The following is a 246,950-nucleotide window of genomic DNA, read 5'->3' as shown; positions in this document are numbered from 1 at the left end:
GATTCTATCAACTACTTTTCTGTTGACATAGTTTAATTTAGAACTACCTTCGTTTCTCTAATACACACTTACTAGCGGGTCAGATGCTTCTGAGGCTTCTACAAATGCCGATACTTCTATCAGAGTGCTCCAGTTCTATGGGTAGTACAGTGAAAAGAAACCGCATCTCAAAAAGTGGTATTCTCAGCCCCAGTCTTTGGTCACTTGGTCCGTTTGTTCATAATCACTATTGATCTAACGTGGTAGAACCAATCAGCCTGACTAATATGGCTTGATCTGGGCTTTTTGTCTGTTAGCTTCTTTAATTCTGCAGAAATGCATGGAAATACCACCTAGACAGTCTGACCTGAAACTGAAATGCCTTTTGTATGGGGGGTAGAAAGCATTCCTGTGCCAGCTCCAGAGATCTTAAAAGGCTTCCACGTTTCACCGGTGGTTGCTTAAAGCTGTTTCCTTTGTGCAGTGTGTACATGGGAGTTGCACAGAGTTTTCCTGTATGTCTGTAGAGAAGAAGAAGAAAGAAAAAACCAAACCAAACCCCTTAGCCTCCCGTGCGTTACTGGGATATGTTCTGTGCGTGCCAAATTCAAACAGCCTAAATAAATGGGCTTTCCCTCCCCTGGGTCAGCGAGTGACTCCTCTGCAGCCTGCGGACTAGCCCTCCTGCAGCGGGGCCAGCGCTGCCGGCTGAGCGTGCCAGTGCCCCGCGTCAGCCGGGGGCTCGGGAGGCTGGTACGCGCCTGCTGCAGCTGCCGCACGGGGAGAAGGGATGGGGGTACGGGGCGGGGGGAGCAGGCTGGAAGTAAGAGCTGGCGGAGGTGGATGGAGTGGGGCGAGTGGGGCGCGGGGAAGCAGGTTCACCTGCCTGCTGAGTGACGGCCAGCCTGCCGCGGGCTCTAGCTCCCTGGCAGCGCCTGCTCTCGGCCCGGGGGGCTTCAGACCCAAACGCCCACGCCTTGGGGAGCTTCCTGGGAAACTTGTTGCAGTCCGAGCAGGAGAAACCCTGCACATGTCAGTCACTTCCCCCGTGAGAACTGGGGGGGCTTTCTCTGGCCGGCCGCTGGAGCCCAGGCGCTTCCAGGCCGCCCCCTCCCCTGAGCTCTGGGCAGCTGTGTGGGGACAGAGCGGCACTGTCCCCACCGCTCCCGGCACAGCAGCGGGCTGCGCTGGCTCAGCCGCAGGGCCAGGGAAATGGTGGTCCGTGACCTCTCGCAGCATGTGCCCGCTCTGGCCACACTGCGCGGTTCAAACCTTGAATTCAAAGGCAGGCGGCGACGGACTGCTCTGACTTGGCACCCACACAGGTCACAGCGTTGGGAGCACAAGGGTTTCCGATGCAAAGAGACCCACCAGAGCGAAGCTTTGTGACTTCCAAGAAAAGCAAAGCGGCCTGGTTTGAGCTGGGGCTTTTCGCTTGTGTTTCAGTCAGCGCTGAGCTCACCCAAAAGCGGCTCGTCGTCGTCCTCATCAAGGGCTCCTCCTTGCCGAGGTGTCTGCAGGACTGGTCTCTGTCCCAAGTCCAGGTTGAGAAGGAAATGTGGTGACACAGCGGGACTGGTGCTGCCTGACAAACAACGGGAACTCTGAATAGCGAATGCTGTACCACTTATCTAAAGGATGACGCACCTACGTTTAGTTAAAAGTCGGGAGATGTCCAAGGACCCTTACTGCCACATGACGGATGCACAGACTGCTAAGGCCTTGGGTTGGTTATCTTCAGAAGGGACATTCTGTCTTAGATTCCTGTTGTACATGCAACGTGGCGAAGACAAAGACTTTAAACATGGCCCCTGAGGAATAGAGTCTGCGCAGAGACAGCTCCTCAAGGACATTGTGCAGGCATGAGATATGTAAATGAATTCTCAGAATTGTAATGAATATGTAAACCATTTCTTGGAAAACTCATGAATAGGTCTGAGTAGCTTGTATAAAGGGGGGACTGAAAAGTCACCTCGGGGTGCATGACTTTGGTGGCGCGATCCCCCATGCACCCAGCGCTGCCGAATAAAGACAACCTCCGCTCGCCTGCATACTGCTGACTGATTCTTCAAATCACCCTCTCCTGACAAAGGGCATATTAACTTAATGAAAAGGAAAACACCAACTGCACGGAGATCACTAAAATCACCTAGAAAAGGGAGTAGCAGCAAACCCCAAGTTCCTACTTTTCTTTTCTAGGTGGCCATTTCCTACAAAAATAACTGCTTTTTCCAGTCTGCTTTTCTTTCTGGTTTCAAAGATGCATTTTGCCTCAGTATTGACAAGGAAATCACAGGAATTTGGATGGGGTTTTTTTTTCTTTTCTTTTTTCCTTTTCTTTTTTTTAGAGCAGGCCATAAATTTGAACCTCCATCATGAGCTTAGTGTTTTCTAAGAAGAAATTTTCTTCACTTTTTGAAAAGCAGTGGACTGCTCACTATGGCTTTCACCACTGAGGAAACTACTTCAACTACCACAGTATCAGAAAACCTAAGACACTTACATAGTACTACAAATAAGAATTAGAGATTATTTCCTTAGCTTACCCTTTCACTGGCATTTTAATAATTTTGAGCTCTCCCCAGATGAAAAAATCTTTTTGTCTTTTTCTTCTATCGTGTTTTCATTCTCCATTTTCAAACAGTCATTCTTCCTTACAGTAATCTTTTGTTTCATTTGCCGATTAGTGATGTTATTTAATTTATCCACACATTCCTGTTTTGCCACCGCCTGCACTTTTGAACATCTTTCTTTGCTTTTTCCTTCTCAACCTATAAAAACAAAGTTAAGCTTCACGTATTTCTAGAAGACAGAAACACCACATCCAGGATTGATTAATTCAGGGTTTACCTCTGAAATAATAGAAAATGAAATCTTTTTTATAATTCATAGAGAAGCATTTTCACAAAATTACACTACAAAGTGTATTATGCCATTGAAAGTACTTTGAATTCACTCATCATGAAGGACATAACAGAAATACAGCCCTTAGAAAGAAAACAATAGTGTCTCTTAAAACAGGAACAATAAAAAAGTGAAAGCATTACTGATGGACAAAGCGTTAGGAGGACTGCACAATGTCTGTTGTAACACCACCAGAAAAAAATCAAGTGGAACTGTGCTGGGCTACTGCTCCCTGAACAAGGGGAGGAAAGAAAAAAAAGATCCCAAACCCACAAACACAACTGGTTTCACAGGAAAGAGGAATTTTAGTGAAAGGCAATGAAGACATGTTATCGATTTGTTAATAAGTTAAGATTGATTGACTATTTGATTGATTAATTGATTTTATAAAATCATTTTATAAAATTGAAAAATAGAAGGATAAGAAATATTTTTAATGAAACTCTTAGTTGCACAGTAAAAGCTGCTATGAGATCTTCTGTACGTCTTGTACCAAGGCTAGAAGAAGGGGCTGGAACCATTGTTAAAACTTAGGTAATAACTTTAGGGTTGAAAGGTTTCTTTGTATTTAACCAGTCTTCTGTACGCAGAGGTGTATTGAAATGTCAGAATATGAGATGAATGGGAACTGGGGAGAGTCGACTGGAACAGCTTGTGGTTACCTGCCAAGAAACTGTGAACTTTAGTAAAAGGTAATTCCGGCAGGGGGAGATCGCGACCACCGACTCATACACCACCTACCCAAATCGTACCCCAGACCCATTTCTAGACCTTTCTAAGCTTTACTGCGCAGAATCGGATATAGGAGGAGAATATGTTAATGATTTACAGGAAATGTTATGATTATGCATGAATAATTAATGAATATGTATGAATAAGTTATATCTATGGAATCTGATTTTGGGACCTGGCGTGCGTTGATCGTGAGAGGACTCGCTCACGCACCCGGCCGTTAATAAAGAAGTGTCTGCTTATCTACATCACATTGGTGTCGATAAGTTCTTCAGTCCGAGATTTCGGTAACAGTTTTGGCGACCCAGATGGGACCTCGCTGAAGGAGACTGGAGGAGTCGGGGACCTGATCGGTTCCGGCCGGCACCGAGGATTTCTCGGGGACACCCATCGATCCCCGATCCGTAAGGCTCTTCGCGACGTTCCCTGGATATTTGGTAAGACACTTTTTTTCTTAATTGTAGTAAGTGGGTGGGAGTCCCGCTAAAGTAAGTATATAAGTAAGTAAGTGCGCTAGAGGAAGTGGGTAGGAGTCCCACTATAATAATTGTATGGGAAAGAGTGGGATGGAGTCCCACCAGTGGGTTGGAGCCCCACTGAGTAAGTCTGCCTGTCAGACGCGGTGAAAGAGCTGCGCAGGGTAGGACTAGGAGTCTGCCCGTAAGACATAAGCGAAAGCTATTGCAGGGTTGGACTAAAAGGATCCTTGTGGAAGTGGAAGCCTAGGCGTCTGCCCGTAAGACATAAGCGAAAGCTATTGCAGGGCTGGACAAAAGTGGAGACAAGAGAAACTATATGCTATAGTGTTCTCTAAGGTAGCGCCTCTAACAAGAAGTTAGAAGTTTTTGGTGTTCTTTGTTGTTTTGTGAGTTTGTGTATTAAGAAGAAAATTAAGAGGTATAATATTGTGTTATATGTTTGTTTAAAGTAACTGTGGGAAAGTGTGAGTGTGGCTGTAAGAGTCAGACGTATAATTGAGAACGAAAGCGAGTGGGAGTGTGGATCCGCGGATCGGAGTGACAGAGTTGAATAATTGTGTATTGTACTGTGAGTAATTACACCATGGCAACTAAGTTAACTTGGTTGTTTAAAAGTAAAAGCATGGGTAATCTTGCTGTAAATGACAAAATCCCGAAAAATTCTTTGTTGGGATGTTTATTGGCACATTGGGGAAATTTACAGGATGATCTGCAAAAGAGCCAGATGATTGAGTTTGTAATAATTTGAGTATTGTAATAATTGGTGGCCTTTGTATATAGTGGATGATCAGGAAAAGTGGCCCACGAATGGGACACTGAATTGTAACACTATTTTGCAGTTAATGCTGTATTGTAAAAGAGAAGGGAAATGGAATAAAATGCCAGATGTGGATTTGTTTTTTTTACTTAAGACAAAGAAAGGATTGGCAGGATGAATGTAAGCTAACTATTGGAGATAATTTGGTAATGGCTGTAACTTCTGATAATAAGAAAGTGGAAAAAAATGTTGTTTAAATTGTGAGGTTGGGAGTGGATACAGAAGCGACATTTTTTTATTAAATACCTGTAAAGGAAAAATTGGAACAACAACAGGCCATTCCTGCAACCCCTGGATTTGAAATTTGGAAATAAGATAATTACACACGAATTTTTGTATGTACCAGTATGTCCGGTACCCTTCTTAGGAAGAGATTTGTTATCCAAATTAAATGCACAGATTGTTTTTGACGAAGGAGAACTTTTCTTGAAAATACCCGAGTCAAAAACAGGAGAAATCCTGACGATACAAGAAAAGGTAAAGGAACAAGAAATTCCACCGGAGGTGGATTTGGCAGTGATCCCTACTGTATGGGAGACAGATATTCCTCGTAAATCGAAACTAGCAGAACCAGTTAAAATAGATTTGAAGGAAGGCGCAGAACAGTGAGAATTAAACAGTATCCAATCAAACCGGAAGTGAGACAGGAATTGAAGAAATGGATTGATAAATTTTTGGAGTATAAAATTTTGGAAGAATGTGAATCTGAGTATAATACTCCTATTTTACCAGTCAGAAAACCTTCGGGTGAATATAGACTGGTACAAGACTTGAGAGCAGTAAATCAAATAGTTAAGGATATTTATCCTGTGGTAGCAAACCCTTATACACTGTTAACAGCATTGAGGGAGAATTATCAGTGGTTTACAGTGCTTGATTTAAAAGATGCTTTCTTTTGTATACCTTTGGAAAAGAAAAGCAGAAAACTGTTTGCTTTCGAATGGGAAAATCCTCAAACCGGGCAAAAGATGCAGCTGACATGGACTAGATTACCCCAAGGATTTAAAAACAGTCCAACTATTTTTGGAAATCATTTAGAAAAGGAATTTGAAATCTGGAAACAGGATAAATCAAGACCTGGGCATTTACTCCTACAATATGTGGATGACATTGATAGCTACAGAAGAAAGACCTACCTGTATACAGGTGACTATTGACCTCTTGAATTTCCTGGGACTAAATGGGTATAAGGTATCCAGGAATAAAGCCCAGATAGCCTGCCAGACTGTGATATATCTGGGCTTTGAGATTTAAAAGGACAACGACAATTAGGAAAAAATCGCAAAGAAGCTATTTGTGGTATACCTGAGCCGAGAAATATTCATGAACTCAGAGCATTTTGGGGAATGACTGGGTGGTGTCGCCTTTGGATCATGAACTATGGGCTAATAGCTAAACCGCTGTACGAGGCCCAAAAGAACCCTCCCTTTGTATGGGGCCCACAACAACAAAAGGCTTTTGTAGAGTTGAAGCGTGCCTTAATGTCTGCACCTGCCTTGGGACTGCCGGATCTAACCAAAGATTTCCAGCTGTTTGTACATGAAAGGCAACACCTTGCACCGGGCGTGTTAACCCAGAGGATAGGAAGCTGGAAACGACCAGTCGGGTATTTCTCTAAACAACTGGACACAGTGAGTAAAGGGTGGCCAAACTGCCTGCGAGCAGTGGCCGCAACAGTGATGCTCATACAAGAAGCTCGGAAATTGACTTTGGGAAGAACAATAACAGTCTATGTGCCACACATGGTGATAACTGTCCTAGAACAGAAGGGGGGACACTGGCTGTCCCCCAGCCGAATGATGAAGTACCAGGTGGTATTGACTGAACAGGATGATGTGATTCTAAAGACAACTAACCTGGTAAATCCTGCAGTGTTTTTAAGTTCCATACAGGAAGAAGGACGACTGGAACATGATTGCTTGGCTACCATCGAGTATGTTTATTCCAGTCGTGAAGATCTGAAGGATGTGCCATTGGAGAGACCAGACTGGGAACTGTATACTGATGGAAGCAGCTTTATGGAACAAGGAGTCCGATACGCCGGATATGCGGTAACAACAGAGACTACAGTCATAGAAGCAGGAGCATTGGCGGGTACCACATCAGCCCAAAAGGCGGAACTCATCGCTTTAATTCGAGCCTTAGAATTAAGCAACGACAAGAGAGTAAATATCTGGACTGATTCAAAATATGCCTTTGGGGTAGTGCATGTCCATGGAGCTTTGTGGAAAGAGAGGGGGTTATTGTCCTCTCAAGGATCAAACATTAAGCATCAAACAGAGATTTTACGATTGTTACAAGCAGTTCAAAAGCCAGATCAAGTAGCAATCATGCACTGTAAGGCACACCAGACTGGCAATACAAAAATAATAGCTGGGAATAATTTAGCTGATAGAACAGCAAAAAGGGTAGCAAAGAAACAAGCATTGCAAATGGCAATAATTCCTTCTAAAACAGTAACCCTTCCCAGGGAGAAACCGAGATATTCAGAGGAAGATGACAAATCGGGTCAGTTATTAAATGCTAAGAAAAACTTAGCGGGATGGTGGGTAACTCCTAATGGACAGGTAGTAATTCCACCTCCTGTGATGATTCAAACGAGACATCAAGAATGTCACTGGGTAGCAGTAGCCTTAGTAACATCTTTGGGAAAGCAAGTAATATCAGTTAAGATGTTGGGAATAGCTAATACGGTAACTGCAAAGTGTGAAGTAAGTTTGAAAACCAATCCAGTGATTAAGAAAAAGGTTCAAATGGGCAGACTGAAATCTGGTACAGAACCTGGAGATTATTGGCAAGTAGATTTTTCAGAGCTACCTAGACAAAATGGGTACCAGTACATCCTGGTAAGGGTTGATACTTTTACAGGATGGCCAGAAGCCCTTCCCTGTCACACCACACAAGCAAAAAGAGGTTGTGAAGTGGTTATTACAAGAAATAATTCCGAGATTTGGAGTTCCTATTGGAATTTCCTCTGACAGAGGTCCACACTTTGTTGCTGAAGTAGTCCAAAGTGTTAGCAAAGTATTGGGTATTAATTGGTATTTGCATGCGTCTTGGAGGCCACAATCTAGTGGGAAAGTGGAAAGGATGAATCAAACATTAAAACGACAAATAAGTAGAATTTGTCAAGAAACCAGTCTAAAGTGGCCTCAGGCACTTTCATTGGCATTATTATGAAACAGGGTACAGCCAAAGACACAGGAGGCATTCCTTTCTCATGAAGTAGAAGACGCAAGGATCTGTGTTCCCAGACACAGGAGAAAGCACTCTAAGCAGCTGGAGTCTGCTCTGTAATTAATTGACCACTGTTAATCACCAGGCAGTGGGGGTGGGGGTGGGGGGGTGGGCTCTCAGCTTGCCCTTCCCTCAGCCAGAATTCAGCAGGACCCCTTTTTCTTGCCTGATCAGAGACAGGTCACGCACATACCCCAGAGCCCAAGTGTGATTTGCACATCCCTTCTCCATCGTGACCCCCAAAGCTGCAGTGCTGGGGGGACAGGACACGTGTCTACCCAGTCCTGCCTGCGTGGAATCTCTGGTGTGTCTAATATAGAGGCTGAGCACACGCAGACTTCTCTGGGAACAAAAGGGAGGCGGGTCTGGCCTTCATCCCCCTTCCTGGCCTTGGTTCTTCACACCCCCCAGAGGTACCAAGTACTCTGGGGGCCTTTTCCCCCCACCAGCTCCTCAAATCCCACTGATGTCAGCGCCGGGCTCAGCAGCTTTATTGTGAGGAGGCAGGCACCAAGCTGTGACGTGGTCTCTGCCATTTCCCAATAAACCAACTTGAAATAAAAAAAGAAAAAGTATTTAAAAAGAAGAAAACTTGGGGGAAAAAGGGTGGGTTTGTGTGGAGTTTCAACAGGAAAGCCACAAGAAGGGGAGAGAGAAGGCTGAAGAGCCTGGCAGTGCCCAAGGACCACCACCACGCAGCACCCGCAGGGACAGAATTTCTGGGGTGCGCTGAGGCTTAAGAGAGCAGGAGCAGCCTGCGCTGGGCTGGCGAGGCTGTGCTGCTGCGCCCTGTCCCCACGCTCACGCTGCTCTGCCCTGTCCCCACGCTCAGCCTGACCCCGTGGCAGGGGACCTCGGGGTGCACCGCCAGTGTGAGAACACTCGTGGCTGGAAGGGAAGGCTTCTCTCCTTTGCGTATCTTGGAGAAAAAACAGAGGGGATGGCTGTTTGCAGCACAGCAAGCAAGGCGGGGGAGTAAAGGATCTGCTCCCGGCCACAGCAGGGTCCTTCTTCAGTGACCCCAAACACCTGGCTGGCTTGCAAACTTAATAAAAAATTAGTAAATAATAACCCGGAAAATGAAGCAAGAATAAGCTCTTTTCACTACATCATTGTAAATGCATCGACACCCAGAAATACACAAAAGGATACGCGCCAAGAGCCACCCATCAAAGAGAGGCTTCCTTCCATGCTGGGTCTCACTTTCACACTTCTTCCACTCCAACAAACAAAAAAACCCAAACCAAAACAAAAAAAGTAAAAAAGAAAGGAAAAAAAAAAATCACCAGTTGATGTACAAACAGAGTCTTCCCTTTTCACAGATTTGTGGGTTCTGCCTGCCCCGATGTGGTCGGTGCGGTGCCCTTGGGAACAAACGGTAGTTGTACAAAACAGTATGAAGATTTTCTTACAAACATATGCCTGCAGTGTTTACTGGTTGGGTTTTTGTGTTTGGGGTTTTTTTTAAGTTTCAAAACTAGGTTTTAGGTCACGAATGGCTTGCAACTTTTTTCTACAGTAAATCAGGCATATATTTTTAGTTTTCGTTTTAGGAATGTGTAAGGCATTTTGGTAAGGTGACGGTAAGGTCTAGGTCACAGACTCGTCAGACTGAAGTCCCTTCCTTCAAACTGTCCTCTTCCCCCTGGAGAAGGAAAAGAGAGGTGGGTTACTCAACTGGCTCTCAACCTTATCCTCGTGGCAGCTCAAGCATCAAAGCGTTTCACAGATGGGCCAGGTCCTGCCTTTTGAGAAGGGAGAACCATGGCCACCATCTCCTGTGCTCCCAGAGCTTCCCAAAAGCCACCCAGATGGTTTCTGGCAGCAAGTGCCACCTTGTCTCCGGTTTTCAACCACTGCCTGACACGCGCTTCCCCCTGCCCTCCACCAGCACCAAGGGGAGGGATGGCTGCGGCCACCACAAGTACCGTTTCCTGAAGCTGTTCTTTACACTTCTTCAGTCTCCCTTTGGCCAGTTGGTCCTGGGTAACCTTCAGTCGCTCCTGTAGTTCGCTTGCTGCCTGGCCCCGGTTCTTTCTTTTTTTTTTTTTTCCTAGTTTTTCCTACATGGGAGTCAAAAGAAGGCGTCTGCCTGAGTCTCCCTTGGCCGTCTGGCGACACTCCCCCCTCCAAAACATCTCGGGTCACCTCAGGTCTCCACTGAGCTGCCTCGGCGGCCACAAGCCAGCGATGCGCCACTGCTCCAGCGGCGTGCTCAGAGGCTCTACCTGGGAGGTGTCCTTTAAACACCCCTAAACCCCCAAATCCAGCCACACCCCGGTGACAATAACAAAGCCACAAGCTCTACCTCCTGCACCAAGGGCTTCAGAGTCGAGAGGGAGCACCCACGTCCTCGTGAGCACCCGCTGGCAGGGGCCACTGGGTTTCCTCTCTCACCTGAGGCTACCACCCAGCACGGTGCACCACCTAGGCTTCCCCCCCCACCCTCACACCCGGCGGGAGCAGGTTTGCAGGCGCTTGCCTGACCTGCAGCTGCTCCATCTGCCTCTCCAAGGCCGCCACTTTCATCTTCCAGCTCTTCCTCAGCTGCTCCTCTTGCCGCAGCACCTCTGACTTCTCAGACAGCTCGTTCATCAGCTTGCCGCACCACTCCTGTAACCTGGCCACCTCAGCGTTTTGCCTGCACCAACAGAAGCAGCGTTATTCCAGCCCGCAGGCCAGTCAAGCATCCCTGGCGTTACCCGGGGGGAACACATCCTCCTGGTGGGCCTGGTAACAGGGCTTGAAACATCTCAACGGTTGTGTTGGCCTGTTTCTCGGACACGCCTGGTCCTTCAGGGATGGGGTGGAAGGAGCTGACACATCAATTTCAAAAGCTCCGTTTCCATCACAGGAGACATTTCTTTCTCATGAAGTAGAAGACGCAAGGATCTGTGTTCCCAGACACAGGAGAAAGCACTCTAAGCAGCTGGCGTCTGCTCTGTAATTAACTGACCACTGTTAATCACCAGCCATTTCAGACTTTCTACAAAAAGGAGCGCCAAATTCTTCTCCCTAGCTCCTGGTTGTTCTGTATGCACCAGGCAGGTCTCGCTTCTCTGCAGCACCGCTCCCATCAAAGAGCCAGCGACATTTCTTCTGAAGTTGGTGAGCACAAGCTCTCCGAAGTGTGGAGAAATGCTGCAGTGCCTTCTGGTCCCCTCTGCCCCCTCCGCTAGCATCAGCACAGGTGACTCCAAAGCAGAGAGGGCTTCCCCTGCCCTTCCACTTGGGAAAAGCATCCTTGTTTCCCCTGCCAGGCCCACAGAAGCCATTTGGCAATCTCTTCCTCACTCCCTCCTCTACCTCCAGCTAGCTGGGGCGTCTGTAGAAGCACCCTCCAGAAAGGGGGTGGCCAATCATGATGGACAGCCCCCCCCAGGGCTTGCCAGAGGGCGGCCCCAGGCTCTGCCCCCACCCCCACCCCTAGTCTTACTTGCTCTCCATCTGACTTCTGATCTGGCAGAAGGCATCGCTCAGGATGGAGTTCTCCTGCTGCAGGCGAGCCAGCTGCGTGTCGGGGCCATTCTCCAGCTGCTCCTGCAGGGTGCGGATCTAGGGAGAGACCAACAGGGGTTGATGCCGCTGCTGCCAGCCCCTCAGCTCTCCCCTGAGGAGCCCACTCCATGGGCAAGAGGGACTGGCAAGGAAGCCACAGCGAGGTGTCTGCTGCTGCTGACAGCCCCTGCGGCTGCTGCATCCCGTGAGGATGCTCCCACATCCCTCTTCTAGCGTGAGCACCACGGCTCAGGAGCACTGCGGGGCTCTCGCCCCTCCCCGAGGCTCTGGCCCCCTCGCCCACCTCGGTCTTCTCCAAAAGACCAGGCAGCTGCCACCGAGGGCCAGCCGGCAGCCAGCGGAGGAAGCTGCAGAGCACCGCGTGGGGCTCACCTTGCCCTGCAGCTGCTGCGTTTCGCTGACATGGTCCTGGTAGCTGGCCTGCACGCGTGCCTGCACCGCTGCCATCTCCTGCTCGCGGGCCAGCAGCTGCTCCTTCAGCTTGCCCTCCACGGCCGTCGCCTTGGCCCGCTCGGCCGCCAGCTCCTTCGAGGAGAGAAGCCACCCGGTCAGTTTCAGCGCAGGAACTCCCCTGCTTTAAGGGGACTGGAAACAAGTGGCCTCCTGGCTCAGAAGACTTTAAGAAGTGTAACCTTTTCGGCGCTGCCCCCAGGCCCAGCTACACCCTTCCGCACTTACATTTCCTCCTGCATTAAGCTTTGGGCTCAGTGGCCACTGGATGCCACTGTTGTTCCACACTGGGCCAGCTAAGAGACAGGAGTGACAGCCTGGAATTTTATTCCCCTCCCCGGCCCCAGGATCAATATCATCACATCAAGTTTGGGGCAAAGCAGGAAAACAAAAAAAAGAAAACACCCCCACAAACCAAACACACCCCCCCTCCGCCCCCTGCCAAGGCAGGGGTGCTCTCTTGGCCGGCTGGGTGATGCCGTGCCGCTGCCCTGGGCTGCCTGCACAGGCCGGGGCTTAGCACAGCACTCAGTGCACAGGGTGGCTTCGCCCTCTCCTCTCCTGCCTGCAGGCAGATGGACCTGCTGCAGCAGCGTCCTGGCGGCTGCGGGGCAGGAGGTGCTGAGCACGACGCGCCGGGGGTCCCTTCTGACTTCAACACCCAACGAGAGGTGGAGGCAAGGGGCTGAGCCAGGCAAGGGGGCTGTAAAGAGCACCAGGCTCCTTAAAAAGGGACTGATCAACACCTTCTCAGCTCAGGGGCTCTGCCAAGAGATGAGAAGGGCTTTACTGTCCTCCAGAAAGCAGCAGAAAGCTGCAGTCTCTTACGGGCACGGCTTTAGCCCCTCCAGCTGCGGCTGCCAACAGGGCACGTGCCTCCCCGGGCTGGATCAGGCCCAGGAGAGGAGCTCAGGTGGGCATCTCCTCCCCTTTTGGGGGAGAAAACAGCAAATGGATGAAGGGCCCAGAGAACCCCTGGGCTTCACCTCCAAGGGCGGGTAAGACGCGGGGAGAGGGAGGCACACGGCGAGCCGTGAGGCGCAGAGCCCGTGCCAGGGGTGCCGGGAGGGCTGCGCGGCACTTACCTGGCTCAGCTCCTCCACCTTGTTTCTGGCAGCGGCTGCAGCCTCCTGCTTGGTGGCGAGCTGCTTCTCCTTCTCCTCCAGCTGGCGTTTCAGGACAGTGACAGGGTCACCCTTCTGCTTGGCCTGCCGGCGCAGGGTGGCACATCAGCGGGGACCACCACCTCCGCATCCAACCCCTCCACCCCACACGCACAGGGTCCTGCCCTCTGCCCCAGGGAAAATTCAGCTCCTGTCTCTAAGGCTGCCCCTCGGGGGACAGCCTGCCCGAAAACGGGCTGCCTTCACCCCTCCGCACCCCCGGAGGCTTGGCCCAGCCCTGGTGGACGCGACGCTGCTGGCAGCCCTACCGCGTGCCAGGTGTCCTGGACGATGCCCGCTTTCTCCGTCAGGATCTCGATGAGCCGCTGGGCCTCCCCCTCGCCGAACACCGTGCTGCTGACCGTGGACACGAGCGTCTTGTAGGGCAGGTAGAGGGGCCCATCTGAGTCCGCAGGTGCTGGGGAGGAGAGAGGAGGGGTTGGGAGCGCTCGAGCCAACGGCAGGGCTGAGTAGCATCGCCTCAGTTGACTTCAACCCCATAACTGCCATTTCACGCCAGCAACCGCCCAGATGTCCACAGCCAAGTTTGATACCTCTCTAACTGAAAGCAATGTGACGAGCGCTGGGGACGGCGCTCACCACAGACAAGCGTTCCCTGAGCCAGCTGCCACCTCTGCCTGGCTCTGCTACTGCTCCTGCCGCCCTGCCACCGCCCTCCATCACACTGATCGATTCCAGACGGAGCTGGGCACGCTTTGCTAAAGCCAGGGAGCAGAGACGTGGTGGGCATCAGAAGCTGGACTCCATTGTGACACAGCCTCGCTGGGGGACTGTCGCTCCACGCAGCGGTGCCAGTGATGCAGAGCAGCAAGGTCGTCTCCTGCCTTTCACCAGGCAGGTTCGTTCCAGCTCTTTGCTAAGGGAACGAGATGACTCCAGCCCTTCTCCGATCCCTCTGCCGGCTTACCCGACGGGGATATATGCAGAGGAACTTGGCCTTACCTGGCTCGCTCTTCTTCTTGGATGCAGCCACCTTCTTGACAGGTCCATTATGCTTCTGCTCCTCATGGGCTGGAAGCACATTGCTTTTCTTTATGGTGACAGAGCTGACCACTGGAGCACTTTGGTGCGCCTCTGGGACCTGTCCATTAGGTTTCTCTTGATTTTTCTTTCCTTTTCCTTTTTTCTCAACAGCTTCCTCTTTCTTCTTTTTCTCTTTTTCCTTCTGCTGAGTCTTCTTAAGCCCTTTGCCTTGCTTGGCCAAGGCTTCCTCAGAAGGACGGAGGACCTTCTCCATGAAGGTGAACACCAGGAAGATCCCGATGGCTGATACCACCATCAGACCTCCAAAGAGCACGACATTCGGCATCTGAGGGTCATAGACATCCATCCTGCCTTATTCTTCTGTGCCTGCAAGACACCACAACAACAGTTAGTGGGGAAAACAAAGAGGCGCAACAGCCTCTCTGTGAGCAGCGAGTTTCCCATGTCCATCTGTGTTGTGTGGGCAACCTGCTGACACCCCCTGCCCCCTCCCAGGTTTGCGCTCCTCCGCTGCGCTGCCTGCGCACGGTGCTCCAGCCACACCGCAGGGGCTGCTTGCGCTGGCTGCAGCAAGCTCCAGAAGAACCAAAGAGGGGGAAGAAAAAACCAGGGATGCAATCAGAGACAGCCACGAGCAAAGTGCCCATGCCTTGTCCAATGGGACGCTTTTGCACGACCCTGGGCAATCCCTGCAGCCCTGCGGCAGTAAGAGAGCCCGTTTCCAGACTGCCTGGTGCAGTTTGGCCAAGACCTGGGCTCTCCCTGGGCCACCTGGCCTTATCTCTGCGCCCAGGCGCAGGTGGAAGTGCATCCAGGGTCTCAGCTCTGGAATAGAACACCCCCCTGGAAGGGGAAAGCATGCACGGGAGAGCTTTCCCCAGCTTTGCAGCAGCCCTGGCCGCCTCCCTTTGCCAGCCGCACCCTGCGGCACTGCTGGCCTCTGCCCAGCCTGGCAGGGAGGACACGCAGTGACCACATCCCACTGGGTCGCTGCTCCCAGCCTCCAGTGACGAGAACCACCCCAGCAATGATGCTACAGACGCCACACAGAGAACCAAGACGCTACCATCTCCTTGCAACGCAAACACCAGGAAAAGGCCCAAGTTCAAGCCAAAAAAAAGCAAAAGCATGGTCATTAACCATCTCATCTCCCCAGCAGATGCCCACAGGAAGAAACGAAACTTGCAAAGGGAGCACTGGATGTGGTGCTTCTCTTTCCACCTCTGCTGTTAACTGGCGGGCATCCGTTCCCACCCTCCTCTCCACGCTCAGGTTCTCCACCCATAACACACGGAGCCGCAAGGGAGACTGTACTGCCTGGTCTGAGACCTGGCAGGCAGGGTGCAGCCCCCGCGGAGGAAGATGCTGCTGCCTCCACTCTTCTTAATCGCTAACCGAACCCCGTCCCGAGTCTGGAAGCCAGGCTCTTCCCCGCTGTCCCACTCGTGCGTTTCCCCCATGGGCACCACCTCCACGTGGCTCACAACCCCTCCGATGCTGCAGCCAGGCAGTTCATCTGCGCAGGGGCACTCCCCAGGAGGTGCCAGGCTGCGCTTTCTCGTGATCAGTGCATCAAGCCCTCAGCTATCAGAAGTTCCCATCCCCGCCCTTAACTGTCAACATCATTGAATTTCCTCTTTAAGAGGTTGTGGGCTGGGGACGGAGGGAGTGGCTGGAAAGGGAGGAGGCAAAAATAAGAATAAAACTAAGGAGATCAGCATCTTTTCAAAACCTCAGTGCTCACAGGGAGAGACCTCAGAGCCTTTCCCTTTCTCACAGCCGACAGCGGCGAACTCACTCCCAGCCGAATCCGCACTGGTGCAGCGAGGGGGTGACAGGGCAATGAAAACGTCGCCTCCAACCCCCAGGGGGGTTGTTGAGGGCCGTTTCAACCAGCAGCCCAGCTCTCCCTGCCCGCCTCGCCAAGCATCCCAGACAAAGCAGCAGAGAGCCGGCAGGCGGGCAGGCTGCCAACGCCAGCTGGAACCAGCCTCCCCCCGGCAGGACCAACTTTCTACACCAGGGCACCGCGCGAGATCCCAGCTGATACTACAGGCATCGCTATCCCGGCCCGGCCCAGTCGTTTGGGATTTCAGCGGCCTCAGCCGGCTCCATCCCAGCACAGCTGGTGCCAGCCCCCTCCCTCCTGACAACGCAGCATCACTTTGGGATGGTCCCCATCGGGACAGAGGGATTACTCCTAACCTGCAGGGTGAAAAGGGATGGATTTCCTCTTCCTGGCAGGAAACAGAAACGAGGGTCCAGAGAACATGTACCCACGTCCTTCTGCTGGCTTTAGGGCCAGACCAATGTGCCCCGGAGCTGACCGGGGCGGAGCTGAGCGCCCTGCATTCCTCACCTGGCAACCCCAACAATGCGCTGCTACCAGCAGAGCTGCTGACCTCACAGTGCCACCGCGTCAGACTTAGATCAAAATTCGCCACTCCAGCTTAGGGCAAGGGCATCACTGACTGCTGGCAAATGCTCTCCAGCCCCGTCAGCTGCTCCCGCCACCTCCCAGAGCAGCTGGATGCTGGATTGGTTTTTGGTTGTGGATGGCTGGGTTTTTTGAGATACTAGTGAGAGATGAGAACTTCACAAGTGAAATGCCCTGTGATGCAGCTCAAGTGAGCTCTGGCTAAAACTTACACCGTCTGACTGAATTTTAGAGGCACTAGAACTGTGCGCAGGACAAGAGCAGGTTTTGCAGTGTCTGTGACACCACAGCTGTGCCATGCAGAGCAGCACATCTGCACCATACAGGCTAGAAACCATTAGCTTCCTTCTAGAGCTGCTGCTGTGGCAGAGGACGTTCAAGCCTGTGTCTGTTGAAAGACACGATCTCAAACACCCTGTGCAACAGTAGGAATTAACAATGCGCTTGATCTAGAGATGTGGTTGTCATTACTCATTTCAAAAGGCATTGCATCTCCACGTGGAGAAGCAAAGTTCTGTTCAGCCTGTCAGACACCGTTAACCAAGGAGTAAACATCTTGCTGCAGCATTCAGAGATTTCATGCTCAGTCGGCCTGGCTTGTAGCCAGAGAGCGCCGACCCCCTTCAGTTCCTCCTGCTGCACTGGGCCAAAATCTTGCAGCCTGCAAGACAGACAGGATCGTTGTGCAGCAGTGCCAGCCTTCACACGACAGCTGGCCAGTGGACTGCAACTAGCCAGGGAGGCTGTGCTGCACAGGTGGAAGTTAAAAAAAAAAAAGAAAGAAAGAAATCCTGAAGAAATTCAGCTTTTCTCCACATCAGACGGCTTGGGTTGGGCTCCCTGATCTCCAAAAAAAGAATCCATTGTTGATTCCTTGGAGCAGCAAAGCCTTTCTGGTCTCTACAGCCCAGATGCTCACTCTGATTCTTTCACCCACCTCTCCAGAGCCAGCGGGAGCCGAGTCAGCCATTGGAGCCTGCCTGCGTGTAGCTTCCTCACCCGCCATACCCAGGGTAGCCCTAGAAAGGAGAGGTGCGCTCCTGAGAGAGCCTGCAGCGAAAAGGGGAACAGTCTGAGCACGGATGGAGTGAAAACGTTCTCCCCGGTATTTCTGCATTGCTATTTGGCATGTAGCCAGATGTCTGCTCTGACACACGTCAGAGAAAACCATCCAAATGCCTAAGCTAAGGCAGGGCTTACCTGCTTGGTGACCCGATTGCCTCTTCTAATGTTACTACCAAGTACATTTGATTGATTACTGGCATGCTGGAATACCTTCATTAGTATGGATGGAAACGGAGCTTTTGAAATTGATGTGTCAGCTCCTTCCACCCCATCCCTGAAGGACCAGGCGTGTCCGAGAAACAGGCCAACACAACCGTTGAGATGTTTCAAGCCCTGTTACCAGGCCCACCAGGAGGATGTGTTCCCCCCGGGTAACGCCAGGGATGCTTGACTGGCCTGCGGGCTGGAATAACGCTGCTTCTGTTGGTGCAGGCAAAACGCTGAGGTGGCCAGGTTACAGGAGTGGTGCGGCAAGCTGATGAACGAGCTGTCTGAGAAGTCAGAGGTGCTGCGGCAAGAGGAGCAGCTGAGGAAGAGCTGGGAGATGAAAGTGGCGGCCTTGGAGAGGCAGATGGAGCAGCTGCAGGTCAGGCAAGCGCCTGCAAACCTGCTCCCCTCAGGGAGATGGGGCGGGTGGCTGAATTGTGTGGGATCCGTGGGGTTGGCCATGGGCAGAGCTCGGGGGGGAGATGAACGTCTGCATTTGGAAAGCGAGCTGCCTGGTGGACCTCTTCATCGCCTCCTGCCCCCTGTCAGTTTGTCACATGCAATGAACTCTTCTTGCACATCCCCGGCAAAGCCCAGGGGGCACGCTGCCCTGGTGGGAGCCGTTCTCGCTAGAGGTTGTACAAGTTTAATATTTTAACTGAAGGAACAATGAGGTACTTACACGGCAGACAACAACTAAATTCTTCTACTCTCCCCTTTCTGTAATAGTTAGTTTCAGAGTAGCTGTCGCCGTAATCTCTGAGAAAATGTAGAATCTTTCTTACCGAGAGAGTTGCCTGTGTCTGAACCGCGTCTTTTCCTGGAGAAAGATTTTACAGATGAATCTGTCTGTCCTACAGATTCATTCACAGGCTCAGCTCCTGAAGTGAATTGTCTCTCTTCTGTCTCCGCTGTCCTGGATTCACTTTTAACACTAGTATTCTCCTTAAAAAAAACACACAACACAACAACAAAAGAAATAAAACCAAAGATCACTCAATGTTATCTTGTAATAAAACTAATATAAAACCAATAAAACAAAATAAAAGCTATTCTTCTCCACTCCAAAAGGGCATCCAACAGGTGTTGAACACTGCCTAGACAGTTGACATAGTAAGCGTTTTTAACTCAGAATTAAGGTTGCTAAATTGAAACAACCTCTTGCAAAATATCATATTAAGCAAAATATGAGATCAGAAAACTAGAATACACAAAGTTAGGGTACATGTCCCCACAGTCTGAGCTTTGCCCTCAGTTATTAAACTAGCTAGAAGAAATAAGCTAGAAGAAATACAGGCGCGCTCCTTGTTACCAGCACGTGTAATAATGACGACAGATCTAGCTCAAACAACTTCGCAGAGCTGTGTGATGCAGAACCACATGGAAACCACACGTTTCTGGTTGGGAATCTCACCCCACCCCATCCAGTCATTAAGACCTTAAGTTATAATGTGTTGCTTGCTTTTTAGAGCCCTCTGCTGCTGCTCTGCATGTGTTTTGCAGGCAGCCATTGGGCAGACTGGTACATTTCCATGATCATGTGGCAAAAATCTGTAGCTTAAAAAAAAAAAAAAAAAAAAAAAAAAGAGAGAGAGAGAAAAGGGCCAAACAACCAAGTTCTGTTTCTATTTCACTGAGGCAGTACAGGCCCAAAGTTAAGCACCTGGAATTTAGCTTTAGACAGAAAAATTTTCTCAGTATCACCTGTTCTAGAATATTCATCTCCTCTGCAAATATCTTATCCATCAATGACCTAAAGATGAATGACTGCTCAGAGTCTGCAATGTTTCCTTCTGTTAAGAGGAAAAAAGCTTTTGAAAACCATTATGTGTGAGTTTACAGAAGACAAGAGGTCACACTTGGTAATAAGACAGTCTTTCCAAAAATCACGCTCGCCACCTTGAGTCTGTCATTACTCAGTGCTGAGTATATAACCTGCTATGTGTATACATATCAATAGAAACACACGTACATTCCTTGACAAAGTTGTATAATATCATTCAAAAAGACCTGTGCAAATACAGTAATGGAGTACTCCAGGGAGAACTAGTTCCCTCCAACACACCTCCTGCACTTGCTGGACACCCACTTGACTCTTTTTTCCATCTTTGAAATGCGCTGTCTGGATGTACTGCTTCAGTACTATTAACAAGGCCACGTGAAAAACACGTGGCTAGCAGTGCCTTTTGTCTGATGTCTGAACCACAACTCCTTCCCAGGCACAAAAACAAAGGCGGCAGGCAGGCTGTAGGTCACTACCTACACCAGCTAGAATCCAAGTCTCACGAGTGATGATGACCTCTTTATTCCTGGTGACATTTACATAATAATAAATTTCCAGGAAAATTAGTGAGCAGCCTTAATCAAGCAGTGAGAGAAGGGAAGATTTCTCAAGTAAGCATTCTAAACTGGATATTCCACCGAACAACTGCTCTAGAAACAATTTTAAATAATGAAATTTGCAGAAAGAAGAGAATAATGAAGAGCAATACCAGGTGGGGGATGTAAAAACCAAATTGCAGTGTTTGATAAAGAAAAAACAAGTAACATGCATATTGGGATAACCATTATCAAGAAACTGTTACTAGCCGACGTGGTGAAAGAAGTCTTGACACTCTAACTAGCAGTTCTGCAAAGGACCTGGGGGTGCTGCAGTGCCCAGTAAGGCTAATGACACCTTGGGCTACACCAGGATGAGCGTGGCCAGCAAACTGGGGAAATTTCATTCCCCCTCACTGGTGAACCTGTACTTCCAATGCTGTGTCCAATTTTAACCCTTACAGCTGCGTGTGTGGAAACTGAAGAGCAGTCACACTGCACAGCACCCCTTTCAGATTCCTTTTTATCACTGTGTTCATAGAATCTTACACACCAACTCTTCAGTAATCTAATGTAATAGGTAATAATACCATTTTCATCCAAACAGCATCAGCCTAGCCCACACAAGTCTGGTTCCCAAGCTATCCCTTTTTTTTATTGTTTGGTCTTTTAAGCGAACATGTTTCTGACCATGGATTCACCGCACCTGTGGACAGGCCCTCCACTCAGGTCTGATACTTCTGCAGCTTCAGAGTCCGAAACATTGTTTGGCGGAGAATCAAAGCTACCAAAGCTGACAGACGTGAAAGTTTTGCCTTTTCACCTCAGTTACTGAAAAACGCCAAAACTGCTTCATCTCACTCACTACTTACACGACTTACGAGACACTGACTGGACTATACCTATACCCAGCTGGAACCATGATGGGAAGCTGAGGTACTAAAACTAGCAACTCGCATGAACGGGGTTTGCTGGATTCACCTTCCCCAAAGAAAGCAAGCGTTTCAGCCTTCACATAGGTATGCTGCCAAGGAGACTGAACGAAATAGAGGCAAATTCCTCTTGATCAAGCATTACAGACATGTTCTATTTCCACTTTAAGAAGCAAATAAAACATTTCTTAGGAGTAGGAGTGGAATAAAATATGCCCATTAAAGGCCAAAGCCTGTAAAAGTCTAGGACAGAAATTCACTGAGGCTGAGAGGGCAACACTGGATCTGAACTGTTGAATGTACTAACTCTTTTCATGTAAAGAACTGCTCTTTAATTTGCTGTCTTTTAGGAAATCGGGAAAGCAGAATAAAGCAGGTTTCTACTAAACTGTTACTTCTATGAGGAAGAGAGTTCAAGGCTCAGTGCTGGTCACAAGAGTAATTAAATGCTGGGAAATACCTGAGCGAAACAGAAAACAAAACAGCAAACATCTTTGTGTCACTGTAAAAATGTTCTCTTCATTTCAGAAGAGGATGTACTAGAACAAGTTGAGAACAATTCCAATGCTAACCAGAGGTGCAGAGCAGCTGCCACGCAGAGGAAGCTACAGCAGGGCTGTACAGTCAGGAAAGGCGACTACTGAGGCGGCTGTGATAAGCGATGCGGAAAGTCACAAGTGACATGCAGTAAGCAGCCAGGGATGACAGCTGAATGTCCCTTCTGAGACGGAAATGGGGAAGCATCACATGAAACTACTAACAGCCACGCACAAAAGGAAGCTCTTCGTGCAGGAATAGCCCGTGAGCAAAGTACCAGCTTGGTCAAAAGGTCCCGTATGCTAAAACCGACAGTTTCAAGGGCTGACTTCAGTCCACAGAGCAGAAACCCAAGATGAAGTACACAGCATCATCGCAAGTCCTCGGGCTGAAAGTAGCTGGAAAGTATAAGCAGGAATGCCCTGCTCTGTTTGCGGGCCTTGTTCTTGCTCTTCCCTACACATCAGATTACAGCTGTTGTTTTGAGACTTGACGCTGGGCAAGACAAACCTTTGATCTGACCCAGCAGAGCTGTTCTGATGCTCTTGTACGAACAGTGGAGGAATTTGCTCCCCCTCTGCTCGTATAGAGAGGAACAGAGCGGTCTTCTGTGCACGCCCACTATTCTGTCACAAGCTTGCTCTAAAACACATGGTACCAACAGCCGCTGAAAGCCTGAGTGCTTCCAGACTCAGGGATGAGGAAGAAAACTGTGCTGGAGCCTGATGTGAGGAGTACAGGCACAGAAGCCTCCTCTGGAGAGTTCGGCACCTGCCATGACCGCAGGCTCTGGACAAGCAGGGTGTTAAGTTAACCTTCCCTCTCCTGAGTTTGGGAGGAGGAGACTAGTTAAAGAGTAGTTCTAACAGAAAGAGGGAATCTGTCAAACAAAACGCTGAACAGTCCCTGAATTGCTTTTCAATTGCTCAAAAAATGAGGCCAGTTATTTAACCAGTTACGGTCCAGGACCAACATCAGGATTCTCACAAATATACAAAACCTCCCTCCCAAACAACTACGTGGTTCATGCGCTTAATTCCCCCAGTTCTTGACAAGGAATTTCAGGTCATGGACTCCAAAGGCCTTCAACAAGGGACAACCTATCATTCTAAAAACGCAGTTCAAAAATTCTCGAAACTGACAACATTTAAAGTGCGGTCAACGCTTAATATATTGAGTGGGCACCAATTAAGGAGTACTGCCGACTCTATGCACTAGCACAGGGATGTGCTCTTCCCTACACAGTACGGAGCAGAACAGTCTAGTCTAGGCTTGAGCTATGCAGAGGCTTGATCAGAATACACAGCCCTTTCTAGAAAGATACCCAAGAGGAAGATGACTAATCTTTATAACGCTGGCTGAAAGCAACAATGGGAGGTTTGCACCAGCTGATGATTTCCGATCTAGAAACTTCAGTGAAGGCATCAAGCTACCGACAGAACAATAAAACAGTAGCTTCAATGCATACACAAAAATGAGATTTTGAGTGCCTACATGCAAGGTAGGTCTCATGCAGGAGAAACAGATGCAGTCAATCTCCTGAGTTTACTTTGTTTTCAAAACAAACCAAAAAAAGCGCAGAGCATGCATTTGCTGCCTTAACAGAGTGACATCTAGAATGCCCCTCACCCCTCATGAGACTTACAATTTTACATACAGGGAAGACCAGCTCCAGGTAGACTGAAGTACAATTACAACTTGTTGTACACCACAAAGTCTAAACCAATGAAGATGCTTTATACCATTCAAATGTCAAAAGACTATACTTTCCACTGAAAACAGACCTTAATACCTATTTATCAGAAACAATCTAACCGTTTATCTAAATTTAAGCAAAAATCTGCCTCCAGTGGCAATTCTCAAAATACTCTTCTTTGTTGGAGATTAAAAGACGGTATGTTACAACCTAAAAAAGCATCCACTTCATCACCACGAATACACCTGCACTACACATGTTTCCCATGCAAATGAACACCCTAACTTGGCCAACAGGCTGACACATGTCATGCTCATTAACATGGGATACTTTTTCATTCCGTCTTCTTTTTATATCTTGCTTTACCAAGCAAACCCTTCACTGTCCATTAACAGCTTAATTAAAGAAGCCTTCGGTTCTTGAGCAGGCAAGAATATTGAAAAAGCTATCGGTCCAGACCCTAGTATTACTATCAAATATAGTTAGCTCAAGAAAGATGTTGGTTTACCTCCCTTTACCCCTTACCTGCTCTGGACTGAACAATTCTTCCTGAAAAATCATGAGGGAGAACTCAGCTGGGCGGTCATCTGGTTCTTTGCTCCGTTCTTCATCTGCTTCCTGTGTGGTCAGAAGTTCTTGTAGTATTTTAGCAGCAGCAGCAGTTTCTATAGACAGAGTGGGATCGGCAGCACAAAGAATGTCAGAAGGCTGTAATGGAGACAAATTCAGTGTTCGATCTGCTGCCACCAGAAATGACGTGTCTGAAGTTACAGGAGTGAGACGTTCCAGCTGGCTTTCCTCAGTTGAAGAAGGTGTGTAACTATTAACAGGCAGTGCCTGATTTCCATTAAGCTCCAGGATTGAACTCTGGCTCTCTACAGGTGCCACTCTCACCTTTTCAGCTTTGCATGATGAATGCACCTCAGCGGCAACCCGAAACATGGCTTCAAGACCGACTTCTGCCTTCTTGTTTTCTTCAGATATATTACATAGCCAGTCAGATGGCATCAGTTCAGCTTCGTAAGATGACTGCATTGGAGGATTCTGGAAAAAACAAAATACAGTGAACTTTTGTATAAAAAATTACCATGACAGGATGTGTATTGATTCTGTTTATCCATTTATCCAAAAGCTTGAAAGATTGTCTGTTATTCTCAGTTAAAATAGCAAGTTTAACCAGAAGAAGAAAAAAAAAAAAGCTACTGCTTTGTCTTGGTTTTCATTAACCACCTTACTCTTGGCACACTTCCTTTCTTCTATTCATGGTCTATCCTGGAGAGGAGCTGGTGTATGCCTGCAGATGCACTGTCTGCACACCCTTTGCACCGCAGGTGTTAAATATACCCAAGCATTCAAATCAGAGACTTCTGGTCTTAGTAGGACCTGTGGGGGTACACTAGAACCACCCTCTTCACGTGCCACATATGTAATAGAAAATGAGAGAGAAAATCCACCCGCCTTCAGTTCCTTCTAAAACTCAAGCATTCCTGTTGTGTATAAACCCAGTATAAACCACAACATTTTTAAGCAAAAGAAAAAGGTCCATATGCTGTAAATGTGCATATGGACAACACAACTTGAGGAACTCACCGCTTCTTAACCAATAATATCATTTTCCTCCTCAAGCGACTGTCCATAGGCACATCTACACAAGGGGTGCCCCCCAGGGATGCCCCAGTCCCAGGAGGAGTGGGAGTTCAAATACCGATGACAGCAAATACTGTAAAACTGCCCTGCCTGTCACAGCCTCACATCTGGACTCTCCTGTCATGACAGGGTCCCACAGAGGCACAACTCGAAGTCTGCATCAATCTGCGTAAAAACCCGACAGAATTTCAGGTCAGAAACCCTTCTTGTAGAACCTACAGAGACTGCCTTTGCCATCACAGATCAGGTCTGAACACTACTAAAATTTTTCACTGTAATGACATCACAGGACGACAGGACACAATCAGCAATCCAGTGATGATTTTTTTAGTAGAATTCATATATATCGAATAACCTTTAAAACAGAACGAAGACAATGACAGAGTTTTTCAAAAGCATCAAGTCCTACCCAAGTGAAATGATAGATGACATTTTAACAGCCAGTGTCTGTACTGCTACTTCTTCTGGAGGTGACTCAAAGGACACTAGAAGGGTCATTTCTTCTGACAAATACAAGTCATACAACGATGTTGAACAGAAACTCAGGTCTATTTAAAATACAGCCTTCTTTTGGAAGAGATCCAGCATGAAGGATTAGTCCTTAGTGCCTGACTATCCTTAGACCTTCTAGCTGAGGTCATGGTTAATGAAAAGCTACTTCCAGAGACGAGTCAATTAGAAACAGGAAGCTGCAGGATCACCTACTAGGAAAGCCGTATCAGATCAAATGCCAGTGAAGGACTTGGTCTCTCCCTGAAGGAGATACCACAAAGAGATGAGATCCCGTCTCCTGGGTGTGTGAAGTCAAGTCCTAGTGTGGATTTGTGTAGATGTGCCAGTTTGTAGATAGCCACAAACTGTGGAGGGTGGGGGGAAACAGAGGGGAAAATAAAACCTGGAATTTGAGAAATTTAGGTTAAGTTAAGCAAAATCTTTTCATTAAAGGCTAAGCCACCTTTATGTTTTTATGAGATAGGTTCAAACATTATGCCTCTCATTTGATTTTTTTTTCAGTTCTATTTTTTAAAAATGTTAACAAGGTGTTTCATTTCTGTTGCATTGCTTGTTTACTGTCGTAAGTAGTCAGGATTTTAATTAAGATCTGGGTTACCAAACCGTCCAGGAATAAGATCATCCCTGCCAAAAACCGACCAACCAACCCACCCATACTGAATCTTTTTCTGCCTCTTCTTAGGGGACCTCAGCTTGAAGCTGTTATAGCACATATTGTCCTCTTGGATGCACTACAGGATCTCGTATGTATTTCCAACAGGAGAAAGTGGCCACGCAAAGGTACAATTTAAATCCTTTTAGTTCACCTGGAAAAGATATGACAGACGAGGATGGGGGGGGGGGGGCAGCAATGAAACAAGGAAAACCAATAAAAGATTGAGAAGTCAGGGCTTGAAAGACTAATAGCTTGCTGGTCACGCAAGCTCAAGAGGAAAAATGGTCTGACTTAGCAAAAGTGGTGAAAGAGAAGATGGGCATTTCACTTATAAGATTAGCATAGCGTGAGCAGGAATTAAAGCACAACCACACCTTTTCAGGGACTGCTAGCACTACACAAATCTGGCTTGAGTGCTTGGGCAATCGGAATTCAGACTTGATTTCTTTTTGAAATAACATGGCTGATTATCATTCCTTACTACAAATAGAAAGTTTTTCTTCTTTTTTCTTGCACGTTTATTTCTTCCATTTCCTGTTACCTCTTGCTTCAGTTCCACAAGGAAATACTGACAGCTTAATAACCATGGTAATAGCAATAATCAAACAGCAGGGCTGCTATTAAAAAAAAAAAAATAAAAATGAGGTGAGGGCAGGAAAAAAAAAATAATCGCTGAAATCCAACATGTAGCCTCAGTTCACATCTATGATAAAGCAGCGGGGAAGTATTGAGCTAATGGTTGTGAGCTGCCAGCACTGCTGCTGCAGAAGATAGCAGGAGGTCTCTCAAAAGACTCATTCCTACCCAAGGATACCGATTCATCACACTAATCCAAACCCCACTTAAGAGAACCCTAATGGAAAACGGGTAAGAAGTTGTACCCGAGCTCCCTGTTTTGTAACCAACCGTGATGAGAGTGTAATACAAACCTCTGAAACCCCGATTTCAGAAACCTGGTGAGATACACCATCATCAGCCACCATGTCTGGGTATAACCACCTCTGCCCCCTTGCCATTCCACGCAGTAACTCTCTGCAGCTTTTCCTGGAGAGCAAACTGCAGCCAACCAACCAGTTAGTTACCGGCCTGGTCTGCCCGTGTTCCAGGCAGGGTCACCTAACACTTTCAGCAGCTCAGGTGCGTACTGTACAAGCCCAACAGCTGGCCTCCAAGACCCAGAAACTCCACCTGTCTTAAATCTCTCCTAAACTTAAAAAGTGATGCTCTCTGCAAGACCCAGTAAGGAACAGCACAAGGTTTAAGCTTCCTTGTCCGAGAGTGCCAGCTTTTCCTTCTGAGACCACAAAGCACCGTCTGGATCCAACAGAAACGGGGCTGGTAACCAGCTTGCTGACTGCTAGTGCGCCGATACGGTTCGCTGTCTTCGGGACTGGCCCGGCAGTTTCGTATAGGCTTTGCCACTCCTATCTAGCAGCGCACAGCGGGACCAAACAGCCTAAAACGCCCCGCAAACCACGCTTCAACAGCATTGCACTGAATTCCTGCAACTGGTGGAAGGTATTGAGTGGAACGATAGGAAATATACCATGCAATAGTTCTATTTTTTGTGAGGAACAATAAAAATGCTTAGTGAGCCAGGGCTGATGAATTTTACCGCTTTTGAGGATTTGTGCAAGTGGTTACTGATGGATGATCAATACGCCAGCCGGGCAGGATGCTCAATACTGCAGCTTGCCACATCCCCCAGCAGAAGTTTGGGGAAGTATATGCCCCAGAACACACAAAAGGCAAACTGATTATTCCCCACAGCTCAGCAAGAACTGCAGGCAAACTGCTGTCTTCTGTACCACCTGCACAGCCTGTCACCACGTTCCAGGAGAAATGACCTAGGCTATGCTAAGACTCGGAAATCTCTAGAAGTCCCGTTGATCCACGCGGTACGATAGCTGTGTTACCCTGCTCAGAGACAGCCGGTTACTGACCTGGTGGAACTGATACAGGGCACTGCTCGCCTTTGGCCTTCTCACGCAGAGGATCGCCTTCCCGCAGTCTCTGCCCAGATGCTCGGCAGCTTTTTGCTGGGGGTTTCCAGGAAACAAAGCAACCACTAGCAAGTGGCCTAAAGCTCTTCTGACTCCACACACTGCCCACGGACTTGCTTCTCCAAACAACTGAGTTTTACTAGACCCTTTGGACACCGTATATTACCCTTCAATCTAGCCACAACACCACCTTTGACAACTCCTTTGGAATGATTTACTATCCCATTGATCTCGGCCTTCTGAGATAAGCTATTTAATTGTGACTTCCCATCGCTCAGACGGATCCTCGCGTCCTGGATGAAAAAAGCAGCTCACGATCAAAGTGAGAGGACAAAGATGCACTGCGCGAAAAATAAATACTACAATATCGACGGCATGACTGGCTGTTGGCTATTTATAGCCTTACACTAACGTGTTATCTGTTGCAGAATGGCTGTGTGATCATGGCCATGACTCCCTTAAAGATCTTTGTGAAACAAAGTTAGCGTAAGTTAGCTGAAGCAGGCCTTGCAGCTATGCTGAGGCATGCTGATAAGGAAGCTGAGAAAAACACTGACCTTGTGCCTAATGTTGTAAATAACTTTGAGGAATTCGCGTAGACAAGAGAGGAAAAAAAAAAATGTAGCTAGCTATCCGCAGAAACCGCAAGTAGGAGGACGTATGAAAATGTAACCCTTTAGAGCTTAGCCAATCAGCAGATGACTAGTAGGCATAATTAACTGGAACTGTATATATGACATAATCGCGCCGTAATAAATCGAAGCTTGCTCTATCACTCATATTGAGTCGGCTGCTTGCTTCCCCTCGCTCGTCAATGTGGCGCCCGAACAGGGACATCCCTCCATCTTGTGCTCCGTCTGAGGGGCGGCATGCAGATCTTTGTGAAGACCCTGACTGGCAAGACCATCACCCTTGAGGTCGAGCCCAGTGACACCATTGAGAATGTGAAGGCCAAGATCCAGGACAAGGAAGGCATTCCCCCCAACCAGCAGCGGCTGATCTTTGCTGGCAAGCAGCTGGAGTTATCCAGGCCATAACCCGCCCATCTTGGATAAGCTTATTTTTTAAAAAAACTCATGAATAAAAGACAAAGGTTGATATTTGCAAGATAGGAAACCGGATGATCAAGCTTGGGTAGGTCAACCCTTTTTCAACACACATAAGCATAACTTGCTTCGCTTGTCCTCTGTGAGGGGGGAAAAAAGTATATGCGTTACGCTGTAATAGAAAAGGAAGCCTTTGCATTCTTACTAAAGATCTTCTGATATCTGATAAGCCAGGCCCTCCAAATAAGGTGCAGTTTCCACTAGAATTACATAACGCATTTACAGGAAGTACTGGAGTTATCTTTAATAAGAGATCTCTGAGGCGGGGCCCATTCCACAAAGTCACCTTAGTTTTTCTCGTTCAACAAATGAAACTCAGGACTGCAGGAAGCTGTCCGGGACAAAGAAGTGGAGCTGCTTCTCAGTATTTTCATAATATTAAAGAATCTCTTCTTGTCCAGGCAAGAGCATTCTTCCAATACAAATGCAGGCTCATTAACTAAAAGTGATTCTGGTGAAGTCAAGCAAAAAAACACTCCGCTGATGAGGACACCCACTATGCTGCTACCCTGAAACCTAACCTGAATTACAAAACTACCCGTTTAACATTCAGTGGTTCTTTGAAATAGGTATTTGTAAACCACATCACTTTCACTTTATCAAGCAGATCAATTTTCAAATTTATATCCTTAATTTCACAAGTGTATAAACCTGCAGCTCATTCATACAGTCTCCTTCGCTTTCACCTCCTTTCAGTAGGCTGCGCTCACCTGGAGAAAGCTGTCGTGGGTGCACGCTGAAGCAGTAGGACCAGCACAGCCAGCCAGAGGATCTGTGTGGGCTGCTGCTGAACAGCTCTGGTGTGGCTGCAAGAATTCAAACACAGCTATCAGACTGCCGGAACCTGTGTCTGGTGTGCAGTTCTATTGCTTACTTCGATTAAACATTTCAATAATCACACAGTAAGCGAAATTCCAGAAATTTATTGTTACCTCCCAAGTCATTTTAAGACCAATTTCTTAATCTTAAAAATACTTATTTTAAGATATGTATAGATATATTAAAAATATATATTGTAAAATTGATAAAACACACACATACATGCAGAAACTTCATCATCAGTCTTTTCTGTCTTAATATCACCTTTTTGACTTGGCTGCTTGAGTTTCTTGTCACAATACACCACAAAGTGCATTCACATAGCTGAGCCTAGGTGTTCATACACACATACACACTTGTGACCATGTGAATTTTAAGACTTACAAAGAAAATGAATTATCTTAACCCAGAGTGTGTCATTCCGAAGAATATCATGACTACTCCTGAACTACCACTCACCAGAAAGGTTTTCATATGTAAATGAACCCTACAGGCACAGATGTATGCCAAAGGCGCGATTGGACTTGCACTGTCAGGTGGCACCAATAACTAATATGTCTCACATGGTCTCCATGACTGATTTTTCATTATTAGACACTCTCAGATAATGAAGCTTCAACGCATTTCTTTCACCCGATTCTACTACTGTCAAAGGTTTTGCAGATAGCCGAAAGTAAACAGAACTAAATCCTTACAATAATTATGGTCTAAGGCTAGTGGGGAAAAAGAGACTTAGACGAGCATATTTTCTTTTACTGACTTTTCAATAAGAATCATAATGAAAAACCAGGGAATTTTTTTGTCACGGAAGTTAACAAACAAGTTTGAATACACATAAAAAGAAATCTTTTCAGAAAGTTCTACTTTGATTTCATTTAATGGGACTTCAAAAGTGAAATGGAGAGTCAAGAATAAGATTGAACATACATTCTTCAGTTCTCTCACTTATTAAATACGTATCTTAAGGTTAACTATCACTTTCCAAACAAACTAATCTTGCTGCTGTGCTCTCATGATGAAGGAAACCAGACTTTTTCATGTGGACATATGAAGAAACACGCTTTCAGCATGCTGTATGTTATAATATACAGAAGAAAGGATAGCGGAGAGATTAAGAGATACACAGGCACAGAAGTAAAACCGCTGAGACAGTCCTAGAGTGACAGTGAAAATTAAAAGATTTATCATACTCCAGTGAAATGTCACTTACACTCTCAGAAACGCTAATTAATTCACTGGGGGTTTCAAACGCCTCAGATTCCCTAAGTTTCTGCATTTTAGTTTTGATTACACCTTGCAAAATTTGGTATGTTTTCACCGCATTCTCACACCCACCTCCCACCCCAGAAGATTCTACCTGAGCAACATAGCCAAGTTATCCTTTAAACTTAAAGCAACGAGCGTCACCCAGCGAGAGAGATCTCCATATTCATGTCTAAATCTACGCTGGTCTCCCTCAGCTCCCCTACAGGCAGTACTTCAAAACAGGCACTTCCAGGACACCAGGAATCTTACCCCAAGACAAACTCTAAACCGAGCAACGTGAATCGCACCCGAGACGCCCCTTTCCTTCCCTTGACTACGGAAGAGGGCTGGGGCCTTAGCTGAGATAGAGACAACTACAATTCATCATGATGAGTTTCAGCCTATGCTCTGTAACCAATAGAAACGCAAAGCGGGGACCACCTCCCACCTCCCACCCTAATGAAGCAAGTATTCTGGATAAGGCTTGGAGCAACCTGGACTAATAGAAGGTGTCCCTGCCCACGGCAGGGGGGTGGGAACTTGCTGATCTTTAAGGTCCCTTCCAACCCAAACCATTCTGTGATTCTCAGGACACCTGCTCCTGGGAGAAGACTTAATAGTTAGCAGCTGGTAAGGCAGGCTCCACACTTTGGCCACCACAGTAATCTCTGCATAAGGGGCACAAGGCAAGGAGCACGTGGCAGAAGTTGCCTGTCTCTTAAACATTTAAGTGTGTCTACAAGAAATGCCCAGCTCCTCAGAACCCTTCCTTGACAAAAATGACATTATGGAAACTAGCAATTATTGTCTGAAATGTTCTCAGCAGAGGTCTCAGAAGAGATGCACAAAAGATGTAATGATTTCACTGTGTAGGATTTCTAAACAGGGACAGATAGCTGTCTTTGTGAAGGTGCGGCTGCCAAAGGAGGAGCAGGCAGAAGGAAAGAATAATAACTGAGCTTTAGTTTGTTCAAGGAAAGGGTCACTGTTCAGAATTTCAGAAGTTTTAGGGAAATTAAACAAACACACCACAAAACAACAACAAACAGACCACCACTCCCCAGAAAATAACCTATCATGTGATTTTTCCAATTCAAGGTAAGGGCAAGGAAAAGAACAGTAATTTGCTTCAACCCCTCTTCTGAAGAATAAAAACACTGAAGTGAGACTGATTTATTTTGTAATCAAGTGATTAAGTGAGACTGACAATTGTGGCAGAAATAATTTCGAAAAAAGAAAGGAGCCAAGACTTTTGTACTTTCTAGTCTTCAGTGCATAAAAAAATACAACATAAAGAAGCTAAGCAAGAAAAAAAATTTAGATACAAAACCAGTACGAGCAGAATGAAATATTCTACACCAGGAGTCCTCAAACTACGACCCGTGGGCCAGATATGGCCCCCCAGGGTCCTCAATCCGCCCCCCCGTATTTACAGAACCCCCACACCACCACCACCCTGCCGGGGGTGGGAGGGGGAAACCAAGCAGCCGCAGATGACTTCCGGCCACCTAATCCGCGCGCCGGCCCCCTGTTTAGAAAGTTTGAGGACCCCTGTTCTACACAATACGTTTGACTGATCTTTAAGGTTTAAAACCTTAACCTGGAAAAACATGAGACCAAGGCCTAGGATACTACTTCTTAACAAGGTCTCAGTGCTTTAATATCATTGTCCAAGTTTTGCTTAATTGAAAAAACAAAAATGAAAGTTAGCCTCACACCGACTAGTTTTGGACAAATGTCTTTCTCCTCGCCCTTTCACCTCAACAGAAAGGCTATCCAGAAAATCACCAGGGGACACGCAAAATCTGGAGGAAGGACACGAATAGCAAACAGAAACTCCTTTTGCTTTAAAGGTCCATCTTCCTTTTAGACTTGACACTTTCTAATTCTCACTTGAGATATACACATGGCAGAGTATTATAGAAAAATATTTGAAAGTCTCACTTTAAAATCTATTTTTGAAAAGCAAATGCAGAAATTTTTTTCCATACCTGTTGGATAGCAGGTTTGTGAGTACGGCACTGAAGATGCAGAGCTGCTACAATTTGCAATGGATGCGGCAACGCTTTGAGTCCCTTGCTGAAGTGGCAGAAGAGAAGCCACAGGCTGGAGTGTGTACGTGGCTCCCGTTGGAAGCGTCTGGAGTACCGGAAAGGCAGCCCCTTTATCTGGAAAAGCTGGGGAAGCCCCTTGCCCTGGCAGCAACCCAAGTGGTCCCTGCTGGATCCAAGTGGAAGGGACTGGAGTCGGACCTAATCTTTGTGCTGGTGAAGTGCTGGGGGCTCGGCACAAGGTTGCCGTGTAGGAGTAAGGAGGGAAAACACCTTGACCGTAAAGTTGATGAAACTGTCCTCCAGTCAGCAGTCCTGCAGTGGGTACAAAATAAAGCGAAACAAGTGTTAAGGAAAGGAGTTTTCACAGGCAAAGAAAGGCAATATGAGGAGCCAAGGCTCTACAACATGATTTGGGAAGACTGCCTTTGCTCCAGCATACTTAACCCAGAAAGGAGACTGTACTCTTAGACCCGAGCATGCAGTAACTGCTGTGCGGCACACGAGTGAAGCGCCAACACAGGTGTCTGCGTAGCATTCAACCTCCTTAAACTGGCAGTAACGAGTTACCCATATTTAGAAATGTGCCATACATCGGAAAGTGTAGTAACTTACTAAACCAAACAAAAGCAATTTGAAAGTACTGTGTGTTAAATCAGACAATACGTTTTAAAAAAGGGACATCATAAAGCAAGATTTGACCAAACTCCACTACTGACAGCTCACAAACAGCTAAGGGAAGGGCAATGTCAAAATCCTCCAAAGGACTTTGCAAGTACTTTATGACAAGTCATTTATTTGGTCAAGAAAAAAAATTCAAAGCCAGTTTTTCCTCAGTCAGCTCAACTAGTTCAGTGCAGACTAAAATATGCCAGACTTTGCCATTTTGTTATTTCCTAGATAGTCCTTTTATTCTTCTCTATTATTTTACAGTTTCCTCTCTCAGACAGTTACTGTTTCATGAAATGGTATTTGCTTTTATACCATGACAGCCCAATTTCTGTTTCGGTGGCTTTCTTGAAACACTGACAGTAACACCCCGAACGCCTGTGCTCATTGATTTCTCTAAGAACTACTGCATTTGTGACTCCCCTGCAGGATTGCATTTAGCCATGAGAATTACAAGTTTCAGGATGGTTCACATCAATAGGGTTGATCTAGAAGCCAGGCTTTCTCAGACCTGTAGTTTCCAATTCTCACTCAAAAGGTTTTTTAAAAAAAATAGCCTCACATTTACCTCTGGCACTCCTCTGACGGACGCTAATTCAAGAAATCAGTAACATACAGTCATTATTCTGCAAGTTCACATTTAACCATTAAGAATCACTAAATAAATACCAGCTGACCCTGAAGATTTGCTAAGACTTAACGTATAGGACCGTTTATTTCCTGTTCAGTACTTTCACCATTTATAAACAGAGAAGGAACAGGGGTATGAAAATCCTTTTGTTTATATTTTACCTTTGGATAGGGACATGAAGATCATCTAGTTCTAACACATACACAAGACACCACAGGATGCCAAGTTACCCACCTCCCGTTGCTGTCCAGGAATTGTTCCTGAATGTTTAACACAGCGTTACACGCTGCAAGACACTGGGAACAGACTGACGCTTTGCAAACACAAGTATCTCTTATCTATCAAATTACCTCACATTTACAGCAAAGTCATGCCGCTGAATAGTCAGTACAGAGCGCAACAGTGCATTGTCAGCCTGTCAGAACTTGACTGCATAGAAACCCCAGTGTTTTCCTTGTTCGTCTTTCTAGAAAATGAGACTCCTAGAGCAAAAACTCTGAAACTGCAGCCATCAAAACAGAGGACAAAAAATGAACAGGTCATCTCTTTCTAATAATTTCCTTTACCAATGGTCTGCATTACATCAAACCACATGTCACTGAAGTCTGCAATGACTCACCTTAGCCTTAACAACGTTAACATCAAGTCATTACTTTAAATGCTTCCTAGCCTCCCTACCGAAATAAGTTCCATCCCTTCTCCGATGCTTCATTTTGTTTTCTTGGTATTGCACGTGCAGTTCCACACACATCACGGAAAACACCACTTGAATTAGATGACAGTTCCTACCCTGACACAGTAACCACGAGCATGGTGATACCCTACTCTGCTCTAAATGCCAGCCGGTGCTGCAGAGAGCAGTACCGTCAACTGCTTCTCCCCTTCCCCTGGTCGCACAGTCCTGCCGCTCCTCCTACACCGCGCCTTACAGCTCTGCACCCACGGGGTGCATCACCCGGGTCCAGGAGCCAGCCACAAAAAGGCTGTTGAAGTCTTCTCCGATCGTTGCGCTGAACCAACATGTTGCTGTATCAGCTGCAAGGAAGATGACAGTTAACACGCCACCAAAGGAATGGGAAGCAGGAGTGCTCTTCTGGCAGCAGCCCACAGTTAGAGCAGCCCAAGAGCACTGCAAAGCAAGATATTCACAGCTGCCTTACACAGTGCCAGCTACAAAGCTTTCGGGCCGATACAAAACGTGTGGAATAATCCTGAGGGCTCAGACTTGTCTTGGGAAAACTCAGATCCTCTCAAAGAGCGTTAGAAAGAAAGAAAACACGTTCTAGAGCTTTTCAGCAGTATTATTTTCTAATTAGCTCTCACCTACTCATGCAATCCGTTTTAAAAACTGCATAGCTTGTGAATTCTTTTTCAGGAGACAACCGACAAAAATCTTACTACCAGGTCTTGCCTCCTTTGCACAAAACTAACACGATGCTCTAATTATCACTTCACATGACTCACTGTTTCGCACACAATTAATGACAGCTTATTAAGCACCCCTACTGATGGGCATCCTTACCGACGGGCAAGAAGCGGTAACGTTCATCTGGTAGAGCTGTGCCAGCTCCACAGAGATCGGGCAAGGGTGTTCTTAGTGTAGCACGCAATGGAGACTGTACTATAGTCTACAGGCAGCCTGAAATACATGTGAACCATGCTACTCATGCTTACTGGCAGCAGATCTACCTGCATAAACAACGACAGCTTCCCTACGCCAGGTGAACTGAGATGCCACCGGCAAGGACAGGTAACCCTTCTCCCTCAGGGGAGTGCTGATTTCCAAATCCCATGCCACCCAGCGCTTCTCAAAAACCCACCAAGGCCCCACACGGCCCACTCCGACTCACCAGGCCTGTTGGCATTGCTGAGCGTCGAGGGCAGAAGCAGCGGTTGCCCGGCCAGTGGCGTGCCAAGCAAGCGCTGGAAGCGGTTGGGTGGGCGGCTGGTCACATCCAGGCCCGCTGCCATCTTCGCCTTGTTGCCTTTCGTCAGGCGCTTCAGGTGGACGAGGAGGTCGTGGCGGTCGCGGCAAAAGTGGGGGCTGCAGAAGCGATGCAGGGGCCCGGTGCCGTTGCCACCGTTGCCTTGTCCACCCTCTGGGCCCGGCCCCAGCACACCGCTCCCCGGCAACACCCCCACCTTGCGGAAGCCATAGAGACTGAGCTGTCGCATGAAGCTGCTGAAGTTCGTGGTCTTGAAGAAACCGGCGGCTGCCGCTGCCCCACGGCCACCCGGCTGCGCGGCGACGGCCGGCCCGGCGCCCAGCAGCTCGCACTCACAGCGCGGCCGGTTGATGACCAGCCCCCGGCCGGAGGCGCCCCAGCGAACGGAGCGGCAGCGCGGGCTGTTGACCAGCCGCCGCAGCCTGGCGGGGAAGGTGTCGGCACTGACGGGGACGGGCTGCTGCGACGCGTCCGTGTCGGTAGGTGGCGCCAACGCCGCGCTCAACCGCCGCCCCGCTCCTCCGCTTCCCCCGCCACGCGCCGAACGGCACGTGCCCCGCCTGCGAGGCGCCGCCCGCCGCGCGCGGCCCCCGGCCCTCAGCCCCGCCGCGGCGCTGGTCCGCGCAGCGCCCCGGTCCCTCGGCACGGCACGGCCGCAGCCCGGCCCCCCCTCAGCTCGCCGGTGCCCTCAGCCCCGCCGCCCCCCTCAGCCCCGCCATCCCCCTCAGCTCCCGCCGTCCATTCAGCTCCCCAAGTCCCCTCAGCCGGGCCATGTCCCTCAGCCATCCCCCTCCGCCCCGCCGGTCCCCTCGGCCACCCCCTCCGCCCCGCCGGTCCCCTCACCCCGCCGGCCCCTCAGCTCCGCTGCCACCAGCATCTCCCGTAGCTTCCGTGAGCGACCGGGCGGCTGAGGCCCGGGGCCGAAAGTTGCCGCTCGGGGCGGCCCCGCCGCCAGCCCGGAGCCGTCCCGGCGGCAGCCTGGAGGTCCTCGAACCACGGCGCGGGCGGGCGCCGGGCCGTGGAAAGCGGCTGCAGGCGGGGCAGAGCGGGGAGCACGCGTTCCGCAGCCCCGCGCCCCGCCATGGCTGCCCGCCGCACCGGGACCGCGCGCGGGAAAGGGGGCGGGGCCGCAGGGCCACGTGACACCTCGCATCCCAGGGAGGGGCGGGGCGGGGGCGGGTTCTGCTGAGCAGCCGGACCTGCCCGGGCCGCTGCGCTGTCGCGGGGTGCGGGCGGCGGGGACGGAGGGGACGGACGGGGGCGCGGGTGGCGGGGACGGAGGGGACGGGGGGGACAGAGGGGGACGCGGGCAGCGGGGGGCTGGGGAGCTGCTCCATGTGCCGGGGGTGCACCGGGCTGGTGCTTACCCCGCCGGGAGGAATGCTGCCGGCAGAGCAGGTGTTGCAAAGTGTCGGCTTAAAAACCACTGGCAGTTCACAAAAGGAAAAGCAAATTTATGAGGAGCGCAGAGGAACGCGGAACAAATCGGGAATTGTGTCACATTTGCCCTAAACCCCCCCAGACCTGTGCAGCTCTGATCCCCACGCCAGAACAGATCAGGTGGGGTTAAAATGGGGCAGAGAAAATCAGCAGCGAGGGTAAGAGCTAGCTTCAGCGGAAGGAAATACTGAAGAAGGAATCTTCAGAGGGGCGGTTATTGTATAAAAACATAGGGAGTAAAGTTGTAGTTAGTGTAAAGGAGGCAAGCACGACTACTGGAGGTTTTCAAATAGGAGAAATCAAATCAGGTACTTAATCACAGGGAAACCGGGGAACTAATTGCCACAGGATGTTTTGGGTACCACAATGTTACTTGGCTAAGGGAGGGTGTGGGGGTGTGCGTGTGTGTGAAGAAAAGAGAGAGGAAAAAAGAAAAAGAACAAGATTAGCTATATTCACAAAGGCCAGAACTCTTAAGCGGCACCTTTGTCACTGCGAGTGCTTGCACTGTGCGCTGGCACAGCTCTGAGGCGGTGCCTGAGCTGCACTGGTGCAGATCTGCCCTCTCCTCAGCCTTGTGCTGCCAGCTGTGACTGCAGGCAGACTGCAGGAACCAGCAGAACCATCCTTACCGCTGCAGAACAGGAATCTGCTACGAACCAACAGGCAAAGAAGAGCAGGGAGCCGGGGAAGGAAGAGTGCGGTGATCTCTCTCTCTGCTTGCATCTTGCCCACAGGTCACCAGCAGTGGCGGAAGAAAATGACATTCCTCTCTCTTGGCTGCCCTCAAAGCAAGACAGTAGCGAGAAGACTGAGCACCTGTGTGTTTCGTGACCTCAAATACATTATCTTGGAGTTGTCGTAAAATTTCTTAGCAAGAAGGTACAAACCCAAACCTCTTCTTTAACTAAAGTCGTCCTTATTGCTTTGGTTTACAGCACAGCCCCTAACCACCAAGGCAAGTAAAAGCGCAGTAAGTTCCAGAAAGGGGGCAAAATTGAATAAACTGATGGGAAACCGTTCCTATTTTTAAACTGAAAGTAATATCCCTCTGCTCTTCCGCATAGCTGAAGTGAGGAAAATGGTGTTTGGGCGGGGTGGCTAACAGAGTTTCACACTTCAAATTAAACCAGAAGCAGAAATTTTGTCAATGTTGTCATCAAAGCTAAATCCAGCACCACAGAAGGATGTTGCTTTACCCAAGGAATTAACGGCCTGCGATTCTAGTAACCTCATGCTGTCGTCTTCCCAAGAGGCTTTGCATTTTTTTTCCCCTCGGTAATAATTTATTAAGAATTACGTTGCTCAGTGTAAACAGCTAAAACTTAAGTAAAGCATACTGAATGCAAATCTGAAAAATCCAGAAAAATGTCCACTTCACAAAAAATTCTTCTCGGCATTCCTGAGGTTGTCTTTTGCATTACTTCAGTGAAATGAATCTGGGTTTCTCTCCCCCTGTGCAGCGAGAGTGCCAGAAGACCATGACTACCTGATGGTGGGACAGGTGAGGTTTTTAGTGTATCATCCGTAACTCAGGGCAGAGCCAGCAATACGTAGTCCATAACTGAAATGCAGAGCATGATTCCCTAGAACTAACACACAGAAACATCGGTCCCTTTGGTACCACTGGCCATTCTTGACTTCAGCCACAAGAGCGGATTCATTTGCCACTTCATGGTCAGTGGGTTAAATTTGGTCCTGAGGACTTTAATCGTTACTTTGCTGTCAAAGATTGTTATTAGCCAAAGGTGATGGGAGCTGCAAGAATAAATAGCTTATTACTAATTTGTGTTATGGACTCAGTGCTTTCCTTCTTTTTCACCCATGTGAACTCAAATTGCTGTTAGCCTGCACGCCCCTATTTGCCATGTACCATGGCAGTTACTCCCTGGTGTCTGCCTCTCTCACAGCTGTGCCTTTCTCTGCAGCTAGCTTTCTTCCTCCTTCCCTGCTGCGGGACACCAGAGATGTCCCTATTTTACACACGAGAAGGTGGGCCTTTGCCAGAAATTCATAATCCTCTTCTCCTGCCAGTGCTTAATCTCCATTCCAACCTTTTGTAATAACCTCCTAGTTTTCTGTGTTTCCCTTGCTTATACATATATATATATAGTAAAAACCCCTACCAACTGAACGATGTAAATTACACATTTTGCAAACTGATTCTGCAGAGCTGAACAAAAATGTTATTGTTAGCTTGTCTACTGTATGTCAGGGCAAGGACAGCTGCATTTCCATGCGGTGTGCTGACCCTGACTACCATCCAAGGACATACTACTGTTAGTAAAGGCAGCACTTAATCCCTGGAAGGTCTTACCAGGTTAAGTGGAGGAATTTTCATCACCTGGAAAATTTAAATCAATGTGTGCTTTTGTTCAGCTACCAGTTAGTTGAGGAAGTGACCAGTTTACGTTATCAAGCCTGTAATTTGAAGAAGGCCAGACACGCTACGTACAGTCACCCTTCCTGGGCTGAAAAAGTCCACCTCTAAATGCATAAGAGGAATGTACATATATACTATAAAGCTGGAAAATAACTGTTCTTACCATGATTATATGCTTGTTAGATCTGTGAGTGGTAAGAAGTGTTGCTGTAATTAGTTTCAGTTTTGTTAGGAAGGTAACAAAGAACAGTTGAAAAACATTCCCTAGAGAATTAACATTTTGGAAGAAAAGTGATTTTTCTTACATTTTTTTTTCTAGTTAAAGAAATAATTAGCTAGTGCAGAAGGATGGATATTATTTTCTTATTGATGTATAGCAGTACAAATCTTTGAGCTCCAGACCTCTTGTAACACAGCTAAGGCAGAGTCTCCTACTACTACATTTTAATTTGTTCTGAATCAACATAAGTAAACATTGAATATTTCTATCCATGTCATCTTAATTAGGAAGGAAAGAAGGACCTAGATGCTTTGCTAATAAGTCAGATAAGGCGAAACTCAAAACTGTTTTCAGATTTGACAAATTTTGACAAATAATCTCTATTTTTAATTATGGATGGGATTAGGTCTGGAAGCACGAGCATAGTACAAGACAACCAACTTTCCTACTCAGCTGACTCATCTGAAACTATGGAACATGACAATTTTAGAACGGGAGCCTAAGAACATGTCATCAGCCCATTTTTCTCAGTTCTGTTTTAAGTGATCTTTGAAAAGCATAGTTAACTTCTGTTTCATGTGTTAATACCACATTAAATTGCCTTATTGCTTTGTGACGTAGAGAAACTTTGGTGTTGACTTCTCTGATTTATTTCAATTTTTTTTTTTCTTGTAAGCTTGAAAAAAGGATATTCCACTGAAGTAAGTTGATTGCAAGCAGTTTCAGTAATTGAATCCCTAGATAGATGTCTTTATGCTGGGAGGTTTTGTTCCACTATTAATGGATTTTTAATTCTGAAACAGTTTAATTTAAAACCGTTGCCATAAAACATGTTAGAATTCTCTATTTTTGTGGCAGGATTTTTTTTTTCTTTTAATTTTTTTCTTTCAAAAAAAACCCCCTTTTTAAAAGCTGAGGTTTAAGATGATATTTTTACACTAAGAAATACTGTAAAATGTGTTCTGAGACATTAGAAAGATTTCTACAGGATAGACCTGTTAAGACTATCATGCTGTCAGTCTGTTGCAGTGTTCGCCAGTACTAAAATGACTGCATTTAAATAATATTACAAGTAACTGAGGTGTTTTTTCAGTGGGAAGAAAAATCCTTTGTGACCAAAATGTAAACCAAAGACCTATCTTCCACAAAGTTCAGAAGTCTGTGGCTATCCAACTGCACAGCAGTCCTGTCATCAGAGCAGCTTACCTAAACTCAGCACCTGTTAAAGGGGGATGATGAACTTCTTGCTTCCTTTAATTGCACCCTCTATAAAACCGGTTTCATTTCACTCCCTGCTGTTCCCTGGTGTGGGGTCAGCAGGATGCAGACAGCACCCTTCTGTGCTGTGAATTGGGGTCTGGTGGGTGAGCAGTCTGCGGGGGGGCGGGCAGGAAGGGTACCGAGGTGACACCCCCCAAGCCCAGGGCACACTCGCTCCAAGGACAGGCAGCCCCCCTAAGTCAGCATTTGAGAACCAGAACAGAAGATGCTGGTGAGGGCTCCCAGCATAGGGCTCTACTCCATTGTCTGTGGAGGAAAGAGGTTTATGACTTTGATGTTTATCAAGATGAGTGCTCTATAAATTCATGCTCCCAAAAATTCATGCACTACTATCATGATTTTTGGGTGCAGAGCGCAGGAATTTAGTCGGTGGTCCTAATCCACCCAGCTAATGCATCTTAATAAAGTACTATCTGTCAGCTGAGCTACAGCAGCAACGGGTGTGTTCTGGTCAGCCTGAGTTGCAAAGCAATTTGGCTAGATAAGCATCTTCTGATACAAAAAGTTTTAAGGGTAGGACAAGCCTTACATGACTGTCTCTTGTAATTATCCATTCACACAGATCTTCTTTTTTGACATACTTTGGCAAAATTTTGAAGTGTTCCCAAGATGTAGGACAAGTGGCTGGATCGTAAGAGCATAGATATTTCAGATCCAGGTGGGTAAATATCTGAACTACCTCAGGCAAGATAAACCCAAAGTTTTGTTCCTCACAAATCAATCACAGAAATGAAAAATTATCGTTATTGTAATATGACTACATGTAAAATGGCAAACAAAATATGACAATAGGGAAGTCAGTGGCTTTGTTACATGCTCATATAATCTGGTCCTTAAAAGCTATCTCCTGGCTACATCATTGTTGCAGTGAAATTCATTGCTCTCTTTACACATCTTTGAAACTCTCATGTATCAATGGCTATGAGATCAGAGTATGATCATCTTCAAGGAAGAGTTGGTAGCCCACTCTTCGCCAAGGTTGTAGAATGACCGAATCAGGACAATACTCGTATTGTCAGGAATTTTGTCTGATTTTGTATTTGGGGGAGTAGGGGGTCGTGGTTGGTTTGGTGGTTGTTTTTTTTAAAGAGGTCATCCCTAGAGGATTCTTAGCTCTTCCTAAAGTTAATTTCCTCTGAAATCAATCCAAGTTATAGGCATTCACCATCACGCAGAATGTGTTCTTAACTTCCTATATTCAGTTAATCCTGTGATCATGCTCAAGAAGGTCCTCCACTGAAGTCAGGGCAGGTACAACAAAATGAGAATTCTGGATTTGGCTTCATTGTCCAAATTCACAGTGTCTGGGAGATGAATAAGCCAGACTGATACTTACAACGATGCATAGCCATTCTCAAACAGTTTAGCATAATACGTTATTCCAAAATCTTTTAAACATGCCAGCATTTGGACATTTATATGGTTTTTAACAAAGAACTCTCTAAATGCATTTAAAACCATTTTAAGCCTTGTATCACTAAAAAGAAGACCGGAAGAATTAAGTTGCTGTGACTTTGCATTAGTGGCCATGACAGCATACATTCAGTTCTGACATTTACTGTTATTCCCATGACACCCATAAATATTGCAGACAGCTAGCTGGCTGATCACACATTGCTTGGCTTAGCTGCTTCTATAATTTAGGGGGGATTAAGTTAGCATTTGAAAACTAGAAACTTTTTTACATTTCATATTTATTACTTTGCAATCTTCAAAAGGAAAATCACCCCCCCACCATGTCCCGATCCATCCAGTGAAAAGTTCTTCAAAGACTAATAATTCCTATTGTTGTTAGTCAGTTCTCTAATATTACAGATTAATGTGGAATATCTTTTTCTGACTCCTGTTTGTGGCCTTGCCCATATGATTTCCTTCACAATATTTTGGGATGTATCATTTAATCATTCAAGGTCATCACAGACATTTTGCCTCCTGCAGCAGTGAATCCCACAGTTTACTTACACATGTTAAATATATTTCCCAATAATTGTAAACCACACCGCTTCTTTCCTTTTCTTTCTCTCCATTCACACTGCTAAATATTACAGTAAAAGCTTGTTTTTCCTGCTGCCTGCTACCATTTCAGCTAGTCCCTTTGTCTTAAAATCTTTGTTTTAGCAAATAATTTCAAATACAACAGTAGCATTGAAGAATATAAAGATGTCATATGTTTGATTTTCCGCTGCTCATTTAAAAAATACATTATCTGTATTGTTAACTTCTGGTGGAGGGGGGGCAGAAATTGATATTGCTATTTATGTTTGCTCCTATGAAGAGGTTCTGCCTACTCAGAGCACAGTAATTGTGCTCAGTAATTGAAGTATGGGATTATTTCAGGCTAATGTGTGTTTATTTACTTCAAGTTAAATTTCATCACTGCTACTTCTATTTCCCTCTGAAATATTTCTTAATCCTCCATAATTTTACACCATCTCTGCTGAAGCACTCTTCTCCAATAGTATTACTGACTGCACTGTTTCTGTCTTCTTCCTTTCGCACATCAAATGTCTGGGACTTTTTGGTTTTATATTAGAAGTTTAATTTGTATCTAATGCAGATTTGGACCATTATATAAGATACTGAGCCAGAGTCGTGTGGCTTTTGTGATGAGCAGTCCTGTCTCACCAACCTGCAGGTTCTAGGAGTTGACAAGCATATTGATACGGGCTTGACTGCTGGTTTTCCAGAAGGCTTTTGGCAAGGTCCTTCACCAAAGGCTCTTACGGAAATTCAGACATTATAAGGAGGAAGGCAGCTGCATGGTTAAATAACTGGGTAAAAGACAGGGAACAGAAGAGAAGGGTAAACGTTCAATAAGTGGTCAGAAGGCTGTTTTTCGCCTTCACGAGCAACTTAGGAGTAGGTATCAACGACAGATGAGGTATCAGTCTTTACAAATAGTATGAAGTTATTCAGGATGCAGCAACTGTCAAGGACTGAAGAAGCTGCTAACAAAACTGAGTAACTGTTTAGATGTATTTTGCACCCAGTTATTAAATGTGTTGCTTTATTTGCCTCATCTCATAAAGACAGAGTGGGAAAAAGCTCATAGAAGAACAGCAAAGATCACGGGTATGGAGTATCTTCCATGTGAAGGAAGACTGTGCAGACCAGGACTCTTCAGCCCAGAAAAGCTCCAATATGTGACAGAGGCATATAAAACCATAAATAGCCAGAGAAGTTTATTGTTTATTTTCTTTCCCTGTGGGACAATTAGGGTTCAGCCAATGAAGCTCGCAGGAGGCAAGTTCACACTGAACAAAACAGGGTGAATCTTTATACAATATGTAGTTAAACTGGTGGAAAGCCTTGCTGTAGGATGCTATGAATGATAGCATTTACACGATCTCAAGAGGACACTGTGTAAAAGCCTGGACAGGAAATTCTGTTGAGCTATTAAATGCAAAGATTTTCCTGAATCCCTCTGGAGAGGTCCATAAGCTGCACATTCTTGGAAGAGTGCATACCAGGAGGTGTCACTGGAGGCTTTGCATCCCCAGGCACCTGCTGGTGGCCACGACTGGCGACAGGACACAGGGTTAGACACGGTGCAGCCATTTCTTATGGTCTGCTCCCCTCAGGACACTTGGAACAGCTTCTCTTCTTAAGCGACAGCAGATGTTGTGCCTAACTGATGATATCCCAGTCAGCAAAGTTACAAAAAGACCCGTCAGCTGTATATTGAGGCCAAGAAAGTTCAGGCTGAGACACAGGTTTTAAACACGTAAGGTCATTTCTGTTTGGAAGCCTTAGTCCAGCCGCAGCACGCTCCTGCTCACTGAAAGCTTTGGAAGCAGCTAAGATTTCCCTGTGGCTGCTGAGCTCAGCAGAACGGGAACGGTTTGCTCCTGCGGACTGTCCTTTCTTTTGCTAGCTGCGTGCTTCCCAAATCCCTCCCTGCTAATGAGGGCCACAGAGAGGCCACCAGGACCCTTCTAGTTGTGAAGGAGAAGTTGAGTAATTGCTAGCTGCATGTGCCCCTCTCTCCGTACCCTTCCCAGCAGGTGCGCTGGCTCTTCCCTTGCTACGCAGCCCCTCCTCGCTTCCCCAGTTGCTGCATTGCTGCCCCTACCAGACCTTGGGAGCTCTCCTGATGTTGTAAACTGAAGGAGGGTGGCTATCCTCATTTCCCACTCTTGCTATTAATCCTACTCCTCTGTCCTTGTCGAGATACTATTTCCACCTTCGCCCTGCTGATCTCCCACCTTCCAGGGCCGATGTCGCCCATGCAGCCGCCCCTGCCAGGCACCACTGCCTGCACCTGCCTGTGGCTCCTGCTGCTCTCCGCAGACCTCACCTTGCCCCCTGCGGAACAGTGGGGCTTGCTGGGCTTCTTTGCCTCTGCTCTGTTTTCTTCTGCCTGAGCTCTAACTGGGGAATTGTTCCTTGCTTTGTGCTTAAGGTTAAGAAGCTGAACTAGTTCTCCAGGTGTTCCTTATTGAAAATGTCCCAAACCCAAAAGTAGTTAAGTATTTATATGCCCCTTGTTACTCCTGAAAGCAAAAGGAAAACACACTTTCCCTACCATTGTCCCTGTTTGACATTTGCCATAGCAAAATTTACAGAGGACTTTGGTGTATGGCCCATTTGTGCATCGTATTTTTAATTTGGAAACCACAAAAAACCCAAAGTCTCATTGCCATGAAAAAGTAATGCTCAAATCTGTAAGAATATAAACCATACCTTATAAAACAAGCTCTGCTTTTCTCTCACAGCTCCCATCTCAGGTTGCTTTCACTTGGTCCTTAGTGATAAAACGGCACCATAAACTTGTTTTATGTCCTGCTCTGTAGTAAAGCACAGTGCAGTAGGTGGCAGACACAAGAAATTTATATTCTTAGTCACTTCACTGTGAAAGGTATTAATGACAAATGAGAGCAGTAGCCTCAACATGTCAAATTTATAAACAGCAGAGAAAATGGAGATGGACCAAAGTAAAGGTATGAAGAAAAGTTCAGTCTTTACCAGCCCCTGAAGACTGATGGTGTGATTTGCCTCTGAGTGGTGGAAGGGAGTCAGAGAGGGTCTTAGACTTCCTCTTGTGCTATCCTCCTGCAGATGGCTGGGCTCGGGGCTGGTGGGTGTGCACGTGTTCTTCGCAGAACTCTGCAAGGGAATGCTGAGATGTGGTGCTAGAAAACATGAAGCTCGGTGCTCGGCAAATGCTGTGTCTGCAGCTCACTGCTTGCAGGTCCCGATGCAGACGGAAGTGGCAGGGTGAATGATGCATCTGGTACTGCAGCTGTGACTAGCTGTGGCTTTGGAAAGAGCAGAAAACTAGTCATGCAGTAAGTGTGCCTGAAGCTTTGATCTCCCTATAAAATTATCACTTTTCTCCACTATTGAAAGAGACGTACCACATATGCATTAAGCCAAATGGAAGAGAGCATTAGTTTTTGGACTGTCACCGTCTTTAAGCACCAGCAAGAAAATAGGAGTGTGTTTTCCTGCTTCAGATATTACAGATTCTGTGGGACGTTGACATTTTCTTACAAGCTGTCTGTGAACTTACTCAAGAGAAGGGCAAGCTAATGAGGCAAACATTGTTTGCCTTAAGTGTCTGTTTCTCCTGTGTGTCCGGGGGCTGTGACACAGTCCTGCAGACCAAAATGCAACCCCCAACAAACACTAACGATAAAAAAGGAAAGTATACAGAAAAATCCCTTACCGTCTCGGAGATTTGCTTTTCCTTGCTCTTTCTTCTTACTTCCTCAGCGTTTTCCACATGAAATCCCGTGGCTTGACTGTCACACCATGGAAAAACAAGCAGGGCCAGTCTTTCACGTTCCTGCACTCAGCATGGTCCCCACAGCTATTTTGATGAGAATCGTGGGTGGGCGGGAGGGGTGGGCTGAGCCTGGGTGGCCGCTCTGGCTTCCAGATGAAGCTGGATCTCCCTGGTACAAGAGGCAGTCGGCGGCTGCAGAGCCTGGACAACTGACAGACCACCCTGAGCCCCCTAACCAGAGAGCTCCAGCCATGGGAGGGATAATAACAGACACCCAGTTGCCTCCCTCTGGAAAACTAAAGGAAGAGGAAAGGCTAGCGCAAAGTTTCTGGAGGTCATAATCCAAGAGCTCTGGGGCATCCTGCTGTCAGTGGGAAGAATTAGTGGCTGCAGAAAAAAGGGATCAATGCAGAGGTCAAGAGTAATGTGGAGAGCTACACACACAGAGCGGAGAGGAGGGAGGGCAGACAGCCTGGAACGTGCCTGGGTCATAGATGAGCATGAACCAGGTTTTGGTTCGGCCTTGTGGACATCAAGAAAATGATGTGGCCCTGTTGTATCCTGCATTGGCACAGCGTGTTGTCGGTTTTGTGCGTTGCCTGTGCTGCACCTCTCTGGCCCTGGCTGAGTTAGTGCACAGGCAGAGACCCCCTCTCCTGTCTGGCACGCCACATCCAGCACAGCCCCGACACAGCCTGCCTGCTTCTGGTTCTGCAGAAGCCCGTCTCTTGCCTGTGTGAGACCCTCTTGGGAAAGCTGGCCACCAGAAAAGGCCGTTTCCCAACCTGGGGAAGAAGCTGATAGAGCAGGGCCCTGCAGGTAACTTCAGTCAGCTTTGCATAGTCCTACTCAGCTTCTCCTCCAGCCCAGGGTGAGGATGCACAGCAAGGTAAAGAGAGAGAACACAGAGCTCAGAACAGATAGGATGGGCTACCTATGTAGCTGTTTGTGCCTTAATGGCATTTGCCACCGTGCAGGTGGCTGGAGAACCCAGATAGTGTGTAAGGCACCTTCTGACCTTCTTTAGTGCTGTGCGTGTCAGCTCAGCCACATGCACACAGTCATGCTTGCAGAAGGGGCAGGTTGACATCCAACACAGACGTACTGTGTAGTATCATTCTGTGCAAAGCCCAGGGTGTGCATGGATGAAATACTGGTATTTCGCCATTCTGGTATGTATCTTAGTGACATAGTTCTGCACAGTTGCAAACAGAATTATAAAACAGGTTTCTTTCTACCTTTTTTTTTTTTTTTCCCTAAAGGTGTGGAGAAAGAAGTACAAAAAGATCAGGATGCTAACAGGCCTGTTGTCTCACCCCCTAAGAGATCAGCGGTAACAGCCACCAGGCTCCATTCACCAGGTAATTATGAACCAAAACCCACTGCTCAGGGAAGATTTAAACTTGTTGACTTTGCATCTCTTGTCAACACACTAAAGGGAGACCTGCTATTAAGTGAAGACTGATTGTGTCCAAGGTTCATTAAGCTGGCTCTGAGTACAGCAGGCTTTATCATACCAACGCATGAGCTGAACAGACTTTTGTTTTCTTTGTTACAACCACGAAGTCATCTCTCCGTCAAAACAAAGAGTTGTTGCTATTACATCTTTAAGGTCACAGGAACATTTAGGTTTATCATTACAATTTTCTTATGTAACAAGAGAACAGATAGGTATAGTGAAATAAAAGACACCTCAGCTACCTGGAATGAGAGTATATTGTATATTGCCTGGGATCTACTCTCACTGTTTGCAGAGGCGCTGAATTTCCTGGGCTGTTTCCGTGCATGACTGGAAAAGGGGTTATCTATAGAATTAACCTTCGGAGTGCTATTGGGGCATTGTCAGCTTAGCCCTCAACATTGCGTACAAACACATGGGTTTAGCATTTCTGAAGAATACCTTTGCTTATTTACTAAGATGAAGGGAATTTATTTCTATTTATGTTTCCTACGTGTACATCAACAGATGTATAAGGTACCTAAAGGCTTTTCTAAGGCTGGCCTTTGGCTGATAACGCTTCTGAAATGCGTGGGCATGGTCCCAATGATTTCTTTGTGCTTGCAGTTTATCTCCTGTTCTGTTGCCTCAGTTTTTAGACTCTACTTAAATACTTCAAATGCCATCTCTACAGCTATATGATGCTTTGAGTTGTTATTATGGGGAGCAGAACCCCATGTTTCTTCATTTGATGGTAAAGTAAAAAAAATGTAGAACAGCTCTTTGGCTTCTAGAACATTCATCAAGAGTCTCTTCATGTTTACTAAACTCAAACTCTTCTTCCTCCTTCACACCCAACAAAATCCAGAAAATGGGAGGTTAAATTTAATCTTCCCAGCACCAACAGGATTCAGAATTCTTCTCCTCACAAAGCTACTAGGGTAAAACATGAACTTACCACTGTCTTCTGAACCATACAATTTTTAGGCTGTTAACTGGTGAGATCACCAAGAGAGATCCAAAGAAAAATGTGTTGTGCAGAGTGCCTGACCAGCAGCTCACCAGCATTTATAACGGTGGGACTCCAGTTTAAGCACCAGAACTGATTGTGGTGGTAGCAGCATGTTACAGAACAGCTGATTTGCTTCCACTAGAACTGGAAAGCAAAATGAAACAGAGGTATTTCTGTTGTCCTAAGGAGGCCTGCGTTTCCACAGGTCACTTAATGGTTTTCAAGGCTGAAATTTTTGGCATATCCAATTCGTAAGTCCTCAAATGTTGCTTCATTGTCATGAGAGGTTGAGTAAGTGCCCTCTCTCCCACTGCACAGACTGATTTAGGATTTCTTAAGCTTGGTTGTCTGAAATTATGGCAACCTAAAATTGTTTATCACTGTAAGGATCAAATAGGATGGTAAACCTCATCTTTATTTTTGAGAGTAGCCTTTAGCATTCTATGAAATGACAACAGCAATAACAGAAATAACAAACAGACAATGTTTTCACCTATTTAACAATTCCAAAACACAGTCAAAGCAGCCATTAAACAGGACAAGGCATAAGGGTAGCTGGGGCTAAGGGGCAGTAGCACAGCCTTTCCTCCATCAGGATCACAAACTTGTGAGGCATTTACTCTTTGTGATAGGAGAGCACGTGTCCTCCAGGTAACTGCCACACCTACATGTGGCCATGAAACAGGCTGTAAAACTTGGAGTGCTGTCTCTAGGTTGTGTTCCCTCTGTTACTGGCCTCCTCACATGCAGTTCTTTTAAATCAGTGCTGGTCTTTGACTGTCATGCAAATTTTTTTTAGCCTTGAATCTGATCTTTAGACTTTTGGTCAGTCCTCCTGCAGACTTGCAAGGAGTTTTGAGATGCAGAGTCTCATAGCGATATCTATTTTATCTATTGATGCAATCCCATTCCTGAAATATGTGTATAGGAACAGGTGTACATAGATGCAGGTGCTCTGTATCCACTCCATTTTAGGATGGTGCTGTCTGTTTCTGACATCTGTCACTCTACAGATTGCTTGTTATCAGTCCTCTGAAAGTAATTCTCTCACTTCCCTTATGAAAATGTCCAAAATTGGACAGTTAAAAGGCAAACGAATTGCATTCCCCATCTAAATCCTCATGGACTGTGTTAATTGTGAGTATATACTTGTCATGTCTCCTAGTTCAAACACAAGTAGATAAAAAAGACCTGGGAGTTTTGAAGTGGATCAAAGGGGTTTGGTGATTATTTCAGCATACACGAGGTCTCCCCCCTGGTCCCACCATCAGCAAAAAGGACATTCAGGATCAGGGCCAGCATCATTAATACATACCCTGTTTTGTGCAGAGCAACAGAAGGGAGACACGAATGGCAGAGTAAGCTTAGTAAGCTCTTTTCAGACCCAAATGAACTGAGAAATTCAGATTCATCCCTGAGGAGAATAGCACAATTTCATTTACAAGGACAGCTTATAATACTGATGAGGACAACACAGAGATGTGTGCTTCAGGTGTTCCAGTGAACAGGAAAGCTAGAAAGACAAAGCAACCTGATGGGATTCTGTTTTCATTAAAACTGGACTGATTTTAAGAGCTTCCCTTTACACTTCTCCCTATGCCTTTTGTTGTAACATCACCATGCTGCCTCAACAACCCAAGATTTTTATACTAGAAAGTCAGGTATTTGTGGCCGTTGCTCCTATGAATCTCTTATTTTGTGATAGTACCTACTGCCTACTGCCCAGCTGAGAGCCCCTTTACATGAATGGAAGAATCTGTAAGATAATAGCATTCCTGAACAAAAAGGTGTACAGGCTTTAACTGTCATGAAAATGGATAGAGGGCAATGGCTGTGCTGGCTGAACTCTCTTAATGACTCTCTTTTCCTTTTTACCTTTTTGCTCTTTAATAACTCTGTTGGGTCCCGCTGCTTGTGGCGTTTTTAGTTCTTGTTTCTGAATAAATATTAAGACCCCTCTATCAGCTCCAGGTTCCCAATATCTTATTCCCCAGGTTTGTCCTAATAGCCATCCGTGGTCATTAGGCTGCAGGATTTCTAGTACATAACGTGCTTACAGCTGCCAAGATGGGGGTCCTCTGTGTGTCTATCCCAGCTAGGAGCTGGTGGATTGCATCCTCTGGGTCCCCATGTTATATTTAAGAATCTATTTTTAATGGCTACGTCCCAGTTTGAAGCTATGGTTTCACATCCCCAATATGCACAGTAATAGTGATTAGGGAAATTGCAATAGCTTTTCCCTGGATTTGAACTGGGGCAGAGATAAAAAGGTTTTATTGTTCTTTCTCGTCGACCGGGTAGGTCTAGTTCATAAAAGACTAAATCTTCCAATTTAACTTGGAATTTTGGGGATCAAATATATCGTTATACCGAACTTCTATTGAATCTTCCCATCAACCTAAGGTCCAATTGAAGGGTAATGCTCTTTTTTTTTTTTTTTTTAAAGTCATGGTAACCAATACCATTAATAGGATACTAGCTTTCATTTCCCCACTGTTCAGTACCTCTCTGCCTTCCTCGTCCACTCTTTTGCAGAGAACAACGGGATATCAATATCTTCTTGGCAGCAGCAGGTAGTCTTCAGGGGAATTTTGCTGTTATCCTGTCAATAATTTCCAAGGTCTAAAGAGTTAGTTATCTCTTAAATATATTTCCACCTGTTTGGTTGCTGTGTCCGTTTCCAGGCGAATCTTATAGTACAGTCTTAAAACTCTGCACCAGTCTGTTTCATGTACTTCCCAAAGTTCAGGTACTGACAGTTCCCATCCACAAAATAATTTACGAATTTCCACTTGATCCTCTGGTCCCCTGGTACGTATCGAATCATTGTGACATTTCATACAGTAAGGTTGTCTCTTAAATGAAACACAGGACCAATCCCTATCACAATTTAGACATTGGCAAACAACCCAACATGAATGTCCGGAAGTGGGGTGTTTTAAGCAGGGTATTCCCCGGAGATCTCCTATTCTGGGTGATTCGGGTATCTCCGTCTCTGTGTTGTTTTGCGGTCAGCCAGCAATGGTGAGACAGATAGCGATGTCCCAATAACGTCCTTCACACCGCCCCGTGGCTCAACATTGCTGCTCCGTGGGTGGCATAGGTAGAGATAGAGAAAAGATTCTGCCAACTATACAAAGGAGGTTAACAATCTTTATCTAAGCATTAAACCCATTTACCATTATCAATAAACAGTAACAGGCAATAACTACAAATGACTAACAGGAACTACAAATCCCTAACAAACGTTAGCTAACAACTCAAAACTCAAACATGTCATAAGCTAATTTCAAAACATTATCATAACAGGATTACATAACAAAACACAATACAACATTTCTTAGCATATATAAGGTTTGTTTGTGGGGGTTAAGAATCAAGAGCCAAGAGGTGGGCATTTAAAGGGGTAAATTTTCATGCCCCTTTAAGGTTAGGCTGCGCATGCGTTTTCATTGTGCAGTTTTGGTCAGGGCATTAGCCTGAATCTTGACCAGGAGGGTCACGGACCAATTTGTTTGTCTCGCCACAAACAATCCTTATCATTTTGGAAAAGATGGGAGCAGGAGACGACACACTCTGTACGGTTTTGCTGTTCAGCCTTTGCCTCATCGTGACTACAGTAACCATCAGCATGTGCTTTTGTGAGTGTTTTTGGTCACGCCGGTACAGAAGAGTGGGATCTCTTCCTCGCAATCCGCCCCGAGTAGTGGAACCCATGGGATACCAAAGCAGAGTGCGAGAGACTGTTACATAAACAAAAGAAAACTGTTGATCTCCAGCAGTTACCATGTGACTTGTTATTTGTTTCTGTTCATTTTCGTTACCTCGTGAAGAAAAATACCAAGGACCAGACAGACTATCGTGGAGGGAACAGATGGAGTTACCACCCCGACATTATTCAGGACCGTGCTGGACTCACGAGTGAAGAAGCCTGTTTTCCACCTCACATGAGACTTTGCTGGACTGTCATTCTGTTATTCAACTTCTAGTTCATGTTTGTTAAGAAATTGTTATTTGTTGTTTACTGGTTGTCAAATGATTCATTGAATTTACTTTACATCTAACACACGGTTTTCAAAATAAATCAAAAGGGTTGGGTAATACATATAATAACCTACAAAAACAAAACCTAAAACCAACACTGATAACTATACATTCCAGTTAAGTAATAAATGAACTATAAATACTATAGTTTCTTTAAACATTCTTTTTTTTTTTTAATACATATGCGTCACTATCATGGCTAGACTATAGGGATTTCGCATGTGCGGTCTTTCCAGATTGTTCCAGTACATTCTGTGGGGTTTAAAATTGCGCATGCGCATGTTCAAAGGCATACACGATAAAAGATGGCTGCTGGGTGTCCAGATGAAGTCCTGGACCCATTTCCCGAGCTTACCACTCCGGTAAGTTTGTTAATGGTAACATTTATGGCACTATGGCCAAATGACAGGTCCTTGCTTTCAGTGCAATGTTTTCTCACCATCAGACCGCCACGTCACCTGCCAGGGAGGAAGGCTCTGGATGGTCTAACCTGTATGGTTCATTATAAAGGGGAATCAAACCCCCCCTTTTTTTTTTTTTTTTCTCGTTGGTTAGGCAGAGGGTGAGTTTTTCTGCTGTCACACATCAAGAACTTATGGTGGAGGTGGAAAAGTATAAAAGACGTTACCACATCCTCGTCTGTGCGTTCCTGATGGTTGTTTTCTTTGGTATTCTACTTGTATTCTTCATCAGCCTACATTGTTGTATGAATTGTTAATAGTTAATTATTCCCAGATTCCTGTTTGCTATTAAATTGTTATTGTGTTAACTATCTAATCTGTATTGTCGACTGTACATTTCGGCGTACTACTCGAATTTGTTTAACGCCATTGGGTGAAATCATAGTAGCAAATTGCATGTTAGTTATAACGTGTTGAATTAATCTTATAAAACATGGAACAGCACATGGCAAAAACAATAAGGTGGCTAATCCACATAACAAATAAAATAGGATTCGTTTTACCCAGGGGCTCCCGAGAAGCCAGGAAAACAAGTCAATATTCCAGTCTTTCCAAGTTCGGACGGGAACATGGGCTAACCTCCCTGTCTCTGATGTGATTTGTTTAACTCCCTCACCATTGCCATCAATTTTCAAATAACAATTGGAAACATTTCATTTACCACAAACACTTCCTTCTTCGGCTAGCAGGTAATCGAGAATCATTAGAATAGTTTGGCTCCTGATCTGTACTTACAGTTTGGATTTTACCATCTGGTATTAAGGATAATTCCTCCTTTCCTACCTCCTCTGCTGCTGCAGAGTTTCACCTGCACATCCCATAACAAGTCACTGTCATGGTAAAACACACAGATTTACATTAGTAGAACTACTACAGAGTGTATTTTATTTCAGTTTTTCTGCCAATATTCCCCATAGCCTTGCTGAGCAAGGGATATTGTTTTACCTGAACTAGGCAGGCCTTCCCCTTATCATTTTTACTGTAACAGGTAAAGCATTTTTTCCTTACCTGGAATTTATTTCCAGATATACCTGGTTAAAGATTTCTTTTCCACTTAAAGATTTTGGTGAATTTGGCAGTCTTACTTGTTTTCTTAGTTTGTACTTTAAAGGTTTCAGGATGTTTTCCTGGTGGCCAGCAGCTCCCACAACTGTAACAAATTCTTTTCACTGAAGTTTAACACCAAATAAGTTGGTTTTGTATTCACTAAAAATTCCACCTCATTTTTCCTAGTCCCTAGTTCACCAGAACCCCTTGTTGGTTCTTTAGCTCAGGGCCCTCTCGCTTCCAGTGTCCACTTTCCCTACAATATGCTCATTCGCTTCTGCCTGATATTCCTCCTCGGTCTCTGCTTCATCTCCTCTACCAGTTTAGCACGACCCAGCTCTTCTTCTCTCACCTTCTGTACACGTCCCCTGTTCCTTCTATCAACTTTTCTACATCACGATTACCTTAGTAAAAATCAACTCAAACCTTTATCCAGGCCTATTCACAACCAACTTTCCAACATCTAAATTTCCCCATCCGAGATTCACCTTCACTCTCCTCAGACCCGCTGCCTGCCCTAGAGGGGCCGTTACCGGTCCCGTTGTGCTGCAAATGCTGCAGCAATCGGGGTGACATTGTCAGGTCCTTCTGCTCAAGTGTCAGCAACAGCAACCCCCTCCTCCCCACCATCAGAAGGGTTCGGGGCAGGAGATGCTCTTCCTGCTCTGCAGGTTACACAAGCCTGCCTCTGCTACAGCACTTCTGTTTTGACTCTTTCTGACCCTGAATGCAAATCTGCTCCTTGTTGCTTTAAGTCTGCGTTCTTACATACCACGCCTTCGCAGGCAAACAGCAAACACCCTGCCATGCGTCCCGCAGGGCTCAGCCGCACCTTCGAGGGGCGACGGGGCTTTGTACAAACTCACCCCGATACTTTAACACTTTCACAGGGTCTAGATAGCGGCGGGAGGGGAGGGAGGGAGGTGGTAAGGGCTGCTGCGGGGGGGGGGGGCAGGGGGGGGCGGTGGAGGTATATACGCAGGGGGAGAGGTAGGGATCTCATCCTCACTTCTATTCTTCTTCTTTTCCCCCCTTTGTTTTCTTTTAACGGGAACAAAAGGGCCCTAGTTTCAGACCCTGCCCATAAGGAAGCATACTCACTTTCCTCCGGGCAAAAGGGGTCTTTTGAATTCACATATCTATTCAAAGCCTGGCATATCCAGTCTTCAGATGGCCCGAAGACTGGTCGGTAGAGGTGGTCGCCCCTGATTTGTTTCCCACCCCAAACTTCCATACAGTAGTGTATCAATCTTACTTTACTCTTACCCTGCCTAGAAGGGTACGCATCCCAAAATTTTACCATGAGTCCTAGCGGACTCTCCGGTGGTATCTGTGGGAGCCTAATCTGGACCCCAGAACCACCCATGGGATCAGAGGGCTTGCTTTTCCTCTGTCCCATCTTCCGAGGCGCCTTCTTTCACTCGCGCAGTCGCTTCCCCTGGTTCGTGGCGCAGCCCCTCGCGGGGTCTGGAAACCGCACTACTGAGGGTCCGCACTCACTTCGCCCTCCCTGGGCGTTGCACACAAGCACGCTTCAGGATACCCAACCCCAACCGAATGGTTAACCGGCCTATACTCACGCGTCCTGCGTCTTCATTCGGGCTTCGTGCACAGAGGTTATGGGGTAACCGGTTTTATTTGCTTACTGTCACATTTGAGGTTCGTCGGTAAAGGGTTTGGCGTAGAAGCACCCTGACAAGGGCCGCTTATCCAGCGGGGCGCCTCCCCTGCCACGGACCTCAGGCCAGACTGCCCTTATCCGAGTCCCGGCACCAAAATTGTTAGAGTTTACCTGTCCAATGAAATGACAGAGACTGGCCAATTAGAAAATGTGATTTATTAAAGCAAGCGACAAGTAAGCAAAACAGCGCTGGGCGGCCGGGGAGTCTCCTGCTCCACCAGCGGCGCGCAAATTCAAGCAAGCTGAGCAGCTCTTTTTATCTTCCCCGAGGTCGCTTCTGACACCTTCAGTAGCCCCTCTGCTGCTTCTGTTATCGTGGTTTCTCGTCAGACAGGACGTTCCCATGTTTGGTGCAGCAAGATAACATTGTGGACATGTCTCTTCTTGTTAAACAGTAAGTTCTTAAGGCCACCACGATGGGTTCCTTCCTCTTGCTTACCTTGGTTGATCAGCAAATTACCTTTAGTTACTTATTACAGTACCAGCCCAGGAGAGAGGGGAGGCTGCTGCAGCCCCCCCCGGCTCCGGCCAAGGAAGTGTGTTCCAGTGGGCACACGCGTGCCGAGCGGGCATGCCCGCCACACACACGTGTGCATGCAGGTAGGGTCAGCGCTGGGTTATGCGGTGTACACACCCGCACAGGCAGGCAGAGGCAGCCCCCAGCCCCTGGTGCCTGTAAGCCCGCCGCAGGGGGCTGCGCTTTTCCAGCGCCGGGTGGGCACCGGGGCCCGGGGGGCAGCGATCTCGCTCGGGCTCTCGGCAGCGGAGCTCGGCAGCAGCCCGGGCTGCGAGAGGGGGGCGGCTCGGGGGGCGCGGGGCCACCCGGGGCGGGGGGACACCCCTCCCGGCCGGCGGGCGGTCCGGCACCGGTGCCGCGGGCTGGAGCGACCCCGCCCGCCCCTCCGTCGGGGCCAGCCGGCGGCTGGAAGCCGGTGGCCGCCCCCCGCCCCCCCGCGCCGCGGTGCGCTCGCTGCGGGGTGCGCCGGCGGGGCCGCTGTGCCCGGGCCGCAGAGCCCGCACGGCAGCCGGGGAGGGCTCCGCCGTCCCCCCCCGCCCTGCCCGGGGGCGGCTGCGGGAGCGGCGCGGGCGAGCCGGGGGAGCTGCGGGTGACGGGCGCCCCCCGAGCGGCTGCGGAGGACGGGCACGACCGCGGCAGAGGCCGCGAGTGCGGCGTGAAGGTGCCGGTCAGCCGGAGCCGCCTCCCGCGGGGGGCCCGGGCTCGCTGCCGGGTCTCCGCGCGGTCGGGGCTGTCGCTGCCGAGGTTCGAGACGTTTCGCCGCCGCCCCTCGCCCCGACACGCTCCTGCGACGGCGGCGCTGGCCGTGCCCGGCTCGGGGCAGGCGTTGGCCAGCCGGAGAGCGGACCCCTTCTCCGGGAGAGGCCGGAGCGAGGCGGCGAGCGCCGGGGAGCGCGCAGGGAAGGGAGCGGGCAGCCCTGCGCAGGGGGCGAACCCGGGGGCTGCGCCGCGGCTCCGCACTCGCGGCTCCGCCTCAGCCGCCGGCAGCCCCCGCAGAGCCGCCCCCGGCCCCGCACCGCGCCGCGCCGCGCCGCAGGCAGCCCCCGGCGCCCCGGGAAGCGTTGCGGACCGACGGCTTGCACGTAGGGGGTCAGCAGAAGGCAGCTCTGCGCCTTAAGTGGCGACGTAGAGAAAAGATGTGAGGGTCTGCAGCGAAGCACAGCAGAGGGTCCGGAGGACGGGCGTGTCGCAGGCGCTTGGCAGCACACGGCCTCGGGAGGGGGAACAGACGCCATGGGGCAAGCTGGGGCACAAGGTAAGCTCAAGGAGAACCAGTTGGTTAATGGGACCAAACAGAAATTACTTGAACTGTGCATGAACACTTGAGTGAAAGTAAAGACCGCTGTGCCTTTAAATGGGGACGAGGCTCGTAAGACCCAGTGAGGGTTAAGTGTGACTAAAGGTAAACGGTTTTTCCAGGGGTATAAAGTATTTTCCTGTCGCGAAGAGCTGTGCTAGCTTTGTGGGTTTGCCCCCCAGCTCCCGTCCCCGCAGACACGCGTAGCTGGTCCCTCGGCCGTGCGGGTGCTCGATCCGTTGCGCGGCGGGCGATGGGATCCGGCCGTTGGACGGCAGCATCAGGTCCCGAGGAGACGGTCGCTGCCGGCCTCGGCGCTCGGAGGGGCTGCGCGACGTCCCGGTGCGACATGTCCCTTCCCGGGGCTCGCCCCCCGTCTGGGTGCGAGGGGGGTGGCGGCCCGGCGAGTGGCGGGCCTGCCGGGGTGGGAGATGCGGCTCCAGGTGCTTTGGCCGCCGGCCCGGACGGTGCTTTCGCCTCTCGTTACGCGTTCGGGGGAGGCAGGAGGGTCGCCGTTACCGTCAGCGAGCCCGTGCTGCCGCCGCTGCCCGGCGCCGGGGCTGTGTGGCATCCCGGGGTGGCGGGGAGCGGAGCGATGCGCCTCGTCCTTGCAGGGTGCTGAGCTGCCCTTCCCCGGGGCCAGGGCTCGCTGCCGCTTCCAGCTGCACAGGATTTGGTCCCGCAGCCTCAGGGTGAGGGCTGGATTTTCGCGAAACGAGGAGGAGCTGCTGGCACCTTCTGTACTGGCGGGCGGCTTGATTTCTTGCTGTGCTTTTCGTACATTTTTAATAGCCCGGTGGAGTACAAATTGTAAAGGAAACTTCATACGCAGAGTTTTAGAGTTTGAAGAGAGATTATTCACGCTCCAGCTGTCGTGAGGTTTCACCTCTCCTTCCTGGCAGGACTGATCTTCCAGTTAGAAGTGAAACAAGGTCAAACGGTTAAAAAAAAAGGTTTCCTTCTGTCAGGGCGAATCTAAATCAATCAAATTCCCGGGCACCAAAGTGTGTTGTGTAACAAATGTGAGTGCAAAGGTAAGCACGTAGCTACAGGTAGCAGAAGAGCATGTGCGAGAGAAGTTGTGGGTCTTCTCTCTAAGTTCTAACACCTTGCTCTTTGCGCTGTTCTTCTGCAAATTTGCCTGGATTTTAAGCATGGACAGAAGAGGGAGAGAACGAACATATGCATTTGATTTACTTAATAGAAAATATCTTGGCAGAAACACATGCTTGTGCTGTGTATTCTGTTAGAGTTTGGCTTTTTAAAATACTCGTATGTTCTGTCTAATGAAAAGCTGGTAGTATCTCCCATTCACCTAAGAATATATGTTCAAACATAGCTTGAGGTATGCTGCTAATCACGTTAAGAAAAATGTATAGCTTAATATCAAACTAGCTAAAGTGCAGTCACTGGGGAATATCTCAGGTGCTTGTAAGCTTTAATTTAAAGAGTGCTATGAGGCTGGATTACCCGATAACCAGTACAATTGAAACAGCAATATAGCCCCTCTTTTTTGAAGGAAGACTGTAGGTCATTTTGAACAGCATAGAATCATAGAATCATTTAGGTTGGAAAAGTCCTTTAAGATCATTGAGTCCAGCCATTAACCTAACACTGCCAAGTCCATCACTAAACTGTGTCCCTGAGCACCACATCTACACATCTTTGAAATGCCTCCAGGGATGGTGAGGCCACCCTGAAACTTCCCTGGGCAGCTGGTTCCAGTCCTTGACAACCCTTTCAATGAAGAATTTTTTCCTAATGTCCACTCTAAACCTCCCCTGGGGCAACCTGAGGCCATTTCCTCTTGTCCTATCCCTTGTATCCTTGTTGGATCTGGTAGAAATGATCCCTAAATGGCAGTGTGTGAAGGATTAATTTAAATTCCAGATTCTGGTTGCCTGGCATTAGCAAAAATAAAGCTCTTGTGTTATTTCTCTTAACAGTTAAAAATTAGATGCAGGAAAAATAAAGAGAAACACTAAGTACTGAATTCCGCCCCCCCCCCCCCCCCCCCCCCCCCCGTCCCCCATTTACATTTTGGTAAGACAGAACTAATTTGCTCTCCTATCTGCTGTGCATCCTGGTGCTGAGCTAATCTTTTCTATGCCCTAGATTGTTATTAGCCTTGCTTGCTTATTACTGAAAGATTTACTTTCTAGGACTCCTTTTAATTCCATTTGCTCCTACACTGCCTTTCGTCTTAAATGTTATTTTTTTGTGGTGTCCTTTGAAAGATTCTTGGCCTTTTCTAACCTGGGACAAATTTATAGTAGCCTGCTCGAGTTTTCCTAATCGTTAATGATCTTCCCAGCAGGATATGTTCTTTGTCTTCTTCCTAACATGATTCGGGACACATTCTGTTTTAAAGTGCCCTTACCCTTGAACCATTGTGCTGGGATTTAGTGTATTGACCCAAACTCTAGTAGATTTTTCTTGAGGCTTTTCTGTGTCACTTTGCACAGCGCTCATAAGATACCTGCTGTCAAAGTGCTTGCATTTTAGTAATAACACCTTGGCATTGTTAAATTAAGTCTGTTTAAATTTTCCTTTGGCCGACTCATCTGTTTTAATTCCTTAAGTATTCAGGTTTGTTCTGAGACAGGTCGAGGAAAGGAGCACTTGTTCTTTACAGAGGATGAAATAGCAGAAATAAATGTGTAAATAGGCATGACCATTAGGCCATCAGGGGTGTTTCTATGGGTATGCCTGCCATGCCCAGAATGGTGTAAGAACAGTAATCCGCTTTGCAGATTTGGCTGTATGACCATATCACTATGTTTAGAGGTGCAGGCATCAATAGATGCAAGTGTTTTCACAGAATTAAGAAAACCATCTTGTCCATGCAGTCCAGCCATAAATGATGCTGAGAACAACAAATAATAGAAAAAAAAAAGTCTTTTCAGAGGCATATGAGTAAATAGAGTATTCTGTGCTGTCCTGTACATGCATGTGTGTACATGTATTCGTAGCCAGTGAGTCATGGCTCCTAAGCCTGATTTAAAAACTGAATGAGTTCATTATAATCCCCCTCCCCGCCTTCCCACCCCACCCCCCCAAAAAAAAATAAATCTGAGGAATCAATCTAATCTGCTTTACTAAATGAACATGTGAAAGTGCTTACCAGGGATAAACCTGGGGACTCTACATATTTCTCTCTTTTTTCCTCCAACAGAATGAAAACACCTTTGAGACAATAAAGGAGTTGGAAGAGGAGCCAGTGTGTCCCATTCAGTATTCTCTGTGTATCTGCGTGCACCGCTTCCCCTGTTTGGTTTCTGATCGAGACGGGAAGGACAGGGAGGGTGTAAGGACATTGCAACTCTCAGAGAGAAGATAGGCTTTTGTGCTGGCTTCAGCCAGTTCTGAGCTCTTTGGGGCTTAAATCTCCCCAGAATGGGTGTGATGTTGAGTTGTCTACTCCAGGGCAAATGGAGAGGAGGAGGGGTGCCTGGAGGGAGCACCCCTGGCGCAGGGGACACCCTGAGCATCAGAAGTTGTTGGAACCAGTGATGACTAGAGCTGTGACCAGGGGGGACCTCTCAGATTTCTCTGCATGTGGTACCCCAGTTGCTGGGACATACATTAAGCAGAGATTGTGCGGTGTGGCGGGAGGGTGACTTGGTTTGCAAAGGGGGAGCTCAGGCCAAGACCCTGCAAGGCAGGTAGAACTGCAGATCCTCCCTGTGCTTCGTGTTCACCTTGCCTGTGACAACGTGCCGCAGAAAAGCTGAGCACAGCCCTTTGCTGACGCCCAGCAGCTTGTGCTCCCTGCTGTGCGCCTCTGAAATATTTTGGTTGATCCTCATTTCATGGCGAGCTCTATTGTCCCCCCAGCCAGGGCTACTGCAGCAGTAGCAAACCAGGGCTTCTAGTTACTCCCCGACGCCTGCCTTCCTCCCCCTCTGCATCTCCCCAGCTCTCACAGAGGAGGGGTTGCCAGTGGTGCCTTCTGCAGGCAGGGCACATCTGCAGCTTCCATTGAATACCCTCCTTCCCTTTGAAAGCCCTGCCTCTTTCTGGCGGGTGGGGTTTGCTCATTTCCGTGAGCGCTTTTGCAGGTGGTGGTGACATGGGAAGGAAAGGGACATACAGTGCTGGAGGTAAAGAGCCGCTGCGCGTCTGTTTACACCGTGTTTGTACAGCTGAGGTGGGTACAAATCGGGGGTGGCTTTGCTGGAGAACTCTGCCAGGGCTATAACTGACCGCCTGTTTGGGAGTCCCAGAGCAGCACGTTCGGTAACAGGAGATCGCTGCGCTGCCTGCCCTTGCCGTTGCTGTTGCGCATGCGGCAGTAAACACCTCCTCTGCACAAAACTGAGTCCGGGTAGAGTCCACGGAGACAGTTTTGGTAAGAATCCCAGGTGCTGCAGAAAAGCAGTCTGAGGTCTCAGCTGAGCTGTACTGCTTCAGAAGGGAGATCAGCCATAGATGCGTACGTGCTTTCCTTCTCAAAGAGGGGAAAGATGGTGTGGGATAGTCCTTTGCTCGGTGGTCCTGTGGGCATGTGCACCGGAGAGGAGCCATCACAGGCCACCTCTTCCTGAGCAAGCCACCACTGTGGGAGGCACTGAGGTGCTCAGCAGAGGCAGTTTAGGAGTGACAGGGGTGACCTGTCCCGCTGCTTGGAGGTAATCCCCTCCATACAACCCTGAGATGCAACGTACCCAGCTAGAAGGAATCCCAGTAGAGGTGGACAAAAAGATGAACACGTGCAGGTATTGCTCCCCAGCAACATGCGAAAAAATTCATCAGCCGTACATATCCTGGCATGTATCCGTTCATATGGAAGGTGAATATTTATGGTTTTTAGTGTAAGTGAAAAGTTGTTGGACAGTCTGTTTTGCCTTGGAACGAAACCATACAATTAAATTTCGCGAAGCAACCCGTGTTTCACATCCGTGGACAAGGTGAAATGCCATGTGCATGAGAGCGTTTCTCATCAGCGCGGATCTTTGCTGTCTCTAAAGCAGTGCAGGCTGGGGCTGTGGGTGCTACTGGAGACATGCAGCCCGCCTGCACTGCAGGAAGGTCATTCTGGTCTGACTGTCAGCTGGAGCTGTATGTTGTACACTATTGTACGTGTTGTGCCAAGCTTTCTGCAGGTAAAGAAAGAAGCAGTCATGTATTTGACAACAGCAATCATAGGTGATGCTGTGAAGAAATTCAGGGAAAATCTGCGGCGCATGTGATTTTGACTACAACCAAGCTGTAATTCTGACTTGTCTTGGTCACTTTAATTAGTAATGTGTCATTAATTTAAAAATAACCGGTGCGGTTAAAGAGCATGGGTGTTGGTCAGAAATGCCTGGTTTCTCATGTGTAAATTCACCAAGTCAGAGGCACTGATGCAAGTGCCTGGATGAATCGGTAAAACAGGGCTGGGCTAGCCAGGGCTGGCACGGGCAGCGTGTGCAGCATGTAGTGGTTTAGGCAATAGCTCTAATTCAGAGTTATGGTGGAGGCGCTGAACGTGCTTGGGTTTGAAAGCACACGGTCTTCGTTAGCTTCAACGGAAACTGCAGGATTCTGCTGTGCAAATCAATGAAACTGTGAGATACAATCCACTGTTCAGGAAAGTCAGAACATGTTTTTAAGGAGGTCTCTGTTGGGAGGTAAAACCGCTGCTGAAGCGATAGCAGCGATGGAGCGTGTGTAAAAGAGCCTGGGGAGACCTGCAGCCTTCTGGAGCCAGGCAGAATATTTCCTGTTCACTTGAGCTATTGGTCACGACGGGAAGATGCTTCCTACAAACTGGGGTTTGTTCTAATGGAAATAGGTGACTGGTGAAGAAAGAGGGCAGTGGAGGGTTGTCTTTTTCCCCATTTTTGCAAAACGGAATGCATTATTGTTCCAGTTTAGCAGCAGGTGGCACTTGGTTCCAGTGCAAGTAGTTATCTCTTCATTGCCATAAAAAGAAATCCATACAATTATATCAGTTCTGATTCTGAATCAAAGAATGAAAATAGCTTCTGGACAGGGTCTTGACTACTAATTCATGTGCTGTGCTATCTGCGTGGTGTGTCTTCATTGCCTTTCACTAAAATTCCTCTTTCCTGTGAAACCAGTTGTGTTTGTGGGTTTGAGATCTTTTTTTCTTTCCTCTCCTTGTTCACAGTTCCCCTTGATTTTTTTCTGGTGGTGTTACAACGAACATTGTGCAGTCCTCCTAACGCTTTGTCCATCAGTAATGCTTTCACTTTTTTCTTGTTCCTGTTTTAAGAGACACTATTGTTTTCTTTCTAAGGGCTGTATTTTTTTTATGTCTTGCATCATGAGTGAATTCAAAGTACTTTCAATGGCATAATACACTTTGTAGTGTAATTTTGTGAAAATGCTTCTCTATGAATTACAAAAAAGATCATTTTATATTATTTCAGGGGTAAACCCTGAATTAATCAATCTTGGATGTGGTGTTTCTGTCTTCTAGAAATACGTGAAGCTTAACTTTGTTTTTATAGGTTGAGAAGGAAAAAAGCAAAGAAAGATGTTCAAAAGTGCAGGCGGTGGCAAAACAGGAATGTGTGGATAAATTAATTAACATCACTAATCGTCAAATGAAACAAAAGATTACTGTAAGGAAGAATGACTGTTTGAAAATGGAGAATGAAAACACGATAGAAGAAAAAGACAAAAAGTTTTTCATCTGGGGAGAGCTCAAAATTGATTAAAGTGCCAATAAAAGGGTAAGCTAAGGAAATAATCTCTAGCTCTTATTTGTAGTACTATGTAAGTGTCTTAGGTTTTCTGATACTGTGGTAGTTGAAGTAGTTTCCTCAGTGGTGAAAGCCATAGTGAGCAGTCCACTGCTTCTCAAAAAATGAAGAAAAATTCTTTTTTGACAAAATGAAGCGCACGATGGAGGTTCAAATTTATTGCCTGCTCTAAAAAAAGAAAAGGGGAAACCAAAAGAAAACCCCCACCTAAATTCCTGTGATTTCCATGTCAACACTGAGGTAAAATGCATCTTCAAAACCAGAACTGAAGACTGGAAAAAGCAGTTATTTTTGTAGGAAATGGCCACCTAGAAAAGAAAAGTAGGAATTTGGGGTTTGCTACTACTCCCTTTTCTAGGTGATTTTAGTGATCTCCATGCAGTTGGTGTTTTCCTTTTCATTAAGTTAATATGCCCTTTGTCAGGAGAGGGGAAAAGATGATATTACCAAACCAATCTCAAAAGTCTAAAGAAGGCACACGTATTTTTATGCAGACCTAAGCAGGAGCTTTTTCTGTCTGTCCTTCAAAGGAATCTCTGCTCTAGGTGCTTTCTGTAACGTGGCTATTGGGTATAGTCCAGCTTAACCTGGATCTAGCTCAGATTCCACGTGTCCCCCGCACTCCTAGGGGAAGGGTTTTAAATACTTGGGCATATTCCATGATCTTTACAGTCAAGTCTGTGATTTTATCATAGATATTTTTTGTCTCAGTTGTTTCTGGACATCATCTTAATGTCTGTTTCACAGAAATATTTTTTATAAACCTAGTAACTTGGTGATTTCTTTCTTTCTTTCTGTGTAATGCAGTAAAATTGCCCTGAATGCCAAAGTTGCAAAGAAAGGTAAAAGACAGCCTTCAAAGCAGAGGGCTCATCAGCAGATGAGCTCTTCCAGTGGCAATCATGGTCAAGTACCGGATGAGAGCACTTCCAGTGAAACATCTGAGGATGAAGGAAGGTATGCATGTAAGGAATGTTGAAAATAAAACTTACTTAATGATAAAAATTGGCCTGAGAGCTAGAGGCAAGTTTGGGTTTTTGTTGTGTGTTTAGGTTTTTTGTAAACCTGATGCATATGAAGATTCTTGTTCTTTCATGTGACCGCCTGATGTTCTTTCTTGTTCTTTCTTGTTCTTTCCTGTGACTACCTGATGCGCTTTGTGTTGACAAACAGTTCACTTTTGTTTAGAGTGCTTTTGAACATGCTGGCCAAGTTAACAATAAGGTCACGTGCACAAATTCTGATTCATTACATGAGTGTGTGTGCACAGGCATAGAAGTATTTCATGTGTTTAAAAAGGGTGAGGTATCTCAGTTTTTTTCACGGCAGGTATCTCAGGATTTTTTGCCCTGCTCCCCACTCCACCTTTTCTCTTGCAGCTGCGTACCCTCCTGACTTCTTGCCCACCCTGAACTTACTTGTGTGGGTTGTGGCAAAGTGAGAAAGAGCAAGTTGTTGACACTGTTCAGCCCTAGCTAAAAATCTGGTGTGTTATCAACACTGTTTTGGTCAGAAATCTAACGCACAGCCCTGTGTGGGCTGCTGTGAAGAAAATAAACTGCATCCCAGCCAGACCCAGGACACCAGAGAATCCAAAATTACAGTTCTTTGACCTGTAGGAGAAGGATTCTCGGTACTGAAGAGAGCTAAACCCCTGGTATTAAACAGGGAATGCACGTAACCGTACAGCTACATGTCTGTAGCTGTAAGATTTCTGTCACTTTGCGTGAAGTTTAGGGAACAGTTATTTCAACTATTTGCTTAATATCTTGCGGAAAAATTAGCCTTCCAGTAGACATTAATAGTACACAATAATTGTTTCAGTCTTGAACTATATCTAGCAAAGTTGCTATACCAGATTTTAGTTTAATTCAGTTCTGCAATTAAGTTTTCAAAGCTACTGTAGGTATTATTCATAATGCAAAGTAAGCATTTCAGTACTGAAATATATTTCTGTTTTCTAGACCTGCAGCAACACCCAGGAGTGAAAGGAACGAGGTACTGTAAAACTAGTTTCTTGGTAAACAGTCTCTATCAGCTTTTAATCACGTAGATGGGAGCAGTGTTTATGTAGTGATCAACCAGATGTACAAATTGCTGCTGGTATGCAGCTTTATTGTATTTGAGACAAATCTGTGGGCTGTGAAGGAGAGAATGAATCATTCATGCATTTGTAATGGTCTGTAATACTAGACAGTGGAATTACAGAAAGTACTGTATTTTTTGTAGGTCAGCATACCAATGGAAGTAACTGATGGCCCTGGTTTAACTCACTCATCTGACCCAACTTCAGAGGATGTCCGGTTGGAAGCTTCAACCTACAAGGAGACTATGCTGCTGTTGGAAGAGCTTGGTGTGGTTCATATGGGTATGTTTTCAAGTCTCTGTCTTCAGCTGTTACAAGTTCCCCTTAAAACATGATTTCTTTGTATGCGCTCCTAAGTATTTTAATTTCATATTTTGATATAGTATCTCTTTGTGACTAGAGATCCCCCTCAAAAGCTGTGAAACTGTCACCTGACCTGAGATGTTGCCTGCATTACCAGCCGATGTGCCTTACGTTATCATTGGTTCTCTGTCTAGTCAGAGCTGGAGAAGCAGTTTCTTGCAAAGTACAGTTCAGCTCCTTCTAATGCGGTCATCAAAAGTCAGCAAGAGCTTTTTCTTCTTTATATCCCCTTGATGTGGTTTACGCCCAGCTACACCTAAACACCTAAGCACCACACAGCCACTCACTTGTTCCACCCCAGTGGGGTGGGGGAGAGCATCGGAAAGGGAAAAGTGAGAAAACTCATGGGTCGGCATGAAAACAGGTTAATAGCAAAAGCCACGCACGCAAGCAAAGCAAAGCAAGGAATTCATCCAGCACGTCCCATGGGCAGGCGGGTGTTCAGCCATCTCCAGGACAGCAGGGCTCCGTCACGCATAACAAATACTTGGGAAGACAAAGTGCCATCACTCTGGATGTCCCTCCCTTCCTTCGTCCTCCCCCAGCTTTATATGCTGAGCATGATGCCGCATGGCATGGCACATCCCTTGGGTCAGCTGGGGTCAGCTGTCCCAGCCGTGTCCCGGCCCGGCTCCTTGCGTACCCCCAGCCTGCTCGCTGGTGGGGTGGGGTGAGGAGCAGGAAAGGCCTTGGCTCTGTGTGAGCGCTGCTGGGCCGTAACGAACACATCCCCGTGCTACCAACCCTGTTTGCGGCACAACTGTAAAACATGGCCCCGTACCAGCGACTGCGAAGAAAATTAACACTATCCCAGCCACAACCAGCACACCCCTCAACAGCTAATGACAAAGAGTACAGCAAAATAATGGCTTTGCTTAAAAATAGTAAGTACATATATATAACAAATTTCAACTGTCATAAGATGCTTGCATATATGCACAAGGCATTATATAAACATAAGCATCACTTACTAGGGCTCTTAAACTATGCTAAAATTTCATTAGGCAAGTGTTAACCTTGGCCGAAGGCCAAACTCCCCCCCAGTGCTGCCACTGCCCGTCCTTGACAAAATGGGGTGAAAAAGCTTGTGGGTCAGTGTGAAGGCAGGGCTGTCACTTCCCAGGGACTGTCACTGGCAAAACAGACTCCACCGATTAAAATACATTTGGATAGTGAGAAACAAAGACCCCAAACCTGAGAAGGACACGTCGGCACCCCCCCTGCTCAAGCTCTGCCGCGCTCCTTCCCTGCCACCTCCCCAGGCAGCGCGGGGAGGCTGCGGTCGGCAGTCGGGACGTAGCAGTTTCTCTGCTGCTCCTTCCTCGTCCCTTTTCCCTGCTCCAGTGTGAGTCCTCCCCCAGGCTGCAGTCCTTTGGGGAAAATCTCCTCCAGCCTGGGCCCTCCATGGGTCGCAGGTCCTTCGGGAAGGATCCGCCTGCTCTGGCACGGGGTCCTCCGCAGCACTGCGCTGTGGGTATCTGCTCCAGCATGGTTCTCTCCGGGGCTGCAGGGGAATCTCTGCTCTGGCACCTGGAGCAGCACCTCTCCCTCCTCCTTCGCTGACCTGGGTGTTCGTTTGCAGGGCTGGTTTTCACATGCTTTTCCCCTTCTCTGCCCGTGTGGTGGTTTCGCCCTTTCCTACATTTGTTTTTCCTGAGGAGCTGCCAGCACGGCTGAGAGGCTCAGCTGTGCCCTGCGGTGGGTCCATTGAAACCGTCCATGTCCAGCACGGGGCGACCCCTGGCTTCTTCTCACAGGGACCTTCCCACTAACCTGCCACCTGCACGTAATACAGCAAAGCACTGAACAGCTTATACATTGGGCAGTATTTGTGCAGCTTTGTGTCTTTTCTGTCTCAAAACAGGTTCTGCTACTTTGTTGAAAATGCAAAACATACTTCTTGAATATGAACGGAGAATAGAACGTCAGAAAAATCAGTATAAAGCGCTCTCAAGAGAAGTAAGGAAATTGGAAGACGAAAGGGAGGAGTCACAGTTCAGAGCGGAGAAGACTCAAGATTTGAAATCCGTGTTGGCTCACCAAGAAGCAGAATGGAAAAGGGATATCCAAAGCCTTAAGTATGTAAATTGTGGTCTGATAATGTATTATCTTGGTAGTGGTTTTGTTCCGAAAGACACTGATGGTGCAGGCAACAGGATGAGAAGTTTCCAGGCTTTTGGGTTTGGGTTTTTTGAATCCCGTGGGCCAGTTATGCTATGAAGTACATAATGTGAGAGGGGAAAAAACGTCCGGATACCAGCTCCATGTACAGTCTTCTGGATGTTGTTCTAACTTTGTTTTCTAGCAAGAAAAGAGCAAGAGAGTGTGTACAGGGAAATCAGATTTATAAGAGAGATTTGAGAGATGGTTGGGTGTTTGGTTTTTTTTCATTTTGTCCTTGCAGCTTCAGTTGGCCTATAATACTAGGATTTCTGGTAACTCCACCCAGTGCAAGTCAAACCAGAGCTTAGAGCATTTGTTTGCTTACCTGTTTGTTTGTTGGAAGGGTCAAGTTTGGGATTGCCCCTTTCCCCACACTCCTGAGCTAGACCCGGAGGCGTGAGGTTTCTCATCGCTGTTGACATCACGTCCGACAGGGGTGGCCAGCAGGCACCGTAGGCAGTTGAGCAAGGACAACTGCAGAGCCCTGGCCTGGGAGGGGAGATCTCCTTGTGGTGATCCCCGGTGGGATGGCGTGGCTGGGGAGCTGGCCCAGCAGGGCCAGGCGGCCCAGGCAGAGAGCGAGCTCAGCAGGAGCCACCGTGAGCTTGCAGCTGGGGCGGCCCGCAGCGGCCTGGGCTGTATGGGGGGCAGCAGTGCCAGGGCACTGGGGGCAGGGAGTGCCCACCCCTCCTCAGGGCTTGCTGAGCTGTGTCTCGAGCCCGGGGTCCGGTTTTTGGCCGCCCAGCCCAGGAGATCTTGCCCAGCCCGTGTGAGGTCGGCAGGGAGATGCCGGGCTGGCCCGGGGGCAGGAGCACCAGCCCTGTGAGGGGAGGCTGTGGGAGCTGGGCCTGGGGGAGTTGGGCCTCCCAGCGCGGGGGAGGGGAGTACGAGGAAGACGAGGCCGGTCCCAGCTTGGCCTGGGTTTGACTTCAGCAGGTGTTCAAAATCCTCAAGCATCTGTCAAGTATAAAGAAGTAGTATTTTCATTCTAAGTGAATTCTCCAAGCAGCGTTAAATTTATTTTTAATTCGCAACTTTTTGCGAAATTACACTAGAAATTACATGTAAAGCTTTTTCCTTGCAATATACACCATTCAAATACAAATGTTTCTGTCAGTCTTTCAAGTAATTTTAGTGGTGGTTGATTCTTGTTTTGCAGAATTTCTAAAGCAGGCTTTCAATTGGCAGTTCTTCCCTTACGTTGACGATTTTTTTTAATTTATTTTTTTGTTCACTGTTGCGAGTATATGGGAAAAAATAGTCAAAATAATGATCAAACACAAAGCTGCTTGCTTGTTTGGGTACCGTGGGCACACCATGGACCGTTTTTTACCATGTCAGTGCTTATTGCTGATTGTTTCAGTTGGTAAAGAAGCTGACCTTCCATAAGGCTTTCCTTGTAAGTCAGCTTCAAAATGGAATTGCTGTAGTTTCTCCCAGAGGTAGATCCAACTGAGGTTTAAAACTGTTTTTAATCGTATTCAGCTTAAACCCCATGCATTTCTGAATCTGGTTTTGAACACTGACATCCTTCTGGAGTAAACAGAAGCTGCTTGTTCTGCCTGTGGTCAGCAGTTGTTTTAGACTTACAGAAGGCTTGCTGAAAAATTGTTGGGTCTGCCATAGATAAGTGGCGTGCTGATTCACCAGTATTGCTTCTGGTCACTGAATCCGTAATGTGTAGGCAATGCTCAGTATACTAAGAAAATGTATACTAACCATAGTAAAAGTTTGCGATGCTTTGATCTGATGAGACAACAAACTCCTTTTTCAACAAAATGGCTGTAATATGAAGATGGGTTTTTTTAATTTTATTATAGAAGTGTGCACACTGGTGTGTGTTTCCCTATACAAACTTACAAATAACTGATAAATCACTCAAAGTTTTTTTTCTGTATCTTGTACAGCTGATACCATGCACAATGGAATGAAGTTAGAATTCTTTAAAAAGTTGAAAAGTACAGTAAAAATATGAACTCTGAAAACGTTTAACATTTTTTATGGTTTGAGTTGTCTCTGCAAGTCCATCATTGGAATATCTACTTTTATATCAGTGCTTTTGTTTCTCAAATACTCCGTTAAATCCCAGATGTTCTTTGAAACAAGAAGAAGAAAAGAGGCTCAGAGTAGAAGTGCTGTGTGAGAAAAGGAGAGAAGACCTCCGAAGGAAAGAAGATCAATATTGTAAAGAGATGGAGGAGAAACAGAAACTTGAGTTACAGTCTAGGAATTTAGAAATGGAACTAAGAACACTGAGAACGCTCTTGAAACAGGTATATTAAATAATGAATTAAACTCTTTGTCTTATTTTCTGCTTCTTTTCAATTGTATTCCGGTATGCCTAGAGAAGGAGGCGCTTTGTTCACGGAAGAGGCGCTGGATAACAATTGTCAAATTTTGAGAACAGTAGAGTACAGTTGGTTCACAATTGGGTTGTTCTTTTTTTTTTTGCTTTGCAGTTTATTATTCCTTTTTTCCTTTTTCAAAATTTAGGTTTCATTTGTATTTCAGGCAAAGCCTGACCTTTTTTTGAATTACTACAAAACATCCTGTATTTTGCCTTCTTAAATTTTCCTAAGAAAATTTAAATTTATTTATTTATAGGTGGATTATCATAACGGTGGGGAATCAAAAATGTTTTCAAGTATGCAAGGGAGAATGGGAAGATGTATTGCTAGCTCTGTTTTTTCTTAAGATGCAAGCAGTTTTATTGTATTACTGTAGGCTGAAGAGGAACGTGATGAAACACAGAGACAGCTCTCTCAGGAAAAGAGGGCCAGAGCCCTTCAAGAAGGAATTTTGAACAACCACCTTGGGAGACAAACGGAACTAGAAGAAGAGACAAGAAGATCTATAGGAAAAAAATCAGAGGTAAGCAGATTTTTTTTCTAATAAATCAAATTTCACCATGTTTGTTTTAAAGTCATAATAAATCTTACATAGCTTTTTCTGTTTCTTGATGGTTTATTTACTGTTTACCCGTGTAACTTACCTGGGTAAATACCTTTCTTGTTTTCTCTTATGTCTAAAAGTTCTGGAAAGCAGCATCACTCCTGTATGTACCTGAATTACTTGTGCAAGTAGGAAACTAATAGAAGACACTATTTACCCCGTTTCTTAACCTATCTGTTATTTTCCATTTCATAGACATTTTGTCATCGCTTTTTAGGCTTTCTAGCAGTGAAACACCTAGCTACCTATGGCAAGGTTGACCAGGAAGAAAGTTGTTTGACAGTGTTTGTGTTTCCATTGCTTTTTTTTTTTAAATTAGTTATTCCCTTATTGAACTTACTTCAAGTATGCCTTTCTTTGCCACCTCCACATAACTAAAATTTTATGATCGACTATCAGCAATGAATTCAACTCTCTGTAAGAGTCAGAGTAACTGGAGGAGAAAAAGCAATCATAAACACTGTATTAAAAAAGATCTTGAAAAGAGTTTACTGAATTTCCTAAAGAATGTGCAGTGCCTTGAAGCCTTTTTGTTCTTGGCTGTGCTGCCCAATAAATGTAGGGTGAATGTGTTTAAGTGGAAAAGAGTTATACATACAATAAAGAAGAAATATACAGGACTATTGCATTCCGGGGGTGATTGAGTCTTATAGCTAACTTTCAGTAATACAAAAGGATAAGTGTTCAGAAGACATTTGAGAAGGAAATTACCCTTTCTAGCCTTGTTTTTACCAGATCTGTAGCACAACTAATTCAACCTTAAAGGCAGTATTATAAAGGCATGCACATACAAGAAAGCGCTGTCATTTTAAAAGCTTTGGTTGCTGGTTTAAGGGGGGAAAAAAACGAAACTGTGTATTTGGGATGTTCATTTAGGTTTTAAGGATATGTTGCACTTCCGTTGTGTACGTACATTGTACATGTGCATGGGTTCACAGAGTAGCTTATTGCCTGAAACTTCATCTTTGAAGTCATGCTTCAGTACTAGAAATGTTAAAATGCAGTTTATTGCTGCAGGTTTTTTGTAGATTCATTTCCCAATTGGCTCTTTATTCATTTTCCCTGTCATTCAGGAATCCAGCACTGATAGAGAACAGGATCTGTTGTACAAGAATCAGTTACTACAAGATGAGATTGCTGTGCTAACGCTAGAACTCACTCAAGTAAGACTTAGGCACCAGGAGGAATAAGGAAAATATTTAAAGGAAAATGAGACCTTGAAAGAAAAAAATGAAGCTCTCAAAAAGGAACTTAAACTGAACAAGGAAGCATTAAGACAAATGTTTTTTCAGTTCAACGCGGAGCTGGACTTAGTAAAGACAGAATCTGCAGTGCTGACTTCCAAACTTGAGCAGACAAACAAAAGCAAAGACAGACTAGAGACAGAAATTGAATCATTTCGTTCCTCCCTGAACGCTGCAGTTCAAGAACTTGAACTTCATTTGTCATCAAAAAGCAATGCTGAACGAAGATTTCCCAGAGAACGTGATGAATGCCTTTGCTTGCAAGTCGAGCTCCATCGTGACCTCTCTGACGTGCAAGAAACCAACAAGAGCTTGTCTCTGCAGCTGTGTAAAGCTAAAAGCAAAGCTAACAGGCTAGAAAATGAGCTTCACCAGTTGAAGCAAATGCTCAGAGAAAAAGCTTTGCTTTTAGAAATGACAAAAAAGAATTAAGTCAAGGCCAGTGTCGGGCACAGGAATGTGATCATGCTCGACAACTTGAGAAAGATCCAGTAAGCGAACCTGTAATAAAACAGGAGTCCTTGCAGGAGCGATTGGCCCAGCTCCAGAGTGAAAACCTTTTTACTCCATCAGCAATGGGAAGAGATGCAGAACAAGAGGATCATGAAAGAAAAAATAGTGGATTATGGGCAGGACCGTTTTAATGACATTTTCAACAAACTTAGAGCTGATACAGAAAAGCAAGTTTATCTAATAGAAGAGTGAAACAAGGATTTAAATGCCAAGTGTACTGATTTAAGGGAACAAGTCTTTAAATATGAGACTGACGTAGTAGAAAGACAGGTAAAGTATATGCGTAGAAAGAACAATTTAAAGTTTGTCCATTCTTGAAATCAGTTTGTTCCTACAATGTATCCGGTGCAAGTTACATGTATGGGACCAAAGAATACTGATTTGTTCTGGTTTGTTATGTTTCCCTCGGAATTGCGGAAAGTTTTGGCAACGGGGATATTAGTCCTCAGATCTAAGCAGAGAACAGAAAAAAGGTATCCAAGTCTAAGCTTTGATCAAGAAAGGTGATTCTTCTCTAGAACTTTTTTCCATCTATTTTCCTTAGTCCATGTTATGCCCTATAGAATAGTCTTAAGTATTGGATGGTTTTGATGTAAGTATTGCACTGATGACATGAATGAGAGTGGTATAAAAGGAGGAACCATCCAATACACGAGGGCTGAGAAATGAAGATACAGAGAAGTGAAGCGGTTGGGGATAGATTTATATGAAGCTTCTATAGAGGGGAAAAAATAGGTTCTCTGTAAGCTGCTATCAAGATTGAAGAGTATTAGTAATGTCCAGCTGTTGATTTCTGTATGTGTTTTGAGGGTTCTGAGGGGCCTGCCTGTTCCTCAAAGTTCATGTCAGACAGTGACCTTAAGCTTTCTCTTTTATGATGTGTAGCCACACTCCAGCAGTACTGTCAATCATTGTGAACTGTGACTTGCTTTGTATTCTTACTACCAAAATAATGGGTTCCTTTTGAAGATCATGTGAGAGAGTGTGTGTGTGTATATGTATATAGCTATATATATATATGAGCTATCCAGATTTTTGTAAACCTAATCTATCAGTATTTCTAAAACGAGCTGAGTAAGAAGACTACAAGAGGATGTGATTCAACATACCCTTAAAGTGTATCTCAAAGGAGCTTTCAGATATTTGTATTCATTTAATTGTATTTGTATAGTGAAGAAACAGAACAAAGAACAATCTAACACAAAGTCCTGCCTTCAGTCACCGGAGTAGTATTTGCAGTCAAACTGTGGCTCTTGGATCACAACAGATTTCTTTGGGTTTTGTTAGGAAAAAATACCCGATTGCAGTGTGTTCCTGTGTATTGTTCAAGGAAGAACAATACCTGAGCCTTTTTTATGTGTTAGGAAACAGAAATCCTCGTGAACAGCTGCTGATAGTCAAAGGTGCTCAGCTGAGAAAGATGATGAGAGGTCATCATCTGTGCAGATGCCTGCTGTGGCAGGCAAAATTTCATACTTTTGGGTTCAATCTAGACAGGTCTAATTGTATAACAAAATAAGTTAAAGGCGTATTTCATGTTCTTAGAACTTTCTTCATGCTCATTTAACTGTTTCGTTAGGGCATGTTTGGACAACTGCAGCAGGAGCTTGCTGATGCACTTAAAAAGCAATCTATGCCAGAAGCTTCACTTGAAGTTACTACACGCTACCACAGTGACCTGGAGAGAGACAAGCTGCGCTTGCAAAAGGAGTTGGAAAAAAAGTTGAAAACTAAGGTACTTAATGTCTGTAACTATATGAATAAATCTGAGTGTAGCTGTTGAAAGTAGGAGCGAATGTTGTCCTTTTGCACCACCTTTTGCAGTGTTCTTACGAAAACTGAAGTATAGAGGGAACCAGAGGAGCTTTGCAGGAAAGCTGTAGGGTGATTCTGTGTGTGTGTGCATGTCATCTTATCCCCCAAAGTTGTAACCTCATACTGTCGCTTCTAGAGTATTCCTTCTTCCCACCAGCTCCAGCTGCTGTTCTTGGTTATGATTCCTAAGGTGTGTTTTACACTCCACATCAACCTTGGCCATAGGTCTTGGATGGGTGGAGGAGAGCTTAGGCCTGTTTCTGTGTAAGTTACTGCATTCTCCTGCGCTCTTGTCTTTTCCGGCCACCTTACTTTTTCTTCTGCCACTGTTGCTTTCACAGACGCAGAAGCAGAACATGCTGGCTCTGACATCCAAGGACTTGCACAGCACGTGGGAGGAGCACTTGAAGTCAAGATCCCACCCTGAAGAGCGCGTTGCTCAGCTGGACGAGGAGAAGGCTGAACTGTTGCAACAGGTGAGCCCAGAAAATTCTCCAGGCACCGAGCCAATACCCAGGAGAACCACATGCACCTTCTGGTCAGGTTCTTACATATCATTGTTTTCTGTTATCCCTGCCATTCAGGCTGCGAGTACCTTATCGTTTGGGGGTCATGGAGGAAGCAAATAAAAGCTAGATGGGTGTCTTTGTGTAAGTTCTGGAGTGGCTCTGTTGGGAAGAGTTCCCAGTGTGGTTTGCTATCAGTTGAGCACATCGAGCAAGGCCACAGTTCCCAGTTCTTCCTTGGATTTTGTGTGGTCATCTTCTGACCCCTTGGTTTCTGGGCAGGTTTAAAATGCGTGATGTTTCCAGTGCGTGTGTGGAGGAGCTGCTGTATGTTTTCAGCGTAGCGGGAGCTTAAAAGCCTTGCAGGAAAACATACTGAAGGAATGCTGGGTAAATGAACGAGTGCTTGGGAAACAAGCAGCGCCTGCCAGTTGCCAAGGGACAGCCTTCCCCTTTTCTCCTTTTCTGTAGAGGGAAAATGGAAGTACAAAGTCAAAACAGCTGCCGGCTCTCCTCTGGTGTGGCTGAGAAAACACCAAGAGGAGGAAAACCAGCATGTGGCTAAGTAAATGCCCACACAGAAGAGGTGGAGGTAATGGCTGAGGGGAATAAAATGTTGAAGAACTCCAAAAGATCAGATTCCTCCACAAGCCCCTGCCTGCTGGTTGCTGGAAGATCCCATGAAAGCTTTGGATGAATCCGTGTTCTCCCATGAAGTGCATACCTACGTAATCCCTACTATGAGCAGAGGCACTGCCAAAAGTGTTCTCCAGCATCTTTTCCACCTGTTATGTCTAGAAGAGGATGGCCTTTGCTTCAGCGAGGGCATCTGTTTCTGTAGTTACATATTGGTCTGTTTGATGTGAAACCTGAAGGGATGGAATATCCTCAGGAATTCCGTCCCATGGCATTCTGTGGGACGTGGCTAACAGATAGAGACGTCCAGCAGCTTCTCTGTGGAGAGCGCTAGATGCACAGACTGTACGTAGGTATTTTTCCCGTGCTCTGTGTGTGTGATACATCTTTCTTTTCTCTTTTGAAAGTGTGAGAGTGAATGAAAGGAAGTGAAGAAGCTGGTAGAGTTGAAACGCCCAGCTGAACTATGTCTGAACCAAGAAAAGAAAATAAACCTCCGCTGCAGAAAGACTGTAAGAGGTACGGCTTTTTAGCGTGGTGAAGAGGTATCCCTGCGTAGAAGTCATGTTTTATTAAACTTTAGTGTAAAAATAGGTGTACCTAACTGTGAGCAGATGCCAGCCTCGTGTTAGTTCTTGCAAGGTACTTCTGTACACCAGCCCCTAGTTTTCAATAGCTGCCAAAACAACTGCAGAGGCAGGTTGCCCTGCAGTTCTCCTGGGAAGAAGGGAGTCTTTCATTCCTCTTTTCAGGTGAAATCTGGACTCTCCAAGTGTATGTGGCACAGGAATACTGTTTTTTCCTGGTGATTCCTGGTGTGTCAAGTACATTAAAGATAAAGCAAGCGGTGTCTGTGCTGTTTACATGAGAGTATGTGAAAAAGTCCAGTTTTGTTCCTTTGCTTCATTGTTTTCATGACTAGTTTGCAGTGCAGGTTGAAGAGGCTGCTGAGCAGAGCTACGAAGGAACTAAGGGTGTATGAGGAGAGAGGGGGACTGTCCCAGCTTAATTTGCAGGGAGAAGTGAAGAACAGGTATTCTGAAATGGTCAATGAAATCGGCAGATTAAGAACAAAGGTGAGCTTTATTTTGTTTAGGTTATTGTGGTGGTTTTTCTTTTGTAACCTTTGTTCTTTCTTTATACTTCTTTTCATGTTGTTGATTTTGACTACTTTTTTCTTGGCTGTATTTCTGAAATTATTTGGCTGGTTTTTGATGTTCCTTCTATGGTCACAGTAGTAGGCGACTGTAATACTGATGTAGCTCTTAGGGGTAAAGATGGAAGTGTTACGTACACAGCAGTATCTGCGAGGGCACATCAGGGGTAGGCTGTCCTGCAGAGGAAGGGCAAAGCAAGAGCCACAGCAAGGCTGGCAGGGTCTGTGACCACACAGGCCAGGGATCAGCCCCACAGGCCCTCACCAAGAAGAGCAGAAGAGTTCTGGGGACAGTTCTGGGGACAGTAAGCAGAGTGCGCCAAGAGTGCAGATCACCAGGCCGGTCCATAGGGATGGGCAGGTCTGCAGTTCTACTGGGCCGTCACGTCCATGGGTGAGGGTCAGGGCTGAGAGCAGTGAAGGCCCAGCACAGGCCTGGCTGCAGCTTGAGGCCGTGGCAGCATCGTCGGGCTCCGACGGATGCATTCCCTCTCGGAAGAGAGGGGAGTAACGCCACCATCACTCGGAACAGCTCTGTGCAGTTGGCCTTGCCCAAGGTCACCCCCTGAAGCCTGTCTCAGGCACGAGTTGAGCAGGAGGCAGGTGGGGGTTTGCTTTTCGGAATGGTGTCTTTGCTTCCCAGGGCACAATGCAGTGTGAGGTGGTGCGGAAAAAACCCTGTAACTTGTTGCTTACTAGTAGCTGACTCAGTCGGTCTTTCCTGGTCTTAGAGACCCACAAATGGTTTTGAGGTTGCTCTGCGGCGAATGAAGAGACGGGACACAGCTTGATGCAAGCAAATGTCAATTTATTGTACAGAAGCACGCGTTTTTATACACTTTCAGAAGCTGCGCGTTTGAAACTAATTGGTTCTTGAAGCTAAGCATTGCATACTAGGCAATCCCTGATTGGTGGTTAACTACCAGCAATTAACCACAAGGTGTTACCTTTCCTTGGCGCCTTCCGTCTCCCACTCCCCTGTGCTCTGCAAACATGCCTCATCATGTTAATTGTTGTCTAGACAAGCCCCAGCACATTCCCCTCAGCTAACTGATTGCCACGCGTGGTCCTAGTTTCCAGCCCGCTCCTGCAGATCTGCAGGGGCTGCTTTTGCTGCTGGCTCTTCGGTTCATGAGAGCTCTTGGGACGTGTGAAGGGTGGGAAGAGGTTCAAAGGAAGAACCCGGGGAGCTCATTTCAGCAGTTCAGCTTCAACAGTCTCTATATGGAAAATGAAAACCTGCCCTTGTGCTGCCACTGCCAAAACGTGATGTGCTGGGAGTCAGCACGGAGACCTTGATCCCCTAAAAGCTGTAGAGTCTGACAGCGCCTCCGTGGCAGAGACCAGAGGCTCTTTTAAGGGATGCACTAGGTGCCCTGTTTAAAAATCAGAAAGCCCTGGCCCGGGTTCCAGCGCAGGGCAGCCTCTGCGTGGCTGCTCGTTAACAAAACTGTGTCTTTTTGGCAAAAGACTTTCCGCTACAAATGCAGTCAAATATTTGTCTAAGCAAAAGGTAACCCAGCAGTCCCTCCCTGAGCAAACCGGCAATTGCTTTGGGATTTTGCTTGAGTTCAAAGTGTGCCTTTGTGGTTGTGTTGGGCCTGTGAAGGCAACTGCCCAGAGCAGGTGAGGCCACATTCAGCTTTGCTTTTATTTCCTTGGTGCCTGCTTCAGGTTAACTTCCTTGCACAGCAGCGGTGGCGCCTGCCGAGTGCCCCAGCACCTCTTAGCGCAGCCCTGTGTGCTGCAGGGAGCTGCGCCAGCTGGCCCGGCAGCAGCCAGGAGATGAGCTTGTCCCTTCAGCGCTTCACAAGTGACAAATAAAAGAAGCTACTCCTTTCACAGCACCGCTTCTGAACACCCGATGGTGCTTTGTAGCTGCTGTGATGGTGCCAGGTGCTCCTGTGGGCTCAGGCTGAAACATGTGTCATGGGCTGGGATTGTCCCTTCCCTGTGTCCCACTGTGTTGTCTGATTTTTCCCTCTCGCTTGCTTCAGATCACAGAAGCAGATGCTGGTGTTTGAAAGTGCCTTGCAGGAGAGGTTAGGATCGGCTGGGGCTGTGGATGACCAGCTTGCTGTGAAGCCGAGGAGAGCAGTCCTACTGCAAATGGAACTGCCAAGTGGTGCCAGAAGCTGCAAATGCCAACCCAGCTGTTGTGGACTGGGTTAAGGCCGTGTGGGTTTTTTCTTGGCCTGGAGAAGTTGGAGGAAGGACCGTCTGTGGCGTTTAACGTGGTCTCTGGAGCCGACCGTGGGAGGATCTTGCTGGGCCGTGGGTGCTTGGGTATTGCCATGGTTTTAAATGCACGTGATGCCAAGCAGTAGAGAGCTGCCATGAGCTTAGGCTCTGAGGGAGGTCGGGTATGTCGGGTGGAGGAGAGGAGGGGCTGGTAGTCCCCAGCCTGTGGTGCCCCGCAGTATGGGGCGGGATGGGAGATGCCCTGGCAGGACCCTGCTAGCTGAGGAGAATTGCTGGGTGTGAGGGAGGAGGGACTGCTCCTGCTCTGCATCTGTGACAGACCACTAAGCCCCGCTCCTACAGCGTGGTGGTACTGCAGCATGGTTCTGTCCTCGGTGTCGTGGGGGCTTAGATGGCTCTTAGCTGCCAGAGGAAACAGGAGGCCAAGAGGGCTGGGGTTAAGGCAGCGTCAGCCCCAGAAACAACTACTTGACCGATCCTGTAACTGCATAGATATGGGTGTCCTTGACAGCTGTACCCTTTCTTGTCTAGGTTGAGATGTTGTGCCGATACCTTGCAGAGTCAGGTCTGAACCTCTATCCGGAATCTATCCATCCTTCTGTGGCACTGTCTTCTGGCAGTCGCAGCCTTGGATACTGCCTTGTTGACTTCCATGTCAGAGATTCCCCTTGAACTGTGATTAACTTCTTGAGGCTTGTAAATTTTCTTCTGCATGTACACAGAGACAGCTGTCTGCATTAAAGGGTATCATAGTATTAAGGAAAAAGAAAAGCTAGGAGGCATCACACTTGTTAGGGCCAAAGATTTTGCTTTGTTTTAAAAAAGCAATGGGAGGAGAACAACTTACTCTGCAAGTAACTGCACAGTTAATGTCTCAAAAATGCAGGCATTTGAAATGCTGTCTTGCTTCAGAGAAGAAGTAGAGAAGCAGTTCAGAGTTTGGAAGTGAGATGTAAACTAAACAAAGTGAGAAAACGAAATGGGTTCCCAGCATGGGTATAAAAAGGGGGACAGCAAAGCCAGGGTTGTGCGTTCAGGTCTGTGCTACCAAAACCAAAATGAAATCGTTGTTCTCCCCTACAGTGTGGGGCTGCATTGCTCAGAACGCGGCAGGGGAAACACGGACAAAAGGAGCCACCTTGATTTTCCTTCTTTCTCATCAGGAAACAAATACGAAGCCTGTTCTGGCTCAAGAAGACTGAGCTGCCTATTTGGGACTTCATCAGGTGTCAGTGGGTAAGTGATCTGACTGCAGTTATTTGTTAGAGGATGTTTTGGTAGCATCTAAAATGATTGAGTGTTGCAGTCAGTCCTTTCTTGAACCGAGCGCTGGAGTTCTTCCTCCATGGGTTAAAATGGGGGTAGTGAAGGCTCCTTCTGCACCCCCTCGTATAAGCTGCCTGTGGCAGCACTTCCCCCCCCTCCCTGGATCCTCACTGCAGCTCTTTGCCTTTGCTGCAGCTCTGTGTCCTCTGCAAGACAGCAGCCGTGTCCAGTTATTCTGTGGGTTTGATGGTGTGGGTGCAGCAATGATGACAGGAAAGGTGCTTCTGATGTGCCTGTTTCAGACCCTGTGCAGGGGTTTTGGTGTTCAGAAGCTGGAGAGTGCCTGTGCTGTCAGGGTTGACCTCGGAGCCCGCAGCAGGGCTTCTGGGGGGTGCTGGCTGACGGTGCTCTGTGTCCTTCTAACGCTGCAGCAAAGGAGAGGTTAATAATGCAAGGTGCCTGCTCTTGCCCGCGGCTGTAGGCTCCTTTGTTTCTGCAGGAGGAGAAGAGCTGTGTAAACAGTGTTTCCCCGGGGCTGGGGGGAAGGATTTTCAGCCTGGGTGGAGCAGCTCCCTGCATGAACCAAGTTCTCTGTGCCTCTAAAAGAGAGCAGGGCCACCAGCCTGGTTTGGTCAGACCCCGCTAGGATGGAGCAGGGTGGCTCGCTTGTGCGCTGCGCTGTGCACGAGTGTGATCCCCTGTCTGCTTCCTTGGGACTAGCTGCAGCCTGTGCTGCTGGGCATGTGTCTGTCAGGAGCGCAGGCAGCCAGCTGGGAGCCAAGTGTGAACCGGGAGGGATGGCTCCCAGCTGAACTGGATGGTGGCAGCTGGATGCTGTGAAGGAGAGCAGAGGTGAGCTGCTGGGGCAGGGGGGGTGTTGGCAGGGGAGGAGGGGCTTGGTCCCTGCGGGAGCAGAGCTGGCTGTGTAGGACCCCAGGAACAGAACGGAGAGGGGGCAGTGATATAAACCCTGTACCCCCAAGTCCATGGTCGTGAGCTTGGATGGTGCTGTGATTTTCAGCCTCTGGGCTCTTCCTGAAAGTGTGCGTCTCCCCCAGGGGAGGTGGCTAAGCCCTGTCCCGGGGAAGAAGCCTGGAAGAGACTTGGTTGTCCTTCCCCTTCCCTGTCTCAGCTCCGCCTGTGTGTCTGGGCGTCCAGCTCTGTGACAGGGGTGGTCTGCCTTACATTTCCATCTCCAAGCATGGCGAAGCCCAGAACTGGGTCAGAAAGCGGTGGCTGCAGTCTTCTACATCCTGCAGGGCATCCTGAACCATGTGTGTAGGCTTGCCAAGTGTGGGCACCCATACCGACTGTAACTTCAGGTCCGTGGCTGCTCGAAAATGGCAGCTTGGCAGGGCTGTCTGGTGTCTGTAGCCATCAGGAGCCGTGGCTCTGGTGAAAAAGCTGCAAGACCAGCTGGCTGTGGCCTCCCTCTTGTCGTCTGCCAGCAGGCTGGCTGACAGCACACACCAGCCGTGCCATCTCCCCAGCCTGCTCTCTGGGAATGCAGTGTATTCCTATCCCTCAAAGTCCCCGTGAGCTAGAAAAAAAGAATAGTCTGCACTGTTCACCTTCCCTGCCCTCAGAAATGAAGCAGCTTTGGCAGAACGTGCGTGTTTTGCAAAATGCTGGAGCACCCCAAGGGCTTTGCGTGCAAAACACGAGCGAATCAAATCAAGCTGCCTTTAGCAGAGAGCGTGGGTCCCCTTCTGCTGGATCACCAGGGTCTCTGCAGCTCCCCTTGCACGGGGCTGCATCATCTCTTCCCTGCTGCCTGCCAGGGTTTTTGTCTGGGTGTTTAAAGGCCCTGGCAAAGGGAGTTTGCCTCCCGTGGGGCTGGGAGCGGGTTGTGCAAGGGGGACCCACGCTCTCCCTCCAGTGACAGGCACTGCAGGGAGGCTGAAGAGCCTGTCTGAGCTGGGGCCCTCTGGGTGCTGTGCTTCTCTAGCCTGGGTGGCTGGAAGTAGCTCCTGCAGACCATCTTGGCGTGCTCTTGCCGAGCGATGACCTCTTCAGTGCTGTAAGTTGGGATTTCCACAGCGACAAGCTGTGCTGCTGTGGGTGCGCTGGTGTAGTTGCCCTCCAGTTGATGGGCGTGGGTATGTCCAGCCCAGGGTCTGGCAACAGCAGATAGAGATTTGCCTCCATTACATGTGAGAGTTGGGATGTGGGAAGAGGAGCAAAGGAGAAAAAGGCTTTGAAGTCAAGGTGTATGCATTAAAAAAACAAACAAACAAAAAAAAAGCCCCCCAAAACTGAGCACGTTTCTCTCTGTCCAGCATGCTTGAACTCCCCTGTCCCAGGCTTCTCTTGTACTGTGAACTCTGCTTTACTTTAGGTTGAACCTGTCTAAGAAAAAAAAATAAACTGGCTAAACTTTGTGCAGAAAACTCTAAGATCCCGATGGGTCTTAACCTATACGAGAAAACAGAGTGAACTAACCCTATTGCAATGTCCACGTGGTAAAATGGGGGTGAGCAAGCTGACCTGTGATCGGAGGCTGACGAAGGAAGGCGCTGGCTGGGAAGAATGGTGGGTCCTGCCTTCCCTGCTTCCCTGCCCTGCGTTTGCCTCTGCCAAGTAATGACTGGCTCATCTCGGTGGCAGTGCAGGGAGCACAGGCTAAAAGTGAAGTGGCCCATGGGTAGCGTGTAACTCTGAGATCAAAGTCCGGAGGGAGGAGGGTGAGCCCTGGCTGTGCAAGGCACCGGAGGGTGATGTGCTGCACATCGGGGTGCCTTTTTATTGCATGCCTTCGTGTTTTGTTGCTCAGTCCTTGGAAAAGACTGTGCTGAGGATCAGACGTGGCCCCGTGTCCCTTTCCTGTGCCAGGCTGAGCCTTGCCTGAAGGGCTGCAGTTACCCAGGATTGCAATGCTCGTGTTCCCAGGTGCAGTGCGATAATGGCTGTGGGCCTTCTGAGGTCCAGTTACTTGGGCAGAAGCCTTTTTGAGAAGGAAGTATGGGGAAGACTAATATACAACACAAATTCTTTTTGGATGATTATTTCACACTCTGCGATCCCATGGCATATGCCCAAGGCTCAGGCTTTGAGGTGTCCTGCTTGGCTTCTTGATGAAATACCAGCGATGCTCACTCTGAAGTGGGAATAAGTCTCCAGCTGTCTGATTTGGAAGTGCTCTCGTTTGCCATCTTACGCAGCTCCATGTTTCCCCTGTGGTCTCACCAGCCAAAGAAGCAGTTCTGTCCTCCTAGCTGGAGGAGCCTCTGTGTCCTTGAAAGGAACGTGAGGGATTCAAACAACACTCAGCAAGCAGTGACCTCCCTCGAGCCCTGTGTCAGACCCTGCACAAGGGCAGGGCAGAGGCGCCCAGGTGAAGTGCATCTGTCTGAATGGACCACCGGTGTGCCTGGTGCCCGAGCTCCTCAGCGAGGGCGTAAGGGCACCTGTGGGCTCTGTCAAGAGTTGAGAGCTGTGTGTGATGCTGTGCTTAGCAGGGTTTGCTGGCTGCGGTGCTTCCCCGAGGACAGGTCAGTTGTGCTGGTTTGTGCCCGGGTGTGAGCCTGCGCCGAGAGCCCCGCCGCAGGCAGGCTGCGAGGGGCGCGGTGGCAGCACAGCAGGTGAGCTGCTTGAGCTGGGCTCCAAGTTATCCCAAAGTGAGCAGGCCAGAAGAGCAGCTGGTCCCTTCTGAGGGCAGTGCTGGCACCTCTGTGGGTTGTGTGGCTTGATTTTTAGGATCTGTTGTCATAGTGGGTGTTTCCAGATGGCGTGTGGCTCTTTGATGATGAGTCTGGAGTGCTGGCTTGCTTTCTTAGCCCCGGGGGAAACCCTGTGGGTCCTGCCATGAATTTCTCTAAGGGCTGCCGCCGTGTTTTGTGCTGAGACGGGCAGGGCTGTGGCTGTGCTGAAGCTGGGAGGGTGTGTTGGAGGCAGTGTGGCTGCATGCTTGCTGTGGGCGTTGCACGCGTTCCCTGAGCCGCTGTTGGTGCTTGGAGAGCAGGCTGTGCTAGCCAGGCACCTGCAGTGCCTGTGCCCAGCAAGTGCAGGGAAGCGCGGCTGGTTCCAGTTGCCCTGGGGCAGGGGTAAGTGGGAGCTCCCTGCTGAAGCCGTGAGCTGGTGTGGTAGCTGGGCACAGCTGGGCTCCTGTTTGTGGGTCCCCCTGGGCTGGCAGAGGCTGGGTGGGAGCCGGCTGGGTGCTGAGCATCCCTGCAGCCCTCTGCTGTGCCTCTCCGCGTCCCTGCCGTTGCCACGGTGGCATCGGCCACTGCCCCTGCCGTTGCCACGGTGGCATCGGCCACTGTCCCTGCCGTTGCCACGGTGGCATCGGCCACTGCCCCTGCATTAGCCACTGTCCCCGTTGAAGTGGCAGCCAGGACAAGGGGCTGGCTGTCAGCGCCGACCGGGAGTGCGCGGGTGTCCCTGCGGCCCCGCCGGTGAGGTGGCGGGTGGCTTTCGGTGCCGGGGCCACCTGCGGGTGGGAGGGCTTGGGAGCGGGGCTGGGGGCAGCTCGGAGCGGGGACACAGAGGCAGGGCTGTGCCTGGGCCGGGGTGACACCGCTCCTGCCAAACGCCTCCCGGCAGGACGTTGTGCCCATCTTCCGGTGGGGTCTGTGTCCCTGCAAGGGGGGGAGGGTTTGGGGGATGTGGCTGCCTGTGGAGGGAGCGGGGGGGTGCTCCTGAGGCACCTGGAGGCTGCAGACATCCCTTGTCAGGCACCGGCAGTTGGAGCCCCTTCTCCTCCCCTCCCGAGCCGGACAGGGAGCGAGCTTTGCTCCCCGAAAGAAAACTCGGTTCTTCCTTGCTTCCCATTCCCACGGGGTGTCGGTGTGCCTGCATCCGGACTGGGTTAACCGTGGAGGGGGTGGAAGCTGCCTGCTTAGCTGCTGCTGCTCTCGCCCTCCTCATCTTGCTTTCTCCCTGTGTTGCCCCGTCTGTAAATGAGGGGTGAGATGAGTTGTTCTTGCTCTGTCTACAAAATGCTGTGAAGGCTCGCGATGAAAAATCGGACAGATGGCCCAGGTAGAAGTGACTGCAAAGCTCACTGCTTTCCTTGCATTTTAAATCCATAGGTGACTTTCTGAGAAAAAGCAATTTGTGTATACATCTAGAGAAAATGCAGAGGCTAGAGTGCTCCAGGAGGGAGCAGATGATTCTTAACAGGCTGTCCAGCCTCACCCCTTCACTGAAGGATGAGCAGTAACTTGGTGGTGAAGCCAAAGCTTCCTCTGTAACACCTTGGGGTTGCAGCCAGTGCTGTAGTATTACAGCAGCAATCCAGAAAATGCAGAATATTTACTCTTCTGGCAGCCAGTAATGTGTGTGTGTGTGCTGGAGAAGCAGGCAGAAGGCTGGAGCCAGCCCAGGCCGGCTTGGGGGGTTGTGTTTCTGCTTTTGGTTGTTTCCCTGCCTCCACTCTGGTGTCTTCAAACTGAGTTAATGTTTATGCTCTGCCAGAGGTAGAAACTCCTGTGTGACAACTGGGCATGAATATACGTAACTTTTCACTGAGGAAGTTTTGAAGACTGAGGTTCTAACACTTTGGGTTGGATTAAGGCTCGTAGGAGCATTTTGGACAACTGGGCTGATGCCCGAGCTCTCAGGGTCCTGGCAGGTGAAGGCAGCTGGTGGGTATACGTGAACACCGTGCAGCCTGTGCTGTGCGCTGCGAGTTGATGGTGCAGAAACTAAGAGATGGTGCAGAAACAAGGGGAGTGAGTGGTGTTTAGGGCTGCTGGCAGTGTCCCTTGTTCCATCTTGGTGTGCACTTAAAGGGTGGATTAACAAATTCTTGCAGATCATCAGAATGGAGATTACTGGTCTTATGCTTTTTCATGCTGCCCAGGGAAGCGGTTGAGTCACTGTTCCTGGAAGTATTGAAAAGGCACATAGACGTGGTGCTTAGGGACATGGTTTAGTGGTGGACTTGGCAATGTTAGGTTTATAGTTGGGCTCAATCCGAAGGGTCTTTTCCAACCTAAATGATTCTATGAAATGCGATCCAGGTGCCAGGAAAAGAGTAAATAAAGAGGGAGTTGCAAATCTGCAAAGCTAGGGTAGCCGAGATCAAATGCTGGGTGAGGCAGCCTGGAAAGGGACAATAGTACTGTAAATACTTAGGCAGGAACCAGAGTTACTGTAAATGATGGTACGTGAGGCTAGGGAATCTCCAAGCAGACCCTTGGAAGTGAGCTTGGTTGCTGTCACTGTCAGCTGGCAGCTGAAGTTTATTGAAAGAAATTAACAGGAAGGTATAACATGAGGCTCCTATTAATTATCTCGGCTATGGTAGAGCTTTTGTAATAAATTGCAGGATGGCAGAATCAAAGTGATAAATTAGAGGTGGACTGGAATATAAAGGTGACAGGTGAGGCTTCCTGTGTAGCAAGGCTTGATTTAGAAAGCACTCAACCACTTAGCAGCGGGCTGGAGGGGCAAAAGAGTAGTCTTGGAAAATCTGCTTCTCCTTTCCTGGCTTCCTTGAGATGCTGTTGATATGGTAATTATAGGTAAGCAGGTGATTTCTAAGCAAGAGATGTGATGATGCTACTGAAGCCTGAACAGGGCAAGACGGTCTAACTGAACAAAATTGTTCAATAGCATCCTGATTCTCACTTTTAACGGATCTCCTTGTCTTGCTCTTCCAGCAAAGTGTAATAGAAAAGCAAATTAAGCAGTTGCTCCAGAGAGAGATGGTTTATCTTTGCGGAAGCAAGAAGAGGATTTATTGTGTATGCCAAAGCAAGACTGAGCCACCAGTCTGTGCTCCTACCAGAAAAGCTGGGTGTAGTGTGTTGCAGCGCAGTGTGCGGGTCCATCCCCAGCCTCTGCCTGGAGAGCAATCGGCTGGTGTCAGACCGGCTCAGAGGCTGGTGCTGGTGCTGCAGCACGAGTTACGTGGGGTCCTTCGAAACAGGAGCACTGGCACATGGCATGGTGACAGCTGCAGGATCTGTATGGACAGAGCTGTGCCTTTCCGTCAAACTGCCCTTTTTCTCCTAGTGGGCATTAAGGATTTTGCTGTTTGTTCTTAATTTCCTGTCTTGTTTGAGCACAGTATCATCAGAGAGCGGTTCAGTTTCATTTATAGAGGGAAGCTGTTGGACATGCACACAAAGGGATTTGGATGCTTTAGGGCCATATCTAAGTGCTCTCGTCAAAGTGTTCCTCAGCACAGCTTTTGCCAAGCTCACGGGTGCTGAAGGGCCACTCTGTGCCTGCGTTGGTTGAGCTTTCTGACTTTTCAAGACGTGAAGCCCTGCCTTGTGCCTGCAGATACTTTGGCTGTACGGCCCTAGCCCGTATCGTGAGCCAGGCAGTGTTCAGAGGTTAATACTGCTGCCCTAAGGAGAAGAGGTGCTTTTATTTATCCTTAATGTAGCTCATGGCCAAAACACTCGCCTGGGAGCAGGATGATCCTGTGCAGGCCCTTCTTTTCTGCCTAACCTGACTCAAGGAATCTCTGTAGTAGCTGTGAGCCCACATCATGAAACAGATCCTTTTCTGTCACCTTGAAGATTGTCCTGATCTTTTTGATTTTTTTCTCCAGAGGCTCCTTATGTGCTACACATGAGTCATTAGCTAAAAGTCTTTGTAACCCAGGGAGCAGAGCCCCCCCAGCCAAGGGTTTTCCTTAGCTCTCAAGCATCCTAGCTGCTAGCCTGCAGATCAAGCTTTTTCTCACTTGCTTTCTGGAGGCAGCATTGCTAGGAGATCTGGAAGTGATCTTGTTACCGAAATCTCGGAATGAAGAACTTATCGACACCAATGTGATGTAGATAAGCAGACACTTCTTTATTGACGGCCGGGTGCGTGAGCGAGTCCTCTCACGATCAACGCACGCCAGGTCCCAAAATCAGATTCCATATATAGAACTTATTCATACATATTCATTAAATATTCATGCATAATCATAACGTTTCGCGTAAATCATTAACATACTCTCCTCCCATATCCGATTCTGTGCAGTAGAGCTTAGAAAGGTCTAGAAATGGGTCTGGGGTGCAATTTGGGTAGGTGGTGTATGAGTCGGTGGTCGCGATCTCCCCCTGCCGGAATTACCTTTTACTGAAGTTCACAGTTTCTTGGCAGGTAACCACAAGCTGTTCCAGTCGACTCTCCCCAGTTCCCGTTCATCTCATATTCTGACATTTCAGTACACCTCTGCATACAGAAGACTGGTTAAATACAAAGAAACCTTTCAACCCTAAAGTTATTACCTAAGTTTTAACAATGGTTCCAGCCCCTTCTTCTAGCCTTGGTACAGGACGTACGGAAGATCCCATAACAACTTTTACTGTGCAGCTATAAGTTTCTTATAAGATTTTTTTTCTTATCCTTCTATATTTTAATTTTATTAAATGATTTTATAAAATCAATTAATCAATCAAATAAAATCAATCAATCTTAACTTATTAACAAATCGATAACAATCTTGTCTGGGCTGACGAGCAGGGCTGAGGAATGGATTTGGCCCTCTCCATCTCCCTGGGAGGGCGGAAAGGTTTGGGCTGGAAAACCAGAGGAGTTCAATGGCAGGGACGCAGCTGAGTGTGGGAGCAGGGTGCTTGGGTTTGAGAGCAGGCTGAGATGCCAGCGTTGGATGCTGCGGTGCTTGCAGGCTTTGCACAGGTTCCATGTGGCTTCTGCCATGCAGCTCCATGAAGGCACTTTGCAGCTAGTGGTTTCCCTTGCTAAGCACCTGTGGCTGCTTTGTCAAGTCCTCTGAGTGTGAAGCCTGGCTCCAGCTGTGCTGCTTGCCTGCAGCAGGCAGGAGTCACTTCTGTGCCGAGCCGGGGAGGCTCTGGCATTGCTTCTGAGGTGGGGGAGCGGTGGGCAGGAGCACGTGGTGGCAGACCTGTGGGTGCATCTGAGGCCAAGCATGAGAGCCCTGATGGGTCTCACCTTGACGTCTGTCTTGGAGTTCTGCCTTCTGAGGCAGGAAGCATCACCCAGCGTCCGGTTCCCTTTCTTTAGAGCGCTTCTGTCTTGGAGCCTGGAGCGCACCGGGGTGTCATATCTGAGCTCTGCAGTTCCTGCTCAGATTTGTGGCTGGACACCATGTGGGAGACGTGTTGGAGTGAGTTGCCGCAAGCTAGCTGGCTGGAGAGCCAGCTTTTATCTTCCCTGACCGGACTGTAAAGCCCCAGATAATGTATGCTGGTTTTCCAGCGGAGGGTTCCTGGTTCCCTGCTGAGCAGATGTGCTGATTTGGTTTGCTTGTGGACGTGAGTCTCATGGGAAGCGTTTGTTTATGCCGTATGCTGCGCTGAAAATGCGTGAAGCTCCCTGGCAGCCGAGATGGCCTTGTAAGTTGGATGTCCTCAGCTGGCGTGTGTGTAGATGTGTGCACGGTTAATTGGAACAAGCTCATTAGGTGGCTACTCACCAGGTGCAACAACAGAGGACACCCCAAAGGCATTGTTGGAGCTGTGGCAACACGGTGATTTGCCTGTTCTCTTTTGCGTTGATGTGCTTGGGGTCCTCCCCAGGCAAGCAAAATAGGAATTAAGTTCTTGCTTTGTAAGTCAGCGTGGAGGTTTTTCTGTACTCCTTAAAGAAATGAGTAGCTTGTCTGCAGTGTCTGGATGAATTTACCTGAAGCTGGGATCTGTGAGTTTTTGCTTAATTTCGGGATGTCAAAAAGTGTTAGGGTAGAGCTGGGTCTTTCAAGTCCCATAAAATAAGAAGTGGGCAAATCCATCCGTCCCTTGGTCCAGTTAGCCAGAAAGGGAGGGGAAATGATTTCTAGTCCAAAGTAGTGCTTAGTAAGTGCTGTACATACCTCTCTTTGATTTTTGTCGATGCTTGAGACCTGCTTTCTGGGGGTGTTTTCTCCTCTTTCCCTTTCTTGCACCCGCACTTTTTGAGATGCAGATGGAGAGGTCGTCAGCAGGCTGGTGGTAGAAAAAGAATGGCCCATGGACCTGTTGACCCATGCGGCCTGCAGGATGAGGATGCTGGAGAAGAGCTGCCGTGAGGATAGCCTTAAGTGGCCCTGCTTTCACTAACGTTGCGTTTATATTTGAGCTAATTGCTCATGCAGCTTGAATGGTTTCATGCTTTTCTTTCTGCTGTTACAGCTTCGAACGCCTGTAGGGAGCCTTGAGTTTGGGTGTTAATAAGTGAAAAAAGGGGCCCTCGTTCTCCATGGAGAAAGGCTCTTGGTCACTGTGGCAATTTCATGCCTGGAAGGAGTCCTGTTTGCTGGATCATTTTTGCAAGTTAACCAAATTAGCTTTGAGAAACCATAGTTGATAATCAGAGTACTGAGCTCTGTGCTCCATTAGTTAAAACCATCACCAACCTCCTTGCACAAAGGGTGGGCATTCAGTTTGCAAAGTAGGAGAGCGGTCTGATTTTGATGCTCGGGGCAGCAGCGATCCCCGGCTTTAAGGTTGTTCCTAATACTCTGAGCACTTAGTAGGGTCAGGCGCAGAGTCGCATCGGGTCAGCTGCTTTTGCAAAATGAAGCAGTGAAGTGACATTTCTCTTTTGTTCCCACCGAAAAACTTTTGAAGAGTAATAAAGGACAGTTTGGGTATTAATCGAGATTTGGATAAAAATTCCAGTAAATAGTTCCAAAATAGGTGGAAGTTGGAGGGAGAAGGTGAGAAATGCCAGCAGGCTCTGATGTGTGCGTGTGGCTTGTGAAAGGCTGTTTTGGCTCAGGGAATGTTTGTTGTGGGGTTTTACTTCTATCAATCTTCACTCTTCTGCTTCAACATGGTCTAATTATGAGACAGGGTGGGGAGGCCGCAGTTATGAAGGATGCCACAACCCGGAGACACAGCTGTCTCCTTTGGGTCTGCCATGAAGGGGATTCTGGATTTTCAAAGTCCTGTTGTTGTTCCTTGCAGGTCAACTGAGGCATGGCCACTGGAAAGCCCTGCTGGTTCACGGGGTCCTCCAGGATGGCTGGTGGATTCCCGAGCCAAGTGGTAGTGCCTCGTAATCCGAAGCTAGTCAGAGAGACGGAGAAGCCTGCAGCTGTAAGTACCTGCTGCGGCCAGGTAGGAGCTGTGTAAGGCTGGAAACTGCCCCCACGTCCTTCCTCTACCTGCCCCTCCTGTTGTCTGGCCGCACTGTGAAGCTGGACACCACCTCCCCGTCTCTCTGCTGCCGTGCTTCTGTCGGAGGTGGCGATCATGGTGCAGTAGGGGATGGACTGTGTGCTGCTTCAGGGCAAGCCCAGAGTCTGTCTGGATGTGCCACCGGAGCCAATTTAAATGGACGTACCGGGCATTGCACCGGAATAGCTGAAGCATGAGCGTGTGCTTCGTTCTGTCCCCTTTGTGTGGGCAGCAATGTTTTGTCACGTCGGGATGCTTGCCAGCGCTGCTCTGACCATACCTGCCCTCCAGGCAGCTGGGCACGTGGTGGGCTGCTCAAACTCTGCCTGAAGGTTTCGAGAGGTATGGCTGGTCCCAGATGGAACAGGTTCCAAAACAGTTGTTCTGTCCCGTATCCCCTGTGGAGCACAGACCCAGCGCTGCAGACAGCAGCAGAGTCAGGGCAGTTCCTCCTCCCCATCCTCAGATGTCCTTTGCTGACCAGAGCTCACCTGACTGAAGGCGACCTGGCGCTGAGGCTCTGTCGAGGAGATCTCTCTGCATACTTCTGTGGAGAGGTCTCGGAGGCCAGAACAGAGAAAACAAGTGCTAATTCAAAAGAGATAACTAAAACCTGGAGCCATTCCTCTCCACCTCAGTTTTGGCACAACACTGCTTCTCTGCTTTCCTCTGACTCACCCAGCAGTGACGTCTCCACACGTGTGGTGGTTGTAAGCGTTGTGCAAGGATGGAGTTAGGGGGTTGCTGGTAACTCCTCCCGACCTTCTTCAAAGGTCACTGGCTCAATCCAGCAAATCTGAAGAGGAAACAAATGCCTGAAGAGCCAAATCCCCCAACATGTCACATCAAATCACAAAGGAGAAGCTACTGGGACAGAGCCACTTGGTTGGAGCGTGTGTATTCCGCTCTCTATCATTAATTTACTGATGTTAAATATTTCAGCGGGTAATTATGGGACTTCCAGGACTATCCTAGTGGCTGTGATCACAAATTATTCATCAGTGGCTCTTGCACAAGAAAAGCCTTTCTGAATGAAGGCATTTCTGTAGCTCTTGCTGGTGTTTTGCATTTCAGCTGACTCCCTCTGCCTTCCTGAAGGAGATGACTCTTAGCACCAAGCAGAGGCTGGCCAGCACTCGGGAGATGCGGCGGCCCCAGATTACCCAGCTTCTCGACGTGAGCGAAGCCTCCCGTCATAAGGTAGCCTTTTCTTGCCCTTTTCCTTGCTGTTTGACGTGACATTTGAAGTGGGCCTATGCTTGTGACAGGCTTGCCTCCAGCTTATCTAAATACTTTGGTGGCAGTTTGTCGTTTCAAACTGCTGCTGGTGGTGGTGGCGTTCCTTCTGCTGGGGGAAAGGTGAAATGTTTTCCCCCAGTGAGCTGTTGAAGTCCTGGCCTGCACTAAGCCCATATAAATCACCTCTGCTGAAGTTGGTGGCTTTTGCTGGAGACGAGCTACTGTGGCTAAAGCATGATCCTGGAGAAAGGCTGGGGGGGGACACAAGAATGCAAGCTTGCAATTTCCCACCCTCCTGCTGAAATAGGCAGCCCTTGGTCTGGTGTAGTCTCTGTCAAACGCTTGGGGTCATCGGATGGCCTCAATGGTGGCAGCGTTGGTCTTTGAGGGCTGAGGGCCTACGGTAACTCTTCAAGGTGTAGCTCAAGCAATTGCATGAATGCTTTGGGTTGGAACGACGAGTGGGACCCTTACAGGGTGTTAGATTTTGCAGGCTGCCAGGTACACAGGGGAATGGCGCTGGGCAGAGGGGAGCGGGTGTGCTTTATCTGGATCAGTGTTTGCTTACATGTATGTTGAAAGCTGCTCTTCTTACACATCTGCTTAGTAGAACGCACGTTCCAAGTGGGTAGATGACTGAGGTAGGCTGTTGAGTGGAAAAGTGCCAGCAAGAGACCTGTAACAAATTGGTTGGGGATTGCCTTAGACAGCACGTGAGGTTGGGAACGCCTCGGACGAGCGCACACAGAACTGGCCGTGTGCTGTGGCTGCTGGCTTCAGCACGACCCTGACTCCTGTGCAGAAGCAGGAGACGTGCCTGTGTCTTGTGAGTGCGAAGAGTTCAGCTGGAAGGGGGGAGACAAAGCAGGGAGGGATTTTCTCCAAGTAATGCCTCTGCGCCGTAAGCGTTTGCTGTTTCTGTGTGTCGTCAGGCGCGCTTCTGTAGTGGTATTAACTGACGTGGCAATAATGGACTGTAATGAAGCATCCGTTGAAAGCTCATGGGAAAAGGAGATGCCAAGTCCAGCCCTATTCAAGTTGCGCAGTAGTGCTGGGGAAGGAGCTGAACCTTATCACCTCATCTGTTGCTTTCTTAACGGCGGTGTTCCTTTTTGGCCTGTCTTCTCTTCCTCATGGTTTCTAGGCTGTGTATCAAAAAAGAGATTTGAGGATGGGTTGGACTTGGTGACTGTCTCAGGGTAAAGATAATCCCCAAACTGTTTCCCGTGGAGTCTCCTGTAAATGCTTGGCTTTCACTTGCTGCACGAGTGCTTACGGCTCTCGCAGTAAGTGCTCTGGAGCGGTGTGACCGTGTTAGCCCAGGGCTCTGCCGGAGGTAAGCGCTGCCTTGCCTTTTGGAGCAGGAAACCTGGAGAAACGGCCAGCAAAAGAGCTGCTCGCTTGAGCCTGCTCAGTGTGGCCCAGAAACATTTGATCTGCTCAGAGCACAGGTGGGTGAGCTGCCGTTCCCCTGGCGTGAGCTGGGCAGGCGTACTCACCGGGAGACTGTACTTCACTGGGGACCGATGTAGTATTCTCTGATTGATGAATCTTTCTCCCAGCGGCTGAAACTCTGTTTTGCATCTGCAGTTCTCGGCACCTTCCCCGAGACAGCGCTCGTTCCAGCCTTTCCCGTCAGAGGTGGTATTCCAGAGCTACGTCCCCTACGAGGTCTATGAAGTGCCACTGACTCTGAGGAACGAGGACAAGGTAAGTGCTGGGATGTGGAAGTTTAACCCTGTGCTGGAACTGGAGAGCAGTGTCATCCGCGCGGTGCACAGCACAGCCAGTCACCTGCTGCAGCACAGCACATCCGGAGTAAAATGTCTCGCCACCTTTATTTTGCAAGATGGTGGAAATCTTGCCATGCTGAGGTTTCTCGCCCTGGTTTTGGCTGTGTGTTGGTAGTCCCTAACCGAAAGGAGCTTTTCTAGTCAGCATCCTTCCCCCTGAAAGCCCTGGATGGCTGGGAATGTTGAGGGCTGTACAGTTCTTCCCTGCCCTCGTGCTTTCCCTCGAGTGTGCACCGCGTCCTGGTGGCTCCGTGGTTAATCTTGGTTTCCACAGGGCAGCTCTGCCTCTGGGTGAGCTGCACAGAGAGCTGAACGGGCTGTCAGAGCTCGGGGGTTGAGTCTTCTCCGCTTTATGCTGGAGTAAGTTATAATTAGTGGTAACAGCGCTTCAGGAAAGGTGGTTTGAAACAGCAGTGGAAACAGACTGATGTAGCAGAAGCAGTGGGAGGCCTTTAGGTGCCGCTTCAGGCTCCTGCTAAGCTTAATTGGGTTCTGCTCAGGTTTTTCTGAGGCAATGTGACGCTCTGCTTCCCCTTTGGAGAGCCACAGCACGTTCAGAGTCAAGTGCCCTCGGAGGTCTCCACCTTTGCTTGAAAAACCTGATCATTTTGAGATTTCCCAAGAAAGCTGCAAATGGAAAAGTTGGAAAATGTCAGCAGTTTTGTTCCACTGTAAAGAGGGAAATTGAGACCTTTTGAATTTCAGTTGGGGAAACATTTGCTGGAATGAGGCATGTGCCAAGAGCAAGCTGGTGGGAAAAGGCAGAGGGAGGAAAGGAGCTGAGCTCAGTGTTCTCTCACTGCGCACTTTCCTACACGCAAGGGTTTCTCTTGATCTGTAGCAGTAAGTGCACTGGCAGCAGAGAAAGGTCAGGAAGAGAGGTGTAATTAAGGATACTCTTTTGTAATGAGGAATAAGAGGTATGTGTGAGGGGAGGGTGGGATGGGAAGACGGAAGTGTGCGCAAGAGCCGGTGAATTCCGCCCAGATTTCCAGATTTACCTGCTGGGGGGGACAAACAGGTGGACAACAAAAAAAAGCTGCCAAGGCAGCGAGTGGAAGGACAGCGGGAGAAGTCCAAGTATTTCCTGAGAGAACAGGTTTTGACAGGGATGTGGGTGAAAAGGGAAGACCCTTTGGCTGGGAAGGATGCGTGTGTGGTCCCTCAGTTATTCCTGGAGAGTACTGCACCATTCCTGGTCTGGCATTTAACTTGGGAACGTGGATAAGGTGTGGCATGGGTGCCTGCACCCAGGGAATGCCACTGGTGTGGTCTACACTGGGGTTTGGGCACCCTTTGCTGTAGGTATCTTCTTCCCAATTAAAATGTGCCTCAGTTTCTCTCTTCCTACTCTCTGCTTCGTTCCCACTGAGTCTTTTGGCTTCAGCTGCTCCATTATCCATGCAGCACCTCAAAATGGTTATCTTTGCCAAGTACCAGCCAACAGGCAAACAGTTGATTTGCTCTGTTCATGCTTCCTCAGGTGGAAAAGAACATCTGCATAACATTTCTGCCCTTCCCAGTAAGGAATAATAAACTTGTCCAGCTGCACCTTGGGGTTTACGTGCCCTGTAAAGGGGGAGGCAGTGTGTGAATGTGGGATTTTTCCAAACCGAACTAGTTTTGAAGCCGGTAAGACCTCAGCCATTGGAGAGCGTGGGTGTAAAAGTAGGATTAGCTCTAAGGAAAATCCTTGGTATGTTCTAAATACAGAAAGGTAGAGATGATAATCCTGAGAGGGTGTTCTATTCTAATTTTGTTGGCTTTTGGCAATGCCCTGGAGAAGAGCAGTGTTGTGCTCTGTCTCAGAGTTTTCGCGCTGGTTTCCCAGATTCTTCTGAATCTTATACTGCATGGCAGCCTGAAGTTGTTTGCCCCCTAAAAATCCAGCTGACAGCAAAATGTATTCCAAATAGAGGCTCTGTAATGGTGCAACTACAGAAGTGCTTCGCTATATACTTACTGCTCTCACCAGTGTTGTACAATTGCGTTTCTGTCTTCAGGCTGTTCCTCAGCACCCTCAGGTGTTCTGGGTGGCTTTTGCTGAAGGTCTTAGCCACACGTGCTCCTCTCCTAAGGGACTTGGTGACCAAACTGCTTGTGTGCGCTGTGAAACTGGCTCCTGGAACCCGCTGCCCCAGGACATTGCTGGGTTCCAAGGGCGTTTGGAGAGTTCAGGACTGCCTGGGCCATGGGTTACCAGGCTCGGGTGGGTGGTGCAGAACAAGCCTCCATTTTTTCCAAGCCTCCTGTGGGGTTGTTGTTTGTCAGTGAAGCTGCCCGTCAATCCAAATCACCTGCTTTAGACTTTGAGATTTGGTGCTCAGGGGTCGAGAAATGCCTGCGTGCTGTCTGTGTGCTGGTGGTGTCCCAGAGGGCAGAACCGTGCAGCAGGGTGCCTGCAGGGACTGCTGGGGGTGGGCAGGGATCCCCAGGGATCTGGCTTGCCTGCGCTGGCAGCTGCCTGGCTACGGTCACAGGCAGCAGGAGCCTCCGGAGAGCAGAGGTTGGCTTTTAAAACTGAGACTCCAGCGGCAGTCAGTGCCGGTCATGTATCTCGAGGCAGAAGATGCCTTTGGAGCCCATAGTTGATAGCCACAGCCTGGAGGGGGTCGCCTGGCTTTCCATCACTTTGCCAAGTTGCTGGCTCTCATCCTCTGCATCAGCCTTTCCTTGTAGCGTATTGTGCTTCTCCCTTGCTTCTTTACAGCTCCCTGTGAATTTTCCTAGCCATCCTCTGTTTGTGGGGTTGTCGCTTTGTCTTCCCATGTTCCTCCTTTTGCTCTTCAGGCTTGCTTTTATTCCCAGTGAGGCCACAGTATGTGTGGTCTCCTCCTCTTGCTGGTCTGCATGCATGACTCTAGCCCTGCTCAAACCTAGCATGTTAAAGTGCATTTCTTCCTTCCCCCAGGATTAACACGTACTGTTTGGCTTTCAGATAACACAGTTCCCTTCTAGGGGCATGACTGCCTGGGTGTGTACAGGCAGAAGCCGGCAGGTTCTTTGGGCCTGTTGAATACACGGGTGGCTTGATTCAGATATTATATCTCGGTGCTGCTGGTGTCTTCCCTGCTTGGCCCTTCCTTCATTGCCCTGCTGCCTCTGGCCTTGAGCTATTTTGCCCAGGCAGAAGGGATTAATGTTGACTCTTGTGTATTATGTGCACGTACCTCCAGAGCTAAAAGTGCTTTGGAAAGGTGGTTAAGGAAGGCTATTGGCAGGTCTCTTCTGCTCCTGTTTCCACAAGCTGCAAAATCATACTTTCTTACCTTTTCTGCAGGTTCCTCAGCTGCTGAAGGTCACCTTGGAGAGGTCACCTTATTTCAAGTTGATCAGCCACCATGCCGTGTGCCGCAAAGTACCGCCTGGCATGCTTGTGACTTTCCACATCGTTTTCACCCCCAATGAGAACAAGGTGAGACTGGAGGTCCCAAGAGACAGGTGCCTTCAGCGGGAGGCGAACCTGCGGGGCTGGGTTCAGAACAGGGCGTCTGCTGTGGGGTTTGTGGCACTGCTAATATCTGTCCGTTGCTGTATGGTTATGGGTTTGCTCTGATAATTATAAATACAAAAGCCTATTTAAAATTGACCTGTTGTTTGGAGGACGCGAAGTTGAGCCTGATCAGAGTGAGGACCACCACTTTTGAAAACTGGAGTCACTGGGATGTGTATCACGTTGGACACAGCAGTGAGACAGTGGAACGTTCTGTCTGAAGCCGGCACTTTCCTTGCGCACTGGTTATAGCCCGTGCCGTGCTGCAAGGTTTGCTCTAGGCTGTGGTCAGGCAGCCTGCGGCTGGTCACATCCTGGCTGGCAGCACCATGCGATGCCACCGCAGCAGGGACTGACGGGCTGTGCATTCCCTCCCCGTGCTTTCCTGGGCGTTTGCAGGGGAAGGTGCACGTGGGACAGTAGGAAGATGGCCGGGAGGAGTGTTGATGTTTAGCCATCCCACCTCTCTACTCAGTGTTAGGGGCTTAATTATGATAGAAAATACTAGAGGAGTGAATAGATGCAGAGAGCTTTCCTCTTTCCCATCTGGCAACCAGTTCCCTGCCTCACCCAGGGCTGGAGCGAAGGTGATGCTTTTTCATAGCCTCTGTGTTCCAGCCTTGCCGCTGTGCTGCCCCTGAGGATACTTGCCTGCCTGTGCTCCAGCTGTGATTCTAGGGGAGAAGATGTGCTCGTGGCGGGGAGCCAGCCTGGCACAGCCGCACTGAGCTCTAGATGTCTTTAATCAGCAGGGGGCCGGTGTGCTGCAGATGACAGAGACATCTGGAGCACACCCAGGCATTGAAGGGGCAGGTAGAATCTGCAGGCAGACACTTACCCCGGAGCCTTTGGGCAGTCACGCTGGTGTGGCTGTGGCTGTGTGCATGTGGCTGTGGCTGCTGTGTCAGCTGGCACCTATTCCCTGCCCCATGTGCCATGCTTTTGCTTGGAGGTTGGAACATCGGTGCTGTGGCTCTGGCAAGCCTGGCACGGTGCCGTGATGTGAAGGGGTGACAGTGTTGTCTGGAGGCTTCTTAATGCAGAAGGGTTTAGCACACGGCATGGAAGGGAGGAAGCATCGCAGGGGCATACAGCCAGGCTGACTCTTTCCAGCAGCACTCTGCTGCCTCTTGGCAGGGTTCTTTGTGTGGCTGTGTGGGCGAGGCGAGGTTAGGGGATAGCTCTGAGCCAGCTGATGCTTCTGCGCCAGGCCAGAGGCGCAGGATCCCTTTGGGCACAGCTGTTCTCTCATCTTCTGTTTGCTGCTTAGATTTAGTTTAATGCCCTGTCCTATCCTCAAACAGCGTGGCTGTAGCAAACTAAAGAGGAAATGCCCTGCGGCCCCTGGCTCCCTGAGCTTGTGAAATGATCTGTTGCTTTGGGGAGGGACTGAGAAATGGTTTTACATCATTCGTATGGAAGGTTAAAATGACCTTGGCCTAGGGCAGTTCTCCATACTGCCCAAGTGACATAAGAGCTTAACCTCACCGAGGTAGGCTTTGCAGAGGACGCTGCTTCCTTTAAAATGTGATTTATTAGTATTCATGAGCATTCATTTTTGGGGTGGAAGTAAATCGGTTCCCATGAAGGGCAAATTGCTGCTCTTCAGCTAGAGAGAAGCAGCAGAGCAACAGATGAACATCACCCCAAATAGAAGTAGGGTGAGAGAACCCCCAGGAGCACTCATGTCCAGTACTTTGTCCCTTGTCTTGCCCTTGAACTGGTGAGTGTGTGGCATTAGGGAGCTGTGCCAGCGAGGTCCTCCGCACAGCTTCAGCGACACCCTGGCGGTTTCTGCTGACCTGGGTTTTGTGCTCCTTGCAGGGCATTGGGGGAGGGATGTGGGCTGCTTGGTGAGGAGCACAAGGGGATTGTACAGCAGAACCAGAATGTTGTACAAACGGAATGTTTTGGCTCATACTTGATGGAGCGTGAGTCAGCGGAGTGCCAGAGTGCTGTAGCTGAGCTAGAAATGCATCCACAGCGTGGTCAGGAGGTGCAGAGCACCTTGCAAAGCCCTTAGCCAAGAGGCAGGCTTTGGGAAATGGTTCCGTAAAGCCTCCTGCGCTGGGCTTGCAGTTGCTTGCCTGCAGAGTATCTGTGTGTTAATTGTGGAAGGCTCAGGAGTGCTGCCTTTGAACAACCTCTACATCCCTGATGCTGCACGATCCACAGGGACTGTGGGTAACCCAGTGAACTGGGATGCGGGTCTTCCTGATGGGGAGTTGGTTTGTATAATTCTCTTGCTTTGAATCTGTTCTTCCCTGGGGTAAGTCTGACTTCAGTGAAGTCACTCCTGAATCAAAGGAGTACAGTTGTGGCCAAGCCTTAAGTACTAGGGCCATGTGAGCTGTTGGTGGCTGAAATGCTGTGTGCCACGTAGCCCTTTCTTGGAAAATGAGCAGTTTCCTACTGTCTGGCAGTCATTTGGGAATGTGCCACGTGATTGGACTGTCAGAAAATAAATAAACAGCTGGTGTGCCTCTTGGTTTATTGGCACTTGTGTTATAAATGAACTGCTAATTTTTCTGCTGGGCAACATTTCCAATTTGTTACTCTTGCTGCTTCTGATTTGCACGTTTCTGTTTTATGGCTCCAGTTGTACAGCGTGGGTGTTCTCGTGCCAGCCCCTGTTCCCACATGTTCTTGCGTTATGGTCTGACGGCCTCTGCTGAATTGGAAACCATTGTGGCACTGACTGGCAGATAAACAACAGACAGAAATACTTCCATTTGTGCGTCCTACAGGCTTATTAATAGTTTATTGTGGAGGAAGAAGGAAGTAAGAAGCACATAAAAACATAGCACAGCTTATTCCGTGTTGTCGTCTTGCTCTTTTCACTGTAGCAGTGCACTGTTTTCAGGCAATGCAAGTTCAGTCTGTGAGGTTTGTGAAATTCATTACTGATGCTCGGTGGAGACTGAATTAATGCACATTGATTACTATGAAATACGACAGGACAGCGAGTTACTGCATTACTGAAATGAAGTCCTTTACAATTCAGCGCAGCCCTGTTAGATGCTTTGTAGCGCCCAGAAGCTATTCCAAGTATACTTTCAAGATGGCTCGTGTGGGGAGGAAAGGGCCAGAAGACCAAGGCAAATGGCCCGGTGATAAATGAACCTGGAGCTAAGCGACTCATTTCAGAGTGCTGCGAACCGGCAGCTGAGGGGGGCAGGTGCAGGGGCACCCCCTTCTCCTGCGACTGTATCTTCATCCTCCGGTCCCTCCTCTCTGGTCATGGCCCTTATTTTCCAGCCTTTGATATCAGGGTTTCAGCGGGAGCTTTCCCTGCTTGGCTTGCCGTGTGACCTCATGCTACAAGGATCTTTTCTGTGCAAGTCGTCTGCTGCAAGGAATTCAGTGCAGGATTTAGGATGGGTTATGCAGGAAATCTGACATCCGAGTGTGGTGTTGTGGGCAGCTAAGGTTGATATCACTGTGGCAGTATTACCGTTAGCCCCTGAGTTTGCAGAGAGCCTGAAACAGCATCAGAGACGAGCAGCTGCTTCAGTTCCAGCGGGTGCCAGTTCAGATGCCAGTGGCGATACCTGGAAGGCCAGAGCTTGCAACTTACTGCTTGTCAAAGGGGTGTGAGAGAAGGGGAACCATCGTACAACTGTCTGCCATCCTTGCAATGGAGAGGGGAGTTGTATGAAGGATGTAGTCATGTTTTCATGAAAATCTGTAGCCTGAAGCTGTGTCTAAACACAACAAACTTTAGAGCATAGATGGGATGCAACCCCTCTGTCATCCAGGCACATTTATTTAGAAACGTGGTCTTAAACAGTCTGCTAAGGGTTTGTAGTTGCGAAGCAGAACAAGATTTTGAACTGGTCTCAACAGTTGCCCAGGCTGTAAGCAAGTGTGTAGCAGAGTTAGTGTCCAGGTAGCACGAGGCAGTGCTGCAGTGGAGACTGCAACCCGTTCCCCACCCAGGGGGGCAATTCAGCTTTCAAAAGCTTAAGGGACCATGGGTCCACAGCGACACAAACAGCCAGCTTCTGCCTAGCACCCCTCCTGCCTTGGGTTTCGCCCTGTTTGGGCTGACGCTGCATTCAGCCTGGTGCAAGGTCCCACTTTGGTGGGGTGGTAGAGCGTGGCTGAAGGGTCAGCCTGCTCTGAAGTGCTGAGTCAAGCCTTGCATGGGATGCCATGTCCCACGGTGTCCCTGGAGAGGGGGCTTGGGACATGATGTGCATCTGCATGAATGGTGAGAGGCAGCTTTCTCTCCCAAGGTCGTGGTTGTCTCTGTGAAACCAAATCCTTGCTGCTTTAGCCTTGCCCTCAGGTCCCTGGAGAAAGAATTCCCTTTCCTTGTGCGTTGCTGTGCAGGTTGTCCCGGTGCCCCTCACCAGCAATAGAGCTGGGAAGGTTGCCTGTGCTTGCTTTTGGGGGAGGGGGGGATTTATTTCTTGGGCTCTTAATTACCTTGCTGTCATCCATTTGCTCCTTAGCAATGACAACGACTTGACAATTACTTCCTTTTACTTCCCTCAAATACCTCCAGTTGTTTTAAGTTCCTTTTTTTTTATCTCCCTGCTGATCTGAACTTGCATCCTCCTCTGTCTACCTGGCACCTGAAAGAGGGAGATAAGTAAATATGGCATGCCAAGACTAAGGCAGGTAGCTTTCAATTGGATTTGCCTTTGTTACAGTAATGTGGCCGAAATAACAACAACAGCAAAAGCAAATGGCACTCTCCATTTGCTAATGCAGTTTCTGAGCATCTGAACAGTCTGGGAGGTGAAGTACCCAGGAGGTAATGGGTGCTTTAAAGTCATATGGGCTGCCCGTAGCTTTTATTTTAGAGGGCTTGGGCTGCAAGATTGAGTACAAACTTGCTAATTCAGAAAGACTTGCTGAAGATGAAACCCTTGCCTGGAATATGATGTTAAATCCTGCAGGTTGCTTGCTGCAGTTCCCTTGCTAGTATTTTACCTTCCAAATAGGAAAAGCAAAAGCCCTTGTGCAGTTTCTAGGGTGACTGTTTGAGATGTCTAGAAGAAGAGATCCTTCTTTATTCTTTGTGCCTTGGATGGGGCAGCATCTGTTTTGTCAACCTTAGTGGTGGGTGAGGCGCTGGGTGGTGGGTGAGGCGCTGGGTGTCAGCTGTTGTGTTGGAGCACTGGGTACGTGTCTGTGCCACGGCTGGCTGCCTTAGGGCCCTTCCAGGAGGGGATGGGGATGGGAGCAGGAAATCCCAACCGCGGAGGAATCCGGATCAGTTCTGCTGAAGGGAGTTTGCTGCTGTGTGCGGTTCCTAAATCAAAGTGCTTGCTGCTTCAACAATTACAAGAATATCAAATGAGTTAAAAGCACCGGGGCAAAAATCAGGGCAGCGAGTGACTGATGAGAAGCAGAGCTTTGATCAGCTCATCAACAAGAGCGCTGCTGGGGGTAATGGCTCCTGGCCCTATGGCAGCAGCTTTACCACTGATTTCAGTGGGGGCAAGGTGATAGTTCCAGCGCAGCGACGCCATGCCATACATCTGGAGACTGCTCTGCTCATCCCTACAGTAAAATGCTTTTGGTAATTTGATTTGCCTTCCTGCTGCTAAACGCCAGGCAGCCGGGGCGCGGGGGGGATTGCCTGGCTCTGTTCTGAACGAGCCAGTGGCTGGGAATGCACAGCCGGCTTTGCTCTGGTGGGGTGTCTGAGTGTCCCCCGTGTGCAGCTCCCGATGCCGCCTGCCTGGGGTGGGTGTGCTAACCAGGCACGCCGTCACTTACTCCTCTAGAACAGACCTTACAGAGGGGTTCGATTAAGGCATCAGCCAGAGCTGTCTCTGTGTCCCCTGGGGCTGGGTGAGATGTAAAGGGAAACTGAGTTCAGACACAGCTAACACCCTTTAACTCTAGCGCAGAGCTGGCGTAGGCTGCTGAGGGCAGGGGTGGAACTGTTAGTGCTTTGAAGTACTTGTGAAACCTCTTGCAAAAACAGTTTGGGTCTGGAGCTGAGCCGGCTCTGGTGTGGGGAGATGGGTCAGGTGGCTTTTGAAGGGTGCGTGTCCCCAGCCTTGGCCCTGTAAGGCTGTGGGAGTGGGTGAGAAATACAGCTGTACCCTACACTCAGCTGGCATCGCAGCAATTACCGTGTCCAGCTTGTGAAGCATTTCCCCAGCGACTGACCGTTGATCACGTATGTGCTGAAGTCCTTTTGAAAACGTACCTGAGCATCCCCTGCCAAGCTTCAACAAGGTCTCCGCGTTGCTGGCTTTGAAGTTAGTGCTGTGGCACAGCTGGGTTCTCAGTGGTGCTTCCAATAGTCTGCGGTGGCGATCGAAGCAGGTTCCATTAGTGCTGTGATCCCTTGCGTGAAGCGACTCTGTTTTGGTGCCTCGGAATCAAAGCATCAGATAATTGTGGTGCTGCCAGCTTGCTGCGAAAGCGGGTGAATCAGTGGGCTTGTTTCTTCTTTGCAAGTTAACAACTGTGTGCAAGTCATGCTGGAATGAAAGGTCATGAAGGTAAAAGGTACTATTATTCCGTTATTGAACGCTACTGCAACAGTCCTAGAAAACAGCAGTTTTTCTTCTGCCGTGGGAATGGTGCTAAATGCATTGTGCTGAGATTGTTTCTTTCCCTGCAGGATTATTTCCACGAGCTCATCTGCATCACAGAAAGGGAGAAGTTTGTTGTGCCAATCCGAGCTATAGGTGCCCGAGCTATCCTGGACTTCCCCGACCAGGTGAACTTCTCAGCCTGTCCAGTCAAGTACAGCACCCAGAAAACGCTGCTGGTTCGCAATGTTGGTAACCGGGAGGCCCGCTACTGCATCAGCACGCAGAGGTAGGGAGCTCATCTTTTTTTGTGCAAAACACTGTGGCGTGATAATATAGTTGGGAAACAGCGACAAAAAGGAACCGGAGCACCTGAGCTGCCGTGCTGCTGCCGTGGCTGGAGATGGGCAGGGCACGTGGGTTTTGCTGTTGATTATAGTGTTTGAAGCATGGCGCAACCTCTGCTAAAACCCTGCAAGCTGCAGAGTGGAGTTTTATAGTGCAACGGTGTCTTCAGAGCACAGTCGTGCAAGACTGATTCTGTTAGACTGAAGGAGCAATTGTAAGAAGGCAGCTGGACTGCCCTTGGGCTGTGGAAGATCCTGCGGGGCAGACGACAGCTCTAGGAGCTCAGTTCCTGCAGACCAAGGGCAGTGTTAAGAAATGGGCAAGCTCTGAGCTGGTGGAAGAGACATTTAAGAATTTATCAGCAGTTTGTCTAGAGTAGCAAGTGCAATTGGAGATTGCAGATCAAAGCAATTGGTATCGAGACCCTGACAAAAACAGGGTGTGGTCCAGGACCTGGTTTTCCAGTAGGTTTGATCTGGTCCCTGGGATCCAATATTCTTCAGCAGAATGAGCTTGTAAGTGGAGATGAGCTGGCAGTGGCTTCAAAGCTGCACTACAGCCCCAAAGAGGAATGCCTTACAGCGGGGGCACAGGCCAAAGATGCAGCAAATACCTGGTGCGTGGGTTGGGAGCCTCTTGTAGAGCTTTGTCTCTCTCGGATCTCCTGGAAAGTGCTCTAGCATGCTGTAGTAGCCACCACCAACCTCCTTGATCCTCAGTACCTTCTGAAATGGTTATGTGGCCCTGTTGGCCAAATATACGCGTTCCTTGGGAGGCCACAAGCACGTGGTATTTGGGCAGTCTCCTGGTCAAGTGCCTGATGTGTGCTGTGTCGTGGACAGCCTGTACTGTTCCTGTTGGTCTGAGAAGACAGTCACTGTTTTTCCAGTTTGCTGAACTGCACCTGCAAGGAAACCAGTTCAGCTGGCTGGTAGTTAGCTCCGAGTTGCTTGGTCCCAGAGGTCTTGGTGCAGGAGCTGAGGTCCAGAACACAGCAAAGACGTGCCGTCTGCCTTAGTGCACCTGAGTTGCTTCAGTTTCTTCCCCAGGAAAACAGGGGTCAAGAGAAGGCTCTTTGCTCTTTCTCCTGGGAAGCGTGAAGGTCCAAGAGGCTCCTACCAAAGCCTGGCAAGGCTATGGAAGCTTCCAGGATGCTATTCAAGCAGGCTGCTGCTTTTCACTGTGGAAATACGTAGGCAGGACCTTGTAAATCCCTGTACAGCTTCCCTCTGGGATTTCCAGATCTAGTCGTCACCACCAAAACAGATACCCAGTCGTGTCTGGCATCTCTTGGCAATGTCCTTGCCAACTCTTCTGTTGAGTGATCCAGCGTGTGTTGAATCCTGCTTGATACGGATTTTATGCTGAACTTCAGCAATTAAATTTTTCAGTCCTGATTTGCAACAGAGAGATGGGAAGTGTTACAAAAGCTTTATTTCATATGACACACAAAGAAGTACAATTCTGAATAACTGGATTGTGTGTGTGCAGAGATCAAAAGCTGGTAAGATTTCCCATGTCAGCTGAAGGCATCAGTCATCTCTTCCATTTCATTACGAATTTTTGAAAGCCAGTTTGAAATTTCAAACTGATGATTTAAATCGTTGAGTATAAGCAGCGTTTTATTCTAATGAAGTCGCCTCCACTTTCATTCAGATTTCTTTTTAAATACTCTGAAGTTCCTGTGTTTCTGCTGTTTTTATTTTTTTTGCTTTAAGTGTTCAGCAAAATGTCATAATGGATTCTTCATTGGGAACTTTCTTAGAGGTTGAGTTCCTCCAATGCCTGTCTGTCTACCATCTGCTTGGATATATGCACAAATGTATAGGAAATATGAGAAATTTGGGGGCTATATGTGAAATGGAATTGGGCTGATGGAGAAGAGAAACTCAGAATAACTTTGGAAGGGACCTCTGGAGATCATCTGACCAAACACGGCGCTCAAAGCAAGACCAGTGTCAAAGTTCAGTCGGGTGTGCACACAACATGAGAAGTAAGATCGGGTAATACCAGCCTTGCTCTGTCCTCCTCCAGGCTGTGCAAAGCCCTTTATCCCAGCATCTCCCTGTATGTCCTGTGCTGCAGCCTCTAAGCTCCCTTTCCGTAGAAAGGCTTTTGTGCCCTCCAGCCTGTACTGCCAGGGATTCTTCCACCCCAAATACAGGTGGCTGCATTTCCCATCCCTCGGCTGCATGCAGTTCTGCTGTGTCCCAGTGAATGGCAGCCCAGCCCTCCAGTATCTGGACCGTAGTGCCCCAAGCTTGTATCCTCCACTCAGAATCCAAGTGTTCCCCCCTCTTGACCAGGTCAGCACATCCCCTTGCAGCCCGAGAGCAGAACCCCCACGTTCTTTCTCCCTGTGCGATGAGGCCACGGTGTGCCAGGAGCGGTTCTTCCAGCCAGTGCTGGGGACTGCACTGTGTGACAGTGGGTTCCCTGCTGCTTGTGCTGTGAGAAGTTGCTCAGGTACCTGCCCCGAGGTCCCAGGTGAGCTCAGTGGCTCCAGCAACCCCAGCAGAAAAGAAGTGGCCTCCCAGCTGGCGTGACAAGTAGGCTGGAGAGTCAGAGCAGTACTAGTGTAAATATAGAAAGTCTCTTCCTGTCGTTCTCATTGTTAAGGCTGGATAACGAGTTTCTTCTCCATGGCATTCAGGGAGATAAATGTCATTCCAGTACGTTTCAGTTGAAAATGGCGTCTGGAAGCAGATCTCAGCGCAGCACTGCCTTTTCCTGACGTTACAGACCTTGTGCTACGCTGTGCTATGGCGCCAGAGAGGATCCGTCTGAGAAGATACATTAAGGAATGGCCCATCAGGCTCTGAAAGCTCAGGAAATGATGCTACAAGGTGCAGTGCTAGGAGCCCCCTGTAGTACCCCTATACGACATCGAGGTGTGGGATTGGAGAGTTACCACAGGATGTACAAGGACAGGACAACAGATGCCAGAACAGATCCCTATGAAATTGCTTACTAGTCTGGTGTTGCTCCCTTTCTGCAGGGCAGTAACGGGCAAGATCTCAGCAGGTTCTGGCGGGAAGGTCTCCCTCAGGCTGGTGTGGCTAGAGGAGTTTATACAAGCTGGGGATTGCAAGGCACCGCTGGGAGATCTGGACCTGTGACAGTTTAGATGTTGTACAACAAAGCAAACGTACAAATGGACATAGTTAAAAAGGATGTCAGAAAAGAAGCTGTTAAAAAACCTCCAAACCTTATGTTTCCTGTTTTTTCAGGAGCAGTAGTGATTCACTAACAGGGTAGATCTAACAGGACAAGAATTATCCTAAAGAACAGCTCACAATTAATGGAGAGAAGGCCAGAGTTTAGCCTGCCAGCTTCATCTCTTGGCAGTGGCTTTCATGTGGCTATTAGTGTGTCAGAGACGTTACCTTAGCATCTCTTATCTGTAGGCTGCAGGGAACAGCTTAGTGATGTGGACTGAAATTCAGAGTTCAGGTTAAGCATGGACCTTGCATCCCTCTGGGTCTTGGAGAACCAGGTCTACGTGAGGGGTACCAAGCTCCCGCGACAGCAGTAACAAAGTTGTCCCGTGGGTACAGCGTGGGGTGGGAGGCAGGAGGTGCGGTGTCTGACTTGTGCTCTGTTTCTCAGTCCTGAGAATGAGTCCTGACCTTGGTGGGATCCTCTTCTTCTGATAATTTGAAGATGGGAAGATACCTTCTTTCTCGGGCATCCCCTGAAGTCATCCTCAGGAGTGTTATGCCCATCCCAGCTATCTGAGGGCAGGGGTATGCAGACAAGGGGATGGGATGGGAGGTGGTGCTGAAGTGTGGCCCTTAACCAGCAGCTTTTCTGTTCTGGCCATGTTTCGGGGGGCGGGGGCGGGGGGGGGGAGGAAAAAAAAAAAAAAAAGGTGGGGGAATTTTTCTGTGCCTTTCCCCCAGCAGGCAGTGATGCTAGCCAAGCACCAGCAGAGCCCTGCCCAGTATAACCAGGTACAACCCCCAGTGCAGGTGCAGGGCCATGTAGAACAATCCAGTTCTGAGGCTGGCAGGGCCTTTGCTTTCCTCCTCCCTCCCAGGTGTCTCAGGTCCAGCACGTGAACATCGCAGGCCCAGTGCTTCCCCATTAGTCACTGCCAATGTTCTTGCTGTTGTCAGGGGAGCAGGTCAGGCCCCTAATTGCAGCAATATCTCCTTAATGAGCAGGAACTCCAGCAATGTCATCAGCTGTCACTACTTCCATGAATGAAGCTCAGCTCGTGCATGGCTCCAGATTTTCTCATTATTTTTGTGTGCTGCATTCCCTAATCACTGGGAAACTCTCTGGAAGGTGTTTTTGAGGTGACAAATTGACCACCAGCAAAGCACTAAAGCCAGTAACTTTTGCTTTCTAAGTGGGGCTGTACAGGAGCCACAAAGCCCAGCTGCTGTTGTGCGGGAGCATGTTGCATCTGACTTTTCCCTGAGCGTTAAAGAACTGAATTATGTGTCTGTCAGCCGAGAGCTGTTTACCTGGCCACAAATCATAATTGCTCGTGTTAAATCTAAAGTACACCAACACGTTTTCATAATTATTTCCAACACATTGCACAGAATTCCCCCAGCGGGCCAAGCAAACAGTTACCAAGCTTGGATTACAACCCGGAGCCCCAGATTGCATTGCTTGTGAATACACCGAAAAGCTCCTGTTAAACTTGCCTCGATATGCTCCTGCTGATGGTGCTTCATTTAGCCAGAGATCTAATTGTTCAGGTTGTAAATGGGTACTCCTTTTGTGTCTTGTTCCCTTGTTATTGTATCGCTCTAATGTGCCTTTGCACTCGTAGAGATTTTTCTTTGCTTAGAGCAGCTTTCACTGAAACACTGTTAAAATGTGCCCTTTCTTAGGCAAAACCAGGATGCTTTCAAGGTAAAAAAAAAAAAAAAAAAAAGAGTTGAATTCTGCAAATTAAACTCCAGTTATTCTCTGGTCTTCAAGAAGAAATTCCCTTCTCCCTGTCTGATTTCCAGGCTGCAATCTCACTGCCTTGACATTTGTATCTCTTGAGGTGTATAGGTGGCAGGAAAAGACGGATTCCTGAGGAAGTCTGTGTCAAGCTGTGCATGCAAATAACCCTCACCATCTCCGTGCTCTTCAAAAACCCTCCTCCGATCGTATTGCTAGCAGTCAGACTCTTGAGCCTTGCTGCAGAGAACTGGATGCAGGGTATGGGGGAGACGAGGTCGTTTTATAGCATAGGATGTTCTGAGGGCTGGAGCTCTTCAGGAGTCGAGTTGGTGGCTCAGTTTCTGATACTGTCTGTTCTCTTTTTCTTCTGCTGACTGTGGTTTGTTTGCTTCTTGCTTGCGCAGGTGAGCTGGAGTGAACGAGACAGCCACATAGTCCCCAAATGTCCCACAGTAATCCTGATGTGCCTCTCTGTGTTGCAGCCCTTTCTCTGTCGATCCCTCTGCTGGGACTCTTGGGATTGGTGATGCCGTGCAAGTAACAGTGGACTTCCACCCACAGAAGACTGGTGATTATTCCGGGTCCCTGACAGTACACTACGACACAGGTAAGTGCGGGACACTGCATGGTGCCCACGCTCTGCGTCCTTCAAAGCAGAAGACTGTTAAACTTGCTTTGCAGACTCCTCTAAACCCTTTTCTTTCTAAACCCTTTTCTTTCAAAACCTCTGCATGTTTTGGTGCTTCAAGTGAGCAGGTAAGGGGCAAAGGCTGAGTGTGCCCTTGTTCTGTGTGGCTGCGTGCTGGTCTCTCCCTGGGGGACGCTGGTGTCAGCCGGGAGCGTAAGTGTGTCTGTGTCCCCGGCTCCTCTCCAGGAGAGCAGCAGTAGGGGATGCTCAGCAAAGCGTGTAGAAGCAGGCAGTGCATGTGCTTTCTGCCTCGTGGGCCCTGGAGTTAGCATTTTTCTGTGCTAGAGGCTTTATTCTCATCTTTGTTTAATCACTTCTGATGGTTTTACCTTCCAAGCCTTTGTCCAGTTGCTTTGTGGGTTTGTAGCTATGAGCGTCTGTAGGCTCCCATGGCAGTACGTTCCAAAGGAAGGAATATTCCTTGGGAAAGTGCTGGTACTACACTTCTGTAATTTCTGACTAATACTATTTCAGGCCCTTGGGTTCCTGTTTTACGACAAATGGTGACAAATTTTTCCTCCTTCGGATTTTCCCAGGCCGTTTGTGCTCTTACAAACCTACCTATCTCTTCTGTGATTTCTAGGTTAAGGAATCCTGTTCAGTCTTCATATAGAAGCTGTTCTGTACTTTGGAGAAGGGCAGAAAGAATGATTACATTTCAAAGGCTTCAGCTTGGCTTTGAAGATCAAAACTATACCCATTATTTCGAGACCCACGTGGCCATGGGTTTAGACAGTGAGACCATGATAGTTTTCGTGGAGTTTATTTTGCAGTAGTTAGTTGTCTCGTAGAGCATGAGGTCATGTTTCCATGAACCGGAGTTGTGCATGCTCGAAGCACTGTGCATGTCTCCCAGTTCTTGGGTCCTGCTTCCTCTGCTTGCCAACGTATGCCGAGGATTCAGCGGAGGGGGAAGGCAAGCTTATAAAGCACGCCTGCCTCTGTAACGCTTCTGAACCTCGGTTATTTTTGTACGCTGAGTTGTCTGTTACAGAAAGCAGGCTGTCCAGTCACTGGAGACGTTGCTGTTTCTCGCAACATAACTCGTGTCTGGCCACGAATCCCTCCCACTCCTCCTCGGCTCCCTTAAGAGCAGAGAAGTCGAGGTTATACAGGCACGAAGGCTGAACTCTCCATGTGTGGAGATGAATGAATGGCTGCAGAGATCTGTTTGAAGGGTGAGTCGTTCTCCAACCTCCCTCCAAGAGAGGGGGGGCTCTTTTTGCCGGCACGACTGTGATACTGCCAGATTGTGTCTGGCTTAGGGTTTAAGGAGTCCATCCAGTGGGCAGCCAGCTCTCCCCTTGTGCTTTTGTGTGGCAGCCTTGGAAAGGCAGGTCCATCCCCTGGCTGCCTTGCTGTAACCCGTGCAGCGAGGGGAAGGCTCTGCCTCGGCAGAGGGATGCTCTCCAGGGATGGCCGGGTCGCTGCCCTTCTCAGCTGGGGCTGGCTCTGAGGCTTTAAACACGCTCCACAGAAGTGCCATTTCGATGGAGAATGTCTCGTGTTTGGGGTTTGCTTCTCACCTGGGAGGCCCTCACCTGCAACAGGCAGAGTAGGCTCGGTGCTCAAGTTTGTGCTTAGTTGACTCCTGGGAGTTGCTTGGTAGGAAGAATGAAGGTTTGGAAGCTCTGGCAGTGAGGGACGCTTTGGTGGGGGTCTCTTCTGGAGGGTGAAGTGCTGGCAGGTGCTCCAGCAAGACTCCAGGCGTTAATCGGCTGCTGTGCGCAGCCAGGGACTCTCTCCTCTTCAGCTCGGTCTGAGGCGGAAAGCAAAGGTGTGCTCGCTCGGGTTGTGGGACAGCTTGGGAATACTCGGTGTAGACTTGCACGCTCAGGCACAGGCACCAGCAGGCTCCAGGCAGAAGAAATGGGCTTGCAGGGCTGTGATGGGCAGGTTGGTGTGGGCCGTGCCCCACCGGTCTCATTCTGACATATCTTCACAGACCCACAGCAAGTGAGGGCACTGCTGCTCCAACACGGTGAAGTTCTCATCTGCGTCCCATCCTGCCGTGGGCTGTCACTTTGCCTGTTTCTCTTCACCTCCCTCTTCTGCCTGCATGCCCCAGGCATCTTGTCATGTTGGCAACAAGGGATCAGGAGAGACACAACCCTGGTGGCGTGCTTGCAGGAGACTCTGGGCGAGCCGTGACCGAGGTGGGGCCTCCTCAGAGTCACCTGAATGACTTTGGATGCAGAATTCCCTGTGACCCAGGTGGGATGGCAACCCAAAGGCCACCTGGGCACACTGAAAACGTCTCCCTGTAGATAGTGTTGCCTTGGGGATAAATGTCTACAAGCCCACCCAGAAATAAGGTGCTTAAGGTGGTGCCCAGGACATCCTCATGCTGTACACCTGCAGCTCTTGGGGTGCAATAAATATATTGATCTGTGGAACTGCTCACACAGCTAAAAGCTGTGACACTTCTGTTCCCTGTGGTTTCCTCCGTTCCTTGTACTCCCATCAGCAAGGGCGATGAGCAATGTCTGCCTTTTGCTTCGTTCTAGGTGAAGATACGCACACAAGCCTTCATGGAGCCGCTGAAGATGTCAACATCAGGCTGGACAGAAACTCCTTGGCAGTTGGGAAGACCTACATCACGCTGTCAAATCACAGATGTGTGGTCATCCACAACCGGAGTAAAATCATAGCCCACTTCCAGTGGAAGGCTTTTCTTACTCAAGAGGAGGAGGATCAGGAGAAGCTGAGGTTCGTTGGAAAGATTCCTTTCAGTAAGACACACTGCCCAGGAGTGAAACTACCATACGGCCTCAGAGGGATGTTGGTGCTTTTTTGGATGGTGTAGGAGAAATAAAGCATCCACCGCATCCGGGTCTGTGTCCATGGGCTTCAGGGTAATGGAGCTCGGTGCTTCCCATTCTGGTTCCATCCATGTTCCAGCTGATGTTTTGGGGAGGAAAGGTTGATTGCAATGACTGCATTTCCTCGGAGAGCAAATTCCCATCTGTGGGAGCCCTAAATCAGTGAGGCCAGGTCCCTGGGCTCGCAGGGGGTCTGTGAGGCTGAGGAAAGTGTCGGCACTCCTTACCTGGGACGGCGTTGAGCGGTAGCACCTAACAGCTGCAGGCAGCGTACCTGCTGTGATATTCACTGCAGTTTCTTCCCCTCCAGCTCTGGTAGGATGGCAACCTTCTTCAGCCTGCTTTTGCAGTAGTGCGCAGGGCAGGGTGCTTTGCTGGCCCCGAACGTTGAGGCCATCCGGCTGTAGGATGCTGAATTGCCTCGCGCTGTCCCGGCTTCCAGCACAGCGAGGTATCCCTGCCCCTTCTCCGGGGCTGGGGAGAGTTCGGAGGTGGAGGGTTCTGCGGGGAAGGCAGGGACAGGACTTGGAAGTGCCTTTGGGCGTCAGCACCTGTGTCTTCATGGTGCTGAGAGATGGGGCAGGCTCTCCAAAGGGTGTCTCTGAAGCTTTGAAATTCCGTTTGGGGCAGCTGGGAAACACTTCTAGCCCAGGGGGAGGCACTGGAAGTGACACTTCAAAGCTGGGGTGATGTAGGGGGGTCCTTGTGTGACTTTTCAGAGTTGGACGGCTGTAGGTGTATAGGAGTTAGTCTGAACCCAGAGCTGATCAGGAAACTGCCTTCAACTGGAGCACTTTTTAAGGGCTTCTGAGCAAATAAAGTTCAATGTAATTAGGTCAGAAAAGCCTTGAAGGCCAAAACTAGTTTTCCAGTGTTCTCTGTTTTTAATTACACAGTGTGTGACTTTGGTGCAAGCGCAGTGTGCTAAAGGAAAAAATCTCATGACCTTGTCTTGCTACTTCCCTGCACCATTCTTTTCGCATCTCTCCCCAGCTGCCCGTCACAGATGGGACCCTGAGCGATCCTCTCTCCCCTCAGAAGCGACCAGCTTTCGCCACAGTTAACGTGTTTCCCCAATTTTTTTGCAGTGACGCTTGATCTCGTGCCAGCCTGTGTTCTTTACTGTGACCAGGGCGCTTTGTTCTTCCTTACTTGCAGTCTTAGGGGTGGTCATGGCTCCGAGGCCACTGTGCTGCTGTCGGAGCAGCTTTTGAGATCTTTTGAGAGCAGAGAGGACTTTGACAATGGGAGGAGGCAGTGCAGCAGCCTGTGCTTGGCTGTCACCCAGAAAGACCTGGCTCTCACAAGGTCTACCCAGGGGTTTGCTCTGTCTCCCTCCTGCAGGACTTTCTGGGATGTAGCGGTGGGATTCTTGTCCGTTGCTGAAGGCTGAGTTGAGGGTTGCTCATGTCAGTGGCTGGAAGCCCTCCTCATGCACAGCGCTGTAGGTCAGCCATGGAGAAACATTTCCCACGACACTCCACTGGGAGCGAGCCAAAGAAAGTATTTTTGGCACCGGTGACAGCATCTGCCCGAGGCTCTGTCTGTGTGCCGCTAGTAACGTCCGTGACTGTGTTTCCTTGCTGATTGTATTGGAATTCAGCTGGGTGGTGACTGCTGTCCTGTTTATAGCGTGTTGCCTCGATTTTCTGTGTACGGAGCCTTCCCCTCATCCCCCTCGAGTAGTCACCTGCTGGTTCTTGGTGGCCGGGGGACTGGAGCGTGAAGGGGGCACAGCAACGTGCCAGCTGGGAAGCAAGTGCTCTGCAGCAGTGCTCCCTTCTCACCTCTCGGTTGTGAGCTTTCAATGCTGCAATGATCGCTGCTACAACTACCAAGTAAGGGAGAGGTGACCTGTGTCAAAGCTCTGTGGAGAAGGCCCAAAAGAGGAAAAAGGTGAAGTGGTTCAAGGCTGGATGTAAGGGTTTGGATTCAGAGGTGCTGGTGCTGACTTCTTTATTGGCTAATGCTGATGCCAAAACGGCACAGAGTAACAGCTCAGAGACTAATTTTGTCTTTAAGCAGCAAAGGTATTTATTTCGTGCAACACTGGGGAGCTACCGATTTGCACCGGACAAACTAGCTCCGAAGTTTTCGGTGAAAAGTCAGGTAATTTATACAGTTTTTGTGAGAGGTTACAACATCTTTACATACATATTCATTTGATTTTGACATCTAATCATTCTATTCATAATAGGTGGGATCTAGGTGGAGTAAACCTTTCAACTTTCTTTGTTCAATGATCTTCTGACTCATGGTTTTCCTTTAACATCCTCAGTGGAACCTTTCCTAATTATTCAGAGTACACGCCTTTACCTTTTCTAATCATTCAGAGCACATTCCTCTACTTTAACGTGGTCAGTGGGAGGGAATAGGCCCTGCCATCTCTCTCTTACCTCAACACAAAGAGAGCATCACCCAGAGCACAGTACCAAACACATCCTGACTAATCTTTTTAAGACCTTGCTCTGTTTCAATGCCAGGCAAAGCTCTCAGGGCCTCTGTCTTCATGCACCTAAACCCATTAATTTCACTGAAGTGATGCGATGCCCGAATGCATTAGCTTGCTTTGCAAGTGCTCTGGGATCCTCTGCTGGATGGCAGTGTAGGCAACGGAGCAGCCAGTTTGCTTATCCCTGCCGGTGCAAAAGGGAAGATAAACAAGTGATGCTGGTAACCTGCAGCTGAAGCCCGGCTGCTTCTCCGCTTCCCAGCGAAGCACTGCAGTGGGTGCTCCTTCATCTCCATCCGTCTCCCCCGAGCACCTCTACGGGCAACAAAGCCATCTGAGGGTGTTGGTGGGGTTGTCCATTAGTCGTGGCTGTAGCTTTGAGCCAGGAGGCTCCCCTGAGGGCTGCTAGCTTTCAAACCCCTCTTCTTAGCTTGTGAGTGTGGCGTAAAAGTACCTGCCGTGCCAGTGCAGGAGTGATAACCTGATCTGCTTGGGACCCCGTGGCTTGGGGTCAGCCCCTTGCTGAGCTGCTGCTGCTCTTCCTCCCCCAGTGCGTTGCTGCTCCTGCACTTACATGACAGTCTCTGCAAATATGTTGTTTGTTAAATGATCTGCTTGGTTTGTGTCTCCCCATGGCTGCAGGCGCTGTCGCAAGCTGCAGAAGCAGGAGGAGAATGAGAGGAATTCTTTTCTCAAGCAGCGCGCGGTGGACCCCACGCTCCAAGAACGCCTTGCCCTTCTCTCCCGTGCCTTCCAGAACCAGAGGGCAAAGGTGCAGGAAGACTCTATGCTTTTCTCTGATGATATTTTTGCCATTGAGCCAGTGGTAAGTGATAGCTGGGAACCTCCCTTCCTCCTCCTCCTCCTCCTCCTCTTCCTCCTCCCTGAATGAGGTTGCTTGGCAGATCCCCACATCAGTGTCTTGATGTGCCGAGAGGGAAGACATGAGGTTTGTAGTGAGGCTGGGAGAGATTGTTGCAAAAAGCATTTCTAAACTGCGAGCTCCGGGCAGGCGCTGAGAGCCTGCCTAAAGCTGAGCTCTGCTGCAAGGGCTGTAAATTAAGGGCACTTCCTAAGTGTCCTGACAGTGTTCCGAGGTATCGATGATTATATATAAGGGCACTCCTTACACGTAGCGTATGGGGATTAACCATGAGTATTAGTTCACATACTGAAGAATGAAAAGGTCCTCTATGGAAAGGAGGGCAAGTTCAGCCCAAGTTTAATTGCGGCAAGACCAATCCCTTCATATAATCTGGACTTAGACCGTGCCTGAATCTCCCTCCCAGCATCGTCTGTGACCTGCACGCAAGGCTGGCGGGTTTAAACAGACTTTTTTGAGTTCTATTGCACGCTTAGAGAAAAGTTTTTGCTTTTGTATTTATGCAAACAAAACCTCATGTCCTTCAATTAACTAGAGCCCTGATTCTGAGTATTTGTGTGGTCTGAGATGACGAGTGCCTGCTGTCTGAGCAGTGTAAAATCCCTTCTCATCTTGGAGCAAACCCTAGAATAATCTTAGCCTCTTCTTTCTTGTAAAATAGGTGAAACTATTGTTTTATTATTTTAAGGAAGGGGATCGTGTTCTCTTCTTGGTTGCTCCTATAGCCCGTACAAGGCTGAGAGCCCCCCATGTCAGCACAGCTGCAGTTTCACACCGCCGCAGCTGAGAGCAGCGTGATGTGACCAAGAGCCTGTGTCGGAGCAGCAGGGCTGTAGCAGGGAGTGGGAGCTGATCAGCTGAACATGAAGAGCATCCTGCAGTGTGTCAGCTGGTTTTGGAGCGTGTCCCAGGGCTCCTGCTGCGGTACAGCCGACTATACCTCCATAACGAGCTTAACCTGCTCTTGGGCTCCTGAAGTGCATTAGGGTGAGGTCCAGCAGCCTGGCTGCCCACTGAGTCCTGGTGCTCCCTGTAGCGCTGTACGGACCCAGAGTGTAGCCTGGCCTCACGCCTTGAGTGGAAACCTTTCCTAAATGGCTGTGTTGATGTTATAGTTTGCTCTAGGACTGAGCGTAAGTGGGCTGCTGCAGGAGCCTCTCCCCTTCTGTCCTGTCCAGCATTATCAATCTTGTGATTCCCATTAATTCCATGATCTATGGAACAATGAGTTTCACATTCAGAGTTTTGCTCGTGTCTGTCTTCCCCCCCGGCATATGGGTGTCTTCACATCAAATGTTAGTATTTTTTCCTCTTTATCAAGTGTAAAATCTAAGAATGCACTGCCGCCGACTTCCACAACCTTCTCCCCGGTGACAGCCCCGTAACTTTTAGCTTGGGCAGGCCCCTTCTGGCAGCGCCGTGTAAATCTGCTGGAGGGGCCCCGCCAGAGCCTGGACCTTGCTGCCTCGGACCTTCTGGCCAAAAGCGGCTGCTGCTCTTCCCACCTATCACCCTGGGAGCACCCTATAGAAAGAATCAAACCCTTGGAAGAAGCGGCTGGAGGTTCCCAGAGGTTAGGAGGCCGCTGGAGGGACGATAGCCTTGGAAAGGCTCTCTGGGCAGGGTGGCTTTGCAGGGTTTGTGCAGCAGCTTTGCTGTGTAAGCGGGCCGGTAGCTGCCAGGTGTTGCTCTCTGTGGAAGCTGCAGCGGGTTATTTCAGCCTGTATGGGGTTAACTTGTGGATGAAAATAATAACAAAAAAGGAGGCAGTGATTTTGGAATTAGCATGTGACCATGAACATTCCGAGCAGCCATCCAAGCCTGTGGGAGACAAGCTGTTGTGTAAGTCTGGCTTTCTGAGCGTGTCTCCGATTTGATTTATCGGAGATGTCGGCTGTATTTCTGTCACAGATGTGCTGGCCTTGGAGTTCATCGAATCCCAAAGTCAGCTAAACTCACTCAGCTGGAAAAGCGCGCTGTTGTTAGCAGATACATATTCACCAGGCCAACGGTTCTTTTTAATTTTCTTCCTTTCCCGCTTAGCTTCGTTTTTGCTTATGAATTGTGTTACACTTGCTTCCATTAACGGGAGATGTATTGCCTCTGTCAGCCTCTGAGTAATAACCAAACTGCCCCGAAGCGTCCACAGGGCCAATATATCTGATGGCGGCACATAAAATAGACCAGTGAGTACCACTGGCTTGTGATCCAGCAGAGACGAGCAGCAAAAGAGTACTTTGTTAGATAGTTGACCTGAAAGACTGATACTGCTGCCTTAGGCTGCCAGAAGCTTGTTTTCTGGCCTCAGTGGAAGGAGAGATTTGGTTTGAAGGCTCAGGATGCGCTCTCCTTCCCCGCTTGGTGCCCCTCTAAGATGAAGACCTCAAGCATCGTCACTACTCTCAGCATTTCATTAACGTCCTTCCTCAGCACAGCAGCAGCGATGGTTTGTGTGGCGGGTGGTGCTGGTAAGCCTGGCAAGGCACAGTTTGTCGCGCAGGAGCCGAGCGAGGGCTGTCAGCAGCTCTCTGGGCAGAGGGCCCCAGCAGCTGGAGGATCTAAGGGCACCACTGGGCAGCTCAGCCCACGCAGCGCCCTTTAAGGAGGAGCGCAGAACGCCGGTGAGCCGGGGTGTGTGTTCAGCCGCAGCTGTCAGGCTGGAAGCAAATGCAAGCAGCTGCCTAATGCACGCCCCCCCCCCCCCCCCCGCCCCCCCAGGGACTGCCTGCCCAGGGTGAGACCACTGAATTCAGTCTGTTAAACATACAGCGAGCAGCTGGGTGAGGAGCGCTGGTGAGTTATTAGACTCTAATTAGCCAAGCCAGGGAAATCCGTCATCTGAGTGTTTCTTCTCAGTGGCTCGGCTTAGGCAAGCTCCAGGTGTCGTAGCAGGGCTTATGTTGTTCGGAGCAGCACCCCAAAGGCTTTTATTCCTGTAAATTCAAGATTACTCTCTGGACGCTTTTGAGTCTGTGCAGCATCCCAGCAGGACCCGAGGGATCTGCTATCTCGTACGCTGACTGTGGGTTGCAGGCTGGTGTCCCCAGTTTGCTTCCTCAAGCGAGTGTGTTATCATCTAGTAATGCTTCATCTTCCTCCAGTTGCTTGCTGGGTAGAAACACAAAGTCCGTTTGATCTGGCAAAGTGTTTTCTCTAGGTTTTGAGAAAAATCCAGGTGACTTTATTGTTTCTTCTGTGTTCTTACGCTTGGTTTGTTGGAGTTGGAAACGGTTCTCTCTACCTGTTCTTCCCTCTGAGCAGGCTGTGCATTAGGGAATCATTGTAGCTGCAGCCCAGTAACTCAGCATGTCATAGCTCTTTAATTTTTGTGGGGGCTGGCCTCTGAGCTCTATGTGCTAAGTTGATGGGAAGTATTATAGTTGTTTAATATTTATGCTGTGGCAGTGCTGGAGGCTCCAGTCAGTTCAAGATTCCTCTGGACAAAGCACGGAGAATACCCAGCAGCAAGCAGAATCAAGCTTTGTGCATAGAAAAATAACTGTTCTTTTTGTGGTCTTCCCAATTTTTTTCATTGCTTTAAAATATTATTACGGTTGTCAGAGATGCATATATTTATGCCAACAAATGGATGAAGAAGCATTTGTAGTGCTGGGGACTGAGGGGAATATCAGTGGTGCCTTTGTTGAAACCGGTCGCAAGAAGCAAGAGCCTTTAGAAGCCAGGGATGTCTCTGAAAACACATGACGAGGCTCCCTGGGACTGAGCACCAGTGCCAGGACTCTGAGAGAGGGGGAGAGAATGAAGACCCTGAGGAAGCAGCGGTTGCGCACACACTGGTACCATGGGCCGGAGTTAAATCCCGGAGCAAGAGCCTGGCAAGGAAAAGAGCTTGCTGGTTGCAGTAGGTGTGGAGCTGTAAGCAAATGCCATCTCTTCTTGTTTGAGCCTGTGTTCAGGGAAACAGGGATGTACGCACCTTGCAGAGAGAACCGGGCTGCATGTGACTCTCAGCTCCCTTCTCGGGTCATCCATCAGCTGGAAGAGCCTGCGAGCTGGCTCAGTGCTGGCGGCACAGGGCAGGAGGAGCCTGGTCTTCACTGCTCCCCAGGAGGGCTTGTTCTGCTTGGTGCCGAGTGCCCTGACTCACCAGAATCCATTAAAGAGTTACATGCACGTACAGGTTGAGGGTATAAGAGGCAGCACGTTTGTAACGAAGAGTGGAAAAATCCCTTTGACTTGCTGACTCTCTTCTGATCTGGGTAAAACATTCCCATGGCCATAGGGAGACAGGGATGCAAGGGAAGGGTTGGAGGAAAAGGTGCCTTGTGCTTAGATCAGCTGGTACTTCTGAAGAAATGCTTGATTTGCTGAAGCCAGCCAGTTGGGTTCCTTTATTAGAACCCTAATTAAGAAAAAAAAAAAAAGCCTTTACCAGGTGCTAGTAAAGGTAAGGGACTGACATTTTTTGCAGCTGCTTCCAAAGTCTTACAAACCTGGATAAGTGCTGTTTGCTTCTTGCTCTTCATTGGTGCTCTAAATAAAGGCTTACAGGGCTGTGGTTGAAAACAAGAAATGTAGTGTTTGAGGATAAATGGTTTGATGTCTGCTTCTGTTTTAGGAGGGAGATGTCTGGCCAAATTCTTCAATTGAAATTAAGGTGATCTTCAAACCCCGAGAAGCCCGAGTCTATCAACAAACAGCCTACTGCGACATCTCAGGTACGGCTCCTTTCTCCTCCTCCTGCCACCCACCGCAAAGGCAGGGCACAAATACTCTTCCAGCCCCCTTGGTCCCCGTGGACTTGCTAGGAAGGGCCGGTGGTCAGCAGGGCAGCGCCGGCACCTTCCTGCTGTCCCTGTGGCTTCCAGCTGGTCTGTGCAGAGCCAGGGCTTAGGATGCCTGGCTCTGACCACTGATGGCTCTAGAGCAGCCAAAGCAGCGAGGGGATAAGCCTTCCTACCAGGCATTTGCTCTGCTGCAAGGTGTTTGTAAAGGCCAGAGAGCTACACCGCAGAAGAGCTTTGGTGGACGAGCACTGAGCCCCTGTAGACCTGCAAGATGAGCCTTGGATCCATGGATGCACTGTCAGGCTCCTGAGGCGGTAGGAGCTGAGTGAAACGTGCCCCCTGCCGCTGGGTCACCTCCCGCTCTCCAGGCGCTGCCAGACCGTAGGTGGCTGAGCCCCGCTGAGCGCAGGGTGTCTGTGAAAGTACCAGGCGTGTGCCGCTCTCCCTGCGTGGGACCAGTCACCTCGTGGCTCGAAGTCCGTGCTGCATCTGCGTAGTGTTGTACAGGGCTCGCTGCCCTCAGCAGGGTGAGCTCCCTGCCCAGGAAGCACAGTGCGAGCAGTCTGCTAGACAAGCTTTATGCTCCTCCTGGCTGACAGAAGTGCTGTCACGGCTTTTGCTGGGAGCGGTTATCACTGACCCACCGCGTTACGCTGCCTTTGCCCTTACAGAGGTGTGACGGCTTTGCTGTGCTGGCACGGGGCAGGGAATGCTTGCAGCAAGCTCCGTGGTTCAGGTTACCTTGTCCTTCCTCTCCGTCTGTGTGGTGCTGCTTGAGGTGGTTTTCAAGAGCGGGAGGTCCCTGTCAGATTTCCATCCAGGGAAATGATTTTCCCCATCTAAGAGGAAGGAGGTGCGAGGCCAGTGGTCCCCAGCAGCCAGGCTCCCGTTCTGGAGGGTGCTGAGATCACTAACCCAGCTGCTTTGATCCCGTCCTTACTGCTCCAAGCTGACGGATGCAAAGGCCATGAAACAGCTTTTTATTGATACGGTAACTGCGCAGGGTTCAGCAGGCTGCTGGGGTGCGGCTGTCAGCCGGCTGCTGGGCCTTGCTTGGGCTCTTCCTTCTCAGCTCCTGTGCGGTCATCTCTGATGGCAGCGATACAGACAGCAGGTTTTTATCTTTGGTTCTGTTTTGTGAGCTTTGTGCCTTCACTGAACGGATTTCAAAGCTTGTCTAAGTGCATGGGAAGGAATTCCGAAATTGTCTTTTATGCGCAGCATATCTTCTTCAGGGTGCAAAGTGATTGCTAAGTTATAAAGCAGCCCGAGGGCTCAGTTAGAAATGAGAAGCCAGCCCCGAAGTATATCTCCTGAGGGAAGAGAGGGGTCCTGTATCTTCTCGCGGAGCACCTAGTGCTGGTGCCACCCAGCCCGGAGTCAGGGACTGCTCCGAGGCTGCCTGGAAAATCCAGGCGAACCGAAGGAATTCTGTACTGACATGGCAATCTCTCCCCAGGCCGTGAGACCAGGCTGCCCCTGCGCATCAAAGGGAGCGGCATAGGGCCCCAGCTGCGCTTCAGCTTTGACCAGCTGGACATCGGGAAGGTTTTTGTTGGATCAGCCCAGAGCTATGAGGTGAGCAGTGGGGTTTTCTGGGGTTGGGGTGGATCCTGATGGCTCCTGGGGCAGCGGTGAGCTTTGTGGGCCTGCGGGATTTCTGGCAATGCCGGCAGTTGTGAGCACGGAATATTTGACGTGAGTGAAATGTGGGAGGTTTTGCAGAATCTGGATAGTTTTGATGGGGTCTGAAGGGTGTGTCTGTTGTTCCCAAAGCCCCGATCCCTGCTTTTTGGCAACCTCCCTTTGAGACCAGCTGGGAGGCTTCATGCAGAAAAACCAGCCCTTGACACATGAAAGCACCACCGGGTCAAAAAGGTCAGGATCCAGAGGCTTTTGTTTCAGCCCTAGAATCACTGCACCCTGGTACCCTGGCGGTTAAAAAGCAGCTGGAACAAACGTGTTGTGTTCCAACTCGAGTCCGTTGCAAACACCTTTCAGTGAAGCGCATCCTCCTGGCTCCTGGCGCCGGAGGGAAGCCGGCCAGCCTCCCCGCACAGAGCTGCCCGCGCAGGCACCGGGAGCGCTTTCCCTGCTGACCAGCCTCCTGCCACCCTTCAGACCTGGTGCACCTCTGGCTCTGTGAACAGAGCAGAGCAGTTCTGGAAATGAAGCAGAGGAGCTTTCTACATGTTTCCCTCCCCCCACCCATGATGGCAAGTTTTCTGTCAAAAAAAACAAACCACCAAAACCCACACAAAGAAAAAAAACCAACCCAAAAAACCCAAAACCCCCCCAAAAAACAAACCCCCAAAACCCCAAAAATCTAACCCCCCCCAAAAAAATACAGCAACTGAAAGAGGTAGAAAATGAGGCAATACGTCGTGCCAGATGCTTTCAAAAGCTTGACTGTGGCAGGGAAGGACATGTTAAGGGGTTTTCTTACCAAAATCTTGTGCGCTCTATGCATTTTTAATGCTGATACTTTATGGAGTCTATTTATATAAATTATTTTTTTTCATTACTTGAGAAAATGTGAATGAGTAGATGATACTGTAGGTGCTGTATTGAGCAGCCAGACTGGAGGTGAACCTCAGCGCAGGATCCCTAAGTGCAATTTGTAACTAAGGTGTAAAACACATGAGTAGTTTTCCAGTTACCAGTGCAGAGTTGGAATAGGTGAATGTTTTCAACAGCAGCTGCAAAACTGGAAAATAAGGGCTGTATGTCTGCTTCTGTCTCAGTTTTTCTGACAGGTTTTGCGGGGACAGAAATTAGGGAAAAAACCTCCAGAGCCGGTAGTTGGGAGCGCAGAAATGGCAGGATGTCACCTGCAGCCATCGGAAACTGTAGAGCTTTGCTTTTGGGTAGGTCTGGTGACCAACAGCGTGCTGGTACTCACAGGCAGGTGTGGGCGCTCCTTGCTGAACGTGAAGAGAGCTGAATCTCACCAAGCGCCGCAGGATTGCGTCGCTTGTTGGAACAGTAAATAATGGTAAATTGGCAGATGATGGCTGTGAATATTTGTGAAAGAGAAATTCTTTAGACTAGGAGGAGCTGCTATGCACCTCACTCTCGCCCTTTCTTGACGTGTCTGGTTGAGCAAAGACAGAGAGACTCTCGGATGAAAGAAAAGAATAAAATGAGCCTCACTGACGTACCCTAGCAGAGTCGGGGAGTGCTGCTGAAGCTGGTTATAGGGCTGTCCCGAGGTATTTTCCACATCAGATGAGCTTGTTGGCGGCAATGGGAGCTGAATGTGTTTGCCCTTGGCGGGACTGGGCTCGTCTGGAGCAGAAGCAGTTAGGTGGCGATGCGCTAGTAATGCTGTGACCGCCCTTTGCTGCTCTTTGGGGCAGGTCTGCATCGCCTTGGTGATGCAAGTCCAAGCGGACTGCTCTGTGTCAGTGGAATAAGCCCAGGGTGACTCAGTTTCTGTGAAGTTATCGCTGTTCTGCATGCAAAAGCCCAAAGGCAGAACCTGTCCCGTTGTGTGTTCTTTAGCTTCAGCCAAGCAGCAACACGTGGCATCTTCTGCCTTTTATAGATGTCTAATTAGAGAAGAAATCAGCCTTCTGTAAGGAAGGAAGATTCCTCATGTATTTCCATTTTGATTTCTTGCTGCTGCAGGCGATCCTGTTTAACAAAGGAGTCATCGATGCCCCCTTCAGCTTGGTCCCTCCAGGGACGGCTCTGGGCTCCTGCTTCTCCTTCCACCCCCAGGAGGGCATCATTTCACCAGATGGCCTCCAAGTCCTCCGGATCTCCTTCAGTTCCACCATCCTGGGGCCATTCACAGAAGAATTCTGGTTCAGTGTGGGTGGGTCCCCTGAGCCTGTGACCTTGACTGTCAGGTGAGGAGGGTTCTAGGAGCCTGGTGGGCACATCTGTAGCCATCTCTGGGTAATCATCTCCCACCTACCTCATTTGGTGATGGAGCAGAGAAAAAAGGGTGTCGTCTAATGTCTTAGTCGAGCACGAGGGTGACGGGTTGGTTTGAAACCCACTGTGGTGCTGAGACCAGCTTTTCCCTGTCCCGGTGGTAACAAAAGCTGAATGCTTTGCAGTTCTTTTTAACCAAGCCAGTTCCTCCTCTGCCTTTGTCCTTACAGGGGCTGTGTCATTGGACCAACTCTCCATTTCAATGTACCTTCCCTCCACTTCGGTGATGTCTCCTTTGGTGAGTGTGCCCTGGGCTTGGACCGCAGGTCGGGAGGTCTGTGCCTTACTGAAATGAAGCACTTGAAGAGCGTCTGTCGCTTGTGTTCCTCCACAGCAGCCTTCAGGGTGTTAAAAGCAGGGCTGCCGCTTGCTCAGGTGGTGTTTTACTGTCGTGAGAGCAAATAGGGCCAAAGGAATAGCAAGCCAGTATTTTTCTGGTGCCCTCAGAGCCTGCTCAGCCCCAGCCTCCCATACCTTGGCGACAGAATGATGGTGAAAGCCTTTGTCCCAGAAGGGCCCAGGGGTTGGGGCTGCAGGAGAAGGGCGTTGGAGCCACACGCTAGCCTGTGGTTGCTCAGGGCGAACGCTCCTGCTGCAAGGCGAGGACACCACTTACCCACTTGACCTTTAGTGTGAGATGTTGATTTGTGCCGTGAGGGCTCCTGGTTATCTAAGCCCAGGCAGTAGCTCTGTGTTGGGCACTGATGTCCCCAGAGATGTGGGCTCCTTCTCCTTCCCCAGCTGAAGCGCTGACAGAGCGGGTGGCTGAGCCCCAGTGTCTCCATTGAAATGCAGATTCTGATTCTCCATCTCGAGTCTCACAAAAGGCTTTTTACTGAGATGATCTAAAGTTTAAATGTGAAATCAATTGCGGATTGATTGAAGGGCCGTTATCATTCTGCACCCTGGATGCCTCTGTGTTTTCATGATGTTTGTGGGCTTTTTAAAGTAAACTCATTACCTTCCCCGAGCCGCTTCCCCCTCTCCCTGCATCACCGCTCTGCCACTGCTGTGTTTCCTTTTGAATAAATAAATCCACAAGAAACGCACCAGGCAGGAATACGGTTGTGTAATAGGAGATTCATCCTACTTAATCTGATTTCGTTAACAAGGCCTTTTCAGCTGAAGGCAGCTATTGTATTTTTGCTTCTTGTAACTGTGCTGCTGACTGTTGTCTGCCTCTGGCGACTTCGGTCCCATTTGGGGCTGTGCAGTCTGTGTGTGTCCTTTCTGTGCCCCCCCCACCCCCCGGCCGGAGTAATTGCTGACGGTGGGCAATGCTCACTGCTGATGGGCACGGAGAAACATCTGCTGTGCCTGCAGGTGGTTTTCCTCCCTGTCTGTATGCAAATAGCGCTTGGTAAGCAGGGCATGGGAGGTGTCTCCTTCTGGCAGAGCTGGTGTCCGCTCCAGAGCAAGCTGCGGGCTGGTGTCCTGCCTCTGCAGCACATCCCCTGCCACCCAGTGTGGTTGTATCACTGGTTTTCCATTAGGGAAAGCAAGTGTCAGAGCTAAAGTGATGTCAGGTGTTGCGGGCAGTAATCAAAGGCAGCGAGGATGTGATGTCCCCATTTGTTAGGTAAGGCGAGACACGTTCCTGCTCGTTTCTAAGGAAGCGTCAGGTTTCCTGCAGTGGGGTGGGCTGAGTTGTCCTGTGCTCAGTCGTCCTGTGCTCAGTCTGGTTGCCCCGAAACGGGAGCTGCCTTAGGGATCCTGCCTAGGGAAGCTGCATCAGAGTGCTGTGCATCATGTTGTAGTGCCCAGTTTCGTCCTTCCTTGTTATTGAAGAGAAGCTACAGCAAGGAAAATCTGCTACTTTCATATATTGAAAACCAGGGGAATGTTCATGGAGTTAATGGGGAATTTTACAGGCTGAATTTTCAGGATAAATGGTCTGTCTGGATGCACGCTCGTCAGTGAGAAAGAGTTGGGGCTGGTTTGGGGGCAGGTGAGAGGGCTCCTCACAGTTAGAGGGAGACTTCTGCTCTTCAGCACCAACACCGCTGCCCATTGCCAAGGAAGCAAGCTCGGCCGTCGAGAGAAAAGGCAACTTCAGTCACAACTCGCTCCTCCCTGAGCTTCTCAGTTAACCTGCCGTGCGCATTGACAAGAGCTCAACTCCAAGCAGGGTTTTATCCTAACAGGAGAGTCGCAGCAGGAATCGCAGCGTAACTGGGGACTTAACTGGTATTTGTCTCACCTTTCCAGGCTTTCCTCACACCCTGTCGTGTCGCCTCACTAACACCTCCTTGGTGCCTGTGACTTTCAACCTTCGCATTCCTGGCGATGGCTCAGGACAGCGCAGCATCACCAGTTTTACTCAGATTTCAGACAACGCTTGCCTGTCCTGGAGGAAGGGAGCCCAACATCACGTCGAGCCAATGGAATTTACCATAATGCCTTGCAAAGGCACCATCCGCTCCCAAGGAGCCCTGGATATCCAGGTATGGGATGAGCCCGGCCATACGTGCTTCAACAGGTGGAGCTGCAGCGCTGCTGGCTTTGGGCATAACCGAGTAAGAGATGGGCTTTTGTTAGCTGGGGGACTCTGGGATGGAGCAGCGTTTTGTTTCCAGAGTCGTAAGCCAAGGATCACGTATCGTGTGGTCAAGCACAGAAGCCGTGCGTGTGTTTCTGAGCTGCTTAGAGCGATTTGTTTGATTTGAAGGGGGCCGAGGAAGGGTGAGGACGGAAGGTGGCTGTTGAAAAGAGAGATGCCATTGCCTAAAGCAGTTTGCTTTTCTTCCCGGTCTTATTTTTCCTCTCCTGTTGAGCAGGATGAGTTGCATTCACTGCAGCGGGGGCTGAGAAAGCTCCAGCAGCCATGAACAAACTGCACAGCTTTTGCTGGGCCATGTTTTGCCCTCAGCTTCCCAGTGTAAAGCTGAACTCGTTCTGGGAAAGTCAACAGATCTCCCCTGGGTTCCCGCTATTGTAGTTGAGATGAAAAATTGGTCCCTTAATACAGTGGTGAGTAGACCATGAGTTGTGCTTTGATTTAGCTTACACGTGCCCTGGTGTGCAAGGTGTATTTCACAGGTGGGGTTTGTCAGCAGAGTTTTGTTACTGGGAAAGGCAGTGGTCCACACGTGGAGCAGCAGCAGAAGCAAGGCAAAACGCTCCCTTTCCTTAGCGTGGAAGGAGAAGGGCAGGACACCACACGTGCGTGGCTGATGGCTTCTGGGAGTGCTGAAGTATTTGACGCCGCTCTTCTCCTCTACCAGGTCACCCTGTGTTCCAACACGGTGAGGCAATACGAGCTGGCGCTGGTGCTGGACGTGGATGGTGTTGGCCAGGAGGTGTTGGCGCTGCCTCTCACAGCCAGGTACCGGCGCTTTCCTTGCAGCTGGCCACCTTTCCCCGCGTAGCCAGGCCCAGCACGCTGCCTGGCGTGTGGTGTGCTGGCTGCCGCCCCAAAGGAGAAATGGTGCTTCATGAGCTGGTTCTGCCCAGCTCGCTGTGAGCACAGCCGTGCTTTGCCAGCGGCCCTGTTGAGAAGCACCTGTGCTCCGTGCTCAGGGCCATGCCTTTCTTGTTCTGTTTTGAAGGCAACAGTGCTTATATTCCTTGTTGGCCTGTCGTCTGGGACTTGAGGAGTAACGAATCTGCAAAGGGCTGCCCCTGCTTCTCCCTGCAAGCGGTGGGCTTGTGTTGGGTTGGCCCAAAATGCAGCATTTGTTTGGAAGGCGGCGAGCAGCCTGCTGAAAGCTGGGGTCTGGCTCAGTTAATGAAGGCGTGTGCAAATGGGAAAGGGGCTTACGGCAGGACTGGTGGGGGGAAACTAAAGGGGAAACTCGTCCTTGGTGTGGCAGGTGAGCTCAGCTCTCTCTGGTTCTCTTGAGCATGAACGTTCCCAGACTTAAGCCAAAAGCTGCTCTTGCTGCAGCCACGCTCAATGGCGTTGCGCCGCAGCGGGTGCCAGTTTAATGACGAGAGGGACACAGTTCGCTGGTGCTGTTCCCTCTCCCAGGCAGTCAGCCAGGCGGTGCCTGGGCTGCAATTTTGTAAAACGAGTGGGAATGGGAAAAGTCAGTGTGTGGGCTGGTGTGTGGAGGACCCAGGCAGCTGCAGGAGCTGGGAGAGGCTGGTCACCCACTGCGAGAGGCAGGCGGTGCTGGTGCCCTCCATCGCGGGGGCAAGCGGCTGAGGTTTCAGGCAGGGCGAGAGCGGTACGGGAGAGGAGGGAGTTGCTTTTACTGAGATGCTGGAGTCTTGTTTTTCTTGAGCTTTGGGGAGCGCTGGTCCTCAGCGGGAAGGCTCCCGCAGAGCTCGTGCCTTGCTGGGACTGTGGGAGGGTCCTTGCCGGCCTCCTGGGGCAAAGGAGGGGCAAAGCTTGATGAGAGAGCACTGGGGCAGGGCACTGGGCAGCCTCTGCCACGGGAGTCTGGGGCTGCCCCTCCTTTACAAGAGTCTGTTGATAAAAAAGAAGTTAGAGGTGAGTGATTGCTGTAGAGGTAGGAAACGTCTATCTGGCAGAGACAAATGCCTTGTGTCTATTTCATGCTGTTTGGGGAGTGAACAACTTCTACATTCTCTGTGTCTCTAATTCCTTTTGGTCATCTCTTCACCCAGATGTGTGGTTCCTCCGCTGCACGTGCTCAGCCCTGTTCTGAGATTCGGACGGTGCTTTCTGAAATTCCCTTACGAGCGGACACTGACCCTTGTGAATGACAGTGATCTTCCAGGCTGCTATGGAGTCCTTCCTCAGGTTTGGCATTGCGTTCGCCTCCTGCCCTCCAACGTCATTATCGAGGGGTTTATTAGGAAAAAAGGGGGTTTGGGGAAGACCTTGCTGTTTAGTGTTCAAACCTAAAGTTTTGCAGAGAACGGGAAGCTACCTGAATATGAACTTCAGGAGCGGTTTGAACTCCTTAGGAAGCAGTTTTGGTTCTAGTCTTTGGGGTGCTTTCATGCAGGAGAACTTTGAGGGTTGTGAAAAGCAGCTGCAAGGAGGCCGCCAGCACTGGAGTGGGTGTTTGTGGGTGCAGCAGCTTTTGGACCCTGTGAGGATGCTACTTAGCCCCATATAAATCTTGCACCTTGTGTTGCGCTTCTCTGCTTTCTCCTAGGGATTTTTAAAAATGCGGGTGAATTTCCATTGTAGTAGATGTTAAGGAGCTTGAAGTTTCCTCAGATTCTGAGGTTCTGTCAAATTCTGACAATTGTCTTCTTTGATTCTGTCCCTTATAGGAGCACAAGGAGGATGCTGCTGTGTGGTACTCCAGCCCTGTGCCGTGTGGGATTATCCAGCCTCACAGCTCGGTGGAGATCCCGTTTACGCTGGAAGCCCAGGCGATGGGAAGGCAGGACACTATTGCTAGTGTCTCAGTGTTTGGGAATGAAAGATCCCCGCTGGTGAGTGCTAGGCGAGATGCGTGCCTTTGTGTGACTCATCTTGGTGGGGCATAAAGTGTGCTGGGGTTCTGCCAGGGAAAAGGAGAAGGTCATAATATGTGGCTGGTGTGGACAAGGAAAGAAGGGGTTCATGGCATAAGTAACAGCTAATGCCTAGAGAAGGGTGGTGTCCTCGTAGGCGTCTGAGATGGTGTTTAATTATGGGCGTGTGAAGCGGGATAACAAGCCCAGCCTGAAACCCAGAACAATTCCTGGGTCTCTCGCGCTCCTGCATCATTAGATGAGCAGCAACTGCTGCTTCATTAGAACTTTTGTTCAGGAGCACACAGGGACATTGCTGCATGCCGCTAAAGCAAGGGCGGTGTAGGAGGCCGTGCTGAAATGATGATTTCTGTAAAGCTGGATTTAAGCTTTCATGAAAGTCAGGTCCATCCCACCTGAGAAATATCCATCATATCTCTTTGCCAAAAGCCCCATCCAAAGATGCATGAGACTCCACGCTGCTTGCATCTGGAGCACAGACTGTTGTGTGTTTGGTTTTTTTTTTCCCTACCAAGCTTGGAAAGGGGTGAGGCAAAGCATTCCTTGACTAAAGCCTCCTACAAGACATTGGCATTCAGGCATGTACAGCAGCAACAACAAAGTGTAGGCAAGAGAATGTTGTATGTGGTGTCCTGGCTTCCACTGGCTGAAACAGAGAACAAATTTAGTTAATAATTTAATTTTAGAACCTTTTTAATTTAAAAGGAGATTAACTTTTGAAGCAGCTGTTTTAAAATGTCTTGTCCTCTCTCTGAGCACAGAAGGGGATATCAGAGGATTCCTGAGAACCTGAAGCTTTCTGTAACGGAAAGGAAGGCTGGCATTTTGAAAGCAAATGCAGGGCTATAAACTTTTTATAAAATGAATTGAAACGATGATGCCAAATCCCCTGGATGCCACTGATCATCTCAACCCCGGCTGCTGGGGATGTGCATGTAAACCAGTCAACAGCAAGGCCAGGCAATGCAGGCTTTGCAGGGAAGTCTCACGTTTGACAAAACAGTTGCTCGCAGATAGAAGGCATGCTTCCCTGGAAGAGGAGGGTTTCTCCCCACTGGAATAGCCAGTTGTTTAAATGTCACCTGGTTTTTGAGCTGCAGGTCCCTTGAAAAGCTTTTACCCTTGGGCTAACAATTTATAAATTGAAAGTTGACCTTACCTTAATCTTTTCTATTTGGCCGTGAACATGTCGATGTTTTGCCCAAAGGGCGAGCATTTCAGCTGGAGAATCATAGCTGTCCCTAAAGAAAGGACTAGATGCATTGCGTTTTCTATAGGTCTGTCTTCTGGTTGCAGTGCAGTTCCAGTAGTTCCCTGGTAGCTGACGCACCCAAAGCTTTCTGGGCTGGCAGAAGAGCTGGCTGTCTTGTTACATGTCCTGCGCTGGTGGCAGATCCTACCCGTACGGCTGCAAGTCTGACCTTGGGAATCGCTGCAGCGTGTTCCAATAGAACTTCAAAGCTCGTTCTTGCCTTCGGCTGGGGTGCCCAGTGTCGATGCCTGGTCTTTACCGCCATTTCAGGCGGAACGTGGTACAGATCTTTCATCCAGGTTGTGCAGAGTCCCTCCACAGCTCTGTTGTCGGGTATTTTGTTTGCAGGTGACCGCGTGCCAGCTTCAGTCTGATGTGTGTCATCTGCATGAAGGAGCTGGTAAATCCCAGCCCTGGCGTTACTGGTGGCAAGGCAGCCTCGTGTGCCGCGGGCAGGGGGTTTGGCAGCTGACCGCTGTCAGAATAAGCGGGCACTCGAGCACAGCTGTCCGCCAGGGTCAGATGCTCTTCGTTCCTAAGTGATCAAATGTGACATGACCTACCTGTTGACAAAGCCAGAGGTGCTGGGGGGTGGGGTGGGGTGGGGCGGTGGCTGGTGGCTGTTTCTGTAGCTGTGGCAATATTGCTGATGGCAGAGCTGCCATCTCTTCTTGCTGCCTTTCCCTGTGCCATGTTGCCTGTAACGCTGTTGCATGGCATTTTTCTTGTCCCTTTTAAGAACCCTGTAGACGAAGGGGTTGGGGTTTTTGAAGCCCTCTCCTTGGTGGTGAGGATGCGTCGTGTTAGTACACAGGCTGACAGAAGCCAGCTTGCCTGGGCATCCTCCAGATGTTGTTCTGCTCATTCCCAAAGAGCTCTGCCCTGCCTTTGCTGCTGCTGTCCCGCTGTCACCGGGAAGCTGAGCTGGCTGGCGAGGCGCTGCTCTTCCCTGCAGCTCCTCCTTCCCGGGAGCTTTGGGCAGCATCGCCCAGACATGCATCGTCGTGCATGGCTTCAGTTCCTTATTTTTGAGGCCCCAGCCTTGGTAGGTGATTTTTTTTGGTGCTTAGTTGCATGCATCAGTGGCCTGTCAAGGGATGAGCATTTCTGGATGCTGCTGCTTCTGGCTGAGTTGGGCTGGTGATTCTGACAGCTGTCAATACCACTTCCTTGAGCCAGACATCATTTAAGGTTGTACACGGTGGAGGCTGGTTTCTTTTTCGGTTAAATCGTACTCTGTGCCCTCCAGTGAATCATACAGCATCTGGTCAGCATTGGGAGTTTTATGCATTCAGATCCTGTTGAAGTGTTGAGGTGTTTGGAACCAGTAAAATCCACAGCAAGACTGGACAAATTCTCCTTGTTTTTAATGATGTGGGAAGGTGGTTTAGCAAAGGGATCCGTGTTCCTCCTCCAGTAGTCTGTGCCAGTTCTGCAAGGAGAAAGCTTTTTGGGTCTGACTGTCAAGAGGAAAAACACCGCTTGAACGATGTAATGAATAATTTAATGCCTGTTATTCATGTCATACCGGCAATGCACCTAGGCACACATCAGAGGCAAGTAACTTGCACGATCTCTGCTCTGAAGAGCCTGCTTCGCTTCTGGCTTGTGCTGGTTTTCAGAGGTGCATTTTTGGGAATGTCAAAGAAGTAACCGTCCAAGTGTCACTGTGCAGCAGCAGTGGTCAGGGAGGTTTGGGGCTCGGCTGAGCCGCAGAAGGAGCGGGAGCAGGCACAAGGCAGAGAAAGGAGAGCTAACTGTGGACGAGGTCTGGAAAGGAGAGCGTGGGACCCAGGGTTTCTCTGTCCCCTGAGAACGGGAGCTTGTGGCTTTCAGATGGGATCGCTCCCGAGCCTGCACTTGCCCCAGGCCTTCTGTTTCAGCCTTGCAACACTGAAAACTTCCAACAGCCGTACTTATCGCCCCGTCGAGGAGGAACCTTAGAGCTGTCTCATATTTTTTAACTTCCCCTGCTTTTCTTTTTTCTTTCCTGCCTGCTTCCTGGAGCAGAATGTGTCTTTAGTGAGCATTGGAGAAGAACCGGTTGTCTATGTGCATCCGAGGGAGATAAATTTTGGCAGTATTCAAGTTCTACAAGATGCGTCCAAAAGTCTCCACCTCTCCAATCAGGCTGTCATCCCTGCATCCTTCTGTGTAGAGATGGTAAGTATCTGTGGGGCTGTTTCCCAATGAAAATTGACTGGTCTGTAGCAGCCTGTGGCTTGATTTTTACATGCACCGTTTCCATATTGCTGTCTCGGAGAGAAAGCAAGGCATTCCGTCCCAACGCAGCGAGAGAAGCCTGGCTCTGGGGGCAGTTTTAGCTGGGGCACCCCTCAGTAAAGTAGACAGCTTGCATAGACGCTTGTGCAGAAAGGAGTCTGGATCATCTTTACAAGTTTTCCCTTTGTTTTCTGGAGGGTATTTAACGGAGAGTCGTGTCTTTGGAACTCTGAGATCAAGAGGCCCCTGTGGCCCTTTGCTCCTGGAAGGGCATGGATTTCCCGACACTTTCCCCATTAGGTCTGCGTTTGCTTTGTGTCAGACTGCTGTTTGTGACAGTCTGGGGTGTGAAGTTTGTCCTCAGCCTGCTTGTGGTGAGGTGAGTTTCACACCTGCTGGGGGCCCAACCAGCTGTGGTGTTGCACAAACATGTAACGGTAAGGGTTGTGTAGCTACAGGGTCTGTGGGCTCCGTCGCGTTGCAGAGCATCTCCAGGGGCCAGCCGCAGGGAAAGGCCGTTGAACTGATGGAGGCCGCAGCTGACAAGCTGCGTGGCAGGTGGCAGGAGGCGGTTGGGTTGCTGCCCTGTCGGGGGGGGGCAGGGCTGGTGCAGCCAGGGAGGGCTCCGTGCGGAGGCTGGGTGGGATGTGCCGCTCACTGGAGGTGGGATCTGTGAGGGGCTTAAAAACAGGGTTGGGGGGAGGTTTGTTCTGCTCCACGCTAGGTGGGCTGGATTTGTGGAGCTGGTTCACCCAGGCCTGGCTCTGTGGGCTTGGTTGGGTCTGCGGGTAAAGCATCAGGCAGCGTGCGAGAGGCCAGGCTCAGCCTCCTGGGCCAAGGAGGAGGGGGACGAATTTCCTCCTTGCTGCTTTTCCAGCTGTTTGGGGGACAAAGGTAACCTCCAAGTGGGGGAGGGATTCCCAGGGCAGCTTTCTCTGAATCCACCATGAAAACCCACTTTCCATCTGTGGCGAGAGCAAGCCACCAGGGATGGCTGGTACTGGTGTTGAAATGATGGGTTTGCATGCCTGTCGCAGGCAGTGACCCGCAGAGCTGTTCGGGTCCTGCTGCCCCGGTGCAATGCCTCCCTCCTCCCCGGGCAGCTCGCGGTGTAGCCGGGGGGCTTGCAGGGTACATCTGCCCCTCCGTTGCCTCAGGGCCCTAACCCATGGGACTGGGCAATAAAGCCTGTCGTGCTTCACCGCCATCTCTGCCAGTCCTGGGGCTGATCAGTCACTAGAGCAGTAATACGAGGCGGCTCGGGGACGGTTTCTTTGCCTGCAATAAAGACGGGCTCTGCTTGAGCAGTGGCTTGGACCAGATGATCTCCAGAGGTCTCGCCAGCCCCAGCCGCTCTGTGACTCTGTGTGTGTGATGATCCCCCCTGCTGACTCCACGGGGCCGAGTTCCCCCATGGTGAGCATCTCTGCTTTTCAGGGCAGCTGCTGCTCTCATGGAGACGTGCCAGGAGGCAGGTCCTGGGAACCTGCTCCATCAGCCGCTTCACCAAAGGCTCTTCAGACAGACTCCGGGCACGGTGCTGCTGAGGCTGCCTGATGGGAGCAGCGCGGGCGTGGGCGAGATGTGCCCGAGCTGCGCCCTGGCCCTCAGCAGCTGCCTGCTCTGCTGCTCTTTTGCTGCCCCAGTTGAAGTTTTGCCCTTGGCTGCCTTACGCTGCCTGGCAGCTCCTTGACGGGAAGCAGAGGGGACTGAATAATTGTGGAGATAAAGCCTGGGATGCAGTCGGGCGTCAGGGTGACGCGCACGTGTCCACCTGAGAGCGGAGCAGGCTGGGCTGTGCCTTAGCCCAGCTGATGGGTGACACGGGCGTCCTTCATTCCCCCGTGTCCCTGAACCCAAGCCTTGTGTCCTGTAAAGCGCCAAAGCCACTGCTTTGATTCCTGCTTGGAGGTTGCTGCAGGGGGGTGAGCCGTGATTTCCCTGTCTCCCATTTGTTGGCCAATCTGCAAACGGTGGCTGTGAGGCTCAGAGATCATGGTCTCCACTTGAAAGAGCGAGTTATTGACTGAAATTTTCGCAGGAGCGTTGCATCGGGAATGTTATGCGCACTGACCGGCAGCTTGACAAACTGAATGAGGTTAATTTGAGGGGCAGCAACAGGGCAAACGAAAGGCTGGTGTCTTGTTTGAAACAGAAAAGGAAGATGCTGTAATGCAGATGGCCGTGCTGCCACCCCGATGGTACTCTTAACCGTCGAGTGAAAATTGCTCTTCCTCTTAAGGCAAGCTTGCTGCTCGCTTTGGGGGAGACAAGATCATTACCTGAGCAAGCCAGGATGATTTGTGGTGAACTTCACTTTGGGACAGTGACTTCAGGAATTACTTGCAGTTCCCCTCAGGCACCAGCTTCCCTGTACCCCTCTCCTCTCTGCTGGGTGAGTTGTGTCTGTTCTGTTCTCAGTTGCAGGGAGCAGCAGGGAGCATCTCTGCCACCAGAAGAAAATAAATAAAACCCCGCCAAATCTGTGTGTTGAGATGGGGCTTTTTGGGTGGGAAGAGGGTTGTAGGGACTGCATACCTGCGTCCTCGGTTGGCTTATCCCTGCTTGCCAGGGTGTCTGCAGATCTGCGACCCTTGGGACCAGTGTGTCATCCTGTGCTCACCCAGTGAATCCTGTGTCTGTCGGGTGTGCTTTTCCCTGTCAGATTGCTTTCCCAGCTGCCAGGCAGCCCAGCCTGCTAGGGAATCCTCTGGATCCAGCGAGGGGGGGATTTGTGTCTGCCTTGGGTAAAAAAAGACTGGAGCAATGGATCAACATGAAGGAGCTGTTGCAGCTTAGCTGGGGGCTGATGTAACCTGCTGATAAAAGTGGCTGTTTCTCCTCCTTGCTCCGCTGTCATCTTCTTTTCCTGCCTCCCTAAGTGCCTGATTTTTGCCATATTGACAAGTGCCAAAGGCTTGTTATGGATTGATGGAAGTGTTTGCTCTCCCTGCAGAAAGGAAAAAGCATCGTTCTTAGATCATTTCCTACTTGTTCTTTGTCGTGCTGTCTTCTCAGGGATCTTTTGTGTGACTGCTAAGGTTGACATCTCTTGGCATCACAGAAGGCAGCTGCGTATCGCGTCTCTGTGATCAGGAAAGAAAAGACAGGCCTAGGGTGTAATTTTTCTCAATCAGTGGCAGCTTTCTTCTGCCTGCATAACCCCCGTGCTGGGTCTGTTATGTGCTACCGCAGGGTGGCAAATGGTTTCCCAGTGCCTTGTAACGAGGAGGAGACAGAAAATCTTCCTTGGGGTTTCCTCTTCTCATGACAGTCGTAATGCGGGGTCCTGTCTCCTTCAGCCTGAGCCCTGAGCTCCCGGATCCAGAGCCCTGTGCTCCAGGTGAAGCTCGCTGCTGCCTGGTTTCCAGCAGTGCTTGTACAGCCAGCTGGGTTGTCTTCAGGAGGGTGCCTGGTGGCTCAGTGCAGATCCCCGTCTGCGTTCCCGGGGATGAGCTGCTGCCACATTCAACTGGAGCTGACCTTGCAGCATAGACCAAGATTTCGTTGGTTGGTTGGTTTTTTTTTTTTTTAAAAAAAAAAAAAAAAGCTGTACCTGGTTATCTTGTCACTGGGATTCGCTGTGGATAACTCCATGGATTTTTCAGGCAGCGTATAAAGGCTCTTGGTCAGGTGCGGTGTAAGCAAGGGCAGAACATGCAGTTCCCATACTCTCTGCTCCCCTGTAGTGCAGGATTTGTTTCATTTACTAATTTCATTGCTTATTCCCTCAAGCTTTTGATGACATTGCTTTTATTAATGAAATGGCCATATGGAAAGACCGCAAAACACGGAGGTAAACTTCCAAACAGTGCTGATGCTGCTTTAGTGACTCTGTTTCTGGGTCTGGCTGACGGGCGATTCTGTTGCTCTCTGAGCAAACCGTGCAGGTTGCGGGCAGTGAAGGCTTTGAAGAGCACATCAGCATTGTCTGCAGTTCTCCCCAGCTACTCTCGCTGAAGTCGGAGCAGACTTCAATCAGCAAGAGGATGGTTTTCAAATCTACTGTAAATCACTCCCCCCGCCCCCAAAGCAGCTGAATAATTGGCCAGCCTGTCAGTGTTTGCTCATAGTGAGACAGAGGCAGACAGTGCTGCGCCCTTCTCATGATATCTGCAGTGCTGTTTAGAAATTAGGATTAAATTAACTTTCCAGGGTACGGGCAGCACTAGCCCTGCATATGTGGCCTCTTCCAAGGTGAGCAGAAGTTTTGAAGATGGATAGGCTTAACTCTTTCCTGAGCTGTCCCACCAGAGCCTCATGGTGCTCCAAAAGCTCACCTTTAGAGTGAAACCCTTGGTTTGGCTTTAAAGGCTGTGTTTTGCTTATACACAGCGGTACCAGTTTGTGCATTTCCACCCAGTTTGGTTTTGCCGGAGCCCTTTGTTGTAGCTGACAGGGCCTGGAAACACACAGCATCAGTTGTGAACAGGGCTCGTGGCCAGGAGCGTCCAGTCTCATGCTGGTGAGGGGTTGTACCAAAAGCTGAGGAAGGTAGAAGGCTGTTTCCCTCCCAGTGTCACTCAGGCTTAGGTCCGGGGCACGTGGGCCTTAAAAGGGGGAGCAAAGGTTTGGAGGAGACCTTGGAAAAGGTGCCTGAAACCTGGCCTCAGGGAAGAGTTTGGATTTTATGGCATCCGCTATCTTCTATGGGTTCATGGTCTTTCAAAATTGCTGTGTTTCAGTAATGGAAGAAATTGTTACTCTGCTCATCTAGGAGAAGGGAACTTGTTGCATTGTGCTGCACCCGCTGGCCAACAGGGTTCAAGAAGGGTAGAAGTCTTCAAGGCAGTTACGCTGCTACAGGCCAGAGTGACTCAGCTGAGCTCTCTTCCCAAGGGAAAAGCCGGAGGATTTTGGTTGTTCAATCCTGTGCTTGGCAGCAGCTGGCCAAGCCGTGTCCGTGTCCTGGCTGGAGAGCCCCGATGTGCAGAGTGGTGGCACTGGTCTCCCCAGCCCAGCGGGGAGGGCAGATGGGACCTGGAGGGCTGAGCAATGGCCAGGGGACACAAATGGAGACAAGCTTTGCTGGCTCACTCAGCAGCTGCTGTTAGCTGAAGCAAGTGTGACAAATTGGGCTCCGTTGTCGGTGGCAGTGAGTGCCACACTTTAATTCTTTTTTCTTTTCTTTTTTTTTTTCCACTGGCTTTAGAAGCTCTGCCTCGATTTCACAAAACTTCTCCTTGCTGGTGCTCTGGGGCAGAGGCTCAACCAAAGCGGTCCCCCTGCTTTTGCCGAGGAGATGCTGGTGCCGAGGTGCCAGGAGGAGGCTGGTGGCTGGTGGGAGCATCCGGCCAGCCTTGTGCTCTGATCCCCACCCTGTGGGCCTTAGGGTGCTTCTGGGCTCTTTCTGCCACTGGCAGTTTGTGCGGGTGAGGAGTCACTCTGCTGTGAAGAGCACAGGCTCCCGCCCCTTAGGACAGCTAAAGCCCCTGGGACAAGGCTCCGTGCGCAGCTGATGTGGTGGGGGGTTATTTCCCCTTCGTGCGTGACCCCCACTGGGGGCGGTGGATCCGCCTGACGAGGTGTGAGCGCTCTCTCGCCAGAGCTATGGCTTGGTAAAGTACAGCTGCATTTTTCGTGTTGAGTTCTGCTGCTTCTTCCACTCGTGCAAGGCTGGAATGACCAGATGGCTTCAATTAACGGGCTCAAAGTAACTTGCAGAGGGCAGCGTGGTGGGTCCTCGGCCATCCCTTGGGGCAGCCATCCAGCCGTCCATCTCTGATGCGCGCTGATGCCTGCTAGAAGCAAACGTTGGCAGCTCTTATTCCCAATGAAATCTGTCCCAGGAGAAGCTAACGATCTCAGCGCTGAGCTTCTCGAAGCGGTTGATGCCAGCCCTTGCCTGGCACTCTGACTCTGGCGTCCAGTGGTGCAGGCTCCTGCAGGGACAGAAATAGCTGCTGTCTTTGTCTGCCCAGCACGTGCAGCTATTGCATCGTGTTCTGGAGCATTCACGCCTAAGCAAGGAGCAGGGATCTTGTCAGAAGTTAGATTTTGGCCTTCAGAGCAGGGGGATGGATGCTTTTAGCGTGTTCCCAAGGGATTTCTTGTCTCTGGGACACAACCTGGACCGGTGTAGGCAGAAGCTGACCTAAAAACCTGAGCGGAGCTGGTCCGGCAGAGCCTTTTGGTCCTGGCAGGTCTCCTGTTCAGCGGTGCACTGTGCTGCCCCTGGGACCCACACCAGATGCTAACGGAAAGGATGAGGATGCGATGCAAATCGTGCTCCTCCGGAGTGGGCTGTTGGCCTGGCAGGGCACGGTGGGTCTGCGCTGGGTCACCCTGGGACACTGCGAGTCTGGCTCCATCGAGACAGCCTGTCATTGTTCCTCAGTAATAGTTCCTTGGGTACAACTTACTGCACGGCTTGTTGCCAAGCTGTGATAAATGAGCTTTGTCAGATAGCAGACTTGCAGATTCACCTCTGGAGCAGAGCTATCGGGTCTCCTTTTCAAGCAAGCTGCTCGGTGTCAGCGTGAATCGGAGGAGAAGTTGTACATTAACGTCAGTGAAAACCTAACGCCCACTGGCTCGGTGTGAATGAGCTGGCTGGGTAGCCCTTGGCTGGCGGCAGCGCAGCTGATGCCTCCGAGGCCGGCGACCAGCTGCAGGGACCACAGGGGAGGGTTGGTGGGAATCCTTCGTGGTCAGTGAGGCCCCAGTGTTTACCCTGTGGCAGCCACCTGCCTCCATCCCAGTCTCGTCTTGCTTTTTTAAAAATTTTTTTCAAGACTCTTTTTTTGAAGCCCTAGAGGACAAATTAAATGGAGCTGAGTGTATAAATGTTGCTGGTGCCTGGAATCGTTTTGATGCCTTTGGCACGCTCCGTTATGGGATGCAGGCATGCAGCCCTGACCTGCTCTACGTGGAGGGCACAGCCAGCCTAAGGAGTTAGCGTAGCGGGAGCACCTACGCTTGCTGCTGGGACCCTGAATGCTCAGCAAGTTATCGCTTCCCTGGCCTCCAGCTAGCCTTCACCTTGTCAGCAGAGGTCATTTTGGGGTGTTATTTTAAATGTTTCTGTGACTTCAAAGTGCTGCTTGGTTTTCTGCTGCTCTTCTCCCTTGGGCTGGCTGGTGTCCTGTTAGAGCTCAGAGCTGCCAGCCCGCCGGACAGAAACTCGAGCTAACTTCACCTGGATCGAGCACTTGCTTTTATCATGTCAGGCCTCTGAGCACACCGTTGTTTTCTATTTAAAGGAAAAAAAAAAAAAAAAGAAAAGGAAAGTAACCCTCTCCTGGACAATACTGTAGAGTTTTGGATGAGTGGTGCCTGTCATCCCAAACACAGCGCTGAACTGTGATGCATGTAGCACTGATGCTGTGACGGACACTTGAAAGCCACGTGTCTGCATCCCAGTGCATTTCCTGCTGGCCCGGGAGCACTGCGTGCATTTCTTTTCTGCGAGCTTGCTCCTTGTGAATGTGGCTTTAGGTGGGCTGGAGGGGTCCAGCGCCTCTGTTGCCCCATCCGTAGAGGGAGGCCCGTGAGGACCCAGAGGAAAAGAGTGCTTGGGAAGCCCAGGCCATGCCCACAGGGCACATGTCTTGTGGTTTTCTTTCTGCTTCTTGTTTCGCTGCCCTGCTATAAACACTTAGAGCTGACTTTGCCAAAGCAGAGGGCCTTGGGGCACCTCACTGCAGGTGATGATCCGTGGGAACAGAGGGCTGCAGCCCTTGAGGGGCTGTTGAGAAGCCTGACTCTTGGGAAAGAAGACTTTGGGGTTTCATCAACCGCTTTTGCAAAGTTATTCTTTGGGGTCTCAGCAGTATCCCCCAGCCGTGTGGCTGCTGCGGGGGGACTGGAGCAGTCCTGGCTTCCTCTGGCCTGGAGCCTTTATGGCAGAGCTGGCCACCGTTGTCGGGAAGCCAGGAGATATCAAGTGGCTTCCCTGGGTGTGCCCTCCAAGAGGGAGGCTGGAGGGACAGTAGCATTCTCCTGAGGGTGAGCATCCCTTGGGTCAGACAAAGCTGGGTTAACAAAGTGAGTCTGTTAAGGGAGGGTAAAACAGAGGTTGTATGAGCTCCTGCACGGGTGCTGTTTCCAGGCACTGTAGCTCAGAGTTGGGGAAACGAAGCCTTCATGGTTTTTACCCTCATGTCTTTAATCCTTTTCTGCATCCCGCAGGAGACCAGGGTCCATGGTTTCCATCCTAAGTTACTGTTTGGCTCATCTTACAGGCTGGCAAACGCTCGCGCTGGAGGATTGAACCCAGTAAAGGAGTGATCCCCCCCGAGAGCGAGGTGTCTGTGGCCATCATAGCAAACTTGGACGACATCGAGAGATTTGAGGATGAGGTGAAGGTGTCCATAGAGAACAGCCACACCTACGTCATCCCCGTCCAGGCTGTCGGCACGGGCACAACGATTGTCACCGACAAACCCATTGCTCCGGAGCTCAACTTGGGCCTCCGCTTCAGGTAGGGATCTCTCAGCTCCCACTTCCCACGTGGGCTCGGCAAGGAGTTTTGCTGTAGTCCTTCAGGCTAGTTGTTCTTCAGTGCTCGAGGTCCTGGCTCTGCTTCACCGAAGCCACAGGAACTCCTTTAGGAATGTTCTATGGCCATTTCAAAGTCGTTAGATACCCTCAGAAGCTACCAAAATGGAAACCAGTTGCTAGGTTGTCCCTGACTTGTCTTTAGTTGGAATATGTTTATTTCCATACTTTATCAAAGAATGAGCTGGAGGAAAACAGCAGGTCCCAGAAGCCTCCTGCTGGAAAATGCTACATTACAAGTATAAACATATTTCTGTTTGCAATAACGTTGCTTACCTTTCCAGTCGCTATGGACTATTCTCTCGCAAGAGTGGAAAACCTTGGTGGTAGCTTGTTAGCAACTCCTCGACTGAATTAATGGTGCTGGTTTATTTCCCTTGTGCCTGGGAGTCCTGCAGGAGCTGCCGAGTTTCTTTGCCCTGTATCATCCATCAGTTTGCTCGTCTTCCCCGGTTCCCCGGCTGGGCCGCTCTTTAGAGGCGCTTGCTCTTCCCTCGTTTCCCCCGCCCGCTTTCCTTGCGGTCTGCCAGCACTGCGGCGGCGGCAGCCCGAGGCAGAAGCGAGCGAGGGTGCCTGCAGGAGCAGCTCTGAGCGGGAGAGGAGGAGAGGTTGGCTGAGGTTGGGTGGGATAATTTGCGTGTGCTACCTGAAAGAGCTTAGCTCGGGAGGGGGCATTCGCGGATCCTAGTGCGTGTGTCTGAAACTGGCTACATTCTTATAAATGGGAGAGAAAATAAGCCTTTTCAAAGCGCTGTTGCTGTCGGAGTCCTCTTGGGACGAGAATAATACTCTTCTCCAAGTGCCTGTTCCTTTTGCTGGCTGCAAAGAGGCTCCACAGTGCTCTGATACCTAAATTTTGGGCTAGAAAGAGGAGGTTGATGCTGCCTTAAGCATTTAGGCTAGATTAGTGGGGTGGGGTGGGGTGTTGGGGTGTGTTAAATGTGCACCCACAAGCCCCCCAGGTAAGCAGGGACATTACAGGGAGATTGGCACTTGGCCAGCGTGCCCTGTGCTCTGTGCAGCCACAGATGGGCTGCACAGCGGAGGGGAGAGTGTGGGTGGGATTGCTGTCGTCGTCCTCTGCCCCCCTTCGTGTCTTTGCCTGCAAGCTAGTTGGGAGCCGCCGTTGGCAGCGGGTGCAGAGCTGCCACCAGGTGAGCTGGGGGGACCCAGGTGACATCCCAGATGAGGTGGGCTTTCCCAGAGCCACAAATCAGGCATCTACCCAGAGCTTCCCCTAGCCTTCATCTGCCGCTGTCCACAACAGAAAACCGGTTCATACTAAGCCTTGTACACATCATTTGTAAAGTGTGTTTCAAAGACTCGTTTGTTCTAATCTGTCACTTCTGTGTTGGTGTTTAGCTGCTTGTGGCAGACGTGCATTTTGCAAGCCACGTGTTCTGTACCTTTCAAAAACCCAATAACTGTTGTAGGAACAATTCTGTTCCTGGTGGTGCTCAGATTTATAGAGGGTAGAATAATTATTCCACGCTGGCCTGCAGTTAGTGTTTCTTTACATAATGGAACCAATTTCCATGGAATATTCGTTTTGGTTTATATCTAGCTGTAGAGGTCAATCTCTTGTTGTCACTCCATTCCCTCAGCTGGTAGACCGGGTCTTGTTGCTGTGTTTGTCTTGGGCGAAGCTTATGCTGATCCTGCGTTCTCACAGTGCGTTTACCTTCCGAAGACACAAAACCATCTGCCCTGTTCAGCTGATGCGTTGGGGGCAGGGAGAGTTGGATGCTCCCTAAGAGATGGGGGAGTGAGGGGGGTAAGATGGGCCCCGACGGTGGGATAACTGGTGCCCAGATCTCCAGATGAGTCTCTGCACCCTGCCAGCTCCCCAGTAGCATCTTCAGAGGAAGCCACCTGAGGCAGCAGCTCCCCAGGGGCAGGTGAAATGGCAGCAGAGCTGTTCGTCCACCCACCTGCAGCCAGGGCAGACCAGCTTCGTGCCTGGTGCAGGGAGACCTGCAGGACGCACCTTGGGAAAACCCTCTGAGTGCTGAGCACCAAAGGGTGATGCTCTGCTCGCGAGTACCTGAGGTGATGGATCTTTGCGAAGCTTTTCCTTGCTGTACACAAACTGACCAGCTGCTGGATGCTGAACTTCGGGCCAGCCGAGGTCTGGCTTTGGCTGAAGCTTTGAGCTAGGTCAGCCTTTTCAGAGGTGGTTTTGTTGCTGGGCGTGTGGTCAGATAACGCCATCGGGGTGCTGAAGCTGGGTGACCGCTGGGAAATAGCAGCTCCCATAACGTTTTCCATCTCTGCTTGTCTTCTAGCTTTGATCGCTGCTGTTACCGTTTCAAGATGACAAACAGAGGACGACGCACCCACCAGCTGTATTGGTCAACAGAAGGCTTCCCCACGTTCAGCCATCGTGACCGTCTCCGTGCCATCAGTAACACCAAGGGCACAGATTCCTCCCAGAGCCCCAAACCTGCCTGCCCTGTGTTTAAGCTTCAACCGCTGAGGACAGAGCTGATGCCGGGCAAGACTGTGGAGATGGTGCTGGAAGGCTCCTCCAGCACTCCCCAGGTGAGGTGCCCCACGAGGGCTGCGCCCTCCCCACCAGGTCACCTCCGCTGGGGCTTCTTCCGACCCCTTGACATTTGCCTTGGGAAGAGGAGCAAGCGCTTTCCAGAAACTGTTTTAATGCCACAAGTTGCCATGGCAGCACCGGCTGCTTTCCTTGCTGGCCGCCATCAGTGTTTCCATAGCCACCATAAACCCAGCTCGCTGGTACCAAAATGCGGGCTGAAGGGAATGTTGCTGCTTCAGAAGCAGAGGGCAGGTTACAGGGTGTCGTGTGCTGAGGCAGAAAGGAAGGGCGGAGAAAATAAGTTACGCTTAGGCTAGGAGCAGAGGCTGTAAATAAATGAAAACATGTGAGGTCATAGATCTGGTGAAAAGAGTGAGTTAAAAAAACCCAAGCACCAAACCTGTGAAGAGAGGGAGAGTCTGAGAGCAGCATCATTTTTCCTCTGTAGACAAACATGGGCAGAGGCTTGTCTAGCGCTGAGTCCTGGAGGAGAAAAAACAGTGTGTGCCAGCCCTGATGGTCAGAGTGACGTTCATCCACGTGGGAAAGTGTTCCCAGGGACCGTTATAATTGACAGCTTGACTTGTTGTCGGTATTTCCATACCAGCTCACCCCAGACTCTCAGCCAGCCTTGGTGTCCCAAGGGCAGCCGGGTCTGGCAGCACCCTTGGGTGGCAGCTCAGCAGGGTCACGGGGTGTTCTCCCCCCCCGGGCCCTTCTTTCCAGGCCAGGGGAAATCCAACTCTGCAGAGGAGCTGCCAGCTAACCCTGGTGTACATTCCTTGGCTCTGGGACCGCTGGGCCCAGGTGTTTAAGCAAATGTGGAATGAATCTTCATGAAGCTCCTGCTGTTCCTAATGATCTGAAAGGTGCTTGCAAGGGTTGCCTCAGTGGCAGCTTGCAGAAGGCTTGATCGCTCGCCTAGCTGAGTGCCCTCATAAATAGGATGCAGCATAACAAGAGGAGGGGGCTATTGAGGAGAGCAGTGGCTGTAAGTTGCGGCAGGAATAGGGTCCGTGGTTGGGTGGCTAGCAACTGCAGCGTGTTTTGTGGATGCCCTGCCAGCACCTGCTTGGGTGACGCGTGACTCTTGCATGCAGGTGGTGAAGGAGCGGCTGCTGTGTCACGCCGTGGTGGGGAGCAAGGCGGGGAAGGCACAGATAATGCAGATGGACGTCACGTGTGAGTTCGTTGATCCCGTTCTGCAAGTGTCTACCAGAGAAATCGCATTCCGGGTGGAGAAGGTAAGTCTCAGGATTGCATCCTGGCATTGAAGAGCGTGGCTGATGGCCGAAAGCCTGCGGGGTGTGCGTGCCCGTTAAACACGGGGGGACGGGGATGGTTAAACCGCTTCCCCAAGTCCACGGGGCTTCGGCTATCGATTCGAGCCAGAGCAAGCTTTGGCCGTTACCACGAGATGGTTCTACCACAGAGATGGTGATTTTGCTGCCCTGGGGTCGGGGACAGTCACAGCTCTGCCCTTCTCGAGGTGGAGGCAGGATCGAGCTGCTGCGCCAAGGGCACAGGTGAGGCAGTGGGACCCGCGAGCGCAGCGTGGCCGTTGCACAGCTGCCTTGTGCGCTGGGGCTGCTGGGGGAAGAGCCGATTGCTGCAGCTGAGCGACGCTAAACCCCTCCTCACCCTTCCTGAGGTGCTTTGTGAAGTAAGTGAGGGTATTCTTAGTGATGAGATGGTTTTCTGACTTCAGCAAAGTAAAGCTGAGATTGCAGCTGCTGCGCTGAGGGGGGATCGTAGCCACTTGTAGAGAGACACGCATTTGTGTAGTCAGGATGAAGGGAGGTTTTTGAGGCTCCTCCAAGGCATGGGGATGTCTGAACACCGATCCTGCAGGGAAGCTGAGAAAAATGGAGCTTCCTGCCAATTCCTCAGGCTGGTGAAGGAAAACTGTCATCTTTTGTCTCTCTCTGCCTTCCCTGCTCTTGGCATGGATGCTCTTTGCGTTTCCCTCAGCCTCACCTCCTTCAAAGGACCTGCAGTCATCCCTCAGCTGCAGTGATGACAACACCGATGCAAAACAGGAGCCCTTTAGTCTCTGGGTCCTGACTCCTCCATCATCTTTCCCTCTCCAATGCGGTGTCTGAAACAGAGAAGATTGTCCATTATTTAGTTTCTGTATTTTCAGGCCTCTCCTCTGGTTCCCAGGCTTCCAGAGAAGCACAAAATCCTGTGAGCGGGCGGTTCACACTTAATGAGAAGCTTTTCAGCTGTTCCTGATGTCTGCCTGTGTTCTGCTTGATGCCCCGTGCTCTGGTTTATCGAGTGCTATGACACTGCAGCTGTTGGATATCGATACATCCAGAACTAGTTTCCCAACCACTGCCTGGTTGATGTGAACCCTGCAGGAAGGCCAGAGCGATGCATAAGCAGGAAGAAATAGCTTAGGCTGAGCTTGACTGTGAGGCTACAGACACTTTGTCACTGGAGCAGGGACAGCAGGACACACGTTGCAACCAGACCGTTGAGGTTTCTAGCTGGCTGTTTGTGCGTGTAAATGTTCCAAGCTAACCTTAGGCTACTGCAGGCTCTCTCCTCCAGGCCAAATCCTGCTTGCTTTTCTCTTCTGACTAGCCATCCCTGCTTTTATGAGGCTCCTGGAGCCACTAAGGCTGTACGAAATGACTGGGGGTGAAAATCGTCTTGTGCCATTCTGCCCAAGAGAGGGTAAACTGGAGACAAGCGCTCTGGGTTCACTTTCTGCTTTTGACCTTGGTCAAGCAGCTGCCTCCTCTCGAGGTGCTGTTCCCTCGTCTGTATGTGAGACTGTTTCCCGGCCCCCTGGGGGATGCTGTGGTTTCTAAACGTGAAAAGCACCTGACGTTCTGAAAGAAAAACCTTGTAGAAGGGTAGAAACTAATACAGACAGTGAATAAGAGATGTGTGCAATTTTGGGGTTGAAAACTCTGAAATGCGTCGGAAGGGAAGGGAGGTGCGTGGCCACTTCAGGTTGTTTTTTTCTTGTCTCCTCTTTCTGTAGCTACCCAGTGACGTCCTCAGCCTACAGCATAAGCCTCTTTCTTTAAAAAACATGTCCTCCCTGCCGCTGGGCGTCGTCCTGGCCTTAGACCAACCCTTCCGAGTCTGTGATGCGGCCCGGCAGCCCCTCCCTGCAGATGTCCAGGTGAGCAGGACCTTCCCGTGGTGGGCTTTGAGGAGGAGGGATGTGGCGGTGCGTTCCTGTTGGGAGGTCCTCTGGCAGGGTCTCCTGTAGAGTCAGCAGTAGCCTGGCCCCAACTCAATCAGATCTGAAGCGAGCTGCTGGAAGAAACAAAAATACCCGAGTTGGGAAGATACTTCGTGGCTCAAAGCCATGAGGAGAAGGGAGCAGGCACCTAGGGCTGGGCAAGCCATGGAGTAGAGGTATCTCCTGGGACTTGCAGCAGCCGTCCTCAGCCAACCTCAAGAGCAGCTTGCTCTCTGTGAGGGCAGCTCTGCCTTCGGGAAGGCTGAGGATGCTCCTCCCACTGTCGCCTGGCACCTGCCCTGTCGGTGGTGGAAGGCGCTGGACATGGGCTCTGCTGGACACGCGCTGGTGGAGGTGCGGGCACCGTTCCTGTGCCGCGCCGGTGACTGGCCCCTGCGAGGCTGAGGCTGCCGTGCCGGTGCACTTGTGCTGTGAGGATAAAGGAGTTTCTCTGGAGTCAGGGCAGCAGCCCTGGCTTGCCGGAGTGCTGGTTCGGCTGTGTGTTTAGCACAGAGCCTCTGTGGGTCCAGAATTCAGTAGGACAATATTTATTTCCCCCTGGTATCGATGCAAAGCGCAGAAACGTGAGCCTGCAATAGTCTGACGAGAGCGTGGTGCTTGCAGTCAGGCACTCGCTGTAAAGAACGTGCAGGGTGGGCTGAGAAGCCCACGCTGAGGTCATGCTTTAAGACATTGACGTGTTCCATGCTACCCAGCCTTGGACTTCATTACGCTGGTGTTTGATCTTTTTAATCTCCTTGCAGCCAATGAAGCTGGAGGTAGGGGAGGAACGTAATTTCTTCATCGGATTTAACCCTGCTCACGAGGAGCATCTGAATAGCTGGGTGGCAGAGAAGGCTCTGAAGATACAGCTGCTCGAGCATCCTCACGAGGAGCAGGTCACTGTTCGGGGAGAAGTCTTCTTCCCAAATCTCCAGTTCCAGACCATGGCCGTGGACTTTGGGTGCATCTTGAATGACACTGAGGTGGAGCGTTACATTGAGATGACCAACTGCAGCCCGCTTCTCGTCCGGTACCACTGGTCATTCCTGACGGGCGGCCACGCGAGCCAGCTGAGGTATGTGCACCGTTGCCCTCTCCTTGAAGCTCCTCTTCCTAGTGTCCTGTCTGTACCTGGCAAAGACCCAGGCTGTTTGCCTGGGATCTGGCAAGCAGCTTTCAACTCTCCCTGGTGGGAATAACACCTGCCAGCCGTGGTCAGGCTAGATGCTCAGGGAAAAGGTGATCTCTGCCGGTTGGACGCTGCAGGGGAGACCATGTTCTCCAGCCAAGCTGGGGCTGTATGACACTACTAACGCTTTTTGCTTAGCCCATACCCTGGAGTCCTGCTGTGCCTCTGGAGCTACAAAGCCACGCTTAGGCACATGGACGGTAACATCACCGGTTTTCCATCCCTGCCAACCCTGTACGTTGTCATTTCATCCTAAGAGCCTACATAGGCGCTGCCACCAGAAGGACCTGCTGCTGCCCCGGTCCCTTGCTGCTGCTTTGCTGTAGCCCCCGTACTGGTTCCCCGGGAAGGAAAGCTGCTGTGGAGAGCTGTGCTCGCAGACCCTGGTGGCCTGAGGCAAACACCACCCTGGAGAAGGGAGTTTTTGTCTGTTAGCTGTTTTGTGAATGCGATGTGCAGTTGATTCAGCATTTTTCACCAAAACGGCAGGTTCTGCTGGGGCTGTAGGTCCAGCTGCAGGTGTCAGTGGGAGCGCTTGTCTGAGCATCCCTGGGAGGCAGGGCATCCAGCCCTGGTCAGTGGTTTCCAAGCCCAAGAGCACTCTTGCAGTGGTGCTGCAGCACGTCTATAAACACATTTCTAGCAGTTCCTCCCGCTGTGGCCTCTCTGCGTAGTACAGAAGTCTAGTCTGGGCGGTTTTAATGGCAGTAGCAACTGGTTTTTCCATAATGCCCTGGGAAACCAAGCAAAGTTAACCACTGCGCGTTGAAGTGCTGCTATTGCAAATAACAGAGATCAGTTTTGTTTAGGGAGTTGGAATTTGGCTTAGAGGAGACTGGGCACTGGCATTAGCTATGGCGGTGAGGAGGGCTTGGGGGAGAAGCTGTGGACACTGGGGTAGCCCGTTCACAGCGGGGTCTTACCAGGGAACGGCCAGTCTGGTGTGGCCCTTCATGCGCGGCACCTTCAAGAACAGACCCTAAAATGCAGGGGAAAGTCTGCAAAAGCAGGTGCAAGGAGGTGGACAGGGAAAGAGTAACAGGGCTGTAAGCTTTGCTCGGAAGCCCCTGTCATCTCCTGGTAAATTAGATTAGGGTTTAATTACAAGCTAAGGGAAAAATCTAATGTTGATGGTAGAACAATGCATATATTTTATGATAACAGAGAAACACACACATTGGAGCAAAGCCTGTGTGGAATTAATTTCCTCTGGGGCCACTTATTGGCCAGTTGCCTGTTTGGTTTGGTTTTTGGTTTGTTTTTTTTTTTTTAGGGTTTTGGAAATGTGACTGCTGAATCAGTTTTCAGCTTTTAATTCCCCCATCTCCACTTAAACTAGCTTTGCTGGACCTGAGCCTGCAGGTTCTTCCGGCAGACGCTGAGTTACCCAGCTCTGAGTTGGTAGCAGCTGAGGGTCCTGAGCATCTGGCAGGATAGCTGAGCATCTGGCAGGATAGCAGCCCCTGCTCCAGAGGGTTTGGCATAGCCCCTTTGCTGGCTCGTTAGTGCTGTGGACGTTAGGACAGCTCCCTTTTCTGCTCTGCATGTTAATTCAGCAGTAATGTGCTCGCTCTGGGTCCCTCGGCAGACACCATGTGATTCTCCATGTCAGGGCTGGAAATGAAGATGGTCTCCAGGCTATTAACACCTCAGATGGCTCATTAAGAGCCCAGCAGAAGGGCAGCATGTCAGATATTATTTCTGGTCTACATTAAGCACTGTTGCTATTCTAAATTATCAGATCAAACTAACTTGGTCTGACATCGAGGGAATCAAACATCGGGTCTTGTGAAGGCGAGATCGATAGAATTGAAGCGTCCACACTTCTAACCTTGCTGGAGCTGATCGCCAGAGACTCCCAGCATCAATCAGACACACACATTTATTTTGGCCAGGAGAGAAAAATGTTGTTTCTCTGCCTGGACAAGACTATTTGTGCTTAAAGTGGGTTTGGTTTTTTTGTTTCTTCTAATTGTTCAACCCATTTTTTCCTCCTTACTCTTTAGTCACTGCTGCTACTTTGAGCAATCGTATCAGCAACACAGTCCAGCCATTGCTGTGCGGTTAGTCATTTCCAGGGCGCGCACAGTGACAGTTGGAGCTGTCGGATCTCACTGTAATGATGTTGCTTCTCTGTCTCCGCGCTGCCTGGTCTATATGTCAACGGGTGGCTCAGTAAATGCACAAATGTTAGCTCAGCAGAGGAATTTATCCTAGCAAAGAAATAGTCATCAGGGCATTGGGACAAAATGCAGTTTCTAGTTTTTGCTCTTGGCGAGGGCAGACCATCACCACCACCTTCCCCAGCTGCTGGCCATGTGGCCCAGCTCAAGCCGCGTGTTCCCACAGGGTGCACTGGGCAGGTTTTGAGTTTACTTCTGTATCACATTGTTTTGTTTTCAGTTGCAAACACCCTTGAGCTGTCTTGCTTGTTCCAAAGTCCCTTTTTAATCTGCGTCTGTTGGCCTGCAGGACAAATCAAAGTGCATCGTCGGGGTCCGTAAGCCTGTTTAGATGCCTCAGGGGCGCGTGGTCTCTGGTGCTTTGCCCTGTGACAGAGCTCGGGCTTTGTTGGGGGGCTTGTTTTCCCCCGGTGCTTTGGCTGTGCCGAAGGGATGCACCAGCGTGTGGTCCCTGGGGGCCTGGGCAAGGATGCCGGGCGTGTGGGTGCCACGCACCAGGGCAGCAGCCTCAGCGCTGTTAAAACTCCTGCATTTAATGCAAAGGGGTGGTGGCTCCTGGCACGTGTCCTTGGTGCTGGCAGGACCTGCAGGGACCTCGGGTCTTCAGATCACCGTTCTGGGGTGTCTGTCCTGCTGGTGGTGGCTCTCACACAGCCTGAGCTGGCAAGGTCACGTCATCCTGCCTGAATCTTCACGCGCAGTTTGCAGAAGCGGTGTGATTTCTAGCTCCTCTATTTTGGGAGGTGGGTGTGGGAAGTGGTGTGAAGCTGTGTCCTTAGGAGGCTCAGAAACCAAGAGACAGGCTGAGATGATTTTTTTCCTAATGTCTCAGCGGTTCGGATGGTGGGTGGCACAAGGCTGTCCTGGCCCTAGCAGGAAGGACTCTTCTCTCCCTGCTGTCAGTGTGCCTGTGCTGCCATTGAATCCCCCCTGTTAATACCTGTATCCATTTTGTCTCATCTGACGGGTGGTCAGGTTGGGTGAGATGGACACAGGGGGGTTAACACCTTGCTGTCAGCCCCTCCAGCCCCAGGCTGACCTGCTTATGTCAGGAGGCTCCTCATCTCTGCTCCAGCGTGCTGGTGGAGGCACTTCCGCAGCCCTCTGGCCCCTCTGCTTTGGGGCTGGTCCCTTCTGCAGGTGGAGGAGCCGCTCTCTGCTCCTTGCCTTCATCCCTGCGTTCACAGCCTTGCTCTGAAAGTGCTGGAGGCTGCCCAGAAGGTCCTGATTCTGAGAAAGGGTTACCTCAAGCCTGGGCTGATGCCAAACATCTCATCATCTTGCCCTTCTTTCCCAGGACCAACCCCCTTTCCTTCAGTGCCAGGAAGATGTCGTGTCATAGAGATCAGCTTTCTGTTGACACCTCGGGTTACTCACTCCCTTCCTTTTCATGTGATGCTCATTGTTGTTCGTTTTGACTTTCCCCCACTGGAAAGAGTCCCTGGCTGTGCTGCTTCACGCTTCGCCGCAGCAGGACTTGCTAATCGCATCATCTCCCAGCGCTGGGTCCCAGAGGGCTTCTACTTTAGAGGGAAAAATACTGTTGTTGTCTAGGCACCACGGTCTGGTGAAGTTGCCTCAAACCATTCTGTAGAACTAGAGGTACCTTAATAAATGATTATGGATTTTCCATCTCGGGGGTTTCCCTCTCCTCGGGAGCTGTTACTCAGCCGCAGTATTTATCACGAGCCACTCTAAGAGCTGCGGTTTCATTTCCTCACCATGTGCATCGTAGCGAGCGGTTCTGGGACAGCTGCTGCGATGACGGCCGGACCCAGGCGCCCAACGGGTGCGTGGGCTGGTGCGTGGCTGGAGGGTGTTGAGGTGCTCCTCTTGGTGGCCTGACACTGTGGGCATCTCCCCTGCCACCAGGGAAAGGTAGCGTGCAGCTGCAGGCTGCCCAAAAGCACCACTGTCCCAGCTGAGCTGGATTTATCTCATCCTTACAGAGCTGCCCAAGTCAGCGGCCGCTGGAGGTGTCGGGCAGTTTGGTCGCCCATCAGGGCCCCCCAACATGCACCCGGGTGCCTGGGCTGAGAGGAGCAGAGGTTGCGTGGGTGGGACCGTAGGTGGGCGATGCGCTGCAGGGCTGAGCGAGCACCTTCATCCCCTCCAGCCCTGGTTTGTTCTTCCCCACGGACGGTGCCGAGCTGTTGCTCGGGGTCCCCGTGGCGTCCCAGCAGCAGGCGGAGGGAGGGCTGTCAGGGGCTCACCTGGGCCAAGCCGTGTTCTTGCATGTCGCTGTAGGGAGGGCAAGTCAGGCGGGATCTCTTCCGGGTTATGAAGAGCAGAGCCTGTAATCCAGAAATGAAAACCAGCCTTAGATACTAAAGACAAATCTTTGTTTGGAGCCCGTGGTTCAAGGCACTGAATTCCCAGCTGTAAAAAATGTGCCGTGTTTGACGGCGGGGGGAACGCTTACGACTAGGCACAGCGGCAGGTAGGCATGGCCTGAGCGCGTCCCTCCACGTGGCGTTGGAAATCCAAGCAGAGCTACTGTGAGCACCTGCTGCAATTTCATACAGGGACCATAGTCAGAGTCACTTGGGAATTCTGAAAACGTTAACTCATATGCTTTTTACTGGCTGCTGTTGCTCAAAGGGTAAACTCGGCTCTGTTTGCAAAACGAGCGGTTGAACTGCTTTGCTGAACCATTTGCCAAATTTGTCCTCCAACAGTTTGTGTTTAGAAACTGCTGGGGAGGTAATGATGGCATCAGGACGTGCCACACCGGTTATAAGCTCGTTTCAGCAGAGCTGCAGCCTTTGTGGCGCGAGGTGCGGTTCGAGCTGCTGTTTTGCAGCCAAGGAGTACCTGTGGCACGGCAGGGAGCTGAATCTCGGTGTCGCGATTGGAATAGATTGATTAAAAATGACCAGCGTTTCCTTCCCCAAAGTACTAATCGCGGCTGCTTTGGTGCTCATCGGGGATCAATGGGCTGTTTAATTGTGAGTCTCTGCCTGGAGCCGCTTGACGTGTCTTCCCGTGTTCCTTGCGTGTGCGAAGGTGTCCCGTGCTGGGCTCGTGCTGGCTCTGTCGGGGTTCAGGCACAGCAGGCGGCGGGCTCCGTCCCTGCTCCTGCCATCGCCGCTGCTGGTCCTGACCCGCAGCTGTGCGTAACCGCCCAGGGGAGAATTCAGGGTAAATACCTAGAAGAGCTGAAAACCTCCTTGCGGCGCTGGGTCTGTGCTGGCGCATCGCCATCCAGATCTGCCCCTTTGTGTCTCAGTCCCACCTTTTTGTGCAGTTTGTCCTTTTGTCTCCCTGCAAGGTGTTCACCTCTGATATCTGCAGTTCCTCATGGCAAGCAGTTGCCACTGCTGGACCAGCGTTGTCCCTGGGCAGCCCCCAGCATTGACCTGCTGCATCCTGGTTCTGGAGCTGCCAGGTCGGATCCATTCCTGGGCTGGCGGCACCAGTGCCCACCCAGGGGCCACGTCCTGCCAAGGAACTGCTTGTCCAGGTCTTCCTCCCTCCTACTGCAGCTTCATGATGGAAGTTACGGTTTCTTCCAGGTTCAGCCCTCCAGCACCTAAACTGTTCATCAAACCCCAGCCACCGAAGGAGGAGGGAGCCTGCTCGGAGCACTCAGCATCTGCAGAGAGCAGTGTCAGTGATGGATGCGTAGAGGAGCCAGCTGAAGCCCTGGGAGCAGTGGGGGATCCTGCCCAAGAGCCAGCAGATGCAGAGGACTCCCTGGAAGCAAAGGTAGATTTTCTTGTACGCTCACTGTTTTGCGTTGCCTCCCCCAGCTTGCCACCAAAAAGCCGTGCTGGTGCCAGCGTAGCGTCCCTTTTTTGCTGCCCTGCTGCCATGTGCCCTGAGAGTGGGCTGGGCAGCAGGGCCAGCAGCTGGACACGGGGCTTATGGGGAGGGACAAGTAGGGTAGTGTTGTTTGGAGAAGCCCATTCAGGTCCTCCTGACCTGTGGTGAGGTTGGGGTTTTTTGGCTGGGTTTTTTTTGCACTGTGAAAGGAGGGGTTTTACCTGCACCGTGATGTGGAGGCTTCCAGTTCCCTTCCTCTGTCAAGCCCTGCCCAGTACTGGTCTCCATGTACCACCTTCTCAGCCCCAGCTAGAGCCACCCGTTGTCACGTCTCTGCCTTCGCCCGAGCCCCGGTATTGCAGCGATGGCCACAGAGCTGCCTTTTTATAAATGGAGACTTGACAAAGTTGCTGTCTTTTCCTCTTAGTATGGGAAACAGCCTTTGGTCTGCTGACCTTCCTGGTGAGCCTCGGTGCTTTGGGGCTTGGCCTCGGTGCTAGTGGGAGCTGATGGCACCTTTTGCTTCGCGTGGGACAGAGGCTGCTCCTGGGGCAATAAAAAAGGATATAGGAGAGCACAGGAGGTTCTGAAAGTGCCGGAGTTGGTGTCAAGTTCAAGGAGGGGGGTCGCACCTGCTGACATCTAAATATCAGTGGTTTTAATGTTGTAGCTCTGCACGTGTTTTCTGAATCAGGAAAAAGGATACCTGGTAGGCATAAAGAACAGCGCGGCTGAATGTTTTCAGATAGAAGCATGAAATCATTTTTGTGCCCTGCTTTGTTGCCATGTATGCGCAGATAAAGCAGGGAAATTCAAGGGGATATGGCTAGGTAGGATCCAAAATTGCTTCAAAGGATACATCTGGGTTGCAGCGTTGTCTTCTGCTTGTGTCACTGTATCAAGGCAATGTCCATGTAGCCTTCCTGGGGAGGTGGGAGACCATAAGCCTGGGAAAGATGTGGGTTAGCGTCTTTGGGAATATGCCCTTGGCAAAGCTTTGCAGGCTGGAAGATGTGGAGACAACAGAAAGAGCACTGAGATGTGAGAAGGCTCAGCCCTCCCCAGTGCTTTATATCTCCTTGGAGAGATGTAGCCTCTGGTTAGGCCTGAGGATGTGCTGTACATACCCTGCCCATGTCAGAGCCCCAGCGCAAAGCCCTCCTTCATGTTACCGAAGCAGCAGGTATTCTTAAACTTCAAGAGCAATCACAAAGCCCTTGCTTATAAATAGGGGTCAGAAGCCCAGGGACGAGGTTCCATTTAAAGGATGGCACCTCTGAGGTTAAACACCAGCCCTCAGCTGCTGCAAGGCAGAAAAACATCTCAGCTGCCTTTTCCAGGATGGTGTTATTCAAGAGAAATGGCGATCCTCAGCCCTCCGGCACTGACGAGTGCACAAGGGGAAAGCTAAGCACCACCTGAAATGGGACAGCTGTGCCAAGGACTTCTGAAGTCCTTATTTCCCCTTTTTGACACTTCTCGCTTGCAGCTGCATTCCTATTGTTGTCATGGAGAACCTGAGCTGTCCAGGGGTGGGGTGTTTGGTGCGTTTCTTGGGCAGGAGTGAGCAAAGCTGGGGTGGCATGAGGGTGCAACGTGCCCTCGAGGTCCCTGCCAGGACAGGGTGCTGGGAGCACCCCGCTTCCTCGTGCAAGCCGGTGGGTCCGAGCCCACCTGCCGGTGTGACACGGGCTCCACCTGCACCTCGTGTCTCATCCGCACGGGTCTTGGACCCACACTCGGCTAATGGCACAGGCGTCCCCGTACTTGGTGTGTGCCTGTGTCCCATCTTAGCTGCTCTTGGCTCGATGAGGCGGTGGAGCCTGCAGCACAGTGATCCCCCTCAGCCCAGCCAGCTGCCTCCTGTAGCCCATGGTGCTTGTTTTCCAGCTGCTGCCGTCCGCTGCTGTGGATCTGGAAAGTCGGAGGCCGGTGAGGACCCAGGAAAGGATGCGGTTTGTGGAGGTGGAGCCCCTCCCCTCGGGAGCGGAGGAGGTAAGTGGGCATCTGTCTCACTTCCCCGTTCCCAGCGTGGCAAACAGTTACGTAGCCCCTGCTGCCACTGGTGGCCCTCGGTGCTGCTCACGGAGTGGCCTCGCATCCCTCCCAGCACGTTGCGCAGCGCTGCTGAAGCAACCGGCCATGTAGGGCTGACCGAGGGTCCTGCCTGTGCAGCGCCTGTGGAGGGTGTATTCATCTTGTTGCTCATCAGGTGCTCGGTAGGAAATTTTTGCAGTAGCTTTTGCAGTAGCTTTTGCGAGAGCAGTGTGTGGGTCGGAGAGAGAGTGAAAAGTGTCAGGAATCAGACGAGCTGGGCTGGAGTCCACCCCCAGCTCCAAGGGCTCTCATCTCCAAGTCTCGTGTGTTTCTGAAGGCAGTAAAAAGTGTTTTTCAAGGCAAGTTCTTCAGCTGAGAGAATGTCTTGCTGCCAGGAGACATCCCAAATTAATTTAGTGTATTAATACATTAATTAGTATGGGAGAAGATTTTTCCCAGGGTCTCTCCCACCGGTAAGTGGAATGGATGCAGAATGAGATTAGGGTGATCTCGCCTGTGATGAGGAGGCCCCTCCAGCCACATCTGTACTTTGCTCCAAGCCACGGCTGCTCTTCTGCATCAATTTCCACGCTCGACATCTCTGTCTCTCCTCCCCTGCCTCCAGGTTTTTGATGTCCTGCCACTGTACGGCGTGCTGCCGCCGGGCAAGAGCCAGCGCGTCACATTCACCTTCGTTGGCCGCACAAACATTGCTGCCCGTGTCACGGCGCTGTGCAGTGTGGAGGGAGGCCCGACCTACGAGATTGCGCTGAGTGGGGAGGCTTCGCTCATCAACTACTTCCTTGACGTGACGGAGATCGACTGCGGGCTGCAGGTACCGCACGCTTCTCTTGGTCCTTGTCTTGGAACTGTCGCCGGCGCGTTGCTGCCCACCGAGGTCTAGGGCGCTCTTCCCTTCCCAGCTACTCTGTTGGCTCTGTCGCTTGGAAGTACTGCCTTTGGGTGATACATTCTGCATCAGAGTTGTTTTTTAATGGCCATCTCTACCCCCCCATATTTGGGATTTCCTCCTCTACAAGGTAACGAGCGCTGCCTCCCGGGACAGGCAGGGACCCCGTGGTGATCTCCAAAGGGACATGTCCCCAGGACCCTCATCCGCCCATCCGTTCCTAAAGCCTGAGGTCCAAGGAGATGCTTTCTTTTAATGCTCTTGATTAATCAACAAAATAAACCAGGGAGGAAGTTAACTTGGGCTTCCAGTCACTGCATCTGGCGAGAATGTCCCAGAACAATTGGCACTCCTTTTCAGTTAAAATCCCCACAGACCCTTCCAGCTGTTGGCCCTGTTTGGCTGTTGCCCTGTCTGTCTCTACTTTTGCTTCTGTTTTGCCTGCAAATACTTGTATGCAGGTGCCTCTTGTTCTGAAATGCCTCGATGCCTCCTCTTTTGTTTCAGCTGGCTGTTAGGTGACACCTTAAAGAGCAGGGGGCTTGTATCCCCTGGTTTATTTATTACTGCACCTCTACGTGCTGCCGTCGATAGTGTTCCTGCGTAGGGCTAAGAGGTACCCTGTGGCTGGGGGTTGCCCAGGTTAACCCAGGACACCGCAGTGCCTGTACCTCCTCTGCGCTCCCTGCTTCTGCGCTGTGTTCATGTGCTTTCAAGCCAGGGAAAAGGGAAGGAGACTCCCAGCAGCAGACCTGCGTCTGTAACTTCCCGCTCCTCTGTCTTCTCTCCAGCTGTTTAACAAAGTCAGGGAAGCGGAGGTCACCCTGCAGAACAGAGGGAAGATGGGATTCACCTACGTGGTGCTCGGCTCCAGCGCAGCCGCTGCGGACAGCCCTCCGCTCGGCGTGCCCCTGGCCGTGCCCAGCACGGTGAGTAGCACGAGTGATTCACCCTGGCCAGGCTGCCCAGGAGAGGGTTATAGGGAAAAAAGGTGGTGGGGTGGGTGGAAAAAAAGAAAAGGAAGACAGAGCCACAAAACCAGCACGGAGAGCCAGGGCTGTAAGCAGCTGCTGCTGGGTGGCAGAGCAGGTCGAGCAAGCGCGGTCCTACTAGAGCCCCTTCATGGCCTTTGCTGGTGGGTGGCTCTGGCATCCTGCAGCAGCCGCCGGCGGGAGGCACGAGGGCTTCGGTAGCTCTTTGGACCCCGAGTGCTGAGCTCTGTGGTTGTGCCGACACTGGAGCCAGATGGTGCAGGCTCTTGTGAGGGTCACCTTCCCCAGGTTGTGTGGTCAAGCAGGGCGTACTCCCTGTCCCTGCCTGTAAGAAACCCCACCTGCCCCCTGCCAGCACTAAGCAGGACTGAAATACTGTCTTGCCTGGGCATGAAGCTGCTTTGCCAGAAATTTTAGCAGCCCCTGTATTGGTCCCTCCTCCAGCTTTGCTGCTTTGCAGCAGTTTTGTGGGGCAGCGAGGGGGTCAGGGAGGATCGGGGCTGGAACAGCCAGGAGAGGAGTTTGCAGCATCCCGGCGCCCCAGCTTCTTAGTCCCGCGTGGATGTCTTTGAGCTGAAGCAGCGTTCTTACCTTTGTCTCTTTTTGCAAGGGGAAGAGGAAGCCAAATGGCTTTCACATTGTTTTCGTGCCCGTCTCCTACAAGGGATGACACACTGATGCCCTCTTCCCGCGGGCTTCCGAAGACGCAGCTCTGCTTGGACCCGTGCAGCCAGCTGCTGCAGCAGCAGCGTGGGTGCTGGCAGCTTGGCAGGGCTCACCTTTGCTGCAGCTGCGCTGTGCGCTGGAGTACGGGCTCAGGGGACCAAGTGGCAGGAGCTGTCCCACTCAGCGGCTTCCCCTGCAGCGTGAAGGGGAGCCGAGGGTCCAGCCCAGCGTGCAGAGGGCGAGCCAAAGGCGTCTGCGTCTGTGCCCGGTCACCCAGAGCCATGCTGCTGTCTGCTTCCATTTGCTCTCGATGTGGCTGGCGTGAGCCCAGCCTGAGGCTTGGAGAGCCTTTCTGGAAGCCCAGAGAGGAGATGTCCTTCCCAGCAACACCTTCTTCCCTAGAATTTGTCCTAGTCTGCTCCTGCATTTCCAGAGATGTATGTTTGCAGGTCGCTGTGAGTCTGGATGGGCTCACGCACCCCTGGTGTAACCACGCAGGCAGGAGATGTTTGGTTGGGATGATGAATGAGTCAGGCCCTTCAGCAGCAGCCTGGGAACCACTGACGTGCAGTGTGAGGAGCTGCTGGCCCTGCTGAGGGCATGGGCTTTAGCTCGTCTTCCACAGCAGCTGGTAAAAGAGCTTTTCTTTATTCAGTCTGGCTCTTGCTAGCAGAGGGTAAGCGCTGTGAGCAGCAGAGCTGCGCTCCTGCTGAGCAAAGGGCGGTCTGTGCTGTGGGAATGCAGCCTTGCGAGCCCTCTGAAGGACGTACTGCACCCTGGTGTAGGAGACTCGAGCTTTTAGGATACGAGAAAGCCAGAAGGCCATGTTGTCTGACGTTTTCTTCCATAGGAGAAGCTGTTTTCTCTTCTCAGTGTGTCTGTCGCCTGAGCCGTCCCCCCACCAAACGCTCTTTGGTGCATTCCCTCTCTTGTCTCCCGTGCCCTGCAGGGTTACATTGGACCTGGCAAGGAGCAAGTGCTCAAAGTCTGTTACCTGCCAGGAGTGCCCGGAGTCTTCTGCAGGGCTTTGCAGATTCAAGTGGGTCACCTGGAACCAGCAAGCATCACCCTGAGAGGAGAAGGGACCCTTCCCAGGATCTGCTTGGACCTGCCCAGGAACATCAGCGGTGAGCACTGCCTCTCTGCTCCGCAGGAAGGTCCCCTGGCTTTTTCCCCATGTCATATGCCCACAGGGCAGCTCACCCCCACCCCCACTGAGCCTGGAGGTTTCAGGGCTGTCAGAGCAACACTCAACCCTCGGGTTGCTTCCTGAGTCTCTAGTAGGTGAGTCCATGTGGGCTTTGCCCCAGGAACCACCCTGCAGAGCTTGCCAGCATATCTGTCGGAGGCCTGGGAAGGTGGCGGCTGGGCAGAAAAGCTTGGGGAAGGTGTAACGCGGGCTGGCAGGGATGTTGGCAGGGTTGGATTTGCCATGGCGTTGCAGGGGATGGGATGCTCCTCTGTAGAGGGGAAGGTGGGTGGTAGTGAACGTCAGGATTCAGAGAGGAGCAGCAGCATCCACTTCCCATAGATTGCTCAAGGAGTTTGTTTCTGGGAGAGGCCAGCATCAGGGGAGTGGGGCTTCCCAGCTTAAGTGGGATTGGCACGGCGTCCACGCTTCTATTTGTGGATCTCTTCTTCCTCCAGGAAATGCAAAATATGAGAAGGTCCTCAAAGAGGCCAAAGAAAAGATGGCAAAGGACAGCCAGCGAGCTGAAGCAGTTGCTTTGGGGGAGGCTGCGGCCGCGGAGCCACCCAGGGACGATGCGGACACCGCGGTGAGAAGCCCCATTTGGCATGTGCCACCCTGCCCCTGTGTCACTCGAGCCCTGGGCACCCCGCAGCAGGCTTCCTGGGGCCCTGCTGGCACTTGGGACCTCCCTGCCCGCACCTGGCCACGACCATGTGTCAGCTCAGCGTTGCCCCAGGGGCTGCCCAGCTCTGGCTGTTGTCCCTCCAGCAGATGCACCAGCTCCCCGACTGCCTCAGGGAGAGCTCCTGAAGGCCGTGCTCAAGTGACTGAGTTCCTGGCACTTTGAAGGAGCTGCGGGTCGTGGCTGAGGGGTTTGTTGCTCACGACCCAGCTTACCAGCAGCAGCCTGACTGCGCCCTGGGGCTGCGCTGTCAGCGGTCATCTCCAAGAGGCGTCAGCTTTCTCGTGGTTCCCTTTCCAAGAGAGCTGCTGTCCAAGCTGCTCTGGCACTGGTTGGGGGCAGGCAAATACTCGGAGCTCTGGAAGGTTCCTGGCTTGTCTGGCTGGCTGTCTGGCCAGATCAGCTTTTGTGACAGTGACTGGGCAGGCGAAGGTGCTGGAGTTCGTTTCCCTTGAGATCAGGTCTTGACTAAGGGAGCAGGAGGTGTCACAGACGCTGAGCAGCGAGGCAGAGGGACTCCATCGCCCCTCTCAACAAGATCAGGGTGGGATCCTCTCTCAGAGACAAGCCTGTGCCTTGGGCAGGACCTTTGCTAACCAGCCGCTCTCTTTCCTTTCCTCAGTGGGACACGCAGCTGCAGCTGCAGATGGAGCAGTTGCTGATAGAGGAACATGCCCTGGAGCAGCAGAAAGCTCTCAGCTCCGGTCCCCCCGAGGAAGCGGCCTTTGACCAGCGTGCTCGTCGGAGGCTTCTCAAGTTAGTAGAGACTCCAGGTGCCCCAAGGGTGACACCCAGCAGTGCACCCCTGCTCCCGAGAGCTCCTGGTGTCTGCAGAGCTGGCAGTAGCTGGGCACTGCAGAAAGGGTCTGACCCTGGTAGCTCTGACGTGCTCCCTGTGAGCAGCCGAGTGTCCTCACTTCATAGTGCCACCCTGGGGTGCTCAGCTCCCCACAGATGCTGGGTTCTGCTCTTAGTGCTGAGGGGGTGCAGTGCAGACCATCCAGCCCCTCCAGACAGCACAGACACCGTCCCTGCTGACCAGCTCTGAAAGAGGCAGCTCAAAGCTGGCATCTTTGTTCCAACTGACAGGCCACGCTAAGCAAAGCCAGCAGGGAATCGCACGGGCTGAGAAACCCTAAAGCAGGGGGTGTAGATGCTGGTGGGACCGTAGGGCTTGCCTGGGTGCCTTGGTCCTTCCCTCTGCTCCTTCCTGATGAGGCAGGGGCACGGTAGGCTCCGGTTCAGGAAGAAAATGCTCTGCAAAACAGACCACTTATGCGCTTTCCCGAGTGGGATTGCTCTGGAAAAGGAGCTGCCCTTGAACGCTGTAGGTGTCGATTCCTGCCTTTCCCGGGGCTGCTCTGGGGACAGACCTGGCTGCAGAGCAGGGAAGATTGCCTGTGCAGGCAAATCTCATTGCAAGGTCCTGAAGCGATTTCAGGCTTGGGCTGTACACCAGGTTAGCAGTTCCACTGAGGCCAGTGGAGGTCTGGTGGACTTAGCCACAGTGGCTCTTTGTAGCCGAGGAGCTGCGACCAGTTAAACACAATTTTATGTTGAGGTCCCGTTGGTAGCTGATAAAACCTAGGACCTGCACCCTCCGTGACTTACCAAAGTGTTACTACCAGGTGGTCAGGCCTTGGCTTTCACAGGCTTGAGCTGGGTTTTTACAGCAGCAAATACCCACTTTATTTGTGTCTTCTGTCCACCTGGAAATGTAGCCGAGCTGTGGTTTAAGGAATGTCTCTATTCCTTTCAGAGTTCAGCTGCCTGAGTACATCCTGGACTTTGGCTGTGTCATTCCTGGTACCGTCCGCACACACCTTGTGAAGATCACCAACCCCGGGCGGTTGCCTGTGTCCTTCCTCGCCGATAGACGTGTCTTGTGTGGCACAGGTAACCAGTGCTGGAGGGACTTCCCGTGGGCTTGACAGATGAGCTTAAGTCACTGGGTGTGTGGGGGGGTTGAGTGCCTGTTTGTACAGCTTTTTTCTTCCTGACTGCCCCCTGCTCGGTGCTTTATAGCCTGAATTCTCCTGGCCAGCAGTGCCCAGAGACCTGGTCTGCCTGGGACTGCCCTGACACCTCATTTCAGGGACTAGGTGGGCTGATCACCTTGGTCACCTCTCATCATCTTCTGCTCTTGGCTACCATGAGTGACAGCCGAGGTTTTGTGCTCTCTGTGGGCTCGTGTTGCAAACGGACGGGACCCTTTGTGGTTTGGAAGTGCTTTGTTTAGACTTCATGATGTCATAGCCCTTCAGTTGAGCCTTTATTGAGAAAAGAGCCTGTGAGATCCTCTGGTGTATCAAAACAGGCTTCCACGACAGGCCCTGAGGCAAGGCTGTGTCCCATCAAACGGTGACTTGCTGTGTCTGAGGGGTGGTCAGGTGTCTTCTCTAAGTTGTTGTCCAGGGAACACCGCAGCATGGGGGAACCTTCGTTGGAAATTCTCCTTTGGGGAGGTCTGTGCCTCCTTCCCTGAGATGCCCAAGGAAGGAATTGCTGAAGCTCAGCTGATGGGTTTCATTTTTACCATGTGGACCTTGGATTCTGGCTGCAAAAACGCTTTCTCCTTGGGCGGTGACAAGGGAGAAAGAGCAGCAGGCTTCTCCGGGGATACAAGGGGGTCTTTCGCAGAGCTGCCAGCCAGGACACCCGCGTGGCCTTAACGTGCTTGTGACACACAAGCGGCATGAGATGTATCTCAGCTGCTTTATTTTCATCTGTTCAAGGTTTCAGCGTGGATCTGGACCATGTGAAGTGCCTGCCCTGCTGCAGGACTAAGACATTCAGAGTGCGCTTTGACCCACAAAGCGCCAACCTGCCACTGGGAGAGGTGGACGTGCTCCTGCCCATCAAGGTACCACCTTTTGGGGCAGGCAGCAGGCTGGACACAGCCGCAGATGTCACCTGGTCTCTCAGCTGGATGTTCTGTCCTTCACTAGGTAGCAGGTGGCCCCACGTTCCATGTCCGCCTCCGTGCCGACGTGACTGTGCCGTCCCTCTGCCTCTCCAGGGACAGGCTGGAGTTCTCCGCTGTCCAGTGTGGGCAGTGCCGGGAAGAAACTGTCCAGCTCCACAATCAGCTCCAGGTCCCCTGTCAATGGTTCGTCACTGTGCACGAGCCTGTTAAGGTAAAGCACAGACAACGTGTGACACGTAACTTCTTGGTTGGGTTTTCTTTGCCTCTCTTGCCCTTTCTGCCCCCGTGGCTGCCTGGGCGCTTGGGCTACAGCTGGGCTGAGGAAGCTTCTGAGGGTACGGAGCAAGGCTGCTTCGCCTGGACCTGTTCGTTAGCTGATGCTTCACTTCTCTGCCATCTTCACCCATTCCTCCTCCTCTGAGGACAGTGCCTCCCCATCTGCCTGCCCTGCCTACACATCTTTGCTCCCATTTATGGTGCCACCAGGTTATGGTGGCCACGTCTGGTTTGGACGTGGGTGCTCTCCGCACCGTAACAGTATCTCAGAGCACGGCAGGAACCAAGAGTCTGTCCCCACAAAGGCCACCTCACACGCCTGGTTTCTGTGCCCAGGTGGACAAATGCTTGTCAGCGAGCATGCGTCGGAAGCTGCTGCAGGAGTTGGAAGCCAAGCCCCGTGTCTTTGAGGCACTGCCCTCGGCCGGAACCCTCGCTCCCGGACAGCGATGCAACATGCGAGTCAGGTTTTCACCCGTGGAAGAGGTGAGATTGGCAGGTGTCACCCCGCGGAGGTCTGGCAGGGCAGTGTGGAAATGAGAGCCCAGCGCAGGGGATGAGGTCTGGCCTCCGCATGGAGCTTTCTGCCAGCCCCGTACCCACTGTGCCCCAGTTTCCCCTGTAGCGCGCACTTCTGAGAAGCGCTTTGGAATCCCCACGGGGAGTTGCACAGGGAGCATCCAGGCTCGGCGGTGTGGCTCCCTCTCGGCACGTGGAGGAGATCCACCTGTTTCCCCTCATCTTCCACCTGGTGTGGGCATATCTGCAGGCTGCAACGCCCCGGCGCAGAGCAGCTGGCATGCTCGCAGGGGACAACCCTGGAAGGGCCAACCTGGGCTAATCCTGCTGCCGGTACCAGCAGACAAAACAGCCGCCAGACACCTTCCTGGGCACGGCGGGACTGTCACCTGTAGCGGTACGCTGCCAGCAGTCCCTGTGGCTCTGGCCCAACCTGCCTGCGTGTTCCCACGCGGTCTGGGAGTCAGCTTAAGCGATGGAGCATTCCCAAAGGCAGTTTGCATGTGGCCACAGTGACTTGGAAGCTGGCAGTGTGTGACAGCATGGACACAAGTGCTTCCATGCCTGGGAACAGTCCCAGGGACGGTAGAATTGCTAGTAGGGATGCAACCAGCTTGTGTTGGGCTTTGGCCAGAGCCAAACGCTGAGCAGAGAAGATGACCCTTATTTCTAGCCAGCGGGAGCTCATCTGCCTCTTGCGTGGCTGGTGTTTGCCTGATGCAGCAGTGCCACAGCTGTGTCTGGGCAGCGTAACCCCGAGGACCTTTCTCACGAGCACTGCGCTCCCTCGTGACTGGGTGAAAACGTGTGACAGACTGTTTCAGATCTGACACCAAACAGCCAGTTACACCTCACCCAGGATCCATCCCAGTTACCCGGAGCCAGCATGCAGGTGCTGCAGCCTCTGCTATAATTAAATACCTGTTTTCCATTCACCTTAGAGGTACTGATGACACCGCTGACCTTGGGGCAAGGGTTGAATTCCAGGCCCTTGTCACCTGGGACTTAGTGCAGGACCTTTCTGTGCTTCTCTCTTTTCAGAAGTCCTACAGAAGGAGGCTGAAGATTAACATTTGCCAGAGCAGCCAGCACCTCCAGCTGCAGGTCTCGGGACAAGGTCTGGAGCCGCAGCTGGAGTTCAGCCCCCCAGTGCTTGAGCTGGGACCGGTGCTGCCATACAGCCGTGGGGCGGAGGGGACAGTGGTGGTGAAGAACCCGTGCGAGTTTCCCATCGAGTTTTACTCGCTGGAGTTTGACCAGCAGTACCTTGAGGAGGAGCAGGTGAGCGGGAAGGTCTGGTCCCCGTGTGCGTGCTGCCGTAGCTTCACAGCGCTGTGGTGGCATTCCCGGGCTTGCGCCAGGGAGATGGAGGCAGTCCCCAGGGCACAGCCTGGCGGCACTTGAGGGGCAGCCAGCTCTGCTGGCAGGCGGAGGGGGGTGCTTGGGTAGTCCGTGTTGGGAGGAAGGCATGAGGGAGAAGACTGGTTGGCTGGGCAGTGTGTTCGTGTGGTCAAGAAACCCCTCCTGTACGTGGTTTCTCTTCCCTCCGCGCACAGGTCCTGCGCATGCTGAAGGACTACGACAGCCGCAACACCTTGTTGCTGCCTCTGCGTGGCCCGGGTGAGAAGCTGCCCCCAGAGGTGCTGGAGTACTCTCAGGACCAGAAGAGGCTGCAGGATGATCAAGCAAAGCCCAAGACCGGGGACCCAGCGGACCAGGACAAGGGTGAGGGTTTGGCATGGTCTGTCCTGAGTGTGGACACAGCAGGGAGTCCAGGCTGCGTACCCTGAGTTCTCCATGACCTCATTCTCCACGGAAAGCCCGTGCTTTTAGCAGCCGCCTGTTCCCCAGCTTGGTGGAGGAATTGCCAGGTGAAAACCTGTGGCTTGTGAGACGCATCCTCTCGCAGCCCTGAGTGCAGCTAAAGCAAGCTCATATCTTACTGCCACACACTGGGGAAATCATCAGGGTGTCCCCTTGTGTCCCTCAGCCGCAAAGAGCAGGCTCAGATGAGTTCTTCAGCCTGTAGGACCAAGTCTAATATAACGAGCTGGTTTAGATTTGTTCCGTCGCGGCAACACAAGCACAAGCTCAGAATACCCCTGGACAGGCTCCTCGGTGCCTTGGGAGTCTCCCTCCTTAGGAGATTTTTGCTTTTGCTTGTGGCCCTGCAAAGTGGGAATGGCCAAGAGCAGGTTGCCATTCCTTCCCCACGTTCTTCCTCCTCGGCCAGCTCTGAAGGTGCCTGGCACCTGTCAGATGGGGGCAGAAAGCACTCCGCTGGGGTTGTTTGCAGCACCTCACCCCGTAGCTCGGTCGTTCCCCCCTCCCTTTTCGATGAAAGCCAGTCCAACAGGGTGAATTCAGAATCCGAATGTGGGGAAGAGGAGGAGGAAGGTGTTAAGGAAAGACGCGGGACGGCTGGTAACCCGAAGCTCTTCACCTATTTTGTCCATTGTAGCAAAAGAGCCCCAGCGGTGGACTTCAGTGCCACCTCCATTGCTTCACTGCAGCCTGGTGCCATCTCCCTCGGGACTGTTCCCAATGCCCAGTTGCACCTGTCACCCCCCTTAGGCACCAGGACCCGGGACCAAACTCCCATGAGGACCGTGGGGAGGGTTCATGGAAGATGTGGCCCGGGCCTCTTGGGTGTTGCCAGATGCTCTTTCCTCCTCCTGCCACCCCACTTACTGTGCTCTGAACAGGCCCCTTCACCAGCAGCTGGATCTGCGCGAGCCTCGAGGACAGGCACGATGAGATCTGGGCTGTGACATTGGTTTCAGCAGTCTCCTCTCGCAGGATCTGAGGGGATGGGGAGGGCGATCAGGGTCACAGGGAGGCAGGAGGCTGACTTTTCTACCTGGTTCTACACAGCAGAGCACCAGCAGAGCACCAGCAGCAGCAAGGAGGCTGCGGGAGAGCTGGCCGACAGCCCTGTCCATAGGGCCATCGCCCGCCACCTGGGCATCGATATCCCTGCAGAAGGGCGCACAGGCGGAAACCGCAGAGGGATCGTCATCATCGTCCATGGGGCACCTCGGACAGGCACGTGAGCTGTTGGCTGCAAGGAGAGCGGGAAGCAGGAGAGACTTATCCTGGTGGGCCGTGGTGCTTGGTCGGCCAGTTGAAGCGAAGCAAGGCAAGCCACAGCTCTGCTGGTCCGTGAAGCAGTCCCAGGCCTTTGCCTAGCTGGTGCCAGTGGTGTGGCTCATCTTGTGTCCATATAGCTAGGCTCTTGTCCCCCCAGACGGGGTGGCCATGTCCCTCTTGCTGCATGGGACCACATTGCCTAGTGCCCGTGTTTCCTCATGGGAGCAGCCCCTAGCCCGTGCTGACCCCCAGACTGTGCCCAGCTGGCACCCACCAGCACAGGGTAGCGAACGGTGGTGGTGGGACAGGGCTCGAAACAATGTCCTGGCCCAGGGCTGAGGTCACACCACAAGGGACAGAGTCCTGGGCTGAACCGGAGGTGGAGGCGATCCACCTGCCTCTGGAGTTCAGCGCTTCTGACCGTGCTGAAGCTGCCTCCCTCGTGGTGTCCCCTAAAGGGACATGTGCTTTCTGACTGTCCTTGAAACCTGCAAAGCCTCTGGGGGGGCTTTCCAGAGCCTGTCCCTGAGAATGCTTCACCTGCAAATGTCACCAAGCCGCCTTCCTCTCTCTCTCAAGGAAAGACAGCGGCAGCGGTCGCCCTGTCCAAATATTACGGCGCTGCCTGCTTGTCCATCGACGCCGTGGTGACAGAAGCCATCTCTGACGGGAGCAGCGCGGCAGGGCTCCGTGCCCGGGAGCTGTGCGTCAGGGCTGCCGCTGAGCAGAGCCACAAGGAGACAGAGGATGAGGGTAAGGAGGAACACTGGGCGCAGAGCGGCGCTTTGGAAACCCACCACGGCCACCTGCTTCTGCTTGCTCCAGAGGAGTTTGGCAGCCCTTGGGTCTCTTGGGGAGCACGGGTGCAAGCGTGTAGAAATGCAGAGCCATTTCATAACACAGCTCGGGTGATTAAGCAGCTCTGTTTTGAGGGGTCAGACAAAGGCATTTTTACTGCCTCTGGGCTTCTTGACACACGTCCCTTTTTCTGGGAGTGGTGAAGCACACCCGTACCTTTCTCAGAGCTTTATAAAAACATTTTCTCAGAGCTGAATCCAGCTTGCTCCCTGTGGCCATCAGGCAGAACTGCTGCCCACTTGAACAAGGAATAACCCTCTGAAGTGGCTCATTAAGCTCTAGGTGACTGACTGTGAGTGTAGCTTCACAGACATGAGAGGAAGGGAAGAATAACCTCCTGGAGGAATTTTGGATGAGACTCACTGCAGATGAGCTCTTTTTCTCTGGAAATGTATTTTTTTTCCCCCTATACTGACACTGCCAGGTTGCGGAGCTGGCGCGTGCTGTGCTGTGCTCCATGTGAGACTGGAGACTTTGGGGAAACTTTCTTGGGCAGTTGTTGCCCTGAGCTCTGCAGGGTGAGGCCAGACGCTGGCCTTGGCGGGGGACGTTTTACATTGCTCAGCTTTGAACCTGGGTGGTTGGGAGCTGGTGGAAGGGAAAAGGCTCTGGGTGCCGGGTGGGGTTATCCCAGGCAGAGGGTTTAGCTTCCGTGGAGATGGGTGATGCCGCTGGGGCAGGGCTGCCCGTTACAGTCTCCACGGGAGAAGGCAGGATGGGTGCAAGGTAGGAAAATGATGGTGCTGGGGGACGAATCTTTGGCTTGATCCATAGGGGAGCTGCTGTGCAAAGTGTCACCTGTGTGCATGTTTATTAAGGAGGGACACGGGGCTGTGCACGACAAACTCTCTGGCTTTTCCGTCCTCTCTCAGCTTTATCGTGCTAGTAAGGGAAGCAGGGCAGGAGCTGCTTCTGGAGAGCAGCGCTGCTAGTGCCCAGCAGGCTGGGGGACAAGTGCTGTGTCCCTGCCAGGGGTGGAAGGTGCCCGCTTGCTCCCCGCAGCACCCATCGCCAGCCCCGCTGAGCCATCTGTCCCCTCTGCAGGTCACAATGCAGATGTCTCTCTCAGCGTGCAGTGCCACGCCAAGGCCGGGCACAGCTCAGTGCTGCGCCAGTCCAGCTCTGGGGAGGACGGCAGCCTGCAGTCCCCGAGTTCCCAAAGGCCGGTGAGCACTGCAGCAAGCAAGAGGAAGGCGGATGGCCGTGCATCCCAATCCCGGGAACAGCATCGAAGGGATTCGACAAGCTGCCAGGTGAAGCGTGATCTGCGCTGGTTAATGCCTGGGTCCTTTCTGTTGCCTCTGAGAAGCGAAGGGGCTGCTTAGAGTGGGGGCTGGTGTGTGGGTGTGTGGTGCAGAGCGCCAGCTGGGCATGCTTGGGGTGGGAACAAACCCCTGTGCTCTGGCAGAAATCTCGACTGGGCCTCAACAGTTTGTTGGCAAAGTGCAGTCCTGGCTAATGTGGCCGCAGGCAGTGGGCAAAGCTGCGGGATGCTGCGCTGGGGGCTTGCAAGCCACGGGATGTGTCCTCCAGGGTTGTCCCCTGGAGCTGCTGGCCTGCAGGGTTGGTTCGAGCCTCCCGCTAGTGGAAAACCCTGGCTGCAAGCCCAGCAGTTGGAACTGTTCAGGGGTTACCCAAGTGGTTTACTTTTCTTGTGGCGTTCAACATTGCAGGGCTCCTCCATTTCTCATCTCCACCCTCCCCTTCCCTGCGTCCCTGCGCAGCAACGGCTGAGCATCGGTGGCAGCACAGAGGGAGGGCTGGGCTGTCTGAGCTGCGTGCTGCCCGAGGACTTGCTGGTGGCCATCCTCTCCGAAAGGCTCCAGGTACGTGGGTGGGGTGGGGGCAGATGCTGCGTTCCTGCTCCAGAGAGACAGGCAGCGAGGCAGTTTGGAGAGGAGGTCTGTATCTGCTCTCAGAGGAGCCCCGAGCTGCACGCAGGGATCCTTGGGGGAAGCTGCAGATGCCCCAAGGTGGCAGAACGTGGGGAAAGATCAGAGCTCGTCTGGGCTGATGCGCTGGACGCAACGATGGCTGGTGTCCTTTGACATCTGCTGACAGTGGACATTTACTGACTGGCTGAGAGCCCCGTGTGTGCCACAGCTGACTAGAAAAGCTGTTCCTTTTCAACTTTATTCGCAGCTGAGTGACTGCTACCAGGGCGTGGTGTTTGATGGCCTGGAAACCCTCTTTGCGCACAACATGGCATCTGCTCTCCTCTGCCTGCTCAAAGCTGTTGGAAATCGGCCTCACATCTACGTCGTGAACCTGTTCCAGGATTATGTGTCCTTTAAAGCCAGGGAGACAGCTGCAAAAGAGCAGGAAGGTGAGACTTTTCATCTCCGCACCTCTCAAATCTTCCCTGTCAAGCACTCAGCCTTATCTGTGTGTATCTGGGTTACCAGCAGAGCTTGTAAGAAGTGGTCTTATTAATCCTTCCACCTTCTGCCTGGGTGTAGCCAGCGCTCAGCTCACAGTCGCTTAAAATGCAGCAGAGCAGAGCTGAGGCTGGGAAGACTTCCCTTGGTCTCTACCGTGAAAGCCTGGGCACAAGTGCCAGCTGTTGTGGCTCAGTACCGAAGCAGCAGCAGCAGCTGCCTGCCACGCTGGTGCGCAGGAGCCAGGCAAGGCGCGGGAACTCGCCGTGAACTGTTGACAGTTCAGGGGCTGATCTGAATTTTGGAGCAGGGCTGTGAGCTCCCCAGCATCTCCTGGCAGGATGATCGGCTGGCTCGGGACACAGCTGTGAATCCTGGCAGCTCACCCCCAACAGCAAGCTCTGCTAATGGTTTCTCCTCTGGCCTTGGCTGAAGGACGGGAGCAGGAAGAAGCTGCCCGCAGGGAGAGAGAACGTCTCTGGGAGATGGACGAGGATGAGTATGATGCCCTCAGTGCGGAGCAGAAAATTCAGCTTCATAACAAGATACGCCAAGTCCAGCGCGAGAGGAGGCAGAGGTCTGTGCGCCTGTAACTCCCCAGGAGGGTGCCCCTGCAGGGTTTTCCTGCTCCGGAGACCTCGGTTGAGCTCAGAGGGGTCACGGGGCGAAGGCCCGAAAGTGTCTGTTCCAAGCGGGCAGTTCCACCCCCCAGGTTCCCAGCAGAGGAAGGCCCTTCCTCCCGGGAGAGAACATCTTCTCTCCAGCTGAGCGGAGAGCCCGCGGGTTTAGACGGTGGCTGCCGGGACCTGGGCTCTGGGCTTGCCTGACCGCTGCTCTTAGAAGTGTCTCTAAGTTAATTACGTTGGTTCTCATCTTCACCCCCCTTCTTCCCCACACCAGAGGGGTTGTGGTGTGGCTTGGTGTGAGGCGCAGCTGTGCTGGCTTGGTTTAGATGCCAGTCCTGCCGTAGGGGAAGTCCTTGCTGATCTCCTAGGTTTTTCCTTCCTGAGCGACACTGGCCATAGAAGCCGGTGGCTCTTGGGCTCACCCTCAGCTGCAGCAGCAGGTCAGCCTGGGAGAAGCTCTGATCCAGCAAAGCAGCCCAGGAGGGGAGGCCGCAGGGGTTGAGGAGGATGCACAGGCTAAGTCTGAAACTGGGAGGGGGACCTGTTTAAAGCGAGCGTGTGTTTCCGCACTTCGTTCAGCCCAGGCTGACCTTACGAAGCAAGGCTGAGGTTTGGCTGGCCCTGGAGGTCCCCTCCCACCTCTCCTCACATGGGATATTCCCAGCCTCCCCAGGCTGAGGGAGGTCCACAGAGATGGCCTAACGGTTCTGCCTGGCCTCAGGGTCAGGGAACGAAGTGCAGGACCAGCTGGGATGGCGGCAAGCCCAGGCTTCTGGTGGTGACTCTTGGGCATGTTTTCTGTTTGGCTTGCTGAAGGGAGATGGAGCAGCTAGCTCGAGAGCTGGAGGAAAAGCGTCGGCAGGAGCTGGAACGCTTGAAGGAGGAAGAGCTGAAGAATTCTGAGCAGGGGAAGAGAAAGGCTGGAAAAGACCAAGAGAATGCTTTGAGGAGGAAAAGCCGGCCTGGTGGCAAGCAGGTGCATGGTTGTTTACAGAAATGACTGAAAGCCCTGGGGACCTTCCTACGGAGCTGCGCCGTGCCCCAGGGAGCCCCACGCAGTGCTGGGGACGAGCACCTGGCAGGAGCAACATGTGGGGCTGTGCTGGGAAACAACCACCGGGGTCTGATCGTGCTGCTGCTGCACCGGGGTGTCTTCCCATGGGTTTGCTGCTAGAGCTGCTCTACTAAGATCATGCCGCCTTTGAGTCCTGGCTTCATGTAACTCCACATACTGACTACTGAAGCCCTAGGTAGTTTTAGTCCAGCGTTTCTTCCCACTCTGCCTGTGACTTACACCTGTGAGCCATGATCTGTCTGGGATGTGGGGTCTTTTCCTACATGTCTGGCAGGAGATGCCCCCAGGCCTTAGGTATTCATTAGCAGGCAGACTTTGCAAAGGATCAGCCAGCCACAGGGATGCTCAGCGCACCAGAAATGAACCCAGAGGACTGCACGGGAGTAAGGAGGTGTCTTAAGTTCTCTGCTTGGGTTGGGAACCTGTTCTGTTCCTCAGCTGGTTTGCAGGACTCCTCATCAGTCTGACACTGAAGAGTTTGGTTTGTTGAGCTAAACTGGGTACCAGCTATGTTCTGAACTGGGATTTGTAGGGTGCCTAGCACAGGTCTCGAGCGAGGTTTGGGGTGCTATTGTAAAGATCATTGCTGCCCTACAGCACCTGAGTCAGTGCTTTGAAATGCTCACTGCTTTTTTTGCTCTTCCTGCCCAGGGCATGAACAGTCCCACCAGCAACACCAACACATCCAACAGCCGGAGGTCGGAGGTCGCCAAGGGGGTGGTCAAGACACGATCTGTAAGGAAGCACCCGGGCTCTGTTGCACGTTGCACAAAGGAAGATGAGCAAAAGCAGAGCAAGGTCACCCTGATGGATGCCCACCTGGCAGCGGCTGCACACCCCACAGACCTGGAAGAGGGGGAAACCAAAAATGAGGCCCAGAGTGACAGCGAGAACTTAGCCCTGAGGTTTAATATCTACGAGACGTCGCAGAAGGATGTTGCGCATATTTTGTCATCCTGGGACAGGGTTCAGGGTATCCTGCTGTTCCCCCTGAACCACGAGGACACACGGCACCCAGCAGAAGAGCAGCCCCAGCACACATCCAGCCCCAGGAGCCGGAGGGACAGAGAGAAGGAGCATCAGGGGAGGCTGGAGAAAGAGCATCTGGCAGAACTGAAGGCTCTTGAGGATGCCAGAATACCTCAGCTGGAAGGGGAAGGTGCAAAAGGGTCAGCCAGAGGCCAGGGTGTCGGGGTGCCCTGCTTGGACATCCAGGTGCTGGGCTCAGAAGATGTGACTAGGAAGATCCTGGAGAGCAGCAAGCTGCCAGCGGCAGAGCAGGTAAAGCCCTGTGAGGCTCGGAGGCTGAGCCTGCTGTGCTCCTGGGCCCCGGTACATCATGTCCCACCAGGTGACAATGGCACAGAGCCTTGTCCGGGCCACCGATGATGTTCTACAATGGCTCCGCAGCAGCCCCATGGCTGCGGGAGGTTCTCACCATCCCTCAGGTGGGTGGGAATCAGGAGTGCTCTCTGTACAAGCATCCCGTCTGTTGAGAGAATTTCCCAGCCTGGAAATCATTGCAAATGGTCCCAGGGCAGGGCAGCTCAGGTTTCCTTCAGCTGAGTCACTGCAGGGAGAGGTTTCTCTCTAGGTCCCACTTGTAGGTCCTGGCACTGCTCTGGAGCCTGCCCACTCCGCTGGGCATGAAGAAGCACGGTGCCCGATATAAATAAACCCCCACCACATTGCCGAAAGCTCCGTGCCTTTAAGGAGTGAGTGTGAGGATGAAGGTGACAGGAGTACAAACAGGGTTTTCTCTTACGCTTTAGGTCCTGGATAGCCTTGGACTGGGTCCCTCCGGGCTTCCCATCCCCCCTACTGCTTTCTACTCCGTGATCCACTACCCGGCAGAGCGGATGGCCCCTGCAGCAGAAGCCCTCAAGCACTTTGTCTTTGTTGTGCCAGAAGGCGCCACTGCAGAAGAAGACAAGAATGCTGCCGTAAGTCTCGTGGATGCCCCCGTTGTGCCCGAAGTGAAGGTGCCAGGGCAGGGGGGTGGGTGGGGAAGGATCACTGTGATGTCTGTAAGATGAGAATAACGGTTTAAAAAAACACCTCAAACCCTCGCCTTGCCTTGAGGTCCTGGGCAAGGAGAGTGTTGTAGGCAAAACTAGACCTGATGAGGAAGACCAAGTCCCTGGGCAGATGTGGTTGTTTATTTAGTGCTTCCCCTAATTGTTAACAAACCCACAGCTTGCTTTCCAGGAGGGGGATGTCTCGGGGCAGGTCTCACCTCTCTGTTTTCTCCCTCCCCTTGTGGCTCAGACCCCAGAGGAGCAGGTCGCCCCTGTGAGGAGCCAGTCGAGTGAGGAGAAAGCTGCGGGCAGCTGGGAGGCTGCGAGGGAGAAGCAGAGCTCCGGTCAGGGCAGGAGATGTCTCCAGGGGCTGGACAGGGAAGCACCCGTATCTTCTCCTGGGGCGCACCAAAGCGGCGAGGACATGGTCCCATCCCCGCCGAGACATGTCAGGTGAGCTGAGGGCTGAGGAGATCGCTCTGCTTCATGGCCACCCTGTCAAGTGAGGTCTGTCATCCCCAGCTCCTCAGGGCCGCTCTGTTGGTGCCTCCGTGGGATGGCGAGTCCACAGCCCTCCTCCTCGTCTTGTTTGCTCATTAGCCGTGTCTGAAGCCCTCTCTTTAACTGCCAGGCTGAGCAGCTGCCGGTGGATAGTGCCTGCCCGCGGTGAGGTGGAACTGAAGGTCCACTTCAGCTCCACGGTGCTGGGCCAGTTTGAGCAGACGCTGCGTTTCGAGATCCTGGGGACAAAGCGACTGTACCAGCTGCCCTGCAGGGGCACCTGCCTGTACCCCACCATCAGCCAAGACCCACGGTAAGGCTTGCCCCTGGGAGCCTCCCACGCTGCTCCCCCCTGGGCTCAGAGCCAGGGCTGCCCCTTGTACCCCGGTGACCTTCTGGCTCGGGCAGAGCGTGCTGCCTGAGCCGCCCAGCATCTTGTCCCATGCCTGGAGCTGGGAGTACTGGTACCGCAGCCACCAGTAAGGGTTACGGCTTTCTGACCAGGTTTTCTACTTGGAGCATCTCACAGCTCTTCATTCCCTGTTTTCTCTGCCCAGGCTGGTGTTTCCCCACCGAAGGAAGAGCAAGGCAGACGACGACATTGTCTTCAAGCAGTATGTCACGGAGACGGGTGTCTTCCACTTTGGACCGCTGCTGTGTGGGAAGTCAAGAGACTGGTACGTGCTCCCCGCCCTGAGCGAGCATCCTGATGCGCTGCCTGCGCAGCATGGGACGTTGGGATGGCACCTCCAGGGCCTCGTGCTGCCACGGACACGTCTGGGGACGAGCCGTCCCAGAGGCACAATTCAGGGCAGGCCCAGGTGGAGACCTGCCTGGGAGATGCAGGGGGCTGAAGGGCCACAGATGTGTGAACTTGAGCAGATGATGGGCAAGTGAGTCCTGGAGGAGCAGGGGAGAGACGGAGCTGATCTTCCTCCCCGGTGGGTGCCTTGGTGGCCAGAGCCATGTGCTGCTTCCAGCCTGAAGGTCACTTGGAGCAGCTTGTGTCTCCCCGCCACATCTCAGCTTCGCCACCTAAGAAATGAACTTTATGGTGTTTTTTAAAAGTGCTTTGAGCTCTACAGGTGGACTGAACAAGCAATTATTTTGCTGATGGTTTTATAAAACATTCATCCGTTTGTAATATTAGTAAGGCCTTATGATTCGACCTGCCGATATGGGGGCGTGGGGGATCTGCAGAGGAATGAAAATGGAAATTCTGTTTCCCCGTCCTCAATGCTGGACAAAGTCTGCCGGAAAAAGTTGCCATTGTAGCTGCTGGCGCATTTCTATTTTTAACTTAGCTTTTTTTTTAAATATTAGAAATTAAGTTCTCCTCTTCATGGGAGCTCTGGAGAGCCAGTGGTATTTTGACAACCCAAGCAAATGAAATCAAAACAGTTCAAAACCCAAAAGAGGATCTTTAGCCAGGCTGCTGCATGGCCTTGGGTTTCTGTTTGTGCTTTTTAACCCTTTAACTCCCAAATCTGCTCCATACCCGAGGGAAGGGACGTTTTTTAAATTCAGCATTCCTCTTGGGAATGAATCCTCTCTATTTCCTTCCCTCAGACTTTGAGCTAACCTGTGAAATACAAGGCAATCTCGTGACTGTTTTGGAAGACAAAAGCTAAACTATTTTTAAAAGCTCTTTCCAAGAGCATTTCTTTGTACCCTGCAGGGAAGGAAACCCAACAAAGAAAGGGGGAGAACCCACGTGCCTGCAGTACCTCTGTTTTTCCAGGCATCTTTGAATTTCTAATTTGTAAAATGCTCTTTAAGTGGCCTGTGCATCATCACGCGTCTGGGCTGGAGGCACCAAGTACAGGGGTGGACATCAAAGTAACGCAAGGATGGACACACATAGCATCCAGTGTGCCCCTGAAAATGATGCTTTTTCTTGGCCTGCTTGTTGGTACATGGTCTTGCAGTGCAGCCTCCCGCTGCCAGGACATGGCGCTTTCCTTGGTGTGGGATGAAGGCGACGGTCTCCTCTGCAGCCTTTTCCCCTTTTGTGGACAGGTACAAGGCACTGGACTGTCCCAGCAACTGTGAGACGATAACCATCCTCAACGTCACCCCCGTGGAAGTAGAGGCGCGTTTCTCCTTTGAGCGCGATCTCAAGGCGGACACGTTCCTTGTAGAACCTCCCAGCCTGAGGCTGAAACCGAACGAGAAGCAGGTAGGGGACAGCAGGTAGGGCAGGCACTGGTGTAAGTGCCCAGGAGCCATTCCTCCTGCTCACTGAGTGCTCTTCTGTATTTCTTGTTTCGGGGACGGGGCTAGAAGCTGAGCATTTGGGCGTACCCCACTTCAGCTGGTCTGGTGGAAGACAAGCTCGTCTGCCGCGTTAAGGAGAACCCAGAGCCGGTGGTCTTCCCCCTGTGCTGCCAGGGGGTGAAGGTGGAGCTGAGGGTCAGCCCCAAGCACGTGCATTTCAACAGGCTGCTTCTGCACAGGTCAGTCATCTCACGGCCCCTCTGCTGGGGACGGGTGCTGTCGGTGAGCTCCCCTTCAGCCTCTCTGGCTGGCTGCGTGGCCCTTCAGGCTGGATGTTGGGCTGGCGTCCCTCTTTCTGCCAGCAGTTCCCGGTCTCTTGCTCACCGTTCCTTGCTGGCTTGGTTCTCCCAGGACAGCCGCAAGCTCTGTAGCCCCCAGCAACGTGGTGCAATGGGCATCTTGATTCATTTGTATCTCGTCTGCTGGTTCGGAGAGCAGTGCAGTTGCTCCTCCTTATGTCCCTTCTGTTGGATACACCGTTAGCACCCAGCCCTTCCCCAGGACCTCACCTCTGAGACTTGTGACACAGAGAAAACATTTAACTAATGTTATGGATACTATAAATACTGGATGTGTATAGATAAAGATAGATATATAAACTAATGCATAGGGCTGCTCCAAGATGCATTCAGTTGCAAGGCCTATCCTGACCATCGAGCAGCTGGTGCAGGGTGTCTTTCTGCCTCTGCAGGGAGGACAGCAAGACCCTGGTCCTGCAAAACAGCACCCTGCTGCCTGTGGCCTGGCAGCTCTGTGGGCTGGAAAACCTGGGCGAGGACTTCTCCGTGTCACAACGCGAGGGCATCGTGGCTCCGCGCACGGAGTTTGACGTGCATCTGTATTTCAAGCCCACAAAGGCTCTCAACATTGAGAAGAAGATCCGACTGGAGGTGAGGGGGGGACTGTGCCCTCCCTGGCAGGGCAACGAGATCTTCGGGGTGGAGGCTGTGCTTGAAGGGTTCCCTGCAAAGAGGGGGACAAAGGATGAGCCTTCCTGAGGTTCCTTTCTACCCGCATCGCCGGGGGGGCAGGCCCTTAGCAGCAAGGAACTTGCTCTTATAGCTGAGCTTCAGGGGGCATGTGTGCTGCTGGGCCAGGAAGAGCTGCACCTGAGGGACACAAGGCTGCTGTGACCCCAACTTCTGCTGCCTCAGCCTGGGTTCACCAGAGCACATGGTGCATCCCTGAGCATCTGCGTCAGCCCAGACAACCAGGCGCTGTGTCCTGAGCGCACGTTACAGCCACCTTGCCGCTGTGCGTGGTTGAATGCTGCTGTTTGGTTGTCCAGACCTCGGCGTGCTCCCTGCGCCCATGCTGGAGCCTGTCCGGAGCTCTTAACGGAGAGCAACAAGCTGTCACCCTGGGGTTTTGTTCCCCGTGGTTTGGGGGCTGCACTTCAGTGAGGATGCTGGGTGATTGAAGAGGAGAGGGTTGACGGTCAATGCCACCTGCTCTGGGACACCTCACAATTCTTGAGGTTGTTTTTCCATCGCTGTGTCTCCCCGGGTGCTTCCGCGGCAGCACTCCCTGCTGAAGGAGTGCCGAGCTGGGCTGGTAGGGCTTCTTACTGCAGCAGCATCTCGCTGGGTCAGCCCGTGAGATGAGCAGGTTGGGAGAGTTTGGGAATCCACAAGTGCTTGTCAAGCAGGGGAGGCCATGGTGGAAGCAGCCAGCAGAGACAAGGACTCGTACGTTGTCTACCAAAAGAATTTAAGAGAACGGTCTAAGCAGTGTTCGTTTCTCGCTGCCTCAGGTTTCAGATGCAGAAAACATCCTGGGGATTGTCCAGACTGAAAATATCCTCATTTCTGCAGAGGGCTATGATGTTGCTCCAATCATCAGCATTCCTAAAGGTCAGTGGATGCCCCAAAACAAAGCAGTCTGGGTGTGTTGCCTTGCCTTGGCAGGTGAGCAACCAAAGCGCTTGGGATGGGGTAGCATGCAAGCGTGGCCCAGTCACATAAAGCGCGTATCCTGCAAGTTGAGTGGAGTGAAGGGCTGTCAGGGCACAGCCAGCCTCGAGTCTCTCGCCCCTGAGCTTTGCAGTGTGCAGGTTGGTCTGGGGGCTTAGAAACAACAGCGATGTGAGCGAGCAATTGGCAGCTCCTGAGGGCTCAGCAGGGCACACAAAGTTGTCGGATCAGTGCTTGGAAGCAAGAAGACAGAAACGCAGCTCCTCACCTGCTAAACCCTGCAGATACCCTCCGAGTAAGAAGAGCAAGGGCAGCAAAGTAGCTAAAGAAAATTTCCAAGAATGGAGACTTGCTGAGAAGGGTTTTGGGCTGCCTGAGAACTCCAGGTGTCATAGAACAGTTTGGGTTGGAAAGGACCTCAAAGATTGTCTTGTCCCAACCCCCCTGCCATGGGCAGGAACACCTTCCACTAGTCCAGGTTGCCCCAAGCCCCGTCCAACCTGGCCTTGAATGGGGCAGCCACAGCTGCTCGGGCAGCCTCTGCCAGTGCCTCGCCACCCTCACAGTGAAGAATTTCTTCCCAACAGCTAATGTAATTCTCCCCTCCAGTTCAAAGCCATTGCCCCCTGTCCTGTCACTACAGCCCCCCCGGAAACACCTGTCCCCACCTTTCTTATAAGCCCCATTTCAGTATTGAGAGGCCAATTGAAATTGGCCTGGAAGTGTTGAAATATCTGTCTTGTCACTTGGTGTGGTCTGTAGCAGCTCACTAATACTCCCCGTTTCTTGCCTGGCTCTGCGGGTTTTCTGCAGGTGCAGGTGGCACCGTGGATTTTGGAGTCCTGAAAGTCCTGGATGATGCAAAGCAAGTGCTGACTCTGAGGAACAAGGGGAAGTACGAGATTGCGTACAGGTGGGTCCAGCTGCCTGGTCTGTGAACGCGTGGTGCCACCATCTGCCCAGGCCTGCCTTCTCCTCCTGCCCATGGCTAGAACCGCTTCCCGTGCTGGCTGCCTCGTGGTCTGGTTAAATAAAAAGCCCGGGCTCCCTAATCTCAAAGACTTTAAGGGAGAATGCAGCCCCACACCAGCAGTCCTTCACAGCTGAGCAGGAACCAGAAGGAGAGACCCTGAAATTGAAGCCACTCACTGCTGAGATCCATTGCCTTCCTCTGAGGGGCAGCTCCTTTCTCTTTATGACTCTTTAAAGGAGGGGATGAGAAAATTGGGTGTCGAGGTTAGTTTGCAACACTCATGATGGTCTGCACTCTGTCAAGATCTGAGATTCCCCAAGCAGAGCTGGACTCATTCCCTTTTAATTTTTTTATGGTCTTATGTCAAGTCCTGGCTGTGCTGGTGGCACTTGTACTTTTAACTGCAGAGGTCTTTGTTCCTTCCCTTTCTCCCCAGTTTCCAGCTGAAAGCTGCAGGCACCACCATACCAGACCTGGCAAGCCACTTCACTATCCAGCCGCAGAAGGGCCTGCTGGCTGCCTCCGGGCGCCCTGTGCAGGTCCAGGTGTTCTTCCACCCCAAGACGGAAGTGAATATCGAGGACAAACCCATCCTGCACTACCAGGTGAGCTGCCCCAGCCAGGCAGTGGTGGCACAGCACGTCTTGGGAGCGTGAGCAGGACAGGTGCCTTCTGGAAGGAGGGCTTTAGCTGGGTAATTCTCGTAGGTGACAGCAATGTCTCAGAAAACATTTGTGATGCTTCCTAAGCGGAGCTGAAAGTCTGGCTCCGGAGGAGGCGTTGAAACAGGGAGGATGAGCTGGTGGGGACCTGGGGTGGGATCAGGGAACAGAGTCAGAGGCTGGCCTCTTTGCTGGTTTTACCAAGCCCTCCTCTGGCTGCAGGTGATGGAGCCCAGCATCTGCGGAGGAGGCGAGACCGTCGCCGTCATCCCAGTGAGGGTGTCGGCGAAAGCTGTGTTCAGCAAGTACAGCATTCACCCCGCCTCGCTCATCAACTTCGGTGCCATGGTGAAGGGCAGCAGGAAAACCTGCACCTTCATGCTGGAGAACAAAGGCAGCCTTGACTTTAAATTCCTCATCTACCGAGCAGACCAGGACGCATCCCGATTGCAAGAGAAAAGGTGAGAGAAGACCTGCACCACCTGCCCTGCCTGAGGAGGCACGACAGCATGGCTGGTGTGTGACAGGCAGCCCAGACACCTGGGTTATTGTCCAGTTCACGTCACCTGCTTGTGAACAGGGAGTGGAAAAATGCCTCAGTGTCCCCGTGTGTCGGGCAAAGCTGGTAATACAGCTGAGCTGTCCGTAAGCTGCAGGAGGTGCCGCCGGGGGCTGCGAGGGGCAGGGAGGCTTTCCTCGGTGGGGAGGGGAAGGTCAGCTTTGGCTTCAGAGAAGACGGGGTGGGGGCTCAGCATGATGGACGTTTCTGCTTTCTCCTCTTAGTGGATGTCAAATGAAATCTGCCCACTCTGGCAAGAGTGAGAACTTACACCAAAGGACTTCCTCAGCCAAGAAAAGCAAGCGCTCGCTGCAGAAGGTTGCCAGCCCCTTCATGCAGGTGGGTGGCTCCCGCTCCCCAAGACACACTGCTGCGGGTGCTGTGGGAGGACGCTGATGGGGACTCATCACCGTGGGATGGGACATGGTCTGCACGATGGAGGTCCGTCATCTCCCAGCCACAAGCAGAGGCAGGAGCTGTTCAGTTGCACTGACAGTCCCGTGCTCCGGCTCAGACTTGGAGTTGTGGGGTCAAGAGAGAGGAGCAGGTCCCGTGTTTGGTGGCTGCTAGCCAAAATAGGTCTGTGAATACCACAGATGTGGGCACGTTCCTGTTTGAAGTCCCACTCCATAGATACCAGCTGACCTTGTGTTTTCGTCTTCCCAGTCCCCTCTCTTCCCTCCCGTCACTTCTCACAGTTATTTCTGCTCTCCTGTTTTACCCCTGAGGCTGGAGGATCCCAGCTAGCACCTTCACCTTTTACACCCAAACTCCTTCCTGTGTGCCAGCCAGGACAGGCCTGCAGCTCCTCCTGGCTTGTCCCTCTCCTCCTGGCTTGTCCCTCTCCTCCTGGCTTGCTTGTTCCTCTCCTCCTGGCTTGTCCCTCTCGTCCTGGGGCTGCCTCTGGGCTGTGCAGTCATCCCTCCCTGCCCTGGGACTGGGGGCTCGGCCTGGCTGGAGGTTGAGGAGTGGCGTACTCCTTGCTGGGGATGCTCAAGGCTGGGCTGCTGGACATCAGCCTTCTCCTGGGACTCTTTCTGCAGGCTCGCATCACTCTAGGCATGTTCACGGTGTACCCTGGCTTTGGTTCCATCCCTCCTGGGGGCCAGCAGATGATCACGGTGGATTGCTCTGCGGAATCACTGGGGACGTGCGAGGAGCACCTGCGCATCGATATCAGTGACAGAGACCCCCAGGACAATCCCCTCGGCATCCCCTATACCCTGCTGGCTGAGTCCTGCCTCCCAGGTACGCCCCGTCCACAGGTTCCCGCAGCCAGACCTGCTGCTGGTCAGCACCTGAACTTACTGCTTGGTTAGAGAGGCGCCCTGACCTTGAAGCTAAACCCTAAAATCCTCAGAGGTTCCAGTTCTTTTCAAGTCAGCCAGCGGGGAGAGGCTGGGAGGGATGCATGGAAGGATAAAAGGAAAGCAATACTCCTTGACTGGGACTGAGCTCCATCCTCGCAGCCGACTCCCTGCCCAAGGCTGGGTTTTGCAGTGACCTGGGCAAAAAGGGTTTATCAAGCCTTCCGAGAGGCCAGCAGGGTCCCGAGAAATTCATCAGGAATTCAGCATTCAGCCCTCCCTCTGCTCTGCTCGCAGCATTTGTGGTTGATGACATCGAGTCCATCTTTGAGGAGCACCGAATCTGCAGCAACGTCAACCTCTGCCAGACCCCGCAGACGGTGCGAGACAAGGGTGTGTATGTCAGAGATGAGAACAAGTTTATCTTCACCGATGTTCGGGTTGGGCACCGGGCCACAGCTCGCTTCAAGATCCACAACGTCAACAAAGTCCCCTGCAATGTGGTCCTTTCCATCAAACCCATCGCCGGTGAGGTAAGAACAAGAGGCCAGGGTGACCGTTGCTCTTTACAGGCTGCGCTGCCTTGTTCTCCAGACTCGCTGCTTCCTCTTGCCCGCACTAGTCCAGCTCCGTGCAGGTCAGGCTGCAGGGGGGAGCAGCAGTGCCAGGGTGGCAGTTCTGAATTTGGCACGTCTCGAGCAAGGCTTTGGCTCGCCGCTCTGGGTCTTTGGTGGGAGACCCAAACCCTTCTGCACATCTCTTGGAAGCCCGCTCGGAGGGGGCCTTTACTGGCCTGACGTGCCTGGGCTCAAAGCAGACCATTCCCTCAGGCTCCCTGGCCTTTTCCTTCTCTTTAAAGGCCAGTTTGAGGTTAGTCGCGGGGTTTCCGTGCAGTGCCCCCCTCCCTTGTGTGCTGGGGTGGCTGCCCAGTGCTCAAAGCCAGCTTTTGCGCTCCTGGGCTCCCTGTGCAAGGTCAGCACCGCTTTGGAGTCACCCCCTGCGATGGAAGGAGCCTGCCCAGGGCAAGCAGGAAGGGAGACACACTGTCTGGGGCTGTTCCCGGTGACGCATATAAGAATAAGACTGCGTAAGAAACACCGAAGGATGTTTCCTCCTAACAGGGCTCTGTGGGTTCCCCCAAGTTTCACAGCCCCATCAGGGACATTTTCAAGGTGGATCCCGTTCGGATGTGCGTGCCCAGCTGCTCCCACGCCTTTGCTACGGTGACCTTCACTCCACAGATGATGCGGAGCTACCAGTGCACTTTTGAGGCTTCCCTCGATGTCCTGGCGAGGTAACTCCCCCTGTGAAATCTGGGCGGGGGGACCTGCCTGATGGCTGCCCCTCCTCTGGGAGGACCCCGACCTCTTGTTAACCCTGATGCTCTCAGTAGCCTTAGGCAGAGTGCTTAGCATTAGAGAATAGAGGAGGCGGTAACTACTAGACAGAGTAGAAGGAGAAGGGGTTATAGCTTAGCCTCGAGTGACTGTGAAGACAGTGCAGCATTTGGCAGCCAACTGGGAGTTAGTGAATCCGAAAGAAATGGAGATGTGCAACAGTTGAGCTGGGGCTTTCCAAGGACAAAGGTTTAGATGAAGCCGTTTCTGTGCCAGCCAGCCAGCGTGCGTTATTTCCTCCTTGTTTCTGTTAAAATGAGATGATTGTATGTGATTACCTGGGGTATGTTAAGCTATTCTCTGTCAAAGGAGCGACTGGAGCCCTTCTAAAAGAGGAGCCCAGTTCCCCTGTCCTGGGACGTGTGTACCAGGGCCCTGACCGGCTCTTCCCCAGCCGTTTAGTGGCTGAGTCAGGACAAGTCAGCTTTCTGCTCTAGTACGCAATTCCTTTTTTAGCGTCCTTGGAAATAATCATTACTGATGGTGCTATTTATTTTTCCCTTCTTGCTTTTATACTATTTCCATGCTGCGCTCGTGCTTTTTGCATGTGTCTCATATCATCGCAGCCAGTGAATTTGCCATGTCTCACCTGTCGCCTCATTATTTACCTGCTGTGCTGCACGATTCGATTCAGTGACATGTTCTTTAACTGCTACTCTGGAAGGCTCTGGCTCTTCAGAGCTCTTGTGAATGGCCCTGATCGGACTGGGAGGAGGGGGGTGGAGGAGACCTGTGTCGTGGGGTACAGGAGCACCAGCCAGGGGAAATGCAGTGGGTGGCCCCTGCTTTGTTGCTTGCCAGGTGGGAAATTGGTTAGTGCCAGCCGTCATGATTTCTCCTCTGCCTTTCCTGCAGCCCTGCAGCAATTAAAGCGCAAAGCCTGACCTTCCGTGTCAGTGGAGATGGGACTCTGCCTCGGGTGACAGTCCTGCGCCCGGTACTTCACAGTAAGAGAGGGAACCCTCTGCTGGTCTTTAAGAAGCTGTTGCTGGGTGATTCACAAAAACTCCCTCTGGTCCTTCGTAATGGTGGCACCCTACCTGTCCAGGTGAGGACCTGCTCAGGAAATGCTCTGGTCTGGGAACAAGTGCTTGTCTCGTGGAGAAGAGGTCCCAGGAAGCATGGCAGACCTGGAAACAGCTCTCAAATTCTTTTTAAGCAAATGAATGACTTGTAATTTCCAGGAAGAGAGTTCCTCTTGGAAATGCGATTTTTCTGACTAGCCTATCCTTTTCAGTTAAATACAACGCAAGAAAGTTGGTGGGGTGTTTTCCCCCCATCTCTCTTCTCACGCTTTGATTCTCGGGTGGGCACGTGTGATGTCCTAGTTGCATTAGATTGTATTTGATCCCATTTTACTACACTTTAATGAAAAATTCTGTTCATTACTTTTGTATCCCAGCGCCTCTGAACACTTCTTTTTTCTGTCTAGTTTTACTTGAACTTTGTAAGTTTAGCTACGAGCTGTGTTTGAAGCGGAGAAGCATGCTGGATGCCCCGTGCTGGACCAGCACCAGTACGGTGCCAACCCACGTGTCACCCTGTACCCACACCAGTGTGGTTGTGCTCTGTGTTCCTTTTTCTCAGTTGACGATAGACCTGTTGGATGAAGCGGGAGTTTTCTTCTTGAAAGCCAGGCCCACCACACAGTGCGTCTACCAAGCTGGGGGCGTGAAGGAGGACTCTCCTGCAGGACGTAAATCCAGTAAGCGTGAAGCGCGGTCATCCACACAGGGGAGAAATGTGTGCCCTGCTCTTGGCTTGGCCAAGCAGCCGCCAAATGTTAGATGTTGTTTCTTTGCTGGGGCTCTCTGTACCCCCAGCTTCTCATGTGGACTCTGCGCAGGGCTTCCTCCTAGAAAGTGGTTGGAAGTTTTTTCTGTTCCTCTGGACATGGTGGGTTGAGTTGCGGGGGGCTATCACCACTTCAGCGGACTATCTGAGGTCTTTGCTGCGTGTGAGAGTAGCAGCCTGAATGGAGGCAGCCCCTGAGCCCACAGCCAGCCAACAGAAGCCAAACCCATTCTTTGGCTCAGCTTTACGTGTGGCAGGAGCTGACTGACTGCAGTTTGAGTGAGCGCTGGGTGTTAACCTGTGTTTAAGACACTTCAGCAGTGATACGCGTGGTGCTGTCGTAGCCTTGTGAACATAGGAGGAGGGTCTGGCACCATTGGTGGGAGAACCTGTGCTTGGAGGCAGCTGGGTTTCAGCCCCTTACGCCCCACGGAAATATTTCAGCGGTACAGCTGTATCACTTGTCGCTGATTCCATTGCTGTGCAGAGAGAAAGCCTCACACCGCTCTCCTGGTCCTGCTCCGTGGGGAATTAGCAGAGTTTGACGTGCTTTTCAAACCCACCCTGGCCCAACGTGTGGAAGGCAGGATCCACCTGTCAGTGGTGAACAACCCGTATGAGGAGACCGACATTCAGCTGGTGGGCGAAGGCTACGAGGATGACTTCACGCTAGATAACATCCACGGACTGGTGGCAGACAGTGAGGAGGAGGAGAATGCTGAGGGCAATCTAGAGGAAGACGTAATTGAGGGTAAGAGAGGAAAGGCTGCCCAGGTGGATCAAGGAACAGGAAAACAGACGTTTCTGCTCACCCTGTGCCGCGCACCTGCGGTCCAGCTTCAGCAGCCAGATCCTGCTGCCTTTTGTAGCCTGCAGAGGCTTAAGAGGCAGCTTGAGAGCAGAAGAGAAGATCTTCTGTCAAGGGAGAAGCTTGCAGGCTAGCAGGGAAGGGTCAGAGATACCCACGTTCAGCTGGGTATCTCCAAAAGGAGGGCTGCCAGCCCATGGTATGCTATGGAGATGAAGCCTGTGCCTAATGATTTGTGCCCTCGATATACGCAGCCTGTGCTGTCACCCCCTGACCTGGCGGTCTGGGAGCGTGCTGGCTCTGTGCAGAGGGGCAGTGCATGCTGTGCTGCGTGGCTCTGCACAGCCACAGCCACGGGTTTAGGCATGTGGCAGGGCGCTTCCATGGAAGCGGGAGGATGGGGAACTGCGTCTCCCCAGGGAGGAAGGCTTGGAGCAAGGAAGAGTTGGCCACGCCTGTCTCTGTGGATGTGAGGGGGGTGGATGGACCTCAGGCACACTGAGACCTCCTGCTCTCATTCCTAGCAGCTGCCAGAGTGAATCACATCCCGTTTGGGGACTGTCACATTGGGAAACCCTACAGCGTGACCTTCACCATCACCAACCGCAGCAGGACGGAGGCGATGCGGTTTGAGTGGCTGGCAGACACCCCATTTCACTTCTCCCCCAAGGTGAGTTTGGATGGCTCTGCCTTTTCCCATTGCTCCAGCCCTGCCCGGCGGGTTCCCAGGAGCTGGCAGGGAGTCACCACGTACCGGTGAGAGCCTGTTTCAGTGCCACAAAGGAGCTGCAATCCCTGGCTTAGCTGGCGCGGGGCTGTCAACCCCACAGAAAAGGCTCAGTGTTACGGGAGGTGGCATCTTTTGTATTTTCCTCTGTCAAACCTCAGATGAATACACGGTAAGAGGCAGATTCCTGGCACAGCTGCTCACCACATCGATCTCTTTGCTGTCAGTCCTGCCCTTGCTAGTGATTCCAGTTAGGTCTTGGCTCTCTGGTTCTCCCTAGGTGGGACACCTCCATGCTGGCTGTGCTAAGGCCATCACAGTGACCTTGAAATCGGATGTCGCGGTCACCTTCAAAATGCACCCTGTGAAGTGCAAGGTGGCTAGGATCACCTTCACGCTGCCGCCGGAGCAGATTAAAGACTGGGATGACTGCCTGCGCACCATCAAGTGGGTGGATACCACCATGAGGGGCCCAGGAGCCACGTGGCCTGTGAAGAAGAAGGTAAGAAACGCAAACAGGAAAAGCTAACGGAGCTGCTACAAAAAAACCCTGGCAGGCCACCATCTCTGCTGGCTGAGCAGCTCCTGCATCCTCCTGACATTTAATCCATCCGTGAGGTTCACCCGCAGTGCGTTTTGGGGGAGAGGCAGATGCAGTGACCTGTGACACCAACACAAAATGGGGAGGTCTTTTGACAAGACACGTTTAGCCACATGCAAACTACCGGTCTCTGCCAAAAGCTGAAGTGTTGCAACCTGTTTGAACGGGAGGGCACATTTTACGATTTTATCACGTTTTGTGGTGTTAAAATTTCTTCATCAAATTCAGTGCCTTGTCACCAACAGGGAGTTTAAGACGCTGCACTCTGACTCTTGTTTTGGAGTGGAGAGCCACACTAGTGCTCTTGTGTGTGCACTGGCCAGCCCACCGGCACATGGTGGGTGAGCTGTCAGCTCTGCCTACACCGATAGCAGAGATTTTGGTGGTGGTGCCCATGTTGTGTGGGATGTCTCATTGTGGAGCAGCCCGGGCGCTGCGTAGCAGTCGTGCAGCAGTCTGGAGAAGCATCGCTCCAGAAACTGCCACACACACGTACCTGGAGTGACGGTTCCTCCCTAGTTTCTGAGCCTTTTTAAGACCTGTAAACCACACTTCTTCCCCGTCAGCAGCAGCACTCGGAGGCTTTCCTAGTGAGTTCGTCCCCATTCCAAAATGCCCATCCCCAGCCCTCACCAGCGTGGCTGTTGCCCCACACATGGTGGCTGGAAAGCACCTCCCGCTAAGACAAGAGGGAAAAGGTGCTTTCTGGTTTTGTTCAGTCTTGGGGTTCTCCATCCACAGACCTCCCACAGGGGAACTTAATCCTAATTTAGAGGCCTGCTGGATCTGTAGCGGGCCATGAAAAAGGTCTGACACTCTACAGGGTTGAAACACAGGGACAGGTACCTATGACCCGGTCATTGTCCCCATGGGTGTACTCTCAGTCGTGGTGGTGATTATGGTGTTCAGTCGGTAGAAACAAACACTGTAATGGAAGGGTTAAATTTTATCACCTTCCCGGGGAAATAAATGGGAATGGTCCTTTCTAGCCCCTGTACGTGGCTGATCTTGGAGGCCAAAAGCCTCCTCTTGCTCAGCCGGGCTTTCTAGGCTCTGCTCAGTGATTCTTCCCTTTCCTGTTTGGAGGTGATCGAGACAGACCCAGAACCAGCTCACACTGTCCTGGAGGAGAGCAGCCGTGAGGTGGAGCTTTGCCTCAGTGCTGTTGTCGACTACGCTGAGCTCAAGCTGGATACGGACACGATTCAAGGAAGTTCAAGGAGACCTTGCTCTTCCAGATGAGGACATTCACGTGAGAGCCAGAGGCCAGGCAGGGACCCGTGCGTGGGAGCTGCCTTTGCCCAGGGCTGACCTGGTGCCTGCTTCGCCGGAGCCGTGCCGTGCTCTCTGGTGGCCTCTGCTTCTCCTTCTACTCGTGGTCTGGCGAAAATAAAGGCAATAAAGTGCCAATAAAGGCAAAAAAACCCCACTGACGTGTTTATTGCTTGGCCACTTAATAAACCTCTTCTAATTTCTAACTGGGTGATTAGGCCTGGCGGGGGGTGGGGGCAGGGGGGTGTGTGCTGCTGCCTGCTGGTTCTGAGGTTTCAGCTTCCACACATCCTGGGCGCCTGGAGATGCCTCACATGTGGACTCGAGTCCCTTCTAGGGCTTTGTGTTCAGTCTCACCTGCTGTTCTTCTCTTTAAACAAGTCATGTATTGTTTCATCCTGTCCAAGTCCTGGCAGGGTGCTGGGGCCTGCGTATCTGCACGTAAAGCCAAGCAGGAGATGGTGGCCGCCATCCTGCCAAGACGTGCCAGGAAAGGTTCGATTCTGCCATGTCTTTCTGCTGACAACAACCATGGGTTTGCTTCCATTGCATGTTGCCTGTCCTCATCTGCTCGAGGACAAGTTTGCAGTCAAAATAATGTCAAACTGAATAAGACCCTTGGATTAAGTCTCCTGGGCACCATGCCTGCCCTTTCCTCTTTAACCTCCAAACTTTGAAACACTTTGTCTCGGGGCAGCCCAGGGCAGTGGTCTAGACGTGGCAGAGTTGCCTGGGGACAAAGATACTCCTGAGCATCAAGGAAGGGGTACCAGAAGCTCACCATACAGTGTTACTTTTCTACTTGCTTTGTATTTATTGGTCATTGTCTTTTCACTCCTCCTTCTTGCTTTTCAGTTCCATGCTGTCCAACACGGGCAATGTGGCCCTGGAATACAACCGGATGGCGGCTGTGGAGGACGAAAGGGCACTGAGCCACACTGGGGAGCTGCTTCCACCCAGTCTGGATGGTAAGGTGCTGCAGCAAATGAAGAGACAGGACACAGCTTGATGCAAGCAAGTTGTCCATTTATTAGTGATTTTCTTACAATAACATATGTTTCTACCTTCTACATATTACACACTGTTTGGTTAAATCTTAGTGTAAAAAACACGGATTGGTTGATATTTAAGGCACACCGTTAGAACAATAGGAACTTATTAGTTTACCTTGACATAGCAACAATTTCTATACCCAAATTAGGGGGTTTCTTTCTACGCGGCTTTCTTGATTAACAAAGTTACATATCGGCGCCATCCGTTCCCTTCTCTGGCTACTTGTTTCTCTGTCCGTCTGGTTGCCTCCTCAACTGTGACGGCTCAGGGGTCTGCAGTTAGCTTGTTCCTTGGTTCCCAGGGCTTGTGCCCTACAAGTTCTAACAAGTCTCTACTCATCAGGCTATCAGTACTTGGACTCTTGTCCTTGAGGCCTTGTCCTACATCTCCCCCTTCCTGTTGCACAAAAAGAACCCTGAAATCGAATGAGTTATTAATTTTTGTAAGCATTGTAAAAGACAAGGTGTAAGTAATAAAACAAACAAAAACGCAACTAAAGCATATATAATCATCTTCACTAAACTTAACCATTCTGAAATGCCCCAACCACTAATATCTAACCAATCCCCAGTATCACTTTGTTGAAGATGAGAAACTCCATCCTTCAATCTTTGGATGCTAGCATGAATTGATTCCGAATGATCTGAAAGGTTCATGCAACACATCCCTTCAAACTCTTCACAACCGTGACCTTGTGCCAGAAGCAAAAAATCTGTTGTTGCAGCTCTATTTTGTAATGTCGCGTGGCGAACACTATCAACATCTAATAAAAGACCAGACAGGGCACTGCTTGTGGCATTAGTTTGTTTGGCAAGCCAACAGCCAAGCTTATCTAATGTCGCTAGAGCCTTTCCTGCAGCAGCTCCAGGCAACAGAAGAGATGCAGTAAAGCGTTGGCCAAAGGACCAAAATTGCATGTTATCATCACAATCGGAGGCAAATGCATGAACGCCACGCTTTGTCCTTCGAGAGTAGCGATGTTGTAAAATCATAGATGTGTTAGGAGTCAGGACGGAAAGTCACCCTAAGCTACACGGACCTCCTTTTATATGAGAAGGAATGACAGGCCATGCTCGATCACCACAAGTAAAAAATACTCCAGTAGGTAGTAAGAGCGGAGCATTGCTAGATTTAGACAAGTTGTTAGCAGTGTAATTACACCAGATACTTGCATTTCTAAAAACAGGATGAATAGGGGAAACGTCCCATTCCCTAGATTGATTCTTTCCCATGTAGTTAAATTTTATGCAAAAATCCATTTTTACAGAACCAAGGAGTTCAATTTCTTGTGGTTCCAAAGTGGCCAGTGGGAGATGGGGTATCCATACATCCTAATTGTCTGTCACATTTTTTGATACGTTTTTGGGTGGAAAAAGACTTTGAAGGTCCCTAGTATAGGACATTCATCTAATGGTAAGCCCACAAGACAGGTGGAAAAAGGCTGATCCGGAGAGGCCATAGCAAGACACAGAGTATCCTGTCCAGTCAAGTTCGCCAATGTGACCCAAACATTTACCTTTGGTAGAAAAGGGGGATAAGAGCTACCTTCAATAGGCCAAGGTCCAGGTATGAACATCATTATCCATATTACTGACAATGCTTGTTTCTCTTTTTCTTTTTCCATTGTCGTTTTACAACCAGCCATTCTTCTGGTCGTACTGTCCACGACCGAGGCACTGCAATTGATTGTCCACACTCTAATCCTACAATAATGTTCTTGTTAATAATATAAATTCTGCTTGCTAATGCAATATATTGAAACATCAACCGTGCAATAGCCCGTACTTCTAGGCTTTCAATCAATGATAAAAAATTTGCAAAAACTAAGTTTGGCAAAATCTCAGAACCTAACCCTGTAACTCCCTCTAATTCCAAAAGAGGTTTTCCCATAAAACATTCAGCCCACTGTATCTGATTAAACCTTAATATTTGATTATTACACTCAGAACACATCCAATGACCCCATCTGTCCCTTAGTCTTACAACTCGCCAGCGATCGTGATCACAGAGTTCACAATGGATCTTGATCCACGGTCGACAAGATGGTCCGTGTTCATAGCAACATAACTGTAGAAATCGAGACGCTGTCCAATCTGGTTCATGACAGTGTCGTTGAAAGTCGATGTAAGGGAAGATAATATCTGCTAGTGGTGCCGTCAGTGCGCTGGGGATCTGGTCTGGTCCAAACGTATTACCTTTGTTAAGTGGTTTAATCCAGGGTGATATTGTCCGTTCCAAGCGCTGTAAAAAGCGAAACCTAGATGCTATATCCTGAATTTGTTTACCTGACATTAATGCAAAACAGAAATCCTCACGCAGTTTTTATTTCATTCTGTAGGGTCGGTGTCGGTATCAGTTGTCTGCGGTAAAGGTTCACGGAAAGGTCGTACATTCTTTGCTGGGATCCATCTGGGTCCTTTTTCTGTGGAGACACAAGCATAACCTTTTCCCCATGTAACAAGAGGATATGGTCCCATAATTTTACCTGTTTCTGGATCTCGGACCAACACTGGGGCTTTAACCTGTGCCTCAAAAGATGTATTTGCAGTGAAATGTCGAACTATCGGTGGGTTGTTATCTATTAAAGAACAATTTAAAAAATTAAAAACATACAACGCTTTCTGTAACCGTTCCTCTGGAATAGCCATTCCCATTCCCCCTTTTTGTTGTTGTAATAGACGTTTTAGAGACTGATGAGACCCTTCAATGAGAGATTGATCGGTGGGGGAATGAGGAATGCCAGTAATATGAGTTATACCCCATAGGGCAAAAAAGGTTTTTATAGTTGTTGAAACATAAGCTGGACCATTATCTGTCTTGATCTCTGAGGGAATACCCAAAGTAGCAAAAGCACGCATTAAATGTCTACAGACATCTCGTGCCTTTTCTCCTGTGTGACACGAGGCAAACAAGGCACCTGAAAATGTATCAATGGAAGAGTGGATATATTTAAGGTTACCAAATTCAGAATACTGTGTGACATCTGTTTGCCATAACGGTAGGCTTTGTAATCCTCTAGGATTAACTCCTGCAGCAACTGATGGGAAAGAATGTTTTTGACAATCAGGACAGACAGCAATAATATTTGACGCTTGTTGAGAAGGAAGGTCAAACTGTCGTTTAAGAGCTCCAGCATTTTGATGGAAAAAAGAGTGACTTCGCTTAGCTTGTGCAATACGGTCTGGCAGTACTTGAACTGGTAACGTCAATAGATCAGCTCGTCGATTGCCTTCTGCAAGAAAACCAGGTAGTGAGGTGTGAGACCTAATATGCATAACAAGGTGCAGATCGAGCGTCCAAAAGGAAAACAAGTTCCTGTAACAGGGTAAAGAGTTGTGAATGTGAAACACTCCGCAGCACAGAAGCTCCAGCTCGTCTAACAATACCTGCAACATAAGCGGAATCAGTAACAAGGTTGAGTGGTACGTTCCATTTTCGGAAAACACGAACAACTGCATTCAGTTCTCCTGTTTGAGGTGAACCGGAGACTGTCTCTATGTCCGAGTCCCATCGTCTCCGTTGATCATCCCACCATAGGAGAACAGATTTATGTGATTTGCCTGATCCATCTGTAAACACAGTAAGTGCCTGTAGGGGTTGCTCGCTTCTTCTGGGTTTTAACATCAGACGAAAGTCAATGTTAAACAGTTTGTGTGAAGGTGGATGGGAAGTTATTTGGCCTGTATAGTCGGCAAGTGCCATAACAAAGGTGTCTGATTGCTGATAAAGCCATTGTAAGTATACTGTTGTTATTGGTAGGCCAATACAGACAAAATCCTTCCCTGATAAGGTTAACAGGCGTGATCTAGCTTTAACAATCAGGGAGGCAAGCATTTCATGTTGTGTCAAAATAGTTTTTGTAGGCTGGTTAGGTAAAAAGATCCATTCAATAATTAACAAGGGGTCTGAGTTCTGAAGGTCCCATTGAAATATCAGGGCATGAGGCTGTCGAGCAGGGTTTAAAATAATCAAGTAAAAAGGTAGTTCAGGGGCCCATCGGTGGGCCTGTCGAGAAGCGATAGCTGAGGCAACCTTTTGTAAAGATGTATCTGCTTCAGGGTTAAGATTACGTGGAGAGCAAGAATTAGTGTCCCCTTTTAGTAGTTCAAACAGAGGACCCAAGTCTGTATTAGAAATTCCCAATAGTGGTCGAACCCAATTTATTGTTCCCAGTAATTTTTGTGCATCATGCAGGTTTCTTACATTGGTATTGATCTGCAATGGTTGAGGAACAATAGTTTGTGCTCTTATTCGCCAGCCCAGATATTTCCAAGGGGGAAACTTCTGGACCTTTTCTGTTGCTATACAGAGACCTGCCGAATTCACGGCATCTGTGACAAGGGCTACAGCTTTCTCCATGACTTCGTGATGTTGTGCTGCCACTAAAAGGTCATCCATATAATGATACAATAACACAGTAGGCATAGCATTTTGGACAGGACTGAGTATTTTTGCAACGTACCATTGACACATTGTAGGGCTATTTTTCATACCTTGTGGCAGTACAACCCACTGATATCTCTGCAACGGAGCTTGCATGGTGATGCTTGGAAATGAAAAGGCAAATTTCGGGGCATCATCTGGATGTAACGGGATACTGAAAAAGCAATCTTTAAGATCTATGACAGTCAGATGCCAATGTCGAGGGATCATAGCTGGGGACGGGAGCCCGGGTTGGAGGGCTCCCATATCTTCCATAGCATCATTAATTTTTCTGAGATCATGGAGCAAGCGCCACTTGCCAGTTTGTTTTTTAATAACAAAAACAGGTCAATTCCATGGGCTAGTAGAAGGTACAATGTGTCCTTGGGACAGTTGTTCTGAGACTAAGTTTTGAAGTGCGCGAAGTTTTTCCAAAGGAAGGGGCCATTGATCCACCCAAATAGGAACATCAGATTTCCAGGTTATTTTTAGGGTGTCGTGCACTTCAGTGACCCCATCTAAAAATGTGTGCGGATAGACATTCCCCATTGTGACAATACATCACGTCCCCACAAAACCATAGGGACAGGCAGCACAAAAGGTTTAACAGAAGCCACATGTCCCTCTGGTCCTTGAATTCAAATTAGTTCCAAACTCTGACGACTGTTACCGGTCCCCCCTATCCCAGCCAGTGCCTGAGAGACATTAGTCAGTGGCCATTGCGGAGGCCATTTGGCTTGAGAAATTACGGTGACATCAGCTCCAGTGTCAATGATCCCATTTAGTGCTATTTGTTGGTCATTGTAAATAAGGGTACACTGATACATAGGTCGCTGTGGAGAAATGGATTGTACCCATAAAATGTGAGGTAACCCTGTAGATCCAAAACCTCCCCTCCTCTGCGGAGGGTGATCAGTGATAAGAGAGTTTACCGTTGCTGGAATCAGAATCAATTGCGCTATTCTACTACCCTGAGCTATCGTACAGGGTGGAAATGGAGTCCGTGCCATAATTTTGATTTCGTCCACACTGTCATAGTCAATAACACCTGGTAAAACAAATAGACCAAAAAATGTTGTGGAAGATCTACCAATTAACAGAGCTTGTGTATCAGGGGGTAATGGTCCTTTGACATTTGTTGATAATAAATGAACCGAGGAATCGAGCAGTGTTACTGTGTGTGAGGTTGCCAGGTCCAATCCGGCGCTGCCTGAGGTTGCTGGACAGGGACTTGAGGTGTCGGTGCTTCTCTCCGAGCTTGTTGAAATGTCAGCTGTGGCACTTGTGTCTGCGCGCATCGCTGCCCCGCGCTCCGCGGTCGGTTTCCCTGTATCGGTTGTCCCTGGAAGTCATACTTAGATCGACATTGATTAGCATAATGATGCCCTTTCTGACATTTCGGACAAAATCCAGGACCAGGAGGTTGTTGTTTATTCCCCGCAGCCCGAGCAAGACAATTTCTTTTTAGATGACCAGGCTTACCACAACCATAGCAATTCCCCACACCACGCATCGTTGCAAAAGCAGCAGCCATAGCTTCAAACTTGTGGTCAACCGTACCGATTCGGTTACATGCTTCCACCATTTCCACCAGAGTGGGGTTCGGGTTGGGAAGAGACTTCAGTAGCCTTTTACAATCGGCATTAGCATTTTCAACAGCTAGTTTTGTTAACAATATATCCCAAGCTTCCGCATTATCTACTTGATGTTCCAAAGCCTGTTTTAGTCTATCAATAAACTGCATATAAGGTTCTCGAGACTCCTGAGTGATGTTAGTAAAAGCTTTTTGTGGCTTTTGTACATCAGGAACCTGGAAAAAAGCCTTTTTTGCCTCTTCTCTAATTGCCTCGAGAGCCGCACGGGGGCAGTGTTGAGCCCGCGCTACCGGATCAGCACGTGCCCCGGTGCCCGTACGATGCTCTATTGTCAGTGCAGCTAATGCAGCATCATTATGGTTAACGTACGTGAGCAGGAGTGCTGGCAGTCCCCCTCTCCAGTGCGACTCCCACAACGTATACTGAGTCGGGGTTAGCAGCAATCGTGCTAAAGGTTTCAAATCATGAGGAGCATGAAATAAGTATCAAACACAGAAGATAACAGGCTTATAAAATAGGGAGAAGAAATGCCACGTTCCGTAACAGTGCGGCGCAGTTCTTTAACAACCGAAAAAGGAAAGAGCCTCCCATCGTGCTCCCCCTGCCCGACCCTGAGAATACAAGACCGGAGCAACTATAGTTTTAGCCATTTCTAGATCCCCCTCCTTTAAGGCTTGTTTCTTTATTTTTGCCCACACATCACGCAGATCAGGAGGGTATAAATCAGGCTCTTGTTCAGGGTCTACCGGTCCCGGGTCAAAGGGGTCTTCTTCTGGCGGATACCCCACTGCATTGACACCCAGGGGTTTAGAGCACTGTGATTTAGAGGCTGATAAGGACAGGGCTATATGAGCTTGCGACTCCTCCTCTCCTTCCTCTGCCTTTTCTTTTTGTGCTTTCATAGTCTCAAAAATAACTCTCCACGAAGAGAGCAGATGGTGGGACTCAGTATCGCCTTTTGTCGCAGAATCCCACAATTTCACCCCTGTGTCGTCCCAAAGTTCCCGCGTGAAAATTGTAGTTGCAGTCACTGCAGGCATATTTACTTGCACCCACTTAAGCATTGCTTTAAGGTCATGCCCAGAAATACTTTTCTCATGTTTGTTAGGGAGACCTTTCATAAGCTCATAAACGTCTCCTTCTGGGGACGAAGCCTGATTCCCCATTACGGATTTCCCACAGCTCACCTCTCAACTCCGGAGGGATTTCTGGCCGGCTCCCGCTTCCTTTCAGCAGATCATTCAAAGTTCTGTGGGATTCGCTGCATGTCGCTCAGTTAGGCAATTCGAGAGCCCTTCACGTCAGATCCTTCACTGGATCACGTCGGGGTCACCAATTTGCGGCGAATGAAGAGACGGGACACAGCTTGATGCAAGCAAGTTGTTGGTTTATTAGTGATTTTCTTACAATTATACGTTTCTACCTTCTACATATTACACACTGATTGGTTAAATCTTAAGCGTAAAAAGACTGATCGGTTGATATTTAAGGCACACCGTTAGAACAATAGGAACTTATTAGTTTACCTTGACATAGCAACAATTTCTATACCCAAATTAGGGGGTTTCTTTCTACGCGGCTTTCTTGATTAACAAAGTTACATATCGGCGCCATCCGTTCCCTTATCTGGCTACTTGTTTCTCTGTCCGTCTGGTTGCCTCCTCAACTGTGACGGCTCAGGGGTCTGCAGTTAGCTTGTTCCTTGGTTCCCAGGGCTTGTGCCCTACAAGTTCTAACAAGTGTCTATTCATCAGGCGATCAGTACTTGGACTCTTGTCCTTGAGGCCTTGTCCTACAGGGGAACACAGACAGACAGGCTGATTCTTTGCACCAGCACTCTGCTGCCTCTTGGCAGGGTTCTTTGTGTGGCTGTGTGGGCGAGGCGAGGTTAGGGGATAGCTCTGAGCCAGCTGATGCTTCTGCGCCAGGCCAGAGGCGCAGGATCCCTTTGGGCACAGCTGTTCTCTCATCTTCTGTTTGCTGCTTAGATTTAGTTTAATGCCCTGTCCTATCCTCAAACAGCGTGGCTGTAGCAAACTAAAGAGGAAATGCCCTGCGGTCCCTGGCTCCCTGAGCTTGTGAAATGATCTGTTGCTTTGGGGAGGGACTGAGAAATGGTTTTACATCATTCGTATGGAAGGTTAAAATGACCTTGGCCTAGGGCAGTTCTCCATACTGCCCAAGTGACATAAGAGCTTAACCTCACCGAGGTAGGCTTTGCAGAGGACGCTGCTTCCTTTAAAATGTGATTTATTAGTATTCATGAGCATTCATTTTTGGGGTGGAAGTAAATTGGTTCCCATGAAGGGCAAATTGCTGCTCTTCAGCTAGAGAGAAGCAGCAGAGCAACACATGAACATCACCCCAAATAGAAGTAGGGTGAGAGAACCCCCAGGAGCACTCATGTCCAGTACTTTGTCCCTTGTCTTGCCCTTGAACTGGTGAGTGTGTGGCATTAGGGAGCTGTGCCAGCGAGGTCCTCTGCACAGCTTCAGCGACACCACGGCAGTTTCTGCTGACCTGGGTTTTGTGCTCCTTGCAGGGCATTGGGGGAGGGATGTGGGCTGCTTGGTGAGGAGCACAAGGGGATTGTACAGCAGAACCAGAATGTTGTACAAACGGAATGTTTTGGCTCATACTTGATGGAGCGTGAGTCAGCGGAGTGCCAGAGTGCTGTAGCTGAGCTAGAAATGCATCCACAGCGTGGTCAGGAGGTGCAGAGCACCTTGCAAAGCCCTTAGCCAAGAGGCAGGCTTTGGGAAATGGTTCCGTAAAGCCACCTGTGCTGGGCTTGCAGTTGCTTGCCTGCAGAGTATCTGTGTGTTAATTGTGGAAGGCTCAGGAGTGCTGCCTTTGAACAACCTCTACATCCCTGATGCTGCACGATCCACAGGGACTGTGGGTAACCCAGTGAACTGGGATGCGGGTCTTCCTGATGGGGAGTTGGTTTGTATAATTCTCTTGCTTTGAATCTGTTCTTCCCTGGGGTAAGTCTGACTTCAGTGAAGTCACTCCTGAATCAAAGGAGTACAGTTGTGGCCAAGCCTTAAGTACTAGGGCCATGTGAGCTGTTGGTGGCTGAAATGCTGTGTGCCACGTAGCCCTTTCTTGGAAAATGAGCAGTTTCCTACTGTCTGGCAGTCATTTGGGAATGTGCCATGTGATTGGACTGTCAGAAAATAAATAAACAGCTGGTGTGCCTCTTGGTTTATTGGCACTTGTGTTATAAATGAACTGCTAATTTTTCTGCTGGGCAACATTTCCAATTTGTTACTCTTGCTGCTTCTGATTTGCACGTTTCTGTTTTATGGCTCCAGTTGTACAGCGTGGGTGTTCTTGTGCCAGCCCCTGTTCCCACGTGTTCTTGCATTACGGTCTGACGGCCTCTGCTGAACTGGAAACCATTGTGGCACTGACTGGCAGATAAACAACAGACAGAAATACTTCCATTTGTGCGTCCTACAGGCTTATTAATAGTTTATTGTAAAGGAAGAAGGAAGTAAGAAGCACATAAAAACATAGCACAGCTTATTCCGTGTTGTCGTCTTGCTCTTTTCACTGTAGCAGTGCACTGTTTTCAGGCAATGCAAGTTCAGTCTGTGAGGTTTGTGAAATTCATTACTGATGCTCAGTGGAGACTGAATTAATGCACATTGATTACTATGAAATACGACAGGACAGCGAGTTACTGCATTACTGAAATGAAGTCCTTTACAATTCAGCGCAGCCCTGTTAGATGCTTTGTAGCGCCCAGAAGCTATTCCAAGTATACTTTCAAGATGACTCGTGTGGGGAGGAAAGGGGCAGAAGACCAAGGCAAATGGCCCGGTGCCACATGAACGTGAAGCCAAGTGACTCATTTCAAAGACTCCTGCGAACCGGCGGCTGAGGGGGGCAGGCGCAGGGGCACCCCCTCTGCTGCGAACGGATCTTCATCCTCCGGTCTCTCCTCTGTTGTCACGGCCCTTATTTTCCAGACTTTCTGGTATCAGGGTTTCAGTGGGAGCTTTCCCTGCTTGGCTTGCCGTGTGACCTCATGCTACAAGGATCTTTTCTGTGCAAGTCGTCTGCTGCAAGGAATTCAGTGAAGCATTTGGGATAGGTTATGCAGGGAAACTGACATCTGAGTTTGGGGTTCTGGGCAGTTAGGGTTAATATTGCTGTGACAGTAATTACTGTTAGCCTGAGTTTACAAAGAGCCTGAAACAACACCCAAGATGAGCAGCTGCTTCAGTCTCAGTGGGTGCCAGTTCAGCTGCCAGTGGTGAAACCTGGAAGGCCAGAGCTTGTAATTTACTGCTTGTCACAGGGGAGCACGAGAAGGGGAACCATCGTACAACTGTCTGTATCTTCCTTGAAATTGAGAGGGGAGTTGTATGCAGGATGAAGTCATATTTGCATGAAAACCTATAGCCTGAAGCTGTGTCTAAACACAGCAAACTTTAGAGCATAGATGGGATGCAACCCCTCTGTCATCCAGGCACGTTTATTTAGAAACCTGGTCTTAAACAGTCTGCTAAGGGTTTGCAGTTGCGAAGCAGAACAACATTTTGCACTGGTCCCAACTGTGCCCCTAGGCTGCAAGCAAGTGTGTAGCAGGGTTAGTGCCCTCGCAGCACGAGGCAGTGCTGCAGTAGAGACTTTGCAACCTGTTGCCCCCAAGGGAGGGCAATTCAGCTTTCAAAAGCTTAAGGGACCATGGGTCCACAGCGACACAAACAGCCAGCTTCTGCCTAGCACCCCTCCTGCCTTGGGTTTCGCCCTGTTTGGGCTGACGCTGCATTCAGCCTGGTGCAAGGTCCCACGTTGGTGGGGTGGTAGAGCGTGGCTGAAGGGTCAGCCCGCTCTGAAGTGCTGAGTCAAGCCTTGCACGGGATGCCATGTCCCACGGTGTCCCTGGAGAGGGGGCTTGGGACATGATGTGCATCTGCATGAATGGCGAGAGGCATCTTTCTCTCCCAAGGTCGTGGTTGTCTCTGTGAAACCAAATCCTTGTTGCTTTAGCCTTGCCCTCAGGTCCCTGGAGAAATCCCTTGTGCATTGCTGTGCAGGTGGTCCCAGTGCCCCTCACCAGCAATGGAGCTGGGAAGGCTGCCTGTGCTTGCTTTTGGGGGAGGGGGGGATTTATTTCTTGGGCTCTTAATTGCATTGCTGTTGATCCGTTTGCTCCTTAGCAATGACAACGACTTGACAATTACTTCCTTTTACTTCCTTCAAGTAGCTCCAGTTGTTGAAGTTCCTTTTTTCTTTATCCTCCTGCTGATCTGAACTTGCATCCTCCCCTGCCTACCTGGCACCTGGAAGAGGGAGCTAAGTAAATATGGCATGCCAAGACTTAATAAGGCAGGTAGCTTTCAATTGGCTTTGCAATGCCTTTGTTACAGTAGTGTGGCCAAAAGAACAACAACAAAAGCAAATAACATTCTTCATTTGCTAATGAGTTTCTGAGGATCTAAACAGTGCAGGACGTGAAGTACCCAGATAACAGGTGCTTTAAATTCATATGGGCTGCCCATAGCTTTTATTTTAGAGGGCTTAGCTGCAAGATTGAGTACAAACTTGCTAATTCAGAACGACTTGCTGAAGATGAAACGCTTTCCTGAAATGCGGTATTAAATCATGCAGGTTGCTTGCTGCAGTTCCCTTCCTAGTATTTTACCTTCCAAATAGGAAAAGCAAAAGCCCTTCTGCAGTTTCTAGGGTGAATATTTGAGATGTCTAGAAAAAGAGATTATTCTTTTTGTCTTGGATGGGGCAGCATCTGTGTTGACAACCTTAAACCCCAGCTGAGCAGGTGGTAGGCAAGGTGCTGGGTGGTGGGTGAGGCGCTGGCTGTCAGCGCTTGCGTTAGAGCAATAGGTACGTGTCTGTGCCTGGGCTGGCTGCCTTAGGGCCCTTCCAGGAGGTGATGGGGATGGGAGCGGAAATCCCAGCCGTGGAGGAGTCTGGATCAGTTCTGCTGAAGGGAGTTTGCTGCTGTATGCAATTCCTAAATCAAAGCACCTGCTGCTTCAACAATGATGAAAATATCAAATTAATTAAAAGCACTGAGGAAAAACCAGGGCAGCCAGTGAGTGATGAGAAGCAGAGCTTTGATCAGCTCATCAACAAGAGCGCTGCTGGGGGTAATGGCTCCTGGCCCTATGGCAGCAGTTTTACCACTGATTTCAGTGGGGGCAAGGTGATAGTTCCAGCGCAGCGACGCCATGCCATACATCTGGAGACTGCTCTGCTCATCCCTACAGTAAAATGCTTTTGGTAATTTGATTTGCCTTCCTGCTGCTAAACGCCAGGCAGCCGGGGCGCGGGGGGGATTGCCTGGCTCTGTTCTGAACGAGCCAGTGGCTGGGAATGCACAGCCGGCTTTGCTCTGGTGGGGTGTCTGAGTGTCCCCCGTGTGCAGCTCCCGATGCCGCCTGCCTGGGGTGGGTGTGCTAACCAGGCACCCCGTCACTTACTCCTCTAGGACAGACCTTACAGAGGGGTTCGATTAAGGCATCAGCCAGAGCTGTCTCTGTGTCCCCTGGGGCTGGGTGAGATGTCAAGGGAAACTGAGTTCAGACACAGCTAACACCCTTTAACTCTAGCGCAGAGCTGGCGTAGGCTGCTGAGGGCAGGGGTGGAACTGTTAGTGCTTTGAAGTACCTGTGAAACCTCTTGCAAAAACAGTTTGGGTCTGGAGCTGAGCCGGCTCTGGTGTGGGGAGATGGATCAGGTGGCTTTTGAAGGGTGCATGTCCCCAGCCTTGGCCCTATAACGCTGTGAGAAGGGGCAGGAAATACAGCCGTACCCTGCACTGCCCTGACGCTGCCGCAATTACCGTGTCCAGCTTGTGAAGTATTTCACCGAAGACTGACCGTTGACCATGCATGTGCTGAAGTCCTTTTGAAAGTGTACCTGAGCATCCCCTGCCAAGCTTCAACGAGGTCGCCGCGTTGCTGGCATTGAAGTTAGTGCTGTGGCACAGCTGGGTTCTCAGTGGTGCTTCCAATAGTCTGCGGTGGCGATCGAAGCAGGTTCCATTAGTGCTGTGATCCCTTGCGTGAAGCGACTCTGTTTTGGTGCCTCGGAATCAAAGCATCAGATAATTGTGGTGCTGCCAGCTTGCTGCGAAAGCGGGTGAATCAGTGGGCTTGTTTCTTCTTTGCAAGTTAACAACCCTGTGCAAGTCATGCTACTGGAATGAAAGGTCATGAAGGTAAAAAGTACTGTTGCGTTACTGAATGATACTGCTACAGTCCTAGAAAACAGCAGTTTTTCTTCTGCCGTGGGAATGGTGCTAAATGCATTGTGCTGAGATTGTTTCTTTCCCTGCAGGATTATTTGCACGAGCTCATCTGCATCACAGAAAGGGGAGAAGTTTGTTGTGCCTCTCCGAGCTATAGGTGCCCGAGCTATCCTGGACTTCCCCGACCAGGTGAACTTCTCAGCCTGTCCAGTCAAGTACAGCACCCAGAAAACGCTGCTGGTTCGCAATGTTGGTAACCGGGAGGCCCGCTACTGCATCAGCACGCAGAGGTAGGGAGCTCATCTTTTTTTGTGCAAAACACTGTGGCGTGATAATATAGTTGGGAAACAGCGACAAAAAGGAACCGGAGCACCTGAGCTGCCGTGCTGCTGCCGTGGCTGGAGATGGGCAGGGCACGTGGGTTTTGCTGTTGATTATAGTGTTTGAAGCATGGCGCAACCTCTGCTAAAACCCTGCAAGCTGCAGAGTGGAGTTTTATAGTGCAACGGTGTCTTCAGAGCACAGTCGTGCAAGACTGATTCTGTTAGACTGAAAGAGCAATTGTAAGAAGGCAGCTGGACTGCCCTTGGGCTGTGGAAGATCCTGCGGGGCAGACGACAGCTCTAGGAGCTCAGTTCCTGCAGACCAAGGGCAGTGTTAAGAAATGGGCAAGCTCTGAGCTGGTGGAAGAGACATTTAAGAATTTATCAGCAGTTTGTCTAGAGTAGCAAGTGCAATCGGAGATTGCAGATCAAAGCAATTGGTATCGAGACCCTGACAAAAACAGGGTGTGGTCCAGAACCTGGTTTTCCAGTAGGTTTGATCTGGTCCCTGGGATCCAATATTCTTCAGCAGAATGAGCTTGTAAGTGGAGATGAGCTGGCAGTGGCTTCAAAGCTGCACTACAGCCCCAAAGAGGAATGCCTTACAGCGGGGGCACAGGCCAAAGATGCAGCAAATACCTGGTGCGTGGGTTGGGAGCCTTTTCTAGAGCTTTGTGTCTCTCGGATCTCCTGGAAAGTGCTCTAGCATGCTGTAGTAGCCACCACCAACCTCCTTGATCCTCAGTACCTTCTGAAATGGTTATGTGGCCCTGTTGGCCAAATATACGCGTTCCTTGGGAGGCCACAAGCACGTGGTATTTGGGCAGTCTCCTGGTCAAGCGCCCGATGTGTGCTGTGTCGTGGACAGCCTGTACTGTTCCTGTTGGTCTGAGAAGACAGTCACTGTTTTTCCAGTTTGCTGAACTGCACCTGCAAGGAAACCAGTTCAGCTGGCTGGTAGTTAGCTCCGAGTTGCTTGGTCCCAGAGGTCTTGGTGCAGGAGCTGAGGTCCAGAACACAGCAAAGACGTGGCGTCTGCCTTAGTGCACCTGAGTTGCTTCAGTTTCTTCCCCAGGAAAACAGGGGTCAAGAGAAGGCTCTTTGCTCTTTCTCCTGGGAAGCGTGAAGGTCCAAGAGGCTCCTACCAAAGCCTGGCAAGGCTATGGAAGCTTCCAGGATGCTATTCAAGCAGGCTGCTGCTTTTCACTGTGGAAATACGTAGGCAGGACCTTGTAAATCCCTGTACAGCTTCCCTCTGGGATTTCCAGATCTAGTCGTCACCACCAAAACAGATACCCAGTCGTGTCTGGCATCTCTTGGCAATGTCCTTGCCAACTCTTCTGTTGAGTGATCCAGCGTGTGTTGAATCCTGCTTGATACGATTTTTATGCTGAACTTCAGCAATTGAATGTTCGGGCGCCATTTGTCGCGACGGAGGGAAGACACAGTCACTCAATATGAGTGATCAGCAGACTTCGTTTATTGTTTCTCACAGTCACCTTTTATACCTTGCTATAATTAGCTTATACATATTACAAAAGTTAAGCTCATTATTGGTTAGTTGCCTAAATACCAAGCCCGCCCCTTGTTTCTCTTCTGTAGTTTTCTGTTCCCACCTGCAACATTCTTTTCCCACCGCAATCTTCCTGTTATTGTGTAACAAGAACAGCCAAGGACAGTGTATTTTTGCTTTACTTCAGATAAGCTGAGAGCCATGTGCATTTTTGTCCAGCCAGCTGGACTATGTCTATGTGACCCTTTTCAGCTAGCCAGTTATCCACATTCCAGCTGATGTTTTGGGGAGGAAAGGTTGATTGCAATGACTGCATTTCCTCGGAGAGCAAATTCCCGTCTGTGGGAGCCCTAAATCAGTGAGGCCAGGTCCCTGGGCTCGCAGGGGGTCTGTGAGGCTGAGGAAAGTGTCGGCACTCCTTACCTGGGACGGCGTTGAGCGGTAGCACCTAACAGCTGCAGGCAGCGTACCTGCTGTGATATTCACTGCAGTTTCTTCCCCTCCAGCTCTGGTAGGATGGCAACCTTCTTCAGCCTGCTTTTGCAGTAGTGCGCAGGGCAGGGTGCTTTGCTGGCCCCGAACGTTGAGGCCATCCGGCTGTAGGATGCTGAATTGCCTCGCGCTGTCCCGGCTTCCAGCACAGCGAGGTATCCCTGCCCCTTCTCCGGGGCTGGGGAGAGTTCGGAGGTGGAGGGTTCTGCGGGGAAGGCAGGGACAGGACTTGGAAGTGCCTTTGGGCGTCAGCACCTGTGTCTTCATGGTGCTGAGAGATGGGGCAGGCTCTCCAAAGGGTGTCTCTGAAGCTTTGAAATTCCGTTTGGGGCAGCTGGGAAACACTTCTAGCCCAGGGGGAGGCACTGGAAGTGACACTTCAAAGCTGGGGTGATGTAGGGGGGTCCTTGTGTGACTTTTCAGAGTTGGACGGCTGTAGGTGTATAGGAGTTAGTCTGAACCCAGAGCTGATCAGGAAACTGCCTTCAACTGGAGCACTTTTTAAGGGCTTCTGAGCAAATAAAGTTCAATGTAATTAGGTCAGAAAAGCCTTGAAGGCCAAAACTAGTTTCGCACTGTTCTCTGTTTTTAATTGCACAGTGCATGACTTCTCTGCAAGATCAGTGTGTTAACAGAAAAAGTCTGTAGTTACAGAAAAAGTCTGTAGTCCCTGCATGCACAGGCTATCTGCCCTGGCTGAAACCTGACAGGATAACAAACGGTGATTGCTTCAGGCAGCTTCCCTATGCAGATGTCCCAGGAACCCCTTTGGAAGAGTAACCCAGAGAGGGTGCTTCAGGGAAACCGCAGGCATGTCCAAGGCGCGGAACCAATGTGCAGGACATGCACGGGAGAGTCTGTGTTCAGTAGCCACCTTATAGCTTGAAGTGAGCTTTCCAAATCCATTTTCCTCCTGCCTAACCCAATTGGAAGAGTGAGTTCCACCGCATTTTTTTGTGATGTACTGAATGTATTCTTTTTAAAATCAGGTGCCACCTTCTTGGCTTTGCTTCACGCTTTGTGCTGTCCCCTTTTTCTATGTACAAGAAACTGCACTGAAGACAGAGCGTTGATGGTTCTACTCAGCTGCAGGGGAACTGCCATGGAGGCTGTAAGAGAGGGGCAGGGCCGGGCGCAGGCCGGGGGGTTTATCCGTTCTGAGCCCCTCGACCCCTGCTGTGCATATCTGACAGCCCTGCCTCGCTCACAGCCGCTGTCCCAGAGGGAACAGAGCCCAGGAGAGAAAGTTCTCTGTCGGCTCAGGGGAAGCACACATGCATGGGTGCAGCACGCTCGTGTTGCAGCCAAAGTGATAAACCAGCCTTGCTTAGCGCAGCTCTCCGTGCAACAACCTCCGTGGCTGCAAGGATCTCAAGCCTCGACTCTGAGCGCTCGATGGAGCTCCCTCCCAGCCAGCCGAGATTCCCGACCGTCCTGACGTGGCGCTTTCCCTCCCAGCAGCGCCCATGCCCATTGAGTGCCTTTCGCTTGCAGCCGGCTGTAATGCCGGCATCACCCCTGCACTCCAGTTTTTGGCCTCTCTGAGTGTTGCTCACTAGAATAGCCCCGAGAGTGACACCCCCCCCCCCGCCCCGTGCCGGCTGCCCCCATTGTGTCCATAGGGATAGCGGTTTGCCTGCGGGCATGGCGGGATGGTGTTTCTTCCAGGAACCACATGGATGGCAGGGTGAGCCCTGGGGGGGCTTGCGCCGCCCGGGCTCAAAGCTGGGGAGGCGGATTCCCCGCTCGCAGGGACTGGGGGCGAGGGGAAGTGTTTTAGGGATGGATCGTGGGGGCCGGAGGGAGGGATTTGAGGGACGGACGCCAAGGAAGGCCTCACCCCTGCAGAGATGGCTCAGGCCCAGGGCAGGGCCCTTCTCTGGGTGCCACGGGGTCGATTGCAAAGGACCAGGCCGCCCCACGCAGGGAGCAGGTGCGTGCCGGGGTGCCAGGGGCCCTGCCTGGCTGTTCCCAGCCCAGCCCCGGCTGGGGCCAGCCCTGCGCTGCAGCCCTGGGGCCGAGGCGCAAGGAGCCGGGCATTGCTGAGGGTGCTGCACCCTGCCGGGCCCCGCCGCCGGCTGCCGGCTGCCCTGGGCTGCCCCTCGCTCCCCCAGCTCTGCCTGCTGCCAGCGCCGGGGGCACCGCCACGGGTCTTGCCCCCTGCCCACAGCTGCCCTGACCCACAGCTGCAGCTGTACGTGGTGCCCACATCGCACAGCTGGGGCGGGGGTGGCAGGTCTCTCTGGTGGCAGCCTGGGACTGGGGGCAAAGCCAAGCCCATCCCTCGCTTGTGATCTTTGTGCCCAGGGAGAGCCAGTGCAGACGTGTGCTGCGCTGGGGAGTGTCCCGCGGGGAGGTGACGGCCGACTGCAGAGCAGCACTGAGACCCGCGCGACAGCAACGGCAGCCGGTGGCCGCAGAGCAGCCCAGGGGAGCTGGTTCCCTCGACGGGCCCCAAAGCAGCCTTCCTCAGCCCCTGCTTTTGGTGACGTGTGGAGCAGCACAGGGATGTCTCTCAGGCTTCCAGGCCTGAGGAGGCTTTCCTCCTCAGGGGCACTGTTACAAATCCTGCTCCCAGGATTAAAGCACCCCTCCCCCCATGGATCCGAGGCTGTGTGTCCAGCCCCCTGGAGCTGGGTACAGGTGCCCTGAGCGGTCTCTCTGGGAGGATGGGGCCACCTGCCTGGTGGCTCTGACACAGAAATGATGAGCTCAAGCCCTGTGACTGTGGCCAGCCGGTTCAAAGCCTCCGAGTGCCTCAGTCTTTCTGCCCAGGAGCGTTTATCCCAGGCACTGTTTCAGGGTGTGAAGATGGGTGCCGGTGATGTTCTGGTGCCTCCACATGGCTCCCACTTCAAGGTTGCGATGCCTGAGGTCAGGGACCATTTGAAGGCCCTGGCGGAGATCTTCAGGGACTTTGTGTTCCATTTTGTGTTGCCTTAGGGCTACAGCGTGCTGGGGTTTGGGGGCGACAAGGTTGTGGTATGCCAGAGGTTAAGCGAGTGAAGCGTTAAAGCGTGTTATTGTTATGGACAGAATCTGGGTTTGTTGGCTCTGAGTTCCTGGGGTTATGGTAGTGTGATCTTATTATGTGTTCTTTGTGTGGTTTTGGTTTGGTTTTTTTATGTGGAGAGTGCCTTTTTTCATCTTTTTGGCCTTTGCAGGGTTTGGATGGGGGCCTTTGGTTTGTATACAATGTTTCTTCTGGTTGTTTTTCTGCTGTCTGGTGGATGGCGGTGTTTTTTCTGTCTTGTCAACCAGTAACGATGGTTTCTATATCTCCTGCAGGTCAGGCAGTGTTACTTCTGATGTGGTCTGACTCATTTCTGGTGAGTTGGTAGGTAGGTATGGAGGACTTGTGGTCCCTCCATGGAGGATGACTGCTAGAGGACTAACAGGCAGATCTGTGGAGGGGTGAGAGGACTGCTGGCCCATAAGTAGTGACTGTCAGAGGACTAAGTGTACTTGAATTTACGCGGGCTTCCAAATTCATGGTTGTTTCTCCTGCCTTGCGGAAGAGCCATGGGAAGTCACCAGCCACGCAGAAGAACAAGAGGATTCCCAAGCCTGTGTGGCTTTCTGGTTTTGCTTTCGAGTAAGAAAAGTCTTGTCTCTGCATGAGTACAACTAAACCGGTCAATTTCATTCACCACAGAAAGCAGGGAGCAGAATTTTTGTGCTGTGCCTCACATGGCTGCCAGGGCATGGTGAGAAGCAGCAAGAGAATTCCTCCCTGTCACCTTCTCCAGGGGAGCAGTGCTGCACTTTCACCGGGTGAGCTCTGGTTCTGCATGAGTGCAAAAGGTTCGAGTCAATTTTCTCACCACAGAAAGCAGGGAGAAGAACTTTTGTGCTTCTCCCCACATGGTTGCAAGGGCAGGGAGAGAAACAGCAAGAGAATTCCTTCCTGGCACCTTCTCCAGGGAGCACTGCTGCACTTTGTCAAGGTGAGTTTCTTTGGGCTGTGCATGATTGCCAATGAAAAGAGGCCAATTTTGCTCACCACAGAAATCAGGGAGCAGAATTTATGCTCTGTGCCTGACAGGGCTACCAGGGCAGGGTGAAAAGCAGCAGGAGAATTCCTTCCTGGCACCTTCTCCAGGGGAGCAGCGCTGCACGTTCCCAAGGTGGCTTCTTTTGGAATGTGAATGATTCCAGGTATGAGAGGTCAATTTTCTTTTTCTCAGAGCAGAAAGCAGGGAGCAGAACTTTTGTGCTGTTCCTTACATGGCTGCAAGGGGAGGGTGAGAAACAGCAAGAGAACTCCTTCCTTGCACCTTCTCCAGGGGAGCAGTGTTGCGCTTTTACTTTTCCAAGGTGACTTCTTGGGTCTGTGTATTATTGCAAATGTGCCGTGTCAATTTTGCTCACCACAGAAATCAGGGAGCAGAACTTTTGTGCTGTGCCTCACACGTCTGCCAGGGCAGGTTGAGAAGCAGCAAGAGAATTCCTTCCTGGCACCTTCTCCAGGGGAGCTGTGCTGCACTTTCCCAAGATGATTTTTTGGGGCTCTTAATGATTGCAACTCTAAAGGGTCAATTTTGCTCACCACAGAAATCAGGGAGCAGAATTTTTGTGCTGTGCTGTTCCTCACATGGGTGCCAGGGCAGGTTGAGAAGCAGCAAGAGAATTCCTTCCTGGTACCTTCTCCAGGGGAGCCATGCTGCGCTTTCCTAAAATGTATTTTTTTGGCTCTGCATGAGCGCAAAAGGTTTTGGTCAATTTTTCACCACAGAAAGCAGGGAGCAGAACTTTTATGATGTGCGTCATATGGCTGCCAGGGCAGATTGAGAAGCAGCAAGAGGATTCCTTTCTGGCACCTTCTCCAGGGGAATTTCCCAGGTCCCGAGAGACTGCTGGTGCCGGCTGCAAGGGCGCTCCCAGATAAAGGGTGGTCTTGTGTGATGTTGGGGTTGGAATTGGTGATGTCTCCTTTCCTTAGTCACGTTAAGGCTTTGCAGTGACAATTTGGTGCTTCGCTCCTATTGCTCTTTTGTCATATCGCTCACAATAGCTACTGCTGTTTCCTTTTATCATATTGCATGCTATTTTCCTGTATTATAATACAAGAAACTGCCTTGGATATGTTTCAATGATTGATATGTTTGATCGATTTGATGTGGAGTTCATCTTTGCTGGGTATCCAGTCAGTCAGCAAGACATAATTTGGCATAGTGGGCAGCATATGAAGCAAAAATGTCTTTATTTAGGAAAAAAAAATGTTCCTCGACTTGCTGTTGTCAGGTGGGTACCATTGCCTTATGGTGTTTGGGCCAGAGTGGTCTGGTGGTGCTGGGCAGTTGGGCCATGCCAGGGACAGAGGGACGGGAGCAGGGGAGGGGGCGGGGGAAGGGGTTTAGGGACGGACGGGTGGGAATTGATGAAGGATTTTAGGGATGGACCGGGGTGGGCGGGGGTGTTTGTGGGTATGGGGGTGGTGGTGGTAGGGGGGTGTGTGTGTGCCCCACCCCGCAGCTCCCCTCGGCTGCTTCCTCCTCACCAGCACCTGCTCAGCACCCCAGAGGGGCTTCCCGGAGAGTTCCCGGAGAGCCGGGGAAGGGGCTGTCCTGCACCGCCCCTCCAGACGGGGGCCACGCAGGCAGACCCCCGAGCCCCGCCGAGGGAGGGCAGCGCCGCTGGCCGCCCCCCTCCCGCCGCGTCTCCTCACCTTTGCCCCGCGCCTCGCGCAGCCAGCGACCCCGACCGCCGCTCCCACGCGCACAGCTGGCGGGAAGAGGCGGGCCCCTCGGCCTCGTGCCCAGCACAGGCTTCGCTGCAGGCCTACGAGAGGTGAAGCCGGTCCCGGGGCACCATCTTGGTGAAGAGGAGAGAAGTGCGTGACCTGCCAACACAGGTGTGGCCCCGCCCCCATGTGCCCTTTGGTCGGTTGCTATGGGAACGAGTCGGGCTCTTCCCCTAGCAACCGGCTGACAAAGGGCACACAGGGGAGGGACCACCCGTATGTTGGGAGGTCACACACATCTCTCTCCTTGGCCACGATGGCGGCAGGCCCCTGGGCCTCGTGCCCAGCATAGGCTTAGCTGCGGGCCTACTAGAGGTAAGGCCGGTCCCGGGGCACGCGGTGGCACTGGCCGCGCGGGGCGGGCGGTGGGGGTTGGGGGTATAGCCTCAGCTATAGCGGGAGGAGGGTGCGGGCCCGTCTCTGCGGCCGGGCGGGTTGCGCTGCCTCCAACAAGACAGCGGCAGCAGAGAGACGGGCTCCGCAAGCAGGATGTCCAGCGAGCACCCGACTGCACTCTGTGGTCTCGGCCTTTCCCATTGGCGTGGTGTGGCCCACGTGCCGCCAGGGCAACCCTCCGCAGCGAGCGGGGGTGCGGGGGCTGCGCGGAGGGGCTCGGCCCACCGGCCTCCTGCACCCGCCCAGCCTGCCGGCCTCCCCAGCCGCTCCCCCACGCAGTGGCCACCCCGCACTGCGCCGGCAACGGGGAGCGCTCCGGCGGCACCCAGGGCGCGAACCAAAGCCCTGAGTCACATTGCGCTCCCCCGTCTGTGGCGGCTGCCCCGCGGGTTGGTGGGAGGGCCGGGGCCACCCCCGAGGGGACAGGGCTGCGGGGGGCGGTCGCCCAGTCGCCTCCCCGCCGCTCTCCGGTAACAATGGTAACTTTTTCTTTGGTAGGATAAGGGCAGTTGCTCTCGGTCAGGTAGCTAGTCTTTTTTTCCCAATGCACATTAAGCTGCTTCTGAAGAGGGTACGGCCTATTGGAAGAGAGATCTGTAACCCTGGATTTTACAGCTGTTATCAGAGTGCAGAGCCATCCCAGATAAGCCCCCCTGTGCGGTTCACACCTTGTCAAAGAAAATCAAGATGTGCTGTTGGTTACAGTATTTCCGCTGATACTGCCTTTCCCAAAACATACTCTTCCCTTTGCATATAGAAGCATGTTAAGCTGATACAAGTGCACTTAGGACTGTGCTGCTGCAGGGATTCAGGTCATTCACCCAGGCCGCTACCGTGGCATGGAGGCACTGTAGATCAACCGGTACAGTGTCAGCCCTCAGACAGAATGTGCTGGGAAGGCGTTGTGTTTGCTCTGAGGAGCAGTACGCTGAGCAGCGTCCACCTTGCTTTCCCTGGCTCTGTTCCTGTGGATCTGCCAGTGCAGGCAAGGCTTTTCACAGATGCTTGGTTCTTCTGCTGCAGGCTTCAGCGACAGTTGCCATCCCCAAGGAGCACCACCGTTTTGTCATTGGAAAGAAGGGTGAGAAGCTGCAGGACCTGAAGCTCAAAACTGCAACCAAAATGCAGATCCCCCGCCCAGATGACCCCAGCAACCAGATCAAGATCAGCGGCACTAAAGAAGGGATTGAGAAGGCCCGGCACGAGATCCTGCTTATCTCCGCTGAGCAGGTACCTCAGTACTGTGATCTCTCTCATGGCATTAGCTGGTCAGCCATTTTGCTTCCCCACGGTATAGTCGGAGTTTGTAGCCACCGTGGCTACAGTCAGTGGCTAACGTTAGCCTGAACGGAGACGTATACTGTGCCACTCGCCGGCTGTATGAGCACCGCTGCCAGGTCCTGAAACTTCTTGTGCTGCGTTTTGTCCATCTCTGAAGCCCAAACAAGCATTTGATAGTTGAAGGGACGCGTCTTAGGTGCCAGCTGGGATAAGGCAGGAGATCACAGGGGTGAATATCGTAAACAAGGAGCAGCAGCAGCAACCGTATTTGTAGATTGAAAGAGGTGGAGATCTACAAGCCCGCAAACTGAGAAGGTTGCTTGGGCCAGAGTGTCAGGCAGGACACCCCTGGGAGCTTAGCTGTGCCTGGCAGAGACTGTAATACAGAGGGCAGTTCCCACCAAGGTCTGTTGTGGGCTCTTCCAGGATAAGCGTGCCGTGGAGCGGCTGGAAGTGGAGAAAGTGTACCACCCTTTCATTGCTGGCCCTTACAACAAGCTGGTGAGGGAGCTCATGCAGGACACAGGGACGCGCATCAACATTCCTCCACCCAGTGTCAACAAGACCGAGATAGTCTTCACCGGAGAAAAGGAGCAACTAGCCCAGGCTGTGGCTCGCGTTAAGAAGATCTATGAGGAGAAGGTACGGATGGTCCATAAAGCTTCCCACCTTCCCCTGGCACCTGCTCCTAGGCACTCTTCCCTTCTTGTTCTACTTTTGTGCATCCCTCGGTTGCATCTGGCTCAGCAGCCCTTGCAGTACATGACCCCGAATCCTACCGTTTCCTCACTCGGCAGAGTGGGAGCTGGGCTGATACTATCCGGGAGGTGACAGATTTCTGGCTTTTCTGTATCGTGGGAATTAGCAGGCCACCAAGAGCTCCCCTGGCTCTTGTTCACACCGGGGCTACTAAGGAAGGAAAGAAGTGTGAAGTCTACAGTGGTGGCCAGCTGACAGTATCAAAGTTGCTACATAAGCAGAAGTTGCTGAAGAGTGAATGTCACTCCAGTTTATTTCCCACAGCCAACGCTGCTGTGAATATCCTTGTTGTGGGTTGCTGGGCTGTTTCTCCTCGTGGTTAGGTCTGTATTTGTACCGGTCTGGATTTCAACAATCGGCTTATAGCCTGCACAGTGTTGCATCACAGCACTGCCTGGGAGACGGCTGGGAGTTGAACCCTGTTGTCCAACGGGGGGACGGGGACGACGACAACGACATGCCTGTGTGTGTGTGTGTGGTCTCTTGCATGCCGTGTCCCAGGGAGCTTGACCCAGCATGCTAGTTTTGTACTTGCCCTGTGAATTTTTGAGCACAAGGCTTTCTGTAGGCAGGGGTCCAAGGGGTGCTAGGGTGCTGCCGAGCCACTGTGCTCAGCTTGGCTTTGCTCTTTGCTGGGTGCAGAGTCTGACTGCATCTTGTGCCTCTTCCTGTCGCTCTTGTCCTTCCCCGCCCCCTTGTGATTGATGCCTCAGTGTCTCTGCCCCTACAGAAAAAGAAGACTACTACTCTTGCAGTGGAGGTGAAGAAGTCCCAGCACAAGTATGTCATCGGCCCCAAGGGGAATTCCCTGCAGGAGATCTTGGAGAAGACTGGAGTCTCTGTCGAGATCCCACCCACTGACAGTAGCTCGGAGACGCTGATACTGCGAGGCGAGCCTGAGAAACTTGGGCAAGCATTGACTGAAGTCTATGCAAAGGTACTGACAAGATGGGCTAGGCCTCCTTTGAAGGTCCCATGAAGATACATTTGTGAGCACTGACAGGTGTAGCGGGGGTGCTCTCTCTTGGGCAGCTTAGAAGTCAATACCGGAGGTGCAGCATGGGAATTGGAACTGAATTGTTGTGAAGGCCTCTCCCAGTTTGTCCATCAAACAGCTTCTCTGTTTTTCTGTCTCTCAGGCCAACAGTTTTACCGTCTCCTCGGTCTCTGCCCCCTCTTGGCTTCATCGTTTCATTATCGGAAAGAAAGGACAGAACCTGGCCAAAATAACTCAGCAGATGCCAAAGGTATGGATGAGCTGGTTAGCTTAGCACCCCCGGCGTAGAAAAAGGTTTAGTCCAGATCACTCGTCACGGAAGAGAGAGGTGTCTTCTAGCGTGGGTAAACCCAGGGGGAAATGACACAGATCTTTGCTGTTCAAGGGAACCCTCTCTTTTACTGCTGCAAACACTGCTCATCCTATGTTATTGTCATGGGTTGAGCCCTTCCAAGGAAGCTTTATGTGGTGCTGTTTTGAGAACTGATGTAGTAGGATACCTGGAAATGGCGAGTGCAGCGAGGCTTCTCCCTGGTGAGTTAGACGGTATCTAGATAAAGGCTAGATGAGTAAACTTCTCCAAAGCCCTTGCAGAAACTGGGACAGCACCAGAGCCTTGGGCTCTAGGCACTGCCATATGGCCGAAATCGTTAAGTTACTGACTCGTAAAATTGTGGGGATTTTGTTTGGGCTTTTTGGGAAGGAGCACATCTCTTAGTGGCAGGGATCGATGGTGTAGGCCTGACCAAGAGCATTGGCCTGGCTTGGATCTTGGCAAATTCTTAAGAGATTCATTGTCTTTCACCTCAAGGTTCACATCAAATTCACTGGAGGAGAGGATAACATCACTTTGGAAGGACCTACAGAAGATGTGCATGTGGCTCAGGAACAGATTGAAGCCATGGTCAAGGAACTGGTGAGCTGGAGTTACTAGTTCCAGTAAGAAACTGGGGGAAGAAGGGGCAACAGAGCAGAGGTGATGAGGTGTTTATCACATCCATAGGATGTCTTGACATGCTTAATCGAGGTTGCAGAAGACAAATTGTGTGGCAGGTGGATGACACCCCTTGGTTATGAAACTCATCCATAGCATTCTTGAAAAGTCAGCATTCATTTTTTTGCTGCAGAGAAGGAAGGATTCTCTTTGTTATAGCTGGAGAGGCATGTAAGTAAGTCTTTTCAATGTTTCATGAGCACAATGCTCTCTTCTCAAAGCAGAGGAATGCTTGTGCTCTGCTTAATAGCAGAAGTGCTTGTTCCCTCCTACGTGCCTGGATAACCCTGGGGCAAAGCAGAGCTCTACTGGCTTGGGTAGAGCTAAAACACCTCAAGAGGAGGGAGCTGTCGACGCTGTTTTGGCTGAATGGAGGCAGGGGGTAGTACCTGTTATGTGAAGGCTATAGGGGAACGTCCTTGCCTTTGTTTATTCTTACCAGTCCCTCGTATAGAGAACTTCCTTGGGTCTAAGCCTATTTTCAAAAGCTCGTTTATCAGAGTTCCTGAAGTCGGGCCTCCCTTGCCACGACAGTGTAATCTTCAGTTCTCCCTTCCTTTCTCCCTTAGGTTGAAAACAGCTTTTCTATTTCTGTCCCCATCTGCAAACAGTTCCACAAGAACATCATAGGGAAAGGAGGTGCCAACATCAAGAAGGTGAGCTATCGTTCCTAACTCAAGTGCTCGTGATAATCGCTGCCTGCAGCAAAAGCCCACTGGATGCTCTCTCCTGCTCATTGGTGATGTCCAATATAGCCTGCAAGGGCTTTTCTTCTGACATGGGACACTTCTGAGATGATTTTTTTTTTTCTTTGTGGCAGATCCGTAAAGAAAGCAACACCAAAATTGATCTCCCAGCAAAGAACAGCAGCTCGGAGACAATTGTTATCACAGGCAAGAGGGCAAACTGTGAGGCTGCTCGCCACAGGATTCTTGCCATCCAGAAGGAGCTGGTAAGTGAAGCGACTGGCCTTTTGCGGTTGAGGGACTTGACAATGTTGCTAGAAGACACAGATACAGACGTGGTTGTAATGGATGAGGGCAGGGTGGAGACAAACGTGTCGGTCTGTTCGTGACTCATAAACCAAAGTCTGTGACTGCTCCTGCCAGGAGTAGCCAGTCTCCAAGCCCTCTGCTCAGGCATTTCTTCCAGCTATATAAAGCTCCTAGCAAGGTGGGAGTCAGAGGGTAAGCAGAGTGGGTGCAAACACATTTCTGCAGCTTGACTCAAGAGGCTGGTACTGTCCTCCCTTAGGCCAACAGCACAGAGGTGGAGGTCTCTATTCCTTCCAAACTGCACAGTTCCCTCATTGGTGCCAAAGGCCGCTTCGTCTGCTCCATCGTCAAGGAGTGTGGTGGAGTCCACATCCACTTCCCCACCAAGGGCTCTGGCAGTGACACCGTGAGCATCAGGGGCCCAGCCCAGGGTGTGGAGAAAGCCAAGAAACAGCTGCTGCACCTGTGAAACAGCACAAGGTCTTAATCAATCAATCAATCAATAAATAAATAAATGGCAATGCTCTGTTTGTGTTGAGAAAGGCATCTAGTCTGACTAACTAGAAAAGAAAAGGTGGGCACCTGAAGGAGGGAAGGAGGCCATCAAGTCAGGAAATCGTTGAAGAAAGAAAATGGAAAGGTCTATTCCACCTAGATCCCCCTAGATCTATTATGAATAGAATGACCGGGTGTCCAAATCTGTGTATTATTGCAAATGTGCTGTGTCAATTTTCTCACCCCAGAGAGCAGGGAGCAGCACTTTTGTGCTGTGCCTGACATGGCTGCCAGGGCAGGGTGAGAAGCAGCAAGAGAATTCCTTCCTGGAACCCTCTCCAGGTGAACAGTGCTGCGCTTTCCCAAGCCATGTTTTTTGGTTCTGTATGGGTGTAAATGTGCTGTGCCAATTTTTCACCACAGAAAGCAGGGAGCAGAACTTTTATGATGTGCGTCATATGTCTGCCAGGGCAGGTTGAGAAGCAGCAAGAGGATTCCTTTCTGGCACCTTCTCCAGGGGAATTTCCCAGGTCCCGAGAGACTGCTGGTGCCGGCTGCAAGGGCGCTCCCAGATAAAGGGTGGTCTTGTGTGATGTTGGGGTTGGAATTGGCGATGTCTCCTTTTCCTTAGTCACGTTAAGGCTTTGCAGTGACAATTTGGTGCTTCGCTCCTATTGCTCTTTTATCATATCGCTCACAGTAACTGCCACTGGTTCCTTTTATCATATTGCATGCTATTTTCTTTTATTGCAATATAAGAAATTGCATTTGATATATTCCATTATTTGATATACTTGATAGATTTGATTATATTTGATGTGGAGTTCAGCTTTGCTGTGTATCCAGTCAGCCAGCAAAACAGAATTCAGCGTAGTCGGCAGCGTACAAGTAAAACTCTATTTAGGAAAAAAAAAAATGTTCCTCGACTTGCTATTGTCAGGTGGGAACCATTGCCTTATGGTGTTTGGGCCAGAGTGGTCTGGTGGTGCTGGGCAGTTGGGCCATGCCAGGGACAGAGGGACGGGAGCAGGGGAGGGGGCGGGGGAAGGGGTTTAGGGAGGGACAGGTGGGAATTGATGAAGGATTTTAGGGATGGACCGGGGTGTGTGTGGGTGGGGGGTGGGGCAAGGATGTGTGTTTGTGGAAGTGGGTGTATGGGGGGTGGGGGAGGTGGAGACAGGTGGGGGGGTGTGTATTGATAAATCGGGGGTGGGGTAGGGTGAGGGGGTGTGTGTTATTTAGAGAACAGAGTGGGGAGTCTGGGGGAAGGGTTTTAGGGACGGACAGGGGGTTTGATGGAGGCCTTTAGGGAAGGACCGGGGGGTTGGGGGAAGGACTTTAGGGCTGGACCGAGGTTGGGGGAGGGACTTTAGGGCTGGACCAGGGTCTGGGGGAAATGTTTTAGGGCCAGGGCGGGGAGGTGGAGGTGGGGGATGATTTCAGGAACAGCCTGGGGTGGAGGAGGGGGTCAAGGGAAGTCTTTCAGGGTTGTTTGGGGGGAAGGATTTTAGGGACGGATGTGGTGTCTGGCGGGACGTTTGATGCCACTGTATAGATTCCACCGTATATACGTTTATGTCCAGGGATTCTGTTAAGGGAAGGCTGCTGGCTCGGCAAAGGGACAAGATGTCTGAGCTCCCCAGTTACCACGCTCTGATTTGCTGTGTAGCTCTACGTTAAACACACCTGCGCACAAAGGTTAGGCCAAGCTGACTCTCTAAAGCTGTTAAAAGTGACGAATTAAGGGACCTCTCATGCAGGGAGTCAGCCTTGGGAAGGATGGGGAACAAAGAATGGATGGGGAAAAGATCTGCGTTCTCTTCAGTGATGCAGAAAGAGCCCCTGGGTGAGGACGTTGTGGTCGCAGGAGGAGACAAGCCGATAAGAGCGCTGCGATCCGCAGAATGTTGGTTGGAATTCGGACAAAGGTAATTGTTGTGGGGGGAGATCGTGACCTCTGACTCAGATAGCCCCCCGAGAGAGGGCAAGGCCCCGCTTGGGGAGCACGGGGAGCTAGTAAAAAACCTCAGCAGTGCTGTCTGAGGGTGTGTGCTCGTTTGCATTAAAGCAAGCAACTTGTAACCCATCCCGTGCCTGACTGAAAATGCATGGGTAATGCGCTATGAGTGTGCAAGTGCTCTGCTGTCCATAGTGCGTACGCTCGAGGAACTGGGTGAGCACGCTCAGAGGAAACATTCCCCCGTGCTCCCAGCACTGCCATAAAGAATGCCTGCCTTCTGAAACTTGCAAGCAAGGCTTAGAGGGTTTTTCTCCCTGACCGACTTTATGGTATCATTCCCACCATACTGGAGAAAGCAAATCTTTTTCTGTTTGGTGGTGAAAGCAGCTTGGGGAGCGTCACTGAAGTGCAGCACTTTTTTAACCTCAGGTCTAAAGTGCCACCGGTCCTACCGTGGAATACATCCTTCCTCAGGCCTTCAGCAAAGAGAAAGGATGCAACAAACCCACCCCACTAAGACGTCCTGTGCTTTTTTTATCTTCCCTGGAAGGTGGGGACATGACCCTGTTGGGCCATCTGTGCCACCTGCCTGGGAGCCAAGATGGTGCCTTTGCATTTCAGGCTAAGCACTTACCTTCTTTTTTTTCCTTTTCAGCGACTTTAGAGCCACCCTTAGGGAGGCTGGTTAAGCTGGTTTATGTACAGCTGGTCAGCAGTGGAGGGAAACGGTAAGCTCCGCTATTGCCTCTGGTGTTTACTTGTTACCTTGTCGCTCGTTTGAGTGATCTTACTGTGCCTCGGCAAGCAGAAGCTATCACGCCACTTTAGGCCTTGGTCTAATAGTCATGCAAAGCAATACTGAAAGTCATTCTGAGATCTGGAACAGGCCCCAATGTGCATTTTATAAAAGTGCATCTTGGCTGCTCTTTATCTTTGCATGGGTTTTTTTCCCGTTTCTCCAGACTGTTGAAGCTCTGAAAGGCGCCAGTGAGCTGCTCTCCCTCAGTTTGCTCCTTTGCCTTTGGGGAGTGCGGTTCGTGTTTTCTTCATGGCTTTGCAGAGGAGAAAATCCATGAATACACCACCTTGCTTTTTTCACCTAAGCTAATTTCAGAAACTGCCTCCTTTAACTTAGACATGAAACTCTTCTTAACCTCTTTGTGCACTTGTAGAAAAGCAGGGTGGGGTGGGGGTTGGGGGGTGGGGGTGTCTTCAGGAAGTGCCCGCAAAAGAGCCTGTGGGAGACCCTGTCCCTTGACTCACATGTGGGGTAGTGAAGAGCCTGAGAAAGTCATGGGTGTTTTGGTGTTCACCAAAGCAGGTTTTCGGTTTGGTTTTTTTTTTTCTTATTTTCTTGTTATCTTAGGTAGCTTATGCCACCAGGTAGTGACAGCCCGGGGGTGACAGGAGGGGACAGCAGGCAATGGCAGCCTGGAGGGTGACAGGAGGGGACAGTAGGTGGGGACAGGCCTGGGGGGGGGGTACAGGAGAGGACAGCTGTTGGGGACAGCCTGGGGGGTGACAGGAGGGGAGAGCAGGTATTGAAAGCCTGGCGGTGACAGGACCTCAGGCGCCAGATCAGGCCGCGAGAAGCTGAAGGCGACTCACTGCGACCTGCAGGTCACCAACGCCTAGACCATGGAAGGCGCGTGGGGGCGGCGGGCGCGGGATGCGGGGACCGGCCGGCTGGCGGTGGCGCAGGTGGCCAGTGAGGCGATTGGGCCGCGGCCGGCAGCGGTGACTTGTGCTGGGGCCTCAGAGCTGCTCTTCCGTGGTTGTGCGCTGGCAGCTGGCGTGAGGGCTGTGTGCGCAGCCAGGCACAGCAGCGTACGGGGTCGATGTGCGGCACCGCGCGTGGAAGAGGTTTGGTTTCTGGGAACCCTTCTAGGTAAAACGATAAGGAAATGTGGGACAATGCCTTGTCATCACAGACCTGCCAGATTTCTTTGAAACCCGGCAGAGAAGGCTGAACGTGATAGAAAAGGAGTGGGTGGCTAATTGGAAGGGGAAAAAAGTGGGTTTGGTGACTGAAATTTGTCTTCAACTACTTTTACTCCACCGCATTGCAAAAGTGGCGCTTGGCTGCTGCAGAAACTGCTCAGTAGCAACGTTTTGGATCAAGAGTGTATCTGTGAGTGAGAATCTATGCCGACCCTGGAAAGCCATCTTGTAGACGGGTGTTCTGTCTCAAGTATACTTGGCATTTCTTGCTAATACAGCTTCTTTGCTACACCAAAGACATTTTCATTCAGATGTTATTGAGCATCATTTCTTCGTTTCTTTCAAACGGTGCATTTTTTTCCTGGTACTGCGTGTTAAACGGTGTCAGGGCAATACTGAAGTTTTATGGCAGATCACTTATGGTGAATATACCTAGAAATGTTCTTTGAGAAGCCCTAAGTTCTTTTGAATCTCAGAAATGGTGCTTGATTCTCAGAGACGGTAATGGTTTCGTATTACTTAGCGTGCTGTTTCAGTTTGGTAATCTACCATCTGGCAAAGCTTGCATGTGATTAAAGACTTTGGGATATGACAGAAATAAAAAGACTTGGAAACCGTTGCCATTCCTTAAACATTCAAATTTTATCGGGTGTTTTGTTTTGGTTTTTTTCTTTTTTTCCTGTGGTTCTGTGACATTCTCACAACAGTCTTTTCTTTACAATGTGTACTCATAGGTTTTTTCCCTCTTCCTGTTTGATGTATTAAAACTTAAACAGAATAACATGTCTGCTGCGGTAACTGTAACTTTGGCCCTAGCCTTTCAAGTGGTTGGACCTAAGCACGCTGTTTACCTGCAGATAGGTAAAGTATGTTCAGGAGAGTATCTGTGAGGAGACTTAACAGCACGGTGTTAGGGGTCTTGGGGGTGTTACGGGATCGCGTGTCATACGGCGGTAGAGATAGACATGCAGGTAGAGGCAGATGTACAGGTTGTGACACAGATACTTAGTGGAACTTCTGTAAGGGTGTCTTCCCTGTGAAAATGCAAAAATCCCCCAGTGGTTGTCAGAGCAAAGCTAAGGAATACATTTCAGTGTCATACACATGTATGCCAGATTTTGGGGTTTTACACATAACCGTGAATTTCCGTTTTTATTGAACAGCCTCTACGTGCTTAAAGTCACCTTCAGAAGATGAAGGAAAGAACTCGGCCAGGATGTTCTGCCTAAAGGGGGTTCTCGGAGATCTTCCCTGTGGAGATACGGTCGTGGGTTTTATAACTTGGTGCAGGAGTCCTGGCTAAATGGTGACGTGATCTTGGAAAGACCCTTCAGTGAACCTTGAGTGAAGATGGCCAACTTGTTCAGATTTTTCGGGGCCGCGTGATCGCGGAAATCTCGTAATAGCAGCAATGCTAATAGAAGCTAAAAGTAAACAGGATTTTAAACATCACTGGGGGAAAAAAAAGAAAGAGATGGTGGACTCTCTTTGAAGATGGTGGGAAGGCAAAATGGATGGTTGGGATGTGTTTGAAAAGGTGGGAGGCAGGGTGGGGGTGTCCTCTTCCGTGCTCGCTGTTATAGAGACATGTTCTAGGGTTTTGTAAGCTAACAGGAGCAAAAGCAATGTAAGTGAGATCAGGAAAGAGCCTCATGCTTTAGCAGACTCTGCTTTAGTGACTTTAGAGACCATTTTGCTGTTGGCATTGAAACGATTCCAAAAAAATGGAAAAGATTTTGCTGCTTGTGTTTGACTATCAGACCTGAAGATTTCTGGAAAGGTACCGTGAGATGATAAAAGCATGACGCTGTGTGTAAAATGTTGGGTTTGTATCTGTAAAGGGATTCCCTGAAGTGCTACGTCACGACATGTCAATATCACTCTTACGAACTGACTGATGCTTTCTCTGTATTGATGTTGTTTCCAGAATACACAGATGATAATGCCCTGATTCCGGGGAACTCATCGGTAACTGTTAGGGGCGTCCCCGTCAGAGGAGTTAAAGCTACCGGCAAAACAGACCTTAGGTAAGTAGCCATAACACATTGTGTTCTTTGGGAGGGGTTTCAGTGCGTTCACCTTCTTTGTGGCTGTTAGTTTACGGAGGCATTCAGGTTGTATCTTTCTTGTTAAAGCTGCTGTTAAATTGTGTTGTGACAGGGCAGATTTGAAGGTATCTGTCCCAAAGCAGACTTAGATTTTTCAGCCTGCTGGGACATGGCATTCAAAGTCCAACAGTGGTAGCTGTTCAGACGTTTGAATTGGGTTTGTTCTTGGGCTTGGTTTTTCTGAGAGTCAAGTTCTCCATCCTGTTTCCTCTATGCAGAGAGATTCCTTATTGTATGCTTTTGCTTTTAGTGCTTTTAGAGTAAACGGAGAGACACATTGCAGTGTGAACCGGTGATTTGTTCCCATCTGCCAGCAGTCCGAGTCTCCGTGTTTGACTGCTTCCTTTGTCTGGGGGAGGGGGGCAGGGTATTCTTACACCCCAAAGGGGTGTGTGTGTGTGTGGGGGCTGCATGCTGTCTCCAGAGGAAGGACTGAGAGTGGCCAGCTGGCAAACCATGCAAACAAGAAGTTTCATTCTTAAGTGCTTCCTATTAGATTCCTAAAGACAATGTCTATGTCGGGCAAGAGAAAAAGAACAACATCCTAAAGCGTATTGCCTTTTGTGCCAGGACGGTGAAGGAACAGTTGATCTTTTCCAAACCTGAAGCTCAGAAAGCAGTTGAGCACATTCCCAAATGTTAGTAGTTACCTTTCTAAGTTTGTTTTCAGCCTAAGCTGCTCTCTGTGCTCCAGGTATTACTGCTGTATTCCTCAGATTTATGGAGGACAGAGAATCTGATTACAATTGCAGATACTCAAATGTAAGCCTGACTACAGCATTATCGCCGTCATCGATGTATTCGTCCAGTCCAGTTCTGTATCAGCTGCATCAGCATGGTTTGAATGATCATGTTTTCAAGGCTTCTTCAAGACAGACCTCTCCTCCACCATTAGTAGATATTAATGACTTGTGGTTTTGCCATGTCTTTCTGATGTTAGTTCTCAATACATAAAGTGTACTGGCGAGTTACAGCGTGTCTCTAAGACTTATCTCTAAGACTTAACCGTGAGACATAACCATAAGTCTTAACCTAAAGACCTAACCTTAAGACTTAACCCTAATATTCAACCCTAAGCCCTAAAGGGTGGAAGCTCCTGATCTGGCTCCGGTCAATCTGGGATCATCACTGGGAACCACGGAACTTGGCCAGCCCAAGGTCTGTGAGGTAGCAGGTTAAATGAAGCAGAGGAGAAGCCCACCACTCTGCTGAGCTGGGTTCTTGGCACCAAGGTACCTCTGTGACATTTTCACTGTCCTGCAGTGTAAAGACAGCCTGTGATTTTCAAAAACTGGAGATCGGTCTTTAAAATGCAATTCCTTGGACAATAATAACATTGTGTCAAGTAAATACATACACCCCTCACCAATGGAGTTTTGGGTTTTTTCTTTGTACCTTTGCTGCTTCTGCAGAAGCCAGTAGTGCAGAGGGCTGAGGGTACAGCTACACAGAGTGGCTTCTGTTTTGTGAGCTCTAACTAAACGTGCAATGGACAGCCATTAAGATTGGGAAAGCTCACAAAAAGCTTAAAAACAGATAAACCACAACATTTCTTTCTTTTTTATAGAACTCCTTAGATTACTCCTTTTTTTATAAAAATGAGAAATCAGGTGTTAGTCATGCTTTTCATGCTATCTAAAGGCTTTAATCAGCAGTGCCTCCCCTGTCCGTTCAGAGGAGGTCATGTCCATCTTTTTTCAGATTTTCTGTAGCTGGAAGAAGTGTTTTTGCCAGCCACCACAGACAAGTTTTCCTAAAAGGCTCAATCTGTCCATTTAAGTATTCCATCAGCCTGATAATGATTTAAAAACTGTGCCTGCTGGTCTGAGCCTGGATTTCATGTTCTAGTTCCCTCCTAACAAAATAAATAGAATGTTCTTTGGTGTAGATGCCCCATTGCAACGGGGTCTCCAGGAAGGGATTCTGCATCCAGCCCATCATAAACAATCATGCAGAATTCAAGAGAATATTTTAAGACCAACACACTCTGCACTGATTAACGTCTTCACCACTGTCATCTACAGTGGTGAAGATGACAATGAGGAGTACAATGAAGAGGAAGAGAACTATAAACAGGTTTTTTTCTTTTTTTTTGCAAGGAAGAAGAATGAGGGGCTTTTCAACTCTTGCAATGCACTGCGCGAATGATTTCTTAGAAAGAGCATTACAATTCTAGGAAAGAGTTGTCAACAAGTTTTTGAAATAGTTTCCTAATCTTCAAAATATTGGAGCTGGTAGTCACCAGCTGTGGCTGACGCACCATTTTCTGACTCCTGTGAAATGCCTGTCTATTTCCATAGTGGTATCATTCCCATACCTCCTTTTCCTTAAATAGAGTTTAAAATGGGGTCCACAAATCAGATGATGCGGTGCACAATTCAGATGGCCATCAAAGAGTCTTCAAAATTTCTCAAAATTCAGCTACATCTTTTCTGGGAAACATACTCTTTGCTACTTTAACAGAACGTGTATGTGTATGTATGTGTAGGTATTTACAAAGAGGCATTTTGTAAAACATTAGTTAAAACGTTGACTGTCTCTCACTTAGAGATGAGAGATTCCGAGGGAAGGAATGGATTGCACATTCCCAGCGAGTGAAAGCGAGAGAACACCCTGCTCCCATGCGTTCCCCTCCGTAAATGCCTGTGCTAGTTCTCAGGCGGCCCCAAGCTGCTTTTCACATCCCCCCTGCCCTTCAGGCTGGCTGGCAGGGCTGCCGGTTAGCGCTCCCTCACCGCCTTTCAGGCTGAGCACGCCTGTCAACAAGACAAACAGGAGGGCTTTGCTAACCTTAGTATCCTCAACGGAGACAGGGAAGGAGCACTCGCGTCACCAGCTCTGCTGGCAGGCATCACAGGGCAGCAGGTCTGGGCAGAGGTTTTGTGTCGAGCCCTCCCTGGGGACATGTTGATCCCAAAGGTTTCCTTTTGGGTGTCAAAGGGCGATTGTTTTGAAAAGGAGTGCTGAGGATGGTTTTGGAATCATTTAAGATCAACAAAGAGCAGCTTCTGAGTATGTGTTGGACCTGCAGTTCCACTGCACTTGGCAATAGCTGCTGTTAAGGACTCCTTTTCCTGGCCAGAAGCAGAGCTTGTGGGCAGACAAAAACCAACAGAAAATCCAGTACCAACAGAAAATTCTTAAATCCCATGCTAAGGGATTATCAAAAGCTGATTTCCTTTTAGTGCTTCTGGGTCTGAAGCTGAATTTCAGCAAGCAAAAGCATCTGCAACAACTCTTAAGCTGTGTGTCCTTTTAATGCTGCAAAACATAACTAATGCTACTTGCATGCATCTCAGTTAAATGTACCGTGGCTAGCTTCTTCAACCAGTCTGGAGCTTAACGTTCAGCTTCAAAATGCCGGCTGGTGTACTTTTTTCTAAACATAGCTTCAGTCCACTTGGAAGAAAATTGGATTGGTTAAACAAGTCTTTATGTAAGGTACAAAGAGATCCTATTTGTAGCCTAACATGAGTGTCAAATAATCATTACCTGTTAAACAGACTGACAACCTGGCTGAAGACAGTGCTTCCAAAGAGGATAAAGTACAGGCTATGATGGTACAGTCTTGCTGTGAATACAACCCAGTCAAGGAAGTGTCAGGTATGTTCTTTGAAGGTTATGGGAACATTGTAGAGATGTTTGTTTTAAGAGGAAAGATACATGCATACGTTTTCCTTTTTTTTTTCTTTTTCAAAAAACTTCTAGTTACATGAAAGACCCCTGGGATCCACCTCCACCATCGAACATTTGCTTTCGTTGTGGAAAACCTGGCCACAATAGAAAGAACTGCCCAACAAAATGGGTAGGGTTGTGGGGCGCTTCTGGTGTTACTGAACCTTTTAGGGTTTTTACCTTGGCATTTATGTAACAAAGACATGAACACTCCTAGTAATAATTGTTTCTCTTGGGGTGAAATACAGAGGTTACATGGCAATGTTGCAAAGCCCTTCCATATTCAAGGGAAGCCTGGAATTCTGAATGTGAAATTTTCTTTTCTCTAGCTCACAGTCATTAAAGATGTCCATAGATCTTTCTCAGTGAACTTTCACACCTATTTTTGTCTGTTTCAGTAGGACTGGAAATTGTTCTGCTTCTAACTCTGTTCAATGACCATTCAAAGTTTTTAGTATTTCCTATAAAAACAAGATGTTTCTGTTGACCCCCTCTATTGAATATCTGTGAGTTTTAACTACCAGAAGCCTCTGGCTGAGTATTCATGCCGTTTAACATCAGCCACTGAATGTATATGCAAGAGGTATGAATTCAGCTTTCATAGATGGATTATTAAAGAATTTCCACAAGCCGAATGGGTTTCTCTAGGTTTGCTTTTAATCACAATACAGAGTTGGGCATCACCTCAGTGAGTGGCAACTTGAAATTTTTCATTTTGCATCGTAGATTTCTTAAAGCAATTACATAATCCCTGAAGTCCAGTCATAAGAGTCCACTTAAAGTTTCATCATCTTTTCGATTGTTCTGTTCTTCTTGGTCAGCCGGAAAGTACTTTGAAGTCTCATCCATCAGCTGATCCTTGTCATTCAATCCAGTTGTTGACCGTGTAGGTCATGCTGTTCTCTTCTTGACTCAAAACCATAAAAGTCATTTATATCCAATCATAATCATCTGACAGGCTTATTTGATTATTACTTACTGTTTAACATACCCATTTATTTTTATCTACTGATTAATTCAGTTGAAGGCTAAATCAATCACGGAAAGAATTGTACAACGGATGTGGTTATATTGTTATTGCTGCACCTGTGTTTTCACTGCTGCTAACAACTAATCTTGCTACTTTAACCTAGACAATACTGCTATTAATCTATGATTAACCTTGAACATAGATGGTGAATATAAGTTTCCCCAGGTGTTACCGATTAGTTAATAAGTTAAAATTGATTGATTCTATTTGATTAATTAATTGATTTTATAAAATCATTTAATAGAATTAAAATGTAGAAGGTTAAGAAAAAAAAAATTATAGGAAACTTGCATCTACGCAATAAGAGACGTTATGGAATCTTTTGTACGTCTTGTACCAAGGCTAGAAGAAGGGCCTGGAACTATTGTAATAACTCTAGGGTTGGAAGGTTCCATTGTATTTGACCAGTCTTCTGTACGCAGAGGCGTATTGAAATGTCAGAATATGAGATGAACGGGAACTGGGGAGAGTCGACTGGAACAGTTTGTAGGTGCCTGCCAAGAAACTGTGAACTTCAGTAAAAGGTAATTCCGGCAGGGGGAGATCGCGACCACCGACTCATACACCACCTACCCAAATCGTACCCCAGACCCATTTCTAGACCTTTCTAAGCTTTACTGCGCACAATCGGATATAGGAGGAGAGTATGTAAATGATTTACGGGAAATGTTATGATTATGTATGAATAATTAATGAATATGTATGAATAAGTTATATCTATGGAATCTGATTTTGGGACCTGGCGTGCGTTGATCGTGAGAGGACTCGCTCACGTACCCGGCCGTCAATAAAGAAGTGTCTGCTTATCTACATCACATTGGTGTCGATAAGTTCTTCAGTCCGAGATTTCGGTAACAGTTTTGGCGACCCAGATGGGACCTCGCTGAAGGAGACTGGAGGAGTCGGGGACCTGATCGGTTCCGGCCGGCACCGAGGATTTCTCGGGGACACCCATCGATCCCCGATCCGTAAGGCTCTTCGCGACGTTCCCTGGATATTTGGTAAGACACTTCTTTTCTTAATTGTAGTAAGTGGGTGGGAGTCCCGCTAAAGTAAGTATATAAGTAAGTAAGTGCACTAGAGGAAGTGGGTAGGAGTCCCACTATAATAATTGTATGGGAAAGAGTGGGATGGAGTCCCACCAGTGGGTTGGAGCCCCACTGAGTAAGTCTGCCTGTCAGACGCGGTGAAAGAGCTGCGCAGGGTAGGACTAGGAGTCTGCCCGTAAGACATAAGCGAAAGCTATTGCAGGGTTGGACTAAAAGGATCCTTGTGGAAGTGGAAGCCTAGGCGTCTGCCCGTAAGACATAAGCGAAAGCTATTGCAGGGTTGGACAAAAGTGGAGACAAGAGAAACTATACGCTATAGTGTTCTCTAAGGTAGTGCCTCTAACAAGAAGTTAGAAGAAGTTTTTGGTGTTCTTTGTTGTTCTGTGAGTTTGTGTACTAAGAAGAAAATTAAGAGGTATAATATTGTGTTATATGTTTGTTTTCTTTGTTGTTCTGTGAGTTTGTGTATTAAGAAGAAAATTAAGAGGTATAATATTGTGTTATATGTTTGTTTAAAGTAACTGTGGGAAAGTGTGAGCATGGCTGTAAGGGTGAGACTGTGGAGTGTGGATCCGCGGATCGGAGTGACAGAGTTGAATAATTGTGTATTGTACTGTGGGTAATTACACCATGGCAACTAAGTTAACTCGGTTGTTTAAAAGTAAAAGCTTGGGTAATCTTGTGTTAAATGATAAAATCCCGAAAAATTCTCCATTGGGATGTTTACTGGCGCATTGGGGGGATTTATATGAGGATTTGCCAAAGAGCCAGATGATTGAATATTGTAATAATTGGTGGCCACTATATATATATTAGAAAATCAGGAAAAGTGGCCCACGAATGGGACACTGAATTATAACACTATTTTGCAGTTAATGCTGTATCGTAAAAGAGAAGGGAAATGGAATAAAATGCCATATGTGGATTTGTTCTTTTACTTAAGACAAAAAAAGGATTGGCAGGGTGAATGTAAGCTAACTATTAGAGATAATTTAGTAATGGCTATAACTTCTGATAATAAGAAAGTGGAAAAAATGTTGTTTAAATTGTGAGGTTGGGAGTGGATACAGGAGCGACATTTTTTATTAAATACCTGTAAAGGAAAAACTGGAACAAAACCAGGCCATTCCTGCAACCCCTGGATTTGAAATTTGGAAGTAAGATAATTACACATGATTTTTTGTATGTACCAGTATGTCCGGTACCCTTGTTAGGAAGAGATTTGTTATCTAAATTAAATGCACAGATTGTTTTTGACGAAGGAGAACTTTTCTTGAAAATACCTGAGTCAAAAACGGGAGAAATCCTGATGATACAAGAAAAGGTAAAGGAACAAGAAATTCCACCAGAGGTGGATTTGGCAGTGATCCCTACTGTATGGGAAACAAATATTCCTGGTAAATTGAAGCTAGCAGAACCGGTTAAAATAGATTTGAAGGAAGGTGCAGGAACAGTGAGAATTAAACAATATTCAATCAAACCAGAAGTGAGACAGGAATTGAAGAAATTGATTGGAAAATTTTTGGAGTATAAAATTTTGGAAGAATGTGAATCTGAGTATAATACTCCTATTTTACCAGTCAGAAAACCTTCGGGTGAATATAGACTGGTACAAGACTTGAGAGCAGTAAATCAAATAGTTGAGGATATTTATCCTGTAGTAGCAAACCCTTATACACTGTTAACAGCATTGAGGGAGAATTATCAGTGGTTTACAGTGCTTGATTTAAAAGATGCTTTCTTTTGTATACCTTTGGAAAAGAAAAGCAGAAAACTGTTTGCTTTCGAATGGGAAAATCCTCAAACTGGGCAAAAGATGCAGCTGACATGGACTAGATTACCCCAAGGATTTAAAAACAGTCCAACTATTTTTGGAAATCATTTAGCAAAGGAACTTGAAATCTGGAAACAGGACAAACCAAGACCTGGGCATTTACTCCTACAATATGTGGATGACATTGATAGCTACAGAAGAAAGACCTACCTGTATACAGGTGACTATTGACCTCTTGAATTTCCTGGGACTAAATGGGTATAAGGTATCCAGGAAGAAAGCCCAGATAGCCTGCCAGACTGTGATATATCTGGGCTTTGAGATTTCAAAAGGACAACGACAATTAGGAAAAAATCGCAAAGAAGCTATTTGTGGTATACCTGAGCCGAGAAATATTCATGAACTCAGAGCATTTTGGGGAATGACTGGGTGGTGTCGCCTTTGGATCATGAACTATGGGCTAATAGCTAAACCGCTGTACGAGGCCCAAAAGAACCCTTCCTTTGTATGGGGCCCACAACAACAAAAGGCTTTTGTAGAGTTGAAACGTGCCTTAATGTCTGCACCTGCCTTGGGACTGCCGGATCTAACCAAAGATTTCCAGCTGTTTGTACATGAAAGGCAACACCTTGCACCGGGCGTGTTAACCCAGAGGATAGGAAGCTGGAAACGACCAGTCGGATATTTCTCTAAACAACTGGACACAGTGAGTAAAGGGTGGCCAAACTGCCTGCGAGCAGTGGCCGCAACAGTGATGCTCATACAAGAAGCTCGGAAATTGACTTTGGGAAGAACAATAACAGTCTATGTGCCACACATGGTGATAACTGTCCTAGAACAGAAGGGGGGACATTGGCTGTCCCCCAGCCGAATGATGAAATACCAGGTGGTATTGACTGACCAGGATGATGTGATTCTAAAGACAACTAACCTGGTAAATCCTGCAGTGTTTTTAAGTTCCATACAGGAAGAAGGACGACTAGAACATGATTGCTTGGCTACCATCGAGTATGTTTATTCCAGTCGTGAAGATCTGAAGGATGTGCCATTGGAGAGACCAGACTGGGAACTGTATACTGATGGAAGCAGCTTTATGGAACAAGGAGTCCGATACGCCGGATATGCGGTAACAACAGAGACTACAGTCATAGAAGCAGGAGCATTGGCGGGTACCACATCAGCCCAAAAGGCGGAACTCATCGCTTTAATTCGAGCCTTAGAATTAAGCAACGACAAGAGAGTAAATATCTGGACTGATTCAAAATATGCCTTTGGGGTAGTGCATGTCCATGGAGCTTTGTGGAAAGAGAGGGGGTTATTGTCCTCTCAAGGATCAAACATTAAGCATCAAACAGAGATTTTACGATTATTACAAGCAGTTCAAAAGCCAGATCAAGTAGCAATCATGCACTGTACGGCACACCAGACTGGCAATACAAAAATAATAGCTGGGAATGATTTAGCTGATAAGACTGCAAAAAGGGTAGCAAAGAAACAAGCATTGCAAATGGCAATAATTCCTTCTAAAACAGTAACCCTTCCCAGGGAGAAACCGAGATATTCAGAAGAAGATGACAAATTGGGTCAGTTATTAAATGCTAAGAAAAACTTAGCGGGATGGTGGGTAACTCCTAACGGACAAGTAGTAATTCCACCTCCTGTGATGAGAGAAATAATTCAAATGAGACATCAAGAATGTCATTGGGGGGCAGAAGCCTTAGTAACATTTTTACGAAAGCAAGTAATATCAATTAAGATGTTAGGAATAGCCAAAATGGTAACTGCAAAGTGTAAAGTATGTTTGAAAAATAATCCAGTGATTAAGAAAAAGGTTCAAATGGGTAGGCTGAAATCTGGTACAGAACCTGGAGATTACTGGCAAGTAGATTTTTCAGAGTTGCCTAGATACAATGGGTACCGGTACATCTTGGTAGGGGTTGATACTTTTACAGGATGGCCATTAGCCCTTCCCTGTTGCACTACACAAATAAAAGAGGTTGTAAAATGGTTATTACAAGAAATAATTCCGAGATTTGGAGTTCCTATTGGAATTTCCTCTGACAGAGGTCCACACTTTGTGGCTGAAGTAGTCCAAAGTGTTAGCAAAACATTGGGTATTAATTGGGATTTACATTCATCTTGGAGGCCACAATCCAGTGGAAAAGTGGAGAGGATGAATCAAACTTTGAAACAACAAATAAGTAGAATTTGTCAAGAAACCAGTCTAAAGTGGCCTCAGGCACTTTCATTGGCATTATTATGAATCAGGGTACAGCCAAAGAGTGGAACCTCAGTCAGTCCTTATGAATTATTATATGGAAAACATGTGAGTCTCTAGAACCAAATCTAAACATACATGTAAAAGGAAAACAAGATGTGTATAACTATTTGCTTTTTCTAAGGAAAACTTTGGCTGTGATTTGGAGTGTAGTAATTTGAAATAGACCTTTACCTCTGGAAAATTCAGTGCATGATTTCCAGCCGGGAGACTATGTCTATGTGAAGACCTGGACCTCCGAACCTTTGCAGGAGCGCTGGAGAGGACCCTTCCAGATACTGTTAACCACTTTTACAGCTATCAAAATTGCAGAATCGGATGCTTGGATACATTATACTCGAGTGAAGAAAGCACCGTGAAGAAAGCATCTACTCCGTGGAAGATTGTGAATCATGACCCAGAGACTTAAAAATTGACTTTGAAACATGTCTAATTTTTCATATCAGGTTATGATTGGTTTTTGGATTTTCTTTTGGTTGGTAGTGTTGGTGGGATCATGGGCTGACTTGGTGGACAGGAACAAAAGACAAATAGAAACAGAACAAGTGATTGACATTCCCAAACAGATGGCTGAGGAAAATTTGATGGTAGGATTGATTAAAGAATTTGCCAATTTACAAAACATCACGCAGATTACTGCTTGTTTGCCAATACCGAAGGCAGTAGGTGAATCTATTCCATGGGGAATTTTAGCTATGAATTTGACTAACCTGGAACATAAAAATGAAACCAATTATTGTGAACAGAGGCCAGTGACTCAATGGTATGAGCAAGTAAAAGTCACTAGAAAACAGTGGAAAACTCCAGGTAATCTGGCGGATTGTGAAAAATTGTTAAATTATGTTTTTACCAAAATAGGAAGATTTAAGACTGGGGGATGGTGTTCTTATGATGAACAATTTAAAATCAACGTGAGCAAAAGTGTTATGGAATGGAAGTGTAACGAAACTGGCCAGAGCACCCAATTAGTAGAACAACGGGACTCTATATGGTCTATGTCCATATTTTCTCATTTTTAGTATATGGCAAGAACTTTTTGGTGTTTACCTGGGATGGGAAAGTTTTTTTTTCAGTATTACCCTGGGTCAATGATAGGTCAACTACATCGGGAGAGAAGGAAAATAAAATAGTGCCATGGTGGAAATGTGAAAAAGTGTATGATTGTAGTAATGCAGACTTAGTAATTCAAAGAGTTCCTCCGTTGGCTGCTGCTTTGAAATATGGTTATTTTTTGTCGAGGTCTTAAGAATACTCTCAATTTAACCAGCGCCTTTACAGTCAGAAGAGGAACTTTGTTTAGTTGTAGAAAATCTTCTATTCGAAGTCCAGGACATTTAGTTTGGGCATTAAGTGATGGAACCTGGACAACACACTTACCATTAGATGGTAAGGTGAAACAAATCACATTGGGCATGCCAACATTGTGTCCGATTTGGAAGAAATCACCATTTAAAGGATCTCTAGAGAATCTAGAATTAAAACGAATAAAGAGATCAGGGATAAGTGATGATATTTGGAATGAACCATCTACAGGAGTGAAAATTGGCTGGGCACTGGAATCACTTTTAAATCCTATAGCTTCATATAGAAACAGAGCGTGGCTCTATCATTTAACTGGTCAAGTGGAAAAATTGGCAAACGTTACCAAGAAGGGGTTTAAGGAATTGAATATACAATTACAGGCAACTTCCAGAATGACTTTACAAAATAGAATGGCACTAGATATGCTCCTACTTAAAGAACATGGAGTGTGTGGATGTCTTAAGGATAAACTGGACCACTGTTGTATCCACATTCCAAATGTCACTCAGGATGTGGAACATGATCTAGATCTATTGGGAAAAATTGAAAAAGAAACTGAAACAATTCAGAAGGATATGTCAGAAGATTGGCTTGGGAAAATTTTTAACAAACTGGGATGGAATTTGAGCTCTTGGATACAATCTATAATTAGGACTTTGTTTCTGTTACTAGTTGTCTTTTTGATGAGCATGCTGATATATGCATGTCTGAAGAAACAGTTTACCAATAGAATTGCAGTGAGTCGTATGATTATGAGAGAAGTACCAACTATTTCACCAAGACATGATCCATTACCCAAATATGTTGAAACAAAAGATATATGAATAAAGTGAAAGTATTGAAATAATGGTTTTCAACACTTTCAAAGGGGGGAAATGTTACCGATTAGTTAATAAGTTAAAATTGATTGATTCTATTTGATTAATTAATTGATTTTATAAAATCATTTAATAGAATTAAAATGTAGAAGGTTAAGAAAAAAAAAATTATAGGAAACTTGCATCTACGCAATAAGAGACGTTATGGAATCTTTTGTACGTCTTGTACCAAGGCTAGAAGAAGGGCCTGGAACTATTGTAATAACTCTAGGGTTGGAAGGTTCCATTGTATTTGACCAGTCTTCTGTACGCAGAGGTGTATTGAAATGTCAGAATATGAGATGAACGGGAACTGGGGAGAGTCGACTGGAACAGCTTGTAGGTGCCTGCCAAGAAACTGTGAACTTCAGTAAAAGGTAATTCCGGCAGGGGGAGATCGCGACCACCGACTCATACACCACCTACCCAAATCGTACCCCAGACCCATTTCTAGACCTTTCTAAGCTTTACTGCGCACAATCGGATATAGGAGGAGAGTATGTAAATGATTTACGGAAAATGTTATGATTATGTATGAATAATTAATGAATATGTATGAATAAGTTATATCTATGGAATCTGATTTTGGGACCTGGCGTGCGTTGATTGTGAGAGGACTCGCTCACGCACCCGGCCGTCAATAAAGAAGTGTCTGCTTATCTACATCATATTGGTGTCGATAAGTTCTTCAGTCCGAGATTTTGGTAACACAGGGACTTGTGGATATTTCTCGAGCTAGCTCGACAGCATCAGTGAGCAAAAACTGACCTTGGGAGAGAGACACAGTTATGCTTGTTGGAAGGAAGTCATGGGAGCAAGAAGAGAAACTTTAAGATACGGAGTTGTCTGCAGAGCTCGTGGCCTTGTAGGTAAAGGCAGTTGCTAAGTTGCTGTGTCTGCAATAGAAAAAAGAGCTACAGTGGAAAATTACTGAGCACAATCACAGGCTGATACGTCAGCCTGCTGTAAAGGTAAAAAGGCTTGCTTGATTTTAGTAAAGTGTCTTTGAGGTGTCTTTGATTGTCTTCAAGTCTTCAATCTGCTCTCAGAGTCCATGCATCAATAAGCCACAGGGACTGATTCAGAGCCCTGAATGAAGCTCTCACTCTGCAAAGCGTTTTGGAGGGGCAGCGGGTTTGTGTCTCTGCTCCGAACAGATGGTGAGCAAAGGGCTGTTTCACCCTGAAGGGTCCTGAAGTTAAGCCAAAGAATGTTGACTGAGTCCAAAACACTGCTCAAACCTCTGGTACGTCCTGGCTATATTCACTGAGGAAAGTAGATATTTCAGTCGAGCAGCCCTTATGCTAGGTAAAAGGGGAGGATTAAAGGCTTTCAGTGGTTAAAATAATCACTGCAATGTCACATTAAGTGTGGGTCTTAAGATGAGAGATGTCTGCATTTCCATTCTTAACAGGACAAAAAAAATGAGTCTCTTCCCCGGATTAAAAGAAGCACAGGAATTCCAACAAGTTCCATGATGGAGGTGAAAGATCCCAATACAAAGGGTGCCATGCTGACAAAGGCTAGGAAAAATGCAATACCAACTATTAATGTGTAAGTGTGGAATTCATTGGCCTGACCAAAAAGTGAATGAGATAAACCATGTAAAAATGTCTGAGTGGCAACGTAGCCGAGGTGGCCAGCCTCTGCCATTACGAGGGAGGAAACATTATCATCGTATCTTAACATTAAGACCTGCAATACTTTACAATATTAAAATAGGGTGGTCTTAATGTTCATGCCCCTGGAAGCTGGCTGACCTTGGGATATGCTAAAAACCTGTATTTCTGCAAGACATTTCAGTAGCGTTTACAGTTGGTGTCATTCTTTTTGAAAACTCGTTTTGCTTCTGGTTTATGTTTCAAAGGCTTCTTGCAAAATTTAACAAATAGCCCTTGGACTGAGATTACCTCCCCCTCCAACTTTTAGTGAAGTTTTCCTGTAGCTATAAACTAAGAAAGTCCTACTGTGTGCTCTCAAGAGTGGCTGTTGGAAAATGCACTCGGTAGCACTTCCCTTTTTCTATCGTGGATCTCCTCTTGTAGAAGCTGTAGCACAGACTTCTTTAATTTACAAAATGAAATTACTTGGGGACAAACTTAACCCTGATCCAGCAATTTACATTTGCCCTCTGGCAAAGGAGCGGGTGGATTCCTTTCCCCTGCTCTCTGGCTGCCAAGCAATCATTTTTCCAGTCTGAGCTCATTTTGCAGTTGATCCAATGGATAGGAGAGCTCTGCAGAAGGAAAACTGTTCCTCCCTCCTTCTTTTGATATTGTGGCTCTAGAAAAGTCATTTAACCTAAATGCCTACATTGTAGAAGGCCAATGTGGCGTGAGAAGGCTTCCATCTATCACCTTAGTTTGATAAAATCCAAAGCTTGTAAAAGTTTTCCTTTACCCATCTTTCAACTTTGTCTTTTTCCTCTCCTCACCCCCTTCTCCTCCAGGGAAGCTTATGCTAGAGGGAAGAAGGAAAGCCTCCCTTTTTACCAGAAGAGCCTTCCTCCTCTTCCTCAGACGATCCCATTCCAGAGGAGTTGTTATGTCCCATTTGTAAAGATGCGGTGACGGATGCAGCAGTTATTCCCTGCTGTTTCTGTAATGGTATGCAGCCCGTGGCTCAGCACCTCCACATCACCTACAAAAAGGCAACACCCTGACACCAGGAGGGCCAGTTTTCCCTGCGGAGGGCGAGGAGCGGGGCATCGTGCACCGAGAGCAGGGGCAGCTCCGGAGCACAGCACGGCAGAGCCAGGAACTGGCAGCCTGTGCTCGCCCCCAGGGCTGAGGAGCTGCCTGTCCTGTTGAGAATGTTACGCAGAGGTATCTGTAATTGTATATTTACAGAAAAAAAACCCAACCCCAAAAAAGGAAATAAAAAGCTTTTCTTTTTCTGGCTGTGTCCTTGGGTGTGATTGCAGAGTGGTCTGTGCATCCCTCTGCTCTGGCAGTGGTTAGAGAGGGGCGTTTTGGTGCCTGTTCATTAGTAGGCATTGGGTTGCAACCCAAGCTCCTGGACCCTTCTCCGCCACCTGAATAACGCTGCAAGCAGCAGCAGGGTCAGGAATGGATTTGCGTGGCAGGGACATACCCTGAAAACTGCAGCTCCTGCCTAATGAAACTCGGCTCAAATGTTTGGAGGGAGCACTTACATCTTGCTGTGGGACCGGGAGACCTGTCACAGGACCCAGTTCTGATGGTGCCGTCCAGCTGACTTGAGAGGACTTGGGGCGGTCCTGAAAGTCAGGACCAGACCTTGCCTAGCTTCAGTGCAGAACAGCACGAGATTTTGGGTGAGAACTGCGAGCCAACAGACAGAAGAGAAACTGCCCACAGTGGGATTGATCTCGGCAGCTCTTTTTTTTCTAGCATGGGAGTGATGATGCAGCCTCTGACCTTTGTGAAATGTGTCCTGGAGTCCCTCATCAGTGAGGGAGGTGGAGGTCTAGCACTGCCTTTGGCCCACGGCAGAGGTGGGAGAGAGTTCTGGACGTGTCTCTCCATCAATTGTCTCCAAAGGCTTTCTATGGTGGGTGTGTGGCTCTAGGGAAGGCCTGGGCCGTGATATTTCTTTTTCACAAACTTTCTGATGCCAACCATCTGGACAACACATCTCTCCGGTGAGAAGGGGCTGGGAGAGATGGGACTCTTCAGCCTGCAGAAGAGAAGGCCCAGGGCACCTTCTCCATATAGGTCACTATCTGAAGGCAGAGTGCAAAGAAGATGGAGCCTGGCTCTTTCCAGTGGTGCCCAGCATCCATGCGGCTCAGGGTGGCCCTCCTTCAACAGGGGCTGGCACCGGCTGGCCCCCAGAGGGCTCTGCCAGCCCCAACTGCTCCAACAGTGTGTGATGCTGGCACAACTACCAGCAGCAGCGGGGACCGCCTGAAAGGGGCCTGAGCAGACACGGAGGTGTGAAGCAACGCTGCCGGAGGGGCTTTGCATCACAGGGTCCGTCTCTGAGGCTGGGCGAGTGCCTGGGTGCGCCTGCAGGTGCACCCCTGAGACCACTGTGATGTCACCAGAGGGTCACAGTCACCCTTGACTTCACTTGGGCTGCACAGCAACACTGCCAGCATCACGTACTGCCAGCGTCAGAGTGTCCTGTGGGCAGCACCCAAACCATCGAGTCCTGCCACAGCACACCGGACGTTGAGAGCTGCCAGCAGCTGAGGAGCCAGAGCGTCCTGCCCGTGGAACCCGAGCCTTCACGTCCCACCAGCAGCACCCGAGCCTTCGAGTCCTGCTGGCGGCACCCATCCAGCCCTGCCAGTGGCAGGTGAGATAGCAAGTGCCACGAGCAGCTGACAGGGCACCAACCTCCAGCACCAGCGATGGAGGCGTCCAGGCATGAGCCAGCAGCACTGGGAGCCGCCGGGATCTCCCAGCGGGAGGACACCTGCCCCATCTGCTTGGGTCCCCTTGAGGGCCCCGCTGCTGTGGATCCGTGCTGGCATGCATTCTGCCACGCTTGCATCCAGCACTGGGCTGCCACCACCGTCGCTGCCACCTGCCCCATCTGCCGGGGGCGCATCGTGGCCATCCGCCACCTGCAGGGACAGGTGGACCACAATGGGGCAGCCCACCATCATCACGGCCGGCTCCATCCTCAAGTAGAGCTGTGGCGGTGGCAGGGGCGGTGGCAGCGGCGGCAGCAGCGGGGCCCTGGAGGTCCCAGGCACCGGAGGCTCTCTGACGACCGTGGGGAGCGCAGGCCCCCCGTGCCCCGCCAGCGCGTCCGCAGCACGTCCAGCCCGCAGGACAGAGACCGCAGCCCCCTCCGCCGCTTGCTGGACATCAGCGAAGATCTGCAATGGCTGCGCAGGTTGTTGGAGGAAGAGCCGGGCTCAGGGGACCATGCGCGCCGCCTCCCCTTGCCCCGCTACCGAGTGAGGCAGCCGGGCCCTCCAGGGCCCCCCTGAAATAAAAACACTGGGGATGCTGAGAGGGGCCACACCTGGTTTGTTCTGTGTCTGGTTGCTCTTCACTGCACAAGTCGGGGAGTGAGAGGGGTATGGCCCTGGGAACTGGGGAAGAGGCTGGCATATGGCTCAAGAACTGGTAGAGAGGGAGGAATGTGTGTGTCGGAACTGGGGGAGAGGGGCCACTGCTGGCTTCTTCTCTGCTGCTTTGCTCATCGCTGCGGGAATGGGATGCATCCCCAGAAGGGGAAGGGGGAGTGCCCTGGGACTCTTGCCAGCAGATCCCCGAAGGGGCCAGTGCCTGCTGTCCTGAAGGCCAGGGCGAGGCAAGCAGCTGAGATGGGGGTTTCAGGGAGACCCTCCTCTCCTCTCCTGCCCCCACACCCCTGTGCTGCTGAGGGCTGGGGGAGGCCCTCCGGCTGGGGGAGATTTAACCCTAAGTCTTAACCTTGAGACGTAACCCTAAGTCTTAACCAAATAACCTAATCCTAAGACTCAACCCTAAGACTCAACCTTAAGACTCAGCCTTAAGACTTAACCCTAAGACTCAACCTTTAGACTTAACCTTAAGACTTACCCTTAAGACTTATCCCTGATACTTAACCATAAGTCTTAACCTAAAGACCTAACCCTAAGACTTAACCTTAAGAATTAACCTTAAGACTTAACCCTAAGACTTAACCTTAAGAATTAACCTGAAGACTTAACCCTAAGACTCAACCTTAAGAATTAACCTGAAGACTGAACCCTAAGACTTAACCTTAAGACTTATCCCTGAGACTTAACCATAAGTCTTAACCTAAAGATCTAACCCTAAGACTTAACCTTAAGAATTAACCTTCAGACTGAACCCTAAGACTTAACCTTAAGAATTAACCTTCAGACTGAACCCTAAGACTTAACCTTAAGAATTAACCTTCAGACTGAACCCTAAGACTTAACCTTAAGACCTAAGACCAGCAGGCCAGGGATGGTTTGCCTGGTTTCCGTATGTTATTCTCAGGACTCTGTCTTTGCTGCTCGAAAGCCTCAAGTGCCCTCTTTAGCTCACCGGTGCAACAGCCATGGCTGCTGCTATGTATGCAATTTCAATAGACCCGCAGTGAGACACCCTGGCTAATGGGGCAACCAACTGGAAATCCTTCAGCTGCTTCTGCTGTAGGCAAAGGGAAATTAACTGAGTCATCCATGCAAAGCCCTTTCTTTTTGTTGAGTTGGCTATGAAATGTAGCATTTTCACCACTGCTGGAACACTTTCAACAAGTCACAGTAGGATTTTGGACTGTAGACATATCTGTGCTTCCCCAAAGGTACCTGGACAGTGGGCAAGTGGGACGTACAGGTGCAAGCCAAGGGATGGGCAGAGGGGAACGGGAGAGGAGGAGGGACAGCTGGAGAAGCACAATAGCAGAGCACTGCTCCAAAAATGATCAGCAGAGGAAGAATAACAGTTGCTGTTATTATTTAACATCATTACATCCCAACAGTTGAGGTCCACAGCATCCATAAAGTGTCACAAGAAGCTTCCTCCTAGTAATATTTTTCCCCAAAAGGAAATTGACCTCATCTGGAGCAAAATGCACAAACCAAACCACGGCGTTGTCCACAAACAGCCAATAAGAGTGACTGCACCTCAGCACTTCAAAGAGAGGAAAAAAAAGGCTGTAAGAATTATAACAAAAAGAATAAACATATCTTGTCCTAGTGAGCAAGAGAACTAGCTCCTCAGATACACTAACAAATCAATGTATGTGCACAAAGCAAGATGTGTCTGAAATGAGGAGAGATTCCACTGCAGTTTGGAAAATCAGATGGTTTCTTACACACACACACACACACGCAAGACTTCCACACACCGTCTTGGTCAGGATACTATAAACAGGGTTTTACTTTCTCACAAAAAATACCACTGGACTCTTCATTGATGAAGAGGAAGATGACAGGTCTGTTATCTCTGCCGGAAGATAGCACTTCCTACAGCCTACAGTTTCTCCTGGCACTAGGACGTGACATCGGGTTCAGCAAGAGAAAGTGCCAAATCTTGAATCATTAGACCTGCTCAAAAGAGAAATAACAAAAGCTTTAAAAACAGGCCAGTACTAAATCCTCCTTCCTATGCAGAATTGGGGTGTGCACTTCCAGCCCCCACACAGAAACAGAGGGGTTTCTTAAAAAGCCACTGTCTGTCTAAACCTGCACACAGCATTGATGTGTATCTATCTCACATTCACACATTCACTTCTCTCCCACTGAGATCATTTATTATCACGGGAGCACTTTCCCATAAGCATGTGGACACGTGACCAGAACTGCACTTGGCACGCTGATGCATTAAAACAACTGGGGATTTTTTTTTCCACTTTCACTGTAAGTGCCGTCTTGCGATACCAAAACTTGTGCTATAGGCCTCCCCCTTCAGCAAGGGGAATATGAAAAGAAGGGCTGAGCCCCATGTGCCCACCTAATACCCCTGCAGCTTCTCCCAAAGGGGCTGCCTTTGCCAGATTCCAAACTGGGGACCTGTGTTTGGTCTTGCTGAACTCCCCTTGCATGTGAAATTAAAGGCAAGAGAAATTAAGAGTCCTGTCCTGATGTTGTTATGTAAGGGATTCCACTAATGCACTAGCATAACACTGAAGGTCAAAAGAGACTAATATAATGCATGCATAGGAGAAGAAGTGGCTGTATCTTGC

At 50.1% G+C, this 246,950-nt stretch overlaps 6 protein-coding genes, 1 long non-coding RNA gene and 1 pseudogene across 8 annotated transcripts; 4 read left to right on the top strand and 4 right to left on the bottom strand.

Annotated features, from left to right (window-relative positions):
- Positions 1 to 383: 383 nt before the first annotated feature.
- LOC130159970 (uncharacterized) lies at positions 384 to 2,745 on the bottom strand. Its single transcript, XR_008825899.1, has 3 exons — positions 2,526 to 2,745; positions 1,442 to 1,564; positions 384 to 500 (listed from the first exon to the last, which is right to left on the bottom strand). It is a non-coding gene; the product is annotated as an uncharacterized LOC130159970 (long non-coding RNA).
- A 5,244-nt stretch (positions 2,746 to 7,989) lies between these two features.
- Positions 7,990 to 17,973, bottom strand: LOC130159830 (ribosome-binding protein 1-like). 2 transcript variants are annotated; one of them, XM_056361871.1, is made up of 9 exons: positions 17,660 to 17,973; positions 14,244 to 14,651; positions 13,550 to 13,698; positions 13,203 to 13,325; positions 12,040 to 12,192; positions 11,585 to 11,703; positions 10,636 to 10,789; positions 10,077 to 10,211; positions 7,990 to 9,793 (listed from the first exon to the last, which is right to left on the bottom strand). In XM_056361871.1, exons 2-9 carry the CDS (start codon positions 14,629 to 14,631, stop codon positions 9,755 to 9,757), a joined length of 1,260 nt encoding a protein of 419 aa, XP_056217846.1. In that variant the 5' UTR covers positions 14,632 to 14,651; positions 17,660 to 17,973; the 3' UTR covers positions 7,990 to 9,754. The 2 variants fall into 2 exon arrangements, with proteins under 2 accessions (XP_056217846.1, XP_056217845.1); XM_056361870.1 differs by lacking the exon at positions 17,660 to 17,973 and having other exon boundaries at positions 14,244 to 16,342.
- An 81-nt stretch (positions 17,974 to 18,054) lies between these two features.
- Positions 18,055 to 24,692, bottom strand: LOC130159924 (heat shock factor protein 5-like). The gene is made up of 2 exons (XM_056361983.1): positions 24,004 to 24,692; positions 18,055 to 18,939 (listed from the first exon to the last, which is right to left on the bottom strand). The coding sequence occupies exons 1-2, from the start codon at positions 24,511 to 24,513 to the stop codon at positions 18,730 to 18,732; spliced, it is 720 nt and encodes a 239-aa protein (XP_056217958.1). The 5' UTR covers positions 24,514 to 24,692; the 3' UTR covers positions 18,055 to 18,729.
- An 8,213-nt stretch (positions 24,693 to 32,905) lies between these two features.
- On the bottom strand, positions 32,906 to 37,843 carry LOC130159925 (heat shock factor protein 5-like). Its single transcript, XM_056361984.1, has 3 exons — positions 37,607 to 37,843; positions 36,668 to 36,861; positions 32,906 to 33,832 (listed from the first exon to the last, which is right to left on the bottom strand). Exons 2-3 carry the CDS (start codon positions 36,786 to 36,788, stop codon positions 33,384 to 33,386), a joined length of 570 nt encoding a protein of 189 aa, XP_056217959.1. The 5' UTR covers positions 36,789 to 36,861; positions 37,607 to 37,843; the 3' UTR covers positions 32,906 to 33,383.
- Positions 37,844 to 68,261: 30,418 nt separating this feature from the next.
- LOC130159872 (ankyrin repeat domain-containing protein 26-like) lies at positions 68,262 to 75,194 on the top strand. The gene is made up of 5 exons (XM_056361902.1): positions 68,262 to 68,396; positions 70,342 to 70,555; positions 72,730 to 72,913; positions 74,666 to 74,755; positions 75,015 to 75,194. Exons 1-5 carry the CDS (start codon positions 68,270 to 68,272, stop codon positions 75,192 to 75,194), a joined length of 795 nt encoding a protein of 264 aa, XP_056217877.1. The 5' UTR covers positions 68,262 to 68,269.
- A 19,603-nt stretch (positions 75,195 to 94,797) lies between these two features.
- LOC130159871 (hydrocephalus-inducing protein homolog) lies at positions 94,798 to 193,225 on the top strand (annotated as a pseudogene).
- Positions 193,226 to 196,168: 2,943 nt separating this feature from the next.
- On the top strand, positions 196,169 to 221,333 carry LOC130159870 (vigilin-like). The gene is made up of 11 exons (XM_056361901.1): positions 196,169 to 196,250; positions 207,529 to 207,661; positions 214,770 to 214,845; positions 216,862 to 217,068; positions 217,546 to 217,761; positions 218,609 to 218,815; positions 219,018 to 219,125; positions 219,687 to 219,791; positions 220,439 to 220,525; positions 220,690 to 220,821; positions 221,124 to 221,333. The coding sequence occupies exons 1-11, from the start codon at positions 196,169 to 196,171 to the stop codon at positions 221,331 to 221,333; spliced, it is 1,563 nt and encodes a 520-aa protein (XP_056217876.1).
- Positions 221,334 to 235,884: 14,551 nt separating this feature from the next.
- On the top strand, positions 235,885 to 239,300 carry LOC130159631 (uncharacterized). Its single transcript, XM_056361447.1, has 2 exons — positions 235,885 to 236,022; positions 237,426 to 239,300. The coding sequence occupies exon 2, from the start codon at positions 238,395 to 238,397 to the stop codon at positions 239,298 to 239,300; it is 906 nt and encodes a 301-aa protein (XP_056217422.1). The 5' UTR covers positions 235,885 to 236,022; positions 237,426 to 238,394.
- Positions 239,301 to 246,950: the final 7,650 nt, after the last annotated feature.

Source organism: Falco biarmicus, chromosome 16 (assembly GCF_023638135.1).
Source record: "Falco biarmicus isolate bFalBia1 chromosome 16, bFalBia1.pri, whole genome shotgun sequence".
Taxonomy (NCBI): domain Eukaryota; kingdom Metazoa; phylum Chordata; class Aves; order Falconiformes; family Falconidae; genus Falco; species Falco biarmicus.
The sequence above is the reverse complement of the archived record's forward strand: the minus strand, read 5'-3'. Positions and strand labels throughout refer to the sequence as shown.

What these genes read in the sequence shown, in the direction of transcription:
- LOC130159830 (XM_056361871.1), bottom strand. Translation starts at nt 14,631, where the DNA reads ATGGATGTCTATGACCCTCAGATGCCGAATGTCGTGCTCTTTGGAGGT. An exon ending in CAAGAAGAAGAGCGAGCCAG is followed by an intron (nt 13,699 to 14,243) that starts GTAAGGCCAAGT and finishes TCTCCTCCCCAG; the next exon opens with CACCTGCGGACTCAGATGGG. An exon ending in GGCAGATGGAGCAGCTGCAG is followed by an intron (nt 10,212 to 10,635) that starts GTCAGGCAAGCG and finishes ACTCCCATGTAG; the next exon opens with GAAAAACTAGGAAAAAAAAA.
- LOC130159870 (XM_056361901.1), top strand. Translation starts at nt 196,169, where the DNA reads ATGGTCCGTGTTCATAGCAACATAACTGTAGAAATCGAGACGCTGTCC. An exon ending in CAGTGTCGTTGAAAGTCGAT is followed by an intron (nt 196,251 to 207,528) that starts GTAAGGGAAGAT and finishes TCCGAGCTATAG; the next exon opens with GTGCCCGAGCTATCCTGGAC. An exon ending in AAGCCATGGTCAAGGAACTG is followed by an intron (nt 219,792 to 220,438) that starts GTGAGCTGGAGT and finishes TTTCTCCCTTAG; the next exon opens with GTTGAAAACAGCTTTTCTAT.
- LOC130159925 (XM_056361984.1), bottom strand. Translation starts at nt 36,788, where the DNA reads ATGGCAGCGGGCCTGGATGTGACCAGCCGCCCACCCAACCGCTTCCAG. An exon ending in CAGCAATGCCAACAGGCCTG is followed by an intron (nt 33,833 to 36,667) that starts GTGAGTCGGAGT and finishes TACCCACTGCAG; the next exon opens with GACTGCTGACTGGAGGACAG.
- LOC130159631 (XM_056361447.1), top strand. Translation starts at nt 238,395, where the DNA reads ATGGTTATTTTTTGTCGAGGTCTTAAGAATACTCTCAATTTAACCAGC.
- LOC130159872 (XM_056361902.1), top strand. Translation starts at nt 68,270, where the DNA reads ATGGAAGTAACTGATGGCCCTGGTTTAACTCACTCATCTGACCCAACT. An exon ending in AGGGATATCCAAAGCCTTAA is followed by an intron (nt 70,556 to 72,729) that starts GTATGTAAATTG and finishes GTTAAATCCCAG; the next exon opens with ATGTTCTTTGAAACAAGAAG. An exon ending in TGAGAACGCTCTTGAAACAG is followed by an intron (nt 72,914 to 74,665) that starts GTATATTAAATA and finishes CCTGTCATTCAG; the next exon opens with GAATCCAGCACTGATAGAGA.
- LOC130159924 (XM_056361983.1), bottom strand. Translation starts at nt 24,513, where the DNA reads ATGCAGTCATCTTACGAAGCTGAACTGATGCCATCTGACTGGCTATGT. An exon ending in AATTGTTCAGTCCAGAGCAG is followed by an intron (nt 18,940 to 24,003) that starts GTAAGGGGTAAA and finishes GTTTTTTTTAAG; the next exon opens with GAGAATACTAGTGTTAAAAG.